The 288,358-nt window shown below is 37.9% G+C and overlaps 2 protein-coding genes, 1 non-coding gene and 2 pseudogenes across 8 annotated transcripts; 2 read left to right on the plus strand and 3 right to left on the minus strand.

Moving 5' to 3' along the window:
- Positions 1-360: 360 nt before the first annotated feature.
- On the minus strand, positions 361-124,618 carry ARHGAP12 (Rho GTPase activating protein 12). Of its 6 annotated transcripts, XM_058532728.1 has the most exons (21): positions 123,434-123,788; positions 120,929-121,016; positions 113,191-113,229; positions 109,997-110,750; positions 56,676-56,939; positions 49,512-49,652; positions 48,249-48,329; positions 39,038-39,163; positions 36,055-36,123; positions 35,633-35,707; positions 25,996-26,057; positions 21,550-21,631; positions 15,438-15,539; positions 12,733-12,831; positions 9,681-9,783; positions 7,958-8,074; positions 5,603-5,701; positions 4,118-4,195; positions 3,882-4,016; positions 3,556-3,658; positions 361-2,702 (listed from the first exon to the last, which is right to left on the minus strand). In XM_058532728.1, exons 4-21 carry the CDS (start codon positions 110,672-110,674, stop codon positions 2,528-2,530), a joined length of 2,589 nt encoding a protein of 862 aa, XP_058388711.1. In that variant the 5' UTR covers positions 110,675-110,750; positions 113,191-113,229; positions 120,929-121,016; positions 123,434-123,788; the 3' UTR covers positions 361-2,527. The 6 variants fall into 6 exon arrangements, with proteins under 6 accessions (XP_058388711.1, XP_058388712.1, XP_058388715.1 ...); XM_058532729.1 differs by lacking the exons at positions 120,929-121,016; positions 123,434-123,788 and adding an exon at positions 124,502-124,618; XM_058532732.1 differs by lacking the exons at positions 15,438-15,539; positions 123,434-123,788 and having other exon boundaries at positions 120,929-121,055.
- On the plus strand, positions 75,235-75,844 carry LOC131398873 (large ribosomal subunit protein uL23-like; annotated as a pseudogene).
- A 42,479-nt stretch (positions 124,619-167,097) lies between the features above and the next one.
- On the plus strand, positions 167,098-167,747 carry LOC131398903 (large ribosomal subunit protein eL34-like; annotated as a pseudogene).
- A 12,808-nt stretch (positions 167,748-180,555) lies between these two features.
- On the minus strand, positions 180,556-180,665 carry LOC131398967 (U6 spliceosomal RNA). The gene has a single exon (XR_009217043.1). It is a non-coding gene; the product is annotated as a U6 spliceosomal RNA (small nuclear RNA).
- Positions 180,666-187,789: 7,124 nt separating this feature from the next.
- On the minus strand, positions 187,790-235,019 carry KIF5B (kinesin family member 5B). The gene is made up of 26 exons (XM_058532727.1): positions 234,483-235,019; positions 226,581-226,668; positions 216,409-216,482; positions 215,334-215,438; positions 214,764-214,812; positions 214,138-214,193; positions 213,961-214,048; positions 212,246-212,370; positions 210,920-211,024; positions 210,477-210,622; positions 209,318-209,466; positions 208,675-208,868; positions 207,770-207,838; positions 205,551-205,757; positions 204,906-205,049; positions 200,885-201,073; positions 200,130-200,247; positions 199,529-199,590; positions 199,321-199,430; positions 198,066-198,167; positions 196,758-196,818; positions 196,575-196,646; positions 196,298-196,402; positions 195,134-195,350; positions 194,444-194,594; positions 187,790-190,249 (listed from the first exon to the last, which is right to left on the minus strand). The coding sequence occupies exons 1-25, from the start codon at positions 234,606-234,608 to the stop codon at positions 194,464-194,466; spliced, it is 2,892 nt and encodes a 963-aa protein (XP_058388710.1). The 5' UTR covers positions 234,609-235,019; the 3' UTR covers positions 187,790-190,249; positions 194,444-194,463.
- Positions 235,020-288,358: the final 53,339 nt, after the last annotated feature.

The raw sequence follows: 288,358 nt of genomic DNA on the forward strand, positions 1-288,358 counted from the left end.
TTATTGATGAGTTTTCATTTGTATGTAAGGAATGGCTCGTGCACACACACACGTGTATGCATATATAACACATGTGCCTAAGTCCAAAGTTTGGCTGAATTATTCCATTTATGCTTTTCACATAAGAAAAAAACATAGATTTGCCTCTATCTAAAAGGTAACATCATTTTTTCAAAGATATTTCATAATTAACATTTTCCAGTGTAAAAGGTGAAATTTCTTACTGCTGTAAAATTTAAATAAATATTTTTCTTCTAATTGGAATGTAATAACATATCTGAATATACTTTTTCTTTCAATTTCCAACTACTTTTTTAAATGACATTCTGAAGGAAGGCCTCTTAGTAAATGAAATTCCACTGACAATTTATTTCAGCCTTTAATATATTTTCTACTAAAAATCAAGCTGTCAAGACAGGAAAATATTACTGGGTTATTACAAAAAACAAGTGAAAATTTTTCATTCACAAAGGATGAAAACAAGACATTGATCTCACTGTACATACAATATTACAATAAACTGATTAGCTGTAGACTCATAAAACATTTAAGACTTCACATACACACATATGCACTTTGAAACAAGAAACATAGGACAATTTTAATTTTTGATATGTCCATAACTACCACAAGAAAGAACATCACTGATTTGAGTCTAATTGTTTTCCTGGCATACAATCACTATATAGGCCAGTCCTAAAGCATATTGTATTGTTAAGGAGATCTTTAGGCAAATATCAACATTCTCATTTTGGGGCTTTTACTCCTTGCCCAAACAATCTGCTTTTCCATAACTATCGAGTAGCTTGGTTTGTTATCAACTTAACAAGATCACAACAACAAACAATATTTTTACCAAAAAGCTCAAGTGAGAAGTTTTTAGACAGCTCATACAAAAAACATTTGTTCCCAAGGAAGGCAATCTGTAAATTATAAATGCAATTCTAAGAAAAAGTCTTGTTTACAAATCATTCACTTTCAAATATTGATGAAGAATGGGGGGGGGGCGGTATTGGTGTGAAATGGGGGAAATATATTTGCCACAGGAAATATTGGATTCAGTTGATTTTTTTAAATGAGGTATAAGAGTATGCCAGTAAATGCAAAAGCAAAAAATAAAAAATAAAAACCAAAATGTATATTTCTAATGGAAAAATCTCTAAACCTCTTATAGTTTTCTTTATTCAGATTAGACATTTCCTATACAGCAGTTAATCTAGAAAAATACATTTTAAAAAATCTTCAACAGACCATGCTCTCTGTAACAAAACCTTCCAAACTCTGTTTTATTATACAAATCAATCTACATTAGTAATGTAAAAAGAAATTCTCAAATTTAGTAATGTCATTTTCCATCTGACATCCATCTAATTTACATGTGGGTTTCTACTATTCATACTGCAGTTAGAATTCTGTAATAAATTTTTTTCTAATGTATTCTGTACATATTAAATAATCTAAAAGGTTCCTCTTGTAGTGCATTTACCATTTAGCAAGTCTATTCAGTATTTTTCCAGTACCATTTGCATTACAGTGATTTGCCTGTAAATGTAATTAAAATCTAAAAGTGCACACAGTTAACTTTCTCAAATAACGGCCTATTTCTGGAGGAAACCTAATATTCACGGAAAAGATGACCAATATCATGATTAGAAATGTAGGGTTAGAACATCCTCTGAGACTATACAACACAATTATACACATAAGCTAAAGGACAGTAAGTCTTTAGCCTCTATCTACATCAAATAACGTCTGTTTCCACAGGGTCATACCAAGAACTCAGTATGGCACTAGATATAATCAGGATTGTTAGCTACAGATCAGTGTAGCACAGACAGCCCAAAAATACCCTGAACTGACTTATGCTAAATGAAACTTCAGTCTATCACAGTGTTTTAAGTAGTATTAGTGTGCTGCCCAAACAAGCATCTAAATGTCCAATAAGGGAGCTGTGCAACACAGTGAACGGCAGCAAGCCTTCATCAAGGGATTACATCTGGGTTAAAATGAATTTTAGCACTTAGACTGCCACTGCATGCAGAAACCCTGAAAAAGAAATACACAGGTTTCAAAACGGATATACTTCATTTTGTTTAAAATGCCCAAGAGTGTTTTCAAAATAACTGATAGTACTGTTCTATCAAGTGATGAACCTAACAAATCATGAGAAGAAATTCTACATTATCCAGTTTGAGAAAAAAAAAAAATGTTAGTTTTTCTACCAAATTATCCAGTGTATATGACTGGTTAGAATTGCAAGTTTTGATTTTTACTGAAATTCAGAGTATGAAATGCAAACATTCAGGATAAAATTAATTCAAAATTACACACAGTTATATCAACTTGCAACAAAGCAGCAAATACGAGGGCCTCACGCATGTCTTGACTCTCCCATTCCCTTCTGATCCCTCAAAAAAGTGCAAAATCAAAGAGTCACTGCTTGGTCCAAAAATAAAATACATCATGTGTAAGGATTTGAAATCTGATGGAATCCAGCTTCTGTTCCGAGGGTTGTCTTCAATAAGAATCAACGTCCGAAGATGGAACTTATTTCCAGAAGAATTAATTCTACAATCTGATTTTGGTAGACAGTATGAACGGCTATATTACCAGTCTCTTTCTCTGGCTTTAATAGAGTGGGACCAAAAACAATTGCTATACTCTGATACGTCATTCGGTTTTTTTCTCCATTTTCTATAACTCTAAGGGGGAAAAAAACAAATTGTTAAAAGAGAAAATAAAAAATAGAGAGGAAAAATTCTTCAAACTGTATTATTAACATAAACAGTTTGCATTTAGAAATGAGAAATAACGCTCGTTTTCCTAAGGTACATGTAAACTATTTATCCAAGTAGAATTCAGTCCAAATGCCATGTGAGGCTGTCTGTTGGATAAATACAGCTGAAAGATGTAATTATACATACTCTAACAAACTTCAAATGTGTGACATTTTAGCTTAGTGTTTAAAATAAGACACAGACTTAAATATGAGTTACAATTCAGGTAAAAATGATTACTCCACTAGGTTGATAGTGGAAAAAAATTTCACTAGGGCAGAGATTAAACTTTCAATTTTACTCATTTTATGTTATATATTTTTTAATCTCTCTCACTGGAATCATTTATTTTAGTACTCTAGTGCTCTTTCTATCAGAAGGAAAAAATCAGTTATTAAAGTGGCTATACAGTAACAGAGCAATGATGGCTTTATTTTAAAGTAATTTAATAGTCTTCATTTAATAACCAATCTCATCTTCATATTAACTTCAGCAACAATTTTTGAACACCTGCTACGTGCTAGGTATTATATAACTGCTTCACATATAATACCTACTGAAAGGAATTTTTCATACCAAACCGAACTATGTGGAACGGAGACCCAAAGGAGCTGAGCATCCTTCTCAAGCTACAATGACGGTGAGCAGCACAGCTGCCTCTGAACCTGGGCCTGTGTGACCCTGGCCCCATGGCTAACACACCACATCTCATAACTGTGCAGTTCTCGTACTTTTTTCCCCCCTAATTACTATTTCTTTTTTGTGGTGAAACTCTTACCTTTTGAGATGTCTGAAAAGAATCTGCATTGTATCTTGATTTGGCTTTGGCAACTGTTTGATTAGGTCCTTAACAGCAGCAACTCGCTGTCTTGGTTCTTGTTCTGAAACAAGATAACTAGAGATGTTGCACAAAACTGAAAGCAGTGACATAGTTTGGGACCTGATATTTGGTAATACACAGTGACATCTGGTGGTCACATTTAAAATTTCCGGAGTAAAACAATCCTTTGAAAAAACTTAAGAAGAAATCAAACAGAATACAGCAACTTAATCTGTACAGAAGATTTTCAACATCTAGAAAACTGAGTAGAATTACATACTTACTAATTGCATTCACAAAATCATTAAAATGATTAAATGTAAAAAGAGGTTCTGGTAATTCTCGAAAAAACATTTTGAGTGCTCCAGTGATGACATGAATATCTTCCCATTTACTATCACTCAAGTCCAATTTCTCATCTGAAAAACAGTAGAAATGGGAAATTTTTTTTAAATTACTTTAAACCAATTCTAACAGTTATGAGTGATTATTCTGGATATAACAATAAGAAATATCTTACCATGATTGACTGCAAATCTCAGTTTCTGGATCACTGCAAGGTTGCCACTTACTCTGTATATGCCATCAACATCCAAACCTAAGGGACAATAATAACATTTTTATGTTTAAAGTACTTGTTTGCCTCTTCTAAAGATGCTTGCGTGTTTCAGAATTCTTATCCATTAACATTACCCTAAATCAAATGGGCAAATAGTCTTTTCCTCTAAATGGCTTTTTACAGATGCTTGGCAGAGAGAGAGGAGGTGGAGATACACTCTGAATTCTAATAAACAGCAACAATTCTACTTTGTTTATCATGTAGACTGTGAATCATTTCAAGGAAGTTATCTCATTAAACCTGAAATACTAACAATTTAAGATAAACTTCTGCAAACACCTGGGGATAGTTCAAAAAGTAAAGTAGATAAAATCAGCCCATCCACTTTTTTTTGCATGCTATTTTATAATGTAAATGCACATATTAAAGCACTCTCTTAAAAATGTCTCTCATATTAAGAGCTTGTAATAAGTAAACTTAATATAAGTTAGCAACTAAAATAATGGTTCTATAAAAACAACTGATAATTTGATAAAGTTTATTAATTTCTTTTCTATGTGGAATGGAATCATTTAAAATTCACACAATTAAGCCTAAAAAATTCAAATATTCATCAAGTGATAATGCTGCACACATTTAACAAAGCACATTATCTAATGTGCTATTCATTTAACTTCAAATAAAGGCAAGTAGCATGGTGTCTCTACTGTCATGTTGACAAGAAGAGTCAAAAAGGTGATGAGATCTGTAACCGGCAAAAATTAAAAGTTATGCAAATATTTTAATTGAACAAGATGTTTTTGATGATATACAGATATAAGTTAATGTGATTACAGTCAAGATACTGTTAATTTATATAAAACTAGTATAAATATTATAAACATGTTAAAATTAACCAAAATAGAAATTAGTTTAAGTCTTATTTTACAGGAAATGACATAAGAAGGATTTGTCTATTTAGACACTTTACAGTTGATTTAACAGAAAATTTTACAATGTTATAAACCAATATTACTGCAATAAACAAAAATTAAAAGGTAAAAAAAAAAAAAGTCATCTCATTTTTATTATAAACAGAAGAAACTTTCTCTTAGTAAACATAATCTCCTTACATCTTCCACACTGTCAAATCATTTCTTAATAAGTTCAGTTTCAGAATCACTACCTTCTTCATTTTAGCAAATGCCAACTCCAAATGGCTTCAAAGAATACTATATGCTTAATGAACCATAAGTACCCAACATTCATTAGAAGCCTGCAAAGGTCTTAATTTGAAACAGGTACAAACATGTAAGTTTTTTGCAAATAAGATGCTTTTCTTAACATCTTACTGACTACGAAGAACTTTTGGTTGCATCACTCAAAATCATAAAAATCCTAGGGAGTCTGATAGCAAAACAATGGGTTAGATATGCTTAACATTTGAAAAACAAATCATTTTCTTACCATGTTCTTCAACATGTTCAATGCATAACTTCACAAATTTTGGCACTGTGCCATTCTCTCTCTGACACAGATTAGCAAGATTGGATCCAAATACCTGATCTGAAAGAGATTTATCTTTAAAAATAAATCACCTTACTAAAATTTAGTTCACAAAACGGCTAAGCCGTTCATAGTGCAATAGAAGACACTCAGTGCATCCAGACATTGTTTACCATGACTTATGCCTTCTATACAGCCAGCCCTGGTAGTCTAGTGGTTAAGATTCAGCGCTCTCACCACTGAGGCCCAGATTCATTTCCCAGTCAGGGAACCACACAACCCATCTGCTGGTTGTCAGACTGTGGCGGTGAGTGTTGCTGCGATGCTGAAAGCTATGCCACCCATGCATTTCAAATTTCACACACCAGCAGGGCCACCCAGTGTGGACAGGTTTCAGCAGAGCTTTCAGACTAAGACAGACTAGGAAGAAGGAACTGGCCACCCACTTCAAAAAACTGGCCACGCAAACCCTGTGAACAGCAGTGGAGCACTGTCTGATACAGCACAAGGAAGGTGAGAGGATGGTGCAAAAAGACTGGGCAGAGTTCCGCTCTGCTGTACACAGGGTGGCTAGGAGTCAGAATCAACTCGACGGCCCTAACGAAGGCCTTATATGATCTGCCCACCCTTTTCAATTTCATTTCAAACAATTTTCCTTCTTTACTAAACTCCATGCACACCCCAACTCATTCTTGCCTGAGAGCCTTTTTACTTTCTACTCTTTTTGCAGAGATCAATATTCCCCCCAAATTAACTCTGTCTCAGCTAAATGTCATCACCCCAAGAAAACCCCTCTGACCATCCTATCTAAGGGAACCCAATTCCAGTCACTCTCTATTTTATTACTATATTAGATTCTTCATAGCAGTCATCACTATTTTAAATTATCTCATCCATCTCTCATTTTTCTATAAGTTTCATGAGGGCAGGGACCTCGTAATTCTTGAACACCAACAGGCATTTATAGCACCTAGGCTCATGCTTAGCACTTAGTAAATATTCAAATATTTTTAAAATTATTAAAACAAGCATGTGCATGCCCATCATGTGCTAACACTTGATTTCACAAATATATTTCAAAGGTTGTTCTATTAATCTTTCAACAGTTTTGAAATGCCATGTTAGTGCTAAATAGTCAGGAAGAAAACCCAAAATATTTGAAGTGATGAATAACACCATAAAGTGGCAACAGTTTATATTTCTCAATGAAAAGGCCTGGTGAACAAATTAGCAGCAGTTTCTATTCATTTATTTGTCATCAGGTTTTTTGTTTTTTAAAAGGTTCTAAATATGCTAAATTCATATGCATTATCTGGGAATATCTGTTTATAACTCTTAAGTTTGCTAATTTGATTCACTTATTTAGCTGAACTCTTCCTACAAGTTTTAAATATCTTTTTAATGAAATCTATTTGTATATTTTAATTTAGATGCTTTGTAAACAGATGTTCCAGTGATGGTCCTTATGAGAAACTTCACAATCAGAGACAGATATATATGTTATATATTACCTTTACCTATATCTCTATTTACAAATAAATATCACTGTTTTGAGTCATGTATTAGGAAATTTTACCTCTGGAATTAAACATGCTTGTAAGAACTAAAGGTATATAAAAGTATATGTGATTTTTAAATACTTTCTCATTAAGAAAAGATCCTGTTAGTGCATTATGGTGCTTATAAATGAAATAACAAACGTATAAAAATCAGGAAAAAATACCTTATGCAGTCATGCACCACATAAAGACGTTTTGGTCAACGGTGGACCGCATACATGACGGTGGTATCATAAGGTTAGTACCAGATAGCCTAAATGTGTAGTAGGCTATACCATTTAAGTTTGTGTAAGTACACTCTATGATGCTCACACGACAACAAAATCGCCTAACGATGCATTACTTAGAACGTATCCCTGTCATTAAATGATGCATGACTGTACTAATTTTAAAATTACCTTAAATGAGAACTGAAGGAAAATAATCAAGAACGTTTGTTCAATATTTTTCTTTTTTCTATTAAGTTAGTGATCATTTATTCAAAATTTCTTCTATCACATCCGTGTAGTAGAGGGTTTTGAAAATCTTAGTTTGGTATTTATGTTTATTCAATGCTTTAGTTAAAATAAACTCTTCACATGCATTAAAAAAATCTATCTTAATTACTCAAATGTATTTCAATCACTGAATCCGATAACTCCGTGAATAAAGACTGAGAACATTTTTTACTGCTTGGAAATTTTTCAGTTTTTAATTTAAAATGTCTTATTTCTGATTTTGCCCAAAGTTCATTATTATCAACATCACTTCTACCTACCTTTAATATAACCTTTTTCACGAACAGCTTGCAAAGTGGGGCGTCGTGTAAGAAACTTCTTTAAGTTTTTCTTGGTTTTCTTCTGTTCTGAAGAATCTATGCTAGACACTTTCATGGCTTAAGACAGACAGACAGTTAGCATTTCATAAAACAAAAACTTTTTGGATAAAAGCTTTTCCACCTAGCACTCAAAACATATTAATCTCATATGTAAAAATTCCAGTTATAAATTCAGCTATTCTAATTTTAATATGGTTTAAGAGTAACATGTGAAGAATCAAACTAACACAGACCCAATTTCAAAGTGATAAACCAAACAAAACATTTCATTTATATCAGTAAACACTAACCACAAACTGTATCTTCTTTGGTATATATTCCAAGACATTCCTAAGTTATTCTAATTTATATTCATCATTTCATAAATGATACTACTTATCTTCTTTGACTCTACATCAGTTTTAGAAGGTAAAAAGACCAGCCAAAAAAAATCAATAAAACATAAAAAAATCCCTATCCTTACTGAACTAGAAATCTGGATACAGATATAGATACAGATATCTATCTATATATATATCTACATATATATATCCATCATAATTATTTGTACTGTATGCTAAGTCTTATCATAATTATCCATACTCTGAGCTAAGAATGGGACAAAATTCAACAAATTTCTTGAAAATAACTACTATATTTGAGGAAAGTTGAGAGCACAAACAATATATTAGTAAAGAATTAAAATAATAAAATTTTCATGTGTTTACATTGTTATTTGGTGATAATGTCAGTAATAGGTCTAAACTTCGTTAGAATGTGGAAGAACAAAAGTAGAACTGATTTTCTAATCATTTAGTTAATTTGAAGGCCAAAAAATTCTCAGTTAAATGCGGATTTGTTAAAATAGATTTAATGAAGTTCAGAGTCATAGCTAATTGGCCTATAATGGGCCTTTGTTAGAAAATGCTACTCTTCAAGCTGCTGGCCTTGGCTCTGGTCCTTTACGTATACACGATCTGGAGACAGGATGCACGCAGCTGCACTTGCACAGGCATGTCCTAGTCCAGAGACGGCTGCCTAGTAACTAGGGTACACATACCATGACTTTTCACTTCTTAAAGTCTAAGATTCTACCTAAAATCTTAAACAGTAATTGTGTATTTTCAAATCAATAAAGTTCAGCCTCCTGGAGACCTCACCAGAAGTGCATTCTAATACATTTTTTCTCTTGAAGTATCACAGTATCTTAAAATTAATATGATGCTGTAGGGATGCATATGAGGAGGTTAAAAATAGTGAGGGGCCAGCCCACTGGCGTAGTGGTTAAGTTTGCACGTTCTGCTTCAGTGGCCCAGGGTTCACAGGTTCGGATCCCAGGCACGGACCTACGCACTGCTTATCAAGCCATGCTGTGGCAGACGTCCCACATAAAATAGAGGAAGATGGGCACAGATGTTAGCTCAGTGCCAATCTTCCTCAGCAAAAAGAGGAGCATTGGCAACAGATGTTAGCTCAGGGCTAATCTTCCTCACCAAAAAAAAAAAAAAATGACAGTGAGTTAACAAGCAGAGAGAGTACTGAAACACTGAGATTGCAACTACTTAATCTTATAACTTAACACTGCAGATTCTGCTCAGCTTTTATATATTTATTTAAAATCTTTGAAAAGCCAAAAGAATAAGCTCACTCAAACCATTAACAAAAGAGGGAAAGAATAACTTACAACGAAGTTTCTTAGGATCCTTCTGGTCCTTTTCTTTATCGTGCTTTTCTATTCCTGGTGAATCCGGTGTCTCCTCTTCAATTGCTTCATCAGTTTCTACTGTCTATTGGTTAAAGATTTCCCAAACACATATTATTTTTGATGTAACAGCATAATTCTCAGAATGATCAGTAATTGACCCTTCCAAATGATTTTAGGGAACCAGTTAATACACAGTAGGAATGATTTAGATATGTGATGAATCTTTTATTCTTTTTTCCCCCTAGACGGCATTAATTCTGAATTTCAAAAAAGAAATAATTACTGATAATTCACAGGATAATGAGTTTACACTGATGATGAGGCTATGTTGTCTCATTTTGATCAACTGCACATGAGTGGCAGTAATAACAGTTAAAAGGTCAAGCTAGGACATGTGGTGACAGAACAGGAGGAAGCTACATCCTGAGATAACAGTGCAGGATAAAGCTGACTAGCCAACGGCGCCGTCATGTTCACACCAACAGCCGTCTTCAACTATACTGTGTCAATAGTCAATCATTACTCACAGACTCAAGGATGTCAGGAATTGAAAGAGACCCTAGAGCTCATCTGTAGCCTAACCAGGGTCACTTTTACGGGTTGAAAAACCAGATTAAGTTCTCAAAGCTAAAAACATTGCTTTGTCTTTCACACTGAGGTCTTTATTCCACCCGGAATTTATTTTTATGTAGAGTGTAAGGAAAGGTTCCAACTTCTTGAATATCCAGTGGACCTAGCACCATTTACTGACAAGTTTATTCTTCCTCACTTTTCTACAGAGCTACATCTGACATAAAGTGTCCAAATGTACGTGGGTCTGTTTCTAGGTTCTTTATTCTGTTCCACAGGTCTGTATTTCTATCCCGGTACGGATACCACATAGTAGTAATTAACATAGCTTTATAAGTCCTGACATATGATAGGGCAAGTCCTTCTACTTTCTTGTTCAGGAGTGTCTTAAATATTCTTAGCCCTTTGCATTTCTATATGAATTTAGAATAAGTCTGTCAAGTTCCACCAGAAAATCTACTGGGATTTTGAATGAGATCCAAAAATCTCAACCCTATAAATTTATAAATCTTTTGGAAAAATATTATATCTTTACAGTAGTGAATCTTTTAATCCATAAACATGATATACTTATCATTTAATTAGGTTTTCCTCAACGTCTCCCAATAAAGTTTCATAATTCCCACCGCAGAAGTCTTGCATATCTCTTGCTACATTTATTCCTCGGTATCTTTTGCCACTTTGTAAACAGTATATGCTTTAAAATTTCACAGTCAATAATATGTTCCTCTCTTTTCATGTGGCTTATTCCCTGATCCTGTAGGCTTCAATTTAAAAAAACCGCTTTCTCACTTTCTCTGCAAAGCCTTCCCTGATCCCTACACTAGGCAGACCCTACTTAGTGTTTTTATAGTATGTTGTACATCCTTTACTATCATAAAACTCATCACATTTCATTATATTAACTGTTCAATTGTCTGTCTTCGGTAATCTTCTGTCTTTGACTGTGAGCTCCATGCAGAAAGGTGCAGCATCTGGTAGCATGCTGCTATATCCCCAGTGCATAAGGCACTCACACATCTGTTAAATGAATGCAGCCATCCTGGCTTTCAAGGAATAGTGAACAGATTACTGTGACTAGAGCCGAAAGCCCATATTGGGTAGAGTAGACGGTACATTTGAAAAGACAGATTGAGCTCAGGTTGTTGGATTTTAATGGGAGTCACAGAAGGTTTCTGAGCAGGAGAGGATTATAAAATTGACATTAGGAAGTTTCACATAGAACTTTCTATATAGAATGGCATTAAGAATGGATCGGGGTGAGGTGAAATAAGGAAAACTGTTTAGGAGGTTACTCTTATCTTAGTATAAACATATAAAGCCCTGTCCATGGTTTCAGGAATAAATGGAAAGGAAGGGACAAGATTCAGAAATATCATCCAATATTACAAACTACAAAGGAAGAATAAATATATTGACTAGTGAATAATTTGCTAGAAGAGATAAAAGTTGGAGGAGGAAGAGTTAGAGAATATGCCAATTACAAATATGGGTGTTCTGAGCTGAGTGAAACATAAAATTTTGGAGCTTAAAAGGATACTTGGACACGATCAAATCCAACCTTTCTATTTTCTAAGTGAAAAAACTAAGGTCCATCGCGGTGGAACACCGCAGTGAGATCACAAACCTTATTAATAATGAGGCTTCACCTATCAAGTCTCTGTAAGACATCTCGATCTCTACTAAAGCCAGTGATTCCAACTTTTTTTCTGTCTCCGTTAAAGACCATAATACACTTCCATAAGTATTCACTTTCATTTTTGTCACTGACATATGATCCCTAATCTGGAGCTGTGTCCCCATATGGTGAAGGGGTAAAATATAGTCTAAAAAAGCACAGCCCCTATTTGTTTATTACTGCTCTTACTAACACAGCTTCAGAATATACATTTGAGGTTCTTTTTGGTTGTTACAGATACAAGAAGAAATTTACCAGGAACATGAGGATACCAAACACCTACCTGGTTGGGGGAGGGGGGAGAGCCAGAACACATGAGAACACAGGGGGCTGGGTTGGGGGGTGGGGTGGGCGGCAGCTACAGAGGTGTCACTAGGAAGGAAAAAGTGCTAATGCAGAGACTACAGCCTCATTCATTTCACAATTCTGCCTAGGCCCTGTTTCCACCACATACTACTAACTCACTCAGTTACTGAATAAATACTACGTACTAGGCACAGTTTAACTGTCCCTTCGTGAACTATTTCTTGTTGGACCAATGCCTCATGTGAAAATTATTTTAAATCCACTGGTAGCAAACACTATATACATGAGAATGTTAAATCATTCACCAATCCCTGCGAATTGCTAAATTGACCACTGTCTTTCCCATTTCTGTCAAAATACATATTCAAAAAGTGTTTTGTACATATGAATTAGAAATTAGATATGTAACAACCAATTAGAAAGCCAAAAAGAAAAACAGCTCTAAGCAAAAAAACTTTACTTAAGTCAAACACATACCTGATTACTGATAGTACTACTAAGGACTTTAAACCAATCATTAATAACAGTGTCATTATCAGACTGAATTAGCAGTTCTGTTCCTTGACGGGTTTTCAGCTTTAGAGAAAAGTAGAAAAATAAAACAAAAGAATATGGTTAGTGCTTTCAACCAAGTAAATGAATACATCTAATTTAAAGTCTGTGAAACCACCCTCAGAAGATTAGATGTTATATTAAGTGATGAAAGGTGAAAGTACTACATACCAATGGAATATCTTTTAGTATAAAATAATACCAGCTAAATTATTTTTATAAAACATTAAGTTTTTCTCACAAATTCTCAATAAAAATCTCAATTTAGGGTCCTAAATTCCATCACACACATGCTATAAAACTTGCTGAAATCTAGTATACTTTGTCATTAAAAAATAAGTTCAGGTATCAAAGCTGTGCATTTTAAATTAGAATTGAAACATAATTCATCTGTAAAGAAATAAAATCTATGATATTTTTACATAAATCTGAGAAATTTTTTTCTCTCTCTGGTTAAAAAATAAATGTAGAAAATGAATATATAAGGAGTTAGAACTTGGATTATTTTCCATTTAATAGGTAAATATAATGGCTTAGTACAAAGAGAGGGCACAGACTATAAATGTCACATGCCTTCTGGGCAGAAATAGTACCAAATTAAGTGCCAAATCATTAACTAACTCAAGTAAAGATACTATGTATTAGAAAGTCATGCGTTGCTTAACAACGGGGATACATTCTGAGAACTGCACCGTTAGGCAATTTCGTCTTCGTGTGAACATCACAGAGTGTGCTTACGCAAACCTAGATGATATAGCCTACTACACACCTAGGCTGTATGTACTAATCTTATGGGACCACTGTCGTATACGCGGTTCGTCATTGACCGAAACATAGTTACGTGGCACATGACTGTATACGAAGGCAATAACCAATTTACGCACAATCTCTTTGGTTCAAAGTTTCTTACACTTGATTGAGGAAGACTTTTGAGGTAGTAGGAGAAAGCATTCCTCCTACTTTCTGGTTGGTAACTGATTTACTTTTTTCCTAGAGGAACATATGGCAATGTTTCCCAAACAATATTCTGAGACATATGCCTCAAACACAGTTCCCGAAGTAATGTTTAAAAATGTATCCCTCAAAAAATAAATAAAAAACAAGTTATGTGATATTAATTTGGGAAATAGTGGGTTGAAGAAAGTTAAACAAGGTTCTCTCCTTCAAGACTTCTCAGGGCTTTGATACTCCACAGTGTACTGAGATTTTCCTAAGGGAGGAATAAAATATACCCCATTTCCCAAATGTATTTGATCATGGAATCCTTTTCATTCCTGGAATCACTTATTGAAACTGCAAGGCTAATTCAGGAAAACACTAACTTCCTTTCTTGCATTTCTGTCTAGGGAGTTGGCCAATCAATCAACCAATATTGCATATTCACTGCACATAAGATACTGTTAGAGGTTCGTTCTTAAAGATTAGGAAAAATACAGTCTCTCCGCTTAAAAAAGACAAAAAAGATTTTAATCACCTAGTGGGGAGAATAATTTACAGATGGTGACAACCCAAGGTACACTAAAATAAGTGCTATTTTAAAAGCATCAACAAAGCAGCAGCATCAGTGCTATGGCAATGTTTCTCATGCGTCTTGGAAGACAGGCAGCATTCACCAAGCAGAGACTGGCATGACTTGGTACTCAAGGCAGAATAATAAAGAGTAAAGATCACACACACAGGAAGACCTGGGTTCCGCTTGGAAAACAGCAACTAATCCCATCTGCCGAGACGACAAGATAGGAGGGGACCCAGACATGAGGCTATAAAGGAAGGCTGGGATTTGGAAGACTGTTTGCAAAGATAGTCTCAAAATTTCTCCGATCTCTGCATACACACCCCTCTGCCATGTGACTTTGCTGCTCCTCCGTCAACAGGTGGACTCCATTCCCCACAACTCTGAATACTCGGCTAGCCTCCGTCTTGCTTTCAGCAACAGAAGGAACGGATGTGTGACTTCTAAATCTAGGCCTCAAAAAGCCTTGCAGCTTCCACTTTCACCCTCTCGGAACGCTGACACCAGCACGTGAAGAAGCCTGGGGTAGCCCCCTTGAAAGGAGGCTTTCTCGTGTGGAGAAAGCCCAGTAAGCAGCGGGCAGCAACAGCAGCACATGAACTAGACCGTCCAGCCCCAGTCAAGCCATCAGATGACTGCAGCCTCACAAACGGTCCCAGTGAGATCAGAAGAACCACTCAGCTCAGCACAGGACAAGGTGAGCAAGCAAAACGGTTCTTTTCTTAAGCTTCTAAATTTTGGGGTGGCCTGATATGCAGCAATAAATAACTGATACAGAATCATATATTACTGTGGAGGGTTTTTAATGACAAAAGGGAAAGGTTTTAATTCATTTTTCAATATCTGACTTGGAGGTAAAGGAAACTATATCCTTTTTATAGCTGCTGGGGGAAGGCAAGATTTGTGGAACAAAGGCTTGTAATATAAACAATTTATGCAAATGAAGCCTAGATCTCTACACCAGCTTTTTTTCTTAAATTATGATACAAACTGACTTAATGACCAACTTTCCCTTAACTAGTCACATTGAAAGATTATTCCCCAAAATAACGCAAAAAAAGAACATCCAATTACTATGGTTAAGAATGTGAATTATACTTAGAAAAAAACTTATTACCTCAAATACATTCTTTTTGCTGGATTTATCCTTTGAAGCCATCTCAATCATCGCCCCCTTAAGGTCCACTGTGAACTCTGGCTTGGACTGATTACTCCCAAACTTCATTTCACAAAAAAGAAAAAACCTTTGTGTGATATTCATGTACACGTGTGTGTATTCAAAAAGAATTAAGACCAATTTTATATTATTAACAATAAATCAAATAGGTAATTACCTCAAATTCTTCTTCTCTATATTATAAAATAACAATTCCTACTTGAAAGTTGAAAAATGTCTATAAGACATGAATAGGAAATAAAATGGCTCAACTTCCATTATAATAAGAAAACTACAAAATAAAGCCACACTAAAATCTTTTTTCACCCATCAGTGTAAAAAAAAAAAAAAAAAAATCCAAAGTTTGATGAAAAACTGTTAGTGAGGCTACAGAGTAATAGGCCCTCACATGCAAGTGGGGTGTAAGTTGGAACAACTCCTAGAGAGGGAAAAGTGGTAATACTGCATGTGCACATTCACAAACACACATACCCTTTGCCTTACCAATTCCATTTCTTGGAATTTATCCTAGACTATATATGACTGTAAAATGATGTGTTCAAAAAGGCAAGGCCATATTCTTATGTTTGTATAAATAATATTGGGCAGATAGCAAATGCTTTCCACCTAACAAACATTTTCTAAACCTGATTTTGGGCTTTCAAGAGTTATTTCCTTATGGACTATTTATGTTCTCAACAATGAGCAATAATTTGTAAAAACAGAAAACTCTAAGCCCTACATTCTTTTATTTAGCCTTTGTTAGAAATTATAACTAGGGCCAGATGCTATAAAGCCTCAGCAATTTAATGAGGAACTGTGAAAAGAATAGGAAGACAGCTGACATGGGTGGTTTGAAAAGAAAAAGCACTTAGCTAGCTATTATATTTTGTTAACCAGATAAGGAAAAGATCAGCAAATAGCAGAAAATTTATGTTAAATACAGACTTACTCTGTATCTTGCCATCATCATCTTAAATTTTTGTTTAGTCTGTTAACTAAGAATAGAAAATTGCATTCCTATGTTATTGAAAGGTTTAGAGGTTTTAAAATCTTTAAGGGTTAATGAATTGTAATCTTAAGGTCATAAAGATTAGTCACAGGAAATTTCATTTGCTAAAATATTTTCAAGTCAAATTATGTTTGTCATTGGAAAAGGATCTTACCCACCAACCTTGTGATAACTTTATTCACTATTCATAATGTCAATGACTACTCAGTAGTTTCACATTTAACAAATGGTTCAACTTCATCTGTTCCCTTTTACTTCATCTTCTCAGCTAGCAACGTAAATAAGGTACTTATTTTAACAAAAAAATTTAGGATATTATATGGAATTTATTAGTGGAATCACAACAAAATATAAGATATTATATGGAATTTTTATTAGTGGAATCATAATAAAAATCACAAGGAAAATTTTAACTATTCTACAAAGTCTTGGCCTTCTCAAATACCGTCTGTCATTCGAAAGACATTTAATTAAAACCGTAAAGCTACAATGGGCACAGATAACTTTCTGAGCAAAAATGATATATCTCAAAAGTTATAAAATTTAAATGTACCCATTTAATAAAATGATAAAAATCAATTTAACTTGTTGTCATTACTGGCTCTGTAGATGGTTAGCTATAAGCTAAGATACAAACAACTAATCAAATAAGATGTAACAACTAAATATAAATACAATGACATGACATGCTAGAAAAATGCATTCAATATGGTTGGCAAAATTTTGTTTGTTATTCATTCTTCTTCAAAATCTAGTCCCACTTTTCTCTATTGTAATCATCCCTCCAAGGGCAAAGAAAACAGAATTTTGTGGCAAGGGGCATGCAACAAGAGCACATACAGCGACAGCTGAAACAGGATCAGATTTTACACATGCGACAGCAGGCCGACGACTGACAGAATTTTTCCAAGAAGAAAGCAGCGAAAGCAAGAGCTCAGAGACTGAGCCGTGTTGGCAGAATGACTTGATGGAAAAAGGGAAGAAAATGACGATGTCATAACAATGCTCAAGGGCAAAATGACATACAAGAGAAAAGCATAATGGAACCAGACAGGACAAAAACACAGTTCTACAAGCTGACACAACAAAGCAAAGCTAAACTTTCAAACATTTTTGCAAATGCCCTAAATTTACCTCAGAATATTTTCTGACTTTGTAATTATGTAAATTTGTTTTAAGATGAATGCTGTATAGAACGTTATACACTAAACACACTTGTCTTAGCCTATATTCACAACAGAAGACTTGATGGGTAGCACAAAGAAGTCACTTCTGGCCCTCTGCCATCTTGTTCAGCCCCCTACTCAGAAATCCCTGAGCTTCCTCCTTGTGACCTGCTGGGCAATGTCCTCTGGTATCCCTTTGCAATCCCCTCTTGGGAGTGGCCCTACCATCCAGCTTGCATTCCCCTTCCTCTAGGACAGCAGTTCTCAACCAGAGGCTATTCTGTCCCCCAGGGGACAGCTGGCAATGTCTGGAGACATTTTTAGTTGTCACAACTGGACGGGTGCTACTGTCATCTGCTAAACAGTCTACAATGCATAGGACAGCCCTCAAAACAAAGAATTATCTGACCAAACAAGGTGACTATTTTTAGAAACTTGAAATCAAATATAAACAAATTTGAATAACTACCAATATTTGTGGGGTGATTTTTAAAATACTCAAGGAATATGACAAATGACAGCTGAGAGGGAGCATAATATACGTCACGTCGTATTGTTAACTGTGCACTTGTTGATCCTCCTCATTATAGTGTAAGCTATGAAGATATGTTATTTACTTCTAAGCTCCCAAGCTTAACACAGGCCCAGAACATGGCAGGCTTTTATGTCTGTTGAACAAATGAGGTAAATTGAGGTGAGAAAAAAGCAAGTATAATTTATATTACTGAGATAACAATCCAGTGGATAACTAATATTTTCCAGAAAACAACTAGAATGTATCTATCCTTAAGGAGAATGAAATGCTCACTGGATTTTTGCATGAAATAGCATCAATGCAAAATTTACGTTATACAGTGGAGTTGCATGCTGCATATGTACATTTCATATACTCAATTTTAACTATTCATGGAGCCAAAAATAAATACAAAGCACGAGTGATTTAAAAAAAACAGAACTTCAAACAGTATGGGTGATTTTGCTCAGCACTTCATCAATGAGAATACACCCTGGAATGAGTAGAACTGCGTATTTCTTCAAGCAGATCTCGGTACAGGTTTTTGCACTAAGTGTGAATCTAATTTTTAAAGAACCATAGTTCTATAATATGGTCCCTTAACATATATCATCCAAACTCAACTGAAGGAAAAGCAATCTCTTCCAACATCAAAGGAAAAAACTGGCTCTGCTAGAGACCAATTTCTAACATAGCATCTCCCTAAGAGACACTCAGGGGCAATTTTCACTATAGGCGATTTTTGTCTCTTTGGCTTATATGCTAGCCTTAGAATCTCGTCCTCAGGAAGATGTGATTTCACTGTATTAAACAGGATACATTTTACCTCCAACAGATCTATTTAGTGACTGAGCAGAGAAACAAAGTTAGGATTCTTTCTAATCCTTTTTGAACAATCCTAACTACCGAGTTAAATAAGAAGCATCTTGCATATTCACCAATTTTTAATATTTATGAATGCTGCACGTATATGCCAAAATACATCATATACACTTATTTAAATAATCCTACTTGCTTTTACTTAGGCCATTTAAATTAGTTTTCATTCCCTTAATATGTGTTACATATGGGAAGAAAAAGACAGACTGTATTTCATTTAATTATATCAATCTGAAATGATTATAATATATTGTATTATTAATAACATATTAATAAAATGTCATTTAAAGGCAAAAATTCAAATAGTGAATCCCTAAAGTTAAGAATTCTACAATTCCAAAATTGGCTAGCTCAGTGAATTTTTAACTATGCTTCTGCTATTGCCACGTGGTAATACAGTAATACAGCTTTAGCTGATGAATAGAAATACCTCACACCCTTTGTCAGGATTAGTTTTAATTATGAGTTCTAAATTACTATGAGTTGTAAATTACGTAACGTCTTCACGAGTGAAAACCTTAAATAAAATGCAACCAGCCTGTACTAATGATTCTACACTGGGGTATTCATTTAACTCTTTAAATTTATAAAGAAGTTTTCATTTTCTTTAAATTGCAAACAAATCTGCCTACCTAAATGATGCCTCAATGCTCTATCTACTTGCTTCATCTGGACATACCACAACCTCTAATCTTGAAGTTTCAGTAATTACCAAATAAATGACCATTATCCGGCTTTCTTCAGGTATTTTTTTTTTTTTTTTTTTTTTTTTTTTTGTGAGGAGATCAGCCCTGAGCTAACGTCCGCCAATCCTCCTCTTTTTTTTTTGCTGAGGAAGACGGCCCTGGGCTAACATCGGTGCCTATCTTCCTCCACTTTATATGGGACGCCGCCACAGCATGGCTTACCAAGCAGTACTTTGGTGCGCGCCCGGGATCCGAACCAGCGAACCCCGGGCCGCCGCAGCGGAGCGCGCGCACTTAACCGCTTGCGCCACCGGGCCGGCCCTCTTCAGGTACTTTTTATTACTTATTAATCTCTAATTGCTTCTCCATCCTTTTCCTTTCATTCATTTCCTTCATTCAATTTCAAATAAAAGCTGAGCCACAAGTAGGAAGAAGAAATAATTGCACGGTCTTCCAGAAATGCACTAACACAAACAAAAAAGTACCATATGCTTTATCTCAGGGGAAGAAGGAGAAAGACATAATTATCAATTTACTTTAAGATAATCAAACCAAAATTTCAATCTTTTAATATGGAAAGCATATCACAGGTTAGTTCCACTGCACTGGCTGAACAGAGAGCAAATCAAAGGTTAGTAAAGCAACACAGAAGAAATGTTCTAGAATGTTCATAATCATGTTCAATCCAGCAGAGTTTTAGGTTGCCATATCAGAGTATTTGAGGACTAACATGTTCTGTGGTGTTCCTGGTTCAGAACAATGTTACATGGCTGCATTACAGGTGCAGATAACTAAAACTGCTTGACTTTTATAAATGGATTTCTCTTTCATCAAACACAAGGTCCACAGGTCCTGTTAATTTTAAAGCAACTCAGTAATTCTAAGAAAATATTGGTTAAGGTAGGATATAAAGCAGACTAAAGACATTAGATTAATTTCACTTTAAATTTATTTAAGCACTGACACTTCAAACTCAACTGCCAAACATTTTTGGAAATATCCACAGCATGGACTCTGGAACCAAAATGCTACCCAGATCTGCCACTTAGTAGCTATAAGAACTTGAGCAAGTTACTTAACTGTTTTATACCTCATATTCTCATCTTCAACAGGGGAAGAGGGGATGATAAACAGCACTGGGCCAGAGTTAAGAGGATAATATATACATAATCCTCTGCACTTAGAACAGCACCTAATACATATTAAGCATTCAAAAAGTGTTAGTGTTTACGTTACTAATTATAATTTTTAGTATTTGTATTACAAATAACCAAGGAGTAACGATAGTAAACACTCAAATATACAAAAAGCTTCAAAACTCCACAAGTAATGGCGACATTCCTTTTTGTTCTAAAAGCTGGCTGACATCACATACAAACATGGACATCTGAATCACTGACTAGTGTCCAAGGGTCAGACCATCAGATTGCAATCCAAGGTGGGGCTTGCCACATTACTGCTTATTTTCTGACTAAATATCTGAAACAGCAAAGTCACAGACACAGAAAAGGTTTAACATCCTGAAGATGAATCAAGAAATTTATTTCTTCTATAATGCCCAAGTAGTAAGCCCAACTCTTCAGTTCCATGGATAAAATAAAATTTGTTGATTTTAATAATACTAATCAGACTGTTCTAATTAGCCCTCTTCTTTCTCTTATGAGTCAAAATCCATCTTTAAGAGAACTTCATTTACTTTTATTTGCACATTAGGTGTAGCTAGAAAGACTTTGTAATACTTCATGAAACTCAGACACAATACTATCCATATAATTTAAATGTATAAATACAGCCTCTAAAGAGAAAAAATACTTACCCAACTTGTGCTACTTCCTTGAGTTTTGGTAAAGAGTAAAGATGAACCCTGCAACACAGCCCAAGAAGACAACCAATTTTTCCTGTAATTATAAAGATCACCAATTAAAGCTCCAGTATCCAGTTTTTCCAACCAAATTTTAAAAATTAAAACCTATTAGCTGTTGCAATGTTGTCTACAATTTACAGTAATTACTGACATTCTAACTATTTTTATTGGGGCTAAAATGCTAAAGGAAATTACCATCATTTTATAGTCCCAACCTAACCATAAAGGCCCAAAAACAAATGAAGTTAAAGATACACGTTATCCAAATAACTATACCTAATTATGCTCGCATGGGATTAATCCAGCACATTTGTGATCAAGGGCACAAGTTTATTTTAAAGTCACATGAACTATATTTGGCAAGAATTCTTATTCACAATTAAAAATTAGACAAACATGCTTATCTTACCCAATTCTTCATAGATACATATTGTTTTATATTTCTTGGTTATCTCCCTTTCCCTAATAAGGCTACTGTAAGTAAGCAGTTGATACTAGGTACATTATAAGTATACAATAAATTACATACTGACTGGCCATTGAGATTACTATTACTAAGACGAGGTTTTTAAAAAATTTACCTAAATCACAAAATCAACATATATATATTTATATATCCAAACTCTGAATACAGAAATGTATAAAGGAAAAGGCCCCCATTTCTACTCCTTTTTTCAATCCACACTCCAGAGGTAACCAATGTTTACCTTATAAGGGAATTCAATTGTTGGCAAGCTAAATTGAATGTCAAGTATGTCTACTACAAGAATTTTTTAAGGCTTACCTTACAGCCAAACATATGGCTAGTTTTGTGAAAACTCTAGGCACTCAAAAGGAGGTTTATTCTCTATTTTCAGAATGTAGAATTTAATATCTATCAATTAGATCTACTTTATTATTTTGTTACTTTTTATGTCTACTTGAACTTCATGGATTAAGAAAAGTGGAAGAAAGTTTACTACTACTACTTAATTTCTATCTGTTTTTCCTTTTATTTCCTGCTGTTTTTGCTTATGGTTGTTAACTCTACTTATTTGGTGAATGGCTATTCGTAATGATTAGATCTTCCTTGTGGATTTATCCACAGTGTTTCATCATTTTAAAGAACCCATCTTTGTGTAGCTTAATGCTTTTCCCCCAAATTGAACTGTCTGCTATTAAGATCCCTATTCCTGCTTTACTTTTTGACATGCCTTTTTCTTTGATGTTTTTAACTATTCTACATCATTTTTTAGATGTCTCTTTTGTATATAGTATTTAGTTGATCTTGCTTTGTGCTTCAATCTGAGCATCTTTTTTTCAATAGATGAGTATAGTCCCTTTACATTTACTGATATGATAGATATATTTGGTGCTTATTCTGTCATCGTTTTGTTCTATTTTCATTTTATTTTATTACTTTGTGTGGATCTCAAGATATTTTGGAAGGACTTATTTTTATTTGTAAATTTATTTTACACTCAATCTTCTATCTGTTCAGATAACATCTACTGACTCCCTACTATGAAAAATGCTAAAATATATTTCCATTTTACATAGGCTTTATGAATTTAATGTTTTTTCACTCTTCACTAAATGTTTTTATTTTAGAAGTCATTTAAAAAAAAACGTGTTAAGAGGTAAGTTCACTGTAATGTTTAAATTAATTGATAAATATTTTTTAAATGTCTCTTTGGATTTTGAATTTAATTTTCAAAATAAGAAAAACTATAGAACTAATAAATACGTATCTGAGAACAAATATTGAATATATGAATATCAAATTAACAATAATTGCCTCAAGGACTGAAGCACTTGCGTGACTGAGTTGCAAGCAGAATTAGTCATTTTTTTCCATGGAACCCAAATTTTTTCCTGAAAAAATGACTGAAGGACATACTATGGTTATTTAAACTTGAGTATTTGGCAGGTAGACATCATCTCAAAAATAAATGAAGTGAGCCTGTCATTTCAAAGAAAATAAATGATAGTATTTATTGACAATAAAAAATTAAAGCTTTCAAAGAGAAAGTAGGATTTTGGAAAACTTGGCACATCTGCCACTGTGATGTTGACAATTTTCCAATACTTAATGACTTTTCTGATGAATTACTGATTTGTGATTCTTTGATATTATAAAATAAAATGTGTCAACATTTGAAAAATCAGCAAACTTAGTAAGCCGATATTTTCCAAATGACTTATAAAATGCTACAAAATTATGCATGGGTAAAGATTCATTCAAAGTGCAACAGAGACCCATGGATTTTAATATGACTGAGTACGAAAAGTTCACTGATAGTTAATAGGGACCAATGGATTTTAATGTGACCGAGTATGTAAAGTTTATTAATAGTTTTTCAGAGTCTTCATTGCAACTAACATTTGTGGCATTTTGGTGTAGCAGAAAGACATACACAATTATCTGAGAAGGCTATTAAAATATTTCTCCCTTGTCCAAACTTATCTGTGTAAGGGAGGATTTTCTTCATTTACTTCAACCAAAATAGTATGTCACAACAGATTGACTGCAGCAGAGATGAGAATCCAGCTGTCTTCCATTAAGCCAGATACGTATTTAAGACTTTTGACAATGTAAAACAATGCCACGATTCTCAATGAAATTTTTTTGTACTAGAAAATATGGGAGTTTTTCTTCATAAAAATGTTATTTGTGTTAACATGTTATTAGTTTTAAAAGAGTTAATAAATATTTTTAAAATTCCTCAGTTTTAAATTCTCACAGTAAATATCTATAGATATAAACTATATGACAAAAGTTCTTTGCAGTAGTCCATAATTTTTAAGAGTTGAAACGAGTCCCCAGACCAAAATATTTGAGAACCACTAATATACAGGGAATTAAAAGACTATTTTGCTCAATTCCACATAAAGAAATTTGAAGATGATGAAATGGATGATATTCTTAGAAAAACATAAATCACCAAAAGTATTCCAAAAATAGAAAACCTAAAAGACTAATTATCACAGGAAAAACAACAACAGTGAAAACACAGAAACTAGCCAAAGAACTATCCGCACTACATATACCCAAAAGAGAGAAAGAGAAAAATAAAGACCTAATTCACAAGTGACTTCTACCAAGGAACAGTTTAAGGAACAGATAATTGCAGTGTTTGTAAAGCTATTTCAGAGCACTTAAAAGAAAAATTTCCAAGTACTAAAATCTGACAAAGACAGTTCAATTAGAGTAAATCTAAAAAGCTCAACTACATGCAAATCTGAAACTCTTCCTTGAGCAACAGACTAATCTCATTTTGACTAAAAAAATCACAGCATTTTAGTGGTTTTTTAAAACTGGGGAAAATGCAACTTATCTTACAAAGAGTTAATTTCCTTAATTCCTTAGGAGGTACTACACAAACCAAAAAAGCCAACAACCCAATAGAAAAACAGACAAAGGGTATGAACTAACAATTCAACAACAACAAAAAACAAATACAAATAGCTTACGATACTCTACCCGCACTAAAAAGAAATGCAAATAAAACTACCATTTTCTCTCTAATCTCTATCAGCAAAGATCAAAGAATATGACAACATATTGAATTGGCAAAATTGTGGAGAAATCCACTGCTACTGGAAGTATGAACTGATCCAATGCCTTAGAGCACATCTGGAACATTCTATCAAAATGACCATTGCATAAGGTCTAGCAATTCCACTTTTGTAAAATTAATTCTACAGGCATATATTTATATACTTGCAGAATGAACTATGCAAGTTACTACATGTAATATCATTTGTCATAGCAAAAAAAACCTAAATATCCTAACTGTCTACCAATAGACAGGCATATGACAGGCATATTTACGTACTTGCAAATAAATAATGGTTAAATAAACTATGATACAGTCCTACAATATATAACCATGCAGCAGTTAAAAACAACGCGGCAGCTCTACATGCAATGAAATTCCCCAAGATGAAGTGTCAAAAGATGGTGTGTAAAAAATTAATCTATGCACATACAAATATATATATATATTCTATCTCTGGAGGAAAACACTACATCTCACTAGACTTAACTGGTTGCCTCTGGCGAGGGGAACTGATGGCTGGGTGACTGATTTTTGACTAAATATTTTGTGTATCTTTTTTTTTTTGCCATGTATATTTACTACTTACTGAAAAAAATTTTTTTAATTAAAGCTAATGCTTGCTCAGAATCCTCTGCCTTATGACTTCTGAATTTAATATTACCTTACAAAATATATCAAGACAAATGAAAATTTTCCTACATTTCATGACAATCTTACATACATTATATTAGAAAATACATTATTTGAAATTCTTATAAACCTTTTAATCATTTCTACTAGAATATAATTATTTTTGTAGTTTTTATTGATTTCAATCAGATAAACCTGTCAGAACAGTAATGATTTGTGTACTTACCGAACCTTTTTCCCATTTTCAGTAATTTTTGTTACATTTAATAATCCATATTTCTCTTGACCCTATGGAACAGAATAATACTGTTTATACATTATTCATATAGACACTGAGGGCCAAATTCTTACATATGACTGAATCAAAATGATCTGGTACTCTAAAAATTAGCTTAAAAGAAAAGATTAGTCAGTATGTAATATGTTTAGTTCTGGAGTACATTAAATATAGAAGTATTTTCAGTAATTTTATAATTAAACACTTTCTCTTCTCAAGTCATAGCAGCCATAAAGTATTGTGCCATCAATTAGATTTCCATATGAAGTCTATAAGTCAGCACTGGAAAAATGATGTATGACTTCCTGTTCAAAGAGTGATATAATGCTATCATGATAAATACCACAAAAAAGGAATTATTCACTTTGCTGTTATTTTACAACAATATAGTCTGAAAATTATTTAATACACTAACTCACTTTGTCAAAATATAAAAATAACTAGGTAGAACAAATGCAGTGATTGTATTTAATAAATTACTCAAAAGTAGCTGGTACTATGCATAAAACTGGCCTTAATGTGGCATAAAACATTCACTATGTGCTTCATTAAACATATTATCAGATGGTGAATTGGTCTCTGGACAAACCAGATATACTAATCAGCTCATGTCAAAAAGAGTGACACAGCTTTATCATCAAACCCCATGAAGGCAAAAGCCACAGTGCTCAAGTTAAATGCTACCTTAAAATTCTTCTAAGTGGAACTAAAGCAGGATTTTCTCTGCTTTAGCAGGCTATATTCAAACAAATTTTATTAAAAGGAGTTGGTACCTATGGTAATTAACATTAGTAAGCATTGTATGCACACGACAGAGCAGTCAATTTTACTTCAACTGAAACACACACACATAGACACACACACAGGAAAAAATATTCCCAATTCAGAATTTATTTCTGATTATTTAACTCATACCTCAGCTATTTTTTTCCATGTACTTTAATTAGAAAAAAACCACATCTTTCTTGTATGGGAGATAAAAATAATATTGAGTATCTTTTCTCAATAGTGTCTAAAAGATAACATTTTAAAGTTTTGCCTGGTCTGATAAAAACTCACATCTATAGACAAAGCTGACAATCTGTTATACTGGGAATTTGGGAAATACTCATATGAAGTTTTACTACCATTTTTTCATACAGCATAGGTTAGATCTCCTTAGATATGCACGTCTGATACTTTTCATAAGAGCTCTTTGTTGCCTCTCAACAAAAACATCAATTACAGTTATAAGTATGCACAGGATGTTAAGTGAGAACACTCCCAGTTTACTATCCCAATTTACTATCAGAAGCAGGGAGGAAAGAAAACTTCCAATGATAAGCAACTAAGCAACAACATTAATCTGAGAGGATGGGCACTGGTTATGTGAGCATGGGAACTGAAAGGGCAGAAAGGCAGGAATCCAGCCTATAAAAAATGCCAAAGCTGGAACTGTGCGGGGCAAAAGAGCAGAGGAAGGAAGGAAATACAGGTGTCAAAACACGAAGAAAAACAACAAGGACAGCAGTAGTGACAGACAGACTAAGCCTAAGGACAAGAGAGACATTCTAAATCAGGGATTCTTACCTGAATATGGATAGACTGAAATTGGTACAAAAAAGGGCATGTATATGCCTTGTTCAAGGAAAGAGTCCAGAACTTTCATGAAATTCTCACAGAGATCAAGACCCAAGTACTAATGCTCTAAGTATTAAGCACTAACTTGAACATAAAATAAGAACAAAATCTGCCACTTCCAAAATGTACAAATACAAAAACAATTATCATACAATGTGATAAGTGCTATGAGAAAGGTTTATCTAACTCAACCTGGGAAAGAAAGAAGGGAGTAAGAGAAGGCTTCCTGGAGACTCTGACACTTGAGCTAAGGAAGAGGAGTTAGCTAAATGGAAGCAGTAGATAAAAATAACAGATAGTACAAAGGCACAGAAGCTCAAGAGAGCATATCATAGCTGATGGCCTTTAAATTTCCTCAAAGTACTGGGTGAGGTGGAGAAGTAGCAAGTAATGAAGCAGTGGAAAGAATGAACTAAGAAAGGGTGGCGAGACCGGGAACCAACTAGAACACTACCGTCATGTGTTGCTTAAGGATGGGGATATGTTCAAGAAATGCATCATTAGGCGATTTCATCATTGTGAGAACATCATACAGTGTTCTCACACAAACTAGATGGTATGGTCTACTATGCACCTAGGTTATATGGTGCTAATCTTAAGAGACCACCGTCGTACGTGCGGTCCATCATTGACAGAAGTGTCGTTATGTGATGTATGCCTGTATTCTAATAATCACCATAAGACATACTGAAGGCCTGAACTAGGGCACTGACAGTGAGCAAGTGAAGAGGACCCAAATTTGAGAGACAGTCAGAAGACAGAATTCTGGGACTGGATGTGAAGGTAACAGGGAAGACCTGAGGAAAACTCCCAAGTTTGAGCAACTGGGTAGACAGTGGTATCCCAGCCTCAATGACACTTTCTTACGGAAGCTTTCCCTGACCACTCTTAAGTAGGAGCTCCTCCACCCCTCCCTTTATTTACTACTGTTCCCAGTTTGTTTCCTTTGTTGCACTTAATGCAAAGTACAATTACACATGTATTATTTATTCACTGTCTACTCCATTAAGCCGTATGTTGGGACCACGTCTGTCGTGTTCATCAATGTATGACCAGTGCCTAGTACAGCACCCAGCATGTAGTTGGTGTTCAATATATACTTGTTGAAGTAATTAACCAACAGATTAGCAGTGCTATCACCAGAAAGAAATATAAGAAAACAAGGTCAGTGATGGAGAAAATAAAGCTTTAATCTTAAACACTGAAGTTTCTGAATTTGACATAAAAGTGCCAGGTAAGTAGATAAATAATATAGGTCTGGCTATACAGATAAGAGATTTGGGGAAAAAATTTAGACCGATTTTTATTTCATACTATTTGGCATACCTTCTCTACTTAATATGATTCAAAATAAACCAATGTTTATATGTTGCTTACTAAAAAATAACTTCATAAAAAATATCTTAAGTCCTGTAAAAAATACCCATATTCACACGTGAATATTTCTTAGTCTAAATATAGTTGATATTCCAAGGGAAACTTATATTGAAAATAAGCAGAAATGTTTTAATAAGGATTAGCAAAATATGGTTAAATTTTAACCAAAAAGATTGTAATAAGATTATCTTATCCTAATAAGGCAAAAACACAATAAAATGTCAGTTCTATTAAGTAATCCGGGAAAACTTTCACAGGTTCATAATCACTTTGCAGGCTCCAGAATTTCTAATCAATGTTGCATTCACTTAGTAAAATAGGCATTTCCCTATTTCGGCTAACACGTATTATATACCAAAATCAATAGAGCCCATCAAAATCCTTATCTTCAGTTAATCACATTATAATTGTGTAAAATAAGATTCTTTTCATACAGAATAAGTAAACTTGAACAATGATAGAATGTTGAAAAAGAACCAGAAACTTTCAGAAGAGGTAAATCCACACAGAAGGCAACTAGCGATTGCCAGGGGAAGATGGGGAAATGTGGAGTGACTGCTTAATGGGTACGGGTTTCCCTTTGAGGTGATGAAAATGTCCTGAAACTAGGTAGCAGTGATAGTTGCACACGTTGTAAATATATTAAATGCCACTGAAGTGTGTACCTTAAAATGGTTAATAGTTAATTTTATGTTATTCGAATTTCACCTCAATTAAAAAAACTTTTTAAAGAACCAGTGTTATAAAAAACTAGATATTCAAATTATGTTTTTAAAACAGGCTCTAGAATAGTAATATTCAATGCAGAAAACTACCAAATTTGTCCACTAATACTTTTTTTAAAGAAAGTGTTGAAACGTCCTTTTCTCCAAAATGGGTAATGCATTATCATTTTTTTTTTTTTGTAAGATGGGCCCTGAGCTAACATCTGCCAATCCTCCTCTTTTTTTGTTGAGGAAGACTGGCCCTGGGCTAACATCCATGCCTATCCTCCTCTACTTTATATGGGACGCTGCCACAGCATGACCTGACAAGCGGTGCGTCGGTGCGCACCTGGGATCCGAACCGGCGAACCCCAGGCCGCCACAGCAGAGCTTGCGCACTTAACCTCTTGCGCCACCAGGCCGGCCCCTCCAAAATGGGTAACGCATTTTAATACTATAATTGGAAATACCAATTGAAAACCTCAAGTTTCCAAATTATATATATTCTAAAATTTTATTCAGGATTTAGTAATTTTAGTAACTTTAAAATGCATATTCTCATAGGCACATTGGGGCAAATAGAGATTTGGTTCTTAGATCAGCCCACAAAATCCTATTTAACCCGCTGTTGTTACATGCCGTCAAGTCGGCTCCGACTCCTGGCCACCCTACGAATGAGTGATGCCCACAATGTCCTGTCCTCGACAGCCTGACTCAGCTCCTGTAGACGCATGCCTATGGCTTCCTTTATGGGGTCAATCCATTTCACACTTGGTCTTCCTCTGTCCCCGCTGCCTTCTGCTTTTCCCAGCATTACTGTCTTTTCCAAAGAATCCTGCCTTCTCACGATGTGCCCCAAGTAGGACAGCCTCAGTTTTATCATTTTTGCCTCCAGCGATAGAGGCTTAATTTGCTCTAGGACCCACTTGTTTGTCTTTCTGGCAGGTCAGGGTATCCACAGAGCTCTCCTCCAACACCATATCTCAAACGAATCCATTTTTTTCCCGTCAGTCTTCTCCACTGTCCAGGTTTGGCACTCATACATAGTATTGGGAACACGAGGGTGTGGGGAATCTTGGCCTCAGATCTTTCCTAATTCTTTCATTGCTGCCCTTCCAAGTCTCCACCTTCTCTTGATTTCCTGGCTGCAGTCTCCATTTAAATTGACGACTAAACCAAGGTAAACAAACTCTTTAGCAATTACAATGTCTTCACTGTCTATGCTCAAGTTGTGTAGTTCTGCAGTTGTGATTTTTGTCTTCTTGATGTTCAAATGCAGTCCTGCTTGTCCACTTTCTTCTTTCACTTTCGTCAGAAGTTTTCAAGTCATTGCTGCTTTCTGTCAGTAAGATGGTGTCATCTGTATATCTTAGATTGTTGATATTTCTTCCACCAATTTTCACTCCTCCTTCATCTGAGTCTAGCCCAGTTTTTTGTGTACGTTCTGTGTATAAATTAAACACACAGGGAAAGAAAATGCACTCCTGTCTGACACTTTCTGCCTATAGGAAACCATTCTGTCTCTCCATATTCTGTCCTGACAGTGGCTTCTTGTCCACAATACAGGTTACGTATCAGGGCACTCAAGTGCTGAGGCACGCCCATTTCTTTCAGAGTAGCCCATAACTTTTCACGATCCATGCAGTCACAGGCTTTACTGTAGTCTATAAACAAACATAGACTAACCTTCTGAGATTCTTTGGAGCACTCCAGTAGCCAATGAATAATCTCAATTAGATCTTGTGTGCCTCTCCCTTTTCAAAATGCAGCTTGGACATCAGGCATTTCTTGCTCCATATAAGGTCAAAGCCTTTGCTGCAGCACCTTGAGCATCACTTTACCTGCATGAGAAATTAGAGCAGTGGTCCTGTAGTTACTGCACTCCTTGGCATCTCCTTTCTTGGGGATTGGGATATATATCGAACGTTTCCAGTATGCAGGCCACTGTTTTCTTTTCCATATTTGTTGGCATATTCTTGTTAGGATTTTGACAGATTCAGTCTCTGTGGCATGAAATAATTCTAGCAATATCCCATCTACCCCCGGCGACTTATTGCTTCCTAGTACTTTCAGGGCAGCTTTCACTTCACTTTCTAGAATTACAGATTCTTCCTCATAGAAATCTTCCTCAAAGAAAGCTGTTACCTTTTGTCTCTTCTGTACAGATCTTCAGTATACTATTTCCACCTTCCCTTTATCTTCTCCTGATCAGATAGTGTGCTTCCCTGTTGGTTGTTCAGCATTCCTAATCTAGGTTTAAATTTCCCTTCAATTTTTTGAACCTTCTGGAAGAGACCTCTTGTTCTTCCTTTTTTGTTGTTCTCTTCTATCTCTTTGCACTGGCCATTAGAGTGGTTCTCTTTATCTCTACATGACAGCCTCTGAAAAACTGCGTTGAGGATTCTAATCCTACTTTTGTCACCTTTTACTTTTGTTTCTCGTCAGTCCGTAGCAAGTTTTTGTACTTCTGTCATCCATCTCGATTTTTCTTTTCTTTTGACTTCAGGCATTATCTTTTCATATTTTTCCTTAATAATATTTCTGGTTTTAGTCCATGGTTCTTCTGGTTTTTGGTCAATTAAGTTTAACAATGCAAAATCTGTTTTTTATGTGGACTTTAAATTTGTCAGATATTTAATCCATATTGCAGGAAAAAAAATTATTGATTTTTTAAAAATGTCTACACTATTTCCAAAAATGATTTGAAGGGACTATGAAAAATAAAAGTAATGCATTTGAAAACTAGAAATGAAATAAGAAAAAATGAACATGTTTAAAATTTATATTCAGAGATAGAATTTTAAATCTGGTTTGATTAGAAGAGACAATGACAATATCATGCTAAGTGAACAAAGCCTGTCAAAAAAAGCATATTACATGAGTCTATTCATATGAAATGTCCAGAACAGGCAAATCTAGCGAAACAGAAAGTAGATTACTGGTTGCTTATGGCTTGATGGGATGTAGAGGGGTGACAGCAAATGAGCATACGGTTTCCCTTTGAGGTGACGAAAATATTCTAAAATTGTGATGATGGTTGCACATATCTGACTATCTAAAAACCCATGAATTATACACTTTAAATGGATGAATTATATGGTGAGTTACATTTCAATAAAGCTTTTATAAAAACAAAACAAAAAAAAGAGAAGAGTTTGAAGAGGTAGACAGGCAATTTCCAGAGATTTTAAGATGACATCAAGCAGCTAACACCAATTATGGTATCATTTTCATTTCTAAATTTGTAGTTTCCTTTTTCTTACCACTAAGGCTTTATACCAACCAGATTTTATCTCACAAAAAATGACAAAAAAAATATCTCCTTGTATTAACTGGCTAAGAGTGGGAAAGACAGGCATGACTTGGTGGGAACAGGGTAAGTGGACAAGAGAGAGTAGAGAGCCGAGGGAGGGAGGAGAAGTCAAGGAGGGCCAAAGCCTCAGTGGGGAAGGGCAAGACACCATGGAAGAGGTACACTCCCCATTCCAGAGGGAAAGGAAGAGCTGTAGGTTTATGTCAAAACAGAACAGCCTCAGGTAGAATTAACAGAGCTGTTCGTTTTTCTCACCTGAAGATAAACAAAAAATTAAACTGAGGAAATACTGGTGAGGCAATTCCCTGTGATGGCCATCAGAGGGTACCATGAGTCCAGGATGGTCTAGATGCTTTCAAACTCTTCAGAAAATGGGAAATAATGTGCAAACAGTTCTTTGTAACTCCATGTGTAACACTTACAAATTCACATTTCTAAAATTAGTTAGAAATTCCATTTTACCAAAACATAAATCATTTATCAAAGGTCTTCTTAGGAATTATATATTACCCATATTTAAAATAGGTTAAAAAGGTTTCTGACTTCTCTAGATGGACTGATGAATTATAGTAATAGAACCTTAGATTCATGCAGGAATTCTTGACAAAACCACTAAAATCATGTTCACTTTTATCTTTACTTCATGTTTATGTAACCAGGACTGTGTTAAATAATGCAAAAGATAAAAAGTAGAAACTAGTCCCTATCTATCTCTTAGGAGTTTAAAAACGTTAGTAGGGAGAGGAGGGGTACATGGGGTAATTTTCACACCATTCAATGCAGTAAGTGACTTGAGAGTTCAGAAAAACAAGAAGAGATCATTATCATGTTGGGGTTAGTCCTGCAAGGCCTCCTAAAGAGTCAGCGCAGGATTTGACTCTAAGTGTAGAAAAACCAAGGACCACTGTAGGCAGGGGTAACTACCTGAGCAATGTCAGAAGGAAACGTGTACAACATGTGATATGAACCATAAAAGACCCGACTAGGCTACAGAATGGAGAAAGAGTCAGAAAAGTGAAACGGCATCTGTGGAATCTTCGCCTCTGACTAAGAAATCAGAAGTATGCTACTAAAAAATAGTCTGTTACAGGGGCCGGCCCGGTGGCGCAAGTGGTTAAGTGCGCGCGCTCTGCTGCGGCGGCCCGGGGTTCGCTGGTTCGGATCCCGGGCGCGCACCGACGCACTGCTTGGCAAGCCATGCTGTGGCGGCGTCCCATATAAAGTGGAGGAAGATAGGCACAGATGTTAGCCCAGGGCCGTCTTCCTCAGGAAAAAAAGAGGAGGATTGGCGGATGTTAGCACAGGGCTGATCTCCTCACAAAAAAAAAAAAAAAACAAAAAAAAAAAAAAAAAAAATAGTCTGTTACAGTTTCATAATATAAGGAAGTAAAAATAAGTGTTTGTCTTTTAAAAAGCTTTAAAAGTTTCATTTATTCAACAAATATATACCGAACAGCTACTAAATGGCACTGCAGTGGTATTGGGGTTACTCTGTTCCCGCTCTAACAAAGCTTTTCTTTGTCTAGTGGGGAAAAGAGACATTAATAGCAAGTTGGAGGTTTCTAGAAGAAACAAGAAATAAAAAGACTATTCTATGTAATCAAATAACATATACTTAAATGCTATGAAGAGTATTACAAGGAAACCTGAACAAATCCAGAGGATTAGAATAAAAATCTCTGAGGAAGCAAAGTGTGAACTGAGCTCTAAGGAATGAACAGAAGTTAACGAGGCAAGATGTGGGAGAGAAATGTTTCAGTGGGTAGAGGAAGGACCCGTGCAAAGACCTTGAGTTGAAGGCTCCTTTGAGGAACGAAAAGGGCAGTGTAGCTGGAGGAAAACGAGCAAGGAGGGAAGAGGAGGACACAAGAAGTATGAGGCAAGGCTGGAGAAGCAGTCAAGAGCCAGAGCATGCACAGTCTCGTAGTCCTCAGTAAAAATTTTAGTCTTTGTTCTAAAAGAAAAGGGAAGCCACTGAAGGGGAACAGCGGGATCAGCAAATTACAGGAAAGAATGGTGGAGGGACTACCAATACGGAGATCAAGTACAACTTCATCCAAGTTAAGTTGGTGTCTCAGGAGAAGTCACTCAGAGGTTTTTCAGTTTAGGGGAACTTAAAGCTGAGTTATGTATCTCTGATATTCATCTGGCATAGACGGGGCCATGTACTTTACAGTAGAGGAAAAAAATGGTGTCTGTGCTCATTGAGGAGGAGGGACATGCTTCTTACCTTTGGACTGCTGGCCTGAGGAAAAAAGGGTAAAGTGTAATTTGATAGTATTCTCTGGGGATTTTTATATTTATTTTTAAAAACCAAACAAATTCATCACTTACAAATATGGTATATAAACTCATCATGAAGATACCATATTTTGCACAAAAAGGGGCTTTTAAGTCAATAAAATCTGATGTTTAATTTAATCCTATTTTAATTATAATTATTTTTTTAAAACCAATGAAATTTAATAAAAGCCTAAGAAATATTTAAACATTACACTTAGAGAAAATTACTTTACTGAAATTGATTGAAATAACTGGACTATAATATACTACATGTTGCTACCATACTAACTGTATCTTGGTGCTTTGGTGAAGAGGGAGAAGACTCATTTTCAGCAAAGCAGGGTTTTGAGGCAGTTGGAGATTCCTACAAGAAATAAGTAATGAACAATGTTACTCTATTTTATATAATTATATTTCTCCCTCTACTCACAGTGGGAGAGCTTAACAAGGAAGGCTAAGAAAATTTTTTTTCCTAATTACTTTCTTTCTATATTCAGCTCTAAAACTAATATGGTACTGATTTGAAAACTACAGCTGTCATAAAGTTTATGAAACAGGGCATATTTTATACCAATTACAGTTAAATTTAAATACTGCATACAGAATTACTCAAAAGAAATGATACACGTTGCCTTGAAATCATGATATTGCATTAGCTTAAAGTAAAATCTAAACACTCACGGATAAAAATGTAATAGTCACCATACTAACTTGCTCTTGGTGTAGTAGGTATGAATATCCAGTACTAGGCGAGAAATAGTCACAGGAATTACCTGGCAACTGCCAGAATAAGAATTTTATTTTAGTCAACAGCTATGTAAGAAATTAAATTAAATTGCTATTAATATTTAAAGTAATTTTAATAGTATAGCTAACTTTTCAATTATTAGCAATAAGTAAGATTTTTAAAAATGCAAAGAAGAAACCTCAGATTTAAAGATTAATAACTCACTAGAAAAAGAAATGTTTTAATGTCTAAGCCCACAAGAAAATAGCAGCAAACCAATAATGCGCATTTTTAAAGCAATTCTGCTTTGTCAATATTAAAACATGGTATGTGATTTCTACCACAGGTGTTTATAAGACTATTCATGGAGGATAAGACTGAAAAAACGTTTTTTTGCTACCAAGAGCCAAGCTCCATTTAAATTTTCTCCATTCCCCTACATGCTTTGAATAATTTCAAGAAAAGAGAATTTGAAAAATAACATGCCAGTATGTATTATTAATTTTCCTATAAAACCAAATAATTTCTTTGAACATTCATCCTCACATCTGTATCAATCTACTTTTCTATGCTTATGAAACTGGATAAGGTACAGTCGCCAAACCTGGGAATTTGTGTTAAATCACAATGTAAAAAACTTTTAACTCTATGTCTATTCACTTAGAAACAAGTCTTCAGGGTTATATCCTATACAATTTGTAAATACAGAAACCAGGTTAACAGTGAAGTTTACAGGGAAAACTCCTGAAGGGACAACCTTACAAATCAAACATTCAAGGCCTACACTGTTAATGGTGAAAACATTAAAATCACATCAAATATATCCTTACAAAAAGAAATTACACTTAATGCCCAAATCTCAGTTTAGCCTCATTTAAGTATTTTTTTCTGACAGCTTCAGATGTTTCACTTTTCAATTTCCCGTCTTCTAAAAAGAGTCTAATATTAAAACAGTCTGAGTAAAAGAGGAAAGATTTGATGACCCACAAACTAGAAAATAAGTTATTGAATAAAATGAATAGTAATCACGGTTTTTCATAACATTATCAGTCCTACAGAAGAAAAAACCACACAGTAATAATGTATGTATAACAACTATAATTATTACAAACAATTATTTTACATTTATACATTTATTTATGTAGATTTATAAGTGTTTATGCATATATAAATATATCTTAAATGTCTACAAAGAGCAGGTTGTAGTACAAACCATATATTGGCAGAAACAGACAGATACATATACACACAGACATCACACAGCTACCTCCTCCAGGGTTCTCTGGCAACTGAATTAGGACCTATGTCATCATAACAACACTTGCTACATAGCATTAGGTTTCTTTGATTACATTTCAAGTTATACACACTTTACCCCTTTATCATATATTAGTCAGCTAGTCTGTCCTGAAATAGTCCCTCTTTCATAACCTCAAATCTTAAAAAGATATACACTAGGTGATGATAACAGAAAAGTTTATAATCGTCTATGACTCCATTTATAAAGGGTAAGGTGGGGGGAAAAAGAGAATTCTACCCCAAAATAAGCAAATCTCTGATCTCAAGAAAATCATAGTCTCACAACTCTGAAATAATTAGATGAAAAACGAAATGTAATAAGAACTTCATGCAAGTTATTCTAATAATAGACTGAAAATGAATCTCAAGAAAAATTAAAAAGGAGTAAAAAATTTTAAGTCTAACATCACCCAAATAATCATCCCTTTTGTTCTGGTACGAAGAGGGAGTGGAGTTGGTCCAACAATGGCTTTTGCCTTAGAGCATTATATGTGGTATTTAGGAGCTTTCTGTACACACTAAATTGTAATCTGGTTCTTGGAGTCAAACGCATTTTTCTATTAAAATCTCTAGGAATCTTACCTACTCAGGTTAATTTCAATGCTAATATATTTTGAAGCATTCTTCAGTAGCACAGACGCCAGAATTTCACTCCTTTAATATGCCATCTATATTCAACCACATAACATTCTTACAAATAGAAATCAGAAACTGGTCTAGTACTTTCCTTGTGCTATTAGTCCATCTTATAAACATAATGTGTGCAGACTGCTTCTGCAGCTCCACAAAAGTCCGCTTTTTAATTTAACAAAGATCAACTTTATAGTCGCTGTAATACTAAAAAAATACTCGTTTTGACTGATAGATTGAGATAATTTATAAAGAAATTGAAGACTGAAAGTATCCAAACAGAAAAATATGCCTGAGGAGAGAGTTCATCCTGTTTTCACTAACACACCTAAAAATGCAGGTAACCTGTTAATTATGCCAAAAGAGAAACCTGATGGTAAAAAATAAGAGTCCCCAATGACAAATACCTTTTTAAAATAATTTACTTAGTTTTGGGGTATTACTGCCACCTTCACATGATAACATTAGTATGCCTAATGTTCTGCAAATCTGTACTAATTTCCTACTCTATCCCCAAAATGAAGCCACAATGTAAACATGTAACTCACAAGGAAGTTAAAAACTTGATGACTTTTCCATTCTGATGTTTGCATCAAAATTCATCCCCTATTTGAAACAGAGAACATTACTTCCCAGACTGATAAAAGAAGCTCCTTGTACAGAGAGCATTTAGGGAAACAAGGAGTAAGATTTCAATTTTCCCTGGAATGGGGAAATTAATTAAATTTCTTTACTATAAAACCTCCTAGAGATTGAAGACAAACAAACAATAACAGATATGAGGCTTTAAAATAGGGTTATTAAAAAAATCTGTCACCTACTAGGCTCAAATGTATCAAGGTATACATCATTAAGCCACAAATAAGTCAGTTCCTTGTGCAAAAATCAAAAAAACTACAAAACCAAAACCCACTCCAGGACCAACTGATGCTATATACAATAAAACAGGAGTTATCAAAGTAATAGATTAACTAAGGAGAAAATAAAATAATAAAGTACTTGCCAAAATTCTCAACAGATTTTCTCCAAAAGTCCTACCTTGTCATTGGTGTCCAACACAATGGTGCTGTGTCTCCACTTTGTTAATACTATTGGTTCCTGCAGCCGCCTGTCCAAGCTCCTACTTTTAATTATTTCTCTTTGCTGCTGGGATGAAGCATTATACTAAAGGAAACAAAATATACTTCATAAATCACAGAAAGAAAAGTGAGACTTAAACATGCTGGCTCCCAATGACACATGACAGTAGGCAAAGTTCATCACAAGACACTAACATGAATTTTCTGGGCTCAGTTTTCTCATCTTTGACCAGCACTGTGGCACAACTGGAAGATCATCGATTTTGCTGTTGGAGAAACCCAAGTTAATGTTATATTTGGCAAAATATTTAATCTCCCCAAGTCTAACTTTCATCAACTTTAAAACAAATCTAACAAATATTTCATTCACAGAGCTGTTATAAGGATTAAACAAAGCATAAAAAGTATCAAATATTGCACTAGCAGTAGGGTCTTAATAAATATTAGTTATCATAATTTATAAAATGAGGTCATTGGAGGAATTAATATTTTAAGGTTCCTTCTACTTCTAAAATCCACATAAATTCAACTTTTGGTTTAGGTCTTAAAAATAATGCTTACAAACACTTTAACAGTATTTTCACATTTAAAGGGTCGTTTGTTCTTACTTTTGCTTTCACTTATAGGCTAAACATACTATTATTTGTTTCTCTGAAGTGGTAAAACATAACCAGGTCAAAGCTAGAGATGGTACTAGTTCTAAAGACCAATCCTGAATATATCAGTTGTGCACAAAGGATAGGCAATAACTGCTAAGAAAACTGCATATAAAATTAAGAACGCATTATCAGTAGGCATTAAATCATGAAGTGTTTGAAATGTCAAGCAGATCACCAAGCAAAAACATCGAGAAATGTGAAGTTTAACAGTTATGCTGTTTATACAGGCAATTTTAGTAAATTATAAATAATAAATTACAATAAAATAACAAAAGAAAACTAATCTGCATTTTAAGGGATACATTCTTCCTCTGAAACCAAAGGATACCTAATATCTACTCCCCTCACCCTTAAAAAGCCCAGTAAATCTTAAATTTTAATGACTCTGATTATAATTTCAATGAAAGTATATTTTGCGGATGCTTTGAATATTAAAAAATCTTCCAGCATCTTTCTCCACAACATGCCATTTCCTTCTCTCCAAAATGAGTCCTTACAGGCCCCCAAAATGTCTCCCAAAGCTGTTACTTTGTTAGCCAAAGCCAGGCAATCACATACGGGTGTTTGTTTTTAATTCACTGTTGCTTAACAAACAGCAATTTTAACATTTATCACAGAAGTTCACAAAGAGATAATTTCTAGAATAAACAAAGATCAAGCTTAAAGGTGAGCAAAAAAAAATTCTGTGCCACAAATCCCCAAGTGAAAAGAGACTCAATTATTAAACAGGACTATATTTTCCTTTCAATATAATCATCGTTAGCAACAATTAAAATGTATAGTTGTATGTGAACTTTAATGGATAACTATCCTAGCTTTTAAGCTTTATAATTACTACAATTGTTTAGAAATCCTTTCTATGTGGCAACAAAAATAATGTAAAATTAAACTGGGTAATAATCACAATTTTAAATGTGCTGATGGTTTTACTAGGCAACAGTACGTTCATAAAAGCAAATAAAGCATAAATGAAATAGATATAAAACCTAGTGTAGACAGAAGACAAAAACAGTGTCACATACTTACAGAAAAGAAAAATAAGACAACCCCACACTTAAAACACACACACACACACACACACACGTCTAGTTAAACAAGATAGCTAAAACTTAACATTTTTCTAATCCCTTTAAAAACACCTTTTTTGTTTTAAGAATTTTAACTGAATTTTTATTTGAATTATTTCAAACATAAACTAAAGAATATACATAATGAAAACCCACTATTGAGCTTTAGCATATCTAACATAAGACATTTGCTTCAGGTGCTTTTTTTTTTTTTTTTTTTAAAGAAATACAATATTATAGACATATTAGAGGCTTTCCGAATACATCTTCCAGAATCCGTTCCTCTCCCTCCCTCCCAGCAGTACCATGTAATTCAGTGCTCATCATTCTCATGCATTTTATACTTTGATACATACTTATGTATCTATAAATACATATTACTTGTGGGGTTTTAAATTTTATATAAATGGAATCATATCACATGCATCATTTGTCAATTTGCTTTTTTCACTCAATATGTTTTTATTTTAAAAAATGTACCCATGTTGGTGAATATGCAGCTCTAACTTATTCACTTATTTTCACTTCTATATAATATATGTAGATACCACAACTTAACCATTTTGCTATAAATAGCTATGTCCAAGGTGGTAGTACTAATTTACATTCCTACCAGCACAACATAATGCTTTGCACTGCCCTACTTGGTATTGTTGAACTCACACACATTTGTGTATATATAAAATAATGTATGTACATACGCACACATCTAAAAAATTCTAAAGGGTGAAATGTTATCTCAATTTTAATTTACATTTTCCTGATTACTTGTAAAATTATCTTTTCATGTATTTATTTCATGTATTTCCTCTTCTGTATATGGCTTAGTAAAATATTTTGCCTATTTTCAACCCGGTTACCTTTCTCTTACTGGTACATACAGAAAGAAACAGGAAGTTTTTTATATTTTTTGGATTCTAAACCTTTGTAAGCAAGTGAGTTGAACATATCTTTTCCTAGTCTGTAGCTCTTTTCCTCTCTGTGTAAGGTATCTTTTACATTAGAAGGTTTTATTTAATTTTGATGTAGACACATCTGTAAATTTTTCCTTGCATAGTTTTTCCTTATACAGTCTTGTTTAAGAAATCTTTCCCACTCTGAAGTTAAAAATACTATTTGATATATCCTTCTACAGCCTTTCAAGTTTGCTTATTACATTCACATCTCTAATCTACCTGGAATTAATCACTAAGTATGAAAGGAGGTCAAGATCTACATTTCATTTTTTTCTTTTTTTTTTTTTTTTAAAGATTTTATTTATTTATTTTTTCCCCCAAAGCCCCAGTAGATAGCTGTATGTCATAGCTGCACATCCTTCTAGTTGCTGTATGTGGGACGCGGCCTCAGCATGGCCAGAGAAGCAGTGCGTCGGTGCACGCCCGGGATCCGAACCCGGGCCGCCAGCAGCAGAGCGCATGCACTTAACCGCCAAGCCACGGGGCCGGCCTGACATTTCGTTTTTTTCATGTGTATAACCAATAATCTCAGCAATATTTATTGCACAGTCCATGCTTAACCCATTGATTTGTAATGCCACATCTGAGCTTTCTAGTCTGTTCTCCTGGTCTGTTTCTCTACACAGATGCCCTTCCTACCCCATCTTAATCACCACAGCAGGAGCCCCAGGCCTCATGTACCACCCCCTGATTCTCCCTACTCAGAAATATTTTGGTTCTTCACAGACCTTTGTCAGCAATAAAATTTAGCATGAGTTTAAAAAGAGGTGGGGAGGGGGATAGTAAATAGAAATGCAGTGAAATTACAGATTCAAGTGGATACTGTTATAAAACCAAGCCTCCCAATCCAAGATCATTAACAGTATACTCTACACCATTTACTCAGGTCTTCTTTTACGTCTTTCAGTTTCATTCTGAAATTTTCTTCATTTAAGATCTTATAAACCTTTAATAGGTGTATTCTTAGTTATGACTCTTCTTGTTGCTGCTGCTAACGTAGAGGCTCTTTATTCCCATCACATTTTCAAACTGACTTTTTACTTGATAAATGGGTAGTTTTTATGTTGATTTTATATTCAGCAACTCTGCTGAACTTGCATCAGTTTTGAGTTTGTAGGGTCTCTTGATTTTCTAATAATCAAAAGAATAATTGTATGTTTCTTTTCAACTCTATTATTTTTCTTTTATTTTATTGCTGAAAAGAAGCAGCTGATAGACAAGTTCTAGTCTAGTTCCTAACTCTAATGGGAAAACTACTGTTATCTCACCATGAAGTATGAGATTTACTGTAGATTATTTGATAAATGACCTTTAGCATGATGTAATGTATCATTATATTTGAAATGATTTTCTTGTAGAAGCATATAATTCGGTTATACTTTTTTATCCATTCTGAAAATCTTTTAACAGGTGCGTTTAGATCATTTATATTTAATGTAACTGTCTGTATGTTAGGATTAAGTCTGCCATTTGATTATGTTTTCTGTTCTGTTGATCATTCCCATTGCTCCTTTCCTGCCTTCCTGTGGGCTACTTGAGCAGTTTTTACTACCACATTTTAATTTATCTATAGTTTCTTGAGTCTATCTCTTGTTACAGTTTTTCAGTGCTTGTTCTAGACAATTTACATAATTTATCACAGTCTACTAGTATCAACATTTTACCACTTCAAGTGGAATGCAGAAACCTTACCAACAATTATATCCCTGTACTCTCCGTCCTTTATGATGAAGTCATCTTAAATATCTCCGCAAATGAGTACTACTTCAGAAATGTTATTATTTTTGTTTTGAATATCAAACATAATTTCAAAAACTCAGGACAAAAGTCTCATCAGATATTCACCCTTCCTATGGTTTCTTCATTTCCAATGTTCCAAGTTTTCTTCAGTTATCGTTTCCCTTCTGTTTGAAGGACTTCCTGTAGCAATTCTTTGAGAAAAAGGTTGCTGGCGATAAATCTCAATTTACTTTCATCTGAAAATATCTTTATTTTACTTTCATTCCTGAAGGATATTTTTGCTGGATGTACATTATGGGTTAACAGTTCTTTTCTTTCAGCATTTGAAAAACGTTACATCACTTCCTTTTTCATGGCTTCATGATTTCCAGTAAGACGTCCACTGCCTTTCAAATCATTATTACCCTATAAGTAACGTGTTGTTTCACTGATTTGCTTTCAGGATGTTTTTTTTTGGTGGTGGTAGAGGTGGTCTTAGTTTTCAGAAATTTGATTACAATGTGTCTGGATGTGGATTTCTTTGGGTCTACCCTATTTAGTGTTTACTCAGCTTCTTGAATTTGTTGGTTTGTCTTTTGCCAAATTTTGGACATTTTCAAACATTATTTCTTCAAATATTTTTCAGCCTTGCACTTTCTCTCCTCTCCTTCTGTAGAATGTTAGATTCTATCTAACAAGTGTTAGATCTTCTGTATTTTCCACAGATCTCTGAGGCTCTGTACATTTTGTAAAAACCTATTTACTCCTCCTGGGACCAGTAGGGTAGCCTGGCATGCTCTTCTCATGGCACTGGCAGAAGCTGGAAGAACAAGCCCTGGTGCACAAGCCCATTTCAGTGCTATGCGTGGGACACATTTGCTCACACCCTATCAGTGAGAGCAAGTCACATGACTGAACTCCGAGGCAGGACAATACACTCCCATCCACAGTGGGAGGCCACCACAAAAGTACACAGCAAAGAGTATTGATACAGAAGTGGGTAAAGAATGGATCCAATTACGCAATCTACCACAGTAGGTAATCTGGTCTTTTACCCTTGATGGCTTTTAAGATTGTCTCCCTATACTGAAGTTCTGCAGATCCAGTAAACTTCGTCAATATGTAGATTTATTTTTATCTGTCCTAGTCAGTATTCAGTTAAAGACCAATGCCTTCCTTCAGTTTTGGAAAATTCCCAGAAATTATATTTTCAAATATTATTTCTCCACCATTCTCTTCTTCTGGACTTTCTAGTATATGAATATAGGAAACTCTCCACCCATCTTCCATTTCTCTTAAGTATGCTTTAATGTTTTTCAGCTTCCTTCCTGTCTGCCTATAGTTTACACCATCCACCAAACTTTTTATTTCAATGACTTTTTCATCTCAAAGATCCTATTTTTTATCATATTCACCTATTCATGTATCATGTTTTTATTTTTCATAATTTCTTGTTCTTTTTAAATGAAAGCCTTCATTTAACTCTAAATATCCACAACATAAAGTTTCTATTAAGTTATTAAGAAAATTAATTTCATCTGGAGTATAACGTGCTGATTCTTGATTTTCTCATGTCTATAATAGCATTAGAGTTCTTCATACGTTTTATGTGGAATTTTGAAGAGCAGACTCATTTTGAGCAGGAGAGGTTTGTTTTGTTTTCTCTCTTCATTCATCCTTTATTTTTCTCTCCCAATCCTTCCTCCCATCTAGCAGTTTTGTGCTTTCCTCACCTAAACCCAATTTAGAACCAGGTATGTATAAATGTATATGTATGCATATTCTCCTACTTAGCTGTCATATGAACATGTTTCTTCTTCCCAAACTTATAACAAACTTCTTGAGGGTAAAGACCATGCCCTATGCATTTGCATACATTACAACACACACACAGTACTGAGCACCAAAGACGTATTCAGAAAATAGTAGTTAAATTAAGTTTCTCATATCTGCATTGGGGGTTACAAAACTATCTAACAGACCTTATTTTAGACTTACGAAGTGTGAAATTGCTTAGGGTACAGAATTTAACCTGCAATTTTCTTTATCATACAGCAACAATTCATTAAATAGTTGTTCTGGAACATCTTTCCATATTTCCTCATTCTCAGTGTATCCAACCCAAACCTCCTCCCCACATCCAATTTAAGTGGAAGTTCAAGAAACTGCCAAGACCCTCTAACTTTATCCTAGTGGCAAATGGCAGCAGAAAATAGATAAGATCACAAAACTAATGACTCAACACTGATCACAATCAGCACCCATTTCCATTGTTGTAGAACTACCCTTTAAGATTTTGGTATTTAACTCAGTCCCTTGCCTCTCTTCTTTCACCCAGGGAATCTCCAGAAGTAGGCTTCCTAATACTGAATCTATAAGTCTTTTAACCAAGGAAAAAATAGGAGTTAATAAGAAACTGAATAAGAATATTTAGTTATCTGGTTAAGTAAAGGTTCTAAATTGCTCCTTATGTAAGGTCATCCTAGAAGCCTCTCCTTTCAGTGGACCCTGGCCTGAGACAAATCATTCAAAAGAAGCCCCGTGTTTGATCTCATTACTCCAGGTAATCAGAAACTACTCGGAAGGAAGATAAGGGATAACAAAAGATTCTTCTATAACTCAAATGATATTTGAGGTACTGATAGGTCAAATTTACCAAATGGAACAAAAATTTAATATTATATGTTTAAATTATGTAATTAATATTATATTAATGAAATATTAGTCTTCTATAATCTGAACCATTTTCAGTGAGCTAAACTTTCAGCATATTTATCTTCTGGTTTCTTTAAGTCAAAATCAGATGTCATATTTTATAAGCCTCATAGAACCAATCACTGTATATAGTTTTTAATAGTAAATAGTTATGTCCCCAAAATATATTCCTATCCCAGCACATAAGGTACTATATATTTTGACCCATTCTGGTGAGTGATGTTGATAATGGGGGAGGCTATGCATGTGTGGAGGCAGGGAGAATATGGGAAATCTCTGTACCTTCCTCTCACTTTTGTTATAAACCTAAAACTACCCTAAAAAAATACAGTTGCTAAAAAAAAAAAAAAAACCACTATGGGATAATATCTTCATGACTCTTTGCATATGGGAGTTTTTGTAATTAAAATATTAAAATTACCTTCATTAACACTAAGACGTTAAGTTGCAAATAGTATTTTAAAAAACAATCTTATTGTCTAAATGTAAATTTTAATAGGACTTTTAATATAGAAAGTGTTAATTTAAACAACAAAGTTGTTAAAAATATGAAATAGTTTTTACGGTTGAGCTGGGCAAAAGAGAAAGTACCTATGTAAAATGTGTGATAAAGGATCAGAAATGCTTATTTGAAGATGTGACAAGGGTTTTTTAACTAGAAAATTCTGGGGCTGTACTTGACAGCCAAATTAACGAAAAGAACCAGTACTCCTTTATCCCTAGCCCCCAATCCTGCCAAGTTTCCATCAGAGCAACCTACATTGTTCCTTGAGATCATAACATTTTAAAAGCTGTCACAGTTATAATGGAGCTCTTCTGCTACTGACTCAGCACAGATTTGCAAGCATGTTCTTAGAAGTCAGGTACAGGCTGTATATCTTATTCTACTAGTATCAAGCCTTACAATTTCATAAAATAATTAAAGGCCAGATAACATTCACACAGGAAGAAACCACTTTTAGCACTAGTTTACTAGATTAGTGTTTCCCAACCGTCAGTCAATTTAGTAACACCTAGTGATTTTTTTCTATATCCATGTATCTTGAATTATATTTTTCTTTAAATTGACTTACTTTGGGAAGAAGACAAATTTCTTTAACAACAAAAGTCTATCTGATAACTGACACTACAGATTTGTCTACTAATTATAGCTGTTTTCTAAAACATTAAAATAATGTACCAACTGAAATTTAAATGTTCATTCAGATATCATTTAAAATTATCTCAATACTAATAGTGACAAGTATATGACCACTCTGAAACCTAGTGAGTTAGATAAACTCAGCCCTGGTGAACCTATCTGAAAAGAGAGACCCAGTGAGACCCTAGAAGATCTTATCACCACATGCTGCTAATGACAGACTCAATTACAACACACATTTACACAGGAGAATAAACTTGAATATTGAGTTGCTTTTCTTTCTCTTAATTAAAAAAAAGATTAAAAATTAAGACTAACTTCATGTAGAAAACTCAATATATTCAAGGAAACTAGATATAAGATGGCATTATTGATACCAAGGGGGATTCTTATTTCCAGGAATAATGAAAAATCGATTTCAAGTACAAAAGAATTTCTGAATAGGGATTATCAGTATTATATAGCAGAGATAATACACATCTTTGAAAAATTTAGCTGGTCAAAAGATTCTCAATGAATTCTCAAAAAACTAGTCTTGCTGCTTTTTAAAAGTTGAATAAGGGTCCAGCCTGGTGGCGTAGTGGTTAAATTGACGCGCTCCACTTCAGCAGCCCAGGGATCGCAGGTTCAGATCCTGGGCGCAGACCTACACACCACTCATCAAGCCATGCCGTGGCGGTGTTCCATATACAACATAGAAGACGACTGGCACAGATGTTAGCTCGTGGACAATCTTTCTCAAGCAAAAAGAGAAAGATTGGCAACAGATATTAGCTCAGGGCCAATCTTTCTCACCAACAAAAAAAAGGAAAAAAAAAAAGTTGAACATTTAAAAATAAATCTGCTGAAACCATTTTCAGATATTATTTCATCTACTAGTTCTAAATAGAAATTCAGTGTTAAGGTTCATTACCTTTGGCAATTCCCATTCTGACCGAGATCCATCTGCACTGTAGTAATATTGTCTACCATGCTCGTCAACATGCTTGAGCCACTATAAAAACAAAACAAGCGTAATTTTTAAAATTTAAATAAAAGTGAGTTTAAGGCTATACAACCAGAGATATTAGATACTATTCTTATAAATTTTATTCTACTTCCTCAAGAACACTGCAAAAGAAATTTAACAAACTTATACTAATAGACTTGCATTTTAAATTAGGTAAGAATAAACTCAATATTAAATGTGAATTTATTTTCTCTCTCCTTCTTCCAATGTCAAGCTAGTGATTCAAGCACCACTTAACAACACAATAAATACATAACATAAAGATACACAGATGTACATATATGCACTGGACACAAGGCCACATTCACCCCGAAAACAGGGCTGAGAAATTACCAAAATGAAAATTTTTTTCAATCGTTAAGTATAAAATTACTGAACAATTTAAGTCAACCTTCATGCAAACCCTTAGGAATTACTTCCTATAGCCAACACATCTTATTCAATATGATTTAAATAACAGTAACAACAAAACTTCATACAATATAACACAGGGAATATAAGGGGGAAAAGCCTAAGTATTGCTAACATAAACACATGATCCTGATTGTGAAATAAATGAAAACTACTGTTTCCTAATGTTCTAATGTCAAATAACTAAAGCAGGAACGAGGGGCAAAAAGCTACCTCCATTTATTTCCAAGAGTCTATTCTCTAAACTAGCATGACCAACCAGTTACCTTCTCTGAGGATACTAGATGTAACACACACATAAAATTTCAATATGCATTCCCAAACTAGTTAATTAATCATAAAATACTAGATTCATGGTTTTTGTTTTACATAACTTGGTTATAAAAGAAAAAGGGGTATAGGAAGTGAAGTGGTATATCACAATGCCATGTTGAGAAAACTATTTCCAAAAAACTATTTCCCAAGAAAAATAAAAAGAAACATGTTTATTGAAGAAGTCTAAACAGAATGATACTCAACAGGTCTACTTTTAAAAAGGTCTGTCTTAAATGGGTTTCAACACTACAAAAATCACTCTGTAAGCAGTTTAAAACCATGAATCAGTAGCTATACTGCGTTTTCATGTTGTCAATTGGCATAATTACAGAATTATAATAAAGAATATTTTCAAGAGTTTTTTACTTCTAAAACTTCAGTACACAACTATTTTATGAGAGGATTCTGCCAAGAACACTAGATGAGAAAAAAAGAATGTACCTTTTCATTAGTATAGTCACTGGTATATAAGGTATGCCCACGTTCATCCAACTCTTCTGACCAACCCCTTGGAGGAGAACCACACTGACTATCTGACTGGCTGTAACAAATGCTGTGGTAGTTTTCTTCTGATGAAAGAAGCTATAAATAGTCAGAAACATAAGGATTTTTCTTCTTTGAATATATATATATATATATATATATATGCAATAGTTGAAAATCGAAGCGATTGACTTTACTTGGCTATTAGTACTAAGATATCTTGAATAAATTTGAATATTTAATTTTCAAAACACTGTTTAGTCTTTTAAAGGGTATACTGTAAGTGGTGAGGTGAAATTAATAGTTATTTTATCACATTAACGCAACCCTAGAAAAATTCACCATAATAAAATTGAAAACAATGTTTTCAGACTGAGAAATAAAAATGCTACCTTCTATTTAATGCTGCTTTTGAACTGAAATCAGGTTAAAAAACGACAGGGGTGTGTATGTGTATACACACCTATGTGTAAGCAAAGTAGGGGATGAGGGCACTTTGCTAGACTGAGCTTCTTGAAAATTCTCACTCACCTATATCTCACAAGTTCCTAGCCAAATGCTTGGCAAACAGTGCTCAATAAATGTATCTTGAACTCTTTTTTGAAAGTATGTGGAATGGGGAGGAGGGAAAAAGACACTAGCTTTGTAACACTATATTTCACGTTCTAATTTATTGGCAAGTTTTCCTAACTCACTCAACACAATGCTTATTAAAGACTGTTGGGGGCTGGCCCTGTGGCTTAGCGGTTAAGTGCACGCGCTCCGCTACTGGCGGCCCGGGGTTCGGATCCCGGGCGTGCACCAACGCACCGCTTCTCTGGCCATGCTGAGGCCGCGTCCCACATACAGCAACTAGAAGGCTGTGCAACTATGACATACATCTACTGGGGATGTAGATGTAGATTTTGGGGAAAAAAAAAGGAGGATTGGCAACAGATGTTAGCTCAGAGCTGGTCTTCCTCAGCAAAAAGAGGAGGATTAGCATGGATGTTAGCTCAGGGCTGATCTTCCTCACAAAAAAAAAAAAAAAAAAAAAAAAAAGACTGTTGGAAACTAAACTTCAAAACAAGAAAAAATATTATTGAGAAAATTCAAACACAATACAGAGAGATTAAGAAATTCAGTGTGGAAATAATTTAGGTATGCTTTACTTTAAAAAAATGTGATAAACTCCAGACATTTAAAAGAAGCAAATTAGAATATCAAGAAAATTTAACCATTTCTGCTTTTTCAAGCAAGAGGCACCATAATGTGACTAAGTAGCAATTTGCTTACTGCACTTAAGCTTCATTCATTCAACCAATATGTACTAGGTTAACTCGCATGTGGAAATTACCCTTCCAGGGTCACTTGCAGGTAAAATAGTTTCTGCAATTAAACCTTAATCAGATAATATTTTCTACCATCGTAATTTAGTCTGAAACACTAAGATGTGTAGATCCTCAATATTGGAGAAGTAACTTAAAGACATAAATATCCTAAAACTAATATGTTCACCAAAACTGACATAGACAACTTCACAGAAGCCTTGCATAAATTGAGCTGTATATGTTTCCTAACAGTAATGTTTTTTAAAAAATGGACAACCTAAACAAAAAATAAGGATTTTTATTTGAGACCATTTAAAATGTAAGCTCATGTAGGACAAGTGCAACATAATCTTTTAGAAACACAATAAAAGAAGGCAATCTAATTGGTAAAATTAATTTAAGAAACAAAGTCACTAAATCATTCTTTTCATAAATATGATTTTTTAGTTGACAAAATGCTCACCATAATTTCCCAATTTTTGTGCAGTAAAATGTTCACTTCTACCATGAAAAGTAACCTCTGGTAACTCAACATGTTTTATTACACTACAGAGGTAGTGGTAGCTTTAAGAGTAGCTTTAAAATCTTAATATTTGCCACTAGAAAAGACACATTTAATGACAGTTAAATAAAAATTAAGATTATTTTTGGTAAGCATTCTCCAAATATTAACTGTTCTATACTAAATAACTCCATTCAGCAGGGTACCTGGCCTAGCAACCTTGGGGTAAATATTTTGCAGCAAATGTAGCCTAGTAGAAGTATGAGGAGGCCACACAGATGTTCCATTTATAGAAGAATGACAAGTAGGTACCCAACTGATTGCCCAGATGAAAACAGTTTAAAATATTACACAAAATTTTTTAAAAAATCATCTAGGAGTAAGAGGTTAGTTAAGAAATACTCAGAGGTCAAAAACTAAGTGGAAGCAAGAATCCAGAAAGATAAGTAGAATAAAATGACCAGCTTTCTCCTTGAAGTTATTTGCCAAACCCTGAACTAGAACGTTAGTTTTCAAGGCCATGCAGAAGTACTGGGGAACAGGACCCAGAACCACCAAAGGCAGGGAGTCTAAAAGGACACCCCACAATAAAGAACTGGAATCCCAAAGAATTATACTCACATATTATGGGTGAACTAGAAACAAACCTGGTCCCTCTATTCCACACTAGGGAAATCACAGGAATCTTCCCAAATAATTGGGGGAAATTGGAAGAATCCCTAACCACAAGCGAGTCTTTATGCAATCCAAATTACTACTACTTAGGTGGCCTATAAAAACTGAAAATTTAGTCACAAATGTTCATAGGATACTAGTTTTCCTAGGCACCTGGCAGAAACAAAGCATAGCCTCTCTGAAGGAATAAACTTTCAACCCCAGCATTAAAGACTTCCTATATATGAATTTCTAAGAATTATAATCTCACATTAAACCACACAGACACACACACACACACACACACACACACAAGATGTGAAACAAAACACCATGAGTGAGAGAGAAGAAAAACAGACAGCATAATGAGACTCTCAAAGACTTTATATACTGGAATTACCAAAAATAAAATATAAAAAAAGACTAAAGATATGACAAATAAATGCAATATATAGGGGCCGGCCCTGTGGCTTAGCGGTTAAGTGCGCGCGCTCCGCTGCTGGCGGCCCAGGTTCGGATCCCGGGCGCGCACCGACGCACTGCTTCTCCGGCCATGCTGAGGCCGCGTCCCACATACAGCAACTAGAAGGATGTGAAACTATGATGTACAACTACCTACTGGGGCTTTGGGGGAAAATAAATAAAAATTAAAAAAAAAAAAAAAAAGCAATATATGATCCTTCACTGGATGCTTCATTGCAGGAAAAAAACTGTAAAGGATATTACTTGACAAGTGATAAACAATGAATATTAACTATGTATTAAATAATATACCAATATTAAATTTGAGTATGATAAATGTGTTTTTCACCAAAAAAATGGTTTTGCTGGAAAATGTCCTTATACTTAGAGAATAAAATATTATGTTGTCTCCTCCAAATGGTTCAGAAAAAAATTACTGTAGGGTGAAGAGGTGGAAGGAGGGAGAGAGAAATAGAGTAAATGTGGCAAAATGTTAACAACTGATGAATCTTGATGAAGGGCATCTGGTACATGGACGCTCACTCTACTATTCTTTCTACTTCTTCACAGGTCTAAAACTTTTCAAAGGAATAAGATGGGGAAGCTCCTCCAAACGAATAAAAAATAACACATTTTTTAAATTCAAGGATTGGTTTAATACCAAATAAAGACATAGATGAAGAGAAAAATAGCAAACAGAAGCTAGATTTGGAAATGATTGAGAATGAAGCATGGAGAGACACGGAGATAATATTTAAGTGTATAAGGGAAATCAAGAGCCATGACAAAGAGAGTAAGGGTATTAAACAGTCATCTAATCAAAGTTCCAGAATGAGAGGAAAGAGAAAATGGGACAGAAGCTATATATAGATAATGACTAAGAATTTTCCAGAACTGATCAAAGATAGGACTCTATTTTTTTTTATTTATTTATTTTTTGTGAGGAAGATCGGCCCTGAGAACATCTGCCAATCCTCCTCTTTTTGCTGAGGAAGACTGGCCCTGGGCTAACACCCATGCCCATCTTCCTCCACTTTCTATGGGACGCCGCCACAGCATGGCCTGACAAGTGGTGTGTCGGCGCGTGCCCGGGACCTGAACTGGCGAACCCCGGGCCGCGGCAGTGGAGCAGGCGCACTTAACCGCTTGCACCACCAGGCCAGCCCCAAGATAGGACTCTTTAAATTTAGGAGTCCCAACAAAGCCCTGGCAGGAAACAGAAAAGATACCTTCACCTAAACGCATCATAATGAAATTAGAGATACAAGATCTTAAAAAGCTGCCAGCAAGAAAAGACAGGTTAATCTTAAAGGAATGACAATTGAATTTTCAACATCAACAATGGAAGCCTGAAAACACGAGAATGAAATCTTCAATGAACTAGGAAAAAACAAACAAGTAAACATTCAACTTAGAACTGTACACCCAGTAAAGATATTCTTCAAAAATAAGGACAAAATAACACATTTCCAGACAGACAAAAAATATGATTCTATCACTAACAGATCCACACTTAAGGAAATTTAAAACTATATACTTAAGACAGTAAAAAAGGTATCCAAGATAATATAATTTGCATAAAGAAATGTGATAAAAGAAAGTGGTAAATATGAGGATTAAGAGTCACCCTGTACAACAATAAGGGGGCTAAAAATAGAAATAAAATATAAGACAACAATAGCATAACAGCGTGTATAGTTCTTGTACAGCTTTCAGGAGCAAGAAGATATTGATTAACTTTAGACTCTGTAAGCATGCATGTTAACATTTCTAAGGCAGGGTTTCTCAACAGCAGCACTACGCACATTTAGGGCCAGAAAGTTCTTCATTGTGGGAGCTGTCTTGTTTATCAGGATGTTCGACAGCACCTCTGGCCTCTACCCACTAGATGTCAGTAGCACTTCTCCAGTTCTAATGACCAAAAGCGTCTCCAGACATTGTCTCATGTCCCCCAGGGGGCAAACCTGTCCCCAGTTGAGAACCACTGTTCTAGGGTAACTACTAAAATAATAAGCTTCTGAGTTAAGATGGAAGAGTGAACACCTGCTCTCTCTCAAACCCCAATAAAATAAAAGCACTTAATATCTTAAAAAGACCTAAACCCCCAAGAAAAGGGAGAACACAAGAAGAGACAATAGTCATAAAACTCTGGAAGCTGAGAAGCAAATGAACAAAAAATGAAATTATCCACAAAGAAAGCAAAATCTAAACTGGTGGGGTGGGGGGTGGAGTTGGAGAGGGAAAATGAAATCCAACAAGTTTACAGAGCAGAATCTTCAAATGGCTCCGGAATGACAGTATTAAGTACTCCTGGAACTGGGAGTGAAGGCAGGGGTACTAAAATCACCAGGATCTCCATCTTCCTGCCGGCTGCTAGGTGTGCATGCACCCCTCCCTTATCCTAGCAGAAGTACAGGGATTTACCCCTCTCAAGAGGGAAAAACAGGAAGATTCTGAGTTGGGAGACAACAGGGACAATTGGGACACAGGTACCAAACAGAAAGAGGGGGAGACCAAGGGACTCTACACAAACTGAATGCCCCCACTACCAAGACCCTGGCAGCCCTGACTTTCCAGGCAGAAGATTTTAAGACTTCTGTGGAGACTGATTAGTCTAAAAGGAAAGGCCTAATGGTTCTAACACTGGAGACTCCCCAACAAGCAGCTGACCCAGATTGCCATAAAGTGAAGTTCAAAAGGCCTTGCACTGTGAGAAAAAATTATTTCCAACCTAGAATTCTATACTCAGGCAAACTATCAATTAAATATGAGAGCAGAATACAGACATTTTCACACACACAGTCTCAATTTAACCTCCCATATGCAACCTTTCTCAAGAAGTTACTGGAAGATATGCTTCAGCAACTTTGGAAATACCTATTTATTTTTACACAATTTGCGCAAAGACTAGTAGTGTAAGCTGAGACTCTGATATACAAATAACTCTATTTATTGAAATGGAAAGCTAAGAAACATGTTAAAGGTTCCTGTGTGTACTTTACACTACTTTCAATTATTCTATAATTTAGCCCTTTCCCTAATTCTCCCAAATTATTAGATTTTAGTTTATTACTGCTACACAGGACAACTTATTTTCAAATATTTCTAGATATACAATTCAAATAATTTTCCTAACACTTTCCTTATTATTGTAACACGGGAACAGTTTCTCTCACTTTTCTCGATCTCATTCTTGAACACTAAAAGTACAAGTTATCACCAAACCAAAGCTATAAATAACCAACTGAAAAATAGGACAAGAAGAAGGGTTATTAACCACAAAAAGCTTTTACATTCTGCTGAATACAGGATGTGTTACCTGGTTTTTCCAGCTCCTACCTAACTGGAGTTCTGTTTTTACTGTGCAGCCAGCTGCTCTCTACAAGAGCAGGGTGTCCCATGCAGGTGCAGGGCCCCTCTATCAACAAGCAGGATTTAACTCTGTTCTATCAATCCCACCCAAGCTTCTCCTGCATATCTAAACAGCCCCAAGGAATCTCTCCAGACCTCTGAAATGAGTGTTTCTCAAAATATGGCTGGCCAAGTCACCGCACCACTCACCAAGACGTGTGCGGGAAGGTGAAACCAAGATGGGGGCGGAGGAGAGTATGAACGCTTGTTAGAGAAAGCAATGACTTCAGAGTGAATTGTCAGACTTACAGGACGGTCTACTTGCAGCAAAGGAATTACATTATACTTATGTCCCTTACATATAAATAAAAGTGATCTTGTACCTCTGACTGAAAAAAACTGAGAAGTATCTTGGTAGCCATACCAAACCAACAGAGAAAAGTGTCTGTTTTAATCAGATGAAAAACTTTGTGTTTTATTTTATATTTATTTGGCTAAGTCACCTTGTATATTTTCTTTCCTTCCTTTTGTAAAAAATGTCACTGCTTGGGTAATAACAATGATTGAATTAGTATCTTCTGGCACATGAGGGAAACCACTGGTACCAGGCAACTTCAATCCAGTTAATTCTCATACTAGTAAGCATGCTACCAGGTTAGCCACTGTCTACTAGTTAGAGATTAGGAAGTAACTAGCATTAACATAGTAAAACTTGGAAAAACTTTTAGTATCTTAGAGATTGTCTACCATTTTGATACCAAGAAACAAACCTATTCACTTGTGTCTCTGAATAACGAAAAGAGAGTTTGGTCACTCACTGGTTGACTCCTTCATGACTCATACCTCTTGATCTCCTGGACTCTGGGAATCTCCTTTGCTTGTGTTTGTATCCCGAGTCCAACGAGGTGGTTTCCAAGTTCTTTCCTGTGTTCCTCTGTTATAGTAATAACAACGTCCGGAACTATCTTTATGAGTTTCCCATTCTCCATTAATCTGAATTGCTGGGCTCCCAGGAAGCGGGGGGAGAGCAGACTGGGATATTTTCAGCTCTTGCAGATTAGCGTAGACAGGAGAATCTGGCCGTCCTTGATTTGGAGGTGTTGTTGCCTGTGAAAAATGTGACATATTTATGTTTCAACTGGCATAACATTTACACATTAAAATTAAATGAAACAAGATTTATAAACATATACACTAATTCATTTAAAAAGATATACAGGTGTACATGTTCTTTCTAAAGAAATAACAATTTAACAGTTTTAATATTCATAGTTTGATTGAAAAAAATATAAAAGCTTCAAATAGAATCCAAAGTGTGCTTAATAACTTTCCTTCACTCTGAAAGAATACTCAAATAGGGGGCTGGCCCAGTGGCACAGCAGTTAAATTCGCCCGTTCTGCTTCAGTGGCCCGGGGTTCGCCAGTTCAGATTCTGGGGGCGGACCTACTCACTGCTCGTCAAGCCATGCTGAGGTGGCGTCCCACATAGCAGAGCTACAACTCTACAACTACGACACACAACTATGTACTGGGGCTTTGGGGAGAAAAAAGAAAAAGAGGAAGATTGGCAACAGATGTTAGCGCAGGGCCAATCTTCCTCAAAAAAAAAAAAAAGAATACTCAAGTAGAAGTCTGAAGCTGTGGATTCTAATTCAAGATCTGGCAGTAACAAGGAGTATGACACTGGATTAGATCACTTCATGTCTGTGAAACTGAATTTTTTAATCTCTGTAAATGAGGGAACTGAATTAAACCACTAGGTCTCCTTTGGCTCTAAAACTCTATGATTTTAGGCAATTTTTTAAAATATAAAAAGTCTTACACACGGGTAACTCAGCATTTATAAACCATAAAAAGAAAGATTTTATATCATAAGCTCTAATATTAAATCAGGAATATAAGTGAAACATAAAGGAGATACAATACTTCAGCTTAGAATTTACTACATTCTATTCCTTCCGTCGTAATTTCTCAGTAGCCATAAAAAAATCATTTAATCTTCCCCTAGTTTCTTATTTGTGAATTGCCTAACAGTGGAAAAATAAGAATTAGCAGTAACTCTGATTTACATGCTTAATCTCAACCTACCGCTTTACTTTTTGTTTTTAAATGTCTCACTAGATGTCAGTCAAGAGCAGAACACTCTTCCTGCATCCTGCATGAGCACATTGTAAACCGTATTACGTTAGAATTCTAGCTGCCGAAGGAAAAAAGCCCACGTCCGAGAACACCTTTTTACATGTATGTTAGTATTTGTGGTTATATTTTTCCTTTTACAACAGGGTTTCTCAACCGCAGCACCACTAACATTTTGGGCCAGATAATTCTTTCTTGTTGGGGGGCTATCCTGTGCACTGTAGAATGTTTACTAGCATCTCTGGTCTCTAACCACTAGATGATAGTGGCATCTTCCCATTGTGACAACTAAAAAGTCTCCAGACACTGCCATATGTCCCCTGGGGACAAAACTGCCCCTGCCTGAGAACCACTGCGTTACCACATAAATCCTCGAGTTATATTCAGATATTCAATTACTTCTACAATGTACCTAGAGTTTTAGGAATGCTTTAAACATTGAATTAAAAAAGGGAAATGTGGATGGATACACTGGATCAGTTTTATTAAAATTAAAGTACTTTAACTTCTAAAATACTATTTGCTTATAAAATAATTATCCTGAATCTGAATTACAGAATTAAGCTTTCTCTTAAAAATAACCCAAAACATGAATACATTTGTAAAACGGTTACCTTTGGTCTCTTTACACATGGTAATTAGGCATACTCGATACAAATTAGACTGTTTTCCTAAAAATGTAGCTTTGAATTTAGACTACTACCAAACAACACCTTTCTATGAAGAAAATCGATCCATGAAGACAAATTTCCATGTATTTCTTTTTCAGACCAATTCCACATTCTGGTGAATTAGCCAGGATAACAATGCTTCTCTACTAAGATGAACTCTGTTAATATAACAAACAATTTTATACAGTAAATAGCTTCCCCAGAACCTTATCCAGAGAATATTTACTCAACAAGTGATTAAGTTCTTACTTTGCTCCTGATACCTTACTGGACTTGGGGAAATAAAGATGCCAAGAAACATTTTCTAAATGATGTTTATGAACAAATTCTAGTAATCTTTTTTTTCCTTAATTAATTAATTATTTATTTATTTTTCCCCCAAAGCCCCAGTAGATAGTTGTATGTCATAGCTGCACATACTTCTAGTTGCTGTATGTGGGACGCAGCCTCAGCATGGCCGGAGAAGCAGTGCGTTGGTGCGCGCCCGGGATCCGAACCCGAGCCGCCAGTAGCAGAGTGCGCGCACTTACCCACTAACCCCGGCCCTCTAGTAATCTTTAAGAAACAACTAATTCCTGTGGTTTTAACAGGCCAAATTTAAACATTTTTTCCAATTCAAAAGAACTTTAATGCTTCAATACAGTTTATCAGGAGAGCATAATTCTGAAATAAAAGCAGAGAAGAACTAAATGAAAGAAAATTATAAACCAATCTCACTTATAAATATAAATGAAAATATACTAAATAAAACTTCAGCAATCAAATCCAGCACTGCATTAAACAAATCAGGAAAAAGCAGAAATGTTAAGGAAGTCTGTCTTTAGGAAATCTCTTACTATAATTCTTTACACTAACAGATTAACATGATCATCTCCACAGACACATACGAAGCATTTAATAAAATTCAACATGGATTCAGGATAAAACTCTTAGCAAGTGAGGAATAAGTGACACCTCCTTAATTTGTCTTTTAAAAATTATTATTTAAAATAAACATCATACTTAGCAAGACACTGAAAAGAAGCATTTTCATTGAAGTCAAGAATAATACCAGGATGCCAAGTATTACTGCTTTTTTCCAACATTGTACTGGAGGTCCTAAGCAATGTACTAGGAAATGAAAAATGAATTACACTCATAAATACCTAGAAGGAAAAAAAACTCTGATATTTGTCATTGACATAACCAATACCTGAAAACCCAAGTCCATGACAACTACTGAGAAGTTTAATAAGCTGGCCAGATACAAGATCATCTAATCAGTTTCTCATAGAAGAGCAATGACAAATCGGAAAATGTAACCAAATAAAAACATGTCATTCTCAATAGGAAAAGAACTGTTAAACAGTGACAAATAAGCTCCTAAAAAAATGTGCAAAACCAAATGAGGAATACTTACGAAATTTTCCTCAGATACCTAAAATTATACTTGAATAGACAAATCTTTCTTCCTAAATGGAAAAACCGAACTTTGTAAACATATTACTTCTCCAAAAGTTAACCCACGAAGTCTACAGAGTCAATGCAGCGGTCAGCACGCAGCACAGTTAGTACACCGCCTAGCACACAGTGGCACCTAATGAAATTTGTTGAATGAACAAACAAATGTGAATAAAAAAATGCAAACATATATGCCCAAGTAAAAGCAAAATTCAAGGACTTGGAACTGGTTATATGTGAGAGGGAGGGAGGAAACTAGGAAAATACCACATTTCTAATTTGGGAAAATGGGTGGACAGTTGTGTCACCACTTAAGATAAAAACTATCTAAAAATGAACCGGATATCAAGTACTCAGGTGCTAAGGTTACAAACATAAATTAAAAAATGTCTTCTAGGACCTCATAAGATAGTAAAAGAAAGAGAAACAAAAGATCATTTAAATGCATAATAGACATAATGCTAGTGCTACACATGGGATACTATGGGAGCAAAAAGGAAGAGACCTGGAAACAAGTGACTAAGCCTTAGAAGTGAATAAACACGAGTTAGCCTGGTAAAAGCTGGGGATACAAGAACAAAAGTTTGGAAACACAAAAGCACGGTACAGTCAGGGAATGATGCTGACTCACAGAGTAGGTAAACGGAGCAACAAGAGGAAGGAGAAGCAGAGGACAGAACAAGGAGAGTTTGTACGGCATGTTAAAGAGCACGGCCACTATCCAGTAGCACTTAAGGAGCTACTGAAGACTTTAAGCCAGGAAGTACATTCTGATTTAAAATTTAGAAATATTACCGGGGCCGGCCCCGTGGCGCAAGCGGTTAAGTGTGTGCACTCCACTGCGGCGGCCCGGGGTTCGCTGGTTCGCATCCCGGGCGCGCACCAATGCACCACTTGTCAGGCCATGCTGTGGTGGCGTCCCATATAAAGTGGAGGAAGATGGGCACAGATGTTAGCTCAGGGCCAGTCTTCCTCAGCAAAAAAGAGGAGGATTGGCAGATGTTAGCGCAGGGCTGATCTCCTCACAAAAAAAAAAAGAAAGAAAAAAGAAATATTACCAATTTTAGAGGGACACAACTAGAGGCAGAGATTAGTCTGGAGGTTGATACAACAGTACAGACAAAAGATGAAGAGAGCTGCAATAGGACAAGGATGGCAGGACTGGAGAAGCAGGGCCAGATTCAAAAAATAATTAGAAGCTTCAATTAACATGCAGATTGTATGTTTGTTTATGTGAAGCATAGTTTTTGGTGTCCACCGAAGGAGAGGAGGAAGAAAAGAGAACCCTGGAAGCAGTTGTTTTACGAATTAAAATGAGAATACAAATATAAAGTTAGCACAGGGTCCAGCATGGTGACTTCTAGTGTTATTACAATTATTATTGCAATTAATATAATTAAGGGACCAGACAAAATAAGAGGATTCAGTAAAGGAAGCAGAAAGGAAAGTCAGAGGTAGAAGGTCTACCAGGAAAAGGTGGTATTTAAAAGTTTTCAAAAGGAAAACTTCAAGAGAAGGAGAACCTGACAGTATCAATCTAGCCTTCAGTATGAGGGCTGTGAAGCGATCACTAGATTCAGCAATTAAGAAGTCATTAAAAGACCTCAGCTTCCAGCCATGAGGATCTGAAATTGTACCTTCCTGCCACAAACAACTAGAAAAGTGAGTAAAATACAGGAAACACGTTTTTTCAGGCATTGTATGACAAGCAGCGCAGGACTATGGTCCCTGTGAGAAGAAAGAAATGCGGTGGTCCTACCACTCCCAGGCTTTCTGCCTGAAGGTGGTTTCCAGAAATCGGCACAAGGAGGGGAAACCCAAAGACAGCTTAGCAATCTCTGTGAGTGAACAGGACAGAGATAAAGGTTTACATTTATTATTTAAAGTAACAAAAGGAATAATACACTAAAGGAAAATAATTATATAAATATCAAACATTGTGAAGAGAGGAAAAGGAGAAAAGATCGGTCCCTAATCTTTTTAATTCAAGAATCTTCAAACTTTGTTGGTATTCTTCAAAATTGATAAACCAAGAAATAGAGGTGAAAGTGATGTCTGAAATCAAGAGATGAACAGTAACTCTAAGTAGAACATATCAGCTAGAAGTTTACTGACAATGAATGAATGGTAAAACTTTAATATTTCACATTCTTACTGACCACTAGTTAAATTTTTTGACAGATGTTCATTTGAAATGTTCATTTGCTGTTAGAAATAGTTTCTAGTAGAAATAAGAACTTTGTTTTCTTAATGAATTAACTCTATACTTAAAATCAGCTTAAGCCTTCAATTTCCAAAGTGTGTGAAAGAGAACACAAGAGGACTCAGTATTTTTGTTAATCTTCTAACCTGTGACAAGATGCAACTGTCCACATTTATTATCAACTGCATTTTGAAACCTCTGAGAAAAATTCAAGGGAATTACCATTGATTGATCACTAACAATTTTCCTTAAGACCACCTGAAAATATAAATCCTTAGTAGAAAAAATAGTGTAAAATAAACCAATTTTTACGTATGCACAAAACATACTAACTGCAACAACGGATGGTTAAGTAATTATACACCATTTTGTCTACTAAACCAAAAAAACTTTTTTTTTTTTTTTTAAAGAACATACTCAATGCTGGTAAAGGTGGAATGTAACAACTTTACTGCTGGTAACTTTAGCTGAACCTTTTTGGAAAACAGTTTGGCAGTACTCTTCAAAAGCTTTTAAAAAATATTTTTAGCACCTTGAACAAAGGGGGAAAAAATCCTAGATATAGAAAAAAAATTTTCCCACAAAGATGTTCATTCAAAGTTATTTACCAGAAATAAATCAGAAACAATTTAAACATCCAACAACAGAGGAATGGTTGAGTAAATAATGATCCACCATAGGAGGAAATACTACACAAGCACTGAAAAAGTTAACGGTTTTTTAATAACATGATAAATTTTATGAGGTTAATGAGAAAAGCAGAATATAAAACTGTTTCTAACTTCCAACTAAAAATTTAAAAGTATGGAGAAAAACAAACTAAAACATTATCAGTTTTCTCTGGATAATGGAATTATGTAGGATTTTTTTCTATGTGCTTTATTTTTTTTAGTTTTATTACAATGAGAATTATTACCTTTAGAGTTTGATTAGGACAAGAATCTGGGGCACTTGCCTAGTGCACTGGACTCATGAAAGTGACAGCAACTTTATTAACACTATATAAACTAGTGTTTCTTAAGGGGTGGTCAATAGATTACCTATATCAGACTCATCTAGAGGTGCTTATAAAAATTCTTGAGTCATATCCCAGAGTTCCTGGAGGTGGAGAATGGTGGAAGTGGTAGTCAGGAATCTATATTTTTAAGCACCCTATGCGATTTTTATGTGTACTGTTGTTCGGAAGACATTGATAAAACTCAATCTTCCTGAATGGACTTAGGGCAAACTAGACTCCTGGTCCAATAAATTTGGATTATAAAAACCATAAATACTTAAAGACAATTCTGAAGTCCATACCACCAGTTGCTTCTTACTCTGCAGCTAAGTCAAAGAAAAAAGAGTTAAAAGAATAAGCGGTAAGGGTCGGCCCCGTGGCTTAGCGTTTAAGTGCGCGCTCTCCACTGCTGGTGGCCCGGGTTCGGATCCCGGGTGCACACCGACGCACCACTTCTCCGGCCATGTTGAGGCCGCGTCCCACATACAGCAACTAGAAGGATGTGCAGCTATGACATACAGCTGTCTACTGGGGCTTTGGGGGGAAAAAATAAATAAATAAAATCTTTAAAAAAAAAAAAAAGAATAAGTGGTAAGAAGGACTTCTAATATATGAATCACATAAAAATTAGTTTTCTAATATTTATAAGACTTAAGTATTATGCACTTAAACTGAACAAACAACCTTGTTCATGAATTATCACCAACAAAATAAGTGGATTTTTCATACAAAAAATAGGAGAACAAAGAAACAAAGTTAATTTTATGGGCGGTATCTGTCATTAATTAACAACTGAATTGGGACTAGTGTCTCTGCACATGACCCAATTTTATATTTAAAAAAAGACTTGGCCTGTTCTACTTTATCTATACATACACTAAAATAGTCCTCCACTATCCACAGAAAGGAAAAATTGGGGAACCATATATAAGAACGTAACTTTATACTTAGATTGTACCTGAATCCTTACTCAAAATGTTGAGATCTGTCCTCTTTTTACCTTTGATGTTAGTTTGCTTCTAAAATAAACTTCAGAGAATGGCAGAAAACATATTAACTAAGGAACTACAACTCTTGTTTCTTAATTAGCATATGCTACTCAGTATTAATATTTAATATTAATATTAATCTACCTTACTATAAATGCAGAATTATATTTATATTACTGAATAATCAATATAATTCCCTGCAGCCTCTAATCAATACCTTCGATTTAGATGTATGGGAAAAAAAAAACATTTACCGAAATATCAGACTTCAAAACAGAATTTAAATTATTTTTTAACTTCTATTTTAACTCATGTGGAAAAAAGACATTTTAAGTGTCTTTGGTAATTTACCTGCTTAAACTCTGCTTTACCATAATTGCTAATTATTATAACCTTGAGCCAGTTAATACATAATAAAGGACACAAAAGAAATAAATTGTCAAAAAGCCAATATTCAGTTAAAATAGGACTAAAATTTGTTTTAGTTTCACTATTGAAAATTGCCTATCAATTTTAACTGAAAAATGTAACTGTCTTTCCAAAAGGCAGTCTTTTTTGCTTAAAGCCAAATTTTAGGGAAAAAACATAAGACCCTTTAATAATTTTAAAATATCAAAACTTACTAATTCCAATGTTCATACCTTAAAGCATGACTGCACTGAGATTTCAAGGTCTACAGAGTGAACTGATATTTTCTATGATTTACTTACTTGACTAACATCTAAGAACTAATTATGAGCGAGGCAGGAGATGAAAATAAGACAGCCTCTGTCCTTAAGGACCAGCAGCCTAGCAAAGAGGAAGAGAGGGAAAAAGAAGGACGAGTCCAATGACAGGAGCTAATGCTAGAGAGAGGAGCGTGCACAGGATGCTCTGGGAGCACAAACAAAGCAGCACCGAACAGGGAGGAGAGGGTGAGACACGGAGTTCCGGAAAGGGTCACAGCACAGGTTTAACTGGATCTGTACAGGAAAGGAGGAGGCGGCCGAGTCAGCCAGAGAAGTGATGAAGGGCACTCCAAGTACACTCAAAATCTCTCTGTTTTTAGCTGACGAAATACAACGAAATGAAAAGCAGCCTTTCAATAATGAAACATAATCGGTACCTAAGTGAAGTCAGTATTGTGAAAAGCTTTAAGAGATATTATTTTCATGGTGAATAAATTCTTTTCCTTTTTTTTTTCCCCAGGTGGTTTTCTAGTTATTGCAACCCAAGGCTGCTCAACTCCGACAGGATTTGATCCCTTCCAGCCATACACACAAACTTTCTTAGCCCCTCATCTTTCATCTCCTCTCTGTCATCTTCCCCACCTTTGATCACCTTAGCCGACAACCTGAACAACCCCTTCACGCCTTCATCGGTCTGTCACCATTTCTGCCTCCTGACACTGACAATAATAAGGCAGGTCCCAAGGAGGAAAGCTGTGAGGCCTGACAAATGCTTTTTTCTAGGAAGCCACACTCAAACATACTGGTGAAGTCATTTGTGTGTACCAACCTGCAGTACCAGCTGCCAACTGACCACAGTGGAATCGTGCCATGCTATAAACTAAAATCCCAGGGGCCGGCCCAGTGGCGTAGTGGATAAGTTTGCACGCTCCGCTTTGGCGGCCCGGGGTTCACCGGTTCGGATCCCAGACGCAGACCTACTCACCACTCGTCAAGCCATGCTGTGGCGGCATCCCACACAGAACTAGAAGGACCCTCAACTAGAATATGCAACTATGTACTGGGGCTTTGGGGAGAAAAAGAGGAAGACTGGCATTAGATGTTAGCTCAGGTCCAATCTTCCTCAAAGAAAAAAAAAAAATCTAAAATCCCAGGCAGGCAAAGACTCTCTGTACCTAAAGGGTGGATAGGTAAGAGCTCACAGACACCACAGTGAAAATCCCTGGGTACCAGGGACCAACACATACACAGCCATGAGGGTGTGTACAAATAAGAAGTTTATTATAGATGAAAGATTTGCCAAAAAGGAACAAAAGACAAATTTCCCTTTCAAGATGAACCCCACACCCCTCCAGTGTCATTTTCTAGTATGCCCTCACATGCATATTCTCCCACAGCCTTACTACTCTGTAGCTTGTCATGGTACCTATTACACTGTATCCCAGATTTACTTGTCTGCCTTTCTCTCTAGAACTCGATTATCTTTAAGGCAGCAATGTTTGCCTTCTTTATCTCTTCATCTTCAGTGCCTAGTATAGCACGGATACATAGTAAGCACTCAATATGTTCAAGACGTTCCTGAATGAAATCTACTTTTATATAACTAAAGAAGCTATCATGAAATCCAGACACTGAAATTAATTCTCTATTCCTGTTTTTACAGTCTCCTTGGGAAATGTTACCTAATTCCACTGCTTCAATAAAATCAAACTCTCTCTCTCTCCCTCAAACATCCACCTCTCTCCCCTGAATGACACACATGTATTTTGAAAGACCTACTAGCATGGATCCTCCACAGACACTTCAAACTCATTATATCCTCTGCCTCAGCTTTTTTCCATAGCACACTACCCTAGCATATTCACCAGTCCAAATACTAACAGCATCATAAGCTAGTTAATCAGAAATTTCAAAATCATCTTGTGTCTCTTCTCTTTACCCCAACAAAGTTCTACTAATCGTCCTCCTAATATATCTTGAATTCCTTTCTCTCCTATCCCAAGATAACTACCTTAGTCTAGGTCCTCTTCATCTCTTTTGCTGAATGATTACAAGCATCACGGGGCTCTACTGCCTCCATTTCATTTCTTCACCTTGTCCAATTGATCTTTCACAGTACCAACAGTTACTCTCTGAAAACACAAATCTCGATGATCTGCGTTAAAACATCAATGAATATTTCACTGACTATAGAAATTCAAATTTCACAGCAGAGAATTTAAGGCTTTTGAACACTCCAGTCCCAAACAATCTTTTCTGCCTCACTTACTGCCATTCTCTTTACATTCTTTGCTCCAAAACTCTCACATTACTCACAATTCTACTATTAATGTCATGCTATCCCCACCCCCCATCACTTTCAAACCGTTTCTTTCTCTAACTGGGATATCCTGTCCCCAATCACCAACCAATAAACCACACATAAAAACCATAAAGAGCTGGTTCAAAGGTCACTTTCTCTTTGAGATGCTCCTCTATTCCTCAACAGCAGAATTCACAGGTTTCCTGGGCATCCAGAGCAGCACTAACACAAATATAATGTGAGCCAGGTATGTAATTTAAAATTTTCTAGTAGCCACATTAAAAAGGTAAAAAGAAAGAAGTGAAATGAATTCTAATAATATAGTCATTTAACCCAATATATCCAAAGTATTAGCATTTTACCACATAATCAATATAAAAATTATTGATATTGTATTTGTTTGGGCTAAGTCTTTAAAATCCAGTACATATTTTTATAGCACATCCCAATTCTGATTCTAAATTTTCATCAAAAGTACTTGATCCGTATTTAGGTTTCATAAAATTTACAGCTGAAAAAGTAGGTTCACATACTCAAGTTATTCTGTATCAGTTTTTGAATTTTAACTTATAGTAATTGAAATAAAATAAAATAAATTCAGTTTCTCAGACTCACCAGCCACATTCAAGTGCTCAATAACCACACATGGCAAGCGGCTACTGTACTGGATGGCACCAATCTACAGCACTTTCTATTCACCTCTACTACTGTCCCAATCACACTACATTACATTTAATTGTTATTTTTCAGTCTCTCCAACTAAACTGTAAGCCCCTTAAGAGTTCAGAGCAAGATCATATCTTGTTATGTATTTTCAAAGTCTAGAAACGAATGAGTAAACTGATGATCCCTTCTCAAGCCCTGACTCAGACTGTGATGATTCTTTTCTCCCCCAGGAACTGCTTTCCCAATCCACAGAATATTTTAAGAAATAGAAAGGTAAAAGAAATCTTAAAAGTCATCTTTGAGATGAAATTTACTTTTGTATAAAAGTAAATTTATATAAAAATTTTTATAATAAAATACTATAATAATATATAATAAATAATAAAATATAATAATAAACACTTTTCAGTTCCTAGTAACTAATATTTATTGAAACTTTTATTGATGAAACCTCATTATTAATTTGTGTTAAAAGTGTTCAACCAAATATGCTTGTCCTTGGTCAGCTAAGCAAACAAAATTCTTCAATAAGACATTATGCTGAGATGGTAGGACTTAGCTACTATTTTATGCTGATAAAGCCACATGCAATGGCCTGGTACACTGCCATTCATTATTACAAATCTCCCTCCCTAGGGCCTTGAATGGTAACTCTATGATCAGCATTCAGAGGATGACAAAGAATACCCTGCTGCTGAAATTTCCAGAGAGTAAAAAGTTTATGGTACAATTACAAATGAAAAAAACGCACCTGTGTTTACTTGTAGCAAGCATATACTTGCACAAGTCTAAGCTTAGAAGTTGAGGTTTCTGGCAACAGCAAAAAATAATAAATTTCAAAAAGATACAAAATTAGGGCCGGCCCCGTGGCTTAGCGGTTGGGTGCTCGCGCTCCGCTGCTGGCAGCCCGGGTTCGGATCCCGGGTGTGCACCGACGCACCACTTCTCTGGCCATGCTGAGGCCGTGTCCCACATACAGCAACTAGAAGGGTGTGCAGCTATGACGTACAACTATCTACTGGGGCTTTGGGGGAAAATAAATAAATAAAAATTATAAAAAAAAAAAAAAAAGATACAAAATTAACCCATAGTTATATGCTACAAGTTTAAATGGTTGCCATACCATCCTTTCTCTCATTTTCTGATAAATGACTATTCTTTCTGGTTGGTTTGTTTTTTTCAAAAACAAGATTCCGAAAAACTTTATCTAAGAAAAGAATTTATAAATGGTCACTTCAAATGAACACAGACAAATAAATGGGTTTGTAATTTACCACATGTACCAATTCATTAACAAGTCTGCACAAGAACACCGTAATACAGCTGCCTGGATAACTCACTATTACATTAATTCCGAACTGAGTGCATAGTTACAAGATTTAAAGCATTATTCCCTTAAAGCTGTAGTGAAAATCTTATACCTAATACAAAGTAAATAAAAGGTAGATGATTTTCCATCATTTTAATGGCCATTTTACACATAGCAAGAAATACTTAAGCCCTGGGTTCCTTAAAAGATATTCAGAATAGGTATTTAGACACATACAGTATGAATCTATAAATATAAAAACATATGCATACATTCACAAACATACATACATAAATGCACGAAAAAAAATCAAAAGACTATGTAAGCTTTTGTAACTTATTTCATGAAATTATGGCTGGGTTGGGGATTTTTGGTTTATCTGTATTCTCTAATTTATTCTTCAACGAGTATTTATTTTGAAGTGAGATTAAAAAGGAAAAATTTGTGGAAAAGAATAGGCCATTAGTTTTGTTTTGTTTTGTTTTTTTGTGAGGAAGATCAGCCCTGAGCTAACATCCATGCTAATCCTCCTCTTTTTGCTGAGGAAGACTGGCGCTAACATCTATTGCCAATTCTCCTTCCCCCCCCCCCCAAAGTCCCAGTAGATAGTTGTATGTCATAGTTGCACATCCTTCTAGTTGCTGTATGTGGGATACAGCCTCAGCATGGCCGGAGAAGCGGTGCATCGGTGTGCGCCCGGGATCCGAACCTGGGCCGCCAGTAGTGGAGTGCGCGCACTTAACTGCTAAGCCACAGGGCCGGCCCAGGCCATTAGTTTTAAATCCACATAACAATTCTGGAATGATCTTTAGGAAGTTCTATACCATAAGCAAGCTATAAAGGCAAGAGTCCTTATGATATCCATGGAAGCCAATACCCAAAACTTCAAGCTTACCCAGAAAACCTAGAATAGGCAGAGAGAGGGCTAGTTCACAGTCATTGATATTTTGGGTTCATTCTAAGTCAGAAATGTAGTCACTGTACTTAGAATTATAATCCTTTTAATAAGCCACAATGAAAATACCGTTCCCATTAGCAAGTTCTCCAAGTAGCTAATGGATAAAACAGGGAAAGGTAAGATGGGTGAGGTAGAATGGAATTGTTCTGACAGTGGTCAAAAGTCTAGCACCTCTTTGATGGAGCAATTCATCCTAAAGTTGCATAAACTGAGGCCTGTCTAGACACTAGATAATCATTCCCAGCCCTTCTCTTTGCAACCATTACCACTCTCCATCTCCAGAACTTTTTTCATCTTGCAAAACTGAAACTCTGTACACATTACACAATAACTCTCCATCCCCCTCTCTCCCCAGCTCTTGGCAACCAACATTCTACTTTCCATCTCTAAGAATCTGATTACTCTAGATGCCTTATATAAGTGGCATCATACAACACTTGTTCTTACGTGACTGGCTTATTTCACTCGGCATAATGTCCTCAAGATTCATCCACGTTGTAGTATGTGTCAGAATTTCCTTCCTTTTTAAGGCTGAATAGTATCCCATTGTATGTACATACCACATTTTGTTTATTCATCTGTTGATAGAAACTTGAGATGCCTCCACCTTTTGGCTATTATGAATAATGCTGCTAATAAACATGGACATACAAATATCTGTTGGAGTCCCTGCTTTCAATTCTTTGGGGTACTGTGATGATTAATTTTATGTGTCAACTTGACTGGGCTAAGGGGATGCCCAGATAGCTGATAAAATATTATTTCTGGGTGTATCTGTAAGGATGTCTTTGGAAGGGATTAGCATTTCAATCAGCAGACTGAGTAAAGAAGATGATTCTCTCACCAATGGGGGTGGGTATCCTCCAATCCCTTAAAGGCCTGAATAGAACAAAAAAGCAGAGGAAAGGTGAATTCACTCTCTCAGCTTGAGCTGAGACATCCACTGCCTCCAGCCCTAGGACATTGGCGCTCCTGGTTCTCAGGCCTTCACCTCAGACAGGGACTTGCACTATCAGACCCCCCTACTTCTCAGACCTTCGGATCTGAACTGAATCACCCAACTGGCCTTCCCAGGTCTACAGCTTGCAGATGGCAGACCATGCGACCTCTCTCAGCCTCCAAAACTGCACGAGCCAATTCCTATAATAAATCTCCTCATATATACATATGTATATATCCTATTGGTTTCTCTGGAGAACCCTGACTAATATGTACAGATTTATAGACAGAGCCCTTTTCTTTTGAAACTCCTCAAATAAAACTGACCATTAGCTCGAAAGGTCACCGTTAAACACTAATACTATACATGTTTTCCACTTCCCAACACCTTACATACGCGCTAAAGACCCTTAATCCAAAAGAGGGGAAAAATCAATCAGCAGCTAAGTTTAGGAGCAATTTAATTTTGTTCCTCTCGACTTCCTCATATATCCGAATTCGCAGGGAGAAAAGTATCAAACATTCTACTTATACTTCAATGTGCAGGAAACAAAATCCATTTAAGAAACACACTCCAGCTCTACAGCATTAATGCCAGACAAAGCCGCAGTTTGTTTTCCAAGATCCTTAGTCTCTTTTTAGGGCCCTTCCAACCTCTCTTCATCAAAACTAGCTCTCAGTTCAGAATTTTTAGAAAAGGTTCTTCAATACAAAAGATACGTTTCCCAGAAGTCAAATAACTCCTGATCCTCATCACAGACTCAGAACTGCTCTACCCTATTCGAAGGCTCACTTGAGACATGCTGGCTCCTTTTGGTTCCAAATCAGTTATTTATGTGCTGGTTCCTTTTCATCAGGTATCTGAACACTCACAGGAGAAGTAAAAAGGTTTTCATTCAGGCTTTAGGAGTCTCGACATATAAAAACAGACAAATGAGGAAATCTGGGGCAGAGATCTCAATTCAGTTAAGCTTTATTAACTTCTTGCCCAGCGTGTCCTTTTGGGGATACACTGCTCTTCAGAATGAGACATACTGAAAGCGGCATAGAGCTGCCTGGTTCCTTTTAAGAAAGAAAGTGTGAGCCATAGGAAGGAACTCGTCTGGTTATCCCAGTTCTCAGTCTTCATATTCTATTTTAGTGAATGCACTAACATAAAAACTGCGTATGTATCAATAGTAACACACCAGAGCAAGTGACTATTATAAGACTATCTACAATTTTTCTAATTATATTTAATTACTACAGAAACACTGAGATTTATTAATTCCCATTTGAATCTTTAAATCTGTAGTTGAAAAGTTAAAAAAATCACATTCCTTCCCACTTGATCATGTCTAAAGAATAGCTGGCTATTAAGTTACTGTAACTGATAAATGAACAGATTATTTTTTCTCCATAACTCATTTACATTTTATATTAACAAAACTGTCAGTGAAGAAGGAATTTTTAAGCGAAATACGCAACAGATGGTTTTTCTATTTAAAAAATTTTTCTATCAAATTTTCTAAACCCTTTGTATATGTTACATTACTTGAATGTTTAGCAATATCATCCATTTGACACAGGTGCTTAACAATGCTTTTCAATAATAAGCATGATAAACCAAGTGAAGGAAAATCTGACTTATTTAAGGGAGATATTCAGTGGATAATTAATAAAATTTTAAAACTACCCTTACCTGGCTAGAAAGCCACACAAATAGTAAGATATACTCTTCCTTAAATTATGAAATGCAGATACAAAAGGCAAAAAATAAATCTATCTTCTTTTTTAAAAAAAAAAAAATTGGAAAATAAATAGGATTAAAAAGAAAAAACTTCCAGAAATCTACTACTCAAGTATAACCTCTGTTGATGTCTTAAATGAAGTCGTAATCATAATAGGTGCATGCTATGACCCTTTCCTTAAAATTTTTAACTTTCAAGCATCTTGCACTTCCATAATTTCATAATGAAACTCCTAAGCTTCCTTTAATACGAAAACCTGAACTGTCTTATACCAGCTGACCAACTTTTTGAGGAAATAATAGCAACAATTCTGTTTCAGAAGCCTCAGATAATACCTGTATTGCAATGCTACTGCCATTTTGTATTTGAGCATTTTATTGTTTTTCACATTTATTAAAATGAGGAATAAAATGAAAACAGAAAAGAAAATAGTGCAGCATTTTCCTATATTTCCTTATAGTATACGGACAGGCAAACTATGGTCCAAATCCAGCACGCAGCCTGTTTTTGTAAATAAAGTTGTATTGAAACACAGCCACACTCCTTTGTTTCCATATTGTCTATGGTTACTTTTATGCTACAATGGCCAAGTTGAACACTTGGGACAGAGACCACAAAACCCAAAATATTATCTGGTTCTTTACAAAAAAAGTTGGCCAACCCCTATGCAAATATCCTCCCCATTTTAAGCTAGGTTTTATTAAAACCAAGTACACAAGAATTAGATGAATACATATTGTATTGCATTTTTCCAAAGTAATTACTTTAAATAATTACAAAATTTAGATCCCTTCGACACTGACATTGTCCTTCTATAAACCTCAGAAAGGATGAACAGATGCAATCTTCAGCTATGTAAAAGTGTCACTTTTATGTTAACTGAGTTTCAACTGATTTCCTTAATTCATATGTTTTAATTCTTATTTAAAAGATAAGACTATTTCTCTTGCTTAACTATGGAAATAGATAGTTATCACAAAGAACTTTAGTGGTATCCTTAAAAAAAGGAAAATCTTCCAGTTATAAATAAGTCATGGGGATATAACGTATGGTATGGCAACGTATGGTATGGCAACTATAGTTAATAATACTGTATCGCATATTTGAAAGTTGCTAAGAGAGTAAATCTTAAAAGTTCTCATCATAAGAAAAAAAAATTCTGTAACTATGTATGGTGACAGATGTTAACTAGATTTTTTGTAGTGATCATTTCATAATATATGCAAATACAATAGTCCCCCTTATCCACAGGGGATATACGTTCCAAGACCCCCAGTGGATGCCTGAAATGACAAATATTACTGAAGTCTACATTTACTATGTTTTTTCCTACACGTATATATTTGAGATGCGCCAATAAAACTAGGATGAATTTCTTTTTCCTTCTTCACAATTTCACAGATAGAAGATTTGTTCTTAGCAACCTCAGCACACGATTATTTTTTTTTTCTTTCCTTATTAAGTCACGAACTTGCACATTTTCACTTACAGGAAGCAGTTTACAGCTTCTCTTTGGCATATCCAAATCACAGCATCACTACTCTTTCACTTTGGGACCATTATTAAGTACAATAAGGGTTACTTGAACACAAGCTCTGCAATACCACAACAGTTGATCTGATAGCTGAGATGGCTATTAAGTGACTAACTGACGGACAGTGTGTACAGCATGAACACATGGGACGAAGGCATGATTCACATCCTGGGTGAGAAGGAGCGTGATGGTACGAGATTGCATCACACTTACTCAGAACGGCACACAATTTAAAACCTAAATAAAAATTGTTTATTTCTGGAATTTTCCATTTAATATTTCTGGACCACAGTTGACCACGGGTAACTGAAACAATGAAAAGCAAAACCACGGATAAGGGAGGACTACTGCAGCAAATCATTATGTTGTACGCTTGAAACTAATATAATGTATGTCAATTATCCCTCAATTAAAAAAAATTGAGGAAATATTGTGTTTCCCCCCAATTGAAAATGTATGGGGGGGCCGGCCCCGTGGCTTAGCAGTTAAGTGCACGCGCTCCGCTGCTGGCGGCCCGGGTTCAGATCCCGGGCGCCCACCAACGCACTGCTTCTCTGGCCATGCTGAGGCCGTGTCCCACGTACAGCAACTAGAAGGATGTGCAGCTATGACATACAACTATCTACTGGGGCTTTGGAGGGGGGAAATAAATAAATAAAAAAAAAATTAAAAAAAAAAAAAGGAAATGTATGGGAATCAACTTCTCTAATAATAAAAAGTTAAACCGAAAATAAATAATTTCGAAAAACAAAATTTATTTTAAAAATATAGCTTTATTAGTACCTAGCCCAAGACAAATAGACACAAAAATTAAATGCAGAATTCCCAGCTTTAATAATAGGTTAGCCTTTTTCACAAAGATGGTGCCAAAAGCGAAGAACGAAGCCCCTGCCTCTCCCAAAGCTGAACCCAAAGCAGAGGCTTTGAAGGCCAAGAAAGCAGTGTAAAAAGGCATCTACAGCCACAGAAAAAAAAGAGAAGATCTGCACTTCACCCACCTTCTGACTGCCCAAGACACTGCAGCTCCAAAGGCAACCCAAATATCCTCGGAAGAGCGCCCGTCAGATAAACAAGCTTGACCACTATGCCATCATCAAGTTCCCCCTGACCACTGAATCAGTCACGCAGACGACAGACGACAACAGCACACTTGTGTTCACTGTGGATGTCAAGGCCAACAAGCACCAGATCAAACAGGTTGGAAGGAAGCTCTGTGACACTCACGTGGCCAAGATCAACACCCTGATGAGGCTTGATGGAGAGAAGGCGGTGTACATTCGACTGGCTCCTGACTATGATGCTTTGGATGTTGCCAACAAAACTGGGACCATCCAAACTGAGTCCAGCTGGCTAATTCTAAATACAAGCTTTTTTCACTATAAAAAAATAAGTAATAGTTTAACTTATTCATCTCCACATATTTTTCCTCTAACCTCTTGTATTATCCTACACATTGCCTTATCCTACTAATCACCTGCCTCCCAACAAATCATCTAATGTGCTCAAACTTGGCTCTAGGTGAAAAAAAAAAAAAAGTCAATATAAACTAACAGACTAACACTGGCCTGGCAGTTTTCATCTCAAGTAACTCACATAACTAAAATCACCACCTGCTACACTACCAGAATCATATTGGAATATCCTATATAGTTCCTTGATGGTCACAGCAATGTCTCCTACACACTTCCACAAGGTTTCTGGCCACTCTATGCAGGTACTTTTAACAACCCCCAGAGGTCAGGGAATATCCAGTTAAATTACAATTTTTTCTTATGGGAGATAATAGGGAAACAACAGAAATAATCTACCATTTTACACAGGTTAACTAGTATTCATTCATAAAGTATGGTTCTATTACAAGATATGCTCTTTGCTCATCATCATACCCCCAGAACCTAGCACATTACAAAGTACATGGCTGGTGCTCCAGAATTATTTAGTTAGCGAATAAATAAATGAATTAATTATTCCAGTAAATATCAAGTCATAGTTTTTGCTTTATTTTATTCATCTCCATCAGTGTTTTCTCTTCTTTTCCAAATAAAAAATGATTCAAGTATTTAATAAATACATATAAAAAACATGTAACAGTTCTCTCAAAGCCCCTAGTTCACAATGGATATTAAAAACATAACGTTTAATTCGAGGGGTTCAAACTTCTCTAGAGGGAAGATACTGTAGATCTATTTTCAAATACTCTGCCTTGTTATGGTCTCAGAAAAATGCTTATCTAGAAAACATAGCCTCACATCACTTCAAGTAAAATAACCAAACATAGATACACATATCATGTACATCAAATTACCCCTAGTAATTAAGTTCCACCTCTGATACTTCAACGAGATAGACAATTGTATTTCTATGACTTTTACATTCATATTTACTTGCTAAGTAAATTTTATTTCCTAAGTAAATATTAAAATAGGCTTCAGCTATTTCTCCTTTCTTCTATTTTTAATGTCAAAAATATATAGTTCTATCTGTATGTCTGAGATCAAAGTAACAAGGGTACATCTATACATTATAATAGAAACCATAGAAACCACTTGTATATTTTGTGGACAAGGCACTATTCTAAGTACTTCTATTAATTCATTTAACCTTCATAATAACCCTATGACATAGGGACTATTCTTTTTTTTTTTTTTTAAAGATTTTATTTTATTTATTTTCCCCCCCAAAGCCCCAGTAGATAGTTGTATGTCATAGCTGCACATCCTTCTAAGTTGCTGTATGTGGGACTCGGCCTCAGGATGGACGGAGAAGTGGTGCCTCGGTGCGCACCCGGGATCCGAACCCGGGCCACCAGCATCAGAGCGCGCGCACTTAACCACCAAGCCACGGGGCCGGCCCATAGGGACTACTCTTATTCCCATTTTACAGATGGGGAAATAGTTCCAGAAAAGTTCAGGTACTTGTCCAGGGTCAGACAATTAGAAAGTGATCAATCTGGACTTTGAACACAGGCAACCTGGCTCCAGAATTCATGCTCTTTGCCTCTCTATTAATGGGTAAAAAGTTACAACATTGAATTTTTAGCAAGGGTTAACAGGTATAAGCTATAGAAAGTAAACCACACCAAAATTCAAGTTTTCTGTGGAATTACGTTACAAACTACATTGGAAAAACAAGAAAAGGCCTTGTGCCAGTGTATAAAATAATATTTCTGTTTGACAATGTATATATTAATTAGGAAGTAGAACTGAGAAGTCATAGTCTTTAACATCCATGTCTTTTGATTTCACTAGTAGCTTTTTATGATCTCTGTCATTCACGTATTCATTCAAAGACACGTTCAAGACATCCTTGAGTGAAAAGATAGAAAAAAGTAACAGAGAAATCCTCGTCCTCAAGAAGCTTTGCAACTCAGCTATGGGAAGCAAGACTCAAAGCAGTCAAGTCTACTTCCCAGACTTTACATCATAAGTTCCTCCACAACTGTATCATATCAGTTTTCGACAACAATATTAAAATTGACAAAGGACATCAAATATAATATAAATGTAGTGAGCAGTATCATGTTAAAAAAATGAAAACTTGCCTAAAACAGTAACATTACCCCTATAGGCTGAAAAACAGGAGTAAGTGTCCTGGGTCCACAGATACACTACAAGAGGCTCACTACACTATCCAAATTACATAAAGCACACACCCAAAGAAGCCGATTCTAAACCAATATGCCAACTATACATTTATTTTAAGAATTTTTGCTTGCCTCCGTAGAAGTTACAAAAGTTTTTTTGAAGGGTCTCAGAAATCCACAAAGTTTCAAACTGTCTTTTTTTCAATAAAATTTTCCATTAGCAATAACAAAAATAATGCACAGCAATTAACATTTATTAAGCATATACTCTGTCTGAGGCATTTGACTTACTTATCTCATTAATCTTCTCAACACCTAGGAGTTTAATTATACCTCCTCATGAGGAAGTTGCTGAACCAAGATTTTAAACTAGTTCTATTTGATTTCAAAGTCCAGGCTATTACTCACCGCCTATATTGTCCCACCCAAGTAGAAGTAATAGTAATCTTTTCTTAGAACTGTGTTGAATAAATACTTTTGTTACCACAACGTAAAATATTTTCAAATTTAAGAACTGGCACATTCTTCCTAAAGCTACAAACAGAAAAACACTAACAAGAAATATTAAGTGCCAAGTTATTCCACTTCAATTTCAGTGTGTCTATCTTTTAGTAAAAGATTTGAGATTATTCTATATTTTCTCAAACATGCCTGGCATAGCATAAGTAATCAATAAATATTTTAAATAATTAAATAATGCTCTCCTCTCTGTGAGCATGGCAACCATACAGCTCAGTTCAGATTTCAAATATTGCCCCACACTGTCCCCAGAAGTACATTCTCACTTCTCATACTCGTCACAACAAAGTTCTGATTTTTGGTTTGGAAAATATAGTTGCCATATCCATGACACTGCTCAAAATGTTTCTAACCCTCCAACTAATTTTGCTGTGCAAAATAAAAGCAGGATGATTAACAGTGCAAAAGTATGTTCCACTAGGAAACAGATTACTTGATTCAATACATAGAGTCATCCAACCTATTGAGTGCCTGTAAGTATGGGGCACTAGGTAATTTTAAGCAGAAAGAGAAAATTCTCAAGATTAATTTTTATGGTCCTTCAGCACTTTGAAGTAATAAAAAAAAATCACTTGGCAATTACAAAATAGCCAAGACTTGCCCACCAATTTCTTTTTAAAAATGAGCTTCACATACATTTCTGAGTACAGCACTACACCTCTACCTGCATGAGCTTCACATACATTTCTGAGTACAGCACTACACCTCTACCTGCTCTCTCAAAGTAAGCAACTGGACACCCTCCCACTCAGTTTCTCAAAGAGAGGGGGAGGCAGAATAACTCCCTCACTGTGAACCATTCAGCTAGATTACGTGCTTAGATACTTGGGAGATTTTAACTAACATTACCTATGGTCATCAGCCGTGGAGAAGCTACTAGACAGAAAGTTAAAGAAAGCCAGATGTATGCTCTGGGCTCTAACTAAGAGGCCAACAATGATTAAGTAAAATTCAGAGGGTACAGCTGCCAAAATAAATCTAAGTCTACATCTATAAAATTTTAAATGAATGTCAGAAATAATAAAAACTCTAAGAGTTCACGGAGTAGGAGAAACAAGTGTTTCAAACTTAGAGAGTAGGGGAAACAAGTTTTTTGTTTAGACATTTTTCTTTTTTATCAGATAAAAAGAAAGGTGAATGTCTACATTAAAAAAATTATAGCAGTCAGAGCCTACCTAACCAAAGCTGTTACTTGGAATTTTTCAACATTTTCATTTTAGAGGAATTAGGCAAATGATAGCATAATTTTTTTTTCTCCAAAGGTAACACTGAGTATGTCCTGGAGACACTACAAACTAACAAATCAACTACTATAAAGACAGCTAATAATAATAACGATGATGACTACAAAAGTCTGATTCTTCAAAAAGAGTTTCAATAATCTTCCATATGCTACTTCTACTAATGCTGGAGAGTGGACTAAAATACACTAAACTCTGAGCTCCTTAAAGGCAGAAATTAGATAAAACTTTGCATTTTATCTAGCACGTAGAAAGACTTTAATAAGTGGTAGATGAAGAACAGATATCGGATATCCTTGTTTACTACGGGAATTTCACTTAGGCAAAAATTTCTGTCCCCCAGGAAACCTGGTTGATGTTTCATTGCATTAAGAATATTTATTCCCTGGGCCGGCCCTGTGGCTTAGCGGTTAAGTGCCTGTGCTGCGCTGCTGGCGGCCCAGGTTCGGATCCCGGGCGCGCACCGACACACCGCTTCTCCGGCCATGCTGAGGCCGCGTCCCACATACAGCAACTAGAAGGATGTGCAGCTATGACATACAACTATCTACTGGGGCTTTGGGGAAAATAAATAAATAAATAAATAAAATTAAAAAAAAAAAAAAAGAATATTTATTCCCTAAGACTTACATTAATTATCCCCTTGCCCAAACTTTCTTTAAATTTTAGTTCAACAAGCTAAACAGATAAAAAGAGAAATGGTGTTAATTCATCTTATACCAAAGTATTGAAAAACAGTTCTGGGGCCGGCCCCGTGGCTTAGCGGTTAAGTGCGCGCACTCTGCTGCTGGCGGCCCGGGTTCGGATCCCGGGCGCGCACCGATGCACCGCTTCTCTGGCCATGCTGAGGCCGCGTCCCACGTACAGCAACTAGAAGGATGTGCAGCTATGACACACAACTATCTAGTGGGGCTTTGGGGGAAAATAAATAAATAAAATTATTTAAAAAAAAAAAACAGTTCTGTCACTAATTAAGGTACCTCTCACACTGCACATTACGCTTAAGGAAGAACCAACATAGTAGGCAGATGACTTTTTTTTTGGTAAGCTTTCCATTCTCTAACATCAGCACAAAAAATATTTAAAACAGTCTGACTACAGGAAATCTTTCCTTCCTCTTTTCCATTCTTACTAGAGACATAAGTCTTTCATTTCTTGTCATTTCTATTTTTTCATATTCAAGTTTTCAGAGCTGAAAATTGAGTATTTTCACACTGTGCCTTCCTTATGGGAATATCACTTTATGTAGAATAATTTTTGATGTAAGTATACTCTTTCTAAGGCAAGAAATTTCCAACATTTTAATACTACTATAGTTCAAAATACTGCATATATGTTTACAACAAAAAAAGTAAACTCTGTATTGTTAAAAGACCACTGATTATATGCTTTCCAAATTAACTGATATAGCTTTTACAGAGAATTCATCTACCAGCTGCCTCTCTAACAGAAAGAGTTTAGCAAAAAACTTTTAGCCACATTTTAAAACATTTTATCAAAAATTTTTATTATCATCAACCACTAACATATACATAAAGGGATTAGATTCTAAGAAAAAGAACCTTGCAAGGCCTCAATCAAATACCAGTTTCACTTAGCCAAATGTAGATCCTTCCACCAAAACAGCAATTCTCAAACTTTTTCAGCCCAAAGCCCCTTTACACTCTTAAAAATTATTTGGGACACCAGAGCGCTTTTGTTCATTTAAGTTATATATATTGATATCTCATATTAGAAATTAAAACTAATAAATTTTAAAATTATTTATTAAATTCATTTAAAAATAATAAACCCATCACATGTTAACATAAATATATATTTATGAAAAATACTGATAGTCTCCCCCAAAAAACATTAGTGAGAAAAATGGCATTATTTTACATTTATTAATCTCTTTATTGTCTGAATTCTCATATCTGCTTCTACATTAAGTCTGTTGCAATATACTGTTGTGGTTGAAGTACATAAAGAAAAAATGGGGCCAGCCCCGTGGCTTAGCGGTTAAGTGCACCCACTCCGCTACCGGCGGCCCGGGTTCGGATCCCGGGTGCGCACTGACGCACTGCTTCTCCGGCCATGCTGAGGCCACGTCCCACATACAGCAACTAGAAGGATATGCAACTATGACATAGAACTATCTACTAGGGCTTTGGGGAAAAAAAGGAGGAGGATTGGCAATAGATGTTAGCTCAGAGCCGGTCTTCCTCAGCAAAAAAAGAGGAGGATTAGCATGGATGTTAGCTCAGGGCTGATCTTCCTCACAAAAAAAAAAAAAAAAGAAAAAAGAAAAGAAAGAAAAAATGGCCTTAGATATGTAGATGGAAAAAGGAAACTTTTTTTTTTGAGGAAGATTGGCCCTGCGCTAACATCTGTTGCCAATCTTCCTCTTTTTTTTTCTTTTTTCTCCCCAAAGCCCCAGTACATAGTTGTGTATCATAGTTGTAGAGTCGTAGCTCTTCTATATGGGATGTCATCTCAGCATGGCTTGATGAGCAGTGAGTAGGTCCACACCCAGGATCCGAACTGGCGAACCCCAGGCTGCCGAAGCAGCATGAGTGAACCTAACCACTACACCACCAGGCTGGCCCCAGGAAAAGTATTTTAATAGGCTTTTCAGATAATTGTGGACATTCTTCTCTGACATTCCACCGAAACTCAACGAGCGGTGGTTTCTTAAAGATTAGTTGCAATGTGAAATCTAAAATCACATCAATTAACTATTTGTACTCTGTTACATTAAAATCCATTGGTCAGGGCCAGCCAGTGGCATAGTGGTTAAGTTCATGCACTCCGCTTCAGCGGCCCAGGGTGTGTGGGTTCAGATCCTGGGCATGGACCTACACACCGCTCATCAAGCCATGCTGTGGCAGCGTCCTACATACAAAATAGAAGAAGACTGGCACAGATGTTAGCTCGGGGACAATCTTCCTCATGCAATAAGAGGAAAACTGGCAACAGATATTAGCTCAGGGACAATCTTCCTCACCAAAACAAATAAATAAATAAAATAAAATCCATTGGTTTATCTTGCCATTGAATGATTCTTGTACCCATCATGCAGTTATTTGAAAAATATTAATTCATTTAGTTATGCTTATCTTAGCTTCCAAACGTTGAAACATTTCATCATACAATAGTTATGTGCCGCATAAACATGTTTTGGTCAATGACAGACCACATATACGACGGTGGTCCCGTAAGATTAGTACCAAATAGCTTAGGTGTGTAGTAGGCTATACCACCACTCCATGATCTTCACACAATGACAAAACTGCCTCATGACACATTTCTCAGAACGTATCTCCATCATTAAGCAACGCATCACTGTATCAAAAAACGAAACACAAAACAAACCTAATATCACCACTGTTTTCCTCAGAACAGCCTTGAGATTGAGAAGCTATAAGATCCTGGTAGCAGACACAAGTTTTCAAAATTCTGATTTTCACTTGAAAGCTTGATTTTATCATTTGCAACAAAAATCAATTATTTTCCTTAAAGTGATGGGCTTATTTTGTTCATTTTTGAGAAAATGTCTAACAAATGCCCTGGTATAAATAACCAGTTTATCACTCATCATCCGCTCAAGTAAAATTGGTGTTCCATGAAAAAAGTGACTGGTTCAACTCACAGCTCAATCAAACAAGAATGTTAAATTTTTGATATAATTATTTTTAAGTATTTTTAAAAGGTATAAGTTAAACTGAGAATATGAAATTGTTTCTTCAATGTAAAAAGAAAGTTATCCTTACCTACCTTACAAAGCAGTTGTGAAGCCAACACGTAAGCACCTATTCTAGTGCCTGACACATTACAGATGCTCAACAATGGTTAGTTCCTTTCAACCTCCTCTCTCTCACTATGTTGGTTATTTTAATGAATCCTCTTTAGTTTTTTATTTTTCTTTCTCTCACTAAAAACCAAGTTGTCACTCACCAACTTTCTAACCACTTTTAAGTTAATGAATTCCACTCTGCTATAAGATAGAAAAACAGACAAAATAAGTAGTATTTAACCATAGGTTACAAAAAGAGAGCTTCAAAAATCAAGTATCTTGTAGAAACGCTCTGAGACACAAATTTAGAAGCCGATTCCTGCACCTCTTTCTTTAATGTACTAAGTTACATTCATGATTTTCCAGAAATCTGAGCTCAAGTGTTATTACACCATGCTTCAAAGTAACTGTTGTGATAAAATTATTTGAGTAGTCATTCTGAGTTTAAACCATCTGTCTAGCATTTACTGAAGCAATTGCTCAAGATATTCCACATATACAGATGAGATTTTTCTCAACAAAAATGCAAAAATGTTTCTACATCTGTTGTTTTTGTTGATATGTCACCTAGATGAGCAAACTCTTTCTTAGGAAGAAAACAGGGTGACAACAGAGAACATTTTTAATGTACACATTTTTTTAATGACTCTATTAAGATTATGTCATCTTTTCAACCATCTTTTGTATTGCTACAATCTACTACAATCATACTACAATTATATGAGTGTGTGTGTATATATATATACACACACACACACATATACATCTAAGTCTAAAGAGACAGAGAGAGAGAAATTTCCAATACCCCAAGTCAACTGACACTTTGACTTTAATCTTTAAAAATAATGGTCTAAGACTTTTTAAAATCATAGACTGAAATATTCATGCATTTAAGTCTATCAGAATCCATCCACAGATGTGAAATTTATATGCAATTGACCTTACACAGTATCCAAGAATTCTGAAACATAAAGAATACATTCATTCCATATTCCAAAAGATAGATATATCCCAATGTATAGCAAATAATTGTGCTATATGAATATTTATTGTTTTTGACTGCTTAGTATTCCCCTTTTCACATACTAGTACCACCACCATTTCTTTCTTTGGTTATCTGCTCTCCCATAAATGCTGTGCTTCTGATGGGACAGCCAATCATACTACCCTGCACACCTCATACCTTCTTTGTGAAGGGATTGGCATAAAATGCAATTCTGACAAATCAGGGTGCTCAACCTACCTACCAGAATTATTGGCCCAGAGATGAGCACAAGACTTAATTAAGCTAGGATGAGATGTCCCTGTAAAGGATTTTACATATGACATTCAGGCCTTTCTTTGGATCCAACTGTGATGATAAAAACCTGAAGCAGTCAGAAGCTATCTCCTGTGAATTAGGGTTCTCTAGAGAAAGAGATCCAACAGGATGTACAGAGAGAGAGATTTATTTTCAAGGAACTGGCTCATGCAATTGTGCAGGCTTGGCAAGTCCAAAATCTGCAGGGTAGGCTGACAGGTTGGAGACCAAGAGAAGAGTTGCAGTTCCAGTCCAAGGGCAGTCTACTGGCAGAATTCCTTCTTAATGAGGGGAGGTTCTATTCTCTGTTCTACTAAGGCCTTCAACTCATTGGATGAGACCCACCCACATTACGGAGGGTAAGCTGTTTACTCAAAATCCACTGACTTACACGTTAATCTCACCCAAAACACACCTTCACAGAAACAACCAGAATAATGTTTGACTAAATATCTGGGCACCATGGTCCAGCCAGGTTGACACATAAAAATCAACCAACACAAGTTCACCTCTTGTCAACTGTAGACATATCACATTAAGGTTTTTTTTAAAAATATCAGTATTGCCTTCACTATTCACAGATTATTTACTATTACATTATTTGTTGTCAAAAGTTTGCTGGCAGAAATAGGACACAATCTTTGGTTTTGCTTTTTTTTTTTTTTTTTTTTTACAGTTTTATTTATTTATTTATGTTTTTGTGAGGAAGATCAGCCCTGAGCTAACATCCATGCTAATCCTCCTCTTTTTGCTGAGGAAGACCGGCTCTGAGCTAACATCTATTGCCAATCCTCCTCCTTTTTTCCCCCCCGCCCCCAAGCCCCAGTAGATAGTTGTATGTCATAGCTGCACATCCTTCTATTGCTGTATGTGGGACGCGGCCTCAGCACGGCCGGAGAAGCAGTGTGTCGGTGCGCGCCCGGGATCTGAACCCGGGCTGCCAGCAGCAGAGCACGCGCATTTAACCGCTAAGCCACGGGGCTGGCCCACAATCTTTGGATTTAAAGACTACAATCTGAAGAGAGCAAGGCATGCACAAAGGGAATATTACTTTGCTCTTGCTATTTTACAGCACATAGAACTCCTCTCTACTTGAAATCTGGATCTTCAAAACTTCCTATGCTGAACTAGAATCAGTCTGGGAACTCTGTCCTTGCCAGCTCTCTCCCTGGCCTTCCTGGCAGTTGGTGTCAATGCCTGACCTGGTACAGAGTAGGTATAACGTGGGAGGACCTAGAGACTCAATCTCAGAAAAAGAGGATAAGGAAGACAACTATCATTTTGTCTGCCCAGCACCTCTCCCTTACTCTGGGAACACTGTATCAACTACTACTTTTGGAGAACAGTTTCTCCCCAAATTCCAACTATGCAATTTGGGTAGGATCCAATTACACCCCTGGCCATAAATATAAGCATACCCCAAGCCAAGCCAGATTCCTTCTCCAAGATTTTCTAAATTAGAACCAAGGGGAATAAAAACAGATACTCTAGTAGATAAACTAGAGATGTGACCCTAGCAGTTGCCAGCAACCTGTCTACAGTCATGGGGAAGAAGTCTGTCTGGAAAAATGATAGAATCATGGAGAGAGAATTGGAGATGAGAAATAGAAGAGATAAAGGGAATCCTGACAGTGAACATGGCCCTCGTTCCAATCACCCCGAACGCCTAGATGAATAAACCCTCCTGTAGTTTGGTTACATGAACCCATAAATTCCCTTTCGCCTAAACGAGTCACAGTCAGGTTTCTACCATTTACAACTAAGTTCTGACTAATGCACAGAAATTAAAGCAGAAAAAGGTAAATAAATTTAAAACAAAGCCAAATGCATCTGGGAATCATGAGGTGGTAGGACAGGTAGAATTTAGAAGAAAGGTAGAAAAGAGACCAACTTGTCTTCAGAAAAGGAAAAGGTGGAGGTGAAAGGAAGGTGGACGTTAAGAGGAGTTTTCTGTGGACTGTGAGCCCAATGAAACTCTATGCATGAATATACATGTAGGCATTTTCTTGGAAAGATGGTCCATGGCTTTCACTAGATCCTCGAAAAGGTCACAACCAAACAATTAAGAAGGAATGGGCCTGATAAGCAGATCTATGCTGAAATAAAACAGGCTCTTTGTTCCAGAAGGAAGCTAGTGATAATAAAGCAGTCATGCACCGCATAACAATGTTTCAGTAAACAAAAGACCGCACATTATGACAGTAGTCCCATAAGATTAGTACCATATAGCCTAGGTGTGTAGTAGGCTATACCACCCAGGTTTGTGTAAGTATACTCTATGATGTTCGCACAACGACGAAATTGCCTGACAACACATTTCTCACAACTATCCCCTTTGTTAAGCGACTCCTGACTGTATTTGCTTTCTAATATCAGCAGTTTCTGAGAAAAGACCCCAGTCGTTATAACCAGGTGTTCTTTTCATGGAAAATAGAAGGCGTGCCCAAGACAATAAGACCAGTCATCCTAAAAGACTTCAATCAATTTTATCTTCAGGTTTGACCCAAATATAATGTCAAGCTGACCTAGCTCCTCTCCCAAATTTCCTTCTACCTGTACATTTATGCCTAAATTTCCTTAAAGATTTATTATTAGTAGTAATTATCAAGAGTAATACAAAGCTCACCTTTACACTGAAATAAGGTATTGCTTTCTACTCCCTAAAAACATGTTTAAGTAATTTTGAAAATTGTTTGAAAGTCCAGGAGGAACCACTTAAAAATGTTATCTTCTATGATTAAAGGTCTAAGAATGACTTTAGTGAATTTTAATATACATACAAACTTAAAACACCAAATTAAAGAAAACTATGAGATCTTAAAGAGTAGTGAAATCCTTGTAGTCGGTCATTCTATATTCTCTATCTATATTACTAAGTGAATGGAACCAATGTTGTGCTAAGTCCCTCCTTTTCTGCCAGGTACACAGGTAATTTCACACACAAGATTACATTTAAATCTAACAACAATTCTGAGCTCCATTTCTAGAGGTGAGAAAACTGTGGCTCAGAGATTAAGTGACTTGCCCACGATTATACAACTAAGCAACAGCGGAATTCAAATCTCAGAAGCCACGCCTGTCCAAATTCAAGTTCAGACACCACATTGTCCTAAATTTAAAAAGTAAAACAAACAATAATACCAGGGCTCAAGAGACAATTCCAACTGCTTTCTAAGTAAGACATTGGAACTTCACTCATATTTTACCAAAAAAAAAATGTTATAAATACTGAGGATTAGGTTTTCAGACAAATTCACCAAAACTTATTCAAGCCATATATAGCAGAAATCATCAGTACTAAAGGAAGATTGAGCCCCCAAATCTCCTAAGATTCCTAATTTCAGAACTGCTCTAAGCAATAAAGAAATTAAGTAGGAAGTCTGCAGTGAGCCTGAGCAGGTGACAAAGCAGCATTTCAGAAAATTTCAAGAAAGCTAAGTAATGACTGTACTGGTTCCAGCACTGCAGCAGGGGGTAGGACTTAACAAAAAGATCTATCAACTGTGAGCAAGGACTTGGATGAAAGGGAACATTATTACTTGTTGCTATACAATGCTAGTCTATATTTGTTTGTAGATTCAGTACCATCTATGTGGAAATAGATTTAGGAAAATCTCTAACAAACACAGAAACCTTATATAACCTAATCCTGAATTAATCAGAAAATCCAATTAGCCTGAAAAATTACATCCCTCAAGCAGTCTTTTTTGTATAATAGATAATTGATTTATATAACAGATATTTTTAAAATATTCCCTATAGTGAAACTGCACATACAGTATGATTCTTACTTCGTAAATATATAAATGTATGCAGGCATAATTAAAATTTTTATTTTTAAATACAATAAACATCTATATTAACAGTCCACACAATTTGGGAATAAAAACTAAAAGAAAATATTTAAATACTTTTCAATTAGAAACAAAGCTTAAATCTATAACAAATTAGAGAACTGGTTTTGTGAACCTAGTATATAATGACATCTCCAAATGTCAGTTGATGAATTGTTGCCCATATAAAATTTTCCAGATTAATTTAAGATTAGACTTAAAATGCCAGAAATGCATTAGTTTATCATGGTCAATGAAGAAACACTTTCTATAAATATAACTGCCAACATAAAAAGGTAGTATAGAACATATTTTAAACATTTCTAGATTTATGGTCATCATCATAAATATTCATATTGTATTTTAAAAATAATATGATTCTAAGCTTTATAACTTTTTGGCCTTCTTCTAAGTGTCAGGCTGTCACTAATCATTTCTCTTCCTTTTGTCATCCTCATAGACAAAGGTCTACCATTTATTTCTACTCTCCAGTTTCAGACCACACTTTCTAACTATATGGAACTGGGAAACTTGATACTCAAGACTGGTAAGACACATATATTAAAGGAGCAGTAATGAGATCATGAGGGAAAAATAAGGCATCAGGAGCAAAGTGGGTGGTTTTTAAGGCTGTTCTAAGGTTCGCAGCTCTGAACTAACATTGATTTTTCAAAGTTTTATCTCCATATCAGGCATTAGTATGAACTTTGAAATCTGACCTAAAAACTTGTTGCTCTAAGAAGGACATTGAATATGATGTCCATTTTATTGGAAGCAGAGAGCCAAACTGAAGTTTATGACTTATGACTCAAATTTTGGAATCTTTGTATTGCATTACAACTTGTTATCCCCAACTCCATCTAATAACATCCTCTGTTAAAGGGTCATAGCACTTCTAGATCACTGTTTATCAAACAGAAACATGCACCCTTGATGGGACATTAATCTGGGTTTCCCCTTCCCCTTTTTTTTTTTTTTTTTTTTTAAATTTATTTTTCCCCCAAAGCCCCAGTGGATAGTTGTATGGTTGCACATCCTTCTAGTTGCTGTATGTGGGACGCGGCCTCAGCAAGGCCGGAGAAGTGGTGCGTCGGTGCGCGCCCGGGATCCGAACCCGGGCCGCCAGCAGCAGAGCGCGTGCACTTAACCGCTAAGCCACGGGGCCGGCCCCTCCCCTTCCCCTTTGACATCTAAGTCTTTGTGGTTAAACACTGGTGGTCATTCCAGAAGCATTTAGCATATCTACTATGTACCAGGTACCATACTAGGCACTTGATATACAAAGGTAAACAAGATATGATAACTAGCATGGCCTGGAGATTACAGACTGACTAGTGAGAAGAAAGAAAACAATCATAAATGTGATGAGTACAACAAAGGAAAAGCACAGGGTGCAATGGAAGCTTATGATGAGAGGATATCCCATAGAAGCCAAGACTAACAAGACTGTTTACGAGTCAAGAAAGTTAATATGTAAAAACTACCATTAAAAACCTAACCAATCACTACCAATTTTAGGAAAGAGAAGTAAATGTACTTTTCCCTATTCCCCACACTAAGTACAAATAAAAACGCTGGACAAAATATTTAAAACAAACACAAGAAGACTCTGAAAGGTAAAGAGAAGGTAGACCAACTAGTAACCTCAGGACCCAATGAACAACACCGTGGTGAGTTCTCTGGGTTTACTTTTGGCTTCATATAACCCAGATTTGAAGAGGGAAGTCAGCAACCCACAGACCAATAAATCCCTGATCTAGCTAGCACAGGGACCAGAAAAGGGGAAGACTAGCAAGATTGAAAACTTGTAGATATAACCACTCTTCTCCAGCCAAATGCCACAGAACAAACTAACAGTTCCACCCACATACCACCAGCAATGGTGGGCAGGGAAACTAGATTTCCATACTTACCAGGCTAACAAGGCACCCCAAAACCCCCACCAGGGTGGTGTCAGAGAAGGCAAAGGAAGGAACCAGGGCAGTCATTACTGACAATAACAAGACCCCATCCCCCCCACACAGGGGAAGCCTAGTGGAGAGTCAGAACTTCACAAGTGTCAAGTAACAAGGAGGCCATTCTCTAACCAATGATGTTAGTAAAGGTCACAAGGGCCAAGTAATGAGGTACTTCAACCCCACCCAACCAGAGAGGTAGCAGGGAGATTTAGTGGGGAGCCAAACACTAACAAGGAACTCTTAGAGAAGCCCCAAAACACAGATACTTGAGTAATTTAAAGCCTCTCATACCTACAACTACAGCAAACATTAAACAGAGTCCAATTTTCTAGCGAGATTAACCTAACACCTCACACAAAAGGCCTATTTACTTCCGTTCCTATTACCCAATACAAAGCATCTGGCTTTCAACAAAAAAATTACAAGGCATGGCAAAAGGCAAGAAAAAACCACCTGAAAAGGATAAGCATCAGAATCAAACTCAGATATGGCAGAGATGTTGGAATTACCAGATAAGAAATTTAAAATAACTATCATCAATATCTTAAGGGCTATAAAGGAAAAAGTAGACAACATACAATAACAAATGAGTGATGTAAGCAGACAGATGGGAAACTTAAGGCAGAATCAAAAAGTTATGCCGTAAATTAATTACAACACTGTAACAGAACGAGAAAATGTCTTTGATGTGATGATCAATAGACTGGACACGGTTGGGAAAAGAATCAATGACTGAAGATATGTCAATAAAAACTTCCCTAACTGAAAGCAGGATCAATACCAAAAAATCTACACAAAGGCATATATCATACGTGAACTGCAGAAAACCAAAGATGAAGAGAAAATTTTGAAAGAAGCCAGAGGAAAAAAAACACCTGAACTATTGAAGAACAAGAATTACAGCATACTTCTCATCAGAAACCATGCAAACAAAAAGAGAGTGGGTAAAATATTTAAAGTGTGGAAAGAAAAAAAAAATCACCCACAAGCACTCTATATCCAAAGAAATTATGCATCAAAATGAAGCAGAAATAAACACTTCCTTGAATATACAGCAAATTCAGCACTTCCAGACCTGCTCTGAAAGAAATGTTAATACTGTTAAAATAGCTTTACTCCCAAAATTGATCTACAGACTTGTGACAATCCCGACCAGAATCTTGGCCGTTTTCTTTGCAGAAATTGACAAGCTGATTGTAAAATTCAAATAGGATTGCAAAGGAGCCAGAATAGACAAAACACTTTTGAAAAAACACAATTAAAGTAGGAGGAATAACACTTTTCAATTTCAAAACTTATTATAAAGCAACAGTAATCAAGACAGTCTAGTACAGGCAGAAGGATCAGACATATAGATCAATGGAATAGACTGTGAGTCCAGAAATGAACCCATGTGTCTACGGTCAATTGATTTTCAAGAAAAGTGCCAATCAGGACCATTCAACGAGGGAAAAAAAATAGTGTTTTCAACAAATGGTCCTAGGACAACTTGATAGCTTCACATGAAAAAATGAAGTTGGACCCTTACTTCACACCATACATAAAAATTAACTCAAAAAGGATCAAAACTAAATGACCTAAAACTCTAAAACTGTTAGGAGAAAATATAGGACTAAACCTTCATGACCTCAGATTCGGCAACAGAGTCAGAAATGATACCTTGGGCCGGCCCCATGGCTTAGCGGTTAAGTGAGCGTGCTCCGCTGCTGGCGTCCCAGGTTCGGATCCCAGGCACACACTGACGCACTGCTTCTCCAGCCATGCTGAGGCCGCGTCCCACATACAGCAACTAGAAGGATGTGCAGCTATGACATACCAACTATCTACTGGGGCTTTGGGGGACAAAAATGAATAAAAAAAATTAAAAAAAAATAAATAAAAGCTCTGAAATGATACCTAAAGCATGAGCAACAAAACTGGACTTCATCAAGATAAAAACTCATGGTTAAAAGGACATTATCAAGAAAATGAGAAGACAACCCACAGAACGGGAAAAAATATTCGCAAACCATATATGTCATAAGGGACCTGTAACTTGACTATATAAAGAACTCTTACAACTCAATAAAAAGACAAATAGCCCAACTTAAAATGGGCAAAGGATCTGAACAGACATTTCTCCAAAGAAGATATACAAATACACAATGAATATATGAAATGATACTAACATCATTAGTAATGAGGGAAATGCAAATCAAATCCACAATGTGATACCATTTCACACCCACTAGAATAGCTATAATCAAATAGTCAAATACTAACCAGTAGTGACTAGAATGTGGAGAAACTGGAATCCTCATATATTGTTAGCGGGAATGTAAAATGGTGCAGACACTTTGGTAAATAACCTGGCAGTTCCTCAAACAGTTAAACATAGAGTCACCCTATGACCCAGCAATTCCACTTCTGGATATCTACCCAAGACAAAGAAAATCATATATCCACACAAAAACTTATAGACAAGTGGTTACAGCAGTATTATTCATACTAGTAAAAATGGTGAAAACAACCAAAATGTCTAACAAACGATGGATGGAAAAACAACAGATTATTATTCTACCATAAAAAGGAATGAAGTAATGATACATACTACAACACAGATGAACCCTGAAAACATTAGGCTAAGTGAAAGAAGCCAGTCACAAGAGACCACATATTACATGATTCCACTAAAATGAAATGTCCAGAATAGGAAAATCTATAGAAACAGAGAGTAGATTAATGATTGCTTACAGCTGGGGAGGACAGAGGGATATGGGATGATCGTTAAAGTAGGTACAGAAAACTACAAAATTCTGAAGAAAGAAATCAAAAGCAAGTCTAGAGAGAAAGTCAAGATGGTGGCGTAGGCAGACTTTGAACACACCTCCTCCCGCGAACACAGCCAATCTACAACTACTCGTGGAAAAATTACCCCTGAGATAGAACTGAAAACTGGATAAGAGGAACTCCTGCAACAACGGACAATCCTAACTGAGGTGGAAGAGGCAGAAACTCCCTTCTGGAGAGGAAAAACGCCACCTTCACAAGCCGCCAGCGTCACGGCCGCCCGGGAGCAGACCACAGGTACGCAGCCCTCCCTGGAGGAGTGGGGCCCTGAGCCAGGGAGCGCCCCCGCTGTGGGCATTTTATGGACCCAGCACAATCGAGACCAGCGGCATAATATCTGACTTTGCCTGCTACTAAAACATTGGGGAATACCCCCAGAAAAGCTGGTTCACAAAGAAATTAAAACCAGCTCTTAAAGGGCCCATGCGCAAACTCACCCATTTCAGAAAGCAACCTAAAATCACCAGAAAGAAAGGTGCACCGTGCTTTGGTGAAAAGAGACTCACCTAATAGGCCCTGTGTGTGTGCATCTCGGTGAGAGGTGAGACCTCTCCAGGGACTGGGACATTGGCACCGGCCATTGTTGTGGCCTGGTGTGGGCGTGCTGACACAGACGCCACTGGAGTTCTCCCTGAGGCCTGCTAGCCCAGGTCTGCCCCACCCGCTAGAGCACCAATTTAATCCAGCTCAGCCAGGGCAGGCAGCCCACCCTAGAGACTGGCCCCACCCAACAACAAGCCCTCAGGCAACTTGTGGGCCTGCACAGATTGGTGACTGGATTCTCTGCAGCCTGGCAACTGAGCCGACTTCAGCGGGGCAGGGCATGCACAAGGAGCAGGTGGAGAGTGTGGGGAGGTGGTGGAGTGTGTGGGGCTCCCGCCGTGGAGAGACCGGGTCTGCTTCGGGAGGTCGGGGCACGCACACGGGGCAGGACTGTGTTGACTGTATATGTGGACCTGTGGGCGGCAGAGCCTGTCAGCTGCAGAAGACTTGTGCTTCTCAAAGACCCACATAGGGGGTTTGCCTCACCTTCCAAAACCTGAAACAATTGGATACTCCCGGGCCTGAGGCCAGCCCCACCCAGCTGCAATCCTCAGAGAGCTGACGAGAGACCTAAAGGCTGGAGGCTTACAGCAATTGTAAGGCCCTGAGCCTAACAACCTGCCAGGCTGGGGGCCTACTCACTTAAAAGAAATACTGCAACACAAATGTGGTATTAGAACTTGCAGCCAACTGTGCTGGGGCTCCCCACACCTGATAAAGAGACTGAAGGGCCCACAACAACTACAAGCAGCTGAGCATTACAACAGCTGGCCAGGAGCATAACTTGGCCTCCCTGGGCACCTACAGGGAGAGCAAACAGGCCACAACAGAAGGACACACGTAGCCCACATAGGGGTCACCCCTGGAACATTGAGAACTGAGGGAAGCACACTGCAGGCCTCCTAAGCCATCACTTACATAAGGTCACCTATCCAAGAGCAGGAGACGTAGCTGACCTACCTAATACGTAGACACAAGCACAGGGAAAGAGGCAAAATGAGGAGGCAAAGGAATACATTCCAAGTAAGGAAACAGGACAAAACCCCAGAAAAGGAACTAAGTGAAACAGAAATGAGCAACCTACCTGACAGAGAGTTCAAACAAAGAGTATTAAGGATGCTCACTGATCTGGGGAGAAGAATAGATGAACTCAGTGAGAATGTCAACAAAGAAATGGAAGATATAAAAAAGAACCAATCAGAAATGAAGAATACAATACTGGAAATGAAAAATTCACTAGAGGGACTCAAAAGCAGAGTAGAGGATACAGAAGAACGGATCTGTGAGCTGGACGAAAGACTAGAAGAAATTACCCAAGGGGAACAGGTAAAAGAGAAAAGAATTAAAAAGAGTGAGGACAATCTAAGGGACCTCTGGGACAACATCAAGCGCACTAACATCCGTGTTATAGGTGTCCCGGAAGGAGAAGAGCGAGACAAAGGGGCAGAGAATCTATTTCAAGAAATAATAGATAAAAACTTCCCTAACCTAAGGAAGGAAACAGACATCCAGGTACAGGAAGCACAGAGAGCCCCAAACAAGATAAACCCAAAGAGGCCCACACCAAGACACATCATAATCAAAATGTCCAGAATTAAAGATAAAGAGAGAATCCTAAAAGCCGCAAGAGAAAGTCAAGTTACATACAAAGGAAACCCCATAAGGCTATCAGCTGACTTCTCAGCAGAAACCTTACAGGCTAGAAGAGAATGGCATGATATATTTAAAGTGCTAAAAGGAAAAAACTTACAGCCAAGAATACTCTACCCAGCAAGGTTATTATTCAAAATGGAAGGAGAGAGAAAAAATTTCCCAGACAAGCAAAAATTAAAGGCGTTGGTCACCAAGAAACCAGTGCTACAAGAAATGCTAAAGGGACTGATTTAAGGGGAAAAGAGAAGACCACAAATAGGAAAAATTATCTATTTCCATGATAAGAGGGTAAAAGATACAAATGCACAAAAAAGAGGTTAGATATGATATCAAAAACATAAAAGGAGGGAGGAGGAGAGTTAAAGAGTAGAGCTTTCAGACAGAGGTCAAACTAAAGAGACCATCAATTCTGTATAGAAGAAGAAAGGAACAGAGAAGGACTACTAGAACACTGAGAAAAAAAAAAGTTAAAAAATGGCAGTAAGTACATACTTATCAATAGCTACTTTAAATGTCAACGGACTAAATGCTCCAAGTAAAAGGCATAGGGTGGCTGATTGGATAAAAAAACAAGACCCATATATATGCTGCATACAAGAGACACACTTCAGACCTAAAGACACTCACAAACTGAAAGTGAAGGGATGAAAAAAGATACTCCATGTAAATTGCAATGAAAAGGAAGCTGGGGTAGCAGTACTCATATCAGACAAAATAGAATTTAAAACAAAAACTGTAAAAAGAGACAAAGAAGGGCATTACATAATGATCAAGGTAACAACCAACAAGAGGATATAACACTTGTAAATATCTACACACCCAATGTAGGTGCACCTAAATATATAAAGCAATTATTAACAGACATAAAAACAGAAATAGACACTAACACAATAATAGTAGGGGACTTTAACACTCCCTTTACACCAATGGATAGATCATCTAAACAGAAGATCAATAAGGAAACATTGGCCTTAAATGATACACTAGAACAGATGAACCTAGTAGATATATACAGAACATTCCATCCAAAAACTGAAGAATACACGTTCTTTTCAAATGCACATGGAACATTCTCCAGGACTGATCACATATTAGGCCACAAAACAAGTCTCCATAAATTTAAGAAGATTGAAATAATACCAAGCATCTTTTCTGACCACAATGGTATGAAGCTAGAAATTAGCTATAGGAAGAAAATCAGAAAAGCCACAAATACATGGAGATTAAACAAAATGCTACTGAACAACGACTGGGTCAACGAAAAAATCAAAGAAGAAATCAAAAAACACCTAGAGACAAATGAAAATGAAAATATGACATGCCAGAATTTATGGGATACAGCAAAAGCGGTTCTAAGAGGGAAGTTTATAGCAATACAGGCCTATCTCAACAAACAAGAAAAATCTCAAATAAACAATCTAACAATGCACCTAAAAGAAGTGGAAAAAGAAGAACAAACACAGCCCCAAATCAGTAGAAGAAGGAAAATAATAAAAATCAGAGCAGAAATAAATGAAATAGAGACCAAAAAAAATAGAAAAAATTAATAAAATCAAGAGCTGGTTCTTTGAAAAGATCAACAAAATTGACAAACTTTTAGCTAGACTCACCAAGAAAAAAAGAGAGAAGGCACAAATAAGTAAAATCAGAAATGAAAGAGGAGAAATTACAACAGACACCTCAGAAATACAAAAGATTATAAGAGAATACTATGAAAAGCTATATGCCAACCAATTTGACAATCTGGAAGAAATGGATAAATTCTTAGAATCATACAACCTTCCAAAACTGGATCAAGAAGAAGTACAGAATTTGAATAGACCAATCACCAGTAAGGAGATCGAAACAGTAACCAAAAACCTCCCCAAAAATAAAAGTCCAGGACTAGACGGCTTCCCTGGCGAATTCTACCAAACATTCCAAGAAGACTTAATACCTATCCTTCTAAAACTCTTTCAAAAATTGAGGAGGGGGGGAAGCTCCCTAACTCATTCTACGAAGCCGACATTACCCTGATACCAAAACCAGACAAGGAGAACTCAAAAAGAGAAAACTACACGCCAATATCACTGATGAACATCGGTGCAAAAATCTTCAACAAAATACTAGCAAATTGGATACAACAATACGTTAAAAAGATTATACACCATGATCAAGTGGGATTTATTCCACTTATGCAGGGATGGTTTAACATTCGCAAATCAATCAACGTGATACACCACATTAATAAAATGAAGAATAAAAATCACATGATCATCTCAACAGATGCAGAGAAAGCATTTGACAAGATACAGCATCCATTTATGATAAAAACTCTGAATAAAATGGGTATAAAAGGAAAGTATGTCAACATAATAAAGACCATATATGAGAAACCCACTGCTAATATCACCCTCAATGGTGAAAAACTGAAAGCTATCCCTCTAAGAACAGGAACCAGACAAGGATGCCCACTGTCACCACTCCTATTTAACATAGTACTGGAAGTCCTAGCCAGAGCAATCAGGCAAAAGAAAGAAATAAAAGGGATCCAAATTGGAAAGGAGGAAGTGAAACTGTCACTATTTGCCGATGACATGATTTTATATATAGAAAACCCTAAAGAATCCACCAGAAAACTTTTAGAAGTAATAAACGAATATGGTAAAGTTGCAGGATACAAAATCAACATACAAAAATCAGTTGCATTTCTATACACTAACAAAGAAGTAGCAGAAAGAGAAATTAAGAATACCATCCTATTTACAATTGCAACAAAAAGAATAAAATACCTAGGAATAAACTTAACCAAAGAGGTGAAAGATCTGTACACCGAAAACTATAAAACACTGTTGAAAGAAACTGAAGAAGACATAAAGAAATGGAAAGATATTCCGTGCTCTTGGATTGGAAGAATTAACATAGTTAAGATGGCCATACTTCCTAAAGCCATCTATAGATTCAATGCAATCCCTATCAAAGTTCCAACATTTTTCACAGAAATAGAACAAAGAATCCTAAAATTTATATGGAACAATAAAAGACCCTGAATAGCTAAAGGAATCCTGAGAAAAAAGAACAAAGCTGGAGGTATCACACTCCCTGATTTCAAAGTATACTACAAAGCTATAGTAACCAAAACAGCATGGTACTGGCACAAAAACAGACACACACATCAATGGAATAGAATCGAAAGCCCAGAAATAAACTCACACATCTACGGACAGCTAATCTTTGACAAAGGAGCCAAGAACATACAATGGAGAAAAGAAAGTCTCTTCAACATATGGTGTTGGGAAAACTGGATAGCCACGTGCAAAAAGATGAAAGTAGACCCTTACCTTACACCATACACAAAAATTAACTCCAAATGGATTAAAGACTTGAATGTAAGACCTGAAACTAGGAAACTTCTAGAAGAAAACATAGGCAGTACACTCTTCGACATCGGTCTTAGCAACATATTTTCAAGCACCACGTCTGACCGGGCAACAGAAACAATAGAAAAAATAAACAAATGGGACTACATCAAACTAAAAAGCTTCTGCACAGCAAAGGAAACCATCAACAAAACGAAAAGACAACCTAACAACTGGGAGAAGATATTTGCAAACCATACGTCTGATAAGGGCTTAATCTCCAAAATATATAAAGAACTCATGCATCTCAACAACAAAAAAACTACCAACCCAATTAAAAAATGGGCAAAAGACCTGAACAGACATTTCTCCAAAGAAGATATACAGATAGCCAGAGACACATGAAAAGATGTTCAAAATCATTAACTATCAGGGAAATGCAAATCAAAACTACAATGAGATATCACCTCACGCCCGTCAGAATGGCTATAATTAACAAGACAGGAAACAACATGTGTTGGAGAGGATGTGGAGAGAAGGGAACTCTCTTACACTGCTGGTGGGAGTGCAAACTGGTGCAGCCAATATGGAAAACAGTATGGAGATTCCTCAAAAAATCAAGGATAGAATTACCATATGATCCAGCTATTCCACTGCTGGGTATTTATCCAAAGAACTTGAAAACACCAATGCGTAAAGATACATGCACCCCTGTGTTCATTGCAGCGTTATTCACAATAGCCAAGACTTGGAAGCAACCTAAGTGCCCATCAAGGGACGAATGGATAAAGAAGATGTGGTATATATACACAATGGAATACTACTCAGCCATAAGAAACGATGAAATCCAGCCATTTGTGACAACATGGATGGACATTGAGGGTATTATGCAAAGTGAAATAAGTCAGAGGGAGAAGGTCAAATACCGTATGATTTCCTTCATTAAGTAGTAGATAATAACAACAATAAACAAACACATAGAGACAGAGATTGGATTGGTGGTTACCAGAGGGGAAGGGGGGACGGAGGAGGGCGAAAGGGATAATTTGGCACATGTGTGTGGTGATGGGTTGTAATTAGTATTTGGGTGGTGAGCATGATGTAATCTATGCAGAAATAGAAGTATAATGATGTACACCTGAAATTTATACAATGTTATAAACCAATGTTACTGCAATAAACAAAAAATTAAAAAAAACAAAAGCAAGTCTAAACAAATGAAGATATATTCCTTGGCCATGGACTGGAAGATTTGATAGTGTTAAGAAGTCAATTCTTCCCAGTTTGATCTACAGATTTAACACAATTCCAACCAAAATGCCAACAAACTATTTTGTAGATATCAACAAATTGCATCCAAATTTTATATGGAAAGACCTAGAACAGCCAACACAATCCTGAAGTTGAAATATGCTTACTACCTAGTTTCAACACTTACTATAAAACTACATTAATCCACACAGCATGGTATTCACAAAAGAATGACACACAGACAAACGGAACAGAATAGAGAGCCCAGAAATATACAAATAGTCAATTGATTGTTGACAAAGGAACAAAGGCAATTCAATAGAGAGAGGAAAAGTCTTTTCAACAAGTGGTGAAGAACAACTGGACATATACACACAAAAAAGATGAACCTAGACAAAGACTTTACACCTTTTACAAATACTCAAAATGGATCATAGACTTAAATGTAAAATGCAAAACCATAAACTTTAGAACTAAAACCAAGAGAAAATCTAGGTAATCCTGGGTTATGGCAATGAGTTTTTAGATAGAAAAGTAAAAACTTGATCCATGAGAGAAATAATTAAGTTGTGGACTTTATTAAAATTAAAAACTTCTGCTCTGTACAAGTCACTGTTAAGAGAATGAAAAGATAAGCCACGGACTGGGAGAAAGAACTTGTAAAATATATATCTGATAAAGAATTTGTATCAAAAACATACAAAGAACTCCTAAAACTCAACAATAAGAAAATAACCCCAATTTAAAAATGAGCAAAAGATATGGACATCTCACCAAAGAAGATATAAAGATGCACAATTAGCATGTGAAAAGATGCTCAATATTATTTGTCATTAGGGATGCAAATTAAAACAACAGTGAGATACTATACATCTATTAGAACGGCTAAAATCCAAAAAACTGACAATACCAAATGCTGGTGAAGATGCTGAACAACAGAAACTCTTATTCACTGCTGATGGGAATGCAAAATGGTACAGCCACTTTGAAAGACAATTTGGTTGTCTCTTACAAAGGTAAACACGGTCTTACCATACTATTCAGCAATCTTAGGTATTTACCCAAGGTATTATCCAACTGATCTTAGGTATTTATCCAAATGATCTGAAATTTCTGTCTACACAAAAACCTGCAGGCAAATATATATAAGGGTTTTATTCACGACTGCCAAAAACTGGAAGCAACCAAGATATCCTTCAATAGATGAAGGACTAAACAAATTATGGCACATCCCTACAATGGGTTATTCAGCAATAAAAGAAATCAGCTATCAAGCCATGAAAAGGCATGGATGAATCTTAAATACATATTGCTAAGTGAAAGAAGTCTACTGTATGATTCCAATCAAAAGCCATTCTGGAAAAGACAAAACCACAGAGTACAAGCATGAGTGGTTGCCAAGGGTTGGAGAGAAGAAGGGAGGGAGGGTGAGTAGGTGAAGCATCAGGGAGTAGGGCAGTGCAACTATTCTGTATGATACTGTAATGTGGATACACAGTACAACGTATTTGTCAAAACCCACTGAACTTCACAGCACAAAGAACAAACCTTGATGTAGGCAATTTTTTTTTTAATGTAGTAATTCAAGGCTAGGCAGGGAATCCCAGGATGGAATGCAGAATATGACCAAAAACTCTAACTTTATTACAACTGTATGAAACAACCTCACTAAACTAGGTAGGGGGAAAAGGAGCTGATTTAAAGAAACTTTAAAAGTGAATGCTATCTGTAAAACCAAAAACAAAAAGAACTGCACAGGAAGTACTATATTCTAGCTGATAAAGTTGTATTCCACAGGGGTTCAAGTTAACATTTCTAATACTGCTATACATGCACACTAGAACTGGACAATTACGCAAACGGAATGGATGGTGGGAGCCACATTTCTCAATGTTGGAGCGGGAGTTTATATATAAGCAACGATCCATGTGAGGACAGATTAGAGTTGCAGACTTCAGTATGAACTCATGTTTAGCTTAACATAGAAGCAGATAGTTACATATGGAAATATTTATAGATATGTGTATATAGATGGGTTAGCATACCAACATGTATTTCTTTGCTCTGTCAGGTGAGAGGGCCTAGAAGCAACGACGTCCCAGTAGCAATGAGCACATCTAGCACCCAGATCTTGGTTTCCAATACCATTCTCCAATTAAGGGAACTAGGACTCCTTGGAAAAATGGCTGATTCTAGGACTGGGGCAAAGAATATAAAAGATGAGCATGGAGCATCTTGTAGTGTCAGAAAGTAAAGAAGTGCTAAAACAAACACACACATGCTCCTAAAAAGAGTTCCCAATGGCCAAAACTAAAATAATTCAACAGCAAAATACAGTAGTATTGGATTATAATCCAAGGTATTAAAAAAAAAAAAAACCTGAGTCCATACAGATATAAATAAATGACTGAATAAATAAATGGTCTAAAGGTATAAATCTCCCATACAAAATAATTCTAAATAATTTTTGTAGAAACTATGCCTTCAATGAGGTGGGGTTTAACTCCCCACTCAAGTATGGGCCACATACAGTGACTTCCTTCCAAAGACTATGGTGTGGAAAGGGAGGGAAAAAAGTAACTTTACAGTGAAAAAATCTGACAACCACCACCTCATCAAGTGATCAAGGTCAATATCAACAGCGATAAATCAGGTTGTATTACCCTTGATATGATGCAATGAAAACAACTCTTTGCCTCTGTGGTCTTCCTCCCAAAAGTCTATAACCACAGTCCAATCATGAGAAAAATATCAGGCAAATTAAAACATAGGGTCATTCTACAACACCTGACCAATACTCCTCCAAAGTGTCGAGGTCATTAAAAAACAAGGAAAGTCTGAGAAACTATCAAAGCCACAAGAAGCCCAAGGAGACAATGACTATTAAATGTAATGTTGGGGGGCTGGCCCGGTGGCATAGTGGTTAAGTTCACATGCTCCGCTTCCGCAGTCTGGGGTTCGCAGGTTCAGATCCCAGGCGTGGACCTACACACTACTCATCAAGCCATGCTGTGGTGGCGTCCCATACACAAAATAGAGGAAGACTGGCACAGATGTTAGCTCAGGGCCAATCTTCCTCACCAAAAAAAATATACATAAATAAAAGTAAATGTAATGTGGTATCCTAGAAGAGATCCTTGAAAAACAAAAAGGACATTAGATAAAAACTAAGGGAATCTGAATAAAATATGGACTTTAGTTAATAATAATGTATAACATTGGTTCATTAATTGTGACAAAAGAATCACACTGATATAAGATGTTAATAATAGGGAAAACCAGGGGTGGGGTATATAGGAACTCTCTAATTTCTTCACAATATTTCTCTAAGTCTAAAAGTGTTCTGAAAAAAAAGTTCATTAAAAATAAGAAAAATACATCAATTGTATTTCTATATGCCAGCAATAAATACATGAATGCCAAAATTAAAATACAGTACCATTTACCATAGCTCTGAAAAATTTAAACACTTAGGTGTAAATCTAACAAAATCTTACAGGACTTAACGCTGAAAATTACAAAATACTGATGAAACAAATCAAAGAAGATCTAAATAAGTGAAGAGACTTACAATATACATGGATTGAAAGAATCAACATAGTAAAGACGTCCATTTTCTCTGAAATGACATAGAGGTTAATGTAATTCCTATCAAAATCTCAGGAAGATGTTTTGTAGTTAAAGATGAGATTATCCTAAAATTTATGAGGAAAAGCAAAGGAACTAGAACAGGGATGTTAGTTCCTGTGGCTGCTGTAACAACTTTTAAAACAACAAAAGAATTTATTCCCCCACAGTTCTGGAGGCCAGAAGTCCAAAATCAGTTATCACCGGGCTGAAATCAGATCTTGGCAGGGCTGCACTCCCTCCAGACGCTCTAGAAGAGAATTCTTTCTTTGCTTCTTCCAGCTTCTGCTGGCAGCCAGCATTCCTTGGCTTGTGGCCATATCACTCCTATCTTCAAGACCAGCATCTCCAAATCTCTCTCTGCTCCACACAGCCTTCTCTGTGTGTGGTGTCCCCTATGCCTCTCTAAAGGACATTTGTGATCTCACGCAGGGTCCAGGATAACGTCTGCATCTCAAAATCCTTAACTTAATCATATCTGCAAAGACCTTCTTTCCCAAAACAGTAACATTTACATGTTTCAGGGATTAGGACCTGACATCTTTGGTGGATATTATTCAGCCTACTACAAGAGCTAAAACAATTGTGAAAAAGAAGAATAAAGTGGGAGGAATCAGTCTACCCAACTTTAAGATTTATTATATAGCTACAGTAATCAAGGCTGTGTGGTATTAGGAGGAGGGATAGACATACATATGAATGAAACAGAACAGAGGGTCCAGAAATAGACCCATACAAATATGGCCAATTGATTTCTGACGAAGGTGTAAAAGAAATTTGTTGGAGGAAAGATAGCCTTTTCAATAAATGATATCGTAAAAATTAGATATCAATAGGCAAAAAAAAAAAAAGAACCTTAATTTAATCTCACACCTTATACGAAAACTTAAAATGGACTATAGATTCAAATGTAAGATGTAAAACTATAAATTTTTATTTTCTTCATTTTATTTTTTTTGTGAGGAAGATGAGCCCTGAGCTAACATCCAATGCCAATCCTCCTCTTTTTGCTGAGGAAGATTGGCCCTGGACCAACATCCATGCCCATCGTCCTCTGTTTTATATGGGATGCTGTCACAGCATGGTTTCACAAGTGGTGCATCAGTCCACACCCAGGATCCAAACCTGTAAACCCCATGCTGCCAGAGCGGAACGCAGACACTTAATCGCTACTATAAATTTTTAGGAAAAAAATGGGGAAAATATTTAGGATCTAGGCCTACTGTGATGGTTAATTTTATGTGTCAGCTCAGTAGGGCCAGATATTTGGTGGAACATTATTGTGGATGTCTCTGTGAGGGTGTTTTGGAATGTGATTAACATTTAAATCAGTGGACTTTGAGTAAATCAGACTGCCCCCCATAATGTGGGTGGGCCTCATCCAATCAGTTAAAGGACTGCCTAGAACAAAAGAACAAAAGACTGACCTCCCCCAAGCAAGAGTAAATTCTTCCAGCAGACAATCTTTGGATCTAAACTTCAACAATGGCTCTTCTCTGGGTCTCCAGCCTACAATCCTCCCCTGCAGATTTTGGACTTGCCAGCCTCCATAATCTCATCAGCCAATTCCTTGAGAACGAGTGCCAATTCCTTGAAATAAATCTCTCTCTCTCTCTCTCTCTATATATATATACACACACACATACATATACACACACACACACACACACACACACACACACACACTATTGGTTCTGTTTCCATGGAGAATCCTAATACAGCTATGCAACAAGTTCTTAGATTTGAAACAAAAGCATGACCCATAAAAGGGAAAATTAATAAATTGGACTTTGCCAAAATTAAAAACTTTTGCTCTCCAAAAGACCCTCTTACGAGGATGAAAAGCCAAGCTACACATTGGGAGAAGATATTTGCAAACCATATATCTGACAAATGACTAGTATCTACACTATATAAAGAACACTCCAAACTCTACAAAACCAAACAGTTCACTTAAAAAATGGGCAAAAGACATGAAGAGACATTACAATGAAAAGTATCTATTGATGGCAAATAAGCACGTGAAAAGATGTTCAACATCATTAGCCATTAGGGAAATACAAGTCAAAATCATGAGAGATTATTACACACCTATCAGAATGGCTAAAATAAAAAATAGTGACAATACCAAATGCTGGTGAGCATGCAGAGAAAGTGGATCACATACTTTGCTGATACAAATGTAAAATGGTACAGCCACTCTGGAAAACAGGTTGGCAGTTTCTTAAAAAATTAATTATGCAACTACCATACCATCAGCCATTATACTCATAGGTATTTATGCCAGAGAAATGAAAAGTTATGTTCACACAAAAATGTGTGAAATGTTTATCTACAGGAGCTTTGTTCACAACAGCCAAAAACTATTCAATGAGTGAATGGTGAAGCAAAGTATGGTACATCCATATCATAGAATACTAGTCAGCAACAAAAAGAACAAACACTGATACACACAACCACCTGGATCAATCTCCAGAGAATTATGCTGGATGAAAAAGCCAATCCCAAAAGGTTATATATAGCATATGATTCCATTTATACAACATTCTTAAAATGACAAAATTATAAAAAGAGAGAATAGATCAGTGGTGGCCAGGGGTTATATTGAGGGGTTGGAGTGGGAGGGAAGTGGGTGTGGCTATAAAAGGGCACAGGGATCCTGGTGGTGATGGAAATGCTCACAGTATCTTGACTGTACCAATGTCAATACCCTGAGTGTAATATTATAGTCTAGTTTTGGAAGATGTCACCATTGCAGGTTAACGGGATAGAGCGTACAGGGCACGTCTCTGTATTATTTCTTATAACTGCTTATGAATCTACAATTATCTCAAAACGATCAATGGTAATATAAGTCAGAAAAATTAAAATCTAGCAGAGACAAAGGGGGGGCAGGATGTGCATATTAACTGGAAAGGGGCTCAGGGTTGATTATAGAGGTATATACATACGTACAAATCCATCAAGCTGTACATTTAAGATGAGTGCAATTTACACACTTGATTATATGCTATGCCTCAATGAAAAATTATTTTAAATTGCCATTTGATTATTCATCTTGTTCACTGTGATAATGGTATTGATTACGTATAAGCTTTTTTTGTCTGTAGATTTATCAACAGCCATGAAAGGACCTTTTAGCAGAAGCTGTTTGGGTGGAGTGGTGGGGTCAGAAGCCATACTAGAACAGGTTAAGGAGTGAGTGGGAAATGAGCAAATGCAGAAAAGCAAACACATACACCTTTCTCCAGAAGTTGCCAGTAAAGGGACAGGGTGATAAAGAGATACTCAGAGGGGAAGATTGTGTTGGAGAGTTTTACTAAATGCCGATGGAAAAAACTTGGTAAACAATGAATCTCGGGGCCGGCTCCGTGGCTTAGCGGTTAAGTGCGTGCGCTTCGCTACTGGCGGCCCGGGTTCAGATCCCGGGCGCGCACCGGCGCACTGCTTCTCCGGCCATGCTGAGGCCGCATCCCACATACAGCAACTAGAAGGATGTGCAGTTATGACATACAACTATCTACTGGGGGAAAAATAAATAAATAAATAAAAATAAATAAATAAATAAATAAAAATTAAAAAAAAAAAAAAACAATGAATCTAAAGCCATATGAGCACAATGGTACATAATCTTTGCAAAAGGTTTGTGAAAAAGAAGGAAAGGCAAATATGAAGAGATTGCCCTCTGACAGGAGAAGCAAGGCTTGCACTGTACTGGGGAGAAAGATGACTGCTGATACAGGTGTACTTAGAGATTTGATGGTGGTAATAACAATAATAGAAGTAACAACGACAGCTATATTTTATTGAATACTTACTGTCATAGCCAGCCCCCAAGGTGGCCCCCAATGTCCTCATATCCTGATATTCACAACCTGTGTTTTCTCCTCCCACACAGAATAGCGCTGAACTTGTCATCAATAGGATATGACAGTGTGTGACTTCCAAGATTCAGGCATAAAAGACAATGCAGCTTCTACCTTGTTCTCTCTTGGATTACTCCTTCTCGGGGAAAGCTAGTCACAACATTCAAGCAGCTGTGAAGAGGCCCAACTAGCACCATGTGAGTGAACTGTCTTAGAATCAGCTCCTCCAGGCCCAGCCAAGCCTTCGTAAGACTGCAACCTCATGAGAGACCCTAAGCTTTAGAACTACCCAACTAAGCTGCTTCTGAATTACTGACCCACAGAAACTGAGATGATAAATATTTACTGTTTTAAGCCACTAGATTTGGGAGTAATTTATTAAACAGCAATAGATACCTAATGCAGGTATGTGCTAGGCATAGTTCTAAGCATATTAGACATAGTAACCCACTTAATCTTCAACAACCCTGTGATCCCCATTTTAAGATGAGGATACTGAAACACACAGAGGTGAAGTAATTTGCCCCAATTATCACACAGCTGGTACGTGATATGGAACCAGATTCAAATCTGAAGTCAGTGATGCTAACTGCTGTGCAGTACATCCTCCCCAAAGCCAAAGTGGTTTCTATCCCATGACTTTTATTTTTGCTGTGAAATGCGAGGCAAGTTTATGTGATAAGAGAGCAGGGAAAAGCAAGTGACTCAGAGAACTGAAGAAAATGGAAAAGGTTTGAAACAGCTGCCATGAGGAGTTCGGAAGAGGACTGGCTAGAGAAATGTAATAGGATTTCCAGTGTTAAGGGTCCAAGAGAGGTTAGGGGCCATGAACTTCCATGCCATCCAGTGAATTTAAGATGACTATAAGAGATTTAAGAGAACACAGGACTGCTAGTGAACCTAAATATAAAGTGTGATTTGAAGTATGAAATAGTGGTGATGGCTGGATGGAATGGAAACACATGTCTTTCCCAAGTCCCACTAGTTCAATAAGGAGCCATGACAGAAAAATTCCAGGAAACACTATATATTCTATGTCAAAGTACAACATAAAGACTCAAGAAAAGAAACCCTACTAAGACGCATGATGATAAACTGCCAGTGCCACTTCACGTAACTGCCATGATCTCAAACATCAGAAGTTTTCCTAAAAAACCTTCCCTTTTTTCTATGTTCATTCAAAATGTCACAAGAAAAATTAAAACCTATAGAAAAAACATACTAGCTCCATTACAATCAGATTACCCCTACGAGCAGCTTCACAATTATTCACTGACTTAACCTGATGAAAAACTCTTAAAACAGAGCTTTAGGCCAAAAATTTATCAATTTTTAAATTCACTTAAAGTTAGACTTTTTCAAATAGATCCCAGTTTCAATTTCTTTTTTTTTTTTCCCCTTTTTCTCCCCAAGGCCCCAGTAGATAGTTGTATGTCATAGCTGCACATCCTTCTAGCCGCTGTACATGGGACGCCGCCTCAGCATGGCCGGAGAAGCAGTGCGTCGGTGCGCGCCTGGGATCCGAACCCGGGCAGTCAGTAGCGGAGCACGCGCACTTAACCACTAAGCCACGGGAGGCGGGGCCAGCCTCCCAAGTTTCAATTTCATGCATGTGCTTTTAAAATTTACTTCACTTTACTTGACAAATAAATGGCATAAACTAATCTTAAAATAAAGTTAGGTAAGGGATAAAGAAAAATCAAACCATAGACACAAAAAATTTTTTCCAGGCTAATACTCAGTGCAAGCAAGTGTGGATACTTAGACATTTAAGATAAAAAAGTGCATGAATGAAGGTAAAGGTTTATGAGCTCTCTATTTTTTTTATATTCAAAGGTAATAAACAAGTTTAAAAGAACAAGAGTTAGCAGATAACATTCCAATGACATCTTTCCTCATATATTCTTTATTATCTGAAGAGGACTTATTAGAATCAAGTCAAAATGAGTATAGCTAGAAAACAAATTTTTTCTAGTAAAAGAAATATCACCACTGGGTAAATTAAGTAAATCCTTTCTCTCTTACGCATAATCAATAAAGAAAAGAAAAAACTTTTCCACACTCAGAGTAGTCCCATAAGGGTACAAAAATAATTACGGAAACCACAAAGCGAACCTCTCCAAACACCACAGGTTATTTCACATATTCTCTCTCTCTTTATATCAGGATAGAACCCAGGTATTATGAAAACATGAAGTGAAACAAACAATTCTGAACTCTTTCAAAGATTTTAGTTAAAATAAAACGTATAATTAATGTGTGTATTCAGGTGTACAAGTGTTTCATCATTCCATCTTTCATCTTACCCTTATCTGCTCAGTGGAGCTGCTGCTCAGTTCATCACCAGATTCCGAATCCTGACGTATCCTTTCTGAGCCTTCTCCTGCTGAATCACAAGACTGTTCCTGAGAGAAGCTACCTTTCTCCACGTCCAAGAACTCCGGACCTGGAAAGTGACCAAATAAGCGCGTCCTACTCTGGCTGGAAACTTTAGGAGAATGTGCGTCACTGTTAAACTTTCCATTATTATGGGTCAGGTCCAGGCTTAGGTTAAGAGTCTGACCTGGATTATAATTCGGCCCAAAATTCTGATTGGCGTCACGAATGAGACCTGTTCCGTGAACAGACGACGATGGCTTTCCAAAACTTGAAAGCTCGGGCAATTTGTTCACATTTTCTGTTGATCTCTGAAGATGGAGACTCTGTATCACTTTCACAGAATTATTCGGCAGTCCCATTGCCTGTTTAACAGGCGGCATTAGAGCTTTGCGGGTGACCTCCTTCACATACTGGGCTGGCACATAAAACGCTTTGGAATTCTCATCTGATTTAACTTGCCACCAGTCATCATTGGTCTTTTTCACCAAGATGTATCGTTCCCCTTGTTTTATCACAATCTTTCTGTCCTTTGCTTCATATTCATAATCATATTCCACTTCAATATACACTTGTCCTGGAACAATCTTCCCACTTCTGTCAGCCATTTTTATTCAGTAACATTCACCTCTCAGAAAGGATGGTATGCCACATTATGGTTTTACAGCTTTTGGATTAATATAGCTATTTTTATTTAAAAGGAGGAAGAGAAGAAAAAAGTTAACGTAGTCTGGATTTTTAATATTTACTCACAAGCATCATATATTAAGATCCATTTAAAGAACATTACCTTCAAATCTCAAACCCCAGAAAGTAAACATGTATCTAATATGTATTTTCCTACATTAAAAACACTCTCATTCTGGGGCCAGCCCAGTGGTGTAGTGGTTAAGTTCGCGTGCTCCACTTCAGTGGCCCAGGATTTACAGGTTTGGATCCTGGGCGTGGACCTATGCACTGAGTATCAAGCCATGCTGTGGTGGCATCCCATACACAAAATAGAGGAAGATGGACACAGATGTTAGCTCAGGGCCAATCTTCCTCAGCAAAATGAGGAGGATTGGCAACAGATGTTAGCTCAGGGCTACTCTTCTTCACCAAAAAAAAAAAAAAAAAAAAAAAACTCTTATTCTAACTATAATCTACATTTTCCAGTCATTTATGGCCAAAATCAAACCAATGACTGGAACAGTAAATACACTAACCAGCCAGACACAAGACTATCAAAAATAAAAGGGTAGGACTTTCCTTCTTTTCAGGACTACCTCAACCTCCTTCACTTTCTTAGAAAGGCTCACTAGTAACAGCTAATACATATTAGGCACTTACCAAGGGCCAGGCACTGAGCTAGGTTCACTGCACACCTTACCTAAGACCCTCCTTGAAGTTGGAGTTGAATTTCAAGAACCTTGAATTTCAATGACCCTGTACTATTTATTTTCTAAAATGATCAAGACCATTAATGGGCTTAAAAAAAAAGTTATCCAATTATAGAAGTTTCCCTTACTAATATAAATGGATAAAAACGACAGCACTGTTACTGTTAGGTGAAATACAAAGATAAACAAGAGAAATTGCTAGTTTACTTTGTTTCTCTCTTATGTCTAGCTCAGGAGAGCCACATCCTTGTTAGGTTGAATCCCACAAACGCCAACAAATAACCAGTCTTTTTATTTGTAAATGTTAAAAGTCCACACACACGCTCTCAATTCAAAGTCTATTACAAATAGCCCTAAATTGGCTTGAGAAATCTAGGATTCACTTTCATTACTATATCAATTCCAAAATTTTTTTTTTTTTAATGAGGAAGATTAGCCCTGGGCTAACATCCGTGCCCATCTTCCTCTACTTTGTATGTGGGACGCCTGCCACAGCATGGCTTGATAAGCAGTGCGTAGGTCCACACCCAGGATCTGAACCCACGAACCCCAGCTTGCCAAAGCAGAGCATGCGAACTTAACCCACTACGCCACCGGGCCAGCCCCCAATTCCAAAATACTTTGGCATTCAATCTTCAAAATGATTACAGCATCTCAATATTGCTACAACTCAAGTCAAGCCATTGCAGGATGAATTGTGCTCCCCAAAAAGAAATGTTTAAGTCCTAACTTTAGGATCCGTGAATGTGACCTTATTTGGAAATAGGGTCTTTGCAGATGTAATCAATTTAAGATAAGGTTATTCTTGATTAGAGTGGACCCTGAAATCCAATGACTGGTGTCTTTACAAGGAGAGGGAGATTTGGAGACAAGGAAAGGAGACACACAGAGGGAAGAAGACCACGTGAAGACAGAGGCAGAAATTGGAGGGAGGCAGCTACAAGCCAAAACAAGAAAGGATTCTCCCCTAGAGCCTTCAGAGAGAGCACAGCCCTGCTGACACCTTTATTTTGGATGTCTAGCCTCCACAACTGTGAGAGAATAAGTTTTTGCTGTTTTAAGCCACCCAGTTTGTGGCACTTGGTTACAGTAGCCCTAAGAAACTAACACCTTCAACCAAATGCTCAGGGATCCTAAGGAGACCCTAAGTAATTCTGAATACTAAGATGTACCACAAATGTTTACCCAGGGTCCCATGACAATCTACCAATTTTCCTCAGCACCCATGGCATAATACTGGGCATAATATTACTGTACGATCTATGTGCAATAACAATCATTCCCTGAGGACAATACTCTTCTCTGTAACAGATAAAGCCCATAAGCCCAGGTGATAAATAAATTAGTGATACAATTTCAGTATCTAAAATTTACTTTCTAGACAAACTACTTGAATAACAAATTTAATATAGTAATGTTGAGGCCGGCCAGGTGGCATAGTGGTTAAGTGCGCGCACTCCGCTGCAGCGGCCCGGGGTTCGGATCCCGGGCGCGCACCAGTGCACCGCCGCTTGCATGCTGTGGCGGCGTCCCCCATAAAGTGGAGGAAGATGGGCACGCATGTTAGCTCAGAGTCAGTCTTCCTCAGCAAAAAGAGGAGGACTGGCATGGATGTTAGCTCAGGGCTGATCTTCCTCACACACACACACACACACTATATATATATATATATATATATATATATATATATATATATATATATATATATAATGTTGTTTTGAAAAATAAATAAATAAAAAACTTACCTTAGAAGGAGAAATAAATATCCAATATTTCATTTACACCTACAAAAAAAAATAAAGTTCATTAACTTTAACAGGATTGCTTCAAGAAGGCTAAGAATATAAGGCTGCTCACATTTTCAGAAGCATAACTTTTTTATAACAGCTATAAAGAACACAGTACAATTTTATAGACCACAACTGTGTTCAGCAGCACCCTCCAAACAAGTACAAACACAAGGGATGCTTTACCACTGCCCTCTCCTACTTCATTTCCACATGGTTTCAACTTCATTTCTGCACCTTATTTTTTTATTCTGACAGAAATATCTTTTTAAACTTCTAATTATGTGAGAAACAACTTTTGTAAAATTATTTAAATGACAGAACTGTTTTTCTAGTTGATGGTATTGAGTGAGTAAAGAAAATGAAAACAGGGGCCGGCCCTGTGGCGTAGTGGTTAAGTGCGTGCGCTCCACTGCTGGCAGCCGGGGTTTGGATCCCGGGCGCGCACCGACGCACCGCTTGTCAGGCCATGCTGTGGTGGCGTCCCATATAAAGTAGAGGAAGATGGGCACGGATGTTAGCCCAGGGCCAGTCTTCCTCAGCAAAAGGAGGAGGATTGGCATGGATGTTAGCTCAGGGCTGATCTTCCTCACACACAAAAAAGCAAATGAAAACAAATGTTAAGAGGGTATTGGGAGCCCTAATATACTTCCCCACAGATTGCTTACTAAGTATCAATAGGGAACTATACCTTTACAATGGAGGAATCTGGCAGTCATGAGCTTAACCAAGTGATCAAACTTAGCAAGACCGACAGTGGGACAACCTGACGATACCTGCCTTCCAGTGTGATGCAATAAGATGCATACAATGTCACCTATGTTGTATTCTTGCCACAAACATGTTTAACCTTAAGCTAATTATTAGGGACAAAATCTAGAATGTGAGACATTCTATTAGACAACCGAGTTGAAGTCTTCCAAAAAATCAATTTCACGAAAAATGAAAAGAGGAGGAAGAGTCTTCCAGATGAAAAGAAACTACTGACACACAACTGAATCCATTTGGTGTTCTACTAGATACCTAAACCTTACCATATCCAAATCTACTTCCTATCTCTGCCCCACCCCAGCCCTGCCAAATGTGGATGACCTTTCCCATCACACTAAATAGAAATTCTAACCTTCCAAATGTTCAGCCTTTACTTGCATGCATTACCAGGACATTAGCAGCTACGTGCTTTAATCCTTTTACCTACATTAAAGTTTTTCGATACAATTTTTCAAAATTCTACATTGAAATACTTATCCTCAGGTGATTTTTTTTTCTTTTTTTGTTTCCAGGAAGTATGAAATAACGTAAGAAGTATCTTTGCAAGTGTTGAAACGAGTAAGGGAATATGCTGAAGATTACAGAGCTCAAACACACTACAATTGGTCAGACATTTACCCACAGGAATGGAGAAAAGGAAAGTATGAAGAATAACCAGTAATTGTATGATTTCATGTTAGTAGGAGAGGGGCTGTGGAGCGGGGAGCGACAATGGGTTAAAGGCTAGTCCGTGTTCAGTCTCATTCACTGCCAGGCTTTATGACTACACCTTGCCCAGTGACTACACAGATAAGTATGAAGGAGGAGTCAGGGAGAAAGATACAGAAGCTAGTTTCACTATGTTCAACGTAAGACATCAAATCTAAAGTTTCAGTTAAATGCCATGAGTACTGGGACCACAAGGAAAATGGAGAAGTAGTCAAAGGACAGAAGAGACAGGTATCAAGGCAGATGACATGAGCAAGAGTGGGCACAATGGGGTAAGAGAACAGGAGCTGAGATAAATTTCTAGTTAATACTGGGATGGGAGTGGGAACGAAATGGGGAAGCCCCTAAGAGAAACCAATAAAATTATAAACTTCTAGAAAGTCATGTAGTATGAATTATGTATTATAATCCAAGGTCCAAGAAAAGTTAGATAAAATAAAAATGAAGAGAAAGCCTTACTATGCACTATGAAGTCAAAGAAAATTAAAATAATTATGGAGTAGCTCCAAAAACTTAGACCTAAGTGAAAATTATCTGCAAATGTGTGAATAACTTATGTTGCCTATTTTTATGTAAAAACATAAGCTGTATTAAAACAAATGTTTATAGTTTTAATTTTGGTTGGTTTGTTTCTTCCTCTATTCCCCAAACTTGTGGATTCTTCTCTTCAGATTAGGTTGAGAACTGTCTATCCTGGTAATTTATCCTCTCAAGTATTTTGGTTAGAATCTTACTCACTCAACTACAATGCCCTCTAAGCACAACGCTCCTCTATTTAAAATATATTCTACACTCATCACCACACTCCTCCACCCACATTCATTACACACACACTTATACAACTACTAAGTACCCAATAACCAGTATATAGAGTTTTTGCATATCTACAGCCCAGTACCAACCTCTGCTTCTCTTTGCAGTTTCAAAAATACCCACTGCAGGCTTTTCATGGCTCTAACCAGTCTTCTTCTTCCTCATGTTTCAACAAGAACAGACATACAGGTAGACACACCACACACACAACTGCATACATCTTTTACTTCTCTTCCCCCAGTCAGATTCAGAACTTTCTATTACGCTATTTTAAAAACTATCAGCCTCCTCCTTTCTGTCTGCCAATTTGTCTCATTTTCTTTCCTACCACTAATTACATAACTCAGCAAACGTTATCTTCCTCCCCCAGGACATCTGTTTTAATCAACCACATCTCTCAGCATGATATCCTTACTAGATATATCAAAAAAGTAAACAAGTAAACAAAATCTTAAGAGAAATATAGTAAATGTATCCATAATTAATGTTTATAATTTAAGTCAAATACATATATGTACAAACTATTTAGCAATTCTAATACCATGAACAAAATGTTAATATAGCCTCACATGTAAATATTAACCGACTTACAAATACCACAATTTAAGCACAGATTCTTGACATGAAGTCCTCCAAGCAGTTTTAAAAGTATTTGTTTAAAATTAACCCCTAGGGGCCGGCCTGGTGGCACAGCAGTTAAGTGAGCATGCTTCGCTTCAGCACCCAGGATTCGCAGGTTCGGATCCCAGGTGTGCACCGACGCACCGCTTGTCAAGCCATGCTGCAGCAGCGTCCCATATAAAGTGGAGGAAGATGGGCACGGATGTTAGCCCAGGGCCAATCTTCCTCAGCAAAAAAGAGGAAGACTGGCATCGGATGTTAGCACAGGGCTGATCTTCCTCACAAAAAGAAATTAAATTAAATTAACCCCTAAACAGGCCTCTACTAAAGAAATCAATTAAACTTAACGAGAACAAAAACATTAACAACAATTCCAGCATAAGAAATTATCCCATGAAATAATTTTGTAAATTGTACACTTAACAAGAAATCAGAGGTCATCACTAAAGGGCACTTCACTTAAAGTTTTTTCATAATGCATGAGTGCTGTTTTCTAAGAATAAAAAGATGTAGAATATAAGACATTTCTTTAGGCCTAAAGAAGAGAAAGAAAATATAGTGATTAATATTATAAACTATTCTGGCCATAAAGAAATAGCAAAAATAGGAACAGCAGAAAGGATAGAGGAAATAACAGGGTAACTGGAAAGCAGTAGAGAACACAGTCAAGTGAAAACTGGTGCAGGAAATTCAAAACCAAGATTGAAATCTGACACAAAAATGAGGAAACAACAAAAGAAACTTGAGGGAAAGCAAGCATATTTCAATAAAAATGACATTTGCATGGGGTATTTTAGGAAGATTTGTGCCAAGAAGTCTTTCTCAATCAGAAATGGGGTGGACATGACTTCTTCTTGGATTGTTAAAAGAAGGGAGAAAATATGCCAATTTAAAAAGGAGGAGATACGACCTTCAGTTTGGCAATGAGTTTTTAGATACATCACCAAATGCACCATCCGTGAAAGAAAAAATTAAGTAGGACTTTATTAAAATTTAAAACTTCTGCTCTAAAGACACTGCCAGAGAACAAACACAGAAACCACAGACAAGGAGAAAATATTTGCAAGACACATCTGATGAAGGACTTGTATCTAAAATATACAAAGAACTCTTAAAACTCAACAAAAAGAACCAAATTTCTTAAATGGAAAAAGGATCTGAGAAGACACATCATGAATGAAATAAACAGACGGCAAATAAGCACATGAAAAAATGATCAACATCAAGTCATTAGGGAATTGCAAAGTACAACAAGATACCACTGCACACCTATTAGAATGGCTAAAATCCAAAAAACTGACCTCACCAAATGCTGGTAAGGATGCAGAGCAACAGGAACTTTCACTCACTGCTGGCAGGAATGCAAAATGATACAGCCATTTTGGAAGACTTGAGCAGTTTCTTACAAAGCTAAACATGGTCTTACCACACGATCTAGCAATCACATGCCTAGGTATTTACCCAAATGAGTTGAAAATTTATTTCCACAAAAAGTCCTGCACGCAAATGTTTATTGCAGCTTTATTTATAACTGCCAAAAACTGGAAGCAACCAAGATGTCCTTCAATAAGAGAAAATATAAACTGTGAGACATCCATACAATGGAACATTATTCAGTGATAAAAAGAACTATCAAGCTACAAAAAAACACAAATGAATCCCAGATATATTTTGCTAAGTGAAAGCAGTCAGTCTGAAAAAGCTACATACTGAATGATTTCAATTATATGACATTTTGGAAAGGTCAAAACCACAGAGACAGTGATTGCTAGGGGTGGGGAGAAGGAAGGGAGGGTCCATAGGTGAAGCACAGAGGATTCTTTTAGGTCAATAAAACTATTTTGTATGATACTGTAACGATGGATATATGACATTATGCACTTGTCAAAACACATTAATCTTTAAAACACAAATCGGGAACTTCAATGTACGCAAATTTTAAAAAATCATTTAGGAGGTCAGGGGAATCCCAGGATGGAAAGCAGATGAGAAAAGATAGTCTAAGAGCATTACGAACATATGGAACAATCTCACTGAATGGGAGAAAAGGTGGAGAAGATGCTAACCAATTTTGGAAATAAGCGGGGTCTATAAGAATACAGGCCAAGAAACTGCAGATAAGTACTATGTCCTAGTTAATAAAAACGTTTCCCATGGGGGTACGAAATCAAAATTCTGATACTGCTATACATGTATACTGGAAATGAATAATTAAGTAAATGGAATGTAGATGGTGGGAGCCAGGTTCCTCCATGTTGGAGTAGGAATTTATAGACAAGCAAGGGGAGAAGGCTGGAACGATCTATGTGGTAATGGATTAGACTTGGAGATATCAATATGAACTCATTTTTAGCTTACCACGGATACAGATGATTACATAAAGAAATATTACAGATACGTGTCCGTATACTGCTTAGTACACATGTACATATTTCCTTGCTGTCAGTAATAATGACACCCCAGCACCAAGAAGCACATCTAGCACCCAGATATGGTTTCTAATATCATTCTTCAAATAAAGGAACCAAGGCTCTTTGGAGAAACGGCTGATTCTAGGACTGGGGAAGGAAATATACAAGAGGAGCCTGGAGTATCTTGCAGTGCCATACTGACCCTCGCCCCTCCCCCATCTGGATTTTAAGCACTTGATTTAAATGCTTCTTAGTTTTAGACAACTGTCTTCTTAAACTATAACTCAAATTAAAAGTGACAGTATGCATATTTTAGAATGTGACCCCTAGAATGTGACCTTGGTATTTACCCAAGAGGAATGAAAGCATACATCCAAAGACCTGTACGTGAATGTTTGCAGCAGCTTTATTTGTTATAGCCCCAAACTCGAAACAACCCACAAGTCCACCAACAGATGAGTGGGTAAACTAATTCTGGTATATCTACACAACGGGATATCACTCAGCAACAAAAAGGAACGAACTACTGATATGCACAAGAAACAGGAAGAATCTCAAAACAATTTTGCTGAGTGAAAAAAATCCAGACAAGAAAGAGTGCATACTATATGAGTCCATCTGCATAAAATTCTAGAAAATACAAACTAATCTATAGTGACAGAAAGCAGATCAACAGTCACCAGGGAACAAGGGCAATGCATTTCAAAGGGACTCAAGAAAATTGGGGGTGGGGGGGTAGGGGGTGATAAATATGTTCATTATTGTGATAATCGTGATGGTTTCACAAGTATATAAATATGTCAAAACGTATCAAACTGCACACTTAAAATATGTGCAGTTTATTATACAGCAATTATACCTCAATAAAGCTGTTAAACAAAACCCTAATAACGAAAATTAAAACCTCCAGATATCACTACCCGTCTACTAGGATGGCTTTAAAAACACACACACATACACACACACAATATTTTGTATGGTAAGGATACCAGCAACTGGAATTCTCATTCATTGCTGCTGTGAATGCAGAATGGTACAGTCACTTTGGAAGACATTTTGTCAGTTTCTTATAAAGGTAAACATACATTTACCATATGATCTACCAACTCCTCTTCCAGGCATTCACCCAAGAGAAATGAAAACATAAGTCCGTGCAAAGCCCTCACATTCTTAACAGCTTCATTCACAATAGCCAGAAATTGGAAACAACCCAAAGGCCTACAACTGGTGAATGCCTAAACAAACTGTGGTACATCCACCTGTAAAACAGGAAACAATACAAACCTCAAAGGACCCTTGTGAGAAGGGAAAGGGAAAATGTGAAAAAGTACTTAGTAAACTATAAAGCATGACAGACAGCATCACATTCACCACTGCTTACTAAGGAAGCAAAGCTGTGACAGAAGAGTGCTCACACATCACACAGCCTTCTACGTCTGGCTTGTTTCACTCAGAATAAAGCTTCTGAGAGTCACCCATGTTGTTGTATGTATCAGGACTTCATTCCTTTTTATTGTTGAGTGTTAGTGCAGTTTACTGTATGTATATTATATGTCAATAAAACTGATTTTTTAAACAAACCAATAATATTTAGCAAAATACAGATAATTTTCAGCAAACTTTTAAAGATGTCACTCTAACTTCAAAATGTATTCTACTTTCTCCCGTCGTAAAGGGAAAGAGCACAGAACTCAGGATCAGAGGCCTCAAATTTAAATCTAGGATTTGCCATTTACCAGCTCTCAGACGCTGAGCACCTTAACTTATCTGTAAAACAAAGGAAACAATACCAACTTGAAAAGATCCTTGAGAGAATGGAAACAGAAAAGTACTTTGTAAACTACAAGGCATGATACACAGTATCCACATTAATCACTGCTTCTCAAGGAAGCAAAAGTTGCAAGAGCAGAAAAACACTCACCAATGAACTGATGGCTTATAAAATCAGTCCCTCCTCAAATGTCCCTGTCTCTGCCTGCTGCTACCTATGAGACCTAAGACAAGTCATTTAACCTCTCTGAGCCTCAGCTGTTTCCATTTGTGAAATGGAGCTTATTAACAGTACATACCACATATTGGGAGAATTAAATGAGTAAATATGTGTAAAGCATGTGGTACAATGCCTGGCACATAGTAAGAAATGAGTAACTATGTGTAAAGCATGTAGTACAATGCCTGGCACATGGTAAGAAATGAGTAAATATGTGTAAAGCATGTGGTACAATGCCTAGCACATGGTAAGAAATGAGTAAATATGTGCAAAGCATGTGGTACAATGCCTGGCACATGCTAAATGCTTTATAAGTTTTAACTTATTACGAAAATACAATTATCAACCCATCAGACCTAATCCTAGCTTCCATCCCACTCACCTGAGCTGCAGTAGTGTAGGTCCTATCAGTGATCTGGATCACTGCTTTTGAAACTTTTAGTGAGCAAGGGAATCACCTGGACAGCTTCCTGAAAAAAACAAAAACCTTTTTACTTTAGACAAGTTTTAGATTTACAGAATTATTGCAAAGATAGTACAGAGAATTCCCATACACCTAGTACACAATTTTCCCTACTATTAACAGCTTACATTAGTATGGTACATTTGTCATAGTCAATGAACCAATACTGGTGATAATGTCCATACTTTATTCAGATTTCCTGCATGTTTCCTAATGACCTTTTTCTCTTCTAGGATCTCATCCAGAATACCACATATACACTTTGTAGTCATATCCTGTAGCTTTTAAAACACAAGTTACTGGGCTAGCCCCACTGGCCTAGTGGTTAAGTTTGGCGCACTCCGCTTTGGCAGCCTGGGTTCAGTTCCCAGGTGTGGACCTACACCACTTGTCTGTCAGTGGCCATGCTGTGGCAGTGGCTCACATACAAAAAGAGGAAGATTGGCAACAGATGTTAACTCAGGGCAGATCTTCCTCAGGAAAAAAGAAACCCACAAGTTACTGAAACCCCAGATATTCTAATAAGAGTAGGTATGAGGTGCCGTCCAAAATTTACATTTTTAACAAGTTCCCAAAGGTTGCTGATAGGGCCAATCTAAAAATTCACTTAGACTAGCACTGATCTAGAGTCTAGACTCCACAACTGTGCTTTTCAATATAGTAGCCACCAGCCAAATGTGGCTACTGAGCATTTGAAGCGCAGCTAATCTAAATTGAGATGTGCTGTAAGTGCAGAGTACATACTGGATTTCAAAGACTTAGTCCAAAAAGAAGAATGTAAAATATCTCCTTAATAATTTCATATTGATTATATGATAAAAATTTACTTATTTATTTCACTTGGGATCTTTTTCATTTTTTTATCATGGACTAAAACAAAAAAAAAAAAAAAAACCTTTAAAATCACACAGGTGATTGGCATTGTTTCTGTTGGACGGCAGTGGTCTGTGTTCTGGGCAGAAGAGCAGCATCGGTATCACCTGGGGGCTGAGAAGTTCAGGTGATTCCTCTGCACATTAAAGTTTGAGAAGCACTAGATTACCAACAGGCCAGGGGGGCTTAGAGCAGGCAGCATGTGGCAGTTCAGTTCAAATAAAAAGCTAATCAATTGCAAACTGAAACTGCAGGATATTTATTAAGTCAATAAAAGTAATAGGAAAATTGCTGAATCACAGCAAAACCATCCACAAATGAGGATGTGGCACAATCAGACCAGCTAACGACTGAAGGAAAAAACCACAAAGATAATGGCCCAATGGGTTCCTCTGGAGAGGAACATTTTTGAAGAGCATGATTTGAACAACAATATGTGGTACCATCATACCATTTCACATCTGATTCATTCTACAAAACAGTGCATTTTGCAATTATAACTAAAACTGTTAAATATAAGATAAAGTAAAAGTTTAATTTCACTTTTCTCTCCCACTATTATAAAACTGTAATGCCCATTTTAGGCAGATTCACCTTAAGCTGCTTTTTCCTAGTACCAGTTTTCTCAGATAAGCAAAATATTAAGACTACATTTAATAATTTTACACATCACCATATTCACTGTTTTATTTTAGTCAATTTAAAAATCTTATTACTCTTTTGTTCTCAGAAATATCAAGTGCATAACTTGAAATACTTAAATTTGTAAAGCCCACTTTCTATCCACCTATTAAAAAAAGCACTCAACACTCTAATGAAAGAAAAGCCAAATGATTACCTAAATATACTGTTTTTCTACAGCATTTACATATTTTCCCTTGTGCCTCACAGCAATGGAACTGGTAAGTAAAAAAATCTAAAGATACATAAAATATTGACTATATATAGACAGCATCTATACAGATGGCATTATATTAAGAATCAATGAGTTAGCAATCTTCTCCAACTTCTATGGTGGATAAAGTAGTACGAACAGAACTCTATCAACAAATACTGGGGCATACACATACACACACACACAGATATATAATCTGTTACATTACACTTTAAGTATTTAATTTGCTTGTCCCCACGGAGAAACACCTCCAGAGCAGTGGAGCTACATGCAACTACGGGTCACAGAGATGGGTCGAGTTTGTCTGGCTCTTCAAGCTGCATGGCACAGGGTCAAATCTTCAGAGCGTGCTCTTAGGCACTGCCCTGGGCTCCCAAATCCCTGCTCAGAAACGTTTCCAAGGCATTTTTAAAACAAAGAGGAGAAAAATACTGGCACCAGTACCCAGACCGTCTACTCAGACCAGAAGCAGAACAGAAAGATGACCCATTATGTAATACACCCTCCTATAGATAAGGTAAGCAACACTGGATATGGACAAATATATCTCTAGGCCATTGTTTCCCAACTCTCAAGGATGAAAAGAGGCGTGGCTAGGGACTAGATGCTTTTTAACGACCTGTGACTATAATATTCAGAGTCTTCCAAGGTCTCACCTTTACAAGTGAGCGGAAGAATCTGAACCGGAACTCGAGGGACTCCTCATTCAATGCTCCTTCCTCCACACTGCCTCCCCTTAGGAATATGAACGGTCAATAAAATCTACTTCCATATGTCCTGACCATAAAGCAACAGAAGTGTTAACGGTCTTTATGCGTGACAAACACTTCCCTTGGAATGACATTACAACTTTGATAAAGGTATGCTTTAAACATTTTGCTTTAGCCTTTGGAAATGCATTTAAAACTGCTGTGCAGTCAGAAGGAAAACACGCCTCTGAAACTGAAGGGCGGCCTTTTTCTCTAAGGACGGCCCTGCGGGCACCACCTCTCAGAGGGTCTGCAGTAACTTCAGATACAACACGTCAAGGACGGCCATTCTTGGAAAACAACTTCCCTGAGATGGGAGGAGGGCAGCACGCTTGTAAAGAGGTTTTTTTTCCTTAATTCAAGGACTTTGAGGAGGTTCCTCCCATAAGAGCTGGAAGCCAGCAAATGTCCCTCCAGCGGGGCGAGGCACCTCGAACGACTGCAGAGAGGAAAGTGCCCAGTTTAAGGTCCACAGTCCCGGGGGGAGGCCCCAGGTGGGCTCCCGGGTGGGCGTGGGTCTGCACACCCTACAGCAGTTCGGAGCGGACTCACGCAGCAGCAGGAGACGAGGGAGGAGGGCGGCACGGGCCAGGCTTTTACACACACACACTCATACACACTCGCACACGCACCCCGACACCCTCCTTCCCGGGGGCGGGGCGGGCAGGCGCTGCCCTCACACAGGAAGTCAGGAACCCGGGGGGCAGCGGAGCCACAACTTCGAGCCATTTAACCCTCTGGCCCGCGTCTGCCAAGGGGCTGGGCTCGGCCCTCTTCCCCCGCGCCCACCCCGCGCCCCGACCCCGCCGGCGGCGCCCCGGCCTCACCTCGCGCGCACCTCGGGGCCGCCGCGCCTCCCGCACACGCCCCCCCAACCCCGCCGCCCTCGGCGGGCAGCCCCGGCCCCGGAGCGCCTTTGTGCGGCGCCTCCCCGACCTGCCCTCCGTCCGCGGGGACCCGCGCCCGCCCCCTTACCGAGGGCCCGCGACCTGGCGGGGGCTGCGCCCTCTTCCCCCAGCACGGCGGCTGCCGAGGCGACTGCAGGGCGCTCACACGGGGGCGGCCGCTGCCGGCCGTCCCGCAGGCGGCTCCGAGGGAGGGTAAGTGCCAGGGCACGTCGGAGCGCGCCGGCGCGGGGGCGGGGCGGGCGGCGGCTCACGTGACGGCGGGGGCGGGGCCGCAGCTCACGTGACGGCGGGCCCGGGGCGGCCGCTCACGTGACGACCCGGGAGGGCGCGGGGTGAGTCGGCCGCGGCAGATCCGGGAGGAGGAGGACAGGCTGAGGGAGGGGCCGAGGGGTTGGCGCCGGCGAGGTACGTGCTGGCTTTGTGGACTTAAGCACTTCGTAAACATGAAGTGGGAAACGTTGAGGAAACGCTCGTGGGGAAAACGCGGGAAGGGTGGACGGGAAACGGACCGAGTACGAGGGTGGCAGGAATGGAGTCCAGGGAAAGAGACCGGTGTAGGGGATCCGAACCGCCCTCTTCCTCGGCCCGCTGGCCGCTGGGAGCTGCTGCCGGGCGTCGGTCAGTCGTTCACTGGACGACAGTCCCGCGGGGGACGCGGAGAGAGTGCCACATGCTACCTCAGGGGGACAGAATGGAACTCTGGAGTCACTGAGTCCATTATGGGGTCTCTGTGGAGCTGTCCTTCCCCGGGGCCGCCAGGGCGGAGTGTTGGGCCAGCTGTGCACACTCTGGGCTGAGGAGGCCCCTGGGGACCCGGGAGCGGCTGCTTCCCCCATCACGCGGCCCCAGAGCCGCAGCATGACCACTCACTCAGCCGTCCGCGGGGCCTGCTGTGTGCAAGCCCCGTGGGGGCCACAGTGTCATTGCCCAAAATCATTTCAGTTTGCAGCGTTTGCGGTGTGGCAGCACAGAATGCAGAAGTCAGAGGCATTAAAGGTTTTTCATAGTGATCCATTGGTAGAAGGAGTTTGCTGGACTGGGAATCTGGAAGGAGACCTGGCTTCTGCCATTGTCACTCCACCCTTCTCGACCTCAGCTGTCAACGGAGCTTGTTGACTGAACTCAAAGGCTCCTTCTTCTACCTTTAAAATTCAGTGACTGTGAGAAAAATAACTGATAATATTAGGACCTCAGAAACCACTCATTCAGGAACCAGTTGTTGATTGTGCCTTATATGATGCCAGGATGAAATTTTAATAATACCGGACAAAAAAGTTCAGGATATGATTCAAAAGCCACTCTCTGAAATTGACCGTTTTCTGTTCTTCACCTCCTACTTTAAGATGCCATTGTGTGTGGCGTCCTTATCACAAGCTGAACTCCCAATTGTTCCTTAAAGGCTGTGAAGAACCCACTGGGATATTGACAAGACTTGAACAGCTGCGGTTTACCACTTTATAGAGTTAAATGTAATGAGAGGGCTAAAGTTTGAAGATATTCTCCTTTTAGAAAGCAAAGAAACTTAAAATGAGCCTGAGGCCATACTGTCTCTGTCATTGCACTTGCTACCACCTTTCTTTGGCATCGATGGTCTTTTCTGTCTCCCTCGGTTTCTAACATTTTCCATGCCCTTGTTCAGCACGTAGAGTATTGCTGCTGTATGCTTCTGAAACTATTTTCCATTGAATCCCTTTTGATCTCTGTCTAGAACCAAAACAAGGACAGAGTGCAAAAAGGAAACCTGTGCCCTGATGGAATGTGCTGATAACCGTATCTTCCCTACTCCCCAAACCTGAATGGGACACCCTTGGTTTCAGCAAGAGAGAGAGCTAAACAGTTTGTATATACTTGCTGATCTGCCTGTAACTCCACTTCCTATTCACAACCTAATCTCGGATGATACCGCAGTGCCCACAGTATGCTGATCACCACCAACAGCAGATGGAGTCAGATAAAGAGAGCTCTCGCCCCAGTGTGTTGTTTTAAAACCTGATGGAGAGCTAGGAAATCATAAGCAACATTGACTGGAGTTAGTTTTTAAATAACACTGGTAGCATATGTCTGGCGCCTGTGCTCAGGCTCTCAACAGATCATTTTCAGGATATTGACATTTAACTGGCGTCTTGTGAAGTAGCATAGAGTTCCAAAGTTTAGAATTTAAATGTAGGCTCCACGAAGGCAGAGATTTGAGTTTGATTTATGTAAATATGTATCTCAAGTGCCTAAAAGCACTTGGTGTGGGGTAGGTGCAGGATAAATTTCTGTTGAATATATTTTTGAGTAAAAATGTACTATGTAAATTGCTGAATAAACTTGTCCTGCTTTCTTCCTAATTCTTTAATAGGTAACCCACTTTTCATTGTGCATTTCTAAATGAGAAAGCGTAAAATTATATCTGGTATCACTGCTGTAGCTAGGCTATAGAGAAACAGAAATTTGGCAGTATCTGTCAAAAGTACAAATGCGTGCCTACTCTGAACCTCCAGTTTTACTTCTAGGGATTTATCCCACAGATATATTTCTACACGTGAGAAATGATAACGTATTTCTTATCATGTTGCTGAGAATAGCAAATGATGGGGAATAGCCTAAATATCCGTCAATAGGACGCTAGTTAAATTATATAATATATCCATGCATTTGAACACTGTGTGGCTGTTAACAAAAAAAAAAGATGAAGTTCTTTATGTTTTAATATTCAAATCTCCAAGATTTTTTTGTTAAATGAGAAAAGCAGGAAAATGGTGCAGAATAATGCATTGGCTTATATGTTCGTTAAACTAGGACAGACTGTTGAGTATGAGAAATCAGTGGATGGAAGGCATAGGAAAGGCTTTTCACTGTATTCATATTTGAACTTTGTGATATTCACGCCATGAGAATGATTTACCTATTCGAAAAGTTAAATTAAAATGTTTACTTTAAAATTTTTCTATCTTTATTTGGTTTTTATTTGTTTGTTTATGAGGAAGATTAGCCCTGAGCTAACATCTGTTGCCAGTCCTCCTCTTTTTTGCTGAGGAAGATTAGCCCTGGGTTAACATCTGTGCCCATCTTCCTCTACTTTATATGGGATGCTGCCACAGCATGGCTTGATAAGCAGTGAGTTGGTCCGTGCCCAGGATCCGAACCTGTGAACCCAGGGCCTCCGAAGTGGAGAAACATTCGGGCTCCATCTATTTTATCAAAATTTACCTGATTCAAATATCAGGTAAACTAGTACACATATCAGGTAAACTTTTTATTTTATTTATTATATTTTAAAAATATTTATAGAACACTCTTTTTATTTTTTTTCTTTCCATTTTTCTCCCCAAAGCCCCAGTAGATAGTTATATGTCATAGCTGCACATCCTTCTAGTTGCTGTATGTGGGACGTGGCCTCAGCATGGCTGGACAAGCAGTGCGTCGGTGCGCGCCCGGGATCCGAACCCCGGGCCGCCAGTAGCGGAGCGCGCACACTTAACAGCTAAGCCACAGGGCCGGCCCTCAGGTTTTATTTTAAAAATTCAGAGTTATTTTCATTAAGTTCAAATCGCAAGCTATCTATTCCTTACTGTAATAATTTAAGATCCAGGTACTACACTTAGTTTGAGGTATAGTCTACATAGTATCAAATATATGTAAATTTCAAAAGTACTTTATTTTTCTTGAAGTAGAGCCTTACCTGAGCAAGTTCTAACTACTTGGATCCTCTGTTTTAAGCAATAAAATTAGAATTTCATGGACCATTTGTTCATCTCCTAATTAAGGTCAAGAAAACTATATTTGAGAAAAAACACTGATGGCATGTGTTTGTGTGTGTATCTATTCACTCGCCCACTTTGTAATGTTAATGGCCTCCTATTTCCATGGGTTACACAGGTGCCCTAGAATTTATTTTGCCTAATATGTTTCAGTATTTCATTATATTTATTTGTGGGCTTAATTTCCAGAAATATCGAAGGGAATTGCATTCAAATTAACATAACACCATCTCTGTAAGGGTTTTAAGAGCTTTATTATTATTTTCTTATGACATCTTATCATTTTCACTGTATAAATTTAGTTGATCAGTTTTGTACACTCTTATTAAAGACAAGTGCAGGCATAAGTAATTAGGACTAAAGGACAAATTGCCACCTGGAGCTTTTTTCCAAAATTATATAGCCAGGGCTGCCTAACATGAGAAAATTAGTAATTGGCCTTAAAATTTAAACTATGTAATCAGCCAATCAATAATTTAAATATATCTTAACTGATAATTTGTTCTGCTTATATCCTTTAAATATGCATTCATTTCAGTTTTATATATAACTCAGATATAGACACTAAGGAAATGACCCTAAAATTAATAAAAATTACACTGCATGAAAAACCTTTAGTATTTGTCACAATTAGGCAATGGTGCAATATTTTGATGTGAAACACGGCTAAGATAGAAATGATATTTCTTGATTTAAAAATAAAGATACTTCACTGACTTTGGGAACAAGGCAAGGATATCTGCTTGCACCACTTCTAGTCAACATTGTACTGGCAGTTCTAGCAAGTATCTGGCAAGAAGTAAATTTGTAGATAAAACTTTATGTAAATTTATGTAATTTGGTACAGTAGATAAAGCATCCAAACAAATCACATCACTAAAATCCGTATGATTGGTGTGTCAGGGTGGGTGGGAGGATTAAAGCAGTTAAAAGCACCGAGCCCAAACCTGGCATTTGGATGAGGACTGTAAATGATCGAGTTGAAGTTCTGTAGAGTTTTTTTAACTCTTAGTAAAAGAGTAGTTTGTTATAAAGTAGTGGAAGATAGACCTTTACAGATTTATGAAGGTAGAAGAAGAAATATACCTCTTTCTTAGTTTGGGTTCCTCCAGAAGCTGACCTTGAGGCAAGGATTAAAGTGCAAGTTTATTTGGCAGGTAATGGAAGCACCAGTAATGGGAGTGAGGAAGTGAGAGAGGGAAAAAGGCAATCAATGAAGGGTGCTTAATCAAGCCACTGTGGGCAGTTGGAGGTTAATGCCACTAGGGCAATTCTGGGAACAGAGAGACAATAACCTCTTTTCTATTTTCAAATAAAATGGAGCAGCCCTAAGCTCAAATACAAACTTGACTTTGTGGGATTTTTAAAATACATGTGCAGGATGGAGCCACCCATCATAATCATATTTTCCTGAAGATGCTGGATGACTCCTCCAACTCCACAGTAGCAGGGGCCTGTGCCACTGAGCATGGGACATTTACATTGCTTGCAGTGTACATATATACCAAGTCACCCTTATAATTGTGTATAATATTAGTTCGAGGAATCAATCCTGGAGAATTTTTCTCTGTTTCGTACTTAGAAAGAAACTTTTGTTTTTGTGGAGTCAGAATTATGTTAATATTAGAATATTAAAATGCATATTGTTATTTTTATTACTACATAAAGTATAACCTATCACTTCCGAGTATCAATGCAAATGTGATGATATGACTATATTCTATAAGTCAGATAACCTACAAATCGGATATCTGGCAACATAGACTATCCAAATAGCTGAGAACCAAGAAATAAAAGCAGAGGGAGTTGGTGCTGAGACGGAACAGAGTTCATGCACAGAACTTCTACTCCATCTGAAGTTCTGAGCACAGTAGGCTGGTTATTCTCCATTTGCCCAACCACCATCCCCAGATCCATTCTCCAGGCTTCTCTGTCCTGCGCCCTGCCCTGGAGGCTAATCCCTTGGAATTGCATCAAAACCAGGCTCCCTTGCTGTGTGGCTTTTGGTTGGAAGGCACTGACAGGAGATAGAGGATGGAAAGAGAGAAAGGTCGGAGTATTTACTCCTCTCCTCTCCCTGCCTTGCCAAGGTTCTGGTGGAAGGTAGCTGCTCGCCTCCACAATGCAGTTAGTTCCCTTTACGCAGCCCTTCTTTGATGGTTCCTGCTCTCTCTGCAGGCTCTGGACCATTGGTCTTTCCGCTCCCACAGGCTCTGGACCATTGGTCTTTCCGCTCCCACGTGGAGGCCTAGGAATGGCTCCTAATTGTGCTAATGTCCCAGTGCCTCACCACCCCCCATGTTGGTTCCCTTAACCCTGCCCACACCTCTCTGAATAGTCCCATCATTAAATTTGCTTCCATTAAATTCATTTCAGTGGACCTTTTCCTGATAGGACCCTGGCTGATACATTTGGTTACCTGTTTTCCTAACCAGGAGCAGTTTAGAAAGATTTACAGGCCTTTGATAATTTTTTGTGCCACTGAAATTAGAAGGAGTCCAAGGAACACCTCAGCAAAAAAATAATAACCAACATCTTGAGGGTAAGTGAAATGAAAGTAGAAAAACGCTATAAAAAGCAGCAACAAATGCTCAATCCCAGTTTTGAAAAGCCCAGTTTTAGTGAAGGTGTTTCAGAAACGCTCAAGGTCACTGCAATTTTTATGATGTTCATGTTGATGCCTCTAAGTGCTCCTCAGTAGTTAGGCTTCACGGTAATCCTCCTAAAAGATGTTGTAAACCTCCCCAAAATGAGATTTTTAAAATAAAAATACAGGTTCGCTAGGAACCTCTGCTGTTGCTTCTCCACTCTGACTGATGGTTCTAATCATTGGAAGGGAGGGAGGAGAGGGACAGAACATCTTCCTACCAAATACAAACCCTCCAGAGGCAAGTTCTCACGTGGAATAGTTTGCATAAACACTGGCACACATAAAACCAGGCCCTTAGCACAAGATGCCAGCTAATCCTTAAAGTATTCAGATTTGTTTTCTCAAATTTGAGTTTCTTTAACTTTAAGAAAATTGATTAAACTTTTCAGTTTTATTTCTACTTTGGTATTTATTCATTTTAATTTCTAAAAAGGCAATAAGCAACATCGTATTTCAATCACCGTTCACTAGAAGGAATAAATTTTAAGAGATGAGTTGTATCTTAATATGGCAGTCTGTCTAGTTACGAAAAGAAGAACATTACCAATTCTTTAGATCAATTTTGCATAGTTATTGAAGAACATCAGTGATTAAAATTATTGAGGTTATGGAAGGGAAAAAACTTCAACTTTCAGGGAACATTGTAGTACATCTGTTGATATTATCATGACAGCATTTAGATATCTGTCATGGCAACCATAATTTAATCCTCCATTAGTGTCTTGGAACACCCAGGCACCCCAGGAAGCAAGGAGGATGATTCAGCAGGCGGCACACTCCTATCCTTGTGAGTCAGGAAAATACCAATGCTCTCACTTAGTGTTGTAGAGGCACCAATATATGAGATATAAAATGCAGCCACTATGTTATTTGTGACAGTTTCCGCAAAAGCAAGGAATTGGCTTCATCCAATATTCCCATAAAGTCTGTTTTCATTGATTTTGAGACAAATTTTCACTTTGTGGTAACCTGCAGCCTTTATTTCTGTTCTTTTTGTCTTTTAGGCAATTTATAACATCTTTACTTTCATATGTTGGGTGCAAAGTCAGTGAGAAAGTAAAACTTTTTTTGCTGCCTTACCAATTTTGTTTGAAAGAGAGAGAAGAGATTGAAATTAATGGCTAAAAGATATTTTTGTCTTCATTTCCTGGTATAACATCGCGAAATCTAAAATTGTCAGGACTACCAAATTCAAATCCAGAGTTATGATAAAGCTCCTATGCTTTCCATATTCTGTAAAAGCTGTGAAATCAGAGTGAACTATCTAATAAATCTGAAACATTAATATCCATAGTGTGCTAAGCACAAAAGATTTATTTTAACAGAAGGAATAAAAATAGGCTAATAATATGGCTACTTTGAAAAAGCACCAGAAAAGATCTTGCCATGTCGAACTCTCTTACCATTTTTTTCTGTTTGATTAACTTTCTTACTATTTCATGTGTGTGTATGTGTATGTGTGTGTGTGTAGAATGAAAGAGGAGAGACTGTATATCTAAATATGTATTAAATCATACTTAGATTGGGGAAAAATATGTGAAAGAAAGCAAAAGTTCTTTAATAGTTAAAGAAGTTGGGGGGAAAAAGAAAATCTCTCTTAATTTGACAAAGTTTTTCTCAGCTCTCCATCTGAGCATGTAGCTTCACTAGCACCACTTATAATTACGTGTTTGAACTCTTGAACATTTGAAAATATCTACTAATAAAAATTTCCATAGCTTCACACAAATAGACCAGCTGTCTGTTTTCCCAGTCTTGGATGAAGATTCTCTGGTGTGTTGATATTCAATTTCCTTATTGCAATCCACGTTGTTTCTGTAGAGTTCACCCAGTTTCCCTTAAACAATTACCTGAAGAGTATATTGTCTTAAATCACAAAGATTCCAGAGCCCTCTTCCTTAGTGGCTAATAGATTTATTTCTTCTCATGTTAATCAATCTGTTGAAATGAGATTGCATACTCCCTGTCAAACTGGTTCCACTTCATTTCAGTGACCTTCGTTCTCCTATGAGTTTGGAGTCCTACACTGCCTGATGGAGAATGGTATTGTGTTGCAAGTGTGAGTCTAAAAAGAGGCTTCTGTTTGATAAAACCTGCTCTTTGATGCTTATTTCTTCAACTTTTAGATGCATGTTTTATGTTTAAATAAATTTACATTCCATTGTCAGAAAACTTTATATACATATTTTAGCCTATTTAACGTAATTGGTTTTTACTATGAACACATTTTAACTCTCATAGAATAAAGGGGAAGTTGGAAATAGTTTCTGTTAAAGATGATAAGGAGGGGCTGGCCCCGTGGCATAGTGGTTAAGTGCGTGAACTCCACTGCTGGCAGCCCGGGTTCGGATCCTGGGCGCGCACCGACACACCCCTTCTCAGGCCATGCTGTGGTGGCATCCCGCATAAAGTGAAGGAAAATCCGCATGGATGTTAGCTCAGGGCTGATCTTCCTCACAAAAATATATATATATATGTATATATTTAAAGATGATAAGGAAATAAAATTGAATTCTTTGCCTGATGGTGCCGAGTACCTTTCTACCCACTGGATGAGAGGAGGGAGGCAGTACCAAGATTTCTTGACGAAATTAGCATTCTAAGCTCTGTCATTAATTAGCAGTATCATCTTGTACAAATGTCATCTTGGATAATACATCTCATAGCATCAGTTTCTTCCTCTGTCAAATAAGAGAGTTGGCTTAGATGATTTTAAGATCCTATTCATTCCCAGTATTCCTTGATTCTCTGTATGACCTCAAGATATTTGACAAAGGAAGTAATTTTTGGATCTTATGTTTTAAAATAATATTTACTACAATATAATAATACTTACCACTCTTCCTTTCAACCTCAAAATAATTTTCTCTTATAATGTAATCTTTAAAATATTCCTTGGATAAGAAGAAGAACTATTATTATCCCCATTTTTCAAATAGGGAAATTTAGGGGCTGGCCCGGTGGCATAGTGGTTAAGTTCGCACGCTTCGCTTCAGTGACCCAGGATTTGTGGGTTTGGATCCTGGGCACGGACCTGCACATGGCTCATCATGCAATCCTGTGGCAGCATCTCACATACAAAATAGAGGAAGATTGTCACAGATGTTAGCTCAGGGACAATCTTCCTCAAGCAAAAAAGGGGAAAAAAAATACAAGATAAAATAGAGAAATTTAGGGAGGTTCCTTAATTGACCAAATGGAACAACGGCAGAGAGTCATTATCAGCATTTGAGTCCTATTTACTGGTCTTAAGTCTTGCCATTGCCAGCAGGAGGCAAGTTATTTGAGCCTGGGTCTGGATAGTCACCAGTGCAGAGTAAGAACAGTTCAGCTCATCCATTTACTTCAAAGCCAAGGAGTCTATATTTATGCCCCTTTCTTGTACTTACTCTAGTTGTATCCGTAAGAAAAACTGTACAGGGAAGTGCCAGCCTTTCAGGAAGTGGCTACAGAATAGAGGATGACACTCCAAGTTAAATTAAGTTAAATACATCTAATTAAATCATTTTAAAAGATGACCCTGGAATGGCAACATTTTGTGGAAACACCATGGCTTCACAGTGACTCATGCTGAGATGTATTCCTGGTATTATATATACAATATATAACGTGTTGTTTGAAAAGTGGTGAAAACATACAGAATGCAGTGTTAAAATTAGTACAGGGTTAAGTAAAGGAGCAGAGACATTTCACCACCGTAACGTGAACTTTTATTTTACTTGTACAGTGGAGAGAAATATATCACTTATCTTTCCTACTTTTCCTGTTTTCCCTTTCACATTGCTGTTCGAATGCTGAATGAGTCTGGAATGACTTAAAAGGGGAGGAATTCCATGGCATTGCATACAGAAGGCCTTTCTCTGGGCAGTGCTTGTTAGTCCTCTTTAAATAGGGATCACAAAGACCCCAAGAGATGGACAAAGGACATAAGTAAATAATTCACAAAAGAGGAAATTCAACTGTTTAACAAACAGGGAAAAGGTTCCATCTCACTAGTTATCAAAGATATGCAAATTAAAACACTAATGAGAGACCATTTAGCAAAGTGTTTCGTTGTTTGTTTTTTATGATAATACCATCAATGTGAAAGCTGCTTTCTTGCACATTGCTAGTAGCAGTGTAAACTGATTTAGCTCTGTTGAAAAGAAAATTGACAGTGTTAACAAATCAAAATTAAAGCATTAAAATATTTTATGCTTTTTGAACTAGTAATTGCACTCTTGAGAATCCATTCTAAGAAGGTCTAAACATGGAACATATTTTGTATACACCATCGTGTTCATCACAGTGCTATTTGTAGTACCAAAAAGGAGAAACTAAATAAATGTCCAATAATAGGTTAATTAAATTAAAGTATGGCTCATCCTTACCAAAACATTGTGAAGCAATTAAAATTATTTTATTGTGTTTCTACAGGAAGTTGCATACATTGTCATGTAATATGAGAAATCAGGTCATAAAACCCATGAAACAACCATGAAAACAGGTTTTTTTAAAAGATGAAAAAATTATTTCTAGAAAAAACTGTGTTAGAAAATACACTAAAATGTTAATAGTAACTGTCTTTAGATTGGTAGCTCTTCTTTTTATTTTCTGTATTTTCAATATTTTTATGTTGATCACTTAGGACTTTTGTAATGACAAAAATGTAATAAATAAATAAATAAAAGCTTAACATTTTTCCTTATAGCCCCCTTAAAAAATATTGTCTAAAGGAAAAACTGAACTCCCTGGATCCCATCTCACTGTTATCTTTGTCTATCTTCACCTAATTAAATAGATAATTGGTCTCTTTATCAAAACAAAAGGAAATGTTCCTAAGTTTCCTTAGAAGTTTTGTATGAATGTGCCCTAATATACAACTTTGTTTAGATTCTTTCCAGTTTACTTTGAACTCCATTTAAAATTCTAATCTTTATCTCACAAGCTAGAACTTTTTAAAATATTTGAGTGACCATATTGTTATTTTTCAAAAAGAAAGAAAGGGAAATGGTAAAAACAATGATAAAAGTTGGTACTATTTAGTCTTCACAAAGAACAGCATGTCCTTTATCAGAGGAATATCCAGTACTTAGAAAAAAAGAAGCCAGAGGAGGAGAAAATGACGGATATTCAGTGGGGGAAAAAGTTCTTTCGCATAAAACCTATCAAGGAATAGAATTTTACAGTAATTTTGGACTATAGCACACTGTGGGTTATTTGCATGCAGTAGTGTAGCATTAGGTTGGATTTGTATGATACCACCTAAAATCAAAACCAAGTATGTAAACTCAATTAGACAGATTTTGAAAAATATGGAAGAGGTGTCAGCAGGATGCCTCCTCAAGTCATGGTGGAGGGGAAGAGAAATGGCCTCCAGGTTTCATCAGCAGCTCCTGCAGATTCCTTTCCCCCTCTTTTTTCTTAAAATACTCTCTCTAAATTTGTGACTTGTGTTAGGAACATACAATGTCCCTTTGGTGCTGAATTTGATTAATTCTACTTGAATATCAACAACTTCTCCATTCTGTCAGCTGTTCTTTAATGTGATTCTGAAAACAAAAAAATGTAACAAATGGTACAACTTGTTTTATTCTTAAATTCTACACTAATAAATTAAAGGTAAATGATGTGATCCCTTTTATGATGTTTGTTGTTATCTCCTAGCATGCCGGATTTAGCAACCCAGTATTTATCCTCTTCTCCTGAAACTCATCATTTTTCCTACATTACCACATTGTGAGCTCACAGCCCTTTTAATGCTCACACCCTTGTGTACATTCCATTCCTCCTGCTCACCCATTATGGATTATTGCCATCTGGTGGAAAAACAGGGTTGACTACCAGATGGTAGTTCTGAAATTTCCGGAAGTAAAGTGAAATAGTTTTCATCAGGGAAGAAATGCATTTGTTTCTCTCATGAATATTCTGGGGTAATAAACGGTAAGCATTTTTCTATTCCATTTCGCTTGGGGGAGTGTTCAGCTGCTGCATGGATGAAAAGAGTTAACTTTATATAATGATCACACAAGAATAGTACTTGGGCAAAAGTTGGGCCCCTTTTTTTTTTTTATTGATGTTTTAATAGTTTATAACATTGTGAAATTTGGGGTTGTACATTTTTGTTTGTCCATCACCACATACATGTCTCCCTTCACCCCTTGTGCCAACCCCCTACCCCCATTGCCCCTGGTAACCACAATATAGTTTTCTCTGTCCATGTGTTGGTTTATATGCCACATGTGAGTGAGATCATACAGTGTTTGTCCTTCTCTTTCTGTCTTATTTCACTTAACATAATACCCTCCAGGCCCATCCATGTTGTTGCAAATGGGACGATTTTGTTTTTTTTTATGTGGGCCACATTTTTAAGTAACCCTCTGACTATAAAACAAAAATGACAGAACAAAACAGAGCTAAAATGTCTCAATTCCCTTTCCTTTCACCAGGGAAAAATGCAGTATTAGATATTTTCCACTTCTAAGTTCTGTAATAGCACACTTGAGTCATTGAGCAATTTTTGGTTATATTAGCTCTTAAAATGAGATTTATTCATAGTCAAAGTTTAGCATAGTCTTCAAAATGACAGGATGAATGTTATTTCAAAATAGTGAGGAGTTTCTCTTTTCCAAACTGTCATAAAATTTACTAATACTATCACAATTTTTTTTTTTTAAGATTTTATTTATTTGTTTTTTCCCTCCAAAGCCCCAGTAGATTGTTGTATGTCATAGCTGCACATCCTTCTAGTTGCTGTATGTGGGACGCGGCCTCAGCACGGCCAGAGAAGCGGCGCGTCCGGGCACGCCCGGGATCCGAACCCAGGCCGCCAGCAGCGGAGCGCACGCACTTAACTGCTAAGCCATGGGGCCGGCCCATCACTATCACAATTTTTAAAAATCTAAATTAAACAAGATAGCAGGCCTGAGCTCCTCAAAACTGTCAACATTATAAAAGACAAAAATGGCAAGGGGGTTGTTTCAGATAAAAAGAGATTAACGAGATGTAGTCACCGAATGTAGTGAATGATTCTTGATGGGATTTTGATTCTGGAAAAAGAAAACAATAGAGAAATTTGAATATGAGCTATATATATCAGCTAATATTATTGTATCAGTATTAAATTTCTTAGGTAGGATAATGCTATTGTTATATAAGAGAAGGTCCTTTTCTTGAAAGGTACAGGATAAATATTTAGTTTGAAACTTAATTGGTTGAAAAATATATAGAAAGAGATAAAGCATATGTAGCAAAATATTAAGAATTTGTGAATCTAGATGAAGGGCTTATGGATTTTTATTGTTCAATTTTTTCAAATTTTCCATAGACTTTACATTTTTCAAAATAAAAAATTGGGAGGAAAAAAACCCAAAGCTAAAGAGAATAGTCTTTTAAAAAGCCTTAAAAGGAGGAGTGCTTCTTTGTCAGCACGTAATACAAAATGTCACAGATACACAGTGGATAATTGACTGAGTGTATGACTCTAATTATAGGCCTGTTTGTCTTATTACTAAATGTCAGACTAGGAGTGAGGTCATTTAGTAGGATCAAAAAACCTCAAGAAGTTTCTGCTTCCAGCCATTATGGAACAGGAATTGGATTTACCCTCCTATCTTAACTAAGAAATTGGACAAAATGTATGAAACACTTCTTTACAGACATTGGACAACAGGAGTCTCAGGACAGCATTCCCTAAAAAAAACAAAACAAATGAGGTGAGCCTCACCATTGTCCCAGCTTACCATCTGCAATTTCCAGGCTATGCTCAAGGAGGGGGAAATCCAAAAAGAGCCCAATGGATTCCCTGAGTTGAGGAAACAGTTGAAAATGACAGAGTTGAATTGAGGTGAAGGTGGATAGAATTTGCAGGGCGGAGTACTAGAGAGGAAAGAACTGTACAGAAAGAGAGCTTCAGAGAACTACAGAGGGTTCTCCCAGGTCTTCAGCTGAGTATTGATCAGCACATACCTGTGAGGAAACTACCTGAGGCCAGAGAAAGTACCACCAGAAGGGAGGAGGCAGAACAATCCTCAGAGATCAAGGAGGGCTGGGATTCCTTTGTTTTCCCACCAGCCAGAATGAAAACCTCATAACTATTAGACATTAAGTTGAGTACTCAGAAGGGTACTGCCTTAGGAGAGGGGCCAAATTATCTGTAGACTAAAGGCTGTTTTGATTCCATCTCACAAAGTGTAAAAGTAAGCCTTGAAAGGATCAAATGGTGGGGCCGGCCCAGTGGCATAGCGGTTAAGTTCGCACGTTCCGCTTTGGCAGCCCGGGGTTCACCAGTTCAGATCCTGGGCGTGGACCTACTCACCACTCATCAAGCCATGCTGAGGTGGCATCCAATATAGAAGAGCTAGAACTCTACAACTATGATACACCACTGTGTACTAAGGCTTGGGGACAGAAAAGAAAAAAAAAAGAGGAAGATTGGCAACAGATGTTAGTGCAGGGCCAGTCTTCCTCAAAACAGACAAACAAATAAAAAAAAAAAAGGAAAGGATCAAATGGTTTCCAAGTTACTTAATGCATCCCAGGACAAAGCTCAAAAGATATTTATGGGATACAAAAAAAAAAAAAAAAAACTAACACCCAACAATGTAAAATTCACAAAATCTATCATCTAAACAAAAGTACAGCATAAAAAGAAAAAGGAAAATACAACCCATAGTGAGAAGAAAAATCAATCAATAGAGACAGACCTATATATGGAACATATGATAGAATTGGTAGATGAGGACATGAAAAAAGTTATTAGAAATATAGTCCGTCTGTTAAAGAAGCATGACAAAGAGATACATAGAAGATATAATCCATATTGAACTTCTTTTTGTATTGAAAATACAAAAAATTACACTGCATGGGATTAGCAGCAGATCAGACACCACAGAAGAAAAGATTAGTGAATTTGAAGACAAAGCAATAAAACCTATCTAAAATGAAACACAAAGAGAAGAAAGATTGCAGATAAAAATGAACATAGCTCAGTGAGCTGTGGGGCAACATCAAGCAACCTAATATATGTCTGATTAGACTCTCAGAAGGAGAGCCATATGGGATGGGAGGGTGGAGGCAGAAAGACTATTTAAACAATAATGACATAAATTTTCCATATTTGATGAAAATTATATACTCACAGATCCGTGTAGCTCAATGAATCCCAAGAACAAGAAACATGAAATTTACAAGACTTAATAACCAAATTGCTTAAAATCGTGATAAAGAGGAAAAAAATTAAAAAGCAGCAAGAGAAAAAGGGCACATTAAGTACACAGACATCTCATTGGAAATAATGCAAACCAGAAAAGAGTAAAGCAATATCCTTAAACTAATGAAAGTAAAAAACCCAGCCAACCTAGAATTCTTTACTTAGTGAAAATATCTTTCATAACAGAAGGTGAAATAAAGACATTTTGAGACGTATAAATGCTGAAAGAATTCATCACCAGCTGACCAACACCTCAAGAAATGTGAAAGGAAGCCCTTCAGGCAGAGAACAATGAAACTACAGGAAATATGGATGTATACAAAGGAATGAAGAGCACAGGAAATGGTAAATATTTGGATAAATATTTAAACATTTAAAAAAATTTTTTTTGTTAATGTCATAATAGTTTATAACATTGTGAGATTCCAGTTGTACATTATTATTTGTCAGTCACCATATAAATGCACCCCTTCACCCCTTGTGTCCACCCCCCAACACCCTTCCCCCTGGTAACCACTAAACTGTTCTCTCCATCCAAGTGTTAGTTTGTATTCCACGTATGGATGAGGTCATACAGTGTTTGACTTTCTCTGTCTGGCTTATGTCACTTAACATAACACCCTCCAGGTCCATCCATGCTGTTCCAAATGGGACGATTTTGTCTTTTTTTTTTATGGCTGAGTAGTATTTCCAATGTATATATACATACCACATGTTCTTTATCCAATCATCTGTCGAGGGACACTTGGGTTGCTTCCACTTCTTGGCCATAGTGAAAAATGCTGCAATGAACATAGGGGTGCATAAGCCTCTTTGGATTGTTGATTTCAAGTTCTTTGGATAAATACGCAGAAGTGAGATAGCTGGATCATAAGGTATTTCTATTTTTAATTTTTTGAGGAATCTCCATACTGTTTTCCATAGTGGCTGCGCCAGTTTGCATTCCCACTAGCAGTGAATGAGGGTTCCCTTTTCTCCACATCCTCTCCAACATATGTTATTTTTTGTCTTGGTGATTATAGCCATTCTCACGGGTGTGAGGTGATATCTTAGTGTAGTTTTGACTTGCATTTCCCTGATGATTAGTGATGTTGAACATCTTTTCATATGCCTATCGGTCATCTGTATATCTTCCTTGGAAAAATGTCTGTTCATATCCTCTGCCCATTTTTTGATCGGGTTATTTGTTTTCTTGTTGTTCAGTTGTGTGAGTTCTTTATATATTATGGAGATTAACCCCTTGTTGGATATATGATTTGCAAATATTTTCTCCCAGCTGGTGGGTTGTCTTTTCATTTTGATCCTGGTTTCATTTGCCTTGCAGAAGCTCTCTAGTCTGATGAAATCCCACTTGTTTATTTTTTCTTTTGTTTCCCTTATCTGAGTAGACATGAGATTCAAAAAGATCCCTCTAAGACTGATGTCAAAGAGTGTTCTGCCTATATTTTGTTCTAGGAGTTTTATAGTTTCAGGTCTTACCTTCAAGTCTTTGATCCATTTTGAGTTAATTTTTGTGTATGGTGAAAGATAAGGGTCTACTTTCATTCTTTTGCATGTGGCTGTCCAGTTTTCCCAGCACCATTTATTGAAGAGACTTTCCTTTCTCCATTCTATGTTCTTAGCTCCTTTGTTGAAGATTAGCTGTCCATATATGTGTGGTTTTATTTCTGGACTTTCAATTCTGTTCCATTGATCTGTATGTCTGTTTTTGTACCAGTACCATGCTGTTTTGATTATTATAGCTTTGTAGTATATTTTGAAGTCAGGGATTGTGATGCATCCAGCTTTGTTCTTTTTTCTCAGGATTGCTTTAGCTATTTGGGGTCTTTTGTTGCCCCATATGTAATTTGGGGTTCCTTGTTCTATTTCTGTGAAGAATGTCATTGGGATTCTGATTGGGATTGCATTGTATTTAACCATTTTTTATTCATATTTTTTGCTCTTTAAAGAAAAAATAATAAAGAATTTTGGTGTTTATATGTTCACATAAAATGAATAACTGCAATAGTGGAAAGTTTGAGAAAAAAGAAATGTAGATAAATTGTTATAAGATTCTTAAATTCATGTGAAACTATTTAAAGATAGATTGTGATTAAAGATGTAAATTGTAAACCCTAATAGGAAACACTCAAAATACAAAGAAAGAGCTATGCTAATAAGCCAATAAAGGAGATAAAACAGAATGATAAAAAATGATCAGTTAATAAAAAAAGGGGGGAAGGGAACAAGAACAGATGGGATAAATTGAAAACAAATAGCAAGAAGCTAAATTTAAACCCAACACATTTTTAAAGTTACATTAAATGTAAATGTTCTAACCACCCAAAATAAAAGGCTGAGTTTTTAATATAAAGACTTTATGTACACTTTAAATATAAATACACAGATAAGTTAAAAGTAAAAGGATGGAGGGGCCGCCCCTGTGGCGTAGCGGTTAAGTGTGCATGCTCTGCTACTGGCGGCCTGGGTTTGGATCCCGGGAACACACCGATGCACTGCTTGTCAGGCCATGCTGTGGCAGCATCCCACATAAAGTGGAGGAAGATGGGCACGGATGTTAGCCCAGGGCCAGTCTACCTCAGCAAAAAGAGGAGGATTGGCATGGATGTTAGCTCAGGGCTGATCTTCCTCGCAAAAAAAAATAAGAAAAAAAAAGTAAAAGGATGGAAAAAATAGTATTAACACTAACCACAAGAAATCTGAAGTGACTATGTTAATGTCAGACAAAGTGGATTACAGAGTCAAGAATATTACCAAGGATAAAAAAGGTAATTTCATAATGATAAAGGGGTCAATTAATCCTGAGGATATAAAATGTGATGCACCTACTATCAGAGTTTCAAAATATATAAGGCAGCAAACTGATAGACTGCAAGGAAAAATAAACAGATTCACAACTATAGTCAGAGATCTGTAGCCAACATTCATCTCTCATTAATTGATAGAACAAGTAAAGAGAGTATCAATAAGGATATAATACACTTGAACAACACTTTTAACAAACTTAACCTAATTCATCAAACAGTATAGCAAACAACAACAGAAAATACGTTTTATTTATTTTTTTGTCTGAGGAAGATTTGCCATAAGCTAACATCTGCTGCCAATTTTCCTCTGTTTGTATGTGAGCTGCCACCACAGCATGGCCACTGACAGACGAGTGGGGTAGATCCACACCCAGAAACTGAACCCTGGCCGCTGAAGCAGAGTGCACCAAACTTAACCCCTAGGCCACAAGAGCTGGCCCAGAAAACACGTATTTTAAAAGAGCACATGAAACATTTCTCAAGAATGACTATATCATAGGCCATAAAACAAATCTCAATGAATTTAAAAGAATTCAAATCATACAGATATGTTCTGTGACCATGGTGGAATTAGATTAGAGATCAATAACAGAATATATCTCAAAAATTTTAAAATGGGGGCTGGCCCAGTGGCATAGTGGTTAAGTTCACGTGCTCTGCTTTGGCAGCCCAGGGTTTGCAGGTTCAGATCCCGAGTGTGGACCTACACACTGCTCATCAAGCCATGCTGTGGCAGCATCCCACATACAAAATGGGGGGGAAGATTGGCATAGAAGTTAGCTCAGGGACAATCTTCCTCAAGCAAAAAGAGGAAGACTGGCAACAGATGTTAGCTCAGGGCCAATCTTCCTCACCAAAAAAATAAATAAATTTCAAAATGTTTGGAAAATAAACAACATACTTCTAAATAACCTATAGGTTAAATTAAAAAAAAAATTAGGAAGTATTTTGAAATTAGGTTTCATGAAAATGAAAACACGATATATTAAAATTTGTGGGATGCAGCTAAAGCAGTGCTAAGAAATAAATGTATATCATTAAACACTTCTATTTCAAGGAAAGAAAGATCGTAAAGCAAAGATCTAACCTTCCACCTTAAAAACGAGAAAAAGAAGAGAAAATTATACACGAAGTAAGCAAAAGAAAGGAAATAATAAAGGCAGAAGCCAATGGGATACGATAAAGAGAGAGAGAGAAAATCAATGAAATAACTGATGTGTCTTTGGGAAAATCACTAAAAATAATAGGTCTCTAGCCAGAGTGGTCAGGAAAAAAAAAGAAAAGACATAAATTATGAATATCAGAATGAGAGAGGAGACATCACTACAGAGCCTATAGACATTAAAAGGATTGTAAGGATAATATAATGAAAAATTGCTAATAAATTCTACAATGTAGATGAAATGGACTAATTATTTGAAACACACAAGCTACCGAAGTTTACTAAAGAAGAAATAGATAACCTCATTAGCCCTATGTCTAGTAAAGACATTGAAATTGTAATTTAAAACCTTCCCACACACAAAAAACTCCAGGCCCAGATTTCTTCACTGGTGAATTCTACCAAACATTTAAGAAAGAAATTTATCAATTCTGTGCAAACACTTCTAGAAAATTAAAAAGAAGGAAATATTTCCCATCTCATTCTATAAGTCCAGCAATATGCTGAAACTGACATTACAAGAAAAGTTTTAAAACACACCAATATCTCTCATGAACATAAACACAAAAATTTGTAGACAAATTTTGGCACACTGAATCCAACAATATATGAGGGATATATCATGATCTGGTGGTGTTAATCCAGGAATGCAAGATTGATTAAACATTCAAAAATCAGATAATATAATTTCCCATGTTGACACACTAAAAATTAAAAACCATATGATTATCTCAATAGATGCAGGAAAAACATTTCGCAAAAATTCAATATCTTTTCATGATAACAAAAACCTCTCGGTAAAACTGAAACTATATACCCATTAAATAATTCTCTGTGTTCTACTCCCCCCACCACCTGACAACTACCATTCTTTCTGTTTCTATAAGTTTGACTATTTTAGATACCTCGTATAAGTGGAATCATAGAGTAGCTGTCTTTTTGTCACTGGCTTATTTCATGTAGCATAATGTCCTCAAGGTTCACCCAATTTGTAGCATGTGACAGGATTTCCTTCTTTTTTAAGACTAAATAAATATTCCATTATATGTAAATACCACATTTTCTTTATACATGCTTCTGTTAATGGACATTTGGATTTCTTCCACCTATTGGGTATTGTCAAGAATGCTTCAGTGAACATGAGTATTCAAATCTCTTTGAGATCCTGCTTTCATTTCTTTTGGATATTTACTCACAAATGGGGCTGCTGGATCATACAATAATTCTATTTTTAATTTTTTGAGGAACCATGCTACTCATTTCCCTAGCAGCTGCACCATTTTACATTCCTATCAACTGTACACAAGGGTTCCAATTTCTTCACATCCTTGTCAACACTTGTTCTTTTCTGGGTTTGGGTTTTTTTTTTCTTTTTGATAGGTGCTATCCTGGTAGATGTAAGATGACATCTCATTGTGGTTTTGATTTGTATTTCTCTAATGATTAGTGGTGTTGAGCATATTTTCATATACTTGCTGGCCATTTGTATATCTTTGGAGAAATGTCTATTTAAGTCCTTTGCCTATTTTTAAATCAAGTTATTAATTTTTTGTTGTAGGAGTTCTTTATTCTAGATATTAACCCCTATAAAATATATTATTTGCTAATATTTTTTCTCATTCCATGGGTTGCTTTTTCACTCTATTGTTTGTGTCCTTTAATGCACAGAAGCTTTTAATGTTGTAATCTCATTTGTCTATTTTTGCTTTTGTTGCCTGGGCTTTTGGTGTCATATCAAAAAAATAGTTGTCAAATTCAATGCCATGATGTGTTTCTCCTATGTATTCTTCTATGAGTTTTATAGTTTTAGGTCTTATGTTTAGGTCTTTTATCCATTTTGAGTTAATTTTTGTATATGGTGTAAGGTAAGGGTACGACTTCTTTCTTTTGCATGTGAATATCCATTTTTCCCTACACCATTTATTGAAGAGATTGTCCTTTCCCCGTTGAGTAGTCTGGTGCTCTTATCAAAGATCATTTGACCATATGCTTGAGAGTTTACTTCTGGGCTCTCTGTTCTATTTCATTGGTCTTTATGTCTGTCTTTATGCCAGTACCACTGTATTTTGATTACTGTAATTTGTAGTATGTTTGAAATCAGGATATATGAGGAATCCAACTTTGTTCTTTTTCAATATTGTTCTGGCTATTCAGGATCCTTGAGAATTCACATGAATTTTAGGATGGATTTTTCTACTTCCGCAAAAAATTTCATTGGTATTTTGATAGCCACTGCATTGAATCTGTAGATTGCATTGGGTAGTATTGACATCTTAACAATACTAAGTCTTCTAATTCATGAACAAAGGATGTCTTTCCATTTATTTGTGTCTTTAATTTCTCTCAGCAATGTTTTCCAGTTCTTGTTGTATAAGTCTTTCACCACCTTTGTTAAATCTATTCGTAAGTATTTTTATTCTTTTGATACTATTGTAAATGGAATTGTTTTCTTAATTTCCTTTTCAGATTGTTCATTGTTAGTGTATAGAAACACAACTGATTTTTGTGTATTGATTTTGTATCCTGCAACTTTGCTGAATTTGTTTGTTACTTCTAACAGTATTTTTTGTGCATGGATTGTTTAGTGTTTCCTAAATATAAGTTCAAGTCATCTGCAAGCACAGATAATTTTACTTCTTCCTTTCCAATTTGTATGCCTTTTATTTATTTTTCTTGACTAATTGCTCTGGCTAGAATTTCTATGACTATGTTGAATAAAAGTGGTGAGAGTGGGCATCCTTGTTTAGTTTCTGGTTTTAGATGAAAAGCTTTCTTTCTTCCCTCATTAAGTGTGATATTGTCTGTGGGCTTTTCCTATATTACCTGTATTATGTTCTGGTAGTTTCCTTCTATTCCTAGTTTGTTGAGTGTTTTTATCATGAAAGGTGTTGAATTTTGTCAAATGCTTTTTTTTCATTTTTAGAAAAATTCATAAAAATAGCATTTCACATTTTTCAGACATTGGACGTACAAGAGGTGGGAAAGGCATAAGTCATGGTCTACATACATTCTGATAATGTTATCCATTCTTCTTGAAGAAGCAATAGGATTGTCTTGTGTTTATCAGCTTTTGAGTGTTGTTCAGTCTTTCATTTATGGGATTGTATGTCAGTTACTACTACTAGCTGGAATTTAAACTTTCGTGTTTATATCCTTGGCAGTGAGTGTCTTTATGTCTTCAATGTACTGTATAGTCTTTGTGTATGTCAGTTTAAAATTAACTTTATTGATTATTGTACATGCAATGATAAGTGTTTTTTCTGCATTGGTTGAGATGATCATGTGGTTTTTATCCTTCATTTGGTTAATGTGGTGTATTACATTAATTGATTTTTGTATGTTGAGCTATCTTTGTATTCCAGGAATAAATCCCACTTGATCATGGTGTAGCATCCTTTTTTTTTTTTTTTCATGAGGAAGATCAGCCCTGAGCTAACATCCATGCCAATCCTCCTCTTTTTGCTGAGAAAGACCGGCCCTGAGCTAACATCTATTGCCAATCCTCCTCCTTTTTTTTTCCCTTTTTCTCCCCAAGGCCCCAGTAGATAGTTGTATCTCATAGTCGCACATCCTTCTAGTTGCTGTATGTGGGACGCTGCCTCAGCATGGCCGGACAAGCGGTTTGTCGGTGCGCGCCTGGGATCCAAACCTGGGCCGCCAGTAGTGGAGCACGTGCACTTAACTGCTAAGCCGTGGGGCCGGCCCCCACATGGTATATCATCCTTTTAGTGTGCTTTTGAATTCTGTTTGCTAGCATTTTGTTGAGAATTTTTGCATCAATATTCGTAAGGCATGTTAGTCTGTAGTTTTCTTTTCTTGTAATGTCTATGTCTGGCTTTAGTATCAGGGTAATGCTGGCCTCATAGAATGAGTTTGGATATGTCCCCTCCTCTTCAATTTTTTGGAAGAGTTTGAGGAAGATTGGAGTTAATTCTTCTATAAATGTTTGGTAGAATTCTCCAGTGAAGCCACCTGGTCCTAGACTTTTCTTCGTTGGGAAGTTTTACTGATTGAATCTCCTTGCTAGTTATAGGTCTCTTCAGAAATTTTATTTCTTTATGATTCAGTCTTTCTAGAAATTTATCCATTTCATGTAGGTTATCCAATTTCTTGGCATATAATTATTCATAGTATTCTCCTATAATCCTTTTTATTTTTGTAGCATGATGTTGCAATGCCCCCTCTTTCATTTCTGATTTTAGTCATTTGAGTCTCTTCTCTATTTTTTTCTTAATCTAGCAAAGTGTCAGTTTTGTTGATCTTTTCAAATACTCTTATTTTTATGGATTTTTAAATTATTTTTCTGTTCTCTATTTTGTTTACCTCTGCTCTAGTCGTTATTACTTCTATCTTTTTGCTAATTTTAAGGTTTGTTTTGTTCTTTTTTCCTAGATCTATGAGGTGTAAAGTTATTGTTGAATTGAATCTTTTTTCTTTCTTTTTTTTTTTTTTGTGAGGGAGATCAGCCCTGAGCTAACATCCGTGCTAATCCTCCTCTTTTTGCTGAGGAAGACCAGCTCTGAGCTAACATCCATTGCCAATCCTCCTCCTTTTTTTCTTCCCCAAAGCCCCAGTAGATAGCTGTACGTCATAGTTGCACGTCCTTCTAGTTGCTGAATGTGGGACGCGGCCTCAGCATGGCCGGACAAGCAGTGCGTCAGTGCGCACCCGGGATCCGAACCCCGGCCACCAGCAGCGGAGTGCGCGCACTTAACCGCTAAGCCACTGGGCCGGCCCTCTCTTTTTCCTTTTTTTAATGTAAGCATTTACAGCAATAAACTTCCCTCTTGAACTGCTTTTGCTGCATTCCATAAGTTTGAGTATGTTCTCTGTTTGTTTTCATTTGTCTCAAGATATTTTCTAATTTCTCTTGTGATTTCTTCTTTGACTCATTGGTTGTTTAAGATTGCACATATTGTTAAATTTCCACATATTCGTGAATTTTCCAGTTCTCCTTCTGCTATTGATTTCTAGTTTAATTCCATTGTGTTCAGAACAGATACTTTGTATAATTTCAATCTTCATAAATTTTTTTAAGATTTGTTTTGTCGCCTAACATGTGATCTATTCTGGAGAATATTCCACGTGCACTTGAGAAGATTGTGTATTCTGTTGTTGGATGGAGTGTTCTGTATATGTGTGTTAGGTGCAATTGGTCTATAGTGTTGTTCAAGTCCTCTCTTTCATTATGGATCTTCTGTGTGGTTTTTATATGCATTATTGAAAATGGGGTATTGAAAACCCCTACTATTATTGTGTTGCTGTCTATTTCTCCCTTTAATTCTGTCCATGTTTGCTTCATATATTTAATAGCTCTGATGTTAGGTGAATATAGGCATACCTTGGTGATATTGTGGATTTGATTCCAGACCACTGCAATAAAGTGAATATCACAATAAAGTGAGTCACACAAATATTTTGGTTTCCCAGTGCATATAAAAGTTATGTTTACATTATACTGTAGTCTATTAAGTGTGTAATCTATTATGTCTAACAAAATAATGTCCGTATCTTAATTAAAAAATACTTTATTGCTAAATGATGCTAACCATTGTCTGAGACTTCAATGAATTGTAATCTTTTTGCTGGTGGAGGATCTTGTAAAAAACGCAGTATCTGGAGCCAGCCCTGATGGCCTAGTGGCTAAAGTTTGGTGCTCTCACCACTTTGGCAGCCCAGGTTTGGTTTCTGGTCGCAGAACCACACTACTCATCTGTCAGTTGCCGTGCTGTGGTGGCAGCTCACATAGAAGGACTAGAAGGGGGGGCCGGCCCGGTGGCGCAAGCGGTTAAGTGCGCGTGCTCCACTGCGGCGGCCCGGGGTTTGCTGGTTCGGATCCCGGGCGCGCACAGACGCACTACTTGGTAAGCCATGCTGTGGCGGCGTCCCATATAAAGTGGAGGAAGATAGGCACAGATGTTAGCCCAGGGCCGTCTTCCTCAGCAAAAAAAAAGAGGAGGATTGGCGGATGTTAGCTCAGGGCTGATCTCCTCACAAAAAAAAAAAAAAAAAAAAAAAAAACAAAGAAGGACTAGAAGGACTTACAGCTAGAATATACAACTATGCACTGGGGCTTTGGGGAGGAAAAAAAAATGCAGTATCTGTGAAGTGCAATAAAACGAGGTTTGCCTGTATATTTTTATAATTGTCATATCTTCCTGGTGAATTGACCCTTTTATCATTATATGATGTCCTTTGTCTCTTGTGACAGTTTTTGACTTAAAGTGTATTTTGTCTGATATAAGCATGGCTACCCCCACTTGCTTTTGGTTACCATTTGTATGGAAGATCTTTTTTCCATCATTTCACTTTCAGCCTATGTGTGTTGTTAGATCTAAAGTGAGTCTGTTGTAGATAGCATATAATTTGTTTTATCCATTCAGCAAATCTGTCATTTGATTGAGGAGTGTGATACATCCACATTTAAATAATCACTGAGAGGAAAGGACTTACTATTGGCATTTTGTTAATTATTTTCTGTATGTCTTGTAGCTATCCCTCTTTTACTGCCTTCCTTTGTGTTTCAATGATTTTTTGTAGTGACATGTTTTATCATTTCTCATTTTCATTTTTATTTGTTTGGGAGGGGGTTGGGTTTTTATGTTGTTGTTTTTTTACATTATGCTTTTATAAAAAATAAACTTTAGGGGGCCGGCCTGGTGGCACAAGCAGTTAAGTGCGCGCGCTCCACTGCGGCGGCCCAGGGTTCGCTGGTTCAGATCCCAGGCGCACACTGATGCACTGCTTGGCAGGCCATGCTGTGGCGGAGTCCCATATAAAGTGGAGGAAGATGGGCACGGATGTTAGCCCAGGGCCAGTCTTCCTCGGCAAAAAAAGAGGAGGATTGGCAGATGTTAGCACAGGGCTGATCGCCTCACAAAAAATAAATAAATAAATAAATAAACTTCATTTTTATTTTTTATTATTTTTGCTTAAGGAAGATTAGCCCTGAGCTAACATCTGTGCCAATCTTCCTCTATTTTGTATGTGGGTCGCCACCACAGCATGGCTGACGAGTGGTGTACGTCCACACCCGGGATCCAAACCCGTGAACCTGGACTGCTGGAGTGGAGTGCGCCGAACTTAACCACTATGCCATGGGGCCAGCCCCAACTTTATTTTTTTAGAGCAGTTTTAGATTCACAGAAAAATTGAGTGGAGCATTCTCATATACCCCTGTCCCCACATACACACAACTTCCCCCACTATCAATATCTTGCGCTACAGTGGTACATTTGTTACAGTTGACAAACCTGCATTGATACATCATCACCCAAAATCCATAGTTTACATTAGGGTTCACTATTGGTGTTGTACATTCTGAGTTTTGACAAATGCATAATGACATGTATCTACCATTATAGTATCACACAGAATAGTTTCACTGCCCTAAAATTCCTCTGTTCTCTACCTCTTCATCTCTCACTCCCCCCTAACTCCTGACAACCACTAATCTTTTCATTGACTCCACCATTTTCCCTTTTCCAGAATGTCATATACAGTAATCACACAGTATGTAGCCTTTTCAAACTGTCCTCTTTCACTCAGTATTATGCATTTAAGTTTCCTCTGTGTCTTTTCAAGGTTTGATAGCTCATTTCCTTTCAGCACGGAATAATATTCTATTGTCTGGATATACTACAGTTTGTTTATCCATTCACCTCCTGAAGGACATTTTGGTTGCTTTTAAGTTTTGGCAATTAGGAATGAAGTTGCTATAAACATCTGTGTGAATGTTTTTGTGTGGACATAAATTTTCTATACCAAGGAGCGTGATTTATAGATCAAGTGGTAAGAGTATATGTAGTGTTACAAGAAACCGCCAAACTGTCTTCCAAAGTGGCTGTATCACTTTGCATTCCCATCAGCAATGAATGAGAGCACCTCGTCAGCACATAGTATTGTCAGTTTTTTGGACTTTGGCCATTCTAATAGGGGTGTAATGGTGTCTCATTGTTGTTTTAATTTGCAATTTCTTAATGGCATATAATGTTGAACATCTTTTCATGTGCTTACTTGACATCTGTATATATTCTTTGGTGAGGTGTCTGTTCAGGTCTTTAGCTTATATTTTTAATTGAGTTTTTCATTTTTGTATTGTTGAGTTTTAAGTGTTCTTTGCATATTTTGGATAACAGTCCTTAATCTGATGTGTCCTTTGCAAATAATTTTTACAAGTCTGTCACTTGTTTTCTCAGTCTCTTGACATTGTGTTTCACAGAGCAGAAGTTTTTAATTTTAATTAAGTCCAGCTTACCGATTATTTCTTTCATGGATTGCATCTTTGCTGCTGTGTTTAAAAAGTCATTGCCATACCAAACATCATCTAGATTTTCTATGTTATCTTCCAGGAGTTTTATAGTTTTGGATTTTACATTTAGGTCTATGATCCATTTCAAGTTAATTTTTTTGTGAAGAGTTTCAAGTCTGTGTCTAGATTCATTTATTTGCATGTAGATGTCCAGTTTTTCCAGCTCCATTTGTTGAAAAGACTGTCTTTTCTCCATTGTATTACCTTTACTCCTTTGTCAAAGATTAGTTGACTATATTTATGTGAGTCTACCTCTGGGGTCTCTATTCTGTTCTATTTGTCTTATCTTTGATTTTCTGAAGTTTAATGTGATATGCTTTGGTGTGGTTTTTTTGCCAAATGGTGTTCTCTGAGCTTCCTGGATTTGTGATTTGGTGTCTGGCATTAATTTGGAAAAACTCTCAGTCATTATTGCTTCAGATATTATCATTATTGCCTTACATATTGTTTCCATTCCTTTCTCTCTTTCTGATATTTCCATTAATATGTATGTTACTCATTTTGTTGTCCCACAGTTCTTGGATATTCTGTTCTGTTTTTTTCATTCTTTTTCTTTTGCTTTGCTTTTCAGTTTTAGAAGTTTCTGTCGTTATACCCTCAAGCTCCGAGAATCCTCCCTCTGCTTTGTCCAATCTGCTAATGAGCCCATCCAAGGCGTTCTTCATTTCTGTTGTAGTGTTTTGAACTCTCGCATTCTTTTCTATGTTTTTTAACTTTCTGTCTCTGCTTGCGTTATCCATCTGTTCTTGCAGCTTGTCCACTTTTTCCATTCAAGCGCTTAGCATGTTCAGCGTAGTCTTCTTTTCGTTTCCACGTTGGATAGTTCCAGCGTTCCTGCCCTCTCTGACTCCGGTTCTGATGCTTGTGCATTCTGTTCAATATTGTGTTTATTGCCTTTTAGCATGCCTTGTAATTTTTTGTTGAAAGGTGGACATGATATACTGCATAAAAGGAAATACTGCAAATAGGCCATTAACAATATGGTGGTAAGGTGTTGAGGGGAGGGGAAGTGTTCTAAGCAAAATGGTTAGGTCTCAGTTGTTTGGTGCACCTGTGCCCTTGAACTGTGAACTTTACCAGTGCTGCTTAGGGTTCTTGTCCCTCCTCAGGCGGGACTGGATGGCTAGAGGGGGCTGGAATTGGGTGTTTCCCTTCTCCGACACGGTGGGCTGGAACTAGCCAGAAATGGATATTTCCCTTCCTCCGGGTAGGTTAGGCTCTGATAAAACAGCATCAGGTTAGTCTTTGGTGAAATAGTTTCTCCTGAGGGAGGGACTTATGACGAAGAACAGAATGCTCTGGTGTATTTCAAAATGGGTACTTTTCCCCTCCCTCTGCCAGAAACATGGAGGTTTCTTCCTCCAGTCTTTACTGTGAGGACCTGGTAGAGCTCCCGGAGGTAAAACTCACAAAAGCATGGGCACTCCTATGACTGGGTCCCCCTGGAGTTTTTACCTTTCATACTTGTCCACAGTAAGCCTCCAGCAAATTGTCAATTACTGCTCAGGTCTTCCTGTTTTGGCACTGGTTCCTACTGAGATTTTTGCTCATGGATTTCTACTGCAGTAAGTTGTGATTCTCTGTATGTGTCTGTTTGTGTCTCTCATTTTGGGGCCAGTGGTTTCCCTGTGACCTCGCTTCTTTAATACATCTAAGAGTTGTTGATTTTTCATTTTGTTCAGCTCTTTACTTGTTAGGACAGAATGGCAACTTCTAAGCTCCTTACATGTCAGACCAGAACCAGAAGTCCCTCATTTCCTTTTGTGTGTCTTCTGTAGGTAATTTCTTTGTATAAAACATCTTAAAGTTATAACAACCTATTTTAAACTGATAACTTCAATTACTTACAATACTCTATTCCCTTACATCTTTATCACCGCCAATTTTATGTTATTGATGTTACAAATTACATCTTTTTATATTTTGTTTCCATTAATGTAGATTCATAGTTATTTTTTATGCTTTTGTCTTTTAAATTCTGTACAAGAAGTAAAAATGGTTTACACACCAACAGTACAATACTATAGGATTCTATATTTGTTCATATATTTATCTCTACCAAGGAATTTTATATTTTCATATGGTCTCATGTTGCTGTCTAGTGTCCTTTCATTTCAACTTAAAGGACTCCCTTTAGCATTTCTTGCAGAGCAAATTTAGTGGTGATGAACTCCTTCAGCTTTCATTTATCTGGGAACACCTTAATTTCTCCTTCATTTTTGAAGGACAGTTTTGCTAGATACCTTATTTTTGGTTAGTAGTTTTTTTTCTTTCAGCACTTTGAATGTATCATCCCAGTCCCTTCTGGCCTTTAAGGTTTCTGCTGACAAATCCACTGGTAATCCTAAAGAAGCTCCCTTACATGTGAAAATTCACTTTCCTCTTGCTAATTGCAAGATTCTCTTTTCGTCTGACTTTCAACAGTTTCATTATAGTGTGTCTCAGTGTGGGTCTCCTTAGGTTTTTCCTAGTTGAAATTTTTGAACTTCTTTAATTTGTATGTTCATTTCTTTCCTCAAATTTGGAAAATTTCTGGCCATTATTTCTTCAAGTAAATTCTGCTCCTTCTCTCTCTCTTCTCCTTCTGGGTCTCCCATAATATCTATATTGATCTGCTTAATGACATCCCATAAGTCCCTTAGGCTCTCTTTACTTTGCTTCATTCTTTCTTTTTTTTTTTTTTTGCTCTTCTGATTCAATAATTTCAATATCTTTAAGTTCACTGATTCTTCTGCTTTATCAAGTCCACTGTTGAACTCTTCTAGTGAATTTTTAAATTTCGTTATTGTATTCTTCAGTTCCAGAATTTCTCTTTGGTTCTCTTTTATAGTTTCTATCTCTTTGTTGATATTCTCATTTTGTTCATGCATCATTTTCCTGATTTTGTGAGTTCTTTCTGTTCTCTTTTACCTTATTCAGCATATTTAAGATGGTTATTTTGAATTCTTTGTCAGGTAATCCATTGTTCTCTGTTTCTTTAGGGTCGATTTCTAGAAATTTGTTTTGGTCTTTAATTAGGCCACGTTTCCCTATTTCTTTGTATGCCTTGTGATCATTTGTTGAGATTTTGGCATTTGAAAAACAGCCACCTCTCCTAGTCTTTATAGACTGGCTTCACGTAGGGGAAGACTTTCACCAGTCAGCCCACTAGAGATTCTGGGACCTCTCAGAATTTCTCTAGGACGTTGTCTTCTCTGGGCTTGTGCATGTGATTTCCCAGTTAAATAGGCTTGCCCCCGTTTCTTCTCACGAGCCTGTCCGCTCTCTTTCCCTGGTGTCTGAGATACTGCAGTCTCCCTGATGCTGCAGCATCTTGACGCCTCACTTTGTTCTCAGTGGCCCCCAACCTGGCAAGCAACTATACCACCAGTTCTCATCAGCACTCTTAGTCAAGTGAGACAGAATATTCCCTCAAGGAGCCCCACAGAAACTTTGGGCCTATGTTCCACTCTTCTCTTTTCTTCCTGCCGGAGAAGACGTCCTGCGGGAGTTTTCTCCCAACTGCGCCATGCTATGGGGAATGGGGGGAAAAGCCAGAGCAGGCAAAATGCAACAAGCTTTTCTACCTGCTTCAATGTGGCTCTCTTGGCTTTGTATTAGCCTGGGTGCTGCAGCCTCTTAACTGGTTTCTGGAGGTCTGACAAAGGCAATTTGGTCTGTATGTTGTTGTTAAGTTGCTGTCTCCGTGGGGGAACAAGGGCCTGGGTCTTCCTATTCTCCCATCTTGCTGATGTCCCACCCTCTAAAGGTTTGGTTTTAAATGTAATATAATATACTCTTTTGCACTGAGAGCCAATTTTGCTAACTTTGCTGCAACTGAAAATTTACTTAACCATTTCAACTGCAAATAAGTAATTGAATTGGGATATTGTCATTCAGCTTCACGGTGGTCATGAGAAGTCATTATCTTAATACTAAAGATAGACTAAGAAAAATCCAAGGGGACAAAGCGTTTAGTCCTATGTCTGTGTTGTTGCCGCTGCTGCTGTTTTACAGTCATTTAGACTGTGAGCACAGACTCCGTAGTCAGACTTCCTGGGCTTTTATCCAAGCTCTACCACTTACGCTGAATGTCCTTGAGCAGGTCATGTAATCTCTCCTGCCACAGCTTCCTCATCTATAAAAAGGGAAGAACAAAATTACCTACCTTATAGGGTTGAGGATTAAATTATACGCTTAGAAAAGTCCCTGACAGAGGGTAAATGCTATGTAAATACTTGTTATTATTGTTCCTGCTATTGTTTTGATTCACACAGAAAAAAATTAGTACCTGAAAAAATAAACTTAAAATTGATTTTTAACTTGGGGAGAAAAAAAATTGACAATTTATGAAAGCCACTGTTGTTCTTTTCTCATGAATTCTTCATTTTCGATTCATATTAACAGAAAAGAATAATAGATAAATAGAATAGTGAAGCAGCTGTGAATACCCAATTATATTTTATTTAAGCTAATCTTTGGCTAATTTTGGATTAGCCAAAAATGATGTGTGGCAAGGAGGGAAGAGGATGGGTCGTCTGGTGTGAAAAACTGGTTGCAAATTGGCGATGTTAATAATAATTGTTGACATCCATTCAGTTCAGAAAAGCCCAGTTCAGTTACTGCTCTAAGTGCATTACTTGTAGTTACTCTTTCAGGTCTGACAACACATTCAGAAGTAGATGTTAGTATTATTTCCATTTTGAGGTGAAGAAACTGAGGCCCTGAGTGGGTAAACAACTTGCCCGAAATCATACAACTAGTCATTGGCAGAACCAGAATAATCCATTCATGGATCGTTGAGAATTAACTTCACATGGTGAAGAAAACAAGAATGTTATTAATTATCACAGACTCTTAATTTGAAGGAATTTAAATGTAATCTCTTTGACTCACTAGGATATTGGTGCCAATTTGATATCAGATGATATTTTTCTTTAAGTTCAAGCACATAAATAACTGGGTGGGTAAAATTAACGCAGGACTATTTCAAAGGGAGTGTTTTTAACATGGTACTTTATTTTTAAATTTTTCAAAACTCAGTTAATATTTTCAAGATAACTAGCCATTTTTATGCAAATTGAGGTAAATATTCCTACTTCTTAAATTAATCTCTCCTTTGAATTGAATGTTACTAGTAATATATCATTTGAATGATCTGTCTTTTTTTGTGTGTGTGTGTGAGGAAGATTGGCCCTGAGCTAACATCTGTTGCCAATCCTCCTCCTTTTGGTGAGGAAGATTGGCCTAGAGCTAACATCTGTGCCCATCTTCCTCTGTTTTGTATGTGGGATGGCGCCACAGGATGGCTTGACAAGCGACGCCTCAGTCCACGCCCAGGATTCTAACCTGCGAACCCCAGGCCGCCAAAGTGGAGTGCAAAAACTTAACCACTATGCCACCGGGCTGGCCCCCTGACCTGCCTTTTTTAAGAGTCCTTGTAATTGTTTCTTAAGAGTCCTGACTTAGTCTCTGTGTATGTGAGTTATTCTCAACTGGGGGCAGTCCCCCCACCCAGGGGATATTAGGCAATGTATGGAGACATTTTTGATTGTCACAACTTGGAGGAGAGTGAGGTGCTACTGGCATTTAGTGGGTTGAGGCCAGAGATGCTGCTATACCTCCTACAGTGCACAGTGCGCACGACAGTCCCCCACAGCAAAGAATGTTAATAGTATCAAGGTTGAGAAACCCTGATGTGTGTGTGTGTGTGTGTGTGTGTGTGTGTGTAAGATGTATGTATATCAATGTCATTCTAAAACATAGGGATACAAAAAGAAATTAATTTTTAGATGGTACTTTGTTATCAAATGCAAATATTTATTCTTTACCATTCGGTTATAATTGATCACTTCCAAACAATTGTCACTTGATAAGATTCTATAAATGTGTATTGAGCACTTCTTCTTTGCCAGGCACCATGCTAGACACTAGAGGTGGACATCATTCCCGCCATCATGAATCTTAGTATATCTTTCTAAAGAGACCTGAACGTTAAGTTTTGTATCAGCCTAGATTAGACTATTTCACACTATGATATTTTCCGAAAAGAGGGAAGGAAATGGCTGTTGACTGTCACAACTCAAGGTACAAATATAAAATTAAATTAAATGAAAATAAATTAAATGGAATCAATGAAACTGGTCATTCTTGGCTTGAGTAGGTTGTTGGAAAACGTTGGAGATGTCAAACCATTGCTTTTTCTTTTCTCCTTTCCTTTAGGGAGTAGTGTTTCACAGATATCATTGCTCTTACTGAAAGTAGCTGTCTCTTAGGACGTAGTGAAACATGACATTTGGAATTTTAAAAATGGTCTCTTCTAGCTGTACTCTTCCCATTTATTGACACTGTTAGTGTTATGCATAATCTGGCAAAGCTAACCTTATGCAGGAATGAAATGAGTATAGCAACTTAAAAGCACTCAAAATATTTATCCCCATTATGCCTGAAATTCCAGCACTTGAGAATAATTCCTTTGGGTAGGCATTATGTCTTCAAGAGTTTTTTTTATTAAAGTGCAGATACTCCAGGGAAAGAGAGAGAGAGAGAACATTAAAAGTAATGTTTTTAAAAGATTTACTTTAAATGTTATTACTTTGGGGAATTAGAAAAGATATTAATTGATATGCTTCGTGTATAATATGTAACATATGATACACTCTGAGTGGTATAATTGTAGGTGATTTTTAATATTTATTTGCTGTTACACGCATATTTTGGTTTTTTTCCACTTAATGCATCCTATTTATGTCAGTTTTTATAAAGTTAATTATTTAGATCAAAAAGAAAGCACTGAGTCCTCAGGTAGGTTTAAGCTCAAACTACACAAAGTGTTCTAGAGATCTGGAAGGGGTGGGGCACATTTTAGCATAAGAGAACATGTGCAGTCCACGAAGGACCCAGGATGGAATCACAGAGATCTAACTCTTGACACAGCTCCTGTCAAAGTTTAGCATCTGTTTCCACTGAGAGGGCTATTGAACTTACACAGGATATAACGCACTGCTGGAGACGGCGGTGTGACTTTGTCCTGAGTCGGGGAAGGATGAGAATATTTCCTTGGCAGTTTACGGTTACATTCTTTTTTTTTTTTTAATTTTTATTTATTTTTTTCCCCCAAAGCCCCAGTAGATAGTTGTATGTCATAGTTGCACAGCCTTCTAGTTGCTGTATGTGGGACGCAGCCTCAGCATGGCCGGAGAAGTGGTGCGTCGGTGTGCGCCTGGGATCCGAACCCAGGCCGCCAGCAGCGGAGCGCACGCACTTAACCGCTCAGCCACGGGGCCGGCCCCTACAGTTACATTCTGCTCGGCGGGAGCTGTAAAGACACAAGCCCTTTTTCAAAATCTGTGACACACTGACAAGATTTCATGCTCAACATAAGCAACCAAACCAAATGCACAGACTTGTGCCAAACAATCTGCCACCGTCCTCAGAGGAAGGCTACAGACAGACACACTTCTAACTAAACCACCACATCTAATGGCTGAGAATTCTGCTAATGACATACTTGATTCAAAGAAATGCAATATCAGAACTTCAGAATATAGAAATGTTTGTTACAGCCAATTTTTGCAGGTTAACAGCTTGTAAAATACTCTGAAATAAACAGTGAAGATTGTTCTCTGTTTCGGTGTGATTATGTGCAATGTTTCCATTCGTTTCACCAAGCATATGTTGAGTACCCGCTGTGTTTCATCTGTGCTAAGTTTGAAGCTAGAAAGATGAATAGGCTATGATCTGTGCACACAGGGCTTAGAGTTCAATGAGGGACACCAGCTCGTATGGTGTGTGTATGATGCCATGGAGCACAGAGGAGGGATGCTGGGGGCATGGGGGTGCTGGGAAGGTTTGGGAGGAGATGATGCTGGAACCGAGTCTTGCCAGACAGGGTGGAAAGGAAAGATGTTTCAAACTGACATATAAGCACAGAGACGTGCAAGAGCCCAGAGTTTTAAAAAACTGCAGATAGTTCCAAAAGATTGAATTGGACTTCCACTTCTGGCCAAGATGGAGTAACATGGACTGGGTTTACCCTCCCATCAGAAACAACTTAAAAAATAGGCAAAATATAGAAAACACTTGTTTCCAGACCCTGCACACCAGGCAGTGAGGACAGTGACCCCTGAGAGAGGGGAAACCAATGAGGGGAGCCCTGTGGTCATCCTAGCTTACTGCCTGGAGAGAGTCTCCAGGGTGCAGCTTAGAGAGTGGGAGCCCACGTGGAGCCTGAGTGTCCGGGGAGGCTATGGCGTCTTCAGTTCTCAGGCAGAGAAGCAGGGAGGGGAGTGCTGCACAGGGAGAGAGCTCCAGAGACCCACAGAGGCCCCCAGAGTCTTCAGGGGAGTACTGATCACCTGAGGGTGGGGGAGCTACCCGAGGCTCAAGAAAGAACCGTTGGATAGGATCAGAGGGAATAGTCCTTGAATGAAAAACCCAATAATTCACAGGGCATCAGATAGAGTATTTAAAAGAACATTGCTTCAGTAGTGTGGCAAAATTAGCTCTAGAATAAAGGCCGCTCTCATCCTGCCTATCAAAGCTTAAAAGAAGCTTCAAAAAGATGACACTGTTTCCAGGTAATTTAACTGGTTCCCAGAATAAAGCTCAAGAAAATATTTATAGGAATAGAAAAATATCCAGCACCTAAGAAGGTAAAATGTCTGGCATCCAGTTAAAAATGACCAGGTATGACAGAGGGAACTGTATGGTGGTTACCAGGGGCAAGGGGGTTGGGGGGTGGGCACAAGGGGTGAAGGGAGGCATGTATATGATGACTGACAACAATAATGTACAACCAAAATTTCACAATGTTGTAAACTATTATGACATCAATTAAAAAAAAATAAAAATAATATGAAAAAAAAATGACCAGGTGTGCAAAGTAGGAAAATACAATGAATAATGAGGAGAAAAATCAGTCAATAGAAACATACTCAGAAATGACACAGACATTAAATTAGACAAAGATAGAATTAGTAGACAAAGACATTAAACAATTACTATAACTATACTCCATTTGTTTTAAGAATCAAAAGGAAAGATTGAACATGTTAAGTAGAGAAATGGAAGATATTAATAAACAAACTGAACTTTTGGACATGAAAAATACAATATCTGTGGTAAAAAATATACTGGATGGGATTAACAGCAGATTAGACACAATAGAAGAAAAGAATAGTAAAGTTGAATGCATAGCAATAGAAACTATCCAAAATGAAACACATAGAGAAAAAAGGTTGAAAGCAAAATGAGCAGAGCATCAGTGAGCTATGGGACCTCAAGTTGCATACACTGTACCCCTGTACCTGAGGCCCAAGCTGATTGATTCATAGGTGGACACCTTGACCATGGCTGGGCCTGTGACTTTCTTCCTTGGGACTGTGAATTTAAGACCCAGAGAGAATCAAGCCAGTCTCACTCTGTGTGACTGAAGCAGGAACACAGAAACCTTCATTTTTTCTGACCAGGTAGACTGAGAAGCAGAAGAAGTTAGTCTGTAACAAAGGGAGAAAAGAAACAGACATCAAGAGGAATGTAGAGGTATAATATGGAGGGAGAAATCATGGAGTTTTCCAGGTCCTGGTTCTAGTTGTTTCTGAGCTTAGTTGTACCCCTGTCCTGTTCAGCTTCTTCTTAGAGTCCATGAAATATTTTTTGTCACATCATGAAAAAGGCCTTAAATTATATAGAGATGATGCATTTGATTTTGAACATGTTAAGGTGTTATTTTATTTTGGACACATACTTGGAGTGTCTATGGGATGTCAACGTGGAAATGTCCAGGAGGCAGGTGAATACACTTATGTGATGCTCAGAGAACATGTACCCCAAATTCACATTTTTATTCTGTCAGTCTATAGAATAAATAGACTACCTAAATCCATAGGAGGATATGAAATTGACAATATATAGAGGGAGAAAAAATAAAGCCAAGGATGGGACCTGGAAAACAACCACATTAAAGAGGCAAAAAGAGCATCCAGGGAAGGACTCTGAGAAGGAACATTTATCAAGATAGGATGAGAGCATGATGTTGAGGAAATCAAAGGAAGGGAGACTCTAAAGAAAAGGGAAATTAATAACTGTGAAATTCCTAAAGGACCTAAGACGTTCCTGATCGTTGATTGGCAACCACCAACTTCCTATATTTCTAACCTTACTTCCATTTTTCTGCCCATATTTACCACACCTAAATCCATATTTCCCTATTTCTGACCTCAATGTGCTAACATAACCATAGTTATTTATCTCCTTGGGATAGTTTGATTTTGGCAGTCTTAACCCTACATTGTTTACAATACCTGACAAGGATTAAAGACCTAATCAAAGCAGATCAACAGAGAAGAGCTGAGCCCTTATTCCCAGAGAGACAATTGCATGCCAATAGGATTGGGGGAGGCAAGGAAGGAGCTGGAGGAGAGCGTATGGTTTCCATAAGAGGAAATCAGGCCTCATCAATCTATTAAAGCTCTTTTGGGAGGCACATACGCATATGGACAAAAGCCCAAGAATGGTGTCTATTTAGATTTTCAAAAAGCCTTTCACAAAGTTCTACACAAAAGGCCATTTTAAAAATTGAGTCATCATGGTATGATGGAGACTGGTGCAATGCACAGGGAAGTTGCTTAGAGACAAGAAACAATGGTTAGGATAAAAGAGTACTTCTTGGAGGAAGAAGTGTGAACATTCACATTCCCATATGACTACCCTTGTTTAATATTTTTATGACTTATTTGTAGGAGGGAAGGCACAATGACACTACGTTCTTCTGATTATGAGAAACCCAAGGATATGGGAATAACTTGATGTTAGTATGAGGCTATGTGAATTGGAAGAAAATATTGAATTGGTCTTTATATGGCAAAAATAAAGTATTGCACTTAGGGAAAAATAATCTAAAGTATAGTTAAAAGTTTCATTTACTCATTCATTCATTACACAGTTATTGAGGATCTACTATGTGGCCAGATATTGTGCTACAAGCTGGGGAGAAAATAATAATTGAGAAGGCATTTCTCCCAGCTCTTAGAGAACTTAAATGGAACAAGAAGGTATTCCTGAATCTTGAGAAAAGCAAATTTAAGATGAATAAAAGGAAATAGTTCACACAATAGGAAACACATGGAGCTTAGTTTTCTAAGAGTTGATCTGAGGGCCGGCCCAGTGGTGCAAGCGGTTAAGTGCGCGCGCTCCTCTGCGGCGGCCCGGGGTTCACATGTTCGGATCCTGTGCGCACACCGACGCACTGCTTGCCAAGCCATGCTGTGGCGGTGTCCCTTATAAAGTGGAGGAAGATGGGCATGGATGTTAGCTCAGGGCCAGTCTTCCTCAGCAAAAAAAAAAAAAAAAAAAAAGGATTGGCAAATGTTAGCACCGGGCTGATCTCCTCACCAAAAAAAAAAAAAAAAAAAGAAAAAAGTTGATCTGATAAGTTTGAAATACGTAAATATACTCAAAATATATAGGTATTTTCCTAAAAGGCACTGATATGATGGTTCTGTTGAAAGAAGCTAGAATATTTGGGGCTACATCCATAACATCTGGATATATGAGGAGCATTTTTTGTTGCAAGTGACAAAAACACAATTCAAAATTAACTCAAAGAAAAGCAAGCCTGACTTCAGGCATAGCTGGGTGTGGAGAGGCAGGAGATGTCACGAGAGCTTGGTGTGGCTCCCTCGCTCTCCACCTCTCAGCTCTCTGTTATTCTGTGTTGGTTTCATCCTAAGAGTTTTTTCACAGGGAGCAAAGAAGGCTCATGTATGGGGATGGAAGATGGGAAACCTTAGTTTTCTGTGTTGCACAGCACCTGTGACCTTAGGAGACCCTTTTTTTCCCAGCACCAACGTCAATTCCTGAAAAAGGACAGTGAATGGCCCAGCCCTGAACCACTCACTGTGGCCAGAAAGTTGAAGTATCATTACTGGCCAGGCCAGGGACACCACAGCTGCCAACCTGAAGAGCCAGGGCGAGGGAGAGCAGTCAGCCTCCCAGAACCACACAGACTGAGAATGAGGAGGAAGTCATTTCCCAAGTAGATGGTCGGCAGACAAGAAGTAAGAGAGAACAACTATCTGCTTCCTCTCTATGTCATCATAGACTGATTATGGTTGTGGCAGGAGCCTCTAAGATAATCCCCCTCTCATTCCTGCCTCCTGCTATTCACGCCCCTGTATAATCCCCTCCCTTTCAATGTGGGGGATTTAGTGACTCACTTCTAAAGAAAAGAATGTGGCAGAAGCAATGGAACGTCACTTCTGAGATTAGGTTATAAAAGACTGCAGGTTCCATCTTGGATGCCCTCTTTCTAGCTCTCTCTTGGATTGTTCACTCTGGGGCAGCCAGCTACCATGCTGTGAGTCAGTCCTATGGAGAGGCCCAGCTAAATGAGCTTGGAAGTGGACTTTCTGAGACTGATAATAACCAGGTGTATGAGCTTGGAAGTGGATCCCCCCAGGCCAGTCTTTAGATGAGACTGCAGACCTGGCTGACAGCTCAACTGCAGCCCCATGAGAGAACTGGAGCCAGAGGCACCCAGCTAAGCCTTCCCCAGATTCCTGACCCACAGAAAGTGAGAGATCGTACATTTTTCTCGTTATAAGCCACTAAGCTTTGGGGCAATTTGTTAAACAGCAATAAATAACTAATACACTGGGGTTGGTACACTAAGGTAATATTTACGTTCTTATGTACAAATGACCAAAAATAGATAAATACCTACAGGATCAGGCAAACAAATCTATTAAAATATCCTATGTGATTTCTGTCATATGTTTGAATATTTTCTGTGTTGAATGTGAAGAAAATGAACTTTTCCCCCTAGATGAAACTGTTGGTTATTATTTTTATCTAAAAATAGACTGAATATATAGCAGCTGCATCGTATCTTATTAAATACAAATCTTAAATCAAGATATAGCAATTACAGCTTTCTGTGGCTAGTTCAAGTCTAGACTACATTATTTGGCTATGTTCTGGACTGTTTCTCTAGTTTTTTTGTGGTTCAAATGGGGTTTCTACTTGTAATTTGAGGTTAAAAAGAATCATTTTGCCAAGTTTCCTTTAACTCCTTGTTTGAAAGATCTGACGTGGATCACCATGAAGGAAAGGTCCATATAAGGTCAACGTGACTTTGTCTTTGAGATCTGTTTACGTCTTCGTGTTTGTAGGTTACCTAAGTACCTCTCCCTGATGAAAAGTCTAAGAAAATCTCAAGGGAAAAAGAAAGAGGACTGAGTCCAATATCAAAGAATCTTTATTAAACCCAATTTTCTTTAGCAGTAGCCTTACAATAAAATAAATGATATTTTAAAATTTATAAATTCATAAACCTGAGTATAAACACCAGACTGTAGTTCCATAAAAATTATCAAGTGTAACCTCTGAAAACTGAGTAGGTAATAGAAATGTTGATTAACCTCAACTGAAGTGCTTATACTTGCTACTATTTTCAGAAGTTAATAGCTACCCTGGGGCAATTTTAACTTACACGTGACATTGAGTGGGGTTTTCCTCTGATGATTGCCCTAGTATTTCAGAAAATTCTAATTAGCAGCTAATTACCATTGCACCCTGTCATCACACAACCCTCATGCTGCTGCTGTAACTTTATCTCTTCAAATAAGACGGAGGGAGGCTCCAGCAAGTTCTGAAGCTGCTTTTGATAATTATATAGCACAGGGAACAACACTACCTTTGCTATTATTTCTGTAAGGTATAACTGTCTCCAGACAACCAGTGCGCTCAATGTAGAGCCAAAACAAAGTTGATCTGCTTGTGTATTTGGGAGACCAGCATCTCTCAGAGAGCCTGTAACATGCCTCCCACCTTCTTATAGGCTCCAGGTTTTCTTGCAAGGGACTCGAAGCCGGGCCTTTACTTGGGATTCATTGGAATTCAGTGAATACTTAGAATTCATTACTCATTACCAGTTAACTCATTTAATGGAGCAAATTTCTTCATTCTAATCAATTCTCACTTGTGTGCATAGAAAATTCCATGTTTTAACATATAGTATTACATATGGTTGAGTTTTTTTATTTTCCTTCCTTATAACTTTCTACTACGGTAGAGGACTGTTTTGAAGCTATTTAATTGTTTTGTTGTTGTTCAGTCCTTTGAAGCTTTAATGAGGAATATTGTATGAATATACACGTGTTCATGCAAACATACTCCCTTATTGCCTACAGTGCTAGGTAACGCCCAAAATTATTGATGCCAAGGAACTGAAGTCGTATTTGTGATGATGCATGCTTTGCAGAGAGCCAAGTCTATAGAAGCTGGAGAAGAAACAGAACTGATGCTCCTACAGTCTCTCCCAGAGTCAAGAACTTTGACACCCCAGCCCCCTGCGAGGTTTAGATCGACCTGGAGCTGTTGCAAAGCTAATCTGGTGCCATTATGTGGAAAGGGATTCTGTGCACCACCACCTTGATTTCACATTGGAAAGCCAAGGTTTTTATTCCAACTCCAGATAATTCCACAGAGAAGTGGTTGTTATGTATCATTATTCACCTATATCATTATTCACCTACTTAAAATAGAAAACACTTCTATATATAATAGCAAAGAAAGAAACCATAAAGGGAAGACTGATAGATTTTGCTACAAAGAAGGGAAAACATTTGCAAGCAAAAAAAATACTGTAAATAAAACTAAAAGGCAAATGAGAATAATGGAAGGTATTGGCAAAATGTATGACAAAGGATTAGAGCTAATGTTTTTAATACACAGAGAGTTCTTTTTAATGTCTATAAATAAAATTAAGATTCTGTTTCTTTTCCTCTTCTGGGGATAATGTCTAGAGGCATTCAAAATGGTCCAGCACTTGACATACTGTTGTAGGCTATCTTACAATACAGCCTCCAGCAATGCCAGGCTGTCCTGAGCCCCTGGTATTAGCACCGTTTACCTTTATACCAAGAAGTATGGAACAACACCAGAATCCACATGTCGCGTGTGCCCAGGTCAGCTTCAAGGAGTTCATGCTGCGAGACCTAAAGTTCTTATGAGATTGTCTAAAACAAAAAAAAAACATATCATCTGGGCCTGTGGTGCCTCCATGGTTGCTAAATGTGTCCGTGACAGGATCAAGTATACTCTTCTTTTTGAGGAGCAAAAAATCATTGTGAAAGTGTTGACGGCACAAGCCCAGAGTCAGAAAGTTAGAGTAAAAATGGAGATTTTTGAAATAATAATAATAAAAAAAAAGCTTTCTAAAAAACAAGTTTCTTCTGTTACTACATCATGGGAAAATGGATGGGCAGATTTTCACCAAATCTGGAGATATATTTGGGGTGATCTGACTCGAAATATAGCCTGTGTGTTGTACCACAGGTTCATTTGGGAGGACCCTGGGGAAAACCAAGGGAGTTGGGCCGTCCTGCTTTAGAGCAGATGGACCTGAAGCTCAAAGCAAGGCCCTTCAGAGTGTCCATTGGGTCAGACATACTAGCTGAATATTAAGGGTATTAACCCCGGCTGAAGCATCGAGTGTTGTGAGGACTCAATGAGATCATCCATGTAAAGTGCTGAGCTCAATGCCCAGCACATTCACTCATTCATTCATTTATTCAGCAAATTTTTATTGAGTGACTACTGTGCCAGGTGCTCTGCTAGGTGCTAGGGATACAGGAATGAACAAAACAGACAGCTATCTCTACCCTCTCGGGGCTTACATTTAACTGACACACAGTAAACGATCATAAAAGGTAGCTAGCATTATAATATAATACAAAACATGCAAAATTTAAAAGCCAAGATACCTTTTTTCACCAGCCAGATTGGCAAAGGTTCTCTGATAAAGATAATACCCAGCGGTATGGCTCAGGAGTGGCACTTTATTTCTAGGAGCAGTATAAATTGACACACACTTTTGTGAGAGCAGTTGACAGTATGTATCAAAAGCCTTTACTCCCTCAATTCCACTTCTCCTGATTTATTATCCTAAAGATATATTTATTCATTACCCAATGATTTCTACATAAGAAGGAAGTTAAGATTCAGAGCCTGAGCTGTGAAGTCTTGACAAGCCTGGGTTTCCAGACTGGTTCTACCGTTAGTAGGTTAATTAGTGACTGTCAGCGGCTGTGTGATCTTAGGCAAGTTATTTATAGCTTCCATGTGGCTATAAATGTTCCTCATCTGTAAAATGGTGATAATAATAGGATTTACCACCTTGGGCATTGTGAGAAGTAAATGAGAAAATGCACATGAAGCACTTAGCATAGTGCCTGATACATGGGAAGGCTTCAATATACTTCAGCAAAAGAGAAAAAAAAGTCTATGTTCAGGCCACCGTTATTTACAATAGTAAAAAGTAAAATAGAAATTACCTAAGAGATTTAAAATAAATACATAGCAGAAATACCACACCACTGTTGAAAATCATGTTGCATGTGAATAGTTAATGACATCGAAAATGATCACAATATATTGTTAGGTGAAAAAAAGTTGGTTATAAATGATATATTCAATATAATCCCAATTTTAGGAAAAAAACATAGACAACACTATATACTTTCCACAATGAACATGCATTATTTTATAATTTAACCAAACCCTACGTATTATTTATAGCAGACATAAATAGAGTTCTGGATGTCCAGCATCATCTCATTTCCTTATAACATCCAGTTTTCTTATGGGAAGATTATCATCTTTCTCCCTCTGCGAGGAGTCTTGGCAGGAGGGCAATTTTTAGCTCCAACATTTCGCATCCACCTCTCACTTATGCAAGCCAAGAGGGCTTTGACTTAGGAGGCAGTGATACAAGAATGGTGGATCTTTTGGAGGACAGTCTTAGTGTGGTGGGGGCACTATGGGTGGGAATGTGGGCGGGACTGGGACTTCTTGATCTCAGCCCTTTCCGGAGCTTGGTCTTCGTCCACCTATTGTGTTCATGAGCCCTATTAGCTTTCCAATAAATTCTTTTCTGCTTAAGTTAGCAAGAATCGATTTCTGTTGCTTGCAACCAAGAACTCTTACTAATAAGTTATTTTTGATAACAGGAAAATGAATGAAGCAGCCTGCGCTTAATGTAACAGCAGCTACAGGGCTATTCTTTGCAGGAATATCTAAACCCACGTGAGCTAAGAGGAGTAGGAGGAAATGCTACATGACCTGGCTATGGCCGCAGGATGCCAAACATCTGGTTGGAAACCGGAAAAAATTCATTGAAAAATTTAGATGTTTCCTGGGGCCAGCCCGGTGGTGTAGTGGTTAAGTTCACATGCTCTGCTTCGGCAGCCCAGGGTTCACAGCTTTGGATCCCAGGTTCAGACCTATACACCACTTATTAAGCCATGCTGTGACAGGCGTCCCACATATAATGTAGAGGAAGATGGGCACAAATGTTAGCTCAGAGCCAATCTTCCTCAGCAAAAAGAGGAGGATTGGCAACAGCTGTTAGCTCAGGGCTAATCTTCCTCATCAAAAAAAGAAAAGTTTAGATGTTTCCAAATATCCAGTTGTTTGACATCCTGTGACAGATGATGATTGTTATTCTTTGACCTTTGTGATTTGGATTGATTTAGAATTTAGAACACTATGAAGGAAATGTTAAACTAAAATGAACAAAGACCTTAAGCATGGTGCTAATTAACCACTTACACTATAGGTACGAAAGCTACCCCTATATAATGCATTATGAGACTACAGACCTTTAGCTAATATACTTTTAAACCTTACCCCAGAAGAATGACATGAATTATAGCTTTGTTGTTCTGCTTTAATAATAGCAAACACTTGCATATGTTCATCTACACTTAATTTTGGTAGCATGACACCATTTGTTTTCAAAAATTTTCTTTAAGCCATCTGCTATTAAAATGATTACTGCGCTGGATACAAGTAAGTTTACTGGATATTAGTCACACAACCTCTATCCTCATCTTTACAACATTTCAGGAATATTGGCTTCTAAAATCTCTTGGCTTGCCTCAATTATTTTTCTAGTTTTCTCTATCTGTCATGGAGAAGATACTCTCCAACTGTGAGTCTGACCCAAGATTTGGACAAGTTCTGACACCTAGAGAACACAGCACATTTAACAGAAAACAGTTATGTAGCTTTCTGGGGACAATTACTCTAAATATGATTTTCACTCATTAGTTTTTCATAATCTGCAATCAGTGTTGTTAAGGGCAGTAGGAAAATTAAATGTTACACAATTTTACTTTAAATCAATACTTCTCCCATTTTAATGAGCATGTGAATCATTGAGGGATCTTGTTAAAATGCAGATACAACTTATTGAGTGTTCTGGTTCTCTGTTGCTGCACAGCAGATCATCCCAAACTTAGTGGCTTAAAACAGCCATTAAATGAATAGTCATTTATTTTGTTCACAAACCTGCAATTTAAGCAGGGCTTGGTGGGGATAGCTTGTCCCCACACATGCTTAGATGGGAAAATTGGATACAGAGAGTGACTTAATGGCTGGGAGCTGAAATGATCTGAAGGCTCACTCGCTCAGTCTAGTGATTGATGCTGGTTGTTGACTGAGACCCCAGATGGGGCTCTTGACAAAAAACCCACATGTATCCCTTCCATGTGGATGGTTGGCTTCCTTACAGCATGGCGGCTGGGTTTCACCAAGGGTCCCAACGAAGCAAGGTGGAAGTGCATGGCCTTTTTATGACCTAGCCTCAGAAGTCACATAGCATCGCTTCTGCCATACTCAGTTGGTAGAAGCAGTCATAAAGATCTTCCCAGGTTTTTTTTTTTTTTTTTTAAATTCTTCCTTGCCTTTTTCATTTATTTATTTTTTGCCCCAAAGCCCCAGTAGATAGTTGTATGTCATAGCTGCACATCCTTCTAGTTGCTGTATGTGGGACGCGGCCTCAGCATGGCCGGAGAAGCGGTGCGTCCGTGCGCGCCCGGGATCCGAACCCGGGCCGCCAGCAGCGGAGTGCACGCACTTAACCGCTAAGCCACGGGAACGGCCCCAAGGTCTTCCCAGGTTTAAGGGGAAGGGACATTGCCCCCATCACTTGATGGGAGGAGGGTCAACTTCACCGCATGTGGGGTGGAACATATTGTAGTGGCTATCTTTGGAAAATATCATCTGCACAGCAGGTCTGGTGGGGCCTGAGATGCTTCAATTCTAACTTCCAGGTGACACCAGAGCTGCTGATGCTGAGCCCACGCTTTGGGTAGCAAGAGTCTAGACCACTTAATAAAGCCAAATTTTGTTACATAGATACTTTGGATTGTTTTAGAAGTGGACAGAAGATACATACATGTATATATGAATATTATGGATATTCTTGAAAGATGTCATATAATTTTTTCTTCTTATTTTTTTGGTTTCATCTTTCTTTTTTCTTAGAACATTCCTTTAGCTTAATCTCATTTACTCTTCTTTCTCCATAATACCCTTAAAGAAAGAAGAATTGCTTCATAAAGCTTTGTTAGATAGATCTATTCCTCACATATGGAATTTTGTACCATATATTTCATAAAGCATACTGGACATTGTATTATAGTATATTTTATTGAATGTTTATGGAAATAAATATTTATTATTGAAAGTCACAATCTGTTTCTTAAGGGTAAAATTTGTGAATTTTAAAGCTAGTTAGTTTTAAATTAATTTATCTTTATGACATTGATTTAAAAAAATCCTGGGAAAATAAGTTAATGTAGTCTCAAGGTCGTGTAGAACCATGAACCACCTCTGTGAAGTGACAGGACAACTTGACGAGATGCCTCTCTTGTAGAATCCCTGAGGTCCATTCACTGAACTAGTGATTATTGAGTACCCTCAGTGAGCTCAACACTGTTCTAAGTGTGAGGGATACAAGATAAACAAGATTCCTGCTCCTCTGAAGCTTATTTTCTAGAGGGTAGGGTTTGGAGGAGCAAACTATAAACAAGTAAATAAATAAATCATCACTTCTCAAAGTGTGGTCCATGGACCTTTGGGGATCCCCAAGACCTTGTCAGGGGTCTACAAGATCAATATCATGTGTGGGTAAAATATCCATCCAAAGTACAAATGAACAATGGATTTTAATATGATAGAATACAAAGAGTTCATTGATATAGTTTCATTGATATAGTTTCAGATTCCACATTGCAATTAACATGTCAGAAACTACTGCTTGTGAAGTTTTGGGGTAGTATCAAAGAAGAAGATCCAGTTGTCTGAAAAAGCTGTGCTCCCTTTCTCAACTACACATCTGTGTGAATCCAGATTGTGTTCATAAAACAGACCAAGACACTGCAACAGACTGAATGCAGAAGCAGGTATGAGAATGGAGCTTTCTGTTAAACCAGATATTAAAGAGACTTGCAAAAGTGTAAAGCAATATCACTCTTCCGGATTAATTTTTTTTATTTTGTAAAATACATTTGTTTTTGGGCCTGCCCCGTGGCTTGGCGGTTAAGTGCGTGCGCTCCGCTGCTCGCGGCCCGGGTTCGGATCCCGGGATTGCACCGATGCACCGCTTCTCCGGCCATGCTGAGGCCGCGTCCCACGTACAGCAACTGGAAGGATGTGCAGCTATGACAGACAACTATCTACTGGGGCGTTGGGGGAAAAATAAATAAATAAAATCTTTAAAATATATTTGTTTTCATATAAAATATGCTATTTATGTTTGCATATAATAAGTTTTTATCGGTGTTTAGAATCAACTAATAAATACTTTAAAGTTTTCTCACTTTGAATTTCTTTTTTCTTTCTTTTTTTTTTTGGTGAGGAAGATTGGCCCCGAGCTAACATCTGTGCCAATCTTCCTCTATTTTTTGTGTGTGGGATGCTGCCACAGCATGGCTTGATGAGGTCTGCACCCAGGATCCAAACCTGTGAACCCTGGGCCGCCAAAGCATAGTTCACGAACCCAACTACCACGCCACCAGGCTGGCCCCTCACTTTTAATTTCTCATATGATAAATATGGGTAAATATAAAGCACATCAAGAAAAGCTTTTTGAAATACTCAGTAAGGGCAAAAACTTCCCATGGTTGTTAACCCCCTGCACCTCCAACTTGCAACACCTGTCCTCTTGTGTGGACATTTAGGATGTCAGGACCCATGCCCTGCCATGTGGTTTCATCCAAGTCCAGAAGTAGCAGGAGGAGGTAGAAACTCGGGGCGAGTGCTTGGCTTGTCTATGTAGTGGCAGCAAGAGGAGAGAGTCTTGCTCTCCGAGGCCCAGACGATAGAACCATGCGCTGAGGTAGAGCAAGAAGCTGAGGGTCTGGGAGGTGGCTGGTGCCTAGGGAACAGAGAACACATATAGTCTTGTGTCTGATGCAAGTATGTCATGGTCATCTTTTCACAGCAGTACATATAGGTCTACCTCATTCTGTAAAACAGAAGTACAGCTTTGTATTATAAGGATGAACCATCATTTTTTAAAAACTAGCCCCTACTGTTAGGTATTTGGGTTGTTTCCAACTCTTTTCCTTTATAAACAATGCTGAAATGACCAGCCAATGAAATAAACATTGGGAAATGAACAAGATAGTTGCAGTAGTGACTAGTGCTAGGAAGACAATAAAAAGAATGGAAGCCCCATAGAAGTAGGGATTTTATCTGTTTTGGTCGCTGCTATATCCCCAGCACTTAGCATGAGGCCTGTCATATGGTAGGTGCTCAAAAAATATTTGTCCAAAGTCTGAAACAAGATATGAGAGTGACTGGGAGGAGCACTCAGGAAACATCTGCATTTCTTTCTTTCTTTATTTTGTGAGGAGATTGGCCCTGTGCTAACATCTGCCAGTCCTCCTCTTTTTATACTGAGGAAGACTGGCCCTGGACTAACATCCGTGTCCATCTTCCTCCACTGTATATGGGATGCTGCCACAGCATGGCTTGCCAAGCAGTGCGTGGGTGTGCTCCCGGGATCTGAAGTGGCGAACCCCGGCCGCCGCAGCGGAGCCCGCGCACTTAACCGCTTGCGCCACTGGGCCAGCCCAGGAAACATCTGCATTTAAACTGGGACCGAGAGAGGGCAGAGAGCCAGCCTTGGGAAGCTGCAGACGGATGTTTCCAGGCAGAGGGAAGAGGACGTGTAAAGGCTTAGAAGTGGAAACCCCTTGGCATGTTTGAAAAACAGAAAGGTTTGTGTGCTGATGGATAGTGAACAAGGGGAGAGCGTAGGAGATGAGGTTGGAGGGGAGGGCAGGGCCAGATCAATAGAGTCTTGTCAGCCCTAACAAGGTCTGTTTAATTTTACAAGGCAGCTGAAAGCTATTGTAGTTTTACCAGGAAAATGACATGATCTGATTTATGCTTTTAAAAGCTTACTCTGACCACCTCACACTTATTGGGATGGCTACTATCAAATGATAATAATAACAACAAGTGTTGGTGAGGATGTGGAGAAATTGGAATCCTTGTGCACTGTTGCTGGGAATGTAAAATGGTGCAGCTGCTATAGAAAACAGTATGACAGTTTCTCAAAAAATTAAAAATATGGGGTCGGTTCGGTGGCATAGCGGTTAAGTACACGTGCTCTGCTTTGGTGGCCCGGGGTCGCAGGTTCGGATCCCGGAAGCGCACTGGCGCACCACGTGTCAGGCCATGCTGTGGCGGCATCCCGTATAAAGTAGAGGAAGATGGGCATGGATGTTAACCCAGGGCAGATCTTCCTCAGCAAAAAAGAGGAGGATTGGCATCAGATGTTAGCGCAGGGCTAATCTTCCTCACACAAAGAAAAAAAAAAAACAAATTAAAATAGAACTACCATATGATCCAGCAATTCCACTTCTGGGTCTTTACCTAAAAGAATTGTAAGCAGGGACTCGAACAGCTATTTGTACACCCATGTTCATAGTAGCATTATTTACAATAGCCAAAAGGTGTAAACAGCCCAAATGTCCATCAACAGGATGGATAAACAAAATGTGGTCTATACATACAATAGAATATTCTTCAGCTTTAAAAAGGAAGAAAATTCTGACACTTACTACAAGATGGACGAAATTTAAGGACATTATCCCAAGTGAAATACGCTGGTCACAAAAGGACAAATGCTGTATGATTCCACTTGTATGAGGCACTTAGAGTAGTAAAACCGATAGACAGAAAGTCGAATGGTGGCCGCCAAGGGCTGCGGGGAGGGAGAACGGGGAGTTGTTTGATGGGTAGAGAGTTTCAGTTTTGCAAGGTGAAAAGAGTTCTGTGGATGGATGGTGGTGATGGTAGCACAACAGTGTGAATATACTTAATGCCACTGAACTATACACCTAAAAATGGTTAAAATGGTAAATTTTATGTTATGTGCATTTTACTGCAATTAAAATAAAAAAATTAAAAAACGAAGCTTACTCTGGATGTGTTCTAGAGAGAAGTTTATAGAGGGGCATGGCTGGTTGTCCAGTCAGTATCCTCGCTCCTTCCTAAGAGTATATGTCTTCTCCTCTCTCCTTGCTAGCAGAGTGCGAGGGCTCCGTGTCCACCCTTCCCCAAGCAGCCTCATGCTCCGGGAGAGGATGATTCCGGCCCTGCCCTGGGGCTGGGCCTCACGAGGTTCTTAAAATGCAGCTGAGAACCCCTTGGGGGCTCTGAGATCCTTTTCAGGGTCTGGGAGTTTTTCTCTTTTCCAACTGCATATCTGAGTGAGGCTGAATTTTTTTTTTAATATTTGCTTCTACTAACAGATTGCAACAGATGGAATGAACGCAAAAGCGTATATGAGAATCCAGCTGTCTTACACTAAGCCAAATATTCAAGTGATTTGCATAAATGTGAAGCAATGCCACTGTTCTCATTAAATGCTTTCACTGTGGCTAAAAATAGAACTACCGTATGATGCAGCAATCCCTCTTTTGGGTATGGACCCAAAGGAAATGAAATCAGTAGCTCGAAGAGATATCTGTGCTCCCATGTTCATTGCAGCATTATTCACTATAGCCAAGTTGTGGAAACGACCTAACTGTCTGTCAATGGATGAATGGATGAAGAAATTGTGGTATGTATTTACAATAGAATCTTATTCAGCCTTAAAAAAGAAGGAAATCCTGCCATTTGTGACAACGTGGATGAACCCGGAGAACATTAGGTTAAGTGAAGTAAGCCAGACAGAAAGAAAAAAACTGCATGATCTCACTTATATGTCGAATCTAAAAAAGTCAAATACATAGAAGCAGAGGGTAGAATGGTGGTTACCAGGGGCTGGAGGTGGGGAAATGGGGAGATGCTGGTCAAAGAGTACAAAGTTGCAGTTATGTAGGATGAACAAGTCTAGAAATGCAATGTACAGCATGATGACTATAGTTAATGATACTTTAATAATTACTGGAAATTTGCTAAGAGAGTAGATTTCAGGTGCTGTCATCACACACGCAAATGGTAACTACCTGAGAAAAAGATATGTTAACTAGCTTGACTGTAGTAATCATTTCACCAAGTATATGTATACCAAATCATCATGTGGCCTTAAATATATACAATTTTAATTTAAAAAATACTTTCACTTTGGATAATATTGCTACGTTAGCTTATGTTAACATGTAATGGGTTTATTGTTGTCATTTTTTAATTAATAATTATTTTGAAATTTTAGTGATAGCTTTAACCCATATAAACAAGAGCCCTTTGGGATCCTTAATAATTTTTAAGCGTCTAAATGGGTCCAAGATAAAAACATTTGAGAACCAATGGCCTAGAGTAACGCCATTCGCTTTGTAGGGGGTTGGCTTGGGAATGTTCATGTACCCCAGATCTGTCCAGTGAGTCAGGAGAGGAAGTCTGCTGGGAAGCTTCTGGGAAAAGTTTTTCCACTCCTAAAAGAGAGCCTCAGGAAGACACTCTTCCTCTGGTTATTGATGGGTCTCAGTGTGACGCCTGGAATTGCTGCAGCCAGTCTTCCCGCCAGCCTGCGGAGAAACACACCACCGAAGATGGTGGTGTTGTTGCCAGATTTCATCATTACAGTGATTCACGGAACATCTTTCTATACAATATATCTTTGCACATTTGTGTGAGTATTTTGGTAGAATAAATTCTTAGAATTGGAAGTGCTGAATAAAAGGATATACACGTTTAAAATTTTAATAGATACCAACATTGGTAAGTTGTCCTCCTAAAAGTTTGTACCAATATAAACTCCCACCAGTATTTATTTCACAAGCACTTATAGAAGCTCACTATGTGCTTACTAGGCAGCTGTTTTAAGGTTTCACAAATAGTCACTCACTAATGGTATATGTGAGTGCCTGTTTCTCTCTACCTTTGCCAACTTATTTTATCCTTGCTTGTCTGATAAGCAGAAAATATCTTACTATTTCAAGTTGCATTTCTTTGAGAATTAGTAAGGTTGAACATTTCAAAAATATTATCTTTCAGTGGTCTATTCATGTCCTTGGTCCATTTTCCTTCTGGGTTTTCATCTTTCTTATTAATTTCTAAGAGCTCCGTGTATATTAGGGATATTAGCCCTTTAATGTCATATGTGTGACAAATAAAGTTCAATAATCACTAATTCACAATTCCAATATCTAAAAAGCTCTAAAAACTAAGTCTTTTATAAATTTGTTGCAAACTCATTTGATACAAAACTTGACTCAGCTGACATGAGACTATCTTTAGCTTTTGTATATTCCACTTAATGTGAAGAGTGGTACATTTTGCTGAAGACAAACACTGTGTGTTTGATTATAAGGTACTGGCCTAGGCTTCACTGGTGGTGGTATTTATATACTGTCTATTACCTTCTCTAAATTCTAAAGAACTCAAAATTCCAAAAAACATTTGTCCCAAGTTGTCCCAACTTTCAAGTAAGAGATTGCTGGATTTTATTTACACAAAATGTTTGTTCTTTTTAGTTCACTTTTGGACATATGTTATTGCAGGTGCCTGTGTGACCTTCAAGTGGATATGGTCTGCATGCAGCATAAGTTAGAAATTGATGGGAGAGGTTAAGGTTGGAAAAGCAGATTTTGGATTTATCAGCATGTAGATAATAGTTAAATTCATGCATGCGCATCCATGCCGGAAAGCATGCATTGCCAGAAGAGCAATGGAACATCAGTGTTTAAGGGATGATAAAGGAGTCCATGATGGGGGAAGTGACAAAGTATGGAGAACAGTTGCGGTGCGATCATTCTTGCCACAACCAATGACAGCAGCCATGGGAGACACATGGAGTTTGGTGGCTGCAGAGTTCTCAGTGGTGCCGGGCCCTGTGGCGTGGCGGTTAAGTGCGCGTGCTCCGTTGCTGGCAGCCTGGGTTCAGATCCCGGGCGTGCACCGATGCACCGCTTGGCAGGCCATGCTGTGGCGGCGTCCCATATACAGTGGAGGAAGATCGGCACAGATGTTAGCCCAGGGCCAGGCTTCCTCAGCAAAAAGAGGAGGATTGGCATGGATGTTAGCTCAGGGCTGATCTTCCTCACCAAAAAAAAAAAAAAGAAAGAGTTCTCAGTGGAGCTGTTGTCAGACATCAGAGTGAACTTCGCCTTCTGGAGTGTGTGTGTGTGGGGTGGGTAGGAAGGATCTGTGATGGTTGTCTCTGTGTTCAGGCTCAGGGATCTGGACGTCAGCATTCCTTAATAACCAAGCATCTTTTCATCAGCCCCCCTAAGAGTGGGTCTCCAGGCTTCCTCTCCTGTAAGAGATCTGTTAAAGGGTCTGGGACAGTTTCTCTGCCCCATCAGATCTCTGTGGGCCCAATCCTCTAGCAAGTGGCTCAGACCTTAAAGTGAGCAAGGTACTACAATATTGCGTGTGGGACTAAGCTGATCCTCGTCACCGATACTGGGCCAGAGGAGACCAGAAAGAGGTGTTGACCTCCTATTTATTCCTTCAGGTAGGCCATGTTGGGCCCCTTGACAGGAGCATTTAGGAAGCACTTGCCAGTGGATCGTCACCTTCAGAGAGAGGACGCCTGGAAGGCCTCAGGTCCGCCTGTAACCTGCTCACTGCAAACATTTACCCTTGGTCTCCTGTCTAATGGAAGGAAATCTGTTTTGCATTTTCAGTTGAATGTTCTCAGCCTGAAAATGTGGGCCTTTTGTTCTTTCTAATTCGTCCACATCTGCATAAAACAAAAGTTCATTTTCAGAGCAGTGTGGAGGGGGGCTGTGCACAATTCCAGTTATTGTATAGAAAAGCTGTGTGCCTAACTTTTTATTCAGCAAGAAAATAATATATGCAAGATGTTAGCGTGGGTGTTTTCTGTAGCTCAGGCTGGTGGTGTCTTGTCTCTCTCTCAAGAAACAATGGGCATTTATTTGGAATTGCTTAGATTTAGTTGTACTACTTTATTTTTCATTTCAAATGGCTCTCAACTGTTACGTGGGTGAAAAATGAGTTAATTTCTTGAATATTTTAAATAGTTGTCATAGGTTCTAATTTTACCTACAGTGGAAACATTTGAAAGTTTATAATGTTAACATTATTCCGGCAAGCTAATATGAAGTGAAGAACATTAAATAAATATTTTGATGTAGATCACGACACAAATACTTCCAGTCTTGAGCTAATTTCTGTGTATATTTTGTTCAAAAAATCACTTCTCGGGGCCGCGCCATGTGGCGTAGTGGTTAAGTTTCTCCGATCTGCTTCAGCGGCCCAGGGTTTGTGGGTTCGGATCCTACTGCGGACCTGCACACCACTTACCAAGCCATGCTGTGGCAGGCGTCCCACATATAAAGTAGAGGAAGACGGGCACGGATGTTAGCCCAGGGCCAATCTTCCTCAGCAAAAAAAAAAAAAAGAGAGAGAGAGAGAGAAATCACTACTCTTCCAAGACTACTGAACGGTATGTTTAAAAATGGTTAAGATGGTAAATTTTACGTTAGGTATATTTTGCCACAATTAAAAAAAAAACACTTCTCTTCTAAATCTTTGAAATTTGGAAGCATTCATTTAACGAAGAAAGAAGTATTTTTAATAATTGCTTATTTCAGTTTGAGAGACCTTGTGGATTTGTTTTCATATAAAGCCAGTAATTATGAAGGCTTAATTTAAAATAAACCCTTCAGATGTTTTATATATATATATACACACACATACAAATATACATATAATATATATTATATATACAAATATGTATAATACATACTTTTTTTTTTTTTTAATTTTTTTTATTTATTTATTTTTTCCCCCAAAGCCCCCGTAGATAGTTGTATGTCATAGCTGCACATCCTTCTAGTTGCTGTATGTGGGACGCGGCCTCAGCATGGCCGGAGAAGCGGTGCGTTGGTGCACGCCCTGGGATCCGAACCTGGGCCGCCAGCAGCGGAGCGCGCGCACTTAACTGCTAAGGCACGGGGCCGGCCCCATACTTTTCTTTTTAACTCAGAGAAACACTTTACTTAAAAATATGGAATGCTTCACAAATTTGCATGTCATCCTTGCACGGATTAACATGCCATGCTAATCTTCTCTGTATCGTTCTGATTTTTAGTATATGTGCTGCTGACGCGCGAACCAGATGTTATATTTACAACTGTGGAAAAGATTACTCAGCATCTCAGAATTATAGAGCAACAAGAGACCTCAGAGTCACCTTGAGGTTTTCGAAAGACAGTTCTTTGTTCTATAAGTTGAATTCTAGGTTGGATCAAGAACCTGGGACCCATCCTCAAAGGGCATCCTCAAAAGTGAGCCACTTGACGACAGAATACAAAGCTGAGCCCTGAAACGTCAAACATGCTCTAGAAAACTTGTCTTGAAAAACAGTGGTTGCCCCCACCCCAAACAAAACAAAACAGAAAACAGTGGTCCCCTGCCCCTCTTCACCTCTTTCCCACTCTCCAGAAGCAGGCACTTTTTTTTAATCTTCAAATCTCTGCTACTTCTCGATTATTCATGTTTAAGCATTATCCGTTGTCTTGTCACTACGGAAGATAAGGATTGAACGCACTTCCACCACCATCAACACACATGCGCACACACCCCAACCCCTCTTCCTTTCACTAAGGTCGTATCATGAATTTAGTTAATAATCCATGTTTACATTACTGTGACAATGAAATATGCTAATCACAGCTGAGTGATGTAATTATGCTGTGGTGACTTTTCCTCTCTCACTTATTTTAGGACTCTTTTTTTTTTGAATCAGTTATTTTTTTTCTTAGTGTTTTATGTACTAATCATTTACTCAACCCTAAACTCCTCCTCAGTTATGTAAACCTCCTCTCAAAATCTTCAAGCACATCAGTTCCTCTGTCCGTTTTGTCTTGGAAACATATCTCTGGTGGCCTCTGACTGACTGGCTGCAGTCTTGACTGGTTGCTCTGTATGTGGTCCCCTTGGTGACTCCTTTCTGTTGTTGGATCCTTCTTTTGTATGCCCCACATCTTCTTTCTTAGTTTAATCCCTCATTTTGGTTGAGTGATAGCTTCCCTATAAAGGGTACATAAAAAGTCAAATTTTTGAGAACTTGCATGTCTGGAGACCTTTTTATTTTACCTACCTTTAAACCAGTTGAGGTTGGAGATAATTTTCCCTCTCAATTTTGAAGGTATTGATCCATTTTCTTCTATTTTCCAGTGTTGTTTGATGCATTCAGATTCTCAGTCCTTTCTGTGAAATCTGTTGTTGGTCTTCTTTGTACTGAAATCTCACAGAGAGTGCCTTAGCATGGGTCTATTTTTTTTTTTTTTTGAGGAAGATTAGCCCTGAGCTAACATCTGTTGCTAATCCCCCCCTTTTTTGCTGAGAAAGATTGGCCCTGGGCTAACATCCATGCCCATCTTCCTCTACTTTATATGGGACGCTGCCACAGCATGGCTTGGTAGGTGGTGTGTCAGTGTACGCCTGGGATCCGAACCTGTGAACCCTGGGCCGCTGAAGTGGAGCATCCAAACTTAACCACTACGCCAAAGGGCGGCCCTAGTGTGGGTCTTTTTTTATCCATTGTGCTGGGTGTTGGAAACTGATGGCCTTCGGTTAAATTTTCCTGCCTTATTTCATTGATGATTTCCTCTGCTCTCTGTGGCATGCTTATTGTTCAGATCTGAGGCCTTTGGTTCTAGTCTTCTAATTACTTTTTCTTTCCTATTTTCCAACTTTTTTTTTTTGATACTACTTTGTCAGCAATTTCCTCAACTTCATCTTCTAACCCTCCTAGTGAGCTTTTCATTTTCAAGACTTTTTTTTTGTTTTCTGAATATTTCTTTCCTGTGGCCCCTTGTTTTTAGTGGAGACAAACTTTTATACTATCTCAAAACCTGAGGATATTTGTGGTAGTTCTTCAAAATGTTTTCTTCTCCCTTCATGGTCCCACTTTCCTCCATATTATTATTTTTCCTTTTTTCTGTTTGTTTTGATCTTTTCGTCTGAAAGGCTTTCCTCAAATGCCTGGTGACCCTTGGCTGTCTATACATATTTAAGATGGGGACCGAAGAAGCTGACTGGAAGCAATTGGTTCATTCGAGTGGGATTTGTTGACTGTGGGATTTCTAAAACGGTACTCCTTCCATGGGCACCCCCACATCAGCTGTCAAGCTTTTCACAGAAGAATCTTCTAGTCTCCTGGCTGGAGAGCATAAGCCTGGCTACCAGCTTTCAGGTAGCCAAGTAAGGGGACAATGGCTAAGGTTCTAAATATTCTGATGACAAACTTTCATATTACCCTCTGTATCAGTCAGGGTCCAAGGGGAGTAACTATAAATGGGTAGAGAGAACTTTACAGAACACTCGAGGGCAAAAGGGGAGTATCCAATGAAGGAACAAACTTGGAAGAGGGTCCCCTCCCCATGTCTGAGATTCAGATCCTGTTGGCAAAGGTGTGGCTGCTGCCCACTGGAGGGCAGAGCAGTTTGCTAGGTTTCCTGGGCTAGAGCTGGGCAGTCACGGGGCAAGCAGGAAACATCCCTCTGGGAGACAGTCAGGCCGAGACTGGCAAGCAGGGAACCATGGCTGGGACTTGGAAGAAGTAAACACCTCATTGGGGTACAAGTGGGCCAAGGCTGGCGTACCCCTCCAGAGCACAGGTGGGCAGGAAACGTGTCCCCGAGGCTGGTGGGCAGGCTCACAGAGGGTGTCAGGACTTTGGGAGCCTACTTGCCGGCCAGAGAAGTGGTCACATGGTCAGGGCCGGTGCTGCAAGCTCGCTAAGGGACTGTGTACTCTGGGGCTGAGTGCCACTGGATGCCCCCCGCCCCATCACTGACAACTGGATGGTAATAACAAGCAGCAGCAAACTGAAGCATGCCAGAACTAAGAAAGGAGAAAAGGAGAAGCGCGCAAAGCCCCGGCTCATTATCATAGTGTAGGCAATTCTGTTAGTTTGCTAGGGCTGCCGTAACAAAGGAACACAGACTGGGTGACTTCACAGGAATTGATGGTCTCACAGTTCTGGAGGCTACAAGTCCAAAATCAGGGTATTGGCAGGGTTGATTCCCTCTGAGGCTGGTGAGGGAAGGATCTGTTCCAGGCTTCTCTCCTTGGCTTGCAGATGGCTATCTTCTTCCTTTGTCTGTTCACATTATCCTCCCTCTGTGTCTACATTTCCGTTTTTTTTTTTTTTAAGTTATTTATTTATTTTTTTGGTGAGGAAGATCAGCCCTGAGCTAACATCTGTCGCCAGTCCTCCTCTTTTTGCTGAGGAAGACTGGCCCTGAGCTAACATCTGTGCCCATCTTCCTCCACTTTATATGGGACGCGGCCTCATCATGGCCTGACAAGCGGTGCGTCGGTGCGCGCCTGGGATCCGAACCCCGGCCGCCAGCAGCGGAGCGCGCGCACTCAATCGCTAGGCCACAGGGCCGGCCCCACATTTCCATTTTATAAGGACACTAGTCATATTGGATTAGGGCCACCCTGATGACCTTGAACTTGATTACCCCTGAAAAGACCCCATCTCCAAGGTCACGTTCTGAGGTACGTGGGGGTTAGGACTTTAACATATGAATTTGGGGGGAACACAATTCAACCCCTAATAGCAACCAAGGGTGGATTTGGAGGTGAGAGGCAGTAAACCTCTAACTGGAGCACTCCTTGTTGTCAGTATGGCCCCCAACTCTCAACTGCTCCTGGCGTTTCCCAGTCTAGAGATCCACTATTTCACCTTCTAGAGAATAAACACAGGCTTATGCTGGGATGTCAGAGAGGTAGTTACCAAGCTGTGGAGCACTGAAGAGGGTATCTGGGGCTCAAACTGAAAGTCCTAAATAGACTTGCAACTAATCCTCCTATTTTGAGCCCACTTTCACTCCCACTTCCAGAGGTACCTGATGTCACATACATGAGCATCTAGGGGTTCTATGGGGGATACTGGGTTGCTTCTTGCATATCCCCAATTCCCCTTGGCTTACGAGTCAGGTTTCTGGGGTCTGCTAAGTTTTGCTTTCCAGTTTCCAAAATGTTATTGCTATTGTCTCCTCTGTTGTTCTTTGTGGCTTTATGCTTTATAAATTATTTTTAAATAGACCTTTGATTTTGGAATAATTATAGACTTACAGAAAAGTTGCAAAGGTAATACAGAGAATTCCCTCACCCAGTTTCTCCTGATGTTAACATCTTAATCACAATTGCCCTTTGTCAAAACTACGAAATTAATTGGTATGGTACTAGTAACAGACTTGACCAGTTTTCCCACTGATGCCTTTTTATTGTTCCAGGATACCACATTGCATTTAGTTGTCATGTCTCCTTAGTCTCCTCTGATTTGTGATGCTTTGTCTTTCCTTGTTTTTCATGACCTTGACACTTTGGAAGAGTAGTGGCCAGGCACTTTGTAAAATGTCACCCTATTTGGTATGTCTGATGTTTTCCTCATTATTAGACTGGGGTTCTGGGTTCTGGGGAGGAATAACAGTGGTGAAGTGCCCTCATCACATATCAAGGGTACATGACACCCACATGTATCATACCCATGGTGATGTTACCTTGATCACTTGGTTAAGGTAACAAGTTCACTGGTGGCTCTCTTCTGTAAGGCAGGGCTGACAACAATAAAGGCCAGGTAGTGCCTAACTACCAGAAGACAGGTGGCCACAATTATCAAAATGTGCAGCAGGGCTGGGATGGCAGCCAAGGGGACTGGATCCACAGGCAGTTATGGATACGGCTAATAGAACACAGCATGTCCAGGGGCAACATAGATGGGCAGCCAACAAGATACTATTCATCATCAGATACTTTTATCATCAGAATCTCGATGGAAGATAAGGAAGCTGAGGGCAGTTGCCCTAATAAAAAGTCACAATCCCTTGCCCAGTTACTTGGGCCAGCTTTCCAACCCAGAACACACTGAATGAAGAGGTTGGGTCCCCAGGAGGAAGGACCTTGCAACAACACAGCAATTGTTACACAGACTGTAACAATTCCCCTAGTCCTGCCCCAAAGAGAATTATGGCCATTTACTCAGGTAACCGTATACTGGAGAAAGGGGAATACCATTATTTTGAGGGAGGGCTGTTGGACACAGGGTTTAAGCTGATATTGATGCCCAGAGATCTGAAGCATCACCATGGAGGAAGCATGTGGGGCCATAGTAATAAACGGAATGCTGGCCAAGTTATAAATGTGAATGCGAGTGCTCACATTAAAACTGCATATGCTTGGGGCCAGCCCGGTGGTGTAGTGGTTAAGTTCGTGTGCTCTGCTCCGGCAGTCTGGGGTTCATGGGTTTGGATTCTGGGCACAGACCTACGTACGCACTGCTCATCAAGCCGTGCTGTGGCAGCATCCCACGTACAAAATAAAGGAAGATGGGCACAGATGTTAGCTCAGGGTGAATCTTCCTTACCAAAAAAAAACCCCCAATGATGCTCTGTGGACCCATCTGATAGTCATTTCTGTCTCTTTATGTATAACTAGAACGGACATACTTAGTAACTGGCATGACTCGCCACATGCATCTTTGGCTTGTCATACAGGTTATCCAGGAGGCCAAACAGAAGCCTCTGAACCTGCTGTGTCCTCCCTTTCCACGCTTGCCAGCCAAAACAGTAAAAATAATGTGCTCTTTTCTTTTCAGATTACAAGACCAAAAGCAGTTCACATTCACACGTAGCAAACAACACACATGTACAACTTGCCACAGGGCTGTATTAAATATCCTGCCCTCTGTCACAATAGTCTGAAGAGATCTGGACATCTGGTCATCCCACAGAATGTCACATGGACATCATTAAGCTTATTGAGGTGGCTAAGTGGCTAGCACGCTGGAGTCCTTGGTAAGACATCGGTTACCAGAGTATGTCAAGGGTGGGAGATAAGTCTTATTAAAATTCTGTTTCCATTTAAACTTTTCCAGGAAAGGAGAAAAGGATTTGGAGGCTCACAGAGCACACTTAAAAGATAATAACCAAATAATAAAAAATTTAAAAAAAGAGAAAAATGCACAACTAACTGGTCACCACTAGATGATAGCAGTGAAGCAACTCATTATTTTGAAACCTGTAAATAAAGGGAAAGAATCAAGCATTTATCTTGTTTTTCCTACACAAACTATACCACTGGGTAACCAAATAGTAGATGAGGGCAAGTTCCCCTCCTGCAGCTAACAAATGAAGGAAGGATAGAGTTAGAGTATTGCCATTCTGTAGCCCCTAATAAATTGATGGATCTAGGCATTGATCAACAATGGTGGCTAATAACTCAGTAAGAGGCCACCAGACATTATGTGCCATCAGATGGAAGAGCGTCACTGCATGAGGGAAGACTGCCCCCGCCAACAAAACAAAACAGTGAGTCTGATTACGCCTGTGGATCCAAAACAAATTCACAGGAAATACAAAGGACAGAGGAGTATGTTAAATGATATCAAAGGGATGCAATCAGCAAAATCTGGGCAACTCGAGAGGACAAATAACCTGTTTTCTTCATAAATTGATTGCAGAGAAAAAAATGAGAAAGAGAGACGAGGGGCACTCTATTGCAATATATGAATTTTAACTGGACCTTGATTCAAACAAACTGTTTGCAAAAACTAAAATTTTGCTTAGGAAATTATTTTTGTTGGTGTGATAATGGTAGGTGTGTGTTTTAAGGAGTGTATTTAAAATACATAATGAAAATATTTATGGATGAAAGCATATGTCTGGAATTGCTTCAAAATAATATAGAGGGAACACATGAATGGGGTTATGGATGAAACAAGATTAGCCATGAGCTGACAATTGTAAAAACTGAGTAGTAGGAACTTGGGGCTTCATTATTTACTCTGCTTTTATATATGAGTAAATTTTTCCCTTAATAAGTAATTTAAAAAGATAAACAGAAAAAGCCAATCACCACTATAATTTAGGTAGAGTCTTTCTTTAGTTTTTTCCAGCTAACCTTGAATGACCATTGAGGAAGCCGTGAAAAACAAACTTGAACACTTCTTATACTGGTTAATAAAACAATCAGGCTCAACTGAACAGAACCATGGAGACTACACTACAGTGACACAGGTGACACTGAGAATTCACTTCTAGCTCTTAATTCTTCAGCCTACATATTTAATACCTGCTGTCCAAAGAGTAGGCAACACATTAGGAAACAAGATATATATGAATATAATGACACATTGGTCACTATTCTGTCAAGACAGAATGCCACTTAGTCATAGAAAATCAGTCTAATGCTCCATTGAATAAGTTTTAAGAAAGTCATTACATTTCAAAAAAATTTTCCTTTTTATTTAAACATAAAACACATTTACAGCATGCAGGTTAACTTAAAAATTATATGGCGTCTTCCCAAACCAATTATCTTTGAATGTATTTTCAAGCACTGAAAATGAACCAACATATTCCACAGGTAGACTCAGGCTCTTTTCTATCACCTCATGTCAAATCGAGAGTAACGCACAGTAGTTTTCTTAAGTTAGGCAAATAATTTAATTGATCACCATGAATAAATATTACCCTTTCATTTCATTGAGTTTCTCTCCTGAACCATTTATCAATACCATTCAGAGGAACGTTAATGTAGTCAGTCAAAAAAGACACTGCAAATTGAAATAAGTGTCAGTGTTCTAGATGATCAGAAATTTTCATTTGTCAGAGTAAATGCTGTTTAATGACCTACCATAGCAAAAAGAGCAGTTCACTGAAAACAAATTTATGAAATTCTTTGTACACTTCGTGAAAGTTTGAAATTATAAATAGAAAAGAACCACTGAGATATTTTCAAAAACCTTAAATTGTATATTCTGAACCATTCATTGTTACACAGCACCAATACCCGTGATACATCTTACAAGAATGAATGACCATATTCAGACAAAAGAGAAAAAAAATTCTGCCTCATTTATGAATATTGCCAAAGAAGCAAGTTTTCATTTGAAAACAAAATACAAATGTCTATGTGAATGCAGCCAAATATTTCTCCATTTAGAAAACTGTCAGCATAAACAGGCTGTAGCACTTTTTTTTTTTAGTTAACTGCATTACTTCAATCTTGCTGCACCAAGGTTTCATCTCAATTTACGGAGTGTTTCTTTTGATCAATCTTAAAGGCAACACAATCATTTTAAAGGTTGCAGACTACGACAGCAAGGATTGTTGACTGTTAAAAAAATAAATAAATAAATTTATCTTTAAATGAAAATTATTATAAAAGTGGAAATTACAATAGTTAAGGAAATAGAAAAATAAGCCAATTATGATCTGAGTCTTCTGACTATGGCTCCAAATTTAATACAAATATCTGTGTATAAAACTTTTTCAAAAAGTTAATTCTGCCAGCCAGATAGATCCTAACACAGAACTTTCTAAGTTTCAACCTTAAATCCCCATTCTCTGCAAATTTCTGCTAACATAGTTACAGTCACCCCCCTAGTGATGAAGCAAATATTGAAATCTCTTTCCCTGTTAGTTTTATAGCTTCCTAAAATAAACTGTTGACTTAGTTTAATCATCTGAGGAAGAAGTGGCAAAAACAGGTACACTTAGTACTAATTACAATATTATGGGCTACAGCCAACAAAATAATTTATTTGAGGATTATTAGTGACTTCCAAACCATTTACTATTTCTAGACTAAACAAGAAAGAAATTATAGTGTATGACTTAGTGTAGCAGGTTTAGGGGTTTCAGACAAAAATTTACCTGCATATTTATAAACTCACCATATATTTGTCCTGTTCTTCCACATTTTTTCTCAATTTCCATAGTCTATAAATTTAGATCAACCAATATAGTACTAACAGTATAAAATTATGTTTAATCCTATAATATCTTAATTCATTTCACTATATTAAGACGACAAATTAATATCTGTCCAATTCTCTAGCAGGCTCACCAGAATGAAGCACGGTATTTTCATTCCACCAATCTATGCTGATTACAGAATCGGGAAGAAGAGAAATACAATTCCTTTTTCAAACTCTCTTTCTTAAACTGAGATTTGCTTTTGAAATTGTAAAACATTTCTATTCAAGATAATTCATTGACAGGCATTTCATGAGATAACAATTAAGTAGCCTTGCTCAGTCTCAAATGCCCACTTAGGCAGTTTTAAGGTTTCAGTGCTCAAACAGTAGTTTTCAGAAGCAAACTTCAGAGATGATACAAGTAATTTTAACTCTGAAATCATTTCAAGGGATTTTAAAGTACAGTACTAACCTGATATATTTTGTGGGCATGTAGTGTTCTAAGTGGTAAATTTTAAGATATTTAATCTAAATGTTCCATTTTCTCTAAAGTAAGGAAGACATTTTAATAAGAAAAGAAAAACAAGAAGCGGTAGCAGCTAGGTAATTTAAACCGAGATCTAAAAAAAAACACACACACAAAAACAAGTACAAAAAGCACAATCCTATATGGTACAGTTAGCTTGGCACAGTGAAGACTAAATTTAAGACATGAAAGACAAACTGTGTAATAAATAGGGCCACAGTTGTAAACTGTCATTTTCCCCTCCTAAGACACCAAAATTGCACACTAGTTGTGTTGGGAAGCAGCAGAGTTTACAAGAAGAGTGGGTAGGAAACAGCTGTACAGGCCCGGTAGAATTTATACATTTAAAAAAAGTTATAATTCTACAGTTCCCCAAGGGGTAGAGGTTACAGTCACTGAATGACTCTGCTAGATAGTATGTCCTCTTCAAACTTCAGTTACTTTCAACACCTGAAAATGAGAGAAAGCATAGAGAGAAAATATTTTTACTTATAAAACAAAATGTGTTTGGGACAATCATGAAAAGAATGAAATAAGTAAATAAAATATAGCAATAGTTTAAAAACATTTTAGCCAACAGCTTCGACCACTTTCCCCCAAATTAAAAAGATGGCAACATTAAATGATTTGATTTCTTCTCTTTTTCTTTACCTCCTAAATGGAGCTGTTTATGAGCAGTACAGTGTTTAAAAAGACGTCAGCCCTGCATTTGTTTTTACTCTCCCCAAGAGAGCTATGAATGAGCTGATGTAGGAATTATATTTTTTTAAAAAAAGAAGGTGGTTAATAAAATGGAATCCAGTAGACAGTGTCAGTGACATTCCTAAACCAAAGATCACTAACTAGCAATGGTACATGGTACCATTACATACATGGTAGCTGTGCGGGCGGGGGGAGACGGGGGAGGAGAGGAGTGGAGGACTAGGGATAAACAAGAGGTACATATGGTAGGAAAAGTGACAGTGAAATAAGCAATTTCAGCAGCTGTTACCTGGAAACATGCTTGTATTAAACTGCTTACTTACCTATGTGTTTAGAAAACCTCAACCTGTTCAAAGTATTATGCAAGCTAGAAGACCAGCCACGTAAAATTCGGTACTAAAGGTATCAGTATTATTATTATTATTTTTTTTTTTGAGGAAGATCAGCCCTGAGCTAACAATCATGCTAATCCTCCTCTTTTTGCTGAGGAAGACGGGCTCTGAGCTAACATCCATTGCCAATCCTCCTCCTTTTTTTTTTGTTTTCCCCAAAGCCCCAGTAGATAGTTTTATGTCATAGCTGCACATCTTTTTAGTTGCCGTATATGGGACGCAGCCTCAGCATGGCTGGAGAAGCGGTGCGTCAGTGCGCGCCCGGGATCCGAACCTGGGCCGCCAGCAGCGGAGCGCGCGCACTTAACCGCAAAGCCACGGGGCCGGCCCAGAAGGTATCAGTATTATTAATACATTGTCACCTTTCCCAAAAAATAAACCCACTGTTTTGAAATGTTTTTCTTAATAATTAAAAAATTTCTCGGGGCTGGCCCAGTGGCGTAGTGGTTGGGTTCACATGTTCCACTCCGGTGGCCTGGGGTTTGCAGGTTCAGATCCCTGGTGTGGACCTATGCACTGCTTGTCAAGCTGTGCTGTGGCAGGCGTCCCACATATAGAGGAACATGGGCATGAATGTTAGCTCAGGGCCAATCTTCCTCAGCAAAAAGAGGAGGATTGGCAGCAGATGTTAGCTCAGGGCTAATCTTCCTCACCAAAACAAACAACCAAAAAAATAAATAAAAACCTTCTTTACAAAGTATTTAATTTTTCAACAATTTATCACGTAAGTAGATCATATATACCTAAATCATGGTTTAAGACTGATTAATACAAGAGTTTAAAAAATTAAGAACCTCTATCCTTTGGACCAGCAATAAAACAAACTTGTAAACAAGTACACTTTTATAATCACTTCAAGTCATGAAAACCTAGTTTTGGGTTTATCTCCCTCATGTTCTAAACTGCTGTCATTACACTGGGATCAGCATTTTACTTTCAAGCTAAAACCTAGCTATATTTAACAAAGTCCATGGTCTATCCTCTCTGCAAATGAGATGTGTGTTTAAAGTTTACATATGAATTTTAATGCGAGGACAATATCCAAAAAAGGATAAACTTTTATCTATATCTATGTTTATGCTTTGAAAATCCCCTTGCCCACCTCCCACTTCCAGAAAAGGTAGCTTGCACTTACTGAACACTCGCTCTGTAACAGGTAATGACATCTTGTGTATTTCTCAAGAATAACTTCCATGTAACTAATAAAAGAGGCTCAAAAAGTTACTACTCCAAAGGGGGGAAAAGAGATGCCATCTCTAATTGGCAGGTAAACTAGCTATTGTATGTCAACTGATGTGTCACACATATTAAGCACATACTACCCACCATGTACTCTTGTTAAAAATGTTTACGCTGAGTCTAATAAATGCTTTCAACATACACTGAACAGAGGAACAAGGCAACTACACATAAAAACAATCAAAACATCCAGAAGGTGGCGTACGCTCAAGAAAGCTGGCCTAGTCTCTTCAGTAAGTCAATGTCATTACAAAGGGGGGTTTATTATAGACTTTTAAAAGTGACTTAAGGGATATAATCAAATGCAAACAGTGGTCCTAGATTGTACCCTGGTTTAGAAACCAGCTGTAAAGGACTTAAAAAAATATATTGGAGAAATCTGAATATGGACTGGTATAAGATAATATTAAAAATATTGTTAGGTGTGATAATGAACTGTGGCTATGAAGAAAATCATTGTTTTAGAGATCCATTAAATAGTTAGGTCATGAATCCTAATTTATTTTTACACTAAAGACTTTTAAAGGGAGTCAAAATGAGAAAGAAATTAACTGTATAAAAAAGGAACTTGCTCAAGTTCATAAAAGTATAAAGTCCAGACTCTAACTCAGATAGAACTCCAAAGTCCATGCTCTTTTCACCATATCATTCTCTCTTTTTTTCTTTATTGAGGTAACACTGGTTTATAACATTATATAAATTTCAGGTATCACTCTCTTTTAAATCCTACACTACGTGGACAAAAAAATATTTTAAATTGTTAGAAATGTGAATTCTTCAGAATACTGCTTAATTCTCTATGCAAATTGAGAGACAATGTTATGCAAAATGCAAAGTAAAAACAAACATGTCAAAGTAAAAACACGAATAAAATAAACTGGCTTTAATATTTGTCAGAAACAACAGTTAACCATATCATAATTGTCTAGCATTTTTAATTTTCAAAGAATACACATACACATCTGAGACTTCCAAAAAATTAAAATATGAATTCCTGCCATATGATGAAACAACAGGCAGCTATTAACTAATCCATCATGTTATAGAAGAAAATGTTCAGGCTATACTGCTAAGTTAAAAAAGTAGGCTACTGGGCCGGCCCAGTGGCGCAGTGGTTGGGTTCGTGCACTCTGCTTCGGCGGCCCAGCTTTCACCAGTTCAGATCTTGGGTGCAGCCCTAGGCACCACTCATCAAGCCATGCTGAGGCGGCATCCCACACAGAGCAACTAGAAGATGTGCAACTATGACATACAACTATCTATTGGGGCTTTGGGGAGAAAAAAATGAAAAAAGGAGGAAGACTGGCAACAGATATTAGCTCAGGGCCAACATTCCTCAAAAAACAACATCAAAAAAAGCAGGCTACAAAAGTAGCATATGCTGTAGAATAGGGGTAGTAGGTTGTTAGAATATTTACCAATAGTTTAAACTTTTTAATTTAGAAGTTATAATATGTAAAGAATGCTCTACAAAGATACAATATATTGGGTGGTATCTCTGGAGGACATTTATCTTCTACTTTGCGATATTTTTTTATCTTCCTACAATGAACAGATATTACCTGTATAACTAAAAATAAAGAACTCATAAATCTGTTAGAAAAGTCACTCACAATAGGTAAATGAAGGACACGAAAAAAGGAAACACCAGTGACCCAATAAATATATGAAGAAAAACCCCCAACTTCATTAATAAATCAATGAGATGCTTATTTTGGCCTATTATATTAGAAGCTTAAAAACTATTAATACTCAGTGCTGGTAAAGATGCAACAAAATTGACTGTATCCTTGGCTAATAAGCAATTTCGTGCAGTCTTTCTGGAGAGCAGTGTATTAATATCTATCAAAAGCCTTAAAAATGTTCCCATTTTCTTTTAATTCCACTTCTGGGAATATTCTGGAAATAATCTAAAAGGGGAGGGGTATAAAAAGATGTTTCAGATTTCAAATTTCATATATGCAAATTTCAATTTTGGAAAATTTCAAGTATGGAAAAAATTAACATGCTTAATTACATATCCAGTAAAAGGGAATAGTTATAAACCATGGTATATCCATTAGAATACTAAGAGCTTTTAAAAATGATCTGATATGTTAGGTTAAAAACAATACAAACACAAATTTGAATACATAGTATGATCTGAACTATGAAAAAAGACTAGAAGAAATTCTGCCAAGTTACTTTTACAATTATATCCATTAAAAACAAAACATCACACTGATATGAGATTCCAAAAAAGTGTTTAGCAACCAATGGCTAAACATTTCCATTTATGGCAACGATCAAAAGCCAGATATCAACTACAAACCTGTGGGTAATGTGTGACGCTTACACTTGTTTGCCGCCTCCACCTCGCACTGCCACTGGCTGGCTGTTCTGGACAAATGCACCTCCTCCACGAATTGCACTTGGATGAGTTGGAGAAGCTGCTGGATGTTGCCCAGGACGAATAGGTTTAGCTAATATGCAAAACAAAAACTGACTTTAGAATAAATCTTAACATACGACTGCAATGACTTTTTAGGTCTCTCTTTTTCATTTACAACAAATTCCCAAATGTTTGTTTTTCTTTGCTTTTTTGTTTCTCAGCAAATTCCTCTATCTCTTTTTTTCTTCTCAGTTACATCCTTTTTTCCAGGACCTATACAATCCTTAACATCTTAAAAACCTTATCCTATATCAATGATTACTCTGAAGCATGAAATATTGCTGATGACTTATTTTCTTGCAGTTCTCTTTGCTTTAGTAACAATGCTCTACATAGTTCTCCCACCCCTGACCTTTCTTGCTTATTTATCTTCTTGTCCTGTTAATGTGGTTATTCCTCAGCTTCATTCTTCTTTCCCCAACAATGCCACTCTTGGGTAAGTTAGAAACTAAGGATCGACAAATACCACCACCACCACAACACAAAAATCAATGAATCAGATTGTCTTTTCAAGTAAATGAAAACATTCAAACCAAGCAAGATTTAAAGATTTTAATGTGTCCTACTAACCAATCTGTGCAGAATGTCCTCTTCTGGCCATATTCTTTGACCTGACTGCTTCCTTTATACGATCCACTTCTTGCTGATAGCGTTTGCGATCACGAGACGCATTTTCTTTGGCTTCTTTCAGTGCCGACTCCAAAGCTTTCACTCTCTCAGCTGTAGCTCTAAGTCGCTTTTCCAACTTAGGAAGTTCACAGCGAAGATCTGCATTATCACGTACCAACTAAAAGCACGTAAAGAAAATAAGGATTCTAGCTTTAACTAGATGATTTGAGAAAGTATGAATGTTTTATAATTTTTCTTTAGAAAAGAAGTAAAACTATATTTTATATCAAGATTTTCCATTTAGCTAATTTAATTTAGGCAGCAACATGCAAGGAATATATATATCCATACATGTCACACGTATATATTTCTCACAAAGATGAAATTTCATTAAAAATTTTTTTTGTTTGGGGGGAGATTCTTCTTTCCCTCCACTAGGCAATAACAATAAGTTATAACACAGTGTTAGGTTTCTTCAGTAAGATACTAATCTGGTGGAAATGAATATACTTTTAGACACAGTAAGACTCACAAGTAAACAAAAATTTAGCAAGCCCCTTCCAAAGTGTTGAAAGCAATCAGGTGTAAAATTTCTTTAACCTTACTCTAGTACAAACATCAAGTTTACAATAACAAAGGTATACAATTGAATGTGCCATGGAACTTTTTTCCTAAGTAATTAAATCATTTATCAAGCCATAATAATAAGCAAAAAAACCCACAATAAGCATTCCTTTGTAAAAAATATGAACTGCCTCATGACATATTTCACACTCAGGGCATTAAATGTAAAAAGACATAAAAAAATTATACTTTAACTGCAAAGACTTGTCTACCAGAGACTTCAAAATTACCATGAATAAATTAAGAAAACTGACAGATCTGAAATCCTAGAAAGGAAATAAGAATACATGTTTTCATCGGCCTCTACTGACAAAAGGGTTGTTAAAAATATTATCTCCCCTAAAAATTGCTAGTGATTTCTATATATAATTGCTTGATAAAATAATGGAATGGCTCAGGGCATGAAAATTCCTTAGGACTCTGAAAGATTCAAATACTTGCCATGCCTCAATTTTTTATTCTTACAATGCTACAGTTACCACAAAATATACTTTTTATTACCTGTTTGTGCACTTTAGTGAGTTGTTCAAGATTATTTTCAAGAAATGAGATTTTTTGCTTTTGAGCAGCACTGCCTCCAGTGTCATCAGAATCGATTTCAGCACTCTAAGAAAAGAAGGGTGACGAATACTATGAAAAAACTTAAAGACCAAAACATGCAAGCCTAACTACACAAAAATTATTATGACGTTGTCCAATTATTTCACTTATAAACACAAAGAATTACACACAGTGAGTACCATTTATATAAACACCCACCTCTGTATAGCTTTATTACCTTTTTAACTCTGGTGGCCAGGTCCTGAACAAAGAGCTTCCGCAGGTTGTGTAAAGTCTGCAGTTCTTTTGCCTAGAATTAACAGCAGCAGTATTTTTGGAATTCAGACTTCAAATTTAGTATAACCAAGGGGGAAAACCCATTAAATATTCCCCAATCCTATTTATTTTCAAGTTTTCTTACCACTGTCTCCTCCAAACCCTTCAAGTCTTGTCTTGCTTGTTCTCGTCTATCTTGCATAACCCTAAACAGTGGAAGAATATACATATATTTTCACCTTTGATCCCATAAAATTCCAGTTTTATTTAGCACAAGAGTCGAATCAAATATTTTTTATCTGAAAGGATCAATTTTTAAATTCAAATAAATGAAAGACATTTATTTTTTTTAAAAGTTTACCCATGTTGTGTCTTTCAAGAAATTTTTGTATGCCTTATAATCTCCTTCTAAATCTCTAGTTCATTATAAAAAAATTTCTCGGGCCCGCCCTGTGGCTTAGCGGTTAAGTGCGCGCGCTCCACTGCTGGCGGCCTGGGGTTTGATCCCGGGCGCGCACCGACGCACCGCTTCTCCAGCCATGCTGAGGCCGCGTCCCACATACAGCAACTAGAAGGATGTGCAGCTATGACATACAGCTATCTACTGCGGCTTTGGGGGGAAAAATAAAAAGAAAAAAATTTCTCATAAAGAAATGGAAGAGATAAAACGTGGCAGAATTCAAAGAATAAGGACTGGTTCTTATTTATATTTTAGAATATGCCACATACAGCATGCTGCTGTTTACCCAAAATAATTCTGGTTAACTGGGAATTAGAGATTATTGCAAACAAATATATTTTACATTAAAATTATTCTAAACAAAATTATGGGTGAGATTCAGCAGAATCTTTACAAAATCAACTATGACCTGGTCCTGATGGTGTGTCCATCCTAACTGGTATTAGTTCATTTACAAATTATCCGTCATAAATTCAAGGTATGTGAAAAATTAAAATCACGAGTTTTCTACCTACTCAGACTCTAGAAAACTGAGTATTGACTATACTTAGTAAACCGGAAAAAGTAAATGGTGAAAGCCTGTGTTTAAAAGGCAAGCCTAAAATAATACTGTTCTTTTATGCAAGATCAAATTTAACAAAAATTCAGTTTTTGTGGCAGATCCTGAAATCTTCCAAATTATTTAATGTCATGTTTTAAGTTTATTTTTATGCTGGATCTTGAGGTAATATGGTAGCACAGAAACAGGAAGCAGGTTGATAAACAGGAATCTGAATCTTGACCATCACTGAAATATAAGAGCTGCTTTCACTAAAGCATAAGAATATATTGTAAGTTTTTAGGTACAAATCAAACCATCTCGGAGGGTTTAAGAAAAACACACTTTAGCCTGTACAAAGTGAAAAATGTATCTACTGGATATATCTAACAGTAATGCCTGCAATCCTCTAATTTAGTTTTTAATTTTAAACTTGAATTAAAACATTCGCTCACGTAAGTTCATGTAGTTTTCTGCTCTTTTCCTGATCTGTAGCTTTCAACTTCTCATGTTCTACTCTCAGACGTTCCTGCTCCAACATCATTTTCTGGTTTTGGCTGACAAAAGAAAAAAAACATACCATAATATCAACCTTATCGTTCTCTGAATGTTGTCTGTCATTAAAATTTTTCAAACTCTTAGATTCTATAATCTCACCATTCGAATACCCAGGGCCTACCTCCTTTGTTATCCTGTTCCACACAGTGGGAGAAAGGAAGAGGAACTGGCTACTTTCAGCCACACAATATTTTTTCATATTTTGGCTTGAAACCATGGTTTTATTCTTCTATATCTTTCATCTCCCTGAATCCTTGTCCCTAAATCCATTAGGTATTAATCATAAGACCCGTGTCACAAACTTTGTCATCATTTTTTATTATGCTCCTCTGCTTCCTAATCAAATCATGATTTAGTTGCAGTCCTCCAATTTCTATAAATTTTATGCTATACGCATATGATATGGAAGAAGGGAAAAATGTTTTCTGGATAAACTAAGACAACAATTTCTATCTAAAAAAAATTTTAAAACTGACAATTTCCAATAAAGTTTTTCTCAGTTAAGAATATTTTTAAAAAGGAAGTTAAGGAAATGATTTGGAGGAGACTGTGGTGTCTATTTGCAATAACAGTTGAAGTTGGGATTTTTTTCCTTTTATTGATTGGTTAACATCAAAGATCTAAGAAAAATTTTCAAAAATTTCACCTGAAACTTAGAAGTTATAAATGAAAAAATGCTTTATTTTTTAAGTAAAAAAATTATAATTTCAATGAAAAAAATGCAGGTTTCTAATAGGATATATTGTCCACCAGTAGCCTATTATTTTCTCTTGTCTAAAGAGTCAACCTTGGGCCGGCCCCGTGGCTTAGCGGTTAAGTGCACGCGCTCCACTACCGGCAGCCCGGGTTCGGATCCCAGGCACGCACCGATGCACCGCTTCTCTGGCCATGCTGAGGCTGCGTCCCACATACAGCAACTAGCAGAATGTGCAACTACGACATACGACTATTTACTGGGGCTTTGGGGAAAAAAAGGAGGATTGGCAATAGATGTTAGCTCAGAGCCGGTCTTCCTCAGCAAAAAGAGGATTAGCATGGATGTTAGCTCAGGGCTGATCTTCCCCACACAAAAATAAATAAATAAAAAAAAATAAAGAGTCAACCCTTTTCAGTTCGTTTCTAATATCTTAGAGGAAAGAAAAGTATACTTACTCTTGAAGATCAGTAATAAGTTTTTCTTTTGCCTCAACTTCATCTCTCAAACTACTAATTTGTTTTTGATGAGTTTCTCTATGGCTTTGGATCTGTTGTTCAACAGCTTGCTAAAATTATCGGGGGGAAAAAGATGTTAAGTCAGACTAATCAAGATTAATAAAGATGTGATTAAAGCCATTAGAATCCAATGTTACATCACACTTGCCTTAACTTCATTTGCAGTCTGAACCTTATTTAAGTGCTCCTTTTCCATTTCATGGACCTTCTCTGTTGGTGTAGGGAGAGAAAACAGAAGAGAGGAAATAAACCTTCAAGTTCTTCATATAAACCAAGGAGCAAATGGGTTTTATGAGGGTTATGTTCCTTAGCAGTACTTCACTTTAAATTACCCAAATACCACATAGTAAATCTTGCTCTCCAAGCTCAGTGACATGTTGACTAGCACAATTAGTTATACCCTTTGTGTTGACATTGGAGTTTCCCTTATTTTCCCTGCCTAATCCCGGAATAGATGGGTTAGGGCAATGGTAGCGAAATGAGATAGCGTCCTAAAAGTCCTCTATGTCGACATTCATATATATACATAATCACACAACTTCATAACTTTGTGGGCAATTCCCAGATAGGCCACTTCCATATTCAAACACAATTTCAAAAATGTTTCAAAGCCACATTAAATATTTGTTTACTATTCCAAGCTATCTGTATTCCTACTATTCTCTATCAGGGTGAATATAAGTTTACTTCAATTATACTAAAGAATGAATTAATGTAGATATAACTCATAAATAATTGGAAGCTAATACCTTGTGCTCGAAGCTGGACTAGTTCTTCACTGAGCGAATCCACAGATTCCTCCAGCTGTCTTTTCTTTTGCTCCACATTTTGAAGGTATTCAGTCAATGACTTGATTTTGGCTTCATGCTTTTGGGAAAAATATACCGATATGAAGTGGAAAAAAATCTCAAGCACACATTTTGTTGTTACGAATACTTGAAAGTAAGCAAGTTTTATTGATATATCTAAACATTCAATACATTTAAAGGAGAATATATTTAAACCTAAAATGTTCAGAGGCCAGATTTTGCAATGGCAATGAATTTAATCGATGAAATGGTCAGCTGTATAGCTTATAACACTTGCAAAACTAAGGCACTGAAGGCTAAAATGAGATAATATTCTTACTGTTATCTCCATCCGATGTTACCCTCTTCCCTCCTACAATTCCTATCTTGGTGAATGACCTCATCCATTTACCACTGCCAAAGCCAGAAAAATGGCCCTGCAGTTTTGTCCACCACAGAATTCTTCTAGATTCTTCAACAGTCACATCAGTCACATCTTTCTACTAAATTTCTATACATAACATACACATGTTAGCAAACAATTCAATTAAATCATGTTATTATACTACAGCTAGACTAGGAAAAATTGATCAAATTAACCTTGTTACTTAACTCAAAATAACCCATGGAAGTTCATTTTCCTTAAAACCTTTACAATAATAAAAGTTATATGTGGCTGTTCAAAAAATGAAGAAACTTTGTTCTATAATACATACTTGAGAGATGCGAAGCTGGCATGCTGCTAACTCCTTTTCATTTTCTTCCATTTTTTTGTTGCTCTCGGTTTGTGTGCTTTCTAACTGTTTGCAGCGTTTTACCATCGTTTTTACTTCTGACTTCATTTTGCTAATGTAGAGCCTTGCAACAGTGAACTCTTCATCTATCATCCCAGTTCCCTCAGGCTGCTGTTGAGAAAAAAGTGAAATAAAAAATTCAAGACAAAAATGTTCAGTGTGTTTACCCAATTAAGACTCTAAAATCTTACAACAAAATTAAATATATGCTCAATATTCATAGGAAGTCTGGAGTTTTTCTTTTACTAAATATTGTTTTTAATAAAGGGCAAGTAAAACAGACCTTAATTTTTGCCTCCTTTACTTTCTAAAACTTAATGTTAATACATGCCTACAAGAAAAAAAAAATGTAAACCTAAGAAAAAGGATTTCCTTTTCATAGGCCTTCTGTAGTAAATTCACTGTTAATCATGTGTAAGTCCAGTTTAAAACATAACAAATAATGATGTTTAGGTGGTAGGGAAAGAATGACTTTTTTTTTTTTTTGTGAGGAAGATGAGCCCTGAGCTAACATCCATGCCAATCCTCCTCTTTTTGCTGAGAAAGACCGGATCTGAGCTAACATCTATTGCCAATCCTCCTCCTTTTTTCTCCCCCAAAGTCCCAGTAGATAGTTGTACGTCATAGTTGCACATCCTTCTAGCTGCTGTATGTGGGACGCTGCCTCAGCATGGCTGGACAAGCAGTGCATCAGTGCGTGCCCGGGATCCGAACCGGGGCCGCCAGTAGCGGAGCACGCGCACTTAACCGCTAAGCCACGGGGCCGGCCTCCAAGGGAAAGAATGACTTTTAAGCTCATCAAGGAGGGACTGTGATCACTGTACACATTCCTTAACTTTCATTATAAAATTCCAATATAATAATCAGTGTCAAAATTAAGTGGAGCTTGAGAAGGAAGAAATAAAACTGTCTTTGTTTGTAGATGACATAATTGTTAAAAAAAACTCCTGGAACTAATAGTCCATTATAGTAACATCACAGGATACCAGGTTAACATACAAAAGTCAACCACTTTCCTATTTACCAGCAAAGAACAAGTGGAATTTGAAATTAAAAAGACAGTGCCATTTATATTAGCAACAAAAAGAAAAAACGAGTACTTAGGTATAAATGTAACATAATACTTATAAGATCTATATAAAGAAACTATAAAACACTGACGAAAAAAATCAAAGAAAAACTAAATAAATGGATATATTCCATATTCATGGATAGAAGACTCCATATTGGTAAGATGTCAGTTCTTCCCAACTTGATCTATAGATTTAATATAATCTCAAGCAAAATCCCAGCAAGTTATTTTGTAAATATAGACAACTCTAAAGTTCATATAAAAAGGCAAAAGACCCTGAAGAGCCAACACAACACTTAACAAGAGGAAAGTTGGAAGACTGACACTAGCCAACTTCAAGACTTACTAGTAATCAAGATGGTGTGGTACCAGCAAAAGAACAGACAAACAGGTCATTGGAACAGAATAGAAAGCCCAGGAATAGAGGCACATAAATACAATCAATTTATCTCAGACAAAGGGGCAAAGGCAACTCAGTGGAGAAAGAATAGTCTTTTAAACAATTTGTGCTGGAACCATTGGCCATCCACATGTCAAACAATGAATCCTGAGACTTTATACCTTTCAGAAAAAGTAGCTCCAAATGGATCACAGACCTAAATATAAATGAAAACTAAAAAAATTCTCGAAGATAACAGGAGAGAATCTAGATGACCTGGGGTTTGGAGATGAGTTTTTTGATACAACACCAAAAACACAATCCATGAAAGAGAAAAACTGATAAATTGAACTTGTGTTAAAATTAAAAACTTCTGCTCTGCAAAAGACACCATACACATCTATTAGAATAGCTCAAACCAAAAAAATGATGACACCAAACACTGGTAATGTGGAGTAACAGCAACTCTCACTCATTGCTGGTGGGAATGCGAAATGCTATAGCCAATTTGGAAGACGGTTTGGGAGGTTCTTACAAAGTTAATAGTCTTAACATACAATCTAGCAATGATGCTTCTAGATATTTTTATCCAATTGAATTGAAAACTTATGTTCACAGAAAAGCTTGCATATGAATGTTTATAACTGTCAAAACTAGAAGTAACAAAGATATCCCTCAACAGGTGAACGGATAAACAAAGTGGTACATCCATACAATGGAGTAATTCAGTGATAAAAAAAATAAGCTATCAAACCACAAAAAGACATGAAAGAATCTTAAATGCACATTCCTAACTGAAAGAAGCCAGTTTGAAAAGGCTACATACTATATGATTTTAACTATATGACATTTTGGAAAAGGCAAAACTATAGAAATAGTAAAAAGATCAGTGGTTGCTAAAGGTTTGCGAGAGGGATGAATAGGCAAAGCACAACGGATTTGTTAGGGAGGTGAAACTATTCTATGACACTGTAATCGTGCACTTATATTATGCATTTGTCAAATCCATAGAACTGTACAACACAAAGAGTGAACTGTAATGTAAAAAAATATAAAACAAGTTGAGCGGAGCTCAAGTAGTGCTTACTGATGATGTTAACAGGAAAATAATTATGTGAAAATGACCAAAATATTGAGGATCCGTAGATTTTCTTTTTTTAAAGAACCTAATTGCAAGGCTGACTTGTTTTCAAAAGCTATAACAGTACAGTGAAAAAAGCAGTGTAGGAGTCAGGGAACCTGCTCTGCCACTAAACATAAGCCATTTCTGCACTCTTTATTTTCTCCATCTTTACCACTTTTTCACTTAAGATTATTTGAACATGAAATAGAAAGATTTTTCTAAAAAGAACTTGCAAGTCTGAAAAAAAAATTTTGAACACCACCTTTCTAGTGTTCAGTGATATGAAGTAAATCTATTTTTCCATCCCAGAAGATTCCCACACAGCTGTAACATCTCACATGACTTCACCATGAACAGCACAGGGCAGACTGTTCAGACAGATGGTTAAGAGAAAGCAGGTCATTCAGTATTTAACAATACCAGTTTTCCTTCGTTTCAACAAAGTGAACCAACGTTAAGAAATGATGTAATATTTGGAGAATGATTACAAGAATCCTTGCCTCTATCAACAAACAGCAGCTTTGAATAACAACTGACAGAAGGAATGGGTGCTCCATATTGAAAACTTTTATTTCATTTCCAACTCTTGTTAAACTGGGCTTCTTAGTAGGCTCTCACCATAAACCCAAGTATAAGTTTGTTCTTTGTTACTATAATTCGGCGTTAATCAAAAAGGTAAAGTCCTAACAAATACCTACTACAACATATAAATCTTCCATGTTGCATGTTTTTGCAGTTGAGTCTTAGTTTGCTTTTTTGGTCTACGTTTTAAAATCTACCAGATCATTAAAATTTTTTACCACATGCCTAGTGCTAATATAACCAATATTAATACCCTGAAAAAGATTACTAGAAAAAAGTCACAGATAAATAAGTGTGGCAAAATTTTGACAACTGATAACTGAGGTGTCATGATATTATCCTCTCTTCTGCTATGTATTTGAAATTTTTCATAATAAAATAAAAAAAAAAAGAATTAATTAGTAGTGCTCATCTTTTATCTTTTTCAACACTTAAAGCAACAACAGGCCAATTCATTTATGAGTTTACTCCCCGAACTAATCTTCACTGTTGCTCCAATTATATACTTTCATGTACGGTAATTTATTAACATAATTTCTAAGTGCAAAAATCTTTACTTAGTGAAGAACCAAACACGCGGTCCAAATAAATGCTACTTACGATGTCTACTGAGTACCCCTTATTCTCTTCTTCCTTTTTCATCTATTTAAAATGAGGTTAATACCATCTACTACACATGACTATTGTGTGGATGAGATAATTGGTATGAAAAGAACTTTGTAAAAAATAAGTAGTAAACAAAAGTATGAATTGTATACACACAATTATATTTGGGTATTGTATTTACCTTTACATCATTATTTCCTACAGCAATTCCTATTTCTGCAAGGTCTTTTAATAAAGATGCCATCATCTCAGCTGCTCGTTTTTTCTGGTGGTTGGTCATTTCCTTAAGTTTCTGAAGCTCAGCATCTATACTTGCTAATGTTGCCTAAAAGAACCAAAAACCAAAGGTACAGTTAAATCTATTAAATGAAAGAACATTTCAAATATTGACAGATATTTCAAGTTTTCACCTAGTACTCACAAAACCATCTTCTGCTTTCATTTTCTTGAACTATCTGAGTTCTGGGATAGCCCCCAGCTCAAACTTTAAAAAGTATTTTAGACTTGATAGACCATGTAAAGTAGCCATACTATACTCCATTAAGAGCAGGTAGTTTGTATTATTTCCTTGATGTTTGAGATTGGGTAATACTTTCTGTCTAGAAATGGGAAACTTCCAAATTAATCAGATTCGATTTTCATTTATTACCATAGTATGGCTTATCTTTGGAAACTGAGTCTGAACAAATTAATGTTAGAATAAAACTGACAGTTTTCTAGATAGTTGGTATGTTTTCTTTATCTACTTTCTATATACTTATTTAGGTAATTTTTCAATTATGAATACTTGCTCTAAAGTATTAAGAAGGAAAAAACTATATCCTACTGATTTTTGATTCAGTTCATCACTAAGCAATTCATATTCCTTAGTTTTGTCTTCCACTTCCTGAGACTTCTGATCATAATTGACAGCAAGTTCCTCTAGGGCTTGTAAAACTTCTTTCACTTCTTCTTTGGAGGCATCGTTTTCTGCCTGCAGGCGATTCAGCTCAGCTTGCATATTATCTTGATCCCTTCTGGTAGATGCCAGAAGCTACAGGAAAGAGCAAAATATCCATTTTTGCCAAAAGTATACAGGTTTTAAAAAATGTATTTGCTTCACCATTTGCTAAGCACAAAGGGAATGAAATGTGGATGCTAGTGTGATAACATTTATTCATTCAACAGATTTACTGAACGTCTACTATGTACAGGCACTGTTTCAGACACTGTGGGAGACAGAAAGGAAATCAAATAAAGGCTTTGCCTTGGAGGAATCGAATAGAAGAAAGACACATACATAAACAATACAAGATGGAATGTAAGAGCCACAAGGGACAGGACACAACAGACAAAGTGCTTGGTAGTAAAGGAAAAAGGGGCATATTTCTGTAGGGTATTCATGGAGAAGATGGCTAGGATAGGTAGATTTTAGTCATCTGCAAATTAACGTAATAGAAAGAAAAAGGCATTCTAAGCTCATGAATAGTGTGCACAGAAAAAGAAAGAAATTAGTACGTGTTTAGAAGATATGCTTAAAAGTTTAGATTTCCTTTGGGCAGCAAGGGGTGGCATCTGAGCCATGCCTCAGGAAAACTTGGTATCAGCATATAAAATTTCAACTAGAGAGAAGCCATGAGACTAGTTAGGAGGATACTGCAATCATTCAGGGTCAGTGGCTTTTAAGTAGAGGCATTTGGAAAGGTGTGGGCGTGTTAATAATGGGGCAGAACGCTAATGGCACTTAGAAGTAGGGGCTAGGGATGCTAAATGTCCTACAACGCACAGGACAGAACAATATAATGAGGAATTAGGCAACTGTTACTAGCGCCCCTTTGAGAAACAATGCTATAGTTGAAATAAGTATAAAGATGATTTGGCCAGAATTAATTTGACTGATGGTGGGTATCTCTTTCGTATTGAAGCTGTACAGTCTTTGCCCCATCCCCAAAACAAACCTTAAACGAAAGACCGTTTTTCAATTATCCCCCTGCTCTCCCAGGTGAGATAAAACGAAGGTCCAAACTAGGTGACAAACTAGACAAGAGAATCTTGGAAGAACTAAGATGAAAGGAAAGATGGTAGAAATGAACAACAGATTAGATGAGGGTAGAAATGGTGAAGGAATAAAAAATGATTCTATTGACATTCTCATTCCCACAATAAGGGTCATACCCAAAATTACAGAATTATTAAAGATAAAGTCAATGTAATTCAGAAATTAATATTTTCTCTTATTTAATAATCCCTTTAGACTTATATCAATGCAATTCAGAAATCAATATTTTCTCTCTTTAATAATTCCTTTAGACCTGTACCTGTATGTTTAAGTGAATGAATGAGAATAAAACATTGTGCTTTTTATATCCCTTCTGTCATTTCCATGTGGACATACTTCTCATTAAGGGAGGGGGAGTCTAAGGTTACTCCAGCTCAGTGTAATAAGTCTTTCCCAAGAATCTGTAAGAAATGTTTTAGGGCTGGCCCCGTGGCATAGTAGTTAAGTTTGGCACACTCTGCTTCAGCAGCCCAGGTTTGTTCATGGGTTCGGATCCCAGACGTGGACCTACACCACTTCGTCAGCCATGCTGAGGCAGCGACCCACATACAAAATAGAGGGAGACTGGCACAGATGTTAGCTCAGGGCTAATCCTCCTCAGCAAAAAACAAAACAAAACAAAACAAAAAAAACAACTGTTTTGGGAAGAATAAGGAGATAAAACAGCACTGTACTTCAAGCAGGGAAGTATAAGACAGCGTTAAAAATTCCAGCAGACGTGTGTTAAAGAATAAATACTAAGAAAAAGTTATCCTCTCCTCTCTAGTTAGATAGAATTCAAACTTAAAAAAAAAACAACACAAAACCTAAAGAGGAAATCAATCTTTGCTTTAATCCACATATCAATGTCATAGGATATCCCCAGTGGAGCACGGACATATTCAAAACTTTTTAAAAAGTACTCTGGTATGTACTGAGCTCTGTGGATTCCTTCATCTTTTATGTTTAAAGGATAATGACGAACTATAAAGCTTTTCTGGAAGGAATATGAAAGGTATTCAACTTACTTCTTCCTGATCCAACATTTGTGTCTTCAGTTTCTCTACCAACTGGCTCTGTTGATTAATTTCTTCATCCTAGCATTTTAAAGTAACATGTTAACCAAGTAGCTCACGACCTGGTTCTGTTTCCTAACACAAATTGTAAGATAACTACCTGCTCCCAATATTTCATCACTGTTTCTCCAAATTCAACATAGCTTATTACAATCTCTTTTCTTAAGAAAATGCTAAAACAGATGGAATTTCTTTTGATTATCAATAGTTGTAACATAAATTTATCATGCAATAAGAAAAAAGGCTTATGTTTATGAAAGCTATTCATTACATATTTTAAATGTTAAAAAATAATTAATATGTTTAAAGCTATTATTGAAAATAATGGCCATGCAGCCATGTCAACCCTGCCATCTTTGCTTAAAATACATAAAAATTACCACCTAAAAACAAAGGACAAAAACAAAACCAGAACTATTTTCTTCCAGTCTCTTTATTGCTCATTTTGTCATTTTTCACACTACTGACTGATATAATCAAAGCAGAAGATATTATTTCCACTCTATTCTGTTTCCTCTATCTAACCTCTTGCCTCATCTTTTATTAGAGTCCTCACATCCCCGATGCTAAGAGGCATTTCATTAAGGCTCTCCAATGACCCAATGCCAAATTTCCTTTAGAAAGTTCTTTTAGCTTAAAAAAAGGGGGGAGGGGTGAGATAGGCCTCATACACAGTTTCTATACAGAAATGAAAATTGTAATTTTATATGTTCTGTTACTACAATGGTTTTCAAAAGGTTAACAGAAATCATAGAAGCTGTATACAGGTCACGAGAACCCATAATATTAAAATTAGAAAATAAAAATACCCATGCCAAAAATATTCTAAAACAAAATAGAATGTGAACAATAACTACCTTGTCATCAAGTTGTTTGTACAATTTAGCAATTTCTTCTTCACATTTTCTTCTTTCAGCATCAGTAAAGCTTCCAGTCACTCCAATTGTGGCTGCAGGTTTATCATTGGTAATAGCAATATCCTTATCCATTGCGAAAGCTTCCAAGTTGGCTTTCTCTTTGTCAAACTGTTCATCAATAGGCACTGTCTCTCCTAAAATAAGACAATAGAAAGGTTAACAAAAATCCACCTAAAACTAATTTCAATTTTATTCAGTTTCAGCAACTCTTACCAATTTTCTTATCTGCTCAGTCCCTGAGATTTGTAAAGATGCAACTACCTTTGACTCGCCCTCATCTTCTAAGTTCAGTCACCAAATCTTACAATTTTTATTGCTTCCACCCTAATCTAGGTACCTTGACATCTTGTGACTTCTATAGCTTCCTAGTTGGCCTTTATGCCTCTATTTATTATTTCAGGTAAAATCAGAATTTAATGTAAAAGATTTTATTCATTTTTATTTGACGATCCCTAATGCCTAAAAAGTGAAAATGGATATGCTTTGTTATTTTCACTTATATTCATATCAGAATCTCAAATTTACAAAATAGCTCTAAATCTGTATTCAACAAACTCAAAATGACAAATTCTTAAGTTATTACCATTACGCCATCTGTTGAGTTCATTTTCAAGCCACTGAATGGTATTTCGCAGGGTCTTATTTTTTTCTTTTTCTCTTTCATACTTCTTTTTCCACTGTTCTGCAGTCAACTCTACGTTGACACAAACTGTGTTCTTAATTGTTTTGGCCCTAAGAGAAGTAAGTAATTGGAGAAAAAAAGAATGTGACAAATTATTTTCAATTGATATCTATGTTTATTGACTATGTAATTTAACTATTCTTGTCCAGTTATCTCTTTGACTAAATACTAAGAGCTATAATTAGCATAGTGCTTATTCACAACTCAAGTAAGTTTGGGTCAGCCCCAACATCTGTGAATAGCTAAAAAAAAACCACCTCCTGATGAGGATCAAAAACAAGGGCCTATATTTTTCCAATTCATTTGGAAGCCTGAATTAAGAAAAGAAATTATTTTTGAAGGTCAAAGTTACCATTATTGATTTTTCTTAGGGTAACCATCTCATATATGGTCATCAGCTCATTATCTGAACCTGTCACAGATGTCAGCAGGCTTAACACAGCACTATATTTGTCAGGCCTTTACTTTAGTATCTTATTCAAATACTTATTTTCTTTAATGCTGAATTAAAGCTTCTCACATGAATGTGACTAAAGTTAGCATCTGATTTTAACGTGCACTAAATGTAATTCAAACCCAAGCAGCCTAAAAAATGCCCCTGGCTTTTTTTTTGTGAGTTAGATCAGCCCTGAGCTAACATCCATACCAATCCTCCTCTTTTTGCTGAGGCAGACGGGCCCTGAGCTAACATCTATTGCCAATCCTCCTCCTTTTTTTCCCCTTTCCTCCCCAAAGCCCCAGTAGATAGTTGTATGTCATAGCTGCACATCCTTCTAGTTGCTGTATGTCGGACACCGCCTCAGCATGGCCAGACAAGCAGTGTGTCGGTTCACGCCCGGATCCGAACCCGGGCTGCCAGTAGCAGAGCGTGCGCACTTAACCGCTAAGCCACTGGGCCGGCCCCACCCCTTGCTTTTTATTATCTGTCTCTCAACTAAAAAGCTGTGTCTAACGCACTAACAATATGCGCTGATTTGAATAATATCTACCTAACATTTTCCCAAATTTAATAAACAAAATGCATGTCTACTTTAGGCTCTGTATTTTCTTAAAAACAAACCTTTGACCAAATAGGAGTGTAGATTTTGTTTCAGATTCATTGTACGAAGATGGAGAGCAGCAAATTACAATAGTGGTTCTACAGTTCCCACCTAATGAATCTTGAAGGATTCTTGTCATTTTACTATCTCGATACGGAACATACGTCTACATACAAAAACAAACAAGCATTTAAGACCAGTGGGTTTCTAAATAATAAAATTAGTTATATAAATATACTACTTTAAATAAATTACAAAATGATTTCAGTTACCTTAACTGCTTATATTAAGATGGGAACTAGGATATACATACTAATACTGTAAGTTCCTAAAAGACAACTAATTCACACATACTGATTCAAATAGTCACTCTCTCTCACTCATACATCCATGCATATATATACACACACCTGTATTTAAATAATTCCCCGTAACAATAGAAAAGCAGATGACATATACTCACACTACCCTCAGCCAAAGCAGAAATGACATTTCCAAGAGCAGAAAGTGACTTGTTGATGTTCTTAGCTTCATCCAGCACAGCACCTTCGGCTCCAGTTTTACTAACCTATACGTAAGATTTCAAAAGAACAAAACAAAACTACAAGTTTAAGATGATTTTCTAAAAAGTTTAGAGGTGATCAATGACCAGCAAAAAAGAAAGAAAATGAAAAGCTTTATGATTTTCTTTGCCAAGTATACATTTATATGTACACTTGTAGTTTACTAATTTGTTAGTCCCCTTTGCTACATTAGAAAAAAGGAACCTTTTAAAATTTGCTAAAGCATAATGATGATGTAACTTTTGGAAAACAGAGATGGAATTTATTTTCATTCTTTTGTTTGAGGAAGATTGGCCCTGTGCTAACATCTGTTGCCAGTCGTCGTCTTTTTCTTTTTTCTCCCCAAAGCCCCAGTACATAGCTGTGTATCATAGTTGTAGAGTTGTAGCTCTTCTATGTGGGACACTGCATCAGCATGGCTTGATGAGCAGTGCGTAGGTCCGCACCCAGGCTATCAACCAGCGAACCCTGGGCCCCCGAAGCAGAATGCGCAAACTTAACCACTATGCTTCCGGGCCGGCCCCCGCAGAAATGGAATTTAAATATTTAAGCAAACTTGCTTCTTTAAAAAAATGTAAAATACATATGTTAAAGATAGGATAGCAACGTTAGCAAAGTTGGCTAAAGATCTTCTCAGAATTCACAAATTTAGAGATAGGCTTTAAAGGATATGTCTAAGACTTTTGAGTAGAAAGGAATAGGTATGTCATTCTAATAAGAGACAAAATTAGCAGAACAGCAAAAATGGTCACAGAGGTTCAATATTAAGATATTCGAACTTATTTTGACATAAACTAGAAACAGACTGTGTAGGACTGTAATAATGAAATAATCATCCAAAGGAAAGAAATAAGTACACTCAAACCAGTAAGTTTTCATAGGGAGCCCACGGCCAATATGGATAAAGACACCAAGTTATGAAAAAGATACCTAATAAAATTCATAAAGACATATGCTGAACATTCTCAATAAAAACGTACATCTTAAATCAAAGGTAACACCTATTAGTTGAATTGGACTATGGCCCAAATGACGATAATTTGGAACTCATTACTCAGTTTACGTAATAATAAAGCACTGGCAACAATGCTTGTAATTCTCAAAAATATTACCAAATCCAATTTGATAAAAGTTTTCAAGATGTAACAATGAATAATGTGTAAGTCCAAATTCAAGCAAAAGTTTATAAAAATGCTTAGGTATCTATCAAAATATAAACATTTTACCTTTTCACTACCAGCTAAATCGACCAGATAAAGTTTTCCACTCAGCTTTTGTTCCGTTTGCGTGTTCTCTTGTTTTACATTAATAAGAAATATACTGTGACTCCTAGAGCTATGTTCATTCATATCTGCAATGAAATCAGACAAACAACTATAAGCAAACATGGCTTTCCCTTACTAATAATTTCTTTCTTTTGAAAAGAGAAATGCACTTCTTTATTTTAGGAAATAAAAAGGCATCACACAATGAACCATGGCTCTCTAAGCACTCTTCTGATAGTGCTGGGGATTTGTTCCAAGGAAATGTTCTCAGCTGCCCAGCTGGTGATGTAGAATGTTTAAAAATAAAAATCATAGAATTCTTTTACGTTAGTGTCTCAATTTTAAGCAGGTTATTTTTCTGAATTCATAAACAGCAATATTGCTATTGTTTATAGAGCTCGTCTTTGAATTCCTCACCTCCTCATATGAAGCAAGTTTTACATGCACCCAAAACAACATAAAAATTTAATTTTATTTCTTGGAACTAATATATAAGTAAAAAGAAAAACAGTGTCTAAGAACAAAAAAATGATTTTTCCAAGTACTTTTTTCCTTCCAGTATTCCTTCATTTACTTAATTAACATGTTATACTCATAATACGTGCAAGGGAACTTTCCTATGTGCGCGCACGCGCGCACACACGCACACACACACAAAACATTGCCCCTACTTTTAATCCAATTATGGATGATGGCTATTTGTAATAAGAACAAGAATTCTATGCTTTGACATACAATAACTCATTAAATTCTAAAAAAAATACCTGCTATAATTATGTCTACTTTATAGATGGGGAGACTGAGGCAAAGAGAAGTTAAATAATTTGTTCAAGTCAAACAACTGGTAAATGGAAGGACGGAATTTGACATCTGGCTTATTTTCTAGTCTCTTAACCATTATAGTGCATTTCCTCTCTTAGGTGTTCTAAGATAGATAATTCTATCTTCCTGGGGTAGCACATGACATATGTTTGTATTCTCACTGAAAGGTTAATTCTTCTAAGACAATTAGAAAATGTATGTGCTGAGACTAAAAGATGGACAAGTGGTTGGAAATAATGGTGGAGGGCACTAGTTAATGTCATTCCAGAGAGATGACCACAATGAACTAGCAAAGGAAGACTGGAATGTTCAGAGAAATAGTCATTCAGAATGTCTGGAATACTGGGTAGGTAAGAGTAGATGGGGGTGTTGAGATAAGAAAGCCTGGGTTGCAAAAGGTAACACCCTGCACGAGCAAAGAGACATATTAAGTGAGGGCCATGTGTGCCACAGTAGTGCTTTAAACCTTTATTGCTTAAGAACAGGGAAGTCATGAGAGTTCATTTTAAATGTATGTGATAGGGTGATGACTTTAAGCAGGAAGGTTACTTCAAAATTACTGCATGATTTAGGCAAGACATCATTACAACCGGAACCAAGGCTCCTGCTGTGGGGAGATAAAGGGGATGATGTAATTCGACGAATGTTAGGTGAAAAAAATAGAATAAGGGGATTTAAATAGGAGGACTTGAAAAGGTAGAGAATTCAGTAACAGTTGCCAGATTTTGTTGCCTTGCTAAAACGTCTAAAGCATTATTTCACAAAGCAAAGTCTTAGAATTAATCAGCTCGATAAAGATATTTTAAGGTAGTTTTGTACCTTAAACTAAGTGTTAAAAAAAATATTTTACTTACTTGTAACTGCTACATGTCTGTTAGATTTTCCTTCATCTATAGTATCCATAACTTCATCTGGACTACATACAAAACGTTCTGTGCAACCCTGTAAAATAATTTTTTTTTAAGTACGGATATTTAAAAAATTTTATTACAGGGCCTTTCTAAACAATCATTCTATATTATATAAAGTACCTTTACATAGGGAACTCGGTTTTTATCTTCATGAACTGAAAGGTTAGTCTTTGAAACTGAAAAAGAAAAAGAAGTAATACTAGTAACATTCTCCTAAACGCTAAGACTCGCTGTGAAACAGCTAATTCAATCGATTGCTTCCTTCCCCGAGCAGCCTAATAGCAACAGGTAAACTTGAAAAATATGAAAACATCACTATTAAAGTAAGACTCGCAGAAACAGCAGGAGATTTAAAGAGAAACCAAGGAAGTAATATAGAATTTTAGGTCCAGTCCAATTTCTACCACCAACATTTGGAAACAAGAACATTAAGCCAGAGTGGTTCAATGCCCAAGGATAATGTATCTAACTGACAGCTGAGAGAAGACTAGAATTCAGGACTCAAGTTCTCTAATTCCAGTCCAATGCTCTAAATTACTATTTAAGAGGCACTCATAAATATGAGCTTTAAATAAATTATTCTCTGTGCCAAAGGCATTCAACTAAACCTTTAAAAGAAAAAATTTTAAATGTCTGTTTCCTATAATTTAAGTCAATTTCATATAGGTTACTAAGAAATGGTCTCACATCTACTACTAAATAAAGTAATATATGACATTTTCCAACAATCAAAGAGTTTAACTTACCATCTAATAGGTCCCTTATCTTATCCAAATAAATTTCAAAATATGAAACCTAAAAGACAAAGAAATAAAGGAAAAAAGCTCAACCAATTAAAATTATAAAATAATTTATTCACTTATTCATTTAATATTTACTGGGGTCCAAGTGCCAGGCACCATCCAGACTCGGGGGTCAGAGTTACCAACTCAGCCACAGCTCGTATTCTAACGGGAAGTCCTAAATTCCCTTATTTAACTAAAAAGCAGTTTTCATTACATATATATTCACCTAAAATGAATTAGAGATTAACTAGAGTAGCAAGAACTTCTGAGTTCTATACTAAAACAAACTCCTTTATTTTACTGAGAAGGAGGATAAGGGAAAAAAGACTTAGCTAACTTGTTTAAGGTCATCTAATGACAGATGAAGAATCCACATTTACTAACTCTAATGATCTTTCAACTATACCCGTCCATAAAATAATTTTGAAAATATTTAAAAATATTTTTAAAAGGAAATTAGCATTTATTAATTTTTTGAACAAAATTATTCTAGGTGTAGAATAAAATAAAATCTTTCCCCAAGGATTTTACCTTAATATGAAATTCCAAATTTTCATCCATGGAGTAAATATAATTAAAAATATCTTGTACTATTCTTGGAATAATTCCCATGCCTTCTGGATCATGAAGTTTACCCTAAACAGAAAACAAAACTAGACTTCTTAAACAAACTATGAAGTATGAATTAAAATTCAAAACTTTTAATCTACAATTTACAGTCAATAGAGGATAAGAATTCTAATTATTGCCATTTCTTGGAGAAAATGACTCTACAAAGATCTAAAAAACCCAATTCAACTATTATATACTTTAGTAAGTTACACATAAATACTGTGTGTCCACCACATGGGTTACCAACTGATCTTAGCTTATTATTTAATCATTAGATTTAGATTATTCATGCTTGTAAATGAACATATTCTAGGAAAGGCTTTAGCTTCTTTCCATATATATATATCTGAATTACTCCTTCTACTTCAAGTCAAATTCACAGAAATGCTACGAATGTCCTTGTTCTCTATGACTTTATGAAAATGAGTAACATGAGTTACACTAAAATAGCAGTCATTTGCTTTATACAGTATGCTCAGATAAATGGTAAAAGCAGATGCTCTGTAGCAGTGGCAGAAGATCAGAGGCTGTTTTCTAGAAGCAAAGCCTGAGCAGGTCCACATCTATTATTAATAGTAGCACCGATAACTGTGGAGACATTCTTATCAGAGAAGACTGGCAGGTATTTGCGGGGGGGGGGGGGGTGGTTCAAGGAGAGGAAGAAAAAATTTCTCTGAATAGAACTGAAAACACTAACATTCAAAATTTCAAAATTTCTCATTATTATAGGGTGACAGAAAATTCCTATTTAATTCTAAAATACTCATAATCTTGTGGTTATGCTAATTGATAAAACAAAGCTGGATATAATATCACTATTCAAATTCAAGAACTAATTAGATTCCAGTGATGTTACTGGTATACAATTCGTATCAGAGAAAGCAATAGAGAGGAAATAAAGATGTTTAAGCATGGTAAAATAATTTCACAAATAATGAATGAATGTATTGTCTGTACTGCAAACTACACCCAAGTACAGATTATAAAATGTTACCTCCATTGTGTGTGTCTTCCCAGAGGATGTCTGTCCATAAGCAAATATTGTTCCATTATATCCCTCAAGTACATCTATTGAGAAAATAAGAGAATTTAAACTTCAGGGGATTTTTTTCCTAAGCAAGATTCATAAGAAATTACTTAAGAATGTTAGAAAACACTAAAAAAATTCACATACACATTAACCCCGTTTCTTATCCATGCATAATCAAATCTGCATAATAAAATATTTGTGGGAAGAATGGTGAGGAAGATTTAGATTTTCTTTACACTAACGAAAGATTCCATCAGAACCAAAGTTTAGTACATAAAAGATTTTAAAAGATTGTAAAGGAAATAAATAAGAATACATTTAATAGCAATTTCCTTAGTGATGATCCATCTAAGCAATTACTTGCTTTCCAGCCCAGAATTACTTTCTGTGGTCAACAGAAAACAAATCTTAAATTCCATAGCTTATAATCATCTCTTATGTCAGTGTACATCTCAAATGACATTACGTCTGTATTCCAAAGCTTCACGTGATGTAAAAGAAAAAAATGCTCTACTAATTTACATATACATAAATTAGCTTTTAGAAATAGAGGACTATTGACTCTTCGTTAACCGGTGGTAAAACCTCACAAATCCATACCATCCTCCCTATACAAAGTATAACAAGCCCAGTCCTACCCCTTTACTAGGCTGAAGGGAAAAAAAAGGAATGTGAATTAACAAGGTCACGTTTTGATTGCCATCTTTCACCGACTCTGTTCTGTTTTGTTTTTGGTGACAAGAAAGGTACTTTGTTGGGGCTGGCCCCATGGTTTAGCGTTGTTAAGTGCACACGCTCCGCTACTGGCGGCCCCGGTTTGGATCTGGGCGCACACTGATGCACTGCTTGGCTGGCCATGCTGAGGTGGCGTCCCACATACAGCAACTAGAAGGATGTGCAACTATGACATACAACTATATACTGGGGCTTTGGGGAGAAAAAGGGAAAAAAAAAAGAAGGAAGATTGGCATGGATGTTAGCTCAGGGCTGATCTTCCTCACAAAAAAAAAAAAGAAAAAGAAAAAGAAAGGTACTTTGAAATTACATCTATTCTAGAGGTAGCCTTAGTAAAAAGAGAAGCCTCTATTGGAAACAGCAGATGGTAACAGTGGTAAGTAAATAAGTTAAGCAAGCAATCTTTGTTTTTTTAACTGATTATTAAAAAAAAGAAAAGAAAGAACAATCTCAACATTGGGCACAACTAACTAGATAACAGATTTCCTACAGAAACATTTACTAACATGAAAAAGAGTATCAGTACTCACTTCCCTGGGAAGGTTTTAAGAGACATCGAACATTTGAAACTTTCCTTTAAAATCTTTTCAGGGGCCGGCCAGGTGGCACAAGTGGTTAAGTGCGCATGCTCCACTGCGGCAGTCCGGGGTTCGCTGGTTCAGATCCCGGGCGTGCACCGACGCACCGCTTGTCAAGCCATGCTGTGGCGGCCTCCCATATAAAGTGGAGGAAGATGGGCATGGATGTTACCCCACGGCCAGTCTTCCTCAGCAAAAAAAAGAGGAGGATTGGCAGATGTTAGCTCAGGGCCGATCTTCCTCACACACACACAAAAAAAGAATGGTAAAATCTTTTCAGTTTTAAGAAGGGAAGCAAAATAATTTCAAGAATCACATTTAAAATAGATGGGATTGCAGTAGTTCTGTCAGCAATTCCGAAGAAGAAATCATCTAGAGAAAAAAGCTCTAGACCCTTTCCAATTTACTTCCTTTATATATAATTGTTCTCAGTATGTCTACATCATACCCTCCACTTAAGATCTTTGGATCAATCACATAAAACATAACCATAAATTCCAAATTTCTGTTAGATCTATAAAAGGTCCATTCATGATATGATCCAATTATCTAGCACCAACCACAATAGGTACTTAAAAAATATTTGTAGGTGAATGAATAAGTGACTTTCCCAAGATCACATTAGTAGCATATGTCTATATGATATTAAAGTACATTTGTGTTATATGAAACTATATTCTACAAAAGCTCTCAGGTTAATAAATGTATGCAACACATATGTATTTGGGATTTCAAGCATAACTTTAAAAATCTTACACGATTACAGAGACTGGAATATTCAACATTCAAATATTTACTGAGCACCTGCTATAGGTGTAGGGGATGTAACAGTGACTGATTAGGTGATTTCTAGATACATCATGTTTATCACTAAAGTAGTAACATTTTACCAATTAGAAAAATAATCACTTCTTGCCTACCTTCAAATCCATTCCTGACTTTGCTTTCTATAGTGATTTAACTCCTAACATTTTATTACTAAAAAATCTAAACATACAGAAATATTAAATAAATTTTTCAGTGAACACTCCTATAACCACCACCAAGATTCTACCATTAACATTTTATCATTCTGTTTGCTTTAATCATGTATCTATCCATCTTGTTTTCTTAATGCATTTCAAAGTAAACGGCAGACTTCAATACACTTCCACCTAAATACTTCACCATGCATATACCATTAACTAGAATTCAGTATTTTGCAGTTTTATTTCTGAGATAAAATTAACATACAATGAAATGTACATATCCTCAGTATGAACCTATAAAAAGTACAAATAATACTCATCCTATTTGAAAATCCTAGAGAGCACACATCTGTAATCAGATAAAATTAGGCACTTTTCGACCTGGCTCTTGTTTGCTTTTTTGGCTCCAACTCCCACTATCTTTCCCCTCACAGTGCTGTTTTGTTAGTAAAAATGATCAAATCTGACAGTTTCATACGGCTCAACTTCACAGTCATACCATAATGTATGCTGTTCATCACATATGCGATACTATTCTTATGTGGGCATGCCTTAGCCCATGTGTCTTCTCTCTGCCTGGAAGGCATCCCTCCCTCTCCTTCCTACTCTTTGTGCATCCTTCAAGACTAACTCAGGCTTTACTTCTTCCTCCAACCCAACTCCACAACCTACCTTCAAATAAACCTGGGTAAGAGTCCCATCCTACGCGTTCTTAGGGCATCTGCATTTAATCTTAATACTTATCACTGTGTATTGCAACAGTCAATTTACTTATCTGCCTTCCTCACCAGCCTGTAAACTCCTTAAGGCCAGGACTGTGTTAACTCCTAGCACAGTGCCTGGCACCCAGTAGGAACTCAAATGCTTGTTGAATGATTATTATTATCACTAACACACAGCATCTTTCTAGAGCCTGCCTCCCCTTTTTAAATATACTTTTGCTGTTCTTGTGAGAAACAGACTGGTGAACAACTATGGACAAATATTACTTCTTCCATACTTTGTAAACAAGAAAAACATATTTAGTAATATGTTGTTTTTACTATTTTTTTTAGTAAATACTATTTTACTATTTTTACAACTGCACATCACCTTCTACTTAATCTCTCTGAACTTCAGCTTTCTCATCAGCAAAATGTCTGCTTAGGGGAAGACTGTGAGAATTAGAAGTCATCATATAAAATTATTTTTGGTAACATCTGAGAGCATACAATGTGCCAGGCTCTAACAATTTTTCATATATTAATGTATTTAATCCTCACAAAACTCTATGCAAGGTACTATTTTTTGTCCTTTTTTACAGATGAGGAAACTGAGGCATGGAGAGGGTAAATAACTTGCCTATAGTTCCATAGCTAGTAAGATGGAGCTGGGATGGCAAACCCAAGACAATATTGGCTCCAAAGACATGCTCTTAACCACTACACTATATTCTCAAGGAACAAAGAAACTAAAATATATGGCAGGCTACATCTGGAAAAATTAAAGGTGGATACAGTGGCAGACAGTCCAGGTCAGGAAGCCAGGGTGGGTACTGGGAGATCTATGAAGGCCTAGTATGACGCCTGGCATATAGAAAGTATCGAATATATGACAACTACTTAATACAGGGGAAACAGACCTGTAGACATCACTCAGATTCAAAATTCAAGAGAGTAAAAGTAGGTAAATCTTGTTCAAAAGAAAAAATCTAGGGGCCGGCCCCATGGCACAGCTGTTAAGCGCACGTGCTCTGCTGCTGGTGGCCGGGGTTCAGATCCCGGGCGCGCACCGACGCACCACTTGTCAGGCCATGCTGTGGCAGCATCCCACATGAAGTGGAGGAAGATGGGCACGGACGTTAGCTCAGGGCCAGCCTTCCTCAGCAAAAAGAGGAGGATTGGCATGGATGTTAGCTCAGGGCTGATCTTACTCACAAAAAGAAAAGAAAAGAAAAGAAAAAATCTAATGAATCTATAAAAAGGGAAAGGTAATAGCCCTATACACAATAAAGTAACATAGTTGTACAGAAATTTACAAAGCAATGCAACCTCAGCAGACTGTTGGGCCCAGAGAGTACTAGCTGCTTTCAGGTCATTCCTGGCAGCTTGCTCACCAAATCCACCTCTCAGAAGAAATACCAGCTGGCCCATCATTTTGCCGATTCTTGCCTACCAATAGTGTCTAACCATGGCCTTCCACCTGATCTGTCTGCCAATGACTGTCCCAACTCCAACTTGCCATGTATTTAATTGGTTTCCTGTTCTCACACCTCACCAGGCACCCACCACCTATTCCCACCTCCTCTCTCTCCTTAAATCCATGTATTTATTGGTAACTCTGCCACATTCATATCCTCGCTCAAGATGAGACCCATTAGCTACTACTACATCCAAGCTACTCCAAAATGGTGGATGGCATTTGGGTGAAGATAAAAGGAAGACGTCATAGCCAGGTGATACTTTTCTAATATAAATTACAAAGCTGCCATAGAAGCAGCAAAGAGACAGTGACAGAAGCATCTGTTGTAACAACTGCTTGAAGTCTAATTTTGCAGAGTGAAAATATCTTAGGCTAGGAGTTGTCCCAAGTAGGATTATGGCTGATGACATTAAGAAAATAATTCTCTTTCTCAGAAAATAGAGGAAACAAACAGCAGTTGATATCTGTTCTGTGCTTACTTAGTACCAGGCCCTGGATAAAGTATTACTTCTTCAGAATCATCTTTTAAATCCTCACAGTACTCTTACTTTGCAAAAAAGGAAACGGAGACTTAGAAAGATGAGGTAACTTGCTAAAGTTAAATAGCTAGAAAGTGGCAGAGAGCCTAGAATTCAATCTAGATTTGTCTGATTCCAAAGTCTGTGCTCATAACCACAAAGCAAAGAAGGGAACTGCTATTCAGAACTTGGTTCCAAACAGTAAAGCAGGAATTTGCTCGTGAAGTAAAAGCAACCAAAGTTTGAGAAAAGGAGGGAAATTTCAGGAAGAGAATGATGTCACCTTAGAACTGTACACAGCAATAAAACAGAACAAAAGGCAGGAGAAATGTATTCTGGACTTCAGGACAATAAATTTCAAAGAGCTCTGAGAAAGGTAGGCAGGTATGAAACTGTTATTAAAAGATTATATAAACAAGGATGTACAAAAGAGATAAAAATCACTAGAACAGCATGAGAAAGGTAGAAGCTCAGGATAAGCAAGTCTTACAAAAACAAAACAAAAACTAAGGCTTTTAAAAAGAGCTTTTAAAATATTCAGAAAAAGAATAATGAATGAGTAGACCTGCACTGCCTAGAAAAGATGATAAAATGTTAACAGATGATATAAGACAGAGGTATTCCTATTTTATTACCATCTTCTACAACATTATCCTCAAAATGGAACAACAGAACTAACGCTGTCAAGAGAGACTTTAAGGCTGAGGTGGGTAGGACAGCCAAAGAAGGGTTTTAAATGAGACCAAGTTTCATGTTCTAAGAGAATTATACTCCATGGACAAAAATTTCACAGCCACCATAGGTAAGTTTTAAAAGCCATCGAGAACAAAGGTAACAGAAGATGACTAACTTAGGGAAAAATGATAGATTCCGAGAACTATAGACAAGTATACCAAAATTTCACCTAAGGAAAAGCTATGGCTGAACTAACCTCATTTCCTGTTTGGAGAGGGTCACTCAACTATACTAAATACCACAGTCATGCACCATGATTTCACAAAAGGATCCAAGTTTCATCATATGCTTGTGGATATGCTGACAAGCTACGAACTACACAACTGTGCAGGTAAGAGATTCTGAAGTTGGTTGGTTGAATACCCAGTGTGATTTCATTAATTGCCAACAACTTTATTCGGTTTTTAGAAGATCTGCCCATTAAGCATTTTATAAATGATTTAGAGTAACATTTTTCAAAAACAAACAAAAAAATTTTAAAAACCCCAAAAAAGTGGGGATAGAGTAATATTTTTCAAGCTTCAATGTCTTTAAATAAAATAAAGACCTTAAAAAAAAAAACCTTCAATGTTCTTGACACAATAGACTTATCAAATATGCTGATAGCCAACTTAGATCCCCAGTAAGAGAAACTTAAAATCAAAACTCAAAATGATCTAGAGCTAAAATAAACAAAATGGAATTTGTACTTTTTTTATTATTTTTTTAATTTTTTGTTTATTGTGGTAACATTGGTTTATAACGTTGTATAAATTTCAGGTGTACATCATTATACTTCTATTTCTGCATGGATTACATCATGTTCTCATGTTCACCACCCAAATACTAATTACAATCTATCACCACACACGTGCCTAATTATCCCTTTGCCCTCCTCCCTCCTCACTTCCCCTCTGTTAACCACCAGTCCAATCTCTGTCTCTATGTGTTTGTTTGTTGTTGTTATTATTTACTACTTAATGAGTGAGATCATATGGTATTTGACCTTCTCCCTCTGACTTATTTCACTTTGCATAATACCCTCAGTGGCCATCCATGTTGTCACAAATGGCTGAATTTCATCGTTTCCTATGGCTGAGTAGTATTCCATTCTGTATATATACCACATCTTCTTTACCCATTCATCCCTTAATGCGCACTTAGGTTGCTTCCAATTCTTGGCTATCGTGAATAATGCTGCAATGAACACATGGGTGCATGTATCTTTATGCATTAGTGTTTTTACATTCTTTGGATAAATACCCAGCAGTGGAATAGCTGGATCGTATGGTAGTTCTATTTTTAATTTTTTGAGGAATCTCCATACTGTTTTCCATAGTGGCTTCACCAGTTTGCACTCCCACCAGCAGTGTATGCGAGTTCCGTTCTCTCCACATCCTCTCCAACACTTGTTGTTTCCTGTCTTGTTAATTATAGCCATTCTGACGGGAAGGAGGTGATATCTCATTGTAGTTTTGATTTGCATTTCCCTGATAGTTAATAATATTGAACATCTTTTCATGTGCTTGTTGGCCATCTGTATATCTTCTTTGGAGAAATGTCTGTTCAGGTCTTTTGACGATTTTTTAATTGGGTTGGTAGTTTTGTTGTTGAGAAGATGCATCAGTTCTTTATATATTTTGGAGATTAAGCCCTTATCAGATGTATGGTTTGCAAATATCTTCTCCCAATTGTTAGGTTGTCTTTTCGTTTTGTTGATGGTTTCCTTTGCTGTGCAGAAGCTTTTTAGTTTGATGTAGTCCCATTTGTTTATTTTTTCTATTGTTTCTCTTGCCCGCTCAGACATGGTGCTTGCAAATATGCTGCTAAGACCGATGTCAAAGAGCGTACTGCCTATGCCTTCTTCTAGAAGTTTCATGGTTTCAGGTCTTACATTCAAGTCTTTAGTCCACTTTTATTTTTGTGTGTGGTGTAAGGTAATGGTCTACTTTCATTTTTTGCATGTGGCTGTGGAATTTGCACTTTAAACACTTGCTTTAAAGATTAAAAAACTACAATATTCAAGTATGGATTGGGGTTAAACAATGGCTGCAGCAGATGTGAAAAAGATCTGCTCATTTAAATTCCCCATGAGTTCATGAATCAATGACTTTATATTATTAAAAAAGCTAACGTAATCTTAGGCTGTACTAATGACAAAAGTATGTTACAACCAAAGAATGTAATATAACTGTGTTTCACGATGGACAGACCATTTTGAAAATGATCTGATGCTTCCAACAAAAGATGACACTGCCTGTTCCTCTTTGTTGCAATCATTTACAGAATCACAAGTTAATTCTTCCTCATTTTATGCAGATTTCAGCATCCAGTCCACTGTCTCTCACCAATACCATTCCTGTTGTAATTCTTCGTGGTTTCAATGTCCATAGTAGATGATCCCACTGAAATACCCTGGCCTCTCAGATCCTTGACCTAATCTTCTCCATGATCTTGTCCTTTACTCCTTCAGATGCCAACTCCATGGTCATACTCTAGACTTTTTCATTACTAACTGCACTGCCTCCCTAATCTCAATTTCAAGTATCCACCTCCTATTACACCTTCTAGTACCCTGATGCCAACAAACCTTTGACTCCGAGAGTAAAACAGACTAATCTTACACCTTTTTTCACTGTCCCTCAAACCCACCCCCAACCCCCGTGTCCTCCTTCCCCTCATGCACCTTAGATTCCATGGTTCACCACTATCATCACTCTCTTACTCTCTTCACTACATCCTCGATTCTCTTGCCCTTCCTTTCCTCTTTTGTACTCACCTGGCAAAAGCCCAAATGGGTAAACTTCAACTCTTTTGGCAGCCAACCTCAAGTGAGCCCTTAATGCTGCCTGGCAATACTGTCCCATTTCCCTAATCCATTCACTTCTATACTGCTGGATGACTTCATACCTATTCCTAGAACCTCCTCCCCCACCCTCACTCTCTCTGATGATTTTGCTCCCTATATCACAGACAAAATGAATTAATATGAAGAGAACATATACATTTTCCCTTCATCACACCTACAGACCTACTTCCATCCATAAACTCTACCTTTCCTGTTACTGGATGAACTATCTGTGCTCCTCCTTAATCTTAACGTGTCCACTTTTATACTGAACCCTAACCCCTCTACCCTGGTGCTACAACGAAGACAGATTTTGCCTTAATCTAAGAAGCACTTTTTAACAATTAGATCTGTCAAAAAATGGAATAAATCACATCATAAAATAATGGCTATTTAACTATAAGATCCCTTTTTTTTTTTAAATTTTATTTATTTATTTATTTTTTTCCCCAAAGCCCCAGTAGATAGTTGTATGTCATAGCTGCATGTCCTTCTAGTTGCTGTATATGGGACGCGGCCTCAGCATGGCTGGAGAAGCAGTGCGTTGGTGCGCGCCCGGGATCCGAACCCGGGCCGCCAGCAGCGGAGTGTGCGCACTTAACCGCTAAGCCATGGGGCCAGCCCTAAGATCCCTTTGATAAAAGGGATTTCTGTAGTAACCAGAAGTAAGTCCAGATAATCACTTAATACCCTCTCAGCTCTAGGGTTCTATAATTTTAGAAAATACAAAATTGAAAAATATCCTAGAATAAGTTAACAGTATTAACTGGAATATATGCACTTTTCTCACCCCTGGCAACCCCCGTTAAATTCCTCAAGGGTTTTTCTGCTGACTACAAGATTACCAGGGAAGGAATAACAATGGAATGGAAGAATGATGGACTGCCGTTTTCTACTACTTTTTAGAAACTTCTCTAGCCGTTTTGTTTTCATTCTCATGCTTTTCTATTTCTAGAATTGCTACCTTAGAAACTCCCCTGGGAATATCTAATAGAAACACACCTTCCAAGAACAAGTGTGTAACACTATAATTCTTATAACACCCTTCACTAGGTACTGTATATAAACTAGATCATGTAATTTGAGCATCAGTATGTTTACTAATGGTATTTGACCCTTTTATTATTTAAACAACTTTCTTCTGCAATTAACTAAGAAGAAAGGGGCATTAAAATGAAAAATAGGGGGGCCGGCGTAGCAGTTAAGTTTACGTGCTCCGCTTTGGGGGCCCAGGGTTTGTCGGTTTGGATCCTGGGCATGGACCTACTCACCACTCATCAAGCCATGCTGAGGTGGTGTCCCACATGGAACAACTAGAAGGATGTACAACTACGACATACAACTATATACTGGGGCTTTGGGGAGAAAAAAGGAAGAAAGGAGGAAGATTGGCAACAGATGTTAGCTCAGGGCCAAACGTCCTCAAAAACAACAACAATAACAAACAACAAAAAACCAAAAACCTAACCATTACTTATTAGTTGGGAATTATAGTTTAAAAAAAAATGAAAAATAGGATGGTGGGTAAATGGGAAAGAGCACAAACAAAATTTTACTTATTGCCAGGACAACTTAGCAGGTTAAGTATATTTACCTTTAACAATCTTCTTTGCACAGTCATTATACACTTGCTCTTGAGATGTGTTTGACTGGAACACCCGATCAAATGCATAAGGCTTGGACTGAAAAACAGAAACAAAGGTTTTAATTACACAAATTAAAGGTGAATGGACATTTCTAAGCATCTTTAAAGATATCATCATATATTTAACCTTCAAAATAGGATACCTACTATTCATCACTTCACATCACAGAATCTTTGTAGAAAGGATCTTAGGGATCACCAAGTACAAATCCACTAGAACAAACTCCACAAAAACAAGAATGTCTGTTTCAGTCTATGTTGTAGTTTCAAGGCCTAGCACAGTAATAATTAGCACTACTATGGCAGGCACTCAGATATTGCTGAGTGAATTTTTATTTAATGAGCATCTACTCTAGAAGGTATTGAGACTCTATCTTCAACACTAATATCACTTTGCAGATAAGGAAACTAAGAGTCCTTGAAAGGTACGAAAGTTGTTGATGACAAAATTAAAATTCAAACCCAAATCTCCTGTCTTTCAGTTCAGGGCTCCTTCCATCACTCTATTCAGCTTCAGTTTACTGCAACAGCTTTTCAATCATTCACTCATTTAGCAAATATTTACAGAATCACTATTTTGCTAGACACCATGCTGGAATGATTGCCAAGACAAATCTACTCTCTGCCTTAGTGCAGCACAAGTAACAGTAGGTCAGACAGCAATTAAGTGACTAGAATTCCGACTCATGCAACAGAGTGCTATGAAAGTGCTACGAGAACATTTAACAGGAGAACCCAGGTCTGGGGAAAGTAAGAATGTCAGGGAAATACTCTGGAGAGCGGATTTTTAAGGACCGAAGAATAAGCAGCACCTACCCCACGTCGCTCTCTTCATTATTAGTCATGGGGGAGGGCGAGTGTGGGAAGTAGTTTAGGCATTGGGAATAGGATGCTTAAAGATCCCAAGGCACAGAAAGGAGCTTGTAGCATTCAAGAAATCAAAGGAAGTTAAGTTTGAAGTACAAGGAGCAAAGATCAAATGCAAATGTCAATACAGTGAAAAAGGCATCTTAGTGTTATTTTGAAAACAGTTTTCACCTTCTGGGCCCCCTGAAAGGATCTTGGAGCCTCCATCTTGGGGATACATTTAAGGAACTGCTGATACAGTCTGAGAAGGAGCCAGAGGCATAGAATAAAAAAATCACTATGGACACCATAGAGTATAGGGTCCACGCAAATCAAATAAGAATTTTTAAGGAGGGAGGTGACTGTGCCAAATATAGCTATGAGGTCAAGGCAAAACTGAAAAATATGCAATGACAAAAGTCAGATAGGAAGGGGTTGAAAAAAGAACAGGAGGTAACCAAGTAGAGCAGAAATCTGGTTGTGGGTCTAAGAAAGGTATTTTTTTAAGATGGGCAAGATCTGAGCAAGTTTAAATGCTCGCAGGAATAACCTAGTAATCTAGGAGAGAAAGTGGGTATCTAAAGATGAGAGAGAGGCAAAGGGGTTCTGGGTATTTGAAAGTAAGTGCCTGCTTGCTCTCTAGTCTCTTCTAAAGAAAAGAAGGAAGCTGAGCTCTAAAATACAAAACAATCATGACTCCAGTAAAAAAAATCCTTTCCATTATACAATACTTCCTAGGTCTCAACTAAAAAAGATCTTACTTTTTAGAAACTATACCCCATAATCCCCTCCCCAAAGCTTGGAACAGTAACACAAAGCGGACGCTTCTAAAGGGCTATCCAAAGCCATTCCCCCAAATCCCCTTCCCCTTGCCACCTCCCACGAGACAGGCTGGAAAACTAACTACTTGTTAGCCTAGTCTTCCTTGCAATTAGTGGCCACATGACCCAGTTCTGGATACTATCAAGTAAGTGATGGTGTGCTGGGAGGTCTGAGAGAACGGTTTTGTTTTCCTGATAAAAAGGACCATCTCAGCTGAGGCTGCCCTTTCTCCTTTCCGGAATGAATGTCTGGAGCTGTAGCATCCATCTTGCAAACATGAAAAATATGTTGATGAAAAGTCAATAAGTAAGGATGACCGAGGATAACGAGTCAGTAAGTAGCAACAGTATAAAGGCTCATCTTCCAGACTTTTTATGTGAGAAGAATAACCTCTTATTTATTTAAACCGCTATTAGTTGTTTTCCCTCTGCAGCTGAGCGCATTCCTGAAGGATATACTAAGATGACCTCACTTTGGTGTTTCAGTGTCTAATTATTCTTTGGCTATGTATGACATATATAAAAGTGTCCCTTTGCTAAGATGCTATTGACACATTAACATTCAATTCTACAGGTGTGGCTAAAGGAAGACAATCTATTGTTTTACTGATAGTACAAGATGTATTTGTGATAAACAATTCTGAAAACAAACACAAATACAATCAAAAGAACAATCACCACCCAGAGATAAACCATGCTAATATTTTTTCTATGGAAAAAGAAAGTAATTTTCCCTCTTCATTTATCCAGCAAACATATATTTAGCACCTACAAAGCTATTGTAAATGAGTAACACAATTTCAGAAATTATATTTAATTAGTACACACTGTAGGGTTCAAAGAATAATAGAGGATAAGGCCGGGTAAGTCTTGAATACTAAGCCAAGATCCTGTATACTAGGATCTAATAAAAGTTATCAAGTGATGTTAACTAATTGACGGAGACAGCATCTAGCATTAAAGAACTCACAACCGGGCCGGCCCCATGGCTTAGGGGTTAAGTGCGTGTGCTCTGCTACTGGTGGCCCGGGGTTCGGATCCCAGGCGGCGCCGACGCACCCCTTCTCCGTCCATGCTAAGGTCACGTCCCACATACAGCAACTAGAAGGATGTGCAACTATGACATACAACTATCTACTGGGGCTTTGGGGAAAAAAAAAAAGGAGGAGGATTGGCAATAGATGTTAGCTCAGAGATGGTCTTCCTCAGCAAAAAGAGGAGGATTAGCATGGATGTTAGCTCAAGGCTGATCTTCCTCACACAAAAAATAAAAAATAAATAAAAATAAAAAAAAACCTCACAACCTGGTAAACATTCAAGAAGAGACTGCAATTAGCCAAAATATACATTTAATAATAGGCGTGTAGAAAAATAATATAAGAGCCAAAATTAAAGGATTAATTCTAATTTTGCTTGCAAGAAACAAGTTAATCAATAGATAATAAGTAAAAGTATGAATACAACTGTATCCCTCCAAAATAAATCAAATAATAAAATTTTATTAAAATAAACAACAAATAGAAAGAACACACACTACTGAGCTTTAAGTCATATCTCCATTTTCACATCAATAAAAAACAGTGCTCATAAACCATTTAGAAAGAGATATGCCAGGGGCCAGCCCCGTGGCGTATGGTTAAGTGTACGCGCACTCCGCTGCGGGTGGCCTGGGTTCGGATCCTGGGTGCGCACCGACGCACCGCTTGTCAGGCCATGCTGTGGTGGCGTCCCACATCAAGTGGAGAAAGATGGGCACCGATGTTAGCTCAGGGCTGATCTTCCTCACAGAAAAGAAAGAGGGAGGGAGGGAGGAAGGAAGGAAGGAAGGAAGGAAGGAAGATATATGCCAAAAATAACAGGCAACTGTAAAGCCTGCCTCAAAAGTACTTTATGCAGCTGTTTACTTCAGCATCACCTCATAGCAAATATGTAAACTACTACTACAATCTTATTAAAATAAGAATATGAACATGCAAAAATAAGAATAATCAAGTGGAGACTGAGTGATTTTGTAAAGGTGTTATATCACTGTTAAATAAAAAATTGACTTAAGTGCTTAGCATGAAGTTGACAAAATTGTCTTATTTTAATTCTGAAACTATATTATAATCTTATTAAGTAAGGCAAACGTTTTGATTAGAGATCTAGCTATAAAGTTACTAACTAACCCTTCCTTCCTGGGATGAAAAACAAGACTTGTAAAACATAAAAACCATTTGGTCTAACCAATAGGTCTTAATTATAGACCTAATGGTCTATAATTAAGGCACATCTCTTAACTAATAATCCATCAAATAAACAAAGGAAAACTCAGTATCTGGACACCTGTATTTTAAAAACCTGGTTCTTTAAAAACCTTTGAAATGTACATTATGCAGCCCTTATTTCTATGAATATTCAAAGATACTCGAAGTCACAAGATGCATTCACATCTGACTTAGACTTCCAGGGGACAAAACCAAATAAGAATAAATTTATTTGAACTGTAACCATATCTTAGATTTCTTAAGCTAAGTGGTTCCTGTTTGAGTCTGCACAGACCAGGCTGAACACCAAATTTGGTTATGAAGGACACCCTTCTGGCAGGGATATGCCTTTCTCTGGAATTCTGAGTAGTGATCTTGAGATCACATGGGATTATATCACACTAGATTTTCCTTAGTTTGACACTGATTGTGGGCTAACATTCCACAACTGTAAAGGTCTGTGATGATGGCTCCTTCTCTTTTAATTTCACTCTTATGGTAATCAGGATCAAACACCAAATCATCATTCACTTGAAAAGGGAAATCGTGTGCTACAGGCAAGGAACTAGGTGAGAATTAAGTTTATTCTCCTCTAATTTCAATGAACTACAACAGCCTAATTTTTGTTCTGGCAGCCTCTACAGCATACCATATAAGGAATGATGATTAGTAAACATACTTAATGATGTAAACATGCATGTTCCACTATTATGATGCATAAATAGATACAGGAGTAATTTTTTCTACCGACATTTTCCCCAACGTTTTCAGCAGGCTCATTTGAACTACATAAGGTGTTTCCCTTGCCCTCTCTTTTTTGTGGATAACAAGTTCTCTTATTTAAAGCAAACAGATTCTACCTGTATCACCTAAAGGCTTTAATAAAATAATTCATTTATTTCATTCAATATGTGATTATTTATAGCAGTTCACCAAGCACTTAATTACAAAAAAAATCTGTATAAACACAAAACACAGAGAAACACTATAAGATTATAAGATTTGCCTGCCATGAGGTTGCATTATACTAAAATCACATTACATGTGTAACAAGAAAAAAGTTTGGACAAAGTATTGGAAACTGAACTTAGATGAAAATCAGAATCCTTAAAAGTTATTTTCTACATGAGCACTGATTATACTTATAATTCTGTAACATTATAAACTAAAATACTTATTCTTTAAATTTTGATTTAACTAGAAGACTGTGAACAAAATGTTTTTAAATCATGTTTAAAATAATTTAGTTTTAAATGCTGCACAGAAGCAATTCCTTCTTAACTATTTATTTTGAATCAGATCAGGATCCAGTAAAATGAACAAAACAAACCAAGAGATGATTTTACCTAGAGCTTTTCTAATTTCATTCCTCCCAGCTGCCCTTATAAATTCCCAAACAATCTTTCAAAAAATAAAATGATTCTGGGGCTGGCCCGGTGGCACAGTGGTTGAGTTCCCGCACTCCATTTCAGTGGCCCAGGGCTTGCGGGTTCGGATCCCGGGCAAGGACTTCGACAGCGCTCATCAAGCCATGCTATGGCGGCATCCCACATACAAACTGGAGGAGGATTGGCACAGATGTTAGCTCAGGGCCAATCTTCCTCAGCCCCCCAAAAAATAATAATAAAATAATTCATTTAAAAAACTGAACAATATGAGACCTCAGAGTAATTAATAACTTACTATATGCAAAAGATTAGTTCCTGCAAATAATAAACTAAACATGTTGCCTTACAATTTTTAAGGCTATGTCACTCAGTTGTATTTTTGCTTATACTTTTTAAAAAAACCAAACTAAAATGCTTACTAGTTTACCTAAAGGCCAACTAACTGCATTACTGATTCACAACGCAATCACCTATTCATTATTTCTAATATTATCATTTAAATTTATTTATACTACTAAAGAAATTTATATAAGGAACTTATGATAACTTTATCCAAAGAAAACAACCTAGAACTAATGTGTGCTTCCTGTGGTAATTATTTATTTTCCTTTAGCTCTTTCTTCATATTTTATGTCATATTTGGGCTGCTTCAGAAGGCTGTCTTCTAACCTAATCTTAATACATTTTGTCAATTCTAAATTCTAGCATTCCAACAAATGAATCTTAGTGATACCTATAGATTTGTGTAAACACACACATACGAATCTAGAAACATAAGACATTCTTAACACAAGTCTAAAAGGAAAATAGCTTTGATGTGTCAACCACTGTTGAGGTTGAGTAATCACAAAAACTCTTCGTGAGAAACTGGTAGCCTCAAGTTTGCCCACTAACAACCCAGGCCTTGCAAGCTTCCTCCGATTCTATGTAAAACACGTCATCCTAAAGAAAGTAATACTTCTGTGCTTAACTTATTGGCCTCACTCTGATGACATTATGGCAAGAGTTTTTGCGGTCTTGTTAACAAAGAACCAGCCTGACAGTCTGCACAGTAGTAGCTGGCTGGCAGTTGTTAGTAACCTAATGGCTCATTTGCCAAAAGCCTACGGAGCAACTTTGGAGCTATGACATTCATTTTTTAAAGCTGAGCTTTGGAAACTTTCCCATAAAAGCTCTAAAGAACTTTAGCCAGTCTTATATGTCAATGCTTTTAATCATCAATGTCCCATCTCCTGTGACACTGTCCTATTTCCAAATTAAACTCTCCACAAACAATATGCTAAACACAGAATGCCATAAGAGAAAAAACTAACGTTAAAACTTTTTACCATGATAGCATGGTATGTAGAATATACCATATATAGAAAATATAATATATAAAATAATATACCAATATAGAAAAAAGTTCTGCCACATGGCATTACCGAGAAAGATGAATTTAATTTTTAGTCACAGTTCACTGTTCTGTATGCAGTTTCTTAATATTCATTTTAATCTCCTTCAACTGGGAATGTTATTTTCAGAGACCTTTCAATACCAGAGATCAGACTTCAAAAAAAAAAAATCAACCTTACATTCTAGTCTCCCTTACAATGATTCAGCCAACTCTGGTTATATTTTATACTACAAATGGACAATATCTCTCACCATCCTTGGGAGTATCAAAATTAATTTTCTTCAAGATGGATCTTAACTGTAGAAATAGGAATCTAATACTAACAAGAAATCTAGTTTACTGGTCAAATTTTATCTTTTTTTAAAAGCTTGCTTTTATAATACTTTGTCTGATATACACACAAAAAAGCTAACACTCTTCCCTAGACTGTTACCCCATAAAACCTGGGCACTTACTTGACCCGAACTGAATTGGCTAGATTTGCAAGAAGATTAAACAAAGTTGATCACTCAGATTTTAAAAGAAAACTCAAGATTCTTTTTACAGTCCTCGATTAGTCATTTTTGTCAACATGAAAATTCATTCATCACTCAAAAGGCGGTGGTTAAACATTTGAGAAGCAGGTATATTTGTAGTTGTTTGATCGTTTTTCCTTCTCCCGCGGGAGAAACAAAATATAGCTCAACATGCAGTTATGTTTCTATAAACTGAATATCTTTACTATCTAAGGTAGAGCAGGGCTGATTTAGAGCTCAACGTTCCTAGCTGAACTTTAATCTCCCCTACTTTACGAACGGCAAATTTGAGGGTGGTCCAACACACCACCGGCCTCAGCCCAACAAACGCACACGCACAGACACCCTGGCAATCGCATGCACTGAACTCGCTCCCCGGACAGTTCCTCCAGCGCCCCAGGTAGGGGAGTGTCCCGGGCGGAACCGGGCGCCTCCCGTCTGCCGGCGCGGAAGCAGGGGTGGGGGCGACCAGGATGAGCCGGGGGCTGCAGTCGCGCTCCCCTGGGGGATCGGAGCCTGCAGACTCCCGGGGCTCTGGGACACCACCGTTCTCTCATTCTGCACCCGCCCCTTCCCCAAGCTCCAGGCCCCGTCAGGCCCGAGGGCGCGGGACGGCGCGTGGGGGTGCGGGTCACTCACCGCCATCATGACCGTGTCTTCTCCCTGAAACTTGGCGACGTACTTATCGCCGCGGTTCACCTCGGACTCGTTGAGAGGTCTGAAGCGACACATCACTTTGATGTTGCACTCGGCCGGGTCCGCCATCTTCCTTGCTGCCGCGGCCGGAGGCCGGGAGCCACTCCCTGCCGCTCAGTCTTGGAGGAAGCAGGCCCGAGCTGAAGGTCTGGGGTCGCGAAGGCCGAGACAGGAGCAGCCCGCCGCGTCGCGCTTCCCCCGGCGGGAGCGGCCGGGGAACCGGGACTCGAAGCGCCGGCCGGCAACCGTCGCCCTGAGGCTCACTTCCGATCCATCATGGCAGCCATGGCGGCGCCGGGTGGAGCGTCCGCGGCTCCTCGGCCTCTTCCTCGCCGGCCTGGGCACGCGGCGGGGATTAGAGGGATCCTGCAGACCGGGGAAGTGGCCCCCTCCTTCTTCCTCGGAGAGAGCACGCCGGGCCCACCGTCTGCCCTCCCGGCAGACCACTCGCCGGCTTGCCGGCTGCCTCCCGATCACTCCTAAGGCTGCGGAGGGGCGACGGGGCGGTGGGATGGGCGGCGCGGGAGGAGCATGGCGCATGCGCGGAGGGCCCCTGCGCCCGGCGACCAATCCGCGGCCGAGCCGGGCCGCGCCGCCGCCAGTCTCCGCCCGGGGGTCGCAGATTCGAGTGTTACTGGACGGTCCCTCACCGCAGTAATTTCGGTCACCCGGCTGCCGCTTCCCTCACCATCTGGCCGCCGAATTCCCCAGAACTGAAGCAGACGCATTTAGCTTCCTATTTTTTAGGGGACAGGGAGTCTTTATAACTAGTTTATTTTGTAGTTTGTTCACATAAAATACTATATTTCTATAAGGAAATGTTTGCTTCTGGCTGGTCTGGAGATGAAATTGATTTCTAGCCCACCCTCTCAGAGCGCTTTGCCAGAAAAAGGAAGATTTGAATGAGGGATGGGACATGGCACTCTGGTTTAAGTGGTTGCTCTTTCCTGAGAGAGAGGGTTGGGGAGATAGGAATAAGAAAGAAAAAAGGAATTTCTCCTAAGGAATGAAGGCGGTTGCTGAAGAAATGTCAAAGAGTAGGATGAGGTGGGAGAAGGCCCTCAGTGACTCGGAGGTTCCGCTTCCCTGGGAATAAATAAACGTATGGAACTCGTCAGTCTCAACACTAGAAATGACTGACCTGGAGCGTCAAGATGGTCTTAAAAGGCCTGGATAAATTTGTGGATTACATGTCTAAGGAAAACCACTCCACAGTTGATTTCGCCTCCAATTTTCAGAACACGGATACCATAAAAACTCCTCAGGTAGAAGTGGCTCTGAGGTGCTGTGGAAGGAGAGCTACAAAAACAATTAGGAACCCTTCCTCTGGTCCCCAATTTTTGTTTGTAAAATGAAGGATTGGACTATGAAAACCTCCAATGCCCTCTGTCCTCACCGAATCATCCAGAAATGAATCCATAGTCCAACGAATTCAGGTTTATTGATCCACTGCGATGAGGGAGAGCTCACACCAGAGGAACCATGGGGCCTCTTGCCAAAAAAAGGAAAAGATGGAGTTGTTACAGGGCGTTGGGGGAAGTGTGGAATTTAGGTAAAATTTAAATGAAGCTGTGTGTTCGATGGGCTCTGAACAAAGCAGAGCTGTGGTCCCAGGTCTGGACTACAAGCGGACCCAAGGTCCTGTTTCCTTGGAAACTACCAAGTTAAGATAGATATGGAATGTTGTCTTCAGAAACCCCTTTTCCAAAGCTCTACACCTGGCTTGGAAATCAATCAAGACTGATTCTCTGTCTTAGATCCTCTAGGCAAGAGTGGAATGCTTTATTCTTACCGATATAATTTCAAACAGCAGTTTCTAATAGTCTATGATTTTAGAGAACCAAGTCCTCAGTGAGTAAGAAAGCAGTAGTCACTCCAAGAAGGAGGTTGTTGTGGCAGGTGGGCCACCAGTTTTCAACCTTTGCAAGCAGAATCTCATGAAGGCTCTGTCCTCAGCCCTCTGCTCTTTTCTCTCTGTGAAAAGAGAGAGAAGCTTCAACAATTGCTGGAATCTCTTATCTACAACCCTGATCATGTCACCTGTGTGATATTCCCATCTCTCCAGCTGCTTGTAGGCCACTTTGTTTAGGATGCTCAACCTTAACCTCAAATTTAGCATTCCAGAGATGAAATTAATTATCCTCTACTGCCTGCCAACACTTAATTCAACTACTCAACTTTCTAGTTTTGATGACCAGTATCAGCATTCTTCCATACTCCCAGGCTAAAAAAGTTGCAATCACCTGTTACTTCACTATTTCCTTCACCTCCTGTACACGTGGAAGAGAAACATGGTCTGCATCTGAAGTTCCTCAACTTCCCCTCCACCATTCCTGTTTGTTCCCCAACTCAGAAAATCTGAGGAATGATTGTTCTAGAGCAGTGATTTTCAAATTCTATTACATGGAACAGGGGCTCCAAAGAGGTGGCTCAGGAGATTTCATGGGTGTGGGGAGGGAAAGGAGGTGAATGGAAGGGCCAAGGAGTGAAGCTCCGGGAACCTCTGCTGCTCAAGACAGTTCTGTTGCCTTTCAACATTTGCCCCTTCCTTCCTCCTGCACAACAGATTCTGGAAGCTCAGCCTTTATGAAAACAAAATCCAGAAAGGGAAGTATCTGCAAGAGGCTTCTGCTTTCGGATCTGACATACACACTTCTGGGGAAGGCAGCACAAAGAGCCTGACTCAGCACAGGACCGGGAAGGTGAAAAATGCTATGTGAAAAACAATATATTTCTAAAAATTGTCCTGTCACACTAGTGAGGAATAGTGGTATCAGGCAATAGAGTTTAAGAAATATTTTCATAAGGAAACAAAAGATTGATTTAAAAAAACCTGGTTAATCCCAGTTTTTCTTCCAAATATGGAAAGGACCACCATTATTCAACATTGGCAGTGAAACAGCAGGTTTCCCTGAGAGTACAGTTTGAGACTCATTAACGTAACTTTTTTTTATGAAAATGAGTGGTACCTGCATCTATGCAGATTTAGAGCCTGAAATCTCCACTGTGGAAGTTAGCCACTACAGATAGTCTTCCAATGAACCACGCCTACCTGGATTCACACCATTGTGGAGTCTCTTTCCTTGAATCTTGGCTGGCCCTTTGACTCACTTGTAACCAATATAATGTAGCAGAAGTGTGACACTATGTGCTATCTGAGACTGGGAAGAAGCCTTATAGCTTCCACTTAAGTCTCTTGGAACACTCTTTCAGGGAGCTCTGAATTGCCATATAGGAAGACCCACTCCTCTGAGAACACCATGCCAGAGAGGCCATATATACGTAGGCACTCTAGTCAATAGTTCCAGCTGATCCCAGCCTTCCAGCCATCCCCACCCAGGCACCAGACTTGTGAGGGAAGCCACCTTAAACTTTCCAGACCAGCACATCCACCAGTTGATTACCAGTGAGTAATCTCAATTGACACAGAAGAATCACCCAGCTGAGGCCTGCTCAAATTCCTGATCCATAAAATCATGAGATGTAATAAAATGGTTATTGTTTTAAGCTACTCAATTTTGAAAATTTGTTATATAGCAATAGATAACTGGAATAATAACCTATGACTTGGAACTTTATCTCCTGGAAATAATCCTCTAAAACGTTACTTATGTATAATAGATGTACTTAGATTGGACTATATTTTATTTATTTATTTATTTATTTATTTATTTATTTGGTGAGAAAGATTAGCCCTGAGCTAACATCTGTTGCTGATCCTCCTCTTTTTGCTGAGGGAGATTGGCCCTGGGCTAACATCCCTGTCCATCTTCCTCTACTTTGTATGTGAGAGGCCTGCCACAGCATGGCTTGATAAGTGGTGCATATGTCTGCACCTGGGATCTGAACCTGCGAGCCCCAAGCCACCAAAGCGGAGTGTGCTAACTTAACCTCCATGCCACTGGGCTGGCCCCAGATTGGACTATATTTTAGAGTTATTATAAATAGTTGGAGGAGGTATAAGAACATAACCACTGTTTATGACATTATTACTGTAAGAAAATTTGTTTCATATTTAATGTGAAGTGACTTTTTAAAAAAGGGTATTTAGGATTGGCCCCGTGGCCTAGTGGTTAAGTTCAGCGTGCTCCACTTCAGCGGCCCGGTTCGGTTCCTGGGCGCAGATCTACAACATTCGTTGTCAACCATGCCGTGGTGGTGACCCACATACAAAATAGAGGAAGATTGGCACAGATGTTAGCTCGGGGTGAATCTTCCTCAGCAAAAAAATAAAAAAATTTAAAAAATGGGCATTTAGAATGGGAAATTATAATATTTCACTTTTTCAAATGTGTACAACAGATGCCTGTTCCTTTCCATTTCCACTACCCTTTTCTAGTTCAAGGCTCTACTACTTCATTCCTAGATTACTAGATTAGTACAACACCTCCCAGCCTCTTTCCCATTTGATCATTCAGTAAATATGGATTGAGCTCCTGCTATGAGCCTGGCACTGAGATGGCTGCTGGGGATATAATGGTGAAAAAGACTAAACAATTTCCTCCCGTATCCACTAGTTTGCATGAAATTTTCCGATTAAATTTCCTAAAACATTGCTTTTATTACTTCATTTCATTGCTCAAGAACCTACAACTCCCTTTTTTCTTACTCAAATAAGTCCAAATTCCTCTACTTAAATTCCAAAGCTTTCTATCATCTGACTTCCCCTTGTATCAGTAGGATTTTCCCACTGTTTTACAACTTGCTTTCTTGACTCCTGACAACTGGCATTTTCACTATCTCCTCCTACACAGGTCATACTGATCTCACCCTGAGTGTCTCTCCCTTATGTCCATCCAAATCCTATCTATCTTTCCTCAAGTCCCACTTCTGCAAATGGTATTTCTGCATAAATTATTTCACAGGTCAGACAGAAAATCCCTGAACTCTCCTTAATACCATAGTTTAATTCTTTAAAACATATTTTTAAAAATATTTTTATCAAAATAACATATTCATAGTTTTAAAGTAAAATTACACAACAACATTGAAAAATAGAAGTTTTTGCTCCACTTGCTCCAATCTTAATTTCTATTCTTCGGGCCACTCACTTTAACTCTTTTGGCAATTTCTTCTGGTATTTACTTCCATGTTTCTAAATAACATTCTTTTACTGCTGCTTCTTGATTTATTCATTATTTATTCTTATTAAATGAACTTATAACTCCTTCACACTGCCCCTTATCTAAATCAAGACGTACACTGTCTTCCCCTTATCTTCTCAATATATTTGTATCACCATTTTTAGTTAAATTAGTATATAGTGTTTATATTCTAAGTAATTATTATTCACAGCTTAGCTATATAATTATGCCACTATAATTACATTGCCTATTTTGTACAACTTTTTGTCTTTTCTAGAGTTAATGCTTGCCTCACTTTTTCCCAGTTGTTTACTGCTAATACATTCCAAATCTCCACCAGAAGTATAAAGCTACCCTTGATATTTTGAAGGCATTTGTCCATTGTCTTTTAAGTCCTATTGTTGTTGAGAAGTCTGATTCCTTCTGGGTCCTGATCATTTGTATGTGACCTATATTTTTCTTCCAGGCAGCTTTTAGTATCTTTTTATATATACTTCTGTCTTTTTTTCTTCCCCTATTTTCCATCTCTTTGGTTTTTTGTTCTCCTTCTTGGGAGAGTCTCTCAAGTTTATTTTCAACTCTCTGTTGGTTATTATATATATATTATATATATAATTATATTATAGTTATATTTGTATAGAGAGAGAGAGAGAAAAAAAGATAGAGATAGGCAGATACATATAGATATATGACAAAATTTCCTTGATATACTGATCCCACCCTGAGATATATATATATATATATATATATATATATAATTTTCTGAATTTTTATTCTCTAAATAGATGTTTTTAATGCAATTTGTTCTTGCTTCATAGAGCAATATCTTCTCTTAGTTTGAGAATCTGTTTTGTTTTGTTTTTTAGTTTTCTCCTGTTCTCTAAATTTTCTCAGTGATTTCTTTTGGTCTCTGTCACTCATGTTAGAGAATTTCCTCAAATGTGTGTTGACCCTTGATGTTATAACGTATTTGAATAGGAAACTAAAACACTTACTGGCAGCTCTGGGCGTGTGAGCAGGGTTTGTAGATTGATGGGTTTCACCACTAAGTGATTGGGCAGGACCTAGCAATTTCATTAGGGAAATTCTAAATGTCATTTTACATAGACATCTCTTTTGTACTGGTTAGTTTCTCCAGAGAGGAATTCTCCAATTTCTTATGAGATGAACATAAGTCTGGCAGCCAGTTTTCTTTGAGATGGGTAGGGTTAGGTGATCTCAACATTCAGTTTGTGGAATTTGATCTCCCTGTCTTCAGTAAGGCAACTCACCCTCTCTTCTAGTGTCCCTGAGTCCACAGCCTCTATGGCGGAACTTCTCCAGAGTGAGCTTCCTTCCTTCTGTTGTGCTGGGGGAGGGGGCAATCTTCTGGCACTTTTTTGGGGGGAGGGAGATTGCATTTTAACAACTTTCAATATAAAATTTCAACTGAATCTTCCTATTTTCAGCCCTAGCCTCCACCCCTGTCTCCTGGTGTCTACAATTCCTGAGGCTTTCTGGAGTTCTGTATGGAGAATTGACTTACTTCTTGGCTTTCTGCCCTGTAAGTTTAGGTTTTAGCATTCTCCAGGCTATTTAGGCAGTTACACATTTCCAATATTTTGCTGAAATCCTGTTTGCTTCTGATCTTCTTTCAAGTTTTCTTTAGGGCTTTACTGTTATTTTAGTGGAACTTTAGGGGGATCAAAGATAAATGTGAATATTCAACCTGCCATATTTAATTGGCCACATTAACTGGTCTAGCTGTTTAAGTATGTTATAATCCAAAGAATATAATAAATTCCTTGAGGGCAGTAACTGTGACTCATTTTCTCCAGCAATGTTTAGCTCAGTGCTTAGGATCTCATAAGTGCTAATAAATCTTTCTGTACTGATTGAAACTGGAATTCAATGAGTGCCTATTAATTATTGTGCTCTGCTCAAGAGGTGGTGGAATACAGATGTGAATAATTTCCCACTGAGGAAGTCCTAGTCTAGTGGTGGGAGTTAGAATAAGTCACAGGGATAGGTTCTATAAAAGTAGTGCCACAAGAGGACAAAAAATGGATATTTTGGGGAAACTTCCTGATATTTTGAAGTTGATATCAGGGATGACAGTCAGAATCTTTCACAAAATCTGCCTCTTGTATGCAAAACATTGGGCTTTTTGACCAGGTACATACTGGTCATGTCTTCAATACCCAAGGTTTCATTCTTATTCAGCAAGTAACCAATATTAACAATTGTATTATAAGGAGAATGTGCATAATTGAGAAAGTAGAAACTGAAGAGTCTCTCTTAGTTATTCATATATTTACTGTGATTTGACAAGCTTGTTAATTCTAGTTTTAAAAAACCTGACTTGTATATATTCTATAATTTTTAATTTTTTCAAACTCCTTTTTAAAATTAACATATATACAGCCAAGTCTATACCCCTAGGATTAAGCAGACCAATCCACAGGAATTTTGTTCCAGCCAGTTCATTGACTCAAACCAAATTAATAGAGCAATAATCTCCAATGACGTAAAAATGGGTCTTTCTTTTAATCCCACAAAAGAATTTTGCCATATGTCTTAGGTTGGGTTTGATGGGGAAAAGTCTCTGAGGCAGAAATTTGCTTGCAGAGTGTTAAATGCAAATGCTCTCAACAACACCTGCAAGGGAGTGAGGGAAGCAGTAGTAAGCAGAGAAGCTGAACCATCACGCAGTTGCAACAGAGGCCTCAAGTGATTTTATAGGAAAGCTCTGGAGCAGGGACGGCCCATCAGAGATGTTCTAATTGAGATAAAGGGCTAGTCACTGGATGTTGGCTACCCCTGGGGGTAAGGCAGCTCCCTTCTGTGGAGGGCAATGCCCAGGGAGGCTGTGAGCCACCATAAGCATCAGTCATAAATGGGGGATATGAGAGTTTGGGTGTCATATCACAGCCTCCACTACACCAATGTTTCAGGGCATCTAGGAAGTCTTTAATTGTCTATTTCTGCAAAGACTTGATTTTTAATATAGTAGGAACTGTCAGTCTGTGCCCTTCCATCAGCTGCTCTTTTCTTTCTTTCTTTAAACATTTTTTTTTTTCCCTGAGGAATATTCACCTTGAGCTAACATCCATGCCAATCCTCCTCCATTTCGTATGTGGGTCACTGCCACAGGATGGCCGCTGACGAGTGGTGTAGGTCTGGACCCGGGCGGCCAAAGCGGAGTGCACCGAACTTAACCACTAGGCCATGGGGCCAGCCCTGCTGTTTTCTTTATCAAAAACAAACCAAAAACCAAATATCTGAATAGCTGAATTGAAAGGCATTCAAGCTGAACTTGAAATTCGTTTTTAGTGAACATCTTCCCAGGGTTCAGGTACTTTCAGCTTTTCCAACTGGTAGGCATAATAAACTCCTTCTAGGTGTGTTTCTTAATGTTGAAGAACCTTGGAACCTTGAACCGTGACGTGTCACCACTGCCCACCTGCCTTTCAGTTTGTTCATTACTGTTACACCACAGGATCAGAAGTCAGGACAAAGCCTATTTAGAAAGGTAATGAAATTTTCCCTCTTATTTTGGAGGCCCTAAGTTGTGATAATTATCAAGAATGCAGCCTAATGTTGTATCATAGGCATCTTAGTGATAGACAGGATTAAATAGGAGATTCTTTAAGTCAAGAAGGTGAAGATTCTCTCACCCTAATCCTCATCAGGTTGTAACATGTCTACTCTAGTTAAGCCTTTTGCAGGAGTGTACTACCTTAATCAGGACAACTGCAGCCTCACCTTTGGGCTTCACCTGTGCAAATACACAAAGTAATCAAGTCATTTACCATGGCAAAGCGTATAAACACAATCTTTATAAGGGTTGTGGTCTTTTTCAAGATCCTGGAACTATAAATATATCATTTATGGCTAGTAATTAAATAGTTCTAGCAGTAAAATAGTGTTATAATAGCTTGTTTGCTAGATGAACCTATTAGGCATCAAAGCTTTCATTCACAACAATTAAAATGGATGTGACTGATGTTTCTAAAAGTGGTTTGTACCCATTTCATCTGCAGTTGGTGGTTCTAATGCTCATGAGACTAAGGAGCAGACTTTACTATCTGTGAGTGAGGAAACCACTGGAAGGAAAATGTGTCATTTCATTCAGTCAATAAAAACAAAGGTTTTAGGTAGGAGGAAGCTTTGTTATTAAGAATTTCTTTTACTGGCCACTCTTCATGTTCTTTGATTTACTCTAAAGTTGTTTGGATTTACGTATTAAAATAAAGGGGAGAGTTACTATGCTACATATTCGGTTTATCTAAGCAAAGACAAAATGGGCTCTATTCTTTTTTTGTGGGAAGCATACATTTTTCATATTAGTTGTCTAGGTAACAAATACACAATCTATATAATACACAGTAATACATAGAATATTTGCCAAGTTTCCATTTTACCTTATATTATACTTGAGGAAAACCGGAGATCTATAAAGCACTTTTATCTGGGTTATTTCTATGACTTTTAAGATTTAGTAGTCTTATAAGAATGTTAGACTGTACTAAATATAAATACAAATGTTTATGATAAAATGGATCAAAACACACTTGGATGGATTTAGCAGGTCAAAATGGAAACTCTAATTAGAGTATAATTCACATGCAGTAGGGTATCTATAATTCATATGTAGATTTTACCTTTTATCATTGGTGTGCGGAGAATAAGCACATGACTTACCAGCATCAGAGTACAATGTATGTCCTGACTACAAAATCTTCAAACCAATATGCAAAAGTAGTTCAAATTATCTTTTGCGAAATTTGACTCACTGTGAAATAACTTGCTCTCCTTTTTTAGGGCTATAAGGAAAATGTGTGCAAGATCTGCCTAAGCTCATAATAGAATTCTTTGCTATCTCTTTGCACATGCACACATGTATATAATATATGTGACATATATACATACATCTATACACATATATAATACACAGATCTACATACATCTAATACACATATCTATGCTATATATTTTATGTGTATATATAATCTGTAACTTGGGGTCAGTCATTTAGTTCTACATTATTATTTCCTTCTTGCACCCCACCCCCCCAAATCCTACTCTCCTGTCCCACTTTTTGTAGCCTTAAGAAGTGTAAACAGCCACAAGTTCCGTTCCTGCAAGTCTTCAAGGGGCTCCGTTAGCCCCTGAATGAAGGTGGGACACCCTCATAGTGCTCATTGTTGAGTATGTTTACTGGCAATCAGGAGTCCATGTGCCAGTTGCTTTAGCTCAGCTGATGAGGAACAGAAAAGAGGGTGGACTCAGGACTCAGTTTCCTGGCTCTTACTGCCCACTTTTGGCAACAGCACAGATTACAGGAATCCCACAACCCACAGTGTGTCTTCCAGGACTGAGCTCTTCATTTCTGTATTCTTCATTCAACAAATATTTATTGACCACATAGTAGGCACCAGGCCCTGGGGTTCCAATAGAGACAAAAAACAGGCCTGGAGGGGGCCGGCCTGGTGGCGCAAGCGGTTAAGTGCGCGCGCTCCGCTGCGGCGGCCCCGGGCTCGCTGGTTCGGATCCCGGGCGCGCACCGAAGTACTGCTTGGTAAGCCATGCTGTGGCGGCGTCCCATATAAAGTGGAGGAAGATGGGCACCGATGTTAGCCCAGGGCCGTCTTCCTCACCAAAAAAAAAAAAAAAAAGAGGAGGATTGGCGGATGTTAGCTCAGGGCTGATCTCCTCACAAAAAAAAAAAAAAAAAAAACAGGCCTGGGTCAGTTCAGTGGAAAAGACTAGACTAAAGGGCTGACTGAGGTAGGAATCTAATTTTTTTTTATAGACAACTTCTTTTCCCAGCATCATTTATTAAATAATCATTCCCAGCTACTTTATATTGCTACTGTCGTACACCAAGATCCCATATACTCATGGGTGTGTTTCTGGGCTCTTTATGATTAAGGATTCTATTGTTCTATCTTTGTATTCCTTCACTTTTAATTGTTGAATTTACAGCAAATTTTTAAGAATAAAAATAAAATTTTAAACTTACAGCAAAGTTGAAAGAACTTGATAGTCTAACATCTGTAAACCTTCTGCCTAGATTTTGCATTCACTAACATTTCACTATACTTTATCATGTATCCATCCAGCTATCCATTACTCTACCCATCCATTGATCCATCTTCTTTTTGGTGCATTTCCAATTAAATTGCAGACAGCAGTACACTTTTACCTAAGTACAATATGACACAAAAAAATTATTAAAATTTTATAGTAAGTTTATAGTTTCACTGTTGTCATAACTGAAATTTTCAATTATACATCTCATGAATTTTGAAATTTAAAGTAATTTCCTATTAAGACTATAAAAACTGAAAAAGTTGGGACCTTAAAGACTTGCTTTGTCAGGGGTAAATGGAACTTATGCCCTTCTCAAGCCTGTACTCTCAATTCTAGACCAACTGGAGGGAGAGGAGCTCAGATAACTTTATCCTAATTACCTGAGTCCTGGGATCTTTAAAACTGTGAGATACTTATAATTTCAAAGATTCAGCTTCATGTTGCCAGAGGGGGAGGCTTAAACTTATCTCTGAGGGCAGACTGTTCCCTTGTTCCCCTGTTTTTGGAAAAACATGTTAATGGACTTTTCGATAGAAAAGTTTTCTAATAAAAAGATCCAAGAGAATGAGAAGCTATACTGTTCTGAGTAGTATTTCCAACATTTGTCTTCACTGTGGGAGTTACATCCTTCCAAAATATGATATCTTTAGGATAATGCTTCTTTCTTACATATTTTTTTCTCTTTTCTGTCCTTGAAAATTATTGATTATTCATGTAAATGTATATGTGTGTCTGTGTGTTCTTGTTTAAACTAAGATCAAAGGACCTGGCACATAATAAGTACTCAATAAAAGTTTATTATCCTTGGACCGGCCCGGTGGCTTAGCGGTTAAGTGCGGGTGCTCTGCTACTGGCGGCCCCGGTTCGGATCCTGGGAGTGCACCGATGCACCGCTTCTCCGGCCATGCTGAGGCTGCGTCCCACATACAGCAACTAGAAGGATGTGCAACTATGACATGCAACTATCTACTGGGGCTTTGGGGAAGAAAAAAATAGGAGAAGGATTGGCAATAGATGTTAGCTCAGAGCCAGTCTCCCTCAGCAAAAAGAGGAGGATTAGCACGGATGTTAGCTCAGGGCTGATCTCCCTCCCAAAAAAAAAAAAAAAGTTTATTATTATTAATAATAAAAATACTGGACTTCCATCAGTCATACAGGATGGAGGCTCAGACTATTCATGTTTCAGCATAAAGGGAAGTGAGCTTTTACAAGGTTGAGACATCAGACATATCTGAGGTACTGATTACTATAGAACATTATTGCCTTACCTTCTAACTATTGTGGTTAACTTTACAGAGAAACGAATGTTAACTAGTGGGAAATTGTTGGTTAGGGATTCCTGCTTGTGAGTTAGGCAGATGAACAAAGGAAAGCTTTGAGAGATGGAGAGGGTGCAGGGAGTCAGAGAGGATTATGGGAAAAGTATAGAAGGACTCAGATTTCCCAGTGTCCCAGCTCCCAATATCTCCTCTCCTTTCTTAACTCAGCTGCTCTATCTTTCCGCCTCAAACCTCTCCTCAATAGAGGATTTTAAACTTAGTCACAATAAGGCACAAACTATTAATAGTTTGAAGTGTTAGCCTCTCCCAGAGGTATTAGCATTTTAACTGGGATTCAGTTTTAATTGAGCCCCTATAAGGCTGCCTGCAGGGGGCTGGGGAGGTAACATAAGTGAACAAGACGGCCTAGTCCAAGATCACGGGGTCTGGTGGGAGCTGTGTAAAAATTCAAATTCAATTAAAATAAATCACCATGCTAAACCTCCACCATGTTGGAGGCCAGATTCAGCTTGCAGCCTGCTGGTTTATAACTCCTGAGTTAAGAATTTCTAAATGTGAAATGATCATTATTATCCAGTGAGCAGTTGAAAATGCTGTGTATATAGGTCTTTTTTTTAGCGAGGAGGAGGAGAAGAGTAGGAAGAGCAGAGGGTTTAGTAGTTTTTCCAGGTATGCATGTGGTTCCTGGGTAGTTCTCTGCTTTTAATCAATGGAAAGAGCCCGGGCTTCCAGGGCTATATAAGCGCTGGTTTCAAATCCCTGTTGGGTGTAGCCGCTTACTTGCTGTAGGATCTTGAGCAAGTCACTGAAGCTCTCTGGTTTGCTCATCTGTCTAACGAGAGTGATTCTTACCCTTTGGGCTGTTGAGAGGGTTCGATGAGAACACAAAATGCCTGCCTCATTATAGTAGTACCGAGCACATTCAATCAACAGTTGTTAATTGATTCCTAAACGTATCAGTAACCATGGTAAATAACAGCCACCCTCCCTTCTGGTGAGGAATGCAGGCTTTAAAACAAGTACTTAGATACACAAGCATCCAGTAAATGTTGGAACCATTCTACATTCATATAAGAAGTGGTCCCCTCAGTCACGTAAGTGCACAGATACCTTTATTTGTCAACATGTGTAAACGGGAATGATAAGTTGCATTTCCCTTGAGATGTTTTATTCTTACAGGGGCGTCTATAAAAAAATAACCTTTGTGGGACTGGCCTGGTTGCATAGTGATTAAGTTCTCACACTCCACTTCTGGTGGCCTAGGGTTCACAGGTTCGGATCCTGGGCGCGGACCCACCCCCCACTTGTGGTGTGTGCCATGATGTGGCAGGCGTCCCACATAAAGTAGAGGAAGATGGCACTGATGTTAGCTCAGGGCCAATCTTCCTCAGCAGAAAAGAGGAGGATTGGCAACAGGTGTTAGCTCAGGGCTAATCTTCCTCACATACACAAAAAAATGAATAACTTTTGTGGTTCCTGTTAAAGTTTGTTCCAATTTGAGAAATGCCTTCATGTTTTTCCAAATCAAAAAAACACGATTCTAGTCATGGTCAGCCAATCAAGAAATAATTATTGTACTTTATGTAAGAATAATGCACAGTGCTAAATGCTATGGGAGACACAGAGAAGCATGAAATCTCTGACCTTAAGTTATTGGGTGTTTTTAAAAATAACCCATTATTCCCCTGCGGCGGCCCGGAGTTCGCCGGTTCAGATCCCGGGCGCAGACTGAGGCACCACTTGGCAAGCCATGCTGTGGTGACGTCCCATATAAAGTGGAGGAAGATGGGCACGGATGTTAGCCCAGGGCCAGTCTTCCTCAGGAAAAAAAGAGGAGGATTGGCAGATGTTAGCACAGGCCTGATCTTCCTCACAAAAATAAATAAATAACCCATTATTACTGTCTGACTTGGGCATGTTTTGAGTTTCTTCACTCAAATGTGGTACAGGTCTGGAGGTTGATGTACAATTTGCTCTTAATGGCTGAAAGTTATGGTCTATAAACATTAAAATGGAAGACTACCAGTTAGCTGATCCTGTAATATTTTATATAACTGACACATTCTGCAATATAAACAAATTTTATGATCAACGAAGATCTTAAGACCTGAAAATCAGTGGAATGAATTCTAACAGGAAAAGAAGGGTCCTTGGGGCTGGCCCCGTGGCTTAGCGGTGAAGTGCGCACGCTCTGCTACTGGCAGCCCGGTCCGGATCCCGGGGGTGCACCCACCCACTGCTTGTCTGGCCATGCTGAGGCAGCCTCCCACATACTAGCAGGGTGTGCAACTATGACGTACAACTACCTACTGGGGCTTTGGGAAGAAAAAGGGAAAAAAAAAGGAGGATTGGCAATAGATGTTAGCTCAGGCGGGTCTTTCTCAGCAAAAGGAGGAGGATTGGCATGGATGTTAGCTCAGGGCTGATCTTCCTCACAAAAAAAAAAAAAAAAAGAGTCCTGACACCCGACAGGCGCCCATTTTTGACATCTCTCCAGACTCCTAGAATTTTCTTAACTTTTGAGTCAATTCTCCCTAAGCAAGGGATAATATCCTCTCCTTCTCAGGGACTGGGAGAATTAGAGAAGACAATGGACGTGAGTACTCAGTGAATGATAGCTATTTAAATTGCCACTGCTGGGGCATTGCTGGGTCCAGCAGCGTAGTGGTTAAGTTCTTGCGCTCCACTTCGGTGGCCCAGGGTTTGCAGGTTCGAATCCCGGGCACACACTTACACGCCGCTCATCAAGCCACGCTGTGGCAGCATCCCACTTACAAAATAGAGGAAGGTGGGCACAGATGTTAGCTCAGGGTCAATCTTCCTCAGCAAAAAGAGGAAGATTGGCAACAGATGTTAGCTCAGGGCCGATCTTCCTCATCAAAAAAAATAAAAAAATAAAAAAGTTAAAAAAATAATTGCCATTGCATTTCTCCAGTGTAGTTTGAAATCATCATTTCAACCCACCAGCTATTTGTTCAGACTCAGGCCTGTTCCTGCCTGGACTCTGCAATCGCCTCCTTGCTGATCTCATGCCCAAACCATTCTCTATCCTGCTGCTAAAATAATTTCCCACAACCACTTACACAACAGCTTAAGAGACTTTCCACATTCTCCCATTTTTTTCTTTTATGAAGGTATTATTTACATACAATAAAATTCACACATTGTAAAGTGTTTGATGAATTTTGGTAATTGTGTACAATGTGTAACGACCACAGCAGACACCCCACCCCCCACCAACTGCCCCTTTGCTGTTGATTCCCTCTCCCTACCTTTTCTTCTAGGCAATGACTGACGGACTTTCTGTCCCTATAGTTTCTTAGAATTTTATATAAATGCTTCCCATTACTTTTTAACTTTATTTATTTATTTTTTTTCCTTAAAGCCCCAGTAGATAGTTGTACGTCATAGCTGCACATCCTTCTAGTTGCTGTATGTGGGACGCGGCCTCAGCATGGCCGGACAAGCAGTGTGTCGGTGCGCGCCCGGGATCCGAACCCGGGCTGCCGGCAGCGGAGCGTGCGCACTTAACCGCTAAGCCATGGGGCCGGCCCCTTCCTATTACTTTTTAAAAAATAAACTTTAAAATTTTAAATTTACAGAAAAATTGTGATGCTAATATAGCAAGTTCCCATATACTCCACACCCATTTTCCCCTAACATTTTACATTAATTTGGTACATTTGTTATAATTAATAAACCAATATTGATACATTATTATTAACTAAAGTCCATGCTTTATTCATATTTTCTTATTTTTTACCTAATATCATTTTTCTGTTCCAGGACCCCATCTGGGATACCAGATTACAGTTAGTCATCGTATTTACTTAGGCTCCTCTTGGCTGTGACAATTCCTCAGACGTCTCTTGTTTTTGGTGACCTTGACAGGTCTTCCCGTTTGATACATTTTCATTTTTCACTGTGGTCTACGAAGCCCTCTAATAGCCCATCCTACCTGTATTAGTTTGCTGGGGCTGCTATAACAAAATGCCATAGACTTGGTGGCTTTAACAACAGAAATTTATTTTTTCACAGTTTTGGAGGCTGGAAGTTCAAGATCAAGATGTTGGCAGAATTGGTTTCTTCTGAGGCCTCTCTCCTTGGCTTGCAGATGACCAACTTCTCAATGTGCCTTTACATGGTCTTTCTTCTGTGTCACACATTCCTGGTATATCTTTGTGTGCCCAAGTTTCCTCTTCTTATAAGGACACCAGTCAGATTGGATTTGGGCCGGTCTACTGGCCTCATTTTGAATTAATGACCTCTTTAAAGGCCTTATCTCCAAATATAGTCACACTCTGAGGTACTGGGGGCTAGGACTTCACATACGAATTTTGAGAGGCACACAGTTCAGCCCCTAATATTACCCTGATGGTTTTATCTTTTGCTCTGCCTCTGGCTACAGCCCCACGTTCCTCATCCCTCTCTCCAGCCTTCATCTACAAGCTGTGCCATGTGTAGCAGCTTTTCCACATCTTAGAAACCAATAAAGCTGACCTAGAAGAAAGACACACCACTTCTGCCCAGCTGCCACCACCAGTCAGTTGTGCAGTGTCACTTAGGACTGCCTTAGAAATGGCTTTATCTATTTCTTGGTAAGAAGAGGAACTTCTGTATGTGGAATTGCCGTTCTTCATTTGGCTGCCATGAAAACATAACCACCTAGCTCTGTGAAAGTGTAACTTCCAGTTCTTTCTCCAGAACAGAGAGAGTGTGAGGTCGGGTGGAAAGTAGGAAGAAGGGAAGGTCTGGGGCACTTTCCAAGAGTGGATGATGCCTTTGTAGGAGGACCAGGGCAGTGACGTAGCCATGGTTACACATTTTCTCTGCCACACGAACCCTGGCAACCCCAGGGTTCCACAGTCCCTGCTTTGAATGTGTTGTCTAAGTTTCATACTTTGGAGGAGGGGCTGGGAGAGGCAGATCCCCAGTTCTGCCTCTGACTCATCCCTTGGCACCCATTCCAGATTTTACTTCAGGGCAACTGTCCCAGGTGCCTCACGGGAATTCCATCCCAGCCAACCATTGGCAGCTTTGACAGCACAAGGCTCATATTAGGCAGAAAGGCTTTTCTCTTTAATTCACTCATCTTTCAATCCATAAGCACAATCTCTGATCCATTTCTCATATAATAAGTGTGTTTATCTGTACGCACATGTAAAATACATGTTCCTCTAAATCTTTAGTACAGTAGTACTAAATTACTGTACTAAATTTAGTACAGTAGTCCACAATTCAATGAATTGTTTAGTTAGTTTAAATGGATCTACCAATGAGCAGATACTCTTAATGGTACGTTATGCATAGGAAGAGAGGGGAGTTTTTAGCTCCATGTTGTGGAATTGGAGTAGCCAGAAGAATAATCAGAAAAAATAAGTAAGTTAGGAGTGGGGTTTTAAGAATGAAGATGTGGATTTTAGACACGTTGAGAATGAGGTGTCATGGAACACCAGAGAAGGCCAGAAAGTTGAAGGTTGCAGCTTCCAAACTCAAGTTGTTTAAGAAAATGCCTTCCCAATTGCATCAGATGTGTGGTGATTGAATGTAAATGTTAAACTTTATCAAGAAAAAGGGGTTTGGAAATTTGATATAATGCAGAAACTCTTATAACGATATGTGTGGTAAATATAATCAAGGGCAACTTTTCTGATGCTCAGTAAACAGCTGTGTTTTTCTGGAAAACCTGGTTTGTGATGGGTGTTGCTTTCAAAAACATTGGTTTTTCTCTCAAAAACATTTTAAAACAGTTGCTTGTTTGAATAAAAAATTTCAAATGTGGCAGTTTGTAATTGGTAGCATGAAGTAGTGTATTTTAGTTCTAGAAGAGACCACCAGTGGGATAAGAGTTTCTGCGATTTTGTTACCTGACATTTTGATCCCTCTAAATGTATGTAAGCAGTCCTGACTTTGCACAATAGTGCAGGACTGTAAAAATGACCCTCTAGCTGAAACCATGCAAAGCAATCTTAATTATAGTCGTGCATTGCTTAATGATGGGGATATGTCTGAGAAATGCATCTTTAGACGATTTCGTCGTCGTGCAAACATCATAGAATGTACTTACACAAACCTAGATGGTAGCCTACTACACAACTAGGCTGTATCGTACTAATCCTATAGGACCACTGTAGTATATGTGGTCCATTGTTGACCCAAATGTCGCTATGTGGTGCATGACTGTATTAATGGAAAAAACTACAATTGTTCCATGACCTTTAAAAATTTTGTCAAAATATTAAAAACTGTCAGTTATAAAGGTACAGGAAAATGGAAAGAACAGTAAAACTAATATTTAAAACATTATAATTTAACACATTAGAAACATTAAAAACTAAAGTGTTTTATTTCTTTGTAAAAAACTTATCGGGCCGGCCCCGTGGCTTAGCGGTTAAGTGCGTGTGCTCCGCTACTGGCGGCCCGGGTTCGGATCCCGGGCGCGCACTGACGCACCGCTTCTCCGGCCATGCTGAGGCAGCGTCCCACGTACAGTGACTAGAAGGATGTGCAGCCATGACATACAACTATCTACTGGGGCTTTGGGGGAAAAAAAGGAGGAGGATTGGCAATAGATGTTAGCTCAGAGCCGGTCTTCCTCAGCAAAAAGAGGAGGATTAGCATGGATGTTAGCTCAGGGCTGATCTTCCTCACAAAAAAAAAAAAACAAAAAAAAACAAACCAAAAAAACTTATCAAAAATAGTTTGGACAGTGCTTGCCTTCTTCTTCTTATACAAGTTGAAATATGTAGCAAGCAACTTTTCTACGCCTTGGTGAATTGTCCTTTCTAAGTTTGAATCAGGTTCTGACATTTTATCCTTTGTGCTTTCAATATCATGCAGTGTCTCCATGAGTTCCTTTGGTGTGAATTTTTTGCCAGCTTCACTTCCTCTGGGACATGTTTATCCTTGTCATCCAGACTACTTGTCTCATTTATAGTGATAAGTTGCCTTCTCTAAGTTCCTCTGGCTGTACATGTAGAGGCACTAAACAGAGGAGGGTCGCCATTTTCACTATCAGCTATTTCTCCTATAACTCATATCAGTTCTATTCAGATTTCACATCCAACATTATCACTTTTTGTTTGTTGCACTTTCATCTTTGTTGGCCGATTTCCTTTCTATTACTCATTTTGTAAAATTGTCATGTGAATTTATTACTGGGAGACAAAGGGGCTACACAACACCCTTCACTGTCTGTACGTGAACTGAATAATAGACGTGCAGTGACCAATAACCAAGAGACTTGGAAAGAAGTGATGTGATGGTCACTGATCATGGTCCACATCTGTGATTTACACAGCGATTTGTAGACTGAAGACTTAGCAGCAGTTTATGCGATTACTTCCTGTTGTAATTTATGGTAACTGAAATTTGAACCATGTTGTTGGGAGACTGGTGTCATTTACCTAAACCATGGTAACTGAAATTCATGCACATAGGAACTATGCAAAGTGAGGACTGCTTGCATATATTTCTATTGGAAAGCCTTTTTCCTAGACACAAGTTATGTTTAGCCACTTTATAAAGTGCTTTGGAAACTTAAGATTGGAATGTTAAGCACTATGCCATTGGAGGGTAAATAGATACCATATGGAAAGGAAGCTCTAAAATGGTAGGGATTAGACAGCTCCTAATATGTTTCTGGATGCTCAGGAAACAACGGCATCAACAATAAAGATCTATTCTATAGAACTGTTACCAGTCATTATAGTCATTGACACTGTATGTCCTTCTAGGGTCTGCCTGAGAATCAATGAGTATATATGACATAGAGGAATGTCTGTAACTATATATGACAGAAAGGAATATCCAAGATATTAATAATAGTCAGAATAGTGGAAAATGCTTAGTATCAGAACACTCTGCATTTAAGGATCCATTTCTGGAATCTTGTTTGCTTTGTTAATTTAATGAATAAATGATATAGCATCTCCATTGGAATGATTTTAAGTCTCCCTTTTCCAGGGGTAGAGTTTTCATTATTAATCATAGAAAAAGTACTCCAAGATCTCAGTGACAATTGGTAGAATCTCTTTAGAAGATACAGTTAACTTCAAAGCCACTAATTTCTCAAGGTCATTTTCCACGGATGTTCTGATTATCACATAGGTAGGAAGATTCTATAAATAAAATCTAAATTCCCTTGAAAAAATAAGATCTATTTTGGTCTGAGGACTCCTTGATGACTTCGCTGAACCTTCCTTGGACTACATGATGGTCTAGAATGCCTTCAGCCAGCGTTGTCTCTCTCTCTCCTTCACTCAGGGTCAGATTTGCCTGTGCCGGTTGAGTGCTCTCCCAGATTTCCTTGGGCCCCTCTCCACATTCCCTCACAGAGTCTTTTTCCTTAATAAAATCCTTGCACATTTAATCCCATCTTGGCATCTGCTTCTCAGTGCATCTGGTCTAACACATCTTCCAATGACATTTCTATTTCTATTCTCTTAATTTTCCATGGGCTTACGTCAGCCCACTGGAAGAGATGGGAAGAATGTGAAGATAATGGGATTTCAGTCATCTGGAAGGATTTTACTGTAATTATGAAGGATTCAAGCAAATATTTCCATTAGAAAATATTACACAAACATAAAAACAAAAAGATGACAATGGGGTGTGTGGGGATTTGGGAGACATAGAGTTGAGTAGTCCTTTTTTTAGTGGTTTCCAGACTTTGTTGGTATCAAAATTATCTGGTTTTTTTTCTTTAAATACAGATAACTGGTTCCTCTCCCCCACTCCCAAAGACCTAATGAAACAATCTCCAGTGATGGGGCCCAGGCATATGCACCTTTTACAAAAATTTTTTCATGATTCTAATTTACACCAAAGTTTGAGGATCATTGAACACAACTGGCTTGTTGCTGCAGAAGTTATTTTCCTAGGAGTAATAATAATTCGAAAGCTTTTGACTATTTTCTCTCTTCCTCTCACAGTCATGACTTCCTTGCACTTGTGTCACTTGATTCTCTGTAACCTGAGACTTTTAAGATGGCTGAAGTACAAAAAAACCTGGCTTTTCGTGACCCATTTGTTCCTGAAAAGTTATGTATACATCTAATTATCTTGAATGCAAAGGTAAATGAGGATGAAGAATCACATCCTTACTTAACTTTGTCTCCAGGCTAGCAGGTTGTATATCAGATTTTCCTAAGGTGAGGCATACGTGCATGTATTTTCAAATAGTTTATGCATGCCACTGGTGTTTCACTTTGAAGATGTCACTTTCTAGAGAAATGTTTACTGTGGGTTCCAGAAATCGGTCCACTCTGCCTATCTTCTCCACAGAGATTGCCACATTTAGGGTCTTGATAGAATTGAAGAAGAGGAGATGAGTTCCAGCAGGTTTCTATGTTGCCTGTTAAATCTAGGTGGATAAATGGTAAGGCCTCCAGACCAAAGATTGTCCTTGAGTAGGAGGAATGGAAAAATCACCAATTCAGTAAACATGAAGTGACAATTTTCCACCAACCTTACCTTCTGCTTTGAGAAAACTGATATTCTACACAACAAATATTCTTAAATATTTCTTAAATATTCAAAAGCTTTTAGGCTACTCAACTATATAGTTCATGGTTCCTTTTTATAAACTATGAACTCACAATAATTTGGTCTTCCAATGAGGAGTAGAGTTCTCAGTGTACTTATAAGTTTTTTTTTTTAAAGTAAGTCACAATGGCTTGGTGCCTTTTAGATAGTAAACATCCCTGATAATATGACTATCAGAGTAACCTTCCTTAGGCGTATCTCTGGTTATGAGACTCTTCTGCTCAACAACCATCTATGGTTTCTTGATGCCTTGGGTCAAGCGCAAATCTCTCAGTATGGTATTTTAGACCCTCTGCAATATATTCTCAACCACCTTTATAAGTTTTACTCCTCAGCTCCGCTACGTATATGCATAGGGCCTACTTACTGTTTCCAAATTTTCCGTGGCTTACTGCCTCTGTGCCTCCTTGTCCTCTATATGGAATGCCCTCTTCCAACATCTCACTCCACTGATCCTTCAGGTACAAGTTATGTGATCTCCTCAGCTTTTTGTATGGCACTCTATGGCACTTTGTTGTAAAATGCCTTATGTTAGCATAAACTGAGTATTTGTCATACTCAGTTATATATCAGATTGAAAATTCTTTGAGAGCAGGAATTGTTTCTTATCCATCCTTCAGCAAAACCTCAACAAAGCCTCCAACCAGTGGTGCTAGAATCAACAAATACCTTGAGACCTTTTATTTAAAGAAAATACCAGTTAGAGCCAGCCCAAGTGGCCTAGTGGTTAAGTTTGGTGTGCTCTGCTTCGGCAGCCAGGGTTTGGTTCCCAGGCATGGAACCACACCACTCATCTGTCAGTGGCCATGCTGTGGTGGTGGCTCACATAAAAAAAATTTAAAAAAAGAGCAAGATTGGCAACAGATGTTAGCTCAGGGTGAATCTTCCCCAGCAAAACTAACAAACAAAAAAAAAATTATCAGTTCTTGAAAAGTATCTGGTCGTTGAGAGTGACAACCATAACTCTATCATTAGGGCAGCTGGGTGCAAAATCAAAAAATGGAAGACTAATACTTTTAAGTACCTACTCTGTGCCATGCATTGTTATGTCCTGTTATATCATTCATTCATTCAACAAATGTTTACTGAATCCCACTAGCACTGTGCTAGGAGATGGGAAGACAAAGATAAAAAGTCATGATTCCTGCTGATAAGGAGCTAACAGTCTAACTAAGCCAAGTACATTAATGAATTCAATATAGTATGATGCAAGCAATGATAGATAGACACATGCAGTGCTTTGGAAACACAGAGACTAGGTAGATAAATTCAACAACCTGGGCAACCAATTCTTCCCAAAGGAAGTATCCTTGAGGTGAGCTTTGAAACATAAGAACTCAGCTGGGTAAAGAAATGGGAAGGGCATTCCACAGAGAGGGAACAGTATGTGCAAAGACACAGAGGCATGAAAGAGCACAATGCATGTGGAAGTGAGGACCACATGGAGGCAATGGCGGGAAATGAGGCTACAGAACCGGCAGGGGCCAGGATATGAAAGACCTGGGGAATGAACTTAGGTTATTCTGAAAGCTAGAGGAAATCTTTGAAGGCTTTAAAACAGAAGAATCATATGATCAGATTTGCCTTTTAGAAAGACCCTATTGGCAATAACTTGGAAGATGCGTTGGAGGGAAGACAGGTAGACTAGTTGGTAGACCAGTTAGGATGCTCTTGCAGACATCTTGGAGGGAAGTGATGAGACAAACAAAACAAGGCTGTGGGGATGGAGAACAGAGGATCAATAAGAGAGAGGGAGTGTAGATTCTATGAAGCTTGGAGATCGTTTGGATGTGGGAGGGAGTTAAGATTGAAGAATCTAGAATTATTCCCAGGATTCTGCCCTGGATAATGGTGCAGATCACATAGATGGTGAATATAACCAGTGCTGGGACTAGAGTGAGGAAGTGAGGCCCTTATCTCAGGCATAAAATAGAGGGGAATCCACAAAAACTCAGTAATCAAGATAAATAATAACATAATATTATTTTGATGCACTATTTTAAAAATCAAAATTAATGCAAAAAATCCATGATGAACCAAATATCAAAATTTTAAGTAAAGAAAGACTCTGACTCTGTGCTTGTGTGACCCTGACTCACTCACCTAACCCTAATCCTGGCCCTGAACACAATGTCCCTAATAGGAAAGGTATTGTTAATCCATCTTCACTGAAAAAATTGCAGCCAAGAAAAGTAAAATAATTAACTGAAGACCACACAGACAGCAAGAGCCAGGAGCAAAGGCCCAACTCAATGAGCATTGGACTGCAGGGTGGTGCTTCCCCTTGACCACAGGACCCTTGCAGGGCTGAGACATCCTGTCAGGACTGCTGTGAGCACCTATGCTATGCTTTCATTCACTTGCTTTCACTTTTAGCAAATAGTGACTATGTCAATAAGGGGAGGTGTCCCCAAACCCCATTGTCTTAGAGTTGACTTTAGCAGTAAAAGATGAGTAATTATTACAAGATACACAGAGGTCAGATTACAAGATACAAAAGAAAGAAAATGTTGAGCCAGCCCTGATGGCTTAGCATTAAAATTTGGTGGCTCTGCTTCCGCAGCCTGGGCTCGGTTCCCACTGCGGAATCACACCACCGGTCTGTCAATGGCCATACTGTGGTGGCAGCTCACATAGAAGAACTAGAAGGACTTACAACTAGAATATACAACTATGTACTAGGGCTTTGGGGAGGGAAAAAAAGAGGAAGATTGGCAAAAGTTGTTAGCTCAGGGCGAATCTTTCCCAGGAAGGAAGGAAGGAAGGAAGGAAGGAAGGAAGGAAGGAAGGAAGGAAGGAGGGAGCGAGGGAGGGAGGGAGGGAGGGAAGGAAGGAAAGAAAGAAAGAAAGAAAGAAAGAAAGAAAGAAAGAAAGAAAGAAAGAAAGAAAGAGAGAGAAAGAGAGAGAGAGAGAGAGAAAGAGAGAAAGAAAGAGAGAAAGAAAGAAAGAAAAAGAAAAAAAGGAAGGAAGGAAGGAAGGAAGGAAAGAAAGAAAGAAGGAAAGAAAGAAAGAAAGAAAGAAAGAAAGAAAGAAAGAAAGAAAGAAAGAAAGAAAGAAAGAAAGAAAGAGAGAGAAAGAAAAAAAGGAAGGAAGGAAGGAAGGAAGGAAAGAAAGAAAGAAGGAAAGAAAGAAAGAAAGAAAGAAAGAAAGAAAGAAAGAAAGAAAGAAAGAAAGAAAGAAAGAAAGAAAGAAAGAAAGAAAGAAAGAAAGAAAGAAAGAAAGAAAGAAAAGAAAGAAAGAAAGAAAGAAAGAAAGAAAGAAAGAAAGAAAGAAAGAAAGAAAGAAAGAAAGGGAAAGAAAAAAAGGAAGGAAGGAAGGAAGGAAGGAAGGAAAGAAAGAAAGAAGGAAAGAAAGAAAGAAAGAAAGAAAGAAAGAAAGAAAGAAAAAGAAAGAAAGAAAGAAAGAAAGAAAGAAAGAAAGGAAAAAAGGAAGAAAGGAAGAAAGAAAGAGAGAGAGAGAAAGAAAGAAAGAAAGAAAGAAAGAAAGAAAGAAAGAAAAAGAAAGAAAGAAAGAAATTGTTTAAGAGCCAGTCTGGACTCAAATAATGAACACCAAATCTTGAACTTTCTGCAAGTGTGGAATCAGCAAATACAGAATTAATTAACTGGAATGACAACCCAAAGTTTCAGTATCCGTGCACTAAGGATAGTCACTTGAAATCAATCCAACTGAAATAAATGAAGAATTCTCCCAGGTTCCACTCTGCCCTAAACCTCAGGGGGCAACGATGGAAAAAAGTAATCTTTCCTCTAGCTAGAGATTTTGAGTTCTTGATTCAGACATGAGCCCTGCCAGTGCCTTCTAGACAGAGCTTCCCTCCGAAGACTGCTATGAAAGAACACATTTTAAGTGGCTCTTGGTAACAAAATTCCCAGTGCTGACAAGGGCCCAGTACGTGACCTAGACTCATCACAATTTTCAGCCCATGAAATGACAGCTTTGGACCACTGCAAAGTTCTGCATAAGGTACAGACTATCACCAGACCTACATTTTTCATCTCTTGTGAAGTTGATCTACTATATTGCACTAAAGGGTTATTGTTGTGAACTGGCTGTATTTTTGTTTTCCATGATGGTTATTGCTTCCCAAAATTAATATAAAAATAACTTATTACTGGTAACTTGCTTGCTTAACCCAACAAATGGAACATTGTTAGTGCAGCAAATGTTTTCCCAAACATACATGCATATAGTTTTGAAGGCACAGCACAAGCCAAAAGTCCACAGAGGCAATGTAACTTAATTTCTGGAAAATGTATTAAATAGTTTCATGAAAATCTAAGACATGTAGTAGATTAACATATTTAATGGTTAATGCCATTAGAATCAAATGTTAAGGCTAACTGCATGTAGTTGTTTAACTTGGCTAGTTGTTAAAATGGTTTCGAACTTGTAAAATTCTGCCTTTGGAGGTAAGATTACAAGGTGCAAAAGTTTTTCAATGTAATTTGAACCAATCTAGCCATTCATTTTGGACTAAGACCATCTTTCCAGTCAGGGAGAGTTTCTCTTCCTTCGAGTACGATCGTAAATTTGTTTTATTAGGAAATATTTCAGCACAGAAGAATGTGGAGAGTATAATATGAACACCTATTCACTCACAAGGGCACTTAAGTAATAAATTTGATACAAAGGAAGCGTCCTGTTTCCCCCTCCCCATCCCATTCCCACCTCTGCCATTGAGTACTGTCATTAGTCCGTTAATCTGCCACAGGTCACCCCTCCTAACTGGGGTTTAGATTCCTTCATGGCCAGGGGCGTTGGGACATGGAGAGGAATACTCACAACTATTTGTACTGTATTTAGTACTCAGATTATTAAACTCGGATATCTAATAAAATATCTCTGAAAACTAAATTTTCTTGAGCATTTAAAAATCAAATTTGATTAATTCTATTCCCTTAACCAATTTAAACTGTAAATAAACGTATTAGTATTACTGATTTTTAAAAACATTTCAAATCCTTCAAACGGTTGATAAAACATACACGAATGATTATAAATGCATTATTATACTTATACTTAAATTATTTCTGAGACATCAACACATGGGCTCACTCTCTCTCTTCATTTTTTCTGTACTTATTTTTATACATTTTTTGGGTTATAGTATTGTTATTTTGATATCTTCCTAGGGTTTTCATAATGTGATTTGGATACCTTCCCAGGATTGCAGTAATCTTACCAGACCCACAAGAATATTCCCCGGACCAGACCCTCCCTAAGATGTGGTTTATCAGCTAATCTTTGGTCGGAGCACAGGATTTGAAGGCGTCAAACCTGAGCTTCTTGTTCACAGTCAAGCTCCACTTCCCAGCTCAGTAGAACTTTCCAACATCATTTTTAGCATATGTTTTAGGTTTTTTGCAACTTAGTATCTTTCTTCAAAATGGTTTACTTTAAAGTCCTGCTTGGCTAGTGTTAGACAACTTGTTTTTCCATTATGATATATTCACCTTGTCTGGTACCATGATTAATACCATATTTCTTTGTTATTGGTATTCCATTATAAGCAGTACGACCATCAAGAGGTTTAATTACCTAGAGATGCATAGTTAGCTTTCCTCATTAAGACGTTTGGCTCACTTATCTCTGTTGAGCCCTTTTTTGGTGTCTTATGTTTGACTACTTGTAGTGATGACATGTTAAATCCCTTTCTTCCCTGCTGTTTCTTCCTTGTGTGACACTACGGAAGAGTAATCCTGCCTGTCCTTGGTATAGTCTCTACAATTTCTGGGACTTTCCACGGTATCTTTTATTCACCATTTTTATTCACACATATAGCAGCAAGTATATATCCATACTTTATTTTATTATTTTTTTTGAGGAAGATTGGCTCTGAGCTGATATCTGTTGCCCATCTTCCTCTTTTTATTTTCTTTTTTCTCCCCAAAGCCTCCAGTACATAGTTGTATATCCTAGTTGTAAGTCCTCCTAGTTCCTCTATGTGGGACGCCTCCTCAGCACTGCTTGATGAGCAGTGAGTATGTCCGCGCCCAGCATCCAAACCGGCCAACCCTGGGCTGCCGAAGCGGAACACACGAACTTAACCACTGTGCCACCAGGCCGGCCCTAAGTGTATATCCATACTTTATAAATAGACATAAACTTAATGAAAGAAAGAAAATACACACATACTCTCTCTTTTATTTATTAAAAATTAATACAAATAAAACATATCCTCTTATAGTTACTCATTTTTGTACTACAATTACTTTTAGTACAATTTATGTTAATATTTCTTTTGGGGTATCATAAACTCTTGACTTTTCACAGATTCAACTTGTCCTAATTATATTAACAGTAACATTTATTGTTTACTGAGGCTCTGTTTCACAGTGGGAGACTGTTTAGGCAAGTTTCTTTGCGCTTTAGCCTGTTTCTGGCATCCTTAAAGGCATTCTTGCTTTTTGGCAAGACATGATGTTCCAAAACCATCCTGATTTTTCTTGCCCCAAGACATGGAATCAGGTACCCTCCAGAAGCCTTTTCTCCCTTTGGTAGAGAATAGTATTAGGGACCAAAAGTTGTGATGAGCTGTTGTTCCCATGGAACCAAATTTAATAGTGAAAGAGCCAGAAAATGTCTTCTTTAAAGCCAAAAGTTCATACTGATTTTTCCATTTTAATGTATCATGTTACTATACTCTGCTTTTCTTATAGTAGAGAGTTTCTTCATTGTCTAGCTGAGAAAATCCACTCCTTACAACAGGAAGGAAAATCTCATTCTACCTGCTGAAAATTCAGTTCACTAAATCTGCCCCTAGCGATCATTAGCTCCTCCAAGTGACACATTCTTACTTATTACTCTACTTAATTAAAGCAGTACGTATCTGGAGCATTCTCAGCTCCCTGGGGCTGAAGATCATCCCCAAAATCATGAGCACTGTCAGAGTAACAATAACCATGCTTTCATTATTTTCACTCTTTTTTAGGGACACTGGGAGCACAAGCAATGAAGATTTTAACTTTCGCAAAGATTTTGCAGAGGATCCTCAATTCTCATTTAAAGGCTTAGTGTTCTAATAATTTTGGGTTTTTTAATCATCCTAAAGGCTGAGTGCTCCGAGTCATTCCGTTAAAAATTGAACACTTCCATTTTTGGAGCAAGCAATTTACTTTTATTGGAATTTCTTGAGTAGTCTCCAAATGTTCGAGTGAAGTGACTTATCTGGAAGATCACAGTCACATTCTGAACTTGTGAGCTCTCCATTTCTGTGAGTTGACCAGAGTAGGAGCTCTACTCAGCTTGTCAACATTTATTGAGTCTTTATTGCACACCTGGCCCAAATATAGATAGGAAATAGAGGTTTGGAAAGGAAAACCATTTGTTTCTTTCCTTCAAGCCACCTCCAAGAGGTAACCTAGTCTTTCAGAGCCAAGGATGCAGGTCCATGCTATACATCTTCTGTGAGGACCGGTTCAATTCCTCAGTGTTCTGTGGGAATGGGAACAGTCCTAGAGATGACTCATGGTTCAAATCTGGCCCAGGATACATCAACAGTGGCCCTGAATGTGTGTTTGTTATATAGTGGAGGGAAGGAAAGAGTGCAGATGTAGAGTAAGGAGAAAAGTCAGGAGGTGAAATGACCACGGACTTCCAGATCTGGCTTGGGATGACCCTTTTGACCTAATTGAAACAGACTCAGAACCCCAAGGCTGGAGCTCTATTCCCATCCAGGGAAGGCTGGTGTATGTGGGCTGATCAGTAGCTCAACTCATTCTATTCTATTCCATATCAACCCAGGCAGCTGCTCTCACTAGGACGCCATCTTTCCTGGGATCAAGTCCTGCAACCACCTGGGATCTATTTCCATGTGTTGGAAGTCTTTAGGTAGCAACCAGGAGCACTATTTTTTCTGACATCTAAGAAATCATGTTTGGTGATCATAAACAAGATTCAGTGTTGAATCCTTTGGTATCTCCAGACTATGAGCTTCTTTCCCTTCATTTACTCATTCACTAATTCATTCATTTAACAAATATTTATCAAGATCTGTATGTGCACACAGCAGTAATTAAGAAACTGAGGGATTAACAAGAGCAAATTATATTCTGTACGTAGGTGATTGCAGGTATTACATAGTGTGACAGACCCACAATTTAGGGACAACTTTTGAAAATGACACTCTCTGAATTTGAAGTTAACTGGAACAAAACATAAAATGTGTAAGATTAGCCATCCATAGAAATTACCCAACCTGGATGATATGAATGTATCAGTCTCCTCTGAAATATCACCTATAATTATAAATGTATTTTGTGACTTGGGGAAACATAATGTGAGGTTATGTTGTAATGCTGTAATGACAGAAGCATTAGTGCCTGGGAAAAAAAGTTGGAAAAGAAAAGTATCTGCAAGTGTGTCCCCAGTACTATCCAGGGAAGAGGAAATAATAGACCAGTATTTGTTATCTAGATGGAAATATCTCCAGAGAGAAGGCTAATAACATTTGCACAGTACTTTAGTTTACAAAGTGCCTTATGTACATTATATCCTTCAACATTCACAATTGCTCTATAAACTCAGTGTCATTATCATTCTTGTTTTATTGAGGAGGAAATGGAATCGAGGAGGCTTAGTCAGGGAGACTTTTGGGACTTTCCAAAGTCACACTCCCAGTGAGGGACAGAACTAAGAGTGATCTGACTTTTTTTTTAATTGAGGTAAAAATTAGTATATAACATTATATAAGTTTCAGGTGTACAACGTTATAGTTTGACATCTGTATACACTACAAAGTTATCACCATCAAAAGTCTAGTTCCAGGGCCGGCCCTGTGGCTTAGCAGTTAAGTGCGCGCGTTCCGCTGCTGGTGGCCGGGGTTCGGATCCCGGGTGCGCACAGACTCACCGCTTCTCTGGTTATGCTGAGGCAGCGTCCCACATACAGCAACTAGAAGGATGTGCAACTATGACATACAACTATCTACTGGGGCTTTGGGGAGAAAAAGGAGGAGGATTGGCAATAGATGTTAGCTCAGAGCCGGTCTTCCTCAGCTAAAAGAGGAGGATTAGCATGCATGTTGGCTCAGGGCTGATCTTCCTCACAAAAAAAAAAAAAAGTCTAGTTCCATCCATCACCGTATAATTGACCCCCTTTGCCCGTTTCACCCACCCTTAACCCCCTTCCCCTCTGGTAAACACCAGTTTTGTTCTCTGCAACTACGAGTTTCCACGGCCCCCTAGCTGTCTGACATACACCAGTAGAAAACCCACCATGCTAAGTTAAATGGGCACAAATGGCTTCTCAGCAACACCCAATCTCCTTCATCCAACTGTAAGTTCAGCAAGTCATCTTTTGACCAATAATTTGGTTTCTTGGGAGAGGCAAACCTCTAGAAGATAATCTTGTACTCAGAACTGGCTTCACGGATGTGCAATCTGTGTAGTTCCACAGAGCTCTGTGCTAGGCCTCACTCTTGGCTTAATGATTTGCTGTCACTATCTTGAAATTCTTAATAATTTATGAACAAGAGGCCCAGTATTTTCATTTTTCACCAAACCCTACAAATTATGTAGCTTGTCCTGACGGCACAAATGATGGCTACCAGTTGGGTATGGGTCCCCGGGTAATTAGCCAATGCTTTGGGAGGTTGAAGGGCATGTGAGATTTAGAAGTGAGGACAGGAGAGGAAGTGGAGGACAGTCTTCCTGGGGGAGAAACTTTGGGAAAGGCAGAGTGGTGTAGCAACAAGTTGTGTTCTAGGAGTAATGCCATTTGCAAACCTGCTCCCTATGGTTCATTCCAAGTTATCATTGATGAAAAAGTTATCAGACCAGGTCTGTGTGCTTATTCCTTACATGTCTCCAAGGGAATCATGATTGACCCTTGGCTAACACCTAGGATTGTGGTCCCTGGAATCTTCCTTCTTTATTTTTTTTAATTTTTATTGTTTTTGGTGAGGGAGATTGGCCATGAGCTAACATCCGTTGCCAATCTTCCTCATTTTGCTGAGGAAGATTGGCCCTGAGCTAACATCTGTGCCCATCTTCCTCTATTTTGTGTATGGGACACTGCCACAGCATGGCTTGATGAGTGGTGCATAGGTCCGCGCCTGGGATCCAAATCCGCGAACCCTGGGCCGCCAAAGCGGAGCCTGAGAACTTAACCACTATGCCAGCAGGTCGGCCCCTGGAATCTTCTTTATGTTTAGTGATTGATAATTTTGTTATATACACTTGGAGCAATGGACCGTGCTGTACTGACTTGCCAAGTTGCTTTGCACAAATCTCAAGGGTGATGGTGTGCACCTGCCTTCATTGTTGGAGTCTTGATTTTGGTTGTCACGGCTGGTTGCGTAGCAGAATGTACATATGTGACCCACTCCCTATAAAGGCCTCAGATTCTGAGACTCGAACGGACTCCCCTGGGCAGAGACATTCCACATATATCCCAGACAGATCTGCCAGAGAGAAAGTACTTCTGTGTGGCCATGGATGTGGAAGGACATCTGAAGTCTGTGCTGGACCTCTCTGGACAACACTGATGCACATCTATTTCCTGCTGCTTTTGCTCGGTATCCTTTGCTGCAATAAATTTCAGCCATGAGAATAACCTGCCATTGAGTCTTGTGAGTCCATCTGGTGACTCACCAAACAAAACACAGTCTTCCACTAAAAAACTAGTCTGTGTGCTATTTTCTGTTTTTTTAGTAATCAGAATGATGTGTTTATATGGAATATCCTGATTTAATAATACCGAAAACAGATAATGACAATATTTATAACGATAAACTCTAGTCCCAATATAGCCTTTTCCTTAAATTCCTTTCTGAATTTTGAAAACTCTTCCTTTTACTGATGATTTTGGAGAGTCTATTTGGATTTAAAATGATTTTAAAAGGCTTAAAAAATTTTTTTTAAAGATTTTAAATAAGTATTTAATAAGTCTTGGAATGTGCTGACTCTCTCTGTCTTTGCAGCTCTTCTTGGACCTGTAGACCCAAAGAACAGGTCGTCAAAGTTCTTATAGTTCAACTCCCTTATTTTACAAATGGCTAAAAAGGCTTAATTTGAGTCAAAAGAACAAATTACAGAGGGATACATATAGTATGAAACCACTTACATAATGTTTTGTGTTTTTCTGTTTTTGTTTTTTTTGCATTTGCTAGCTTTTTATTTTGCCAAGAAGGGATTTGTTTTGTTTTGTTAATTTTTTTTACTGATGTCAAAAAAAAAAATCCCAAAGCCCTGTATGATCCAGATGCTATTTGACCATTTGGAGAGTACCTCTCATTTGGAGACATGTGCGCTTGCTAAAATAGACTTGGAGCAGCTCACAGAGCACATGCCTTTGTGTCCTCTTGGACTGATTACTGCCATTCTTCCTTCTCCAACATTCCAGAGGTACAGACTCATAGATTACAAGTGTTTCAAAATTCTATCACTTATGTCCCTGCCAACCATAGCTCAATCTTTATATCTTTGCAACAACGTGGCCCCTAATGAGGACTTAGGTTTATTTTATAATCCACTTCGTTAAAAATAATGAGTTAAATTTCCTTTATATAGCATTTGTCTGTATACTTAGCTCTTACAGTATTGGTTAAGACTTATACAATTAAAAAACTTAAATGCATATTTAGAAAATGTCAAAAAATTTATTTTCTAAGTCTTCAAGCTTAATTTCTTTTACTCTATCTTTCCGGGCCATTAAGGATGCTTTTATTTATATTAAGCGTATGGTTATTTTACCATTTTAAAATCTTTAATTAAAATCTCTTGTTAACTATTGAAATATAGTCATATACATCCCTTACTTTGCAGAATACCTGTGTTATAATTAGTTGACTATAAAGGCAAGTTTCTATAAACGAAGTAAGATCCTTATACTTGCATCATCACAGCTAAAGTTTGTATAGAATGTTCATTATTTTACTTGATCTCTCAACCATCCTAGGACTCAAGCAGTATAAGAAGTGAAGGAAATTGCCACTGTCACGTGGTCAGTCACTGGAGAAGCTGAAGTTCATCTTGCCACCTCAAAGCTCAAAAATCTTCAAAGAGTCTCCATTTCCAACCAAATCAAGTTACACTCCTTTGCTATGATTTTTAATATCCTCCGTAATCTGGCCCCATCCCACCTTCTTGACCTCTTGCTTAGTGTTTCCCGACATGGGCACTTAGCTGCTCATTGTGCTTAGAACAATGCTGAGTACATGGTGAATGTTCAATAAATGCACACTTATTGATGGATTTTTAAAGATAAAAACAAGATATTCCCCTAGACTATCAATAAGATAAAACTTGGAGGCTATTATTAAAAAATATTTGTAAGACAATTGGGAAAAAAGTTGAACTTGGGCTAAATATTTGATATTGTTACTCTTTTTAGGTGTGATAATGGTATTGCGTTTGTTTTAAAAAATCTTTGTGTTTTGAACTGAATTGTATCTCCCCAAATCCATATGTTGAAGCCCTAACTTCCATGAGACTGTGCTTGGAGATAGGGCCTTTAAGGAGGTAATTAAGATTTAATGAAGTCATAAGGATAGAGTCCTAATCCAATAGGACTTATGTCCTTATAAGAAGGGGAAGAGACACCAGGAGTGCAGGAGCACAGAAGAAAGGCCATGTGAGGACACAGCTAGAAGGCAGCCATCTGCAAGTCAGGAGGAAAGATCTCACCAGAAATCAATCTGCCAGCACTTTGATCTTGGACTTCCAGCCTCCAGAACTGTGAGAAAATAGATTTCTGTTGTTTAAGCCACTGTGGTATTGTGTATGCCAGCCTGAGCAGACTAACATATCTTGTTTTTAAGATCGATCGATCTATCTATCTATCTATCTATCTATCTATCTATCTATCTATCTATCTTTCTATCAAAATGTTGTAATGTCTGGGATTTGCTTCAAAATAATTTTTAGAGTAGATGGTGGTATAGATGAAACATCATTGATAATTCCTGAACCCGAGTAATGGATACTTGGGAGTTAATTACACTGTTCTTTTTACTTATGTTTATCTTTGGAAGTTTTCAAATTTTCGCAAAAATGAAAAACTTAAAACAAAAACTTGTGACTGAGAGGAGGCTGCAATTAATTGTTCCCAGGCCAATGGCATATGGCAGCGGGTAGGGTTGGGCTGGATAGACTTTGTGGCTTTGTGGCTTTGGGAACTATCAGAACTTACCTGACTCTAGGAGTTCCTTGTTCTCAGTAATTCTCCTTCCAATATCTTTTTGTAGGCCTTTCTCCTGATTCTATCCAACCAATTATGAGATGGAACCAAACTGGCCTGACATATTAGTGAAATAGTTGGATACTTAAGAGGTAGGTCAGAAAGGCCATTTCACTTGAAAAAAAATCTTTGCTTTGCTCTGCCATCCATGCCGGAAGTTCCCTGAACTAAAGCATGAGCACCAATTAACATGCTGTCCTCAATAAAAATTGTACACACATAAAAACACAGGCACAATCATACATGGTATAACTTGCTTCTCCACTTTGGGACACAAATATAATCTTGTCACATTTATATGGTTGATTGTTTTACCACCTATATGCTTCACTTTCAGGCAGACTAATAAAATCTTCTTAAGGACTCTTTCCACCTCCAAGTCTTCAAATTTCCCAACTTATTAAGTACCAACCATACACACACACACACACACACACACACACACACACGCACATAGCTGCTTCCATGCCAGGCAGAGGGGGAATTGGACACTCAGCAGTCCCTCTCCCCACCCCACCCCCTGCCCCACTGTTTCTTGCCTCACCATGTCATAACTGAAGGCCTACCAATTACAGTTTGGCAGAAAATGGTTGTCCACAATTATTGGGATGACCCTGTTGGTCCAAATTTCTGCCTAAGCCTCAGAAATATCCCACGTTGGATGCTAACAACTCCTCCTAACGAACACTCTTCTACTCAGCCATTACACCTCAAAGCACAACTTGCCAAGGTGACTAGGCCTGGAGTCGCTTCAAATAGCAACCACATGCCGGGTTGCATATGGATTTTCCCACAATGCCCATGTACTGAGCTTGGGTTTCCAATCTGGACTTAATCCTCCTCAAGTTTATTTTATTTAAGGAATTTCCCTGCTCTTCTCTACTCTTGACTCTTTTCTGGGGCCACCTTGATCCACTCCTACTGACCTGCCTATCACTGACCTTCAAGAAGCAGTGAATTACCAGCCCATTCTAAACCCAAGAAAAAGAGCGAGCTCCTCAATTGGTCCACCACTTTCCCCAAAACTCTGCATATTACTATCGGTGGAGAGGATTTGGGGAGGGAGGGTCCCCTTTGCTAAATCAAAGAAGAGATCTACTTAAACTCTGAACTCAGGACCAAGAGTTTTTACCAAACCTTATTGTTGAAAAACTAAAAGGGTCACTGAAGTGACCTTGACAGGACAAAGAAGATCTGCTTCGGCATGAATTTCTGTCTCTTTCTATACAGAGGGTATCTGACAAGTTCATTCAAGAAAACAAGCAAACAAAACTCACTATTTATAGATATGAAGGATATACCACATCATCCTATCTGAAGAGTGGGTTTACAGGTAATTTTTATTTTGCTTGTCTGTATTTTTAAATTTTTTCTTTAATGAGTATGTATTTATCATGTAATAAAAAGTTAGCATAAAATAAATTTGAAACAAATAAATAAACATAAAAATCATTGGCTCTGATGGGCCTGAGCAGGTCCAGTGAGGTGCCAAGAGGGAGATTCCTTGGCAGAACTGGGCATCTGGCGAAAATGTTTATCAAATATGGTAGGAAGACAACAAAGACAAATGTCATTTATGTTAGCATAAATGCTAACATATCTCACCTAAATCTTTCTCCCTTTTGCAATAATTCTAGAGGTGAAAATAATAGCTGCTAAAAACCATTAAGGGGAAGATAATCTGGGGACAAGGGACTTCTGTGGAGACATTCAAATCTAGTTAAATTCAGCAAATATTTAATTTCCTTTCTGATTTGCCAGCCACAATGGTAGGCACAGTGGAAGATGCAAAACAAAAGAGTAAGACATCGTCCTTGCCCTCAAAGAGCAAAGTGACTTAGGATTGCACACAGTACATTATATTATGAGATAGATTGCCATAAATGGCATACAGAGGGGGCTGCTGTATTTAGGGGGATCACACCTGCGTGTGTGTTTGGGGGGGAGGGTGGGTGGGAGGGCAAAGGGGCACCAGGAGGGATGTAATAGAGAAGCATTTTAATTGGACCCTCAGGAATTTCAAAGGTGAATATTGTTGGGCCAGGTATAGATAAATGACCCTACTACTATTTATAGACCAGGTTGGTAAGTGGTAACAAAGATAACACCATGTTCATGTGATGTTTGATCTTTTAAACTGTAATTCCCTCTGAAATATTTAAGGTAATTTTGACGTGCAATGACCACTCCAATAGAAACTCTTTTTTCTTGCTTTGTGTCCGTGGTGGTCTTTTTTTCTCATTAAGTAATGAATCGTACGAAGAAGTTTAAAATCTTTCATACATCCATCAATATAGCATTCTTAGGCAGGTCTTAAAAAGAAGACAAGAGGATTTCGGAAATACAGTGTCAAGTACTCTCAACCTATTCTCAGTGTTAAAAAGCAAAATTCAACTGAGTAAAATGTAAAGATCTTGTTGGCTTTATTCAATGATTCATGAACCCAAGAGCATCCCATTTAGCAAATAGAAGGGAGCTCTGAAGAGCTGTACAAAATGAAAGATTTTATAGGCAGACAAGGGCAGGACAAGGAAGTTACTAGAAAAGAGTGGATTGTTCCAGGCAAGGTCACTTCCTTTAGGGGACGGCAGGGGTCCCCTGCCAGGCATCTGTCAGGCAGATGACCTCACTAGTGCTGATCAGGAAATTCCAGACTTGATGGGTTAAGATTACGTTCCTGGGAGAGGCTGAACCTGCAACTAGGTCAGGTATTAGTCTTGGTTTGATGAGTGGGCTTAACACAAGTGCCTCTATTTGGGGCTTGTGGTCTCTTTTTTTTTTTTTAACAATTCCCCTTTTGATCAGATTCTTAGCTTAACTGAGAGACATGATCAAAATTTAAGGCATTAGCACTACTCCCAGCTACTGCTCTGAAGTTCTCACAGTTTTTGTTGATCCTCTGTGTGGTATTCACAGGTTATGAAGTTCTTTGCTGAATCTCTATGATATTCACAGATGTCAACTTTAGGTTCACATGTTTTGAGTCAGGCATTCTCTTAGCTCCTTTTTGGATGATCCAGTCTTAGGGAAGTATTTGCTTGGTGATTTGCGGCTGCAAATACGTGTTTAAAGCTTTTGAGAGAATACAGTGCACCAGGAAGACTACAGTGAATACTATAAGCAAGATAATTCCCAACGTCTTGAGTGCACTTAAGAACCATGGCCCCCAAGACCCAAACCAATCAAAATCAAATAAGTCAAAGAAAGACCCTGTTGAAGGAGTCACTTTCTTAAGCCAAGTGGCTTGTTCAGTGATCTTATGTAGCTGAGTTTCAATTTCCCCAGAAGTGTTAAGCCAGGTGCAGCAGGTGGTGTTGGCCACAGCAAAGACTCCTCCTTGTTCAGCTAAAAGAAAATCAATGGCTATCCTTTTATCAAGGACAACTTTGGCCAGAGAGTCTAAGGATTTTTGTTAGGCAACTATCACTTTTGCAGCAAAATTCTGCAATATTTTTGAGAGTTAAAAGAGGTTCCTAATCATAACCTCTTTTACTCACTCCTCACCAGGGACATAAGGGACCTGCCAAAGGAAGCAAGTCCTGAATCATGAAAGCCTCCTGGTAGGTCCTTTCTAACTTGACGATGTAAATTCAGGGGAATTGGTTAGTGAGGTGTCTCAGTTTGTTTGTGAACAGTTAGGGGCACAGTTAGATAATCTAGGAGGCATTGCCTGGTTACAGGCCAGCCATCTAGACATTCATAGGCCAAGGAGAATGATAACCACCACCAACAAAGATAAGTCCTGTCGGGGCACAAACCACTCCCGCTAAGGTGGCACTGTTAATGGATTCATTCACAGGGAGTGTTGCATTTGTCCATTCAAGCCAGGGGTCAGTAATGTTTTCAGTGCATTCAGGAAGTAAATCTCTTAGCCTGAAATAAAAAGCTGTTCCATATTCTTTGCAAAGATAGGTCCTGCTGGTGAGATCTTTTTGTGATTGGGGGCAGATCTGATTTAGATAATCATAAGAAGGTGGGGGAGCAAATGGACTGCAATTTGTGTAGATATTTGTATCCAATTGGGCAAGTATAGTTATAATCAGAAGAAGGTGAAAACAAGGCACTGGATGTTCTGGCCATAAAAGTTGGACTCTGTAAGTTACTTCTAAGGGGGTCGATTGTAATTCATGGCAACATTGGGAATAGAAGAAAAATTGGTCACAGGGAGGACCAGGGCATCTCTAGCATCGTGGACAGATCAGAATTTTTGATGACAAATCCAGCAGTCAGAAAGATTATCCCCTTAGCAATGGCCTGGGAGATATGGACGAAGGCGTTATCTTTCCAGACCTATGCCAGAGTAAAGAAAAGAAAGAGAAGAGAGGGTTTCATGTTTAGTTAAAGCATAAAATCTTTTTTTTTTTTTTTTGTGAGGAAGATCAGCCCTGAGCTAACATCTGTGCTAATCCTCCTCTTTTTGCGGAGGAAGACAGGCTCCGAGCTAACATCTATTGCCAATCCTCCTCCTTTTGTTCCCCAAAGCCCCAGTAGATAGTTGTACGTTAGTTGCACACCCTTCTACTTGCTGTATGTGGGACGCAGCCTCAGCATGGCCGGAGAAGCGGTGAGTCGGTGCGCGCCAGGATCCGAACCCCGGCCGCCAGCAGCGGAGCGCGCGCACTTAACTGCTAAGCCACAGGGCTGGCCCAAAGCATAAAATTTTGATCTGGCATCTCGGGTGGAAGCAGTCTACATCCATGTCAGCTACTTCTCTTTCTTGTCAATTTGATTCAGAGGTTTCCAGCGTCTGCACAAGACCAGATGTAAGGTGGAGCCTTCTTTAGCTGTGCGATGTATACCTAACGCTCAACGCCTTCTAGTTTTGCAACAGTGTCAGTGGTCAGGAGCACTTGGGAAGGTCCCTTCCAATGGGGCTTGAGGGCTGTCTTCCTCTGATGACATTTCCAGAATACCCCAGTCACCAGGCTCCAGACTGTGACCAACAGGATCCTTTGAATTGGATCTGGGAAAGCTTCTTTAACCTGTTGATGCTAGGCTTTAGCGTAAGACATTAAAGATTTATAGTATCTGGTCATACTATAAATGAGATAGCGAGATAACAAGGGATCAGCAGAAAGTTGTATACTAATAGGCATTAGTCTCCCAGTGACTATCTCATGTGGGGTGAGATTATGTTTCCCAAAGAGGGTACTGAGAACAGTCAGCAAGATCAGAGGCAGTACCTTAGGCCAAGGGAGTCCAGTAGTTTCAGCAAGTTTTTTTTTTTTAGAGATTTTGAGAGTTTGAGGATCCCATTAGTTCTTTCAACCTTGCCTGATGATTGAGGGTGATAAGAAAAGTGATAATTCCAAGAAATTTGTAAGGTTTTCGTTAAAGCTCATATGATTTGCCCAGTTAAGTGGGTGCCTTGATGACTGGAGATTGTGGAAGAGGTATATTCTAACATGTTAGAATTCTAACATGTTTTCTAAAAGTTTCTTTGCCACTGTGAGGGCATCAGGCTATGGCATCCACCTGGAAAACATACATACAATAACGTGAACATATTAATAACCCATACTAGGTGGCAGTTGAATGAAGTCTAGTTGCAGGTGCTCAAAGGTTCCAGAGTGAAGAGGTTTGAGGCCACTGGGAACAAAAGTAATTTTTCCTGGATTATGAACCTGACAGGTCAGACACTGAAAACAGGTAAACTGTTTTTGCAATTTTATAGAAGTCTCCCCACCAATGTTTATTCACAGCTTGAGTCGTCTTAAATGCACCACGGTGGGTGAAGGAATGCAAAAAACAAAAAATTGGGTTTGCCAGGGAGCCAGGAAGAGCCAAGTGGCTCTCTTGGGATTCCCATAGCCTTGACTGTTTATTTAATTTACAACCATTGTTTGCCCATGTTAATTTCCCTGAGTCAGGAGCAGGCTGTTGGCAAGGACATCAGGATGGCACAAGTCTGGCAATAAGGGGTCATTTTCTGCAGAAGCAGAGTGGACTTCATCCGTAGATGCTGCAACCTTTATAGATTCTATTGCTGCTGCTTTTGCATGAAAGTCAGCTAAGGCATTTTCCTGATACTCAGATTCAGTCTTTTTAGTGTGAGCCTCAATTTTAATGATAGCAATTTCAGAAGGTGAGAGAATAGCAGTAAGAAGGTTGTTTACTTGTTGTCCATTTTTGATTGGCGTCCCAGTGGACGTAAGAAAACCCCTTTTGTTTCTATAACATCGCCAAATCATGGATGACCCCAAAGTCATACCAGCTATCAGTATAAATATTAACAATTTGTCCTTCTTATAACTGACATGCTCTGGCAAATGCATGGAGCTCTGCTTGTTGGGCTGATTTAGCTTGTGGGAGATTTCCCTTTCCAAGTAGTTCATATCAGTTAGTACCAGCATAACCAGCTGGAAATTCCTCTTTTCAGTTTTATAGTATGACCCATGAACAAACAAAATTAGATCAGGATTAGTTAAGGGGGTGCCTCATAAATCAGGATGCGGTGTCACAGAATGGGACCTTACTGCCTCACAGTTGTGGGGCTGCCGTTGTAGGCAGAGGTAGTAACACAGCAGGATTAAGAATGTGGCAACATTTAAGATGTAGATTAGGTGGTGAAAGCAGAAGGATCTCATAGGAGGTTAGCCTGCTGGCAGAGAAACGTTGAGTGAATTCAGAGTTAAGAAGACTTGGGACAGCATGTGAGTTTGTAAATAAATATCATTTCTTATGGTTAAATCCACTAAGGCTTCTACTGACTGTGCAGCTGCAACTACAGCCTTAAGGCAGTTGGGATAGGCAGAGCAACTGAACCAAGCTGTATGCTGTAATAGGTAACAGGCCCATGTTTATTACCGTGTTCTTGTGTGAGCACTCCCAGGGCTTGGTTATCTCTTTCATGCACAAATAAGGTGAAAGGTTTTGAATAGTTAGGTAGCTCTAGGGCAGGCAATTCTTACAGCACTTGTTTTAATCTTATAACGAACTGCTTATGTTTATCTTTCCGAGGAAAGGTTTCAAGGACTGAAATTTTAGTAAGTTCATAGAGTGGGGAAGCCAATAGAGAAAAGTTAGGAATCCGTAGCCTACATTAGCCAGCCAGGCCCGGGAATCCACGAAGTTGTCGCTTAGCTGTGGGCCTAGAGAATTCTCGGATTAGCTTAATTCTTTTTTGGAAACAGCTGGATTCCTTCAGTGCTTAGATTATGACCTAGGTAATGAACAGTGTCTAGAGATAATTGTAGTTTTTCCTTAGAGACTTTATGTCCTTTTTCAGCTAACTTTTGCAGCAAATAAATGGAATCTTTTATGAATGCCTCTTTGGTAACTGGGCACAGAAAGAGGTTGTCTACATATTGCAAAAGGTTCGATTTCCCAGGGAACTGAAGCATGCTTAAATCTTGGTGGAGTACTTGGGAGAAATACGAAGGGGCCTCAGTGAACCCTTGAGGCATGATCTTCCATGTGTATTGTTGATTGTTCCAAGTAAAGGCAAATAGATATTGGCTGCTGGGGTCTACGGGGATGCTGGAGAAGGCTGGTTAAAGGTCTGCAACCGTGAACCATTTGGAGTTTGGTGCAACTTGTGACAAAATGGTGTTCTGGTTTGGAACAAGTAGGAAGGGGGGAATAACTATCTAGTTAATAGCTCTCAAGACCTGGACAAATTGCCATCCTCTCCCATTAGGTTTCCAGACTGGCAAGATTGGCGTCTTACAGGGGCTGGTACTGGGAATACTTAACCCCTGGGCGATTGGATCTTCTTCTGTTGGTGTGAGGCCTTGTGTGGCCTCAGGCTTTAGTGGATATTGAGGCAATTTAGGAAGAGGTTTAGTTAGGTCTATTTGAATTTTTATAGGTTCTGATTTTTTATTCTACCAGTGTCAGTATAAGAAATAGCCCACAGATTTTTGGGCACCTTGGCTAAATTAGGGATCTTTTGCTAGAATTCCTCCTCTTCTATATCAAGAACAGATTTTAAGGAATGTAAAAGATCAGGTTCAGGTCGGTCAGGAAATTCTAAGGTGAGGTCTCCATTGGAGGCAAAATGTATTAGCCCTTTTAGTTTAGAAAGGAGATCTCTACCTAATAGATTGACAGGAGCTGTATCACACAGCAAAAGGGAATGTTTTTCAGTGAAAGGTCCCAGAGTCGTGTGTACTGGTTGAGATAGAAACTCTCTTTGAATTTTATTAGATATCCCCACTGTGGAAACTTCTTTTTCACTGCAAGAGATTTTGTCTTAGGAGAGTGGGGTTTAAAGCAGAGAGTGTAGCTCCAGTATCTATCAGAATTTGCCAAGGTTTCCTGTTAGTTTTAATTTTAGTTTCCCCTTGGCTGTTTAAGGGGATTACGGTGGCAGTTTACTGGAGAATCCCTCAGAGTCCTGTCAAGTCTGCGAGGTGCCCACATGAGGCCCTTTTGGGGGTATCCTCTGTGGGTAGATATAATGGCATTTGAGTTGATGTTGAAGAATTTGCTAGGATCTTTGAGGACAATCATTTTCCAGTGTCCCAGTTGATTACAATTGAGACATCAATCCCTGGGCTGGCATTTTGATGATGGGCCCCTAGGAGGGTGCAATATGGGAGGCTCCAGTGTCATTTTGGGTCTCTGGCCTTGGAGCTGTTGCAGCTGTAAGGACAATAGCTTGGTGGACTTTTGTTTATGGTCTTGTTCTAAAGTCCTTTCAAAGCGCTCAGCTATGGTTACAAGTTCAGTCAGATCAGTGGCCTCCCATCCTATTTTCTGTATTTTTATCAGTTCACTAATCTCAGTAGATAATCCATTTACAAATAGGGCAGCTAGAGCAGGTTGGGTAACCTCATTTATTGTATGGAACTCGGAATGCTGTAGGAAGAGAGCTTCCAGATGGGCTTTAAGTTTGCCACAGATTCATCTTTCTTTTGTTTGGATCTTTGAATAGACCAATCAGTATGGGCAGAGAAAACTCTAGGAATGGCTTTTAAAAGATTAGTCACTATTTTGCCAGCTTTTCCTGGTCCATGAGGGGACCATGTTGAAGATCGAGGACCTCAAATATCATCCTCAGGGTTATGCTTCACTGCTTTCCACATCCATTTTGGGCTTCACCAGGTCCTACCAGCATGTTCACAAGCCGATAAAAATCTGGCAGTTCTGGGGTCATAGTCCCTGATAATGACTCTAAATTCTTCAGGAAACTTTTAGGGATCCTCTCTGGGTTTAGGAAATTCTTTAACTATGGTCCTTTGTTCGTCTTTGACCAAGGAGTGACAGATACCCGAGGAAGATCTCCTGTCACTTCAGGTGGTTTTATTTTAAAACGTAACTGTTTAGTAGTATTTTCAGAGTGGAAAGGCAATTCAGACAGAGAATTAGTAGAATGTGAGTACTCAGGTAGAGGAGGATAGAGGGGAGCAGTAGGAGTCGTGTTAGTCTTATTGTCTTTTAGGTACCTCTTGTGTCTTTAATTTTTCATTTGTCTTTGTAATGAATTTTTTAATGAAGCTATTTTGGAATCCTGAAGCCTTTTGGGAGCTTCTGCATACCAGTTAGAACAGGTATCCCATTCTGTTTGTTTGATTTTGGAACCATTGCTTTCAAGAGCACTTCTTAAATAAATGATATTCTTTAATTGGAACATTCCCCATAATGGCCATCATAATTCTAGGTTGACTTTAGTAAGATTTTGCCATTTTTGTAGATATTTGTAGCTTCTAGGACCATAGTTCTTAGACATATAATGAGGAGGTGTGCCGGAAGGTGGAGAGCTCAACTCTTTGGAATTTAAGTATCCCATTTCTTTTACATAAGCCTTTGGGTCTCTCAGAGCCAAACTAATACAAGGGATGTGCTGCTGGGTTGGGATTGCGTGGTGTTTTACAGTACACCTTGTTGCATGGAAATTTTCTTGGGGTTGGCAGGTGACCTAGTGTCAATCTAACCAGTTCTATGACCAAGTTATCCTAACATAGGAGTCTCAGAGCTAGGTGACGGGAGATCTAACAGCTTTTAAGTGCTCAACCCATGCCCACCAATTTTGTGGCTTTTGGTTTATGCGATTCCCATTAGCAATAGCCTTTGTCTACACAAAATTTTATTTGCCTGAGGCCTCACGCTGGACCCAATCCAGCTTAAGTCAGACTCAGCCTGACCCCGGACCCAGTCTGACCCTAAGTCAGACCCAGTCCGATGCTGGCTGGTAACAACCAGCAGTTCCCAACTGGAATCTAGGGATTGGGGAAAGGACTGAACCAGCAGACTCCAAAGAATGGGGACTGTGGACTGGGATTCCAAACATTGGGAACTGCAGAGTGAACCACCAGTAGATCCCAGAGGGGGATTTCAAACCAATGGGGAACTGTAGAAAGCCAAGTAGATCAGGAGCTTCAATGAAAAGAGAATGGAGCACAGAACCGAGAGGAACTTACTCACAACCCTTAGAAACGGCGAGAAAAACAGAGCGCGAAGGGTTCACGGGTACCGGCACCTGTGCTTCTTGTCCCTGAAGCCATCAGAAGTGTCCTTTAGATCTCGTTGCTACCACCAAATCTGTTAAAAAGCAAAATCCAACTGAGTAAAATTTAAAGATCTTATTGTCTTTATTCAACAATTCATGAATCAGGCAGCATACCATCCAGCAAATAGAAAGGAGCTCCGGAGAGCTGTATGAAACGAAAGACTGTTATAGGCAGAAGGGGGCAGGACCAGGAAGTTGCTAGAAAAGAGTGGATTGTTTCAGGCAAGGTCACCTTCCTTTGGGGAACAGCAGGGGTCTGTCAGGCAGACGAGCTCACTAGTGCTGACCAGGAAATTCCAGACTTGATGGGTTGAGATTACGTTCCCGGGAGAGGCTGAAACTGCAGCTAGGTCACTTATTAAATCTCAGTTTGGTGATGATGTGGGTTTAGCACAAGTGACTCCATTTTGGGCCCGCTGTCTCTTTTTTAACATTGATAAGCAAAGGTCTCCACAAAACTTCTTCTCTATATAAATAAGTTATAACTATACGGAAAACAAAATTGCTTGTTGATGGTGAAAGAGAATGCAAAATCCGACAGACAACGGTGTCAAAATTCATATTCTGAAGAGAAATCCAGATTTTTTCTTGCCCAAAACAAAAATAAAACAGAATAAAAATTTGATAAACTTCCTCAGGCAACTTTACATGTGGAATTTCTTTCAAGTCAAGTGTTCAGGTTTCTTTTTTTTAAAGTAGAATCTTTCTTTGCTTTTTTTCAATGCATTCTTTTCTATTTTAACCTAGTATTTTGGCTCTTCAATCCCGTGGATTATGAAAGAGAGCAGAGGCCCAGAATTTATCAAGTGGATCAAGAAGCTGCTCCTTTTTGTTCTTTTCTAAATAGCTGAGGATTGTGATTCAATCTAACTAATAAAAACACAACACCCCACCAAATTAAAGCATAAATGTCCCTTTGCTGCAGTTTTGTTTATATTGTACATACTAATTATCTACAAAGCGCCATATATTGAAAGTCCTTTAGGGATAAAACCCAATTTAACTTGAGTTGTTAGATACAAAGACAACCCAGGATGCTCTGGGTGTTGGTTGCCCAGAGAAAAATGGTGACTTTCGCTCCCACCACAGAGGCACCACCTCCCTAGGTGAGGCATTCGGTGGGAACCGACCGTACCTGGGCCACTGGTGTGCACTAGTAAGAGAAAGGGAGGCCTTTTGGCACAACGCCTTTGGGTGGGAGAACTGCCGTTCCCTGCCGGCTTGACAGTCTTCAGACAGGGAACAATAGTGATTGTAGCTCAAAGTGCAAGGCAACATGCCCCTAGGGAGCCCTTGCCAGGGAAAAGTGCCTCCCACTCCTGACAAGGGGAGAGAGCATACAGCTGTCTTTGTTCCTTAATCTTTTAAGCTTATGGGGGCAGTGGCTGACCCTGTTGGGGGCTGATCTTTGGGTAGGAATGTGTGGAAGGTTGCACAGAAGGAAGAGGGCAGAAGCACTGGCTGTTGGAGCGATGCAGAAACACAGATGATGAGAGGGGATTTTGAAGGCCAAGGCTGGAGCTGGATTGTCTCATTTTACATTATTGTTTCTTACTACAAATCCTCAGATATCACAGAAAAACAAATTTCAAAGGAAGGACTTTTGCAAAAAAAAAAGGATGTTTTTTCCTACATCCTGATCTTTGAAGTTTGACAAAGAGGGAGGTGGCTCTTGATCAAGTTGGGATCAAATAGTGCCTTGAAGTCATCAAGCTGGGAGCCGGTACAAGACTTTGAAGGACAAAAATTTTGAGCAGAAGGACTGGGCAGGATTTTACCGATTTGAACTGGACCCTGGAGGGTGACTAGGATTTCAGCAGGCAGGAAACAAAAGCACTGAGATTGCTTCGGGGTATGTCAGAATTCCCGGGATTCCTGGCAAGAGGGAAGGGTAGCCACCTGGAAGGCATCAGGGATTAAGATTTTAGGGGAAAGTAAAGAGTATCCTCACCTCTGTTAGGGACCTGCATCTCACGAGCAGTAACATGGTCATGATTACGGTGGGATTCAGGACCTGACTGGCTGAGTAAGGGAAGGAATGGCGGATGTGCACCAAGTGGGGTAAGACAGAGTGCTGACAGGATTTGAGAGCCTGGGTCATTCCTTCCTGAGACCCAGCATCATTTCTTTCCTTGGGCTCCATGAAACACTCGACTTCCTTGAACAGCTTCCTCTTTTTGCTTTGGCTGGTTTGCGTTGGATCTATCACTCCACCCAGAAGAATCCTGACTAATCCCGTATCATTGTTTTCTCTCATTAATCAACAATTAAATCTACTTGTGATGCCTTTTCATTGCTTTTTTCCCCTTTAATTTCAAATATATTAAACCGGCTAGAGAATCATAAGGATCACTATATGCCTTGGGCGATGGGAATGCATACTGACAAATAGGCCCAGTAGGGAAGGGTGGGCAGTACATAGGGGAGCTCTTAGCTTTGGGGTTCACACAGAGGCAGGAGTGCTTTCTGGAAAATGTGCTTGCGTAGAGGGCTCCATATTTGGGAAATGTCCTGAGACTCTAACAATGCATATTTAGTTGCATTAAGAACTATCCTGTCTTCAAAACTGCTGTACAGTACACTTCTCCCTCCCCATCCCCCAGGGATTCTCAACAAAGCTGTGTCTCAAGGACAATTGAGACAAAGGTCTATTCATCAATTTAGTGGAGAAGTAGTCTAGGCGTTTGCCTGAGTAAAGAAATAATTGTGTGAATTTTTAACATTTCAAACTTGTTTGTGTTGCCATGTGGACACAATCTCATTGGTGTCCCTTAGTTCTCAAACTTGAAAAATTTAAGAACATGTTTTTATATCTTCATCTCTCTGCTATTGTATATTTCAACATCTGTCATCTTCAACCTGATTCCATTTTATAGCAGTGAATTTTTTTTCCTTTATTGTGAAATTTTTGTTGTTCATCATTGTTTGTCAGTCACCATATAAATGCATCCCTTCACCCCTGAGCCCACCCTTGACCCCCCTTGCCCCTAGTAACCACCAAACAGTTCTCTCTGTCCGTGCGTTGGTTTATCTTCCACTTATGAGTAAAATCATCTGGTGTTTGTCTTTCTCTTTCTGGCTTATTTCGCTTAACATAATACCCTCCAGGTCCATCCATGTTGTTGCAAAGGGGATGATTTTGTCTTTTTTTATGGCTGAGTAGTATTCTATTGTATATATATATACCACATCTTTTTTTTTTTTAATAAAGTGTTTATTTCTTTTTGTGTGTGTCTGTGAGGAAGATCAGCCCTGAGCCAACATCTGCCAATCCTCCTCTTTTTGCTGAGGAAGACTGGCCCTGGGCTAACATCTATGCTCATCTTCCTCCACTTTACACGGGACACCGCCACAGCATGGCTTGACAAGCAGTGCGTCGGTGCGCACCCGGGTTCCGAACCGGCGAACCCCAGGCTGCCACAGCGGAGTGTGCGTACTTAACCGCTTGCACCACCAGGCCGGCCCCTATACCACATCTTCTTTATCCACTCATCAGTTGAAGGACACTTGGGTTGTTTCCATGTCTTGGCTACAGTGAATAATGCTGCAAGGAACATAGGGATTCGTAAGCCTCTTTGGATTCTTGATTTCAGGTTCGATGGGTAGATACCCAGTATTGGGATAGCTGGATCATAAAGTATTTCTATTTTTAATTTGTTGAGGAATCGCCATACTGATTTCCATAGAGGCTGTGCCAGTTTGCATTCCCACCAGTGGTGAATTAGAATTCCCATTTCTCCACAGCCTCTCCAGCATTTGTTGCTTTTTGTCTTGGTGATTATAGCCATTCTAATGGGTGTAAGATGATATCTTAGTGTGGTTTTGATTTGCATTTCCCTGATGATTAGTGATGTTGAGCATCTTTTCATGTGCCTATTGGCCATCTGTATATCTTCTTTGGGGAAGTGTCTGTTCATCTCCTCTGCCCATTTTTTGATTGGGCTGTTTTTCTTTGTCATTCAGTTGTGTGAGTTCTTTATATATTATGGAGATTAGTCCCTTGTTGGATATATGGTTTGCAAATATTTTTTCCCAGCTGGTGGGTTGTCTATTCATTTTGATCCTGGTTTCATTTGCCTTGTAGAAGCTCTTTAACCTACAGCAGTGAATTTTTAAAAATTCTTAAGTGATCATAATATTTTTCTCTTGTTTGTTCTCTAAGATTTTATTATTTATCAAGGCCACACTCTTGTTCCCTATTCCTCAGTTGCTGTATTTCCCAAGAACTTGATTATTTGTGTGCTTTTATTTCCTGCTGAAAGAAAGCAGAATATGGCACCCCAATGTATGCCATTTTGGAATATTGATTATTTTAAATTAAAGTTACTTAAGAAACAGCGGGTGCAAGAAGGACACTCTGGCCCTACTTTAGCCCCCTAAGAGCAGGAAATAAATCTCCATGTGAAGGATACTCTCCCCGTACCAGGAGGATAGAAGGCATCCTAATCACCAGAAATAGGGAATTTAGGGCCAAGAAAGCTGTACAAACAAACCTTGTTACTTCTTCACTAATTTACTACCCCAACCCCAAACTTCTTTATCTTGTCAAGTTTTCACAAATTTATTCTTTGTCTAAAAGATATAAGAACTGTCTGCTTTGGTTACTTCTTTGAGTCTCATATTTTTGTGGGGCTCTCGTATTTATGAAATTAAATTTGTTTTTCTCCTGTTACTCTGTCTTATGTCAATTTAATTATTAGACCAGCCAATGAACCTAGAAGGGAAGAAGGGCAAAGTTTTCAACCCTTCCACTGCTGCCTTCTCTTAACCTCAGTGACATGCTTTTGTGAATATGCTTTATCAAGAATGCAACTCACAATGCAAAGATACAACTCCAAAGTTGCTATGTAAAACCACCATAGGTTTAGCCCAATCTTTTTCCCAGGCCAATGGTCAAAGCAGGATCATTACTTAAACACGACCAAACATTACCCTGCACTTTCTCTGAAAGACAATAAATAAATGAAAGGAATATGCAGCTTCAAATGACCCAGAAGCATTTGCTTGAGATCTTGATGACCCAGCTGCTTGATTCAGGTCTAATCACCAGATCCCACATCTCTGCGTTACTTCTGAGTTTGTGATCCATAAATGTACTTCTCTATCTCTTCTAAGCAGAAGATGTCCAGCTGAGGTTGTTGTCATCCATGGTTCCAGGTACCAGACTAGCCTTTCCATACTCAATAGGTGTACAATATCAGCTTTGTTCAGGGTTTTGTTTCAGGAACTGTCACCTTTGAGGCCTTGTGTGCCCAGACTGCATTTGCCTAAATGAGCTATCCTTGCAAAATAGACTCTTAGCCTTAGAGGTTTAGTTCAACCTCTCCCAGGACACTCAATATACAGATCTGGTTTTCTGCAGTGACTTCCCAGTCATCAGCTTTACATCATGAATCCTCATCGAGATTTTTTTCCTTTTGCTTCTTGTGGCAGCCTCCCTAGCTTTTCTATGTGATTGGTGAGTGGTTTTCAATCACTATATTCCTTATATGTTCATTGCTCCGTATATGCTGGGTTGTCTCCCCAGATACACTCTAAATTGCCTGTGGGAAAGAATCCTGTATGTATTCTTTATATCTTTCTATCACATCTGGCACAATGCTCTGTACATTTAATGACAACTTCAGAGGACACATCTTTCCAGAGGAAGAAGATATGGGATAGACAAAGGAATAAAGGAAAATGTTCTCATTGTTAAAAACCAGAGATAGCTAGAAAGGGAAATTGTCAAAAGCATTTAATGTTTAAACCCACTTTAATTTCTATGTGAATATTGATGGCAAAAGTCCCCCTTTCACTATTCACTGGGGCAGGAAACTCAGTTTCATCCTTGAATAAGAATTGAATCATTCTTATTCAACATGTGTTCTTTTCTACACATACATCTTGGTAGCATGGTATGGGGGCATATACTGGATAGTCTCTCAATATATCTCACACCTATATTATTTTTAATAAATGCAATGTAGATGTAGAAAGTACTTTCTACTATCATGAAATAAAAGGTAAGTATTAAATTCCTAATTGTCATTAAATTCAATTTGATATTTGTTGCAATAAGGATTTCTCATAACTATAGCTATATATAATATATAACTATAGCTAATACAATAACTTTTTACTTTTACCTATGTATAAAGCGTTGCCTATGTTTTCAAATTTCACATGATAACAATGCAAAGTGTTGGAAAAATGGTAAGTGTCATTTCTAAAATCTGTACAGTAAATTGGAGATGATTGAAATTGACCTCTTACACGTAATATCAAAAGCAGGTAAGAGCATTGACACATTTCTCACAAAGATGTAGCAAAAAACAGGGCTGGCTTCCTCTTCATTTCAATTTTAAAGTACCAGGCCCTGGACCTATTCAGAATCCAGCTCCATGCTCCAGATCAGAGTCAGTGATTTGTCACTGATATGGTGTAAAGTTCATCACTATTTATCCAGGGTGTTTGACACATCCACCACATCCCAGAAAGCACTGGCAGAAATCAAAGATCATTTGGAACAACCTGGAAGAAAGCTAAAGACTTGGATATAATTTTCAAACTGAGAAAACTTCCTCTTTATCAAACATTCCAAGTTCTCATATTATTATTTATTAACACAATCAGATAAAGATCTTTTCACCTGTTTAAGTTCACTCAACTTCCCATTTTTTTAAGCTCAGAGAATGTCTATTTCTATGATGTGTATGGATATCAAGGGCACATACTGAAGACACGCAAGGAAAACAACTAAGAAGTGGAAATTATGGAGCTGGATATCACTGAATTAATGTTGATGAAATAACTTCTTTTTATTTTTGCTTTTCCAACACTCAGAAAATAAACAGTGGTTCTAGCCCCAGGCCCAGTGGTGAGGGAAGGAACTCCATCAGACAGCTCTACCAGGAAGTTTATCTGCAAATAGGAAGGTTATTTTGCTAACATTTACAGATACCAGAGCACTTTCTTTGGCTGTATAATCTGGGTTTGTAGATGGACTGGCTAGAGCTAAACACCTTTTTTGCTCACTCTCCATTGTCATCTAAGATACAGTATACGGTTCTGAACATAGTTTTGTCTGTGACTCCAACAAGGATCCAACTCATGACTTTGACCACCTGGGCATAAGAGTCTAGAGCTGTGCTATCCTTTACTGTAGTCACTCACCACTAACCACGTGTGGTTATTTGCACTTCAATTAAACAAAATTAAAACTTCAGTTTCCAACATCTACATTTCAAGTGTTCCATAGTCACCTGTGATTAGGGGGTAGTGGCTCCCGTGCTGGACAATGCAGAGACAGAAGATTTCCGTTGTCACAGGAGGTTCTATCAGACTGTGCTAGCGAGATCCTTGGTACCAGCAGGAGTTGGATCACCTGGGAGCTTATTAGAAATACAGAAGCTCAGTTATCCCCAGTTCTACTGAGTCATAATCTGCACTTTACTAAGACCCGCAAGTGATTTATTCCCCATTCAAGTTCGAGATGCACTGGTCTAGACTGTGGAGGAAACACACCCCCAGGTTTAGAGGGAGAGAATTGTAACCAGGTTGGGCTCAACTGGTGCACAGTCACTTCCCGCAGGAATATGTCTTTACTATGGCTTCTTAAAACTAGGAAAAACATAAGGTGCTTCCAGCCATAATTTAACAATCACTGTCTGTACCAGTTGCTGGTGTTGATCCATGCCTTCCCCTTAACCCTCTCATAAAAATAGCTAAACATTTATTAAGCCCTAACTCTGAACCATGCACTGCTCTAGGTGCTTCTTTGTTTTGATTCATTAATCCACACAAGCAACCCAATAGGTGGCTTCTGTCATTAACCTTATTTTACAAATGAAGATTCTATGACATGAAGAATGGAAGTAAACCAAGGTCACCACGGCCGAGCCCAGGTTCAACTCAGCAGAGCTCACACAAGAGGATCTCTGCAGGCTGCTGGGGGTCCCTGGAAAACTACAATTTTGGGGGTTTCTCTGAGCTCCAAAGCCAATAGTTTGGAAAGAATTACTTGTCTGTCGTGTGGTCCTCCTGGTTCCACCTACCTCCCAAAGAGGCTCCGCAGTTCAGACTTGCTGTAACCTACTTTGAGGGGATGGCCTGGCAGAGCACCTCGTTTCCTACGCATTTGTCTAGTTTAGCTCATCCTGTTACCCAACTCTCTTTTCCCAAATCACCAGGAAGAACCCAAGAAATGGAAAGAGCTGC

Source organism: Diceros bicornis, chromosome 36 (genome assembly GCF_020826845.1).
Source record: "Diceros bicornis minor isolate mBicDic1 chromosome 36, mDicBic1.mat.cur, whole genome shotgun sequence".
Taxonomy (NCBI): domain Eukaryota; kingdom Metazoa; phylum Chordata; class Mammalia; order Perissodactyla; family Rhinocerotidae; genus Diceros; species Diceros bicornis.

Coding starts and splice junctions, on each gene's coding strand:
- ARHGAP12 (XM_058532729.1), bottom strand. CDS start 110,674: ATGGCTGACAGAAGTGGGAAGATTGTTCCAGGACAAGTGTATATTGAA. Junction 48,330..49,511: donor GTGACTATACTAATGAAAAG/GTACATTCTTTT, acceptor TTGTTTTTATAG/TGGCTCAAGCATGTTGACGA. Junction 4,017..4,117: donor GAGATTTGCAGTCAATCATG/GTAAGATATTTC, acceptor ACTGTTTTTCAG/ATGAGAAATTGGACTTGAGT.
- KIF5B (XM_058532727.1), bottom strand. CDS start 234,608: ATGGCGGACCCGGCCGAGTGCAACATCAAAGTGATGTGTCGCTTCAGA. Junction 214,049..214,137: donor ACCGAGTTCCCTATGTAAAG/GTACTTTATATA, acceptor ATTATTTTACAG/GGTTGCACAGAACGTTTTGT. Junction 198,168..199,320: donor CTTATTACTGATCTTCAAGA/GTAAGTATACTT, acceptor TTCTTTTGTCAG/CCAAAACCAGAAAATGATGT.